This window comes from Cherax quadricarinatus, chromosome 4 (assembly GCF_038502225.1).
Source record: "Cherax quadricarinatus isolate ZL_2023a chromosome 4, ASM3850222v1, whole genome shotgun sequence".
In the NCBI taxonomy this organism is placed as follows: Eukaryota; Metazoa; Arthropoda; class Malacostraca; order Decapoda; family Parastacidae; genus Cherax; species Cherax quadricarinatus.
In genome coordinates this window covers 4562945-4851302 of record NC_091295.1, presented here as the reverse complement: position 1 = coordinate 4851302, position 288358 = coordinate 4562945, and the positions used below count along the sequence as shown (strand labels likewise).

General features: G+C 42.7%; 2 protein-coding genes across 5 annotated transcripts in view; both read right to left on the bottom strand.

The window, feature by feature from the left end:
- The window catches only part of Vps13B (vacuolar protein sorting 13B), a 394231-nt gene extending 362290 nt beyond the window's left edge, over nucleotides 1–31941 (bottom strand). Inside the window, exons 1-5 of the mRNA XM_070098172.1 lie at nucleotides 31877–31941; nucleotides 29121–29234; nucleotides 21345–21522; nucleotides 8996–9098; nucleotides 2207–2388 (exon numbers count right to left, since the gene is read on the bottom strand). Of these exons, the coding sequence (XP_069954273.1) occupies nucleotides 2207–2388; nucleotides 8996–9098; nucleotides 21345–21522; nucleotides 29121–29207 (550 nt within the window). The 5' untranslated portion in view covers nucleotides 29208–29234; nucleotides 31877–31941. The remainder of the gene's footprint in view (nucleotides 1–2206; nucleotides 2389–8995; nucleotides 9099–21344; nucleotides 21523–29120; nucleotides 29235–31876) is intronic.
- Nucleotides 31942–85578: 53637 nt separating this feature from the next.
- On the bottom strand, nucleotides 85579–244657 carry LOC128684230 (zinc finger CCCH domain-containing protein 11A). 4 transcript variants are annotated; one of them, XM_070094054.1, is made up of 7 exons: nucleotides 244566–244657; nucleotides 236458–236583; nucleotides 188883–189002; nucleotides 164687–164816; nucleotides 144954–145190; nucleotides 101607–101854; nucleotides 85579–88159 (listed from the first exon to the last, which is right to left on the bottom strand). In XM_070094054.1, exons 2-7 carry the CDS (start codon nucleotides 236575–236577, stop codon nucleotides 86399–86401), a joined length of 2616 nt encoding a protein of 871 aa, XP_069950155.1. In that variant the 5' UTR covers nucleotides 236578–236583; nucleotides 244566–244657; the 3' UTR covers nucleotides 85579–86398. The 4 variants fall into 4 exon arrangements, with proteins under 4 accessions (XP_069950155.1, XP_069950163.1, XP_069950169.1 ...); XM_070094062.1 differs by having other exon boundaries at nucleotides 236509–236583; XM_070094068.1 differs by having other exon boundaries at nucleotides 236509–236583; nucleotides 244591–244656.
- Between the last annotated feature and the right edge of the window lie 43701 nt (nucleotides 244658–288358).

Below are 288358 nucleotides of genomic sequence, written 5' to 3'. Positions count from 1 at the left end.
ACAGAACATTAGCGTCAGCCTGTCTTTCATAGGCTTGTGTCCTGGCATTGCCTTTTCCTCTTGTGTAATGAAGGTCCTCATTGGCATTTTCTTCCAAAAGAGGCCTGTTTCGTCACAATTGAACACTTGTTCAGGTTTCAGTCCTTCACTGTTTATGTACTCCTGGAATTCATGCACATATTTTTCAGCCGCCTTGTGGTCCGAACTGGTAGCCTCACCATGCCTTACCACACTGTGTATGCCAGTACGCTTCTTAAATCTCTCAAACCAGCCTTTGCTAGCCTTAAATTCACTCACATCATCACTAGTTGCAGGCAATTTCTTTACCAAATCGTCATGCAACTGCCTAGCCTTTTCACAAATAAGCGACGTCATAAGACTGCCTCCTGCTAATTGTTTCTCATTTATCCACACCAATAATAACTTCTCAACATCTTCGAGTACTGGTGATCTCATTTTTGTCAGCATATTTACCCCCTTTGCAACAACAGCGTCCTTGATTTCCTTTTTCTTGACTATGATGGAAGATATGGTTGTACGGGATTTGTTATACATCCTGGCCAGTTCACCCACACGTACGCCACTATCATATTGTTCAATGATGTTTTTCTTAAATTCAATCGTATTTCTGACCTTCTTTACCAAAGGCTTGGCACTAGGAGCTTTCTTTGGAGCCATGGTAGCTTATTTAGCACTTAAATAACTTGCAAGCACTAAAATAAATGAAATATTATGAAATATTTCACTGGAGCATGTGAGGGGACCGTCGCTCACTGTTAAACAATGGCACACTGGCTGGGAAGGAAAGGCTGAGGCGGCTCGAGGCCGCTCAGACCGTGCATACGCGTCTGGGACGAAGGACTATTAGCGAGTTACCGGACCATTTCCGAGCCAATATTTTGACGAAAAAACAGGACTATTTCCGAAATGGACGACTTTCAGGCCGGACGATTATTGAGGGACCATTGTATATATATGCCTTACGAGCCACCGTGTTTGACGTATATACGTATACTCAAAAATTTTAGCAGCTTCAAATCAAGGCTGGTAGGCCCACATGTAAAAGAATGTGTCTGTGTGGTCAGTGTGCACCATATAAAAAAAAATCCTGCAGCACACAGTGCATAATGAGAAAAAAAAACTTCCACCATGTTTTTGTATTAAAATGCCAACTTTGTGGTGTATTTTCATATAATATTTATGGTTTTCTTCTCGTTTTCTTGATCTCATTTGACAGAATGGAAAACATACTATAGAATTAATGGTGATTTTGATTGGTTTTACTATGAAAAGAACCTTGAAATGGAGCTCAAAATAGCGGAAGTGTTTGATTTTTGCCGATATTCAAAAGTAAACAAATGATGTCATTTTCTAATAAATGTCCAAGTAACCATTCTAATATGCAGTCATGAATGGGTTGACATTATTTATACAATTATTACAATATTGCAGTAATTTGCATAACAGTAAATCTTCTATTTTTTGTTTGAATAAAAATTCAAAATAGAAAGCAAGAGTAATATCAGAGGGGCACGGAGATGTGACTGATGAACAAAGAAAATGTTATTTTAGAGCCAGGAATGTCTGCAGTGTTCATTCTAGACCCTATTTTGAAATTGGCACATTTTTTAATTTGCATTAAATTGGCCAAATTGCAAATTTCTGACCATGTTACTGGGTAGCTGAAATTGGTAAATGGGCAGTTTCTTGTACTCAATCGATAGAACAAATGGCGTTATAAAGAAATAGCTATGAGTTTGGTCAATTGGAACAATGGAATTAGCCAAAAATAGGGCTCAAAGTGGGCGAAATCGCCGATTCGTAAATATCACCATGGTCGCTAACTTCGCGAGAGCGTAATTCCATAAGTTTTCCATCAAATTTCATTCTTTTGGTGTCATTACCATCGGGAAAAGATTCTCTATCGTTTCATAAGAAAAAATTATTTTTTTTTTTTTTTTCAAAAAATTTTCAACACCAGGAGACATCACAGGATTTGGGGTTGCGACAGTCAAAGAGTTAATTTGGGGGCGGCCATGACAGAAAAAGGTTAACATGAATATTTTTCATGCTTTGAATCCCACATAGGAGAGCAACTATATCAAAGCACCTTTAACATGAATACTTCACATACTATACATCCCAAATGATAATTAGCCACTAACTTATTCTAAGGATGAGAGACAACAAACTATTTGTTACTGACCTATAAAAGCTGGAGTCCAGTTGCCATCAACAGAACGGAATTCCAGAGTTTTAACATTAATGGATAAAACTATGTCATCTTCAACATACTTCAAGATAACATTGTTGCATATTATGCATATATTATTTATTATCCTGTTGATAAGACCCTGGACATAGCTGGTTGGAACTTCTAGGTCGTGCCTGAAAAAAACATCATCATTTATAGAATATGTAGAAATATCAGCATAAGCAATAAATATATTTATAATAATACCCTTCCCCCCCTTCATCCAAGAAGACAAAACAGCCTCTCCCTTCATCCAAGAAGACAAAACAGCCTCCCTCTTCATCCAAGAAGACAAAACAGCCTCCCCCTTCATCCAAGAAGACAAAACAGCCTCCCTCTTCATCCAAGAAGACAAAACAGCCTCCCTCTTCATCCAAGAAGACAAAACAGCCTCCCCCTTCATCCAAGAAGACAAAACAGCCTCTCCCTTCATCTAAGAAGACAAAACAGCCTCCCTCTTCATCCAAGAAGACAAAACAGCCTCCCCCTTCATCCAAGAAGACAAAACAGCCTCCCTCTTCATCCAAGAAGACAAAACAGCCTCCCCCTTCATCCAAGAAGACAAAACAGCCTCTCCCTTCATCAAAGAAGACAAAACAGCCTCCTCCTTCATCTAAGAAGACAAAACAGCCTCCCCCTTCATCCAAGAAGACAAAACAGCCTCCCTCTTCATCCAAGAAGACAAAACAGCCTCCCTCTTCATCCAAGAAGACAAAACAGCCTCCCCCTTCATCCAAGAAGACAAAACAGCCTCTCCCTTCATCAAAGAAGACAAAACAGCCTCCTCCTTCATCTAAGAAGACAAAACAGCCTCCCCCTTCATCCAAGAAGACAAAACAGCCTCCCCCTTCATCCAAGAAGACAAAACAGCCTCCTCCTTCATCCAAGAAGACAAAACAGCCTCCCCCTTCATCCAAGAAGACAAAACAGCCTCCCCCTTCATCCAAGAAGACAAAACAGCCTCTCCCTTCATCTAAGAAGACAAAACAGCCTCCCTCTTCATCCAAGAAGACAAAACAGCCTCCCCCTTCATCCAAGAAGACAAAACAGCCTCTCCCTTCATCAAAGAAGACAAAACAGCCTCCTCCTTCATCTAAGAAGACAAAACAGCCTCCCCCTTCATCCAAGAAGACAAAACAGCCTCCCTCTTCATCCAAGAAGACAAAACAGCCTCCCCCTTCATCCAAGAAGACAAAACAGCCTCTCCCTTCATCTAAGAAGACAAAACAGCCTCCCTCTTCATCCAAGAAGACAAAACAGCCTCCCCCTTCATCCAAGAAGACAAAACAGCCTCTCCCTTCATCTAAGAAGACAAAACAGCCTCCCTCTTCATCCAAGAAGACAAAACAGCCTCCCCCTTCATCCAAGAAGACAAAACAGCCTCTCCCTTCATCAAAGAAGACAAAACAGCCTCCTCCTTCATCTAAGAAGACAAAACAGCCTCCCCCTTCATCCAAGAAGACAAAACAGCCTCTCCCTTCATCCAAGAAGACAAAATAGCCTCCCTCTTCATCCAAGAAGACAAAACAGCCTCTCCCTTCATCCAAGAAGACAAAATAGCCTCCCCCTTCATCCAAGAAGACAAAACAGCCTCTCCCTTCATCCAAGAAGACAAAACAGCCTCCCTCTTCATCCAAGAAGACAAAACAGCCTCTCCCTTCATCCAAGAAGACAAAATAGCCTCCCTCTTCATCCAAGAAGACAAAACAGCCTCCCCCTTCATCCAAGAAGACAAAACAGCCTCTCCCTTCATCCAAGAAGACAAAATAGCCTCCCCCTTCACAGCCTCCTCCTTCATCTAAGAAGACAAAACAGCCTCACCCTACATCCAAGAAGACAAAACAGCCTCTCCCTTCATCCAAGAAGACAAAACAGCCTCTCCCTTCATCCAAGAAGACAAAATAGCCTCCCTCTTCATCCAAGAAGACAAAACAGCCTCCCCCTTCATCCAAGAAGACAAAACAGCCTCTCCCTTCATCCAGGAAGACAAAACAGCCTCTCCCTTCATCCAAGAAGACAAAACAGCCTCTCCCTTCATCTAAGAAGACAAAACAGCCTCTCCCTTCATCCAAGAAGACAAAACAGCCTCTCCCTTCATCCAAGAAGACAAAACAGCCTCCTCCTTCATCTAAGAAGACAAAACAGCCTCTCCCTTCATCCAAGAAGACAAAACAGCCTCCTCCTTCATCTAAGAAGACAAAACAGCCTCTCCCTTCATCCAAGAAGACAAAACAGCCTCTCCCTTCATCTAAGAAGACGAAAGCAACATTGTTAAAAGCTGCCACTAATGTTCTACTGTTGATATCATTCTGTGTATCTGCTCAGCTACAATCAAACAAACAAACTTCATTTCTTTCTGCAGCATTACAAATTGTAGTTTATATGTAATAAAATATTGCTGAGCACAAAAGAGCCACTAATATGCAGTACATTTTTGGTAGACTAATCCTAACGCTTGCAACCTACTGACAGGATCAAAGAAAGACACTGTATTCTATTAGCTTCCTCTCCGACCATAAAAAGATTCACATTAATCACATTCTCAAAAAAATTTTTAAGTGTTTCCCAGCCTCCTTCCTCTTCAGAGTTGTTTATTCAGCATCTTCAGCTTCAAGTGTCGATGATGCTCCATGGCATCCACACCATCTGGTCTTTCTACATGCCCCCTGCTCAAATTTGTGACTTTTGGTAATACATTTTACTTTGATTTCAAATTTAATACATCAATGTGTGTTCCCAACATGTTTAAACAACCACTGCAGTACTTACTGTGGCACTGGTAAGAGTAGCAAATGTGTAAAAAAAAAAAAAAATTCAAGATATCTCTTACCATAACATGGCAATAGAGAATGACATCAAAGTTAAGGAAAATTTAACTTATGTTAAGTGTTAGTGCAGTTGGCACTCATAAATGAAACTCTTAGTCATTAGTAACTAAAACTAGTCCATAAGTAAGCAAAGATACAAAAAAATTGCCACTTCATTATGAGGCAAGTAAGACTGCTCAAGTTGCACAGGACTTAGCCCATAAATGATTTTGCAAAAAAAAAAAAAAAAAAAAAGCCATGGAAGACTGTAACAGTGATGAGTTCTAAAGACTGCAAGATTTTGCTGTTACTGGATAATTGCTGTGGTTATTCACATATTAAATAAACAAATTATATGCAATGTATATCCACTGTGAGAATGAGACAACATTTGTGCCACCTAACTGTATTGCCCTAATACAGCCCATGGATCAAACAATAAGACAGAATTCAGAGACGCATGTAACAACTAGATTAAGCAAGCCACCTTACAGTAAAATGAAAAGGGATATCATGAAACCTTCAAAAAATATACACTATTAAATGTGGCCTTGATAATGTTGCAGTCACTGGATGTGGTGACACTTAAGAATGTCTGGACTATGGTCTGCAAGCTTGTTTAAGTAATGGTGGCTCTGGTAAAGAATATAACTTTGAAGGCTCACATCTTAAAGGTTAACATCTGCGAAATGATTCCAGGTAGAGATGAGAAAGATATTAGAAACTAGACAGATTTTTGATACATATTTTTTAATATTAAACACTTAGTGATCCAAATATTATTGATGCAGCCATTTATCTTGAGGGTAAAGGCAGTAACTAGTGATGACAACGATAATAAGAACCAGCTAAGCAAAAACCCCTGAACAGTTAAAGTTTCTGAAGGAAAGAAAGATTCTCACTTTCCACCCCAATCAGAGTAAAAGTTTGTGTTCACAATCAAAATAAAAATGCAAATGTCAGTAAAATTCATTGGTAATTTATTTTTATAATCTTTAAGAAACTAATACAATGATCCCCTTCCGAATGTCAATTTTTTTTTATTATTAACACATCGGCCAGTTCCCACCAAGGCAGGGAGACCCAAAAAATAAAAACACTTTCATCATCATTCAGTCCATCACTGTCCTGTAAGAGGCACACTTACACTACAGATATAAAACTGCAACTTATCAACACCCCTCCCTCATTCACATAACATTAATTTGGAGTCACACAAAACAACTTAAGACTGTACCCTCTGCTAAATGGCTAACTTTTATTCAACTAACAATCATATTTAAGGCTCTAGCCCCTTCCCCCAATTAACACTTTCACTGTCAGTGCCATAATATTACAGTATGCAAGCCAATGTTGGTGCCGTAATATTACGCCAAAATTCTAGCAGCTTCCGATGTTGCAGAAGAAAGCTGGTAGGCCTACGCATGAGAGAATGTGTCTGAGTGGCCAGTGTGTGCAGTATAAAAAATCCTCTAGCACACAGTGCATGATAAAAAACTATGACCGTGTTTTTGGTTTAAAACACCGACTTTGTGGTGTATTTTTGTGCGGTATTTATGGTTGTATTCTCATTTTCTTGGTCTCATTTGATAGAATGGAAAATATATTACAGAAACAGAGATGATTTTGACTGGATTCACGATGGAAAGTACCTTGAAATTGAGCTCAAAGTAGCAGAAATGTTCGATATCTGCCAATGTTCAAGCGTAAACAAATGACGTCACCATCCAATACGTGTCCAACTGGCAAATCTAATATGCAGTCACGAATGAGTTGACATTATTTATACAATTATTACAATAATGCAGTAGTCTGCATAACAGTAAATCTTCTATTTTTTGAGTGAATAAAAATTCAAAATGGAAAGCAAGCATAATATAAAAGGGACCTGGAGACATGACTAATGAACAAAGAAAATGTTATTTTACTGCCAGGAATGTCTATTTTGTTTATTCTGGACCCTATTTTGAAACTGGCATCTGTTGAAATTTGTGTGAAATTTGCCAAATTGACAATTTCTGACCACTTTATTGGGTCGCTGAAACTAATAAATGGTCAGTTTCTTGTACTCAGTTGATAGCACAAATGGAGTTCTAGCAAAATAGCTATGAGTTTGGTAAATTGGAACATTGGAATTGGCCAAAAATAGGACTCAAAGTGGGCAAAATTGCCAATGAGTAATTATAGCCAAGACCTTTAACTTTGCAAGAGTGTAATTCCATAAGTTTTCCATCAAATTTCATACTTTTGGTGTCATTACCATTGGGAAAAGATTATCTATCATTTCATAAGAAAAAATAATTTTTTTTTAAATTCTTCAACATGGAGAGCAAGTTTGTGAGCAGGGGTCATGACAGTGAAAGGATGTAGATGGATGGTTCAGAGAACCGACATGTTGATAAATTAGACACATGTGCAACTCTTGGGTATCCTCAATAAAGATACCCAAGAGTTGCACATGTGTCTAATTTATCACAGTGAAAGGATAATGAATGCTTCACTTTACAATGACTAAATAATTTTTAACACAGGTAAATACATTTATTGTTTATCACCTCATAGGTCTCCATACAGGATTAAATATATTGTTTCCCTGAGATGGCCTAAGGGCTGTTTAACCCTTTGAGTGTCAAGACCCCTGCTGCTCACAAACTTGTTTTTAGTGTCAAAAAAATTAAAAAAAAAAATATTTTTTTGTGAAATGATAGAGAATCTTTTTCCAAAGGTAAATTCTTTTTCCAAAGGCTAATTCCTTTGTTCCACTTAACCAAACTCATAGCTATTTCGCTAGAACTCTTTTTATTCTATTGACTGAGTGCAAGACACCACCTATTTACCTATTTCAACAACACAAAAAAGTGATCAGAAATTACTAATTTGGCCAATTTCACACAAAATTCAAGAAAAGCCAATTTCAAAATAAGGGCCAAAATAAACAATGCAGACATTCCTGGCACTAAAATAACATTTTCTCTCTTCATTAGTCATGTCTCCAGGACCCTCTTCTATTATGCTTGCTTTTCATTTTGAATTTTTATTCACACAAAAAATAGAAGATTTACTGTTATTCAGACTACTGCATAATCATAATAATTGTATAAATAATATCAGTGCATTCGGGAATGCATATTAAACCCACCAGTTGACGTGTATTGGATGTGTGATGTGATTTGTTTACTCTTGAACATCTTCAAAAATCTAACATTTGTGCTAATTTGAGCTCAATTTGAAGCTACTTTTAGTCAGTAAACCATTTAAAATCACCTCCATTTCTGTAATATATTTTCCATTCTATCAAAAGAGACCAAGAAAATGAGAATAAAACCATAAATACCATATGAAAATATATCACAAATTCGCTGTTTTAAGCCAAAAACACAGCTGCATTTTTTCACAACCCAAAAGTAGTCAGCCTAGGAGCAGTTACAACTTTCTAACCAATCAGTAACAAAAAAAAATTGATAATTCTTACAGATACAATTAGACCCAAATTTTTATACATTTTGGTTATGCACTCATAAAACAAGACTACCACACGTAATCAGCATCACTGTGGGAACACATTTTTGTAATCTCATCATTTAAAAAAACTAGATGGCATTTGATAAAGAAAATTATTATTCATGGACTTCTAAGGGTATAACACAATTTGCTTAACTTATTTTTTGCCTAACAACCCATCTCTTGGGCTCCATCTAGGTTGTTAAAACAGGGGTCCACTGTAATCTGTTCATGTGAGAAATGATTAGCAGTTAAATTTTATCCATTTTCAGACACTATTACTTTGTATTACTGTATACACATCATAACTTCATTCACTACAGTACTACTGAATTACATGAAGCACAGCCTTAAGCTATGAGCATAAACACAAGCAGAAAATCATGATAAACTATATACAAGAGAAACTACAAAATCTTAGGATCTGGCTCACCTTCTTTGTTTACGTCGTAAATCTGCAGCTTTGGGTCCTGCCCCACTAAGACTGGAGGAATCAGAGCTAGCAGCTTCTCCTCCCTTTAGTTTGAGGATACATTCTGAAACAATGTTGGTAAAATCACAAACAATATATTAGGTAAGAAGACACAAGTGCAACTAATGTGACATTTTCATTCTGGCAACGTTTCACTCTCCAGGAGCTTTGTTAAGTCGTTACAAACAATACAAGGAGGCTTTGATAGAATATATGTAGGTAAAACAGCAAGAAACCTAGAAATATGTCTCAATGGATGAAATTCAAAGACACCTGCCTAGTGATTAACCTTTTCAAGGTCAGAATCCCTGCTCTCAAACTTGCTCTCAAGGTCATAAAATTTAAAACAAAAATTATTTTTTCTTATGAAATGGTAGAGAATCTTCTTCTGAAGGTGATAAAACAAAAAGTACTGAACCAAATTTGACGGAAAACTGAAGAAATTATGCTTTTGCGAATTATGCTGTCAGCAATATTCATGCATTGGCAATTTCACCCACTTTGAGTCCGATTTTAGGCTAATTATGTTGTTCCAGTTGATCAAATTCTAAACTATTTCACCAGCATGCCTTCTATTCTATTGATTAAGTATAAGAAACCACCCATTCAACTACTTCAACTACCCAATAAAGTGATCAGAAATTGGTAATTTGGCCAATTTCACACAAAATTCAAGAAATGCCAATTTCAAAATAGGGTCGAGAATAAACAATGCAGAAATTCCTGGCACTAAAATAACATTTTCTCAGTTCATTAGTCACGTCTCCAGGTCCACCTTATATTACGGTTGCTTTTCATTTTGAATTTTTACTCACACAAAATATAGATTTACTGTTATGCAGACTACTACATTATTGTGATAATTGTATAAATAATGTCAGTACATTCCTAAATGCGTATTGGATAAGTGACATCTGTGTACTCTGGAATATCGGAAAAATAAAAGATTTCTACTACTTTGAGCTCAATTTCAAGCTACTTTCAGTCCAGAAACCAATCAAAAGCATCTCTATTTCTATAATATATCTTCCATTTATCAAATGAGACCAAGAAACCTAGAATACAACCATAAAAACTATACATAAATACTCCACAAATTTGGGTTTTTTAAATCAAAAACACCATCACAGTGTTTTATTCCCATCATGCACTGCTTGCCACAGGTATTTTTTATGTGGTGCACACTTACCACATAGACCCATTCTCTCATATCTAGGCCCAAATTTACCAGTCACAGCTTATCTGAGTGAGCTGAACTCATGGCATTAAACTACAGGATGACCCAGACTTCAAAACCATAGTACTACAGGGCCCACCTTCAAAGGGTTAAAGAATCCAATTTCTGCAAATGCAAATTTCTTAAATCATCATTAATCACTATTTTTAACACAAATATGCAGAATAAATGGAGTTTCATCATCACTGAAGTACAGTGGTACCTCAGGATACTAACAGCTCATAATGCGAACAATTATGTAAGCGTATTTATGTAAGTGCTTTTGTAAGTGTATGTTTGGGGACTGAAACAACATTCTGGAGCGAATTAAATTCGTATCCCGAGGTACCACTGTATGTATTAGCAAGAATCCCCCTCAACACAATAAACCCCACTATCACACAGCTGCCACTACTAATACTACTACCACATGTACTAATACAACTACTACAGTAGACCCTGCCTTTTCAATGGGAGGGTTAATAAAGAAGGCGAGAAACACAATAGAATTCAAGAAAAAACTCGTAGCAAAGTACAGTGGACCCCCGCATAGCGAACTTAATCCGTGCAAGAGGGCTGGTCGTTATGCGAAATGTTCGCTATGCGAATTAATTTTCCCCATAAGAAATAATGGAAATAAAATTAATCCGTGCAAGACACCCAAAAGTATGAAAAAAAATTTTTTTTACCACAAAAAAATGTTAATTTTAGTACACACAAACTGAAAAAGGCATGCACAATTACATGACACTTACTTTTATTGAAGATCTGGTGATGATTGATGGGATGAGAGGAGGGGAGAGAGAGTGTTAGTGTTTAGAAGGGGAATCCCCTTCCATTAGGACTTGAGGTAGCAAGTCCTTTTCCGGGGTTACTTCCCTTCTTCTTTTAATGCCACTAGGACCAGCTTCAGAGTCACTGGACCTCTGTCGCACAACAAATCTGTCCATAGAGCTCTGTACCTCCCGTTCCTTTACGATTTGTCTAAAATGGGCCATAACATTGTCATTGAAATAGTCACCAGCACGGCTTGCAACAGCTGTGTCAGGGTGATTTTCATCCATAAAGGTTTGCAGTTCAATCCACTGTGCACACATTTCCTTAATTTTTGAAGTAGGCACAATGGATTCCACAACTGGCATAGGCTTCTCAGGGTTAGCCCCAAACCCTTCAAAATCTTTCTTAATTTCCATACTAATTCTCACCCTTTTTACCACAGGGTTGGCACTAGAAGCTTTCTTGGGGCCCATGGTCACTTATTTTCCAGAAACAGCACCGAAAACACTGTAATAATACGAAATATTCCGAGTGTATGCTTGAATGTTAGCGCGGAGGCTGGCTGGTAAACAATGGACGCGTCTCGGACGAAGGTCGCTGAGCGGGTTTTTGTCCACTATGCGGGGCAAAATTTTGGCGAACAAAGCGTTCGCTATGCGGATTGTTCGCTATGCAAGGCGTTCGCTATGCGGGGGTCCACTGTACCAAAGTAGAGGACAACAACAGAGGGGACAATGTACCTTCTTCAGTGAGTCAGTGATTCTACGATATGTACAATACTAAAGCAGCAGGAGTCAATAAAGGCTATAGCACCAGCCAGCGATAAAGTGTAGCATTAACAGTGTAGCAAGTAAGTTAAGCAATTAAGCAAAAGAAAAAGGGCAACACGAAACTGACTCCTTAAATGTTATTGGAGGTATATGAGGTCACTGACAAACATACACCGCCCTGCCTATCTTCCACCACCCTAAACCAATGCCAGAATTTCCAAGGTACATTAAGTGTAAATATTTCTTATTTATAAAGTACAAATCTTTCTTATTTATAAAGGGTAAGTATTTCTTATTTATAAGTTACATATATTGTTTGTGTGAATAGTGTTGGTGGCTTCTGCTGCCGCCTCCATTACCACTAATACGTACAGCTTCTCTCAGTGGCCCTTATAAACCCAACACCATCACGACCGCCACTTACTCCTCACATACATAATGACATATTTATGGGGTAGGTTTAAAAATGTAGTGTTAGAGTGTTCAGCAGAAGTTTGTGGTTACAGGAAAGTGGGTGCGGGAGGGAAGAGGAGCGATTGGTGGAATGATGATGTAAAGAGAGTAGTAAGGGAGAAAAAGTTAGCATATGAGAAGTTTTTACAAAGTAGAAGTGATGCAAGGAGGGAAGAGTATATGGAGAAAAAGAGAGAGGTTAAGAGAGTGGTGAAGCAATGTAAAAAGAGAGCAAATGAGAGAGTGGGTGAGATGTTATCAGCAAATTTTGTTGAAAATAAGAAAAAGTTTTGGAGTGAGATTAACAAGTTAAGAAAGCCTAGAGAACAAATGGATTTGTCAGTTAAAAATAGGAGAGGCGAGTTATTAAATGGAGAGTTAGAGGTATTGGGAAGATGGAGGGAATATTTTGAGGAATTGTTAAATGTTGATGAAGATAGGGAAGCTGTGATTTCGTGTATAGGACAAGGAGGAATAACATCTTGTAGGAGTGAGGAAGAGCCAGTTGTGAGTGTGGGGGAAGTTCGTGAGGCAGTAGGTAAAATGAAAGGGGGTAAGGCAGCCGGGATTGATGGGATAAAGATAGAAATGTTAAAAGCAGGTGGGGATATAGTTTTGGAGTGGTTGGTGCAATTATTTAATAAATGTATGGAAGAGGGTAAGGTACCTAGGGATTGGCAGAGAGCATGCATAGTTCCTTTGTATAAAGGCAAGGGGGATAAAAGAGAGTGCAAAAATTATAGGGGGATAAGTCTGCTGATGACACTGTGCTCTTGGGAGATTCTGAAGAGAAGTTGCAGAGATTGGTGGATGAATTTGGTAGCGTGTGCAAAAGAAGAAAATTAAAGGTGAATACAGGAAAGAGTAAGGTTATGAGGATAACAAAAAGATTAGGTGATGAAAGATTGAATATCAGATTGGAGGGAGAGAGTATGGAGGAGGTGAACGTATTCAGATATTTGGGAGTGGACGTGTCAGCGGATGGGTCTATGAAAGATGAGGTGAATCATAGAATTGATGAGGGAAAAAGAGTGAGTGGTGCACTTAGGAGTCTGTGGAGACAAAGAACTTTGTCCTTGGAGGCAAAGAGGGGAATGTATGAGAGTATAGTTTTACCAACGCTCTTATATGGGTGTGAAGCGTGGGTGATGAATGTTGCAGCGAGGAGAAGGCTGGAGGCAGTGGAGATGTCATGTCTGAGGGCAATGTGTGGTGTGAATATAATGCAGAGAATTCGTAGTTTGGAAGTTAGGAGGAGGTGCGAGATTACCAAAACTGTTGTCCAGAGGGCTGAGGAAGGGTTGTTGAGGTGGTTCGGACATGTAGAGAGAATGGAGCGAAACAGAATGACTTCAAGAGTGTATCAGTCTGTAGTGGAAGGAAGGCGGGGTAGGGGTCGGCCTAGGAAGGGTTGGAGGGAGGGGGTAAAGGAGGTTTTGTGTGCGAGGGGCTTGGACTTCCAGCAGGCATGCGTGAGCGTGTTTGATAGGAGTGAATGGAGACAAATGGTTTTTAATACTTGACGTGCTGTTGGAGTGTGAGCAAAGTAACATTTATGAAGGGATTCAGGGAAACCGGCAGGCCGGACTTGAGTCCTGGAGATGGGAAGTACAGTGCCTGCACTCTGAAGGAGGGGTGTTAATGTTGCAGTTTAAAAACTGTAGTGCAAAGCACCCTTCTGGCAAGACAGTGATGGAGTGAATGATGGTGAAAGTTTTTCTTTTTCGGGCCACCCTGCCTTGGTGGGAATCGGCCGGTGTGATAATAATAAAAAATAAGTCTGCTGAGTATACCTGGTAAAGTGTATGGTAGAGTTATTATTGAAAGAATTAAGAGTAAGACGGAGAATAGGATAGCAGATGAACAAGGAGGCTTTAGGAAAGGTAGGGGGTGTGTGGACCAGGTGTTTACAGTGAAACATATAAGTGAACAGTATTTAGATAAGGCTAAAGAGGTCTTTGTGGCATTTATGGATTTTAAAAGGCGTATGACAAGGTGGATAGGGGGGCAATGTGGCAGATGTTGCAAGTGTTTGGTGTAGGAGGTAGGTTACTGAAAGCAGTGAAGAGTTTTTACGAGGATAGTGAGGCTCAAGTTAGAGTATGTAGGAAAGAGGGAAATTATTTCCCAGTAAAAGTAGGCCTTAGACAAGGATGTGTGATGTCACCGTGGTTGTTTAATATATTTATAGATGGGGTTGTAAGAGAAGTAAATGCGAGGGTCTTGGCAAGAGGCGTGGAGTTAAAAGATAAAGAATCACACACAAAGTGGGAGTTGTCACAGCTGCTCTTTGCTGATGACACTGTGCTCTTGGGAGATTCTGAAGAGAAGTTGCAGAGATTGGTGGATGATTTGGTAGGGTGTGCAAAAGAAGAAAATTAACCCTTTCAGGGTCCAAGGCCCAAATCTGGAGTCACGCACCAGTGTCCAAGAATTTTCAAAAAAAAAATTTGTTATTGTTTCTTATGAAATCGTAGAGAATCTTTTTGTGAAGGTAATAAAACAAAAAGTAAGAAATTTGGTGGAAAATTGATGAAATTATGCTCTCGCGAATTTTGATGTGTCAGCGATATTTACGAATCGGCGATTTTACCGACTTTGACTCCCATTTTAGGCCAATTACATTATTCCAATCAACCAAATTCTTAGCTATTTCACTAGTATTACTTCTATTCTATCGATTGAGCACAAGAAATCGCCAAGTCAACTGTTTCAACTACAAAATAAAGTGATCGGAAATTGTTAATTTGGCCAATTTAACACAAAGTTCAAAATATTCTAATTTCAAAATAGGGTCCAGAATAAACAATGTAGGCATTCCTGGCACTAAACTAACATTTCCTCTGTTCATTAGTTATGTTTTGAGGCTTTACAAATAAATTCCATTTTGATTTTTTATTCACATAATGAATTTTTATTCACACCAAAAAATAGAAGATTTACTGTTATGCAATACTGTAATAATTGTATAAATATCATCACCATATTTGTGAATGTATATTAGACCCACCAGCTGACGTGTATTAGACGTGTGAGGTCGTTTGTTTACTCTTGAATATCGGCAAAAATTTAACATTTCCGCTACTTTGAGCTCAGTTTCAAGCCATTTCCAGTGCTAAAACCAATCAAAATCATCTCTATTTCTGTAATATGTCTTCCATTCTATCAAAGAAATCGCAAATACAACTATAAAAAACATACGAAAAAACACTGCAAAGTTGCTGTTTTAATCGAAAAATCATGATTTCAGTTTTTTTCTCTCATTATACACAGTGTGCTGCAGGATCTGTTTTATGTGGTGCACACATACCACATAGATGTATTCTCTCATATCTAGGCCCAAATGTACCACTCACAGTTTATCAGAGTGAGCTGAGCTCATGGCGTAGATCTACGGTTTGGACACTCACCGTAAAGCCGTAGATCTACGGGACGGACCCTGAAAGGGTTAAAGGTGAATACAGGAAAGAGTAAGGTTATGAGGATAACAAAACGATTAGGTGATGAAAGATTGAATATCAGATTGGAGGGAGAGAGTATGGAGGAGGTGAATGTATTCAGATATTTGGGAGTGGACGTGTCAGCGGATGGATCTATGAAAGATTTATTTATTTATTTATTTATTTATTTATAATTTGAGCACACTTACAGATGAGGTGAATCATAGAATTGATGAGGGGAAAAGAGTGAGTGGTGCACTTAGGAGCCTGTGGAGACAAAGAACTTTGTCCTTGGAGGCAAAGAGGGGAATGTATGAGAGTATAGTTTTACCAATGCTCTTATATGGGTGTGAAGCATGGGTGATGAATGTTGCAGCGAGAAGAAGGCTGGAGGCAGTGGAGATGTCATGTCTGAGGGCAATGTGTGGTGTGAATATAATGCAGAGAATTCGTAGTTTGGAAGTTAGGAGGAGGTGTGGGATTACCAAAACTGTTGTCCAGAGGGCTGAGGAAGGGTTGTTGAGGTGGTTCGGACATGTAGAGAGAATGGAGCGAAACAGAATGACTTCAAGAGTGTATCAGTCTGTAGTGGAAGGAAGGCGGGGTAGGGGTCGGCCTAGGAAAGGTTGGAGAGAGGGGGTAAAGGAGGTTTTGTGTGCGAGGGGCTTGGACTTCCAGCAGGCATGCATGAGCGTGTTTGATAGGAGTGAATAGAGACAAATGGTTTTTAATACTTGACATGCTGTTGGAGTGTGAGCAAAGTAACATTTATGAAAGGGTTCAGGGAAACTGGCAGGCCGGACTTGAGTCCTGGAGATGGGAAGTACAGTGCCTGCACTCTGAAGGAGGGGTGTTAATGTTGCAGTTTAAAAACTGTAGTGTAAAGCACCCTTCTGGCAAGACAGTGATGGAGTGAATGATGGTGAAAGTTTTTCTTTTTCGGGCCACCCTGCCTTGGTGGGAATCGGCCAGTGTGATAATAAAAAAATAATAATAATATTTTATTCATTCTAGAGTATATATCATGTTTCTGTGTTTTTTATATTGTTTATGTCATATTAAATGAATTGTGATAGACAAATAAGCCGTGGAATATAGTTCTTCTCTATAAAATGTACTTTTTGTTTATACTTTTGGATGTCTAAAACGGATTAACTAAATTTACATGGTTTCAGTGTTAGTCAATTTCACATTTCGTCAGACTCTCTGGAATGAATTAAAGACAAAATGCGAGCGTCCACTGTACTAGTATTACTACCACTACCTACAATGATTATATTATGCCTTGCACCTCACTCCAATACCTATATATACCCTCTGTGTCCATGTACTGTTTACAACAGCATCATAAAGCCCCTGGGCAGGGGTCGTCCTCAAAAAGGTTGGAGGGAGGGGGTAAAGGTGGTGTTGTGGGTGAGGGGTTTGGACTTCCAGCAAGCGTGCGTGAGCGTGTTAGATAGGAGTGAATGGAGACAAATGGTATTTGGGACCCAACGAGCTGCTGGAGTGTGAGCAGGGTAATATTTAGTGAAGGAATTCAGGGAAACCGGTTATTTTATATAACAGGACTTGAGTCCTGGAAATGGGAAGTACAATGCCTGCACTCTAAAGGAGGGGTTTGGGATAGTGGCAGTTTTGGAGGGATATATTGTGTATTTTTATACATATATACTTCTAAACTGTTGTATTCTGGGCACCTCTGCAAAAACAGTGATTATGTGTGAGTGAAGTGAAAGTGTTGAATGATGATGAAAGTATTTTCTTTTTGGGGATTTTCTTTCTTTTTGGATCACCCTGCCTCGGTGAGAAACGACCGACTTGTTGAAGAAAAGACAAAAAAAAATCTTCCATTTCCTACCAATATAGGGAAACCCAAAAGAAACACATTCACCATCACTCATTTAACAGTAAATGATTTATCACTTGGCTTTTCAAAATATCTTTTTTTTTCTTTTTGCCTAAAATGAAATAATAAAAGATGAACTAAAAGGCACCTACATATGGTTAATAGTCAACAAAACTTAGAGTAAACATAAAAACAGCCTATTACATGCTGTATGGTAATATAACCTCCAGTCAAATAAAGAACAACATATATGACAAACAAGTTGAGAGGAAAAATTAAAGTAATTCTAGGTTGACAGGTGAACTAAAACTAAAACTCAATACTCATATCCAACACACTGCAACAAATTACAGTATCAAAAACTGTGATCATACTCTTGCAAGCCCCCTATTAAATACACCTACTTCAACTCTACATGTTGCACTTATCTATACATATCATACACATGGTATCTGTGTATTGTATCAACAAATGCAAAGCATCTTAAACTGGGCATTATACAACAAAAAGCAGCCATCAGGGGTTATATAAAATGCTAGTTTTAGACAAAAGACACCACCCACAAATACAAAAGTAACACTTCATCTTGTGTATACAGTATTTTAGGACTGTAATTATAAAACTGTTTTATATATTTTGTTCTTATGACAGACTGCATTACTCTTTATTATTAAGTTTCAATAAGCATGCTTAATACAGCACAGATTGACCATCACGAATCCGGCATCATCAGGACCTGTAGGGTGCCAGATTAGTGATTTTGCCGGATTACAGAGTGGTTAAGTTAGAATACACTTAACCCAATGGCAATATTTACGCATCGGCAATTTCACCCACTTTATGCCCTATTTTTGGTCCATTCCATTGTTGCAGTCTACCAAACTATTTCACTAGTATTCCTTCTATTCTGTCAATTGAGTACAAGAAACTGCCCATTTACCTATATCAACTACCCAATAAAGTGGTCAGAAATCAGTAATTTTGCCAATTTCACACAAATTTCACGACATGCCATTTTCAAAATAGGGTCCAGAATAAACAATGCAGACATTCAAGGCACTAAAATAACATTTTCTCTATTCATCAGTCATGTTTTCAGGCCTCTCTTATATTACATTTGCTTTCCATTTTGAATTTTTATTCACATAAGAAATAGAAGATTTACTGTTATACAAACCACTGCAGTATTGTAATAATTATATAAATAATATCAATCCATTTGTGACTGCATATTAGACTGGTCAGTTGGACATGTATTGGATGATGATATCATTTGTTTACTGTTGAACATTGACAATTATCGAACATTTCCGCTATTTTGAGCTCAATTTCAAGCTACTTTCCATCAAGAAACCAATCAAAATCATATCTATTTCTGCAATATATCTTCCAGTCTATCAAATGAGACCAAAATACTAGAATACAACCATAAAAACCATACAAAAATACACCGCAAAATCGGAGTTTTACACCATAAACAGAGTCGCAGTTTTTTCTCATTATGCACTGCATGTTGCAGGATTTTTTTTATATAGTGCACACTTACCACACAGACCTATTCTCTCATATGTAGGCCTAAATTTACCAGTCACAGCTTATTTGAGTGAGTTGAGTTCATGGTGACTGACAGTAGCTTCAAAGCCACCCTATCTTTGGACAATATACGGTGTGTGTGTTAATACAACGAGAAGCATTTCTTTTATTTGTTTGAACCTTGGCTAGGTGGCTAAGGCTAAAAGTGAGCAGGTTATAACAATAAATGGAGAAAAGGAAATTGGAATGATTTGTTCAGCAAGTATTGCCACCAAACAGCAGCGGCAGGTTGGTGTGGCAAAATCGGAAATTTGAAATTATGCTAGCCAAAATTAGTGCCGGATTACTGGTGGAACCGGATTACTGCTTGCCGGAGTAGTGACGGCCAACCTGTACTATGATACCAAACTGTTAAGAGTGTTTTATTAATTTTTTCATAAAATCAGAATTCACTCATTTCTACAAATTCACTAGCTGTATTATTTGTGAATATCTACCATGGTTGGTAGCAAACTCAGCTCACACACTGAGTGTTCGTAGTTAGATCCCTGATATGGGTGGAAACACTGGGCATGTTTCCTTAAGACACCTGCTGTCCCTGTTCACCTAACAGTAAGTAGGTACCTAGGTATTAGCTGACTGGTGTAGGTTGTATCCTGGTGACAAAATTAATCTAAGTTGACTGAAATACTCTGCATAACCAGGGCTTTCTATACAGTATGTCACTGATGTCAGCTATGGTCTGTATAAGTTACATCAGCTATGGTCTGTATAAGTTATATAGAAATAAAAATTATTATTTTTCAGTGGTTTTCTGTCTCAATGGCAGTCCCACACACAAGCCTCTGTTTTTATGGCCATTATTTCTTATAAAGGTCAATAATACCAATATTAAAGTAAAACATTATAGAGTAATGGTCTTCGAAACACAAAATGAACAAAAAATCTGAAGCAAAATTTATACACACTAAATTTTGCATTACTTACAGTTTTTAATTTTGCAGGACTTCTACAAACACAACTCCTGCAAACTTATAAGAATGACTTGTGTTCAGTTCTGCATTTGTATGATCGTTGATGCCTTGACAGCTTGCATGCATTGTGTAATGGTTAAATGAAATTCTTACTTCATATAAGGAAAAATTATTATGGCAGAAAATTACTATATACAGTGGTCCCTCGCTTTTCGTAGTTCTCGGCAATCGTAAATTTCGCCAATCATAGGGGTATTTTCGTATAAACATGGACTCGCTTTTCATAGGTTGACTCGCGAATAGTAGTTCGTCTGGGATGCGTACTCACGGTGTGAGCCGGGGCGGCCTCCCTACCCAGCCAGTCTGGCATTGTTTACCAGTGAGTGAAGGTCCCCTCAAGTGCTCCTACGAAATATTTCATAATATTCCACTTATTTTAGTGCTTGCAATTACTAAATAAGCTACCATGGCTCCAAAGAAAGCTCCTAGTGCCAAGCTTGTGGTAAAGAAGGTGAGAAATATATACAGTGACAAAGTCTTGGGCCATTTTCGGGAAGTGTTAAAGAGACGCCAGAAACAGAGCTCTCTCCATAGTTACTTTGCGAGACAGGACTAGAGTGACTCTCAAGGTGGTCCTAGTGGCATTAAGAAAAACAGAGAAGAGAAGCAACCCCAGAGAAGCAATTGGTACCTGAGGTGTTGCTGGAAGGGGATTCCCCTTCCAAACTGTAAACAATCCAATCTCTCTCCTCCTCCAGTCTCCCATACACTAAGAAGAATCTCCAATAAAGGTAAGTGTTATGCTGTTAATGTTTCATTCATCATTTCCCATTGTATTGTTTATGTACTATATGTATATTTCATGTAAAATTTTTTTTGTTTTAATACTTCTGGGTGTCAGGAACGGATTAATTGTATTTACATTATTTCTTATGGGGAAAATTGATTTGCAAATCGTAAATTTCGTTTATAGTAACGGCTCAAGGAACGGATTAATTACGAAAAACGAGGGACCACTGTACATGTAAATGTACAGTGGTACCCCGAGTTTCATACAGCTCCCAACTCGAACAATTATGCAAGTGTATTATTTCAAGTGCTTTTGTGAGTGCATTTTTGGGGGTCTGAAACAAACTAATCTAACTTACATTATTCCTTATGGGAACAAATTCTTTCGGTAACGGCACTCGAACAGCCTTCTGGAACAAATTATGGCCGAAACTCGGGGTACCATTGTACATAGTTTATATTATCCTCATTCCAGGTAGCATAAACAAATAAGAACAAGTGTCTGTACCTACCAATAGTGTTAATAGTAATAACAATTGGTTCTGATGTAAGCTTGGTCCAAGGTACGTGAATTCGCAGTTCGTGGATATGGCCATTGACGAAAGAAAATGGAAGACGTAGTTCTTGCTCAAGCACATCAAGGCGTAAATCTAAGTTGTTGAAGACAGCATCTCCTCCCCACAAGGATACCTAAACAAAATATATATGTTCCATATACATATGTAGTAGTACAGAATACTTCACTCACAATACTTGCTAAATATAATTCAGTATATACTATATATCAAAGTCAATACAAAATTTAAATAGCTACTGTCTTGTCTTCGTAAAATGCATTTCAGTATACTAAAATCAGAATGACACTTAAACAAATCATGAATATGTTGTCTCCAGTGCCGACAAAAGCGGTGTCAAAATTTCAATGTTAAATACACACCATAAGTCTAGAATGGTCACAGCTGAGGATTCATCCATCACCCAGATAAGCTTTTAAATGATCCTACTCATTTAGTTGCACATGAAGTTCTTTATAACTTATGAAGCATGTTCTAGGCATATTCCCCTAAGAAAGAAGAAGAGCAGGAGTAAACTGGAGAGAGAAAGACGCTCCCTCTACAGAAGATGACGAAGAATCACTGAGCTCCTCAGTGTTCTCCTCCTGGTCAGCGCATCCTGAGGAAGCGCTGACCAGGGAAGTGGAAATTATCGAACTTAAATTAAAGGACTCTTACAGGAACCAGGAGAGACAGGAGGAGCTTAAAGCTATTAGTGAAATTGAAAGAAATTAGAAATATTTCTTTTCATATGCCAAAAACAAGGCAAATACCACATCTAGTATCGGGCCCTTACTCAGACAGGATGGGACTTACACAGATGACAACAAGGAAATGAGTGAAATACTGAAATCCCAGTACGACTGTGTTTAGTGAGCCACTAATCAATCTGAGGATCGACAATCCAAATGATTTCTTCATGAATGAGCCTCAAAATTCCATCAATGTATGCCAGATTTCCGACATTACCCTAACTCCGATAGACTTTGAAAAAGCCACTGACAACATGCCCATGCCCTCAGCCCCAGGCCCAGACTCATGGAACTCTGTGCTTATTAAGAACTGCAAGAAACCCCTCTCACGTGCCCTAAGTATACTATGGAGGAGCTTAGACATTGGTGAAATTCCATAGTCACTTAAAACAACGGATATAGCCCCACTCCATAAAGGTGGCAGCAAAGCATTAGCTACGAACTATAGACCAATAGCTCTAACATCCCACATCATAAAAATCTTTGAAAGAGTGCTAAGAAGCATGATTGCAAACCACCTGGATTCCCAAAAACTGCACAATCCAGGGCAACATAGGTTCAGGGCAGGTAGCTCCTGCCTCTCACAACTACTGGATCACTATATGGTCTTGGATGCACTGGAAGAAAAACAGAATGCAAATGTAATATACACAGACTTTGCAAAAGCGTTTGACAAGTGCGGTCATGGTGTAATAGAGCACAAAATACAGTGGACCCACGGTTTACGATCAGCTCCCAATGCGACCAATTATGTAAGTGTATTTATGTAAGTGTGTTTGTATGTGTATGTTTGGGGGTCTGAACTGGACTAATCTAATTCACAATATTCCTTATGAGAACAAATTCGGTCAGTACTGGCACCTGAACATACTTCTGGAATGAAATAATATCGTAAACCAGGGGTCCACTGTACGTGCTAAAGGAATAACTGGAAAAGTGGGGAGATGGATCTTCAACTTCCTAACCAATCGAACACAAAGAGTAGTGATAACCGAGTTAAATCGGAGGCTGTCATAGTGAAGAGCTCTGTTCCACAAGGCACAGTACTTGCCCCCATCCTGTTCCTCATCCTCGTATCAGACATAGACAGAGACGTAATCCACAGCACCGCATCATCCTTTGCAGATGATACTAGGATTTGCATGAGACTGTCATCTATTGAGGACACAGTTAACCTCCAAGAAGATATAAACCAAGTTTTCCAATGGGCAACAGAAAACAACATGATGTTCAATGAGGACAACTTCCAACTACTTCATTATGGAAAACTAGAGGAGATAATAACTAGAACAGAGTATACTACAAACTCTGGCCATACAATAGAGCAGAAAAATAATGTAAGGGACCTGGGAGTAGTAATGTCTGAGGATCTCACTTTCAAGGATCACAACAGTGCCATGATCACAAGTGCAAAGAAAATGATAAGATGGATAATGAGAACTTTCAAAACGAGAGATGCCAAGCCAATGATGATCCTTTACAAATCACTTGTTCTCTCTAGGCTGGAATATTGCTGTACATTAACATCTCCATTCAAAGCAGGTGAAATTGCAGATCTAGAGAGTGTGCAGAGAACCTTTACTGCACATATAAGTTCTATCAAACACCTGAACTACTGAGAATGCTTGGAAGCACTTGACTTATATTCGTTGGAACGCAGGAGGGAGAGATATCATAATCTACACTTGGAAAATCCTGGAAGAAATGGTCCCAAATCTGCACACAGAAATCACTCCCTAAGAAAGTAAAAGACTGGGCAGGTGATGCAAAATACCCTCAATTAAAAGTAGGGGTGCCACTGGTACACTAAGAAAAAACACCATAAATGTCTGGGGCCCAAGACTGTTCATCAGCCTCCCACCAAGCATAAGGGGAATTACCAACAGGCCCCTGGCTGCCTTCAAGAGGGAGCTGGACAGATACATAGTCAGTGCCAGACCAGCCGGGCTGTGGTTCGTAATTTGGACTACGTGCGGCCAGCAATAACAGCCTGGTTGATCAGGCCCTGATCCACCGGGAGGCCTGATCGTGGACCGGACTGCGGGGGCGTTGATCCCCGGAATAACCTCCAGGTAGACTCCAGAGCCAATTCAGGACAGTAAAAACCTTAAACAGCACATGTGAGTCATGATATTAAAACATTTTAGCAAAAAAAAAAAAAAAGACTTGAATGCAAGGCCAGATACATCCTTACCTAAGGTATTAGTCTGATTTTAACCCTCTTGTTAGAATGCTAAATAACTAGTAAACTTGCTTGCTTTTAACATTTAAGGCTTAAGAATTGTGCAGGCTACAAAAATGCATCAGTTTTTACTTAATATGTCATAATATGTTGAAGGAAAGACATAATAATAATAATAATAATAATAATAATAATAATAATAATAATAATAATAATAATAATAATAATAATAATAATAATAATAATAATAATGTTATAGTCTTTGACTATATTAAATCCAGGTGGGTGCAATTTGTTGCTGCTTGCTATGTTTATCTTGATGGCAATAGCTCCTAAGATAATGTCTCATCAGCACTGACTACTCACTCAAGGTGGTAACCAGAGACCTCAATAATCTTACCAAAACTTAGTAAGTTGACTTTCAGCAAATGCAAAATTGCAAAAAAAAAAATAAAAAAAAAAAAGTGGCAATACCTCTTTAAACAATCAAATCTCCCAAAAGCACATTTACAATTCTGTGAAGGCCAGGATCCTGCTTACAGTTTAATACAAAAAGGGGGCAGAGCTTGTGCCTTATTATCTGATGACTAAGGGCAGTGCCTTCCTGCCCATTTTCCTCAATCCAGATATTAAACATCCACCAATCCATGAAATATTACTGTTTGAACTATTATTTGTAATACATGTACTGTTTTTATTATGTGCAACTTCAAGAATATTATTCTGAAAAACCTCCACCTTGACTACCTCACATTAGTACAGTGGAACCCCGGTTTTAGTCCTTAATCCATTCCAGGTCGGTCGAAATCCAAAATGGACGAAAACCGAAGTAACATTTCCCATAAGAAATAATGTAAATCCAATTAATCCGTTCCAGACACCCAAAAATATTAACATAAAATACACTTTATAGAGAATAACTAGTTTTACATACAGAAAACAATGAGAAATAAATATAAATGACTTATTTTAATGTTGCAGTTTAAAAACTGTAGTGTAAAGCACCCTTCTGGCAAGACAGTGATGGAGAAAGTTTTTCTTTTTCGGGCCACCCTGCCTTGGTGGGAATTGGCCAGTGAGATAATAATAATAATAAAAAAAATGAACATTTAACCCTTTGACTGTTTCGGTCATATATATACGTCTTACGTGCCACTGTTCGGACGTATTTATACGTGTAAATTCTAGCAGTTTCAAATCAAGCGGGAGAAAGCTGGTAGGCCTTCGTGAGAGAGAATGGGTCTCAGTGGTGGGTGTGCACCCTGTGAAAAAATCTGGGACTCGGTGGTGCATTGTGGGAACGCCATCTTGGTAGTCCATTTTCACCATGCCTCGCGGTAAGAAGTACCTCACTCCTCAGTGTATGGAGGTCTACTGTTCCCAAGTGATAGTTCTAACAGTGATAGAAGTGCCAGTGAAAGTTAATTTCATGGTTTTGGAGAGGGTGTGACTGAAAGCAGTGCCCAGGATTACGTAATTAGTGATGAAAACCCCGATGACCCACAACCGTCCACCTCTGGTGCTGGCACATCTCAGTCACATTCACCTGTACCAGGACGAAAAAGGAAACTATTTCCCCGTTTACAGGACTCAGATCTGAGCAGTGAAAGTGATAATGATAGTGATTTCAAAATTATTGACAGCAGCTCGAGTAGCGACTGTGAGGGGGAATATTCGCCAGTGAAACAGCAGTATATTTGACGCAGCATGCATTCTGGTAGTGTGCCTAATGCCCTTCCTAGGCATAGGAGTAAATCTGGGAGTACATCCCGTGGCCCTACACCACGACCTGACAGTGAAGATGACCATATTGTTACAATGGGGATGTGTAATGTGCGTGGGGAAGGTGATGGTGGTGGTGATGATGGCGGTGGCATGAGTCATGTGGCACCAGCAGCGGGCCACACTACCACCAACGCTGCTGACTCTGCACAACTACAACCAGCCTCACCCAGCCCCACACTCCCACAACCTGCACAACCACAACTATGTTTCAATATCCAGAACCCACCAGCAGACCGCATCTGGGATTGGCAGCAAGGTGACGATTTTATTCCCAATCCCCATGACTCTGATGAAACACAAAGTGGAATACGGCCATTGTGTACACTTGGGAACAATGCCACTGAACTAGAATGCTTTCAGTTATTCTTTGATGAACCCCTGATGGACATTATTGTCAGGGAAACCAACACATACTATGAGTACACCATGGCAAATACAATTCTTTCGCCAAGATCACGGCTACACCAGTGGAAGGATACAACTGTGGCAGAGATGTACCTGTTCTTTGCCACAAAAATGCTTATACCACATGTGTATAAGCACACTGTCACCACATACTGGTCAGCAGAACACCTGATTTCAACCCCAGGTTTTAGTGACATTATAGGAGTAAATCGTTTTTTGATATTGTTACGTATGTTACACTTTTCAGACAAAACAAGGCCTGACAGAACCAACAGGTTATATAAAATCAGAAATGTGTTTATGTACCTGAAACAAAAGTGTTGCATGTACTTTTATCCCTTCAGGAAGCTTGTTATTGACGAGTCTTTGATTTTATTCAAAGGAAGACTCTCATTCAAGCAGTACATACCAAGCAAGAGGAAACGCTTTGGTATAAAGTTGTATGTACTGTGTGATTGCAAAAGTGGTCTCGTTTTGGATATCATTATGTACACTGGCAGATACACTGTACACTGAGAGATACCAGGAAGTTATTGGGTATCTCTGGTGATGTGGTTCGAACAATGATGGAACCATATCTTGGTAAGGGGCATATATTACATACTGACAACTGGTACACAAGCCCCATAATCAGTGATTTCTTGTGAGTGAACCTGACAGACGTGTGTGGCACAGTGCGTGGTAATCATAAGCATATGCCAAGGTTCGACGCTGGCACTTGCAGAGGTGAGGTGCAGGCCTCTGCTGCTAATGACATCATGGCATTTCGGTGGCATGACAAACGTGATGTCACATTCTTGACATCAGTTCACCGAAACGAAATGGCACACACTGGCAGGCACAATAGATAGACCAATGAACCAATTCTAAAACCTGCAGCTGTCATGGACTACAACCTCAATATGCTCTTAGTGGACAAATGTGACATGCAGATTGGGTTTGCTGTGTACACAAGAGTTATAAGTGGTACATAAAACTTTTTTTCCATCTTCTTGATATTTCCATGCTAAATGCTTATAACATATACAAGTTGAGGACCAACAACATACCAAAATATGGTGAAATTTGTCTGTCAGTCATCAGACAAATAATCGTCAAGTACCAAGGAGCAACACCTGCAATAGACCAGCGCCCACGAAATTACCAACACACGTCATCTCGTTTGAGGCCTGGTGATCACTACCCCATACAACTGCCTCCTACTGCTTTCAAGAAAAGTGCTCAGAAGTGTTTTGTATGTGGACATACCACAAAACGCCCGCAAACATGCAGAGACACTCGTTTTATGTGTGAGGAGTGTCAAGTGCCACTCTGCATATACCCATGTTTCAAAGAGTTCCACAAGCTGCAGCAGTTCTAGGAAAGTGTTCAGTGAATTATTATGGAACAATAGTAATAAACAATGTTTTGTATTGTTTGTTTGTGTAAACAAGTTTTATACACAATCTAATAATGATAATGTTTGTTCAGTTACTGTGTTGTAAACAATGAGTGTATATTTGAACAATGCACCTTACTCTGGTCTCACAGGCCACTTAAGTTACTTAGAAAAGAAAAAAATTGGAAAATACAAGACACCTTCGAATTGGAGTAAATAAAAGAATACCGGGTGGGTGGCATTCGCCGGTGTTGCCATATGCCACTCATTTTCTGGCAACTTTGCGCCTCTATATCTCGGTAAGTACTGATGGCAAAAAAAAAAATTTACGCTTACAACACTCAGTAAAATAATCCTAACATTTTGGTAAGAAAAAAATAATATTTTTTTTTTTAATATTTTGCGACATATAATGACAGTTTCAGAAAGGGGCCTGCGACAGTCAAAGGGTTAAATCACTATTACATACCTTTATTAAAGACTTTTGTTGATGTATGGAAGAAGGCAAGGAGGGGAGAGGAAGGAGAGGTTATCTACCACCATCACTACCACACTCTACCACCATCACTACCACCATCACCACCACCCTCTACCACCATCATTACCACCCTCTACCACCAATGAATTCTACTGTGTTTCTCGCCTTCTTTATCAAAGGACTGGCACTCCGAACTTTCTCTGGTCCCATGGTGGCTTATTTAGCAGTCACACTCAATAAACAGGCACGAAAAACAATGGATTATTGCTCACTGAATACATGACAGAGGCAGACTGAGTCACATACATGTGAGTGGCAGCATCCCAGATGGGCGGAAGCATCTGATATTGACGATTTCCGAGCAGAGGTACAAAACCCTGGGTAAAATTTCTCCCCAAAAAAGTGGTCAAAATCCAATTTGTATGATATCCACACGAGATAACCAAATTATGTAAACTCAGCATTGTAATACTTATAGAGAATAAAGTTTGAATTGAAATGAATTGAATTTGAGATGAAATCCAGGGTTCCACTGTATCAAGATTAAATAAAGATTTTAATACAAGTTAACCAATTGTATCTTGTCTAGATTTAAGCAGTTATTATGTACTAGGATTAGACTGCCTGAAATGCCCCGGCATGATAGTGGCTTTTTTTGTACTTAGCAAACAAAAATTGTAATTACACACTGTAACCTTTACAAAGAAATAATTTTGAATTAATTTATCAACTGCAATCTTGAGTTCTGACATACCTGAGAATCCTCTGGTTTGAGATTTTTTATGTATTTATCCACATAGCTGAGGATAATGGGTGTGATGTATGACTCTATTCGCAGCATCCTCACTCAACCGTAAACATCTGGGGCCTGAAACACCGAACTGCCACTACTTACTGAAGCAAAACAGACACACAGTATAAAGGTATGGTGGTGTACAAATATTAACACACATGTGACTCTTAGATCTGCCCCTATATGCTAAACCCAGACTCTTTCACTCTCCTGTACTGCTCAAGATCATCTCAGAGAGTGAAATATGCAGTCGCTTTTTTCACCCTCTTTAAGTCTTCATGTGGGTTTCCTCAAATCACAGAAATACAAGTATATATAGTCTCCAAATTAATTTATATTCATGAAGACAATGATTAAAATTTCGCAAAATAACGAAGTCAATCCTTCAGTATAAGAATCCTTCCAAAAGTAAAGACCTATATGACTTATAGCTATCAACATTATATATCAGAAGCAAATGTTTATAAAATACAGTCAGCCCTCTTATAAAGCTATTCTATATACAGTGTGACTTTTGGCAAATCCAAGTGAAAAAGTGCATCCAAAATAGGATATCATATACTCATACTCTGAAGACCTTCCAAGTGCTATTCAGTGCTGGATGCACTTCACTCAAATGTACAAAAAAATTGCATTATATACAAGAGCTTTGTAAGAAAGTTGACTATAGCTAAATGCACAGTAAAACAAAACAAAATGTACTATAAAACACAATAATGATCAAAAAGTACTCAAGAATTTGCACCATGTGAGCTTCATTTCTGTTTGATTACAAGGAAGGGATAAATCAACGTAAGTGATTATAAGTATTATTTTTATTATAGCTAACAATACAAAAATAAATCACACAGAAGTGCTTGATCTAAGAACACCTTGTGAATGTGGACTTCCTGTTATTGTACACAATTATTCAATGGAATTAAGGCAAGTAGATTGTGATAGTAAATCAAGAACACTGATTTTATGTATTTTGGTGCTCAAAGTTATCATGCTGTAAAAGCTATTTAGACCTCAGTTTGAGCCTCTAGATAGAAGAACTCTAGTTTATTGTTTAAATAATCAAATATGGAATACACGTACAGTGGAACCTCGGCACTCGAACTTAATTCGTTCCAGAAGTCTGTTTGAGTGCCAATCAGTCCAAGTACCGAACAAATTTTTCCCAACCAATTTTCATTTTGGTTGGCTGTTATCACTAATCCTCTCAGGCCCCATGGTGGCTTATTTAAACAAATAATAATAATAAAAAAAAAAAAATGTGAGCAAATACAAAATAGTTTAAAGTTCTGGCAGGTAGTGTTTGTTTGGTCGAGTGCCAAGCAAACAGTCGACTAATGAGTGATTTTTTACCAAACAAAGCGTTTGAATACCGAATTGTTCGAGTACCAAGGTTCCACTGTATTTTGTACTCTATCCATGAAACAAGAGCACCTGAAGTGGATGATGAACAACAGATCCAAAGCAAAACAAATGTACCTCTATGTTCCATAATATGACTGATCCTATTCTTAACATACTAGTCAATGTGCTTCTTGCTTGTTGATAGGCAACCAAGTTTGTGCATATTAATGGGGAGAAGTCACAACGGGAACCTGTTATGAATGTTGTGCCACTACAAGTACATGTACAAGGTGCACAGACCATAGCTGACATCAATGACATACTACTATATAGAAAGCCACTTGTTATGCTGAGCATTTCCCGCAAATTAGGTCAGTTTTGTCCCAGGATGCGACCCACACCAGTCCAATAACACCCAGGTACACATTTTAAACTGGTGGGTGAACAGGTACAGCAGGTGTCTTTTGGAAAAACGTCCCTAATGTTTTTCTCGCCATACCGGAGGAGATTCGAACCTCGGACCTCAATGAGTGAGCTGAGTGCACCTGCGATCAGGCAAATTAGGTCAATTTTGTCCCCAGGATGCGACCCACACCAATCCACTAACACCCAGGATGCAACCCACACCACTCCACTAACACCCTTAATGCGACCCACACCAATCCACTAACACCCAGGATGCGACCCACACCACTCCACTAACACCCTTAATGCGACCCACACCAGTCCACTAACACCCAGGATGCGACCCACACCACTCCACTAACACCCAGGATGCAACCCACACCAATCCACTAACATCCCAGTACCTACTTACTGCTAGATGAACAGGGACAGCAGGTGTCTGTAGCTCGATCACTAGCACACTCGGCTCACACACTGAGGTCAGGAGTTCGAATCTCCTCCAGTACAGCTGGAAGAACATTAGGGATGCGTTTCCATAAGACACCTGCTGCTCGTACATCAGTTTAAAATAGGTACCTGGGTGTTAGTGGACTGGTGTGGGTTGCATCCTGGGACAATGACATTATTATTATTAAAGGTCCCACACGTACCGGGGATCGAACCCTGGTCCTCCGTGTGTGAGCTAATACATCACATTAAAACACTCGACATAATCAGGTCTGAGTCTGAAAATAGATATTAAAATACAAGACATGAGAAACACTGGTGAGAGACATGTTCACTGGTGTAAAATAAACGTAAATGGTGATTAAAAAATATATTTAATAATGTAGGTTGAAGCAGCGAGTCTGAGTTAGTATATACCAGTATAATAACCAGTAGTATGTTAATATAAACAGTAGTATGTTAATATAACCAGTAGTATGTTAATATAACCAGTAGTATGTTAATATAACTGTTATACTGACTACCTGTTTGTACTGTTTGTCTGACATTGTTGACGTCACCACCACTACCACTACTACTACCACTACCACTACCAGTGTTGTGAAGTATAATAACCAGTAGTATGTTAACATAACCAGAAGTATAATAATGTAACTGTTATACTGACTACCTGTTTGTACTGTTTGTCTGACATTGTTGACGTCACCACCACTACCACCACTACCACCACCACTACCACTACCACCACTACCACCACCACTACCACTACCACCACCACTACCACTACCACCACTACCACCACCACTACCACCACCACTACCACTACTACCACTACCACCACCACTACCACTACTACCACCACTACCAGTGTTGTGAAGTATAATAACCAGTAGTATGTTAACATAACCAGTAGTATAATAATGTAACTGTTATACTGACTACCTGTTTGTACTGTTTGTCTGACATTGTTGACGTCACCACCACTACCACCACTACCACCACCACTACCACTACCACCACTACCACCACCACTACCACTACCACCACCACTACCACTACCACCACTACCACCACCACTACCACCACTACCACCACCACCACTACCACCACTACCACCACTACCACCACCACTACCACCACCACTACCACTACCACCACTACCACCACCACTACCACCACTACCACCACCACTACCACTACCACTACCACCACCACTACCACTACCACCACTACCACCACTACCACCACCACTACCACCACTACCACCACTACCACCACCACTACCACCACCACTACCACCACCACTACCACCACCACTACCACCACTACCACCACTACCACCACCACTACCACCACCACTACCACCACTACCACCACCACTACCACCACTACCACCACTACCACCACCACTACCACCACCACTACCACCACCACTAACACCACTACCACCACCACTACCACCACCACTACCACCACCACTACCACCACCCCTACCACCATTACCACCACTACCACCACCACTACCACCACCACTATATCTACCACTAACACTACCAGTGTTTACCTGGAGTTTACCTGGAGAGAGTTCCGGGGGTCAACGCCCCCGCGGCCCGGTCTGTGACCAGGCCTTCTGGTGGATCAGAGCCTGTTCAACCAGGCTGTTACTGCTGGCTGCACGCAAACCAACGTACGAGCCACAGCCCGGCTGGTCAGGAACCGACTTTAGGTGCTCGTCCAGTGCCAGCTTGAAAACTGCCAGGGGTCTGTTGGTAATCCCCCTTATGTGTGCTGGGAGGCAGTTGAACAGTCTCGGACCCCTGACACTTATTGTATGGTCTCTTAACGTGCTAGTGACACCCCTGCTTTTCATTGGGGGGGTGCTGCATCGTCTGCCAAGTCTTTTGCTTTCATAGTGAGTGATTTTCGTGTGCAAGTTCGGTACTAGTCCCTCTAGGATTTTCCGGGTATACATATTCATGTATCTCTCCCGCCTGCATTCCAGGGAATACAGGTTCAGGAACCTCAAGCGCTCCCAGTAATTGAGGTGTTTTATCTCCGTTATGCGCGCCGTGAAGGTTCTCTGTATATTTTCTAGGTCAGCAATTTCACCTGCTTTGAAAGGTGCTGTTAGTGTGCAGCAATATTCCAGCCTAGATAGAACAAGTGACCTGAAGAGTGTCATCATGGGCTTGGCCTCCCTAGTTTTGAAGGTTCTCGTTATCCATCCTGTCATTTTTCTAGCAGATGCGATTGATACAATGTTATGGTCCTTGAAGGTGAGATCCTCCGATATGATCACTCCCAGGTCTTTGACGTTGGTGTTTCGCTCTATTTTGTAGCCAGAATTTGTTTTGTACTCTGATGAAGATTTAATTTCCTCGTGTTTACCATATCTGAGTAATTGAAATTTCTCATCGTTGAACTTCATATTGTTTTCTGCAGCCCACTGAAAGATTTGGTTGATGTCCGCCTGGAGCCTTGCAGTGTCTGCAATGGAAGACACTGTCATGCAGATTCGGGTGTCATCTGCAAAGGAAGACACGGTGCTGTGGCTGACATCCTTGTCTATGTCGGATATGAGGATGAGGAACAAGATGGGAGCGAGTACTGTGCCTTGTGGAACAGAGCTTTTCACCGTAGCTGCCTCGGACATTACTCTGTTGACTACTACTCTCTCTGTTCTGTTAGTGAGGAAATTATAGATCCATCGACCGACTTTTCCTGTTATTCCTTTAGCACGCATTTTGTGCGTTATTACGCCATGGTTACACTTGTCGAAGGCTTTTGCAAAGTCTGTATATATTACATCTGCATTCTTTTTGTCTTCTAGTGCATTTAGGACCTTGTCGTAGTGATCCAATAGTTGAGACAGACAGGAGCGACCTGTTCTAAACCCATGTTGCCCTGGGTTGTGTAACTGATGGGTTTCTAGATGGGTGGTGATCTTGCTTCTTAGGACCCTTTCAAAGATTTTTATGATATGGGATGTTAGTGCTATTGGTCTGTAGTTCTTTGCTTTTGCTTTACTGCCCCCTTTGTGGAGTGGGGCTATGTCTGTTGTTTTTAGTAACTGTAGGACGACCCCCGTGTCCATGCTCCCTCTCCATAGGATGGAAAAGGCTCGTGATAGGGGCTTCTTGCAGTTCTTGATGAACACGGAGTTCCATGAGTCTGGCCCTGGGGCAGAGTGCATGGGCATGTCATTTATCGCCTGTTCGAAGTCATTTGGCGTCAGGATAACATCGGATAGGCTTGTGTTAATAAAATTTTGTGGCTCTCTCATAAAAAATTCATTTTGATCTTCGACTCTCAGTCTGGTTAGCGGCTTGCTAAAAACTGAGTCATATTGGGACTTGTGTAGGACCCATCTTGTTTAAGTAGGGGCCCAATACTGGATGTTGTTCTCGACTTTGATTTGGCATAGGAGAAGAAATACTTTGGGTTTCTTTCGATTTCATTTATAGCTTTTAGTTCTTCCCGCGATTCCTGACTCCTATAAGATTCCTTTAGCTTGAGTTCGATGCTTGCTATTTCTCTGACCAGTGTCTCCCTACGCATTTCAGATATATTGACCTCTTTTAGCCGCTCTGTTATTCTTTTCCGTCGCCTGTAAAGGGAGCGCCTGTCTCTTTCTATTTTACATCTACTCCTCCTTTTTCTTAGTGGAATAAGCCTTGTGCATACATCGAGTGCGACCAAGTTAATCTGCTCTAGGCATAAGTTGGGGTCTGTGTTGCTTAGTATATCTTCCCAGCTTATATCGGTTAGGACTTGGTTTACTTGGTCCCACTTTATGTTTTTGTTATTGAAGTTGAATTTGGTGAATGCTCCCTCGTGACTAGTCTCATTGTGTCGGTCTGGGGCTCCATGCATACATGTCTGAACCTCAATTATGTTGTGATTTGAGTATATTGTTTTTGATATGGTGACATTTCTTATCAGATCATCATTGTTAGTGAAGATGAGGTCTAGTGTATTATCCAGTCTAGTAGGCTCTATTATTTGCTGGTTTAAATTGAATTTTGTGCAGAGATTTAAAAGCTCGTGTGAGTGTGAGTTTTCATCAGAGCTGCCTCTTGGTGTTATTACTGCAACAATATTATTTGCTATATTCCTCCATTTTAGGTGCCTTAAGTTGAAATCCTCCAGGAGCAAGATGTTGGGTGCAGGAGCTGGAAGATTTTCCAGACAGTGGTCAATTTTTAACAGCTGTTCCTGGAATTGCTGGGATGTTGCGTCCGGAGGCTTGTAGACTACCACAATGACTAGGTTTTGGTTCTCGACCTTTACTGCTAAAACTTCCACTACATCATTTGAGGCATTAAGCAGTTCTGTGCAAACAAGTGACTCTGCAATGTACAGGCCAACCCCCCCCCCTTTTGCCTGTTCACTCTGTCACATCTGTATAGGTTGTAACCTGGGATCCATATTTCATTGTCCAAGTGATCCTTTATGTGGGTCTCAGTGAAAGCCGCGAACATTGCCTTTGCCTCTGCAAGCAGTCCACGGATGAAAGGTATTTTGTTTGTTGCTGGCTTTAGACCCAGTATATTTGCAAAGAAGAATGTCATCGGACTGGTGGTATTGTTGGTACTTGGGGGGGGGGGATTTTTTTCCGGCATTAGTATCTGTATCTGTTGGTTTGGAGTGGAGGCCATCGACTGTGGTTCCACTCCAGGAATGACTGGATTTGGTGTACGATTTCTGCCATTTCCTGCCAGTTTTTTTTCCTTCCTGGCACTAGAAAACCTCTCCCTCTTGAGTGGCTGTGGCTACCCAGGTTTTCCCATGGCCTGGATGTTTTGTATCTTTTTGTCCCCTTTAGATGGTGTGCCTGGCAATTTAAGTTATAGCACAGTCTTTCCTGTACTGAAGAGGTACACTTTTCAGGGTGAAAAAGCTTACAGGAAGGGAGTTTGCATTTTCCTGTTGTCATATGGGCATGGCATTTTCTAAGGTGGTCCTAGTTGCACGTCCCGTCTGTTTTTGCAGATTTCCCATGCCTGCAGATACCAAGTGCATAGTATGTGCACAGGCTTGGTTTCCGTTTGCCTTGGGTTTCTGTGACTGTATTCCCTGTTGGTGCATGTTTCCCTGTCTTATTCCTATCCTCCCTAGCACCAACAATGGAGCTCCCACCAGTTGCTTTTGGTAATATATCCTCACTATTGCTAGTGGAGTCCTCTTGTTTGCTATTTCCTGTGGTATTTCTAGTTTGCAATATTGGTTTTATCTTATCTTTGACTACACTTGTTTCCCTACTACGGCTCCTGTCCCCTATGAGGTCATTTATATGTATTCCTTCCTGCGTATAATTCCCGACTACCTGGACAAAATCTCCAGCTTCACCATTACTGTCTCCCAGGACAGCACCTCCAGCTTCACCATTACTGTCTCCCAGGACAGCACTATCAGCCCCACATTTACTGACTACCAGGACATCACCTCTAGCCTTACAGTTTCTGACTACATGGCCAGTATCAAGGGCAGTACCATTCAGCCCAGACTTTTTATGTTCCCATCTGTTGCAGAAAGCTTCCAGGTTGTCTATGAAAACAGCTTTGATGTTATCCTCTTTTAATACCCTTGTGATTTTAGTCCACAGATTTATCTCATTTGGGCATACCCAAAAACACTTCCCTGTTTTAATACTGCTTGTAGATAGTTCTTGGATATCTGCACAAGGGGCGTGACACCAATTTCCACAAAAATGACAATTTATCCATGTGGAAGCCCGTTTGTTTGATTGACCGCAGACTACACAGAGCTTCATAATGATTTGAATGGTTGATTTACTGTAATTCTACTAGCAACCTCTTGAATATTCTATTAATAACCTCCTTAACGTCAAAGACCTGGGAGTGATCATGTCGGAGGATCTCACCTTTAAGGACCATAACATTGTATCAATCGCATCTGCTAGAAAAATGACAGGATGGATAATGAGAACCTTCAAAACTAGGGAGGCCAAGCCCATGATGACACTCTTCAGGTCACTTGTTCTATCTAGGCTGGAATATTGCTGCACACTAACAGCATCTTTCAAGGCAGATGAAATTGCTGACCTAGAAAATGTACAGAGAACCTTCATGGCACAAGTAAGTGCGATAAAACACCTAAAATTACTGGGAATGCTTGAAGTTTCTTAACCTGTACTCCCTAGAATGCAGGCGGGAGAGATACATGATTATATACACTTGGAAAATCCCAGAGGGATTGGTACCAAAATTACACATGAAAAGCACTCCCTATGAAAGCAAAAACTCAGCAGACATGCAACATTCCCGCAATGAATAGCAGGGATGCCACTATTACGATAAGAGACAACACAATAAGTATGAGGGGCCCAAGACTGTTCAACTGCCTCCCAGCATATATAAGGGGGATTACCAATAGATCCCCGGCTGTCTTCAAGCAGGCCTTGGACAAGTACCTGAAGTCGGTACCTGACCAGCAGGGCTGTGGTTCATACGTTGGTTTGCGTGCGGCCAGCAGTAACAGCCTGGTTAATCAGGCACTGATCCACCATGAGGCCTGGTCACAGACCGGGCCGCTGGGGCGTTGACCCCCGGAACTCTTTCCAGGTAAACTGCAGTAAGACAGTGTCAACTAGACACGTTATTGTGAACAACAACTGCTCACTAACCTAAAGTAAGTATCTGCGCTTAATATACACCAGCTGGAGGACTATGTTAGTCAGCTTGAGAAACATGGGTAACCAGATTATTTAATCAAGCTTAACTTGCTTATTGAATCAATACAACGATTCTGTTGAACTAAAATAACCAGCCTTACGTGCTAGAACTTTAATTTGTGCCATCAATCCTATACGATACATCCCTCTAGCGCCTGGAACCAATCTTGGGCGGAAAACATTATATACTGAGTCAAAAAAGGAGAATTAGTGTGCACTACCTAGCAGAGTTTACTGCCAGAGGGGAATCATAGGCCTGTGTTCCGTGTGGAAAAAATAATAATAATAGAACTTTTCTTTGTCAGAGGAAAGAAAGTCTCCCTGATAACAATGTGTATACATAGTGTATAGTGTATACTACAGTGGCTCCCTAGTATATAGATGATAAAAGCTAAAGTGTCATTTGAAAACAGGTGAATTTGTAAATGAAGTGATAAGCCTATAGAGGCAGGTGCCAGAAGTCGCCAGAAACTTACCACAGGTCAGCTGTTTTAATAATCTTCCTGGCCTGCTAGTGTACTCGCATATAATCTAGTGATACCAGTGAATAGCAGAATACAGTGTTGTAGTAGCAAATAACCAGTGTTATAATGGTACTTAGTGGAGTGGAGTGACTTTCATTAGTTTCTGTTTTCTTGAAATACCAGACGTATACTGTGAATTTTATATAACCTGTAGTTACCAGTTAGTTAGTTTAATATGTTTATTATGCACCACATACCCATCCTGTGGGCGGTAGTCAAAAGATTACAGAGGTACATAATTGGTCCAGGGACTGGACTCCAAAGTTTTGATAGCTGAGCAAGTTACAAAGGTAATGAACTAGATCTGGTCATAATCATGACCAAGTTACAAAGGTAATGAGCTCCAGGTAGAGCTGGTCACAATCATGACAAGTTTCAAAGGTAATGAATGATAAACACGTTATGACATGATTACAATCATAGACAAATTACAGAGTAATGAGCAGTTAACAAACACAGTAGGGAATTCATCCATTGTCCCAACAGATGTTGCTAGGTGCCTGTCTCTCCTCAGCAGACAGCCATTGCAAACAGCAGCAAGTTGCCCCGGGATCTGCTGCTTGCACGAGCACCATCGACCCTCCCCAAGAGGTCCAAGAAGCCAGTGACTCCGTTAGCAGCCCGGTGGAGAGCTGTCCTAGGGACATGTCAGCGTCCTGGTGGACGCCAAGTTGACTGAAGATCCCAGGCCCTCGTGTGCACGGATGTTGAAGCTCGAGGAACTGAGTACACACTGCCTGTGGCACACCTGACAGCTGCCTCGCGGTCGAACTCCACGATGCTGTCCCTGTAGTGGAAGTTCCTGTGAGCCCGGCACTCCCTGCAGTGCCATCGCTGACATCGTGGGTTAGGGGAGAAGTACCCTCTACAGATGGGGTGGCGCTGGGAGTTGGGTGGGTGAGGCGGGGGAGACGCGCAGGGGGGTGAGGCGTTATGAGAGGGTCACTGTTTACTACACACGCCCTCCCCCTCCCCCCCAGCGGAGAGGGGGGGAGGCGCTGACTGGTCCTGACTCAACAACACCAAACCATCTAAAACTGCACAACACTTCAACTATTTACGCTGAAACGATGCACTGGGATGTCCGTTCGCTGCTCTGGTATCTTCTCAAAGCATTCACACTGAGTTCTGTTAAGTAGGGACCTGGTCAGCCTCTTTGACCAGGAGCTATCCTTGAAAAGCCCGCAGCTAGCCCGCTACACAACCTGCCGCGTCGGCCATGTTGAGCAAGTTACCAGCGGTCGCAATATACACAACGAGAAGCAATTATTACTACAGAAAAAGCGTCCTTCCTCCAAAATTTCCACCAGTCAACTATAGTGATAATATAGCATTTATTGTGGTGGAGACGAAAAAAAAAAACTAGAAAAGCTAGATACAGCGATTGATAAACACGGGTTGAGGCTCGACCGTTCGTCATTGTAGGAGCTGCCAGAAATCACCGGCTCTTCAACACGCAAGTTATACTTTTGTATCAATCAAATCACATATTACTCGGGTAGATAATTTCCAGTAGATCCTTCATGTGTTAGCCCAAATCACCGACCAGTATGTTTTAAATAAGTGACCCACTGATCAGATCAGATCGACTGGTCCGAACCCTTGACTGGTCCGAACCCTTGACTGGTCCGAACCCTTGACTGGTCGGAACCCTTGACTGGTTTCAAACGGTTTCGTTGGACAATAAAGCAGACTGTAAGCGGATGGGGTTGTAGGCGCCCTTATCAAACACAAACAATAAATATAAATCAGGAACGTACACGGTAAGCTGTCCAATTAGTTAGAAATAGAAATACAAATAGCTAGAGCTTCATTTAAGGAGGTTATTAATAGAGTATTCAAGAGGTTGCTAGTAGAATTACAGTAAATCAACCACTCAAATCATTATGAAGCTCTGTATAGTCTGCAGTCAATCAAACAAACGGGCTTCCACATGGATAAATTGTCATTTTTGTGGAAATTGGTGTCATGCCCCTTGTGCAGATATCCAAGAACTAGCTACAAGCAGTATAAAAACAGGGAAGTGTTTTTGGGTATGCCCAAATGAAGAAAATCTGTGGACTAAAATCACAAGGGTATTAAAAGAGGATAACATCAAAGCTGCTTTCATAGAAAACCTGGAAGCTTTCTACAACAGATGGGAACATAAAAAGTCTGGGCTGAATGGTACTGCCCTTGATACTGGCCATGTAGTCAGAAACTGTAAGGCTGGAGGTGATGTCCTGGTAGTCAGTAAATGTGGGGCTGATAGTGCTGTCCTGGGAGACAGTAATGGTGAAGCTGGAGGTGCTGTCCTGGGAGACAGTAATGGTGAAGCTGGAGGTGCTGTCCTGGGAGACAGTAATGGTGAAGCTGGAGATTTTGTCCAGGTAGTCGGGAATTATACGCAGGAAGGAATACATATAAATGACCTCATAGGGGACAGGAGCCGTAGTGGGGAAACAAGTGTAGTCAAAGATAAGATAAAACCAATATTGCAAACTAGAAATACCACAGGAAATAGCAAACAAGAGGACTCCACTAGCTATAGTGAGGATATATTACCAAAAACAACTGGTGGGAGCTCCATTGTTGGTGCTAGGGAGGATAGGAATAAGACAGGGAAACATGCACCAACAGGGAATACAGTCACAGAAACCCAAGGCAAACGGAAACCAAGCCTGTGCACATACTATGCAGAGTGCCTATCATCAAGTCCCTATAAGGAATGAAGATAAACCATACACAGCATTTCAGGCTATTGATGGCCTGTATCAGTTTACCAGAGTCCCTTTTGGAGTCACCAATGGGGTAGCCTGTGTTGTGATAGAAACACAGGCCTTATCTCTAGGCTTTATTGAACATAGAATCTTCATAGTACTTCTGCAACAACAAAATATAATGACTAGTACATCTAATAATAGCTTCTACAGGGATGGTGATGTCTTGCATATGTCAAGAGAAAAGTTATAACTACAGGCCACATATTTAAACTCACCATGTAATCTGCATCGCTTATAAATGGATAAAGTAGGAGAGAATCACACACCATGTGTTGGTGCCCATGACACACACCAAACTGTTGTTGTTGTTAAGGGCCCCTAGAGGTGGTGCAGTATTATCCTGCTGCTGCTCCCCACAGGACCAGTATCACTACAATCTCCCCCTTCTAAAATATCAGAGACAGTAATCTCCCAAACTGTTAGGTGGGCGACGTACACGTCACGACCTTCGTAGCCCTTGAGCCTCTTCACCAGGTTCGATATTTTCCAGTGGGGTTTGATTAACTGCTGGAGCAGAATCCTCTATTTCCATAGGGGTAGTCTCAAGGGGCTTTCCAGGAGAAAACGAAGCATCTTTCACATCTATTGGTGTATCTTGAGATTCCACACTAATAGGGATTTCAACTGGGGCTAAATGTCTTGTAGATACTGTAGTCTCTTCACCATTTTGGTAGCGAATGTGGGCGTAATGTGGATTAGCTTGCAGGAGCTCTACCTCTTCCACTAAAGGATCCGTCTTGTTCATCCTACGGTGACTCTTCAGGAGAACGGGTCCAGGATGACATAACCAAGTGGGCACGGAGGCTCCCGTAGAGGAACGACGTGAATAGTTGAGGAGTCTTTCATGAGGGGTTGCATTAGTAGCTGTGCACAGCAGTGATCTAATAGAGTGAAGAGCATCAGGTAGGACAGTTTGCCAGTGTTGAACAGGTAGATTGCGCGACTTTAATGTCATTGTAACTGCCTTCCATATAGTACCATTGAACCGCTCCACTTGACCATTGCCTTGAGGGTTGTAGCTTGTTGTTCTGCTGCAGGCAATACCTTTGCTAGCCAAAAACTCCTGAAGTTCGTTACTCATGAACGAGGATCCCCTGTCTGAATGGATATAAGCTGGCATACCAAAAATAGAGAACAACTGTGAAAGACAACTAATAACAGTTGAAGCAGCCATATTTGCACAGGGGAATACAAAGGGAAACCTTGAATATTCATCTACTATGTTAAGGAAATACCTATTCTGATTTGTGCTTGGTAGAGGTCCTTTGAAATCTATATTCAATCTTTCGAAAGGCTGGGTGGATTTTATGAGATGAGTCTTCTCTGGCTGATGAAAGTTTGGCTTGCACTCTGCACATACTCTGCATGCTCTGATCACTTGTCGCACATCTTCCACTGAGTAGGGCATGTTCTTTGATTTGACAAAATGGTACAGGCGTGTAACTCCTGGGTGACACAAAGCCTTGTGGAGAGCTGAGAGTGATTGCAAATCATGACATGCTGCTCCACAGTGGGACCTAGAGAATGCATCAGGTGAGATGTTCTCTTGACCCGGTCGGTACAGAATATCAAAGTCATAACACGATAGTTCCATCCTCCAGCGTAATATCTTGTCATTCTTTATCCTACTTTTGTGCCTCTTGTCGAACATATACATCACGGACCGTTGGTCAGTCCTTATGGTGAAATGTCTACCAGTTAAATAATGCCTCCAGTGGCGAACTGCTTCTATGATGGCCTGCGCTTCCTTTTCTACAGCAGCATAACATTTCTCTGATCCTTGAAAAGTTCTCGAAAAGAAGGCTACTGGTCGTCCTGCCTGAGATAAGACTGCAGCAATGGCAATGTCAGATGCATCCGTTTCCACTTCGAATGGTAGGGACTCATCAATGGCTTGAACTACTGAGTTTTCAATGTCCTGTTTGAGAGTATGGAAAGCGGCTTCTGCTTCCTTTGTCACAGGAAATGTGGTAGCACTCAATGGGCGGACTTTACTTGAATAGTTGTAGATCCATTGTGAGTAATAAGCAAAGAGACCAAGAGTTCTTCGGAGTGACTTTTTGTCTTGAGGCATTGGAAGTTCCCGTAGAGGTCGTAGTCGTTCAGGGTCTGGGAATATTGAACCTCCTTCCACTACATAACCAAGGATGCTAAGCCTTTTAGTTGAAAAAGTGCACTTTTCCTCATTGTAACTGATATTTTTCTTCTTGGCGGATTCCAAAAACTTATCAAGGTTTGCATCATGTTCCTCCTGGGTCTTGCCACAAATGGTAACATTATCTAAATACGCGTAGGTTCCCATGAGTTGCTCTTCCTGAATGAGTGAATCCATAATTCGTTGGAAGCAGGCTACTGATAAAAGCATCCCTGATGGACTCTTCACAATACTGAGCAGCTGTCACTGCTTGGAAGTGACAGTCCTTACCTAAAATTTTCAGTGCTTGAAAGTATTCCTCTAAGGACTCATCAATCTGCTGGCGGCGAGTTGCAAGGCGATAGCGTGCAAAGATTTCATTTGTAGGTTTAATATACTGAGACTTGAGGGTTTTGATAGCATCTTCGTAGGTATTACACTCAGAAATAGCCTCATATATCTTAGGTGACACAAAATTGATGAGCAGACTTAGTTTATCTAGATCTTCTTTAGGAAGGGCTCCCAAGAAGTTTTCGAAAGTCTTAAACCAGTGCTTCCATTCCTGAGCAGCCGTTGATAAGCTGGGGTCACAGTCTAGCCTCTCAGGTTTCAGTAAACGCTCCATGTTGTGATGTAGTCTAGCGCAGGATCACCACCAGGTAGCCCAGGATTCTATGTTCAATAAATTGTTGTGATAGAAACACAGGCCTTATCTCTAGGCTTTATTGAACATAGAATCTTCATAGTACTTCTGCAACAACAAAATATAATGACTAGTACATCTAATAATGGCTTCTACAGGGATGGTGATGTCTTGCATATGTCAAGAGAAAAGTTATAACTACAGGCCACATATTTAAACTCACCATGTAATCTGCATCGCTTATAAATGGATAAAGTAGGAGAGAATCACACACCATGTGTTGGTGCCCATGACACACACCAAACTGTTGTTGTTGTTAAGGGCCCCTAGAGGTGGTGCAGTATTATCCTGCTGCTGCTCCCCACAGGACCAGTATCACTACACCCACTTTATGTTTTTGTTATTGAAGTTGAATTTGGTGAATGCTCCCTCGTGACTAGTCTCATTATGTCGGTCTGGGGCTCCACGCATACATGTCTGAACCTCAATTATGTTGTGATCTGAGTATATTGTTTTTGATATGGTGACATTTCTTATCAGATCATCATTGTTAGTGAAGATGAGGTCTAGTGTATTCTCCAGTCTAGTAGGCTCTATTATTTGCTGGTTTAAATTGAATTTTGTGCAGAGATTTAAAAGCTCGTGTGAGTGTGAGTTTTCATCAGAGCTGCCTCCTGGTGTTATTACTGCAACAATATTATTTGCTATATTCCTCCATTTTAGGTGCCTTAAGTTGAAATCCCCTAGGAGCAAGATGTTGGGTGCAGGAGCTGGAAGATTTTCCAGACAGTGGTCAATTTTTAACAGCTGTTCCTGGAATTGCTGGGATGTTGCATCCGGAGGCTTGTAGACTACCACAATGACTAGGTTTTGGTTCTCGACCTTTACTGCTAAAACTTCCACTACATCATTTGAGGCATTAAGCAGTTCTGTGCAAACAAGTGACTCTGCAATGTACAGGCCAACCCCCCCCCCCCTTTTGCCTGTTCACTCTGTCACATCTGTATAGTTTGTAACCTGGGATCCATATTTCGTTGTCCAAGTGATCCTTTATGTGGGTCTCAGTGAAAGCCACGAACATTGCCTTTGCCTCTGCAAGCAGTCCTCGGATGAAAGGTATTTTGTTGTTTGTTGCTGGCTTTAGACCCTGTATATTTGCAAAGAAGAATGTTATCGGACTGGTGGTATTGTTGGTACTGGGGGGGATTTTTTTTTCGGCATTAGTATCTGTATCTGTTGGTTTGGAGTGGAGGCCATCGACTGTGGTTCCACTCCAGGAATGACTGGATTTGGTGTACGATTTCTGCCATTTCCTGCCAGTTTTTTTTCCTTCCTGGCACTAAAAAACCTCTCCCTCTTGAGTGGTTGTGGCTACCCAGGTTTTCCCATGGCCTTGTTGTGATAGAAACACAGGCCTTATCTCTAGGCTTTATTGAACATAGAATCTTCATAGTACTTCTGCAACAACAAAATATAATGACTAGTACATCTAATAATAGCTTCTACAGGGATGGTGATGTCTTGCATATGTCAAGAGAAAAGTTATAACTACAGGCCACATATTTAAACTCACCATGTAATCTGCATCGCTGATAAATGGATAAAGTAGGAGAGAATCACACACCATGTGTTGGTGCCCATGACACACACCAAACTGTTGTTGTTGTTAAGGGCCCCTAGAGGTGGTGCAGTATTATCCTGCTGCTGCTCCCCACAGGACCAGTATCACTACAATCTCCCCCTTCTAAAATATCAGAGACAGTAATCTCCCAAACTGTTAGGTGGGCGACGTACACGTCCCGACCTTCGTAGCCCTTGAGCCTCTTCACCAGGTTCGATATTTTCCAGCGGGGTTTGATTAACTGCTGGAGCAGAATCCTCTATTTCCATAGGGGTAGTCTCAAGGGGCTTTCCAGGAGAAAACGAAGCATCTTTCACATCTATTGGTGTATCTTGAGATTCCACACTAATAGGGATTTCAACTGGGGCTAAATGTCTTGTAGATACTGTAGTCTCTTCACCATTTTGGTAGCGAATGTGGGCGTAATGTGGATTAGCTTGCAGGAGCTCTACCTCTTCCACTAAAGGATCCGTCTTGTTCATCCTACGGTGACTCTTCAGGAGAACGGGTCCAGGATGACATAACCAAGTGGGCACGGAGGCTCCCGTAGAGGAACGACGTGAATAGTTGAGGAGTCTTTCATGAGGGGTTGCATTAGTAGCTGTGCACAGCAGTGATCTAATAGAGTGAAGAGCATCAGGTAGGACAGTTTGCCAGTGTTGAACAGGTAGATTGCGCGACTTTAATGTCATTGTAACTGCCTTCCATATAGTACCATTGAACCGCTCCACTTGACCATTGCCTTGAGGGTTGTAGCTTGTTGTTCTGCTGCAGGCAATACCTTTGCTAGCCAAAAACTCCTGAAGTTCGTTACTCATGAACGAGGATCCCCTGTCTGAATGGATATAAGCTGGCATACCAAAAATAGAGAACAACTGTGAAAGACAACTAATAACAGTTGAAGCAGCCATATTTGCACAGGGGAATACAAAGGGAAACCTTGAATATTCATCTACTATGTTAAGGAAATACCTATTCTGATTTGTGCTTGGTAGAGGTCCTTTGAAATCTATATTCAATCTTTCGAAAGGCTGGGTGGATTTTATGAGATGAGTCTTCTCTGGCTGATGAAAGTTTGGCTTGCACTCTGCACATACTCTGCATGCTCTGATCACTTGTCGCACATCTTCCACTGAGTAGGGCATGTTCTTTGATTTGACAAAATGGTACAGGCGTGTAACTCCTGGGTGACACAAAGCCTTGTGGAGAGCTGAGAGTGATTGCAAATCATGACATGCTGCTCCACAGTGGGACCTAGAGAATGCATCAGGTGAGATGTTCTCTTGACCCGGTCGGTACAGAATATCAAAGTCATAACACGATAGTTCCATCCTCCAGCGTAATATCTTGTCATTCTTTATCTTACTTTTGTGCCTCTTGTCGAACATATACATCACGGACCGTTGGTCAGTCCTTATGGTGAAATGTCTACCAGTTAAATAATGCCTCCAGTGGCGAACTGCTTCTATGATGGCCTGGGCTTCCTTTTCTACAGCAGCATAACATTTCTCTGATCCTTGAAAAGTTCTCGAAAAGAAGGCTACTGGTCGTCCTGCCTGAGATAAGACTGCAGCAATGGCAATGTCAGATGCATCCGTTTCCACTTCGAATGGTAGGGACTCATCAATGGCTTGAACTACTGAGTTTTCAATGTCCTGTTTGAGAGTATGGAAAGCGGCTTCTGCTTCCTTTGTCACAGGAAATGTGGTAGCACTCAATGGGCGGACTTTACTTGAATAGTTGTAGATCCATTGTGAGTAATAAGCAAAGAGACCAAGAGTTCTTCGGAGTGACTTTTTGTCTTGAGGCATTGGAAGTTCCCGTAGAGGTCGTAGTCGTTCAGGGTCTGGGAATATTGAACCTCCTTCCACTACATAACCAAGGATGCTAAGCCTTTTAGTTGAAAAAGTGCACTTTTCCTCATTGTAACTGATATTTTTCTTCTTGGCGGCTTCCAAAAACTTATCAAGGTTTGCATCATGTTCCTCCTGGGTCTTGCCACAAATGGTAACATTATCTAAATACGCGTAGGTTCCCATGAGTTGCTCTTCCTGAATGAGTGAATCCATAATTCGTTGGAAGCAGGCTACCCCATTGGTGACTCCAAAAGGGACTCTGGTAAACTGATACAGGCCATCACTAGCCTGAAACGCTGTGTATGGTTTATCTTCATTCCTTATAGGGACTTGATGATAGGCACTCTGCAGATCAATTGTGCTAAACACGTAGTACTGAGCAATTTTGTTCACTGTATCGTCAATTCGAGGTAGAGGGTACCCATCAAGAAGTGTAAATTTGTTGATTGTCTCAGAGTAATCGATAGCCAGTCTCCGTTTCCTATAACCATCTTTAACAACAACAACCTGTGCACGCCAAGGGGAATCACTCGGTTCTATAATACCCTCCTTCAGCAGCCTCTGAGTTTCTTTCTCAATGAACATCCGATCCTCATAAGAATAGCGGCGTGACTTAGCTGATATAGGATGGCAATCCGCGGTAAGATTTGCAAACAGCTTTGGTGGGTCTACCCTTAAAGTGCTAAGTCCACAGACAACAAGAGGAGGCAGTTCACCTCCATATGTTAAGGTGACACTACCATGCAGCTTCTGAAAGTCCTGACCAAGGATAACATCAGAGCACAGTTGTGGCAGAATAGCTAAATGTACATCTTGATAATCCTTTCCATTAACTCTGAGATTTACCTTACAAAACCCTAAGGTCTGAATAGAGAGAGATGTTGATGCCATGGAAACGGTACCTGATGAGTGATGTAGAGTCAAGGAGAGCCGTTTAACTAAGTCAAGGTTGATGAAACTCTCTGAGCTGCCACTATCAATAAGACCATCTACTTCTGTTCCTTTGATGAATACTTTCACAACTGCCTTTGACAGTGAATTTGGAGTAGCCGCAGAAGTCACTGTTGCTAGAGTCGCATGATCACTGGAATGTGTGGAGGCACTAGCTCTTGTTGATGCATTAGCACGACATACTTTAGCAAAGTGACCTTTCTTGTGGCATTTATGGCACATTGCTTCACGAGCAGGACACTTTGGACGTGGATGTCTTGAAAAACCACAAAAGAAACACACCGTACCTGCTGCTGCTGTCACTGAGGCAGGTTCCACAGTAACTTCATTGCAAGAGTCTTGGTCAGGAATTGCAGCACTTACCACTCGAGAAGGCTGAGTGGTACTGTATACTTCAGAATTCTTCTGGGCTGAATCTAGAGCTCTTGCCTGGTCAAAGGCAGCGGCTAAGTCGAGAGTTTTATTCTCCAATAAACGCTGCCTTATTATTGGTGATTGCAGGCCACTGATAAAAGCATCCCTGATGGACTCTTCACAATACTGAGCAGCTGTCACTGCTTGGAAGTGACAGTCCTTACCTAAAATTTTCAGTGCTTGAAAGTATTCCTCTAAGGACTCATCAATCTGCTGGCGGCGAGTTGCAAGGCGATAGCGTGCAAAGATTTCATTTGTAGGTTTAATATACTGAGACTTGAGGGTTTTGATAGCATCTTCGTAGGTATTACACTCAGAAATAGCCTCATATATCTTAGGTGACACAAAATTGATGAGCAGACTTAGTTTATCTAGATCTTCTTTAGGAAGGGCTCCCAAGAAGTTTTCGAAAGTCTTAAACCAGTGCTTCCATTCCTGAGCAGCCGTTGATAAGCTGGGGTCACAGTCTAGCCTCTCAGGTTTCAGTAAACGCTCCATGTTGTGATGTAGTCTAGCGCAGGATCACCACCAGGTAGCCCAGGATTCTATGTTCAATAAATTGTTGTGATAGAAACACAGGCCTTATCTCTAGGCTTTATTGAACATAGAATCTTCATAGTACTTCTGCAACAACAAAATATAATGACTAGTACATCTAATAATAGCTTCTACAGGGATGGTGATGTCTTGCATATGTCAAGAGAAAAGTTATAACTACAGGCCACATATTTAAACTCACCATGTAATCTGCATCGCTGATAAATGGATAAAGTAGGAGAGAATCACACACCATGTGTTGGTGCCCATGACACACACCAAACTGTTGTTGTTGTTAAGGGCCCCTAGAGGTGGTGCAGTATTATCCTGCTGCTGCTCCCCACAGGACCAGTATCACTACAGATGTTGTCCTCTTTTAATACCCTTGTGATTTTAGTCCACAGATTTATCTCATTTGGGCATACCCAAAAACACTTCCCTGTTTTAATACTGCTTGTAGCTAGTTCTTGGATATCTGCACAAGGGGCGTGACACCAATTTCCACAAAAATGACAATTTATCCATATGGAAGCCCGTTTGTTTGACTGACCACAGACTACACACAGTTTCATAATGATTTGAATGGTTGATTTACTCAATTCTACTAGCAACCTCTTGAATATTCTATTAATAACCTCCTTAAATGAAGCTCTAGCTATTTGTATTTCTGTTTCTAACTGTTTTTGTATATTGGACAGCTTACCGTGCACGTTCCTGATATATATTTAATGTTTGTGTTTATAAGGGCGCCTACAACCCCATCCATTTACTGTCTGCTTTATTGTCCAACGAAACCGTTTGAAACCAGTCAAGGGTTCGGACCAGTCAAGGGTTCGGACCAGTCAAGGGTTCGGACCAGTCAAGGGTTCGGACCAGTCGATCTGATCTGATCAGTGGGTCACTTATTTAAAACATACTGGTCGGTGATTTGGTCTAACACATGAAGGATCTACTGGAAATTATCTACCCGAGTAATATGTGATTTGATTGATACAAAAGTATAACTTGCGTGTTGAAGAACCGGTGATTTCTGGCAACTCCTACAATGATGAACGGTCGACCTCAACCCTTGTTTATCAATCGCTGTATCTAGCTTTTCTATTTTGTTTTTTCCGCCTCCACCACAATAAATGCTATATTATCACTATAGTTGACTGGTGGAAATTTTGGAGGAAGGACGCTTTTTCTTTAGTAATATTTGCTTCTCGTTGTGTATATTGCGACCGCTGGTAACTACAGGTTATATGAAATTCACAGTATACGTCTGGTATTTCAAGAAAAAAGAAACTAATGAAAGTCACTCCACTCCACTAAGTACCATTATAATACTGGTTAGTTGCTACTACAACACTGTATTCTGCTATTCACTGGTATCACTAGATTATATGCGAGTACACTAGCAGGCCAGGAAGATTATTAAAAACAGCTGACCACTGTGGTAAGATTCTGGCGACTTCTGGCACCTGCCTCTATAGGCTTATCACTTCATTTACAAATTCACCTGTTTTCAAATGACACTTTAGCCTTTATCATCAATATACTAGGGACCACTGTAGTATACACTATACACTATGTATACTCAATGTTATCAGGGAGACTTTCTTTCCTCTGACATGAAAAGTTCAATTATTATTATTTTTTTTTCACACGGGACACAGGCCTATGATTCCCCTCTGGCAGTAAACTCTGCTAGGTAGTGCACACTAATTCTCCATTTTTTTCACTCAGTATATAATGTTTTCCGCCCAAGATTGGTTCCAGGCGCTAGAGGGATGTATCGTATAGGATTGATGACACAAATTAAAGTTCTAGCACGTAAGAGCGACCGTGAAAACACGAGAAAACCCGGAGCACAACGACGCACGCTCTCATACCCACACTATTTGCTGACATAACACCCCCTTGGGGTAATTTATAATCATACAAATTATATTTCTTGACAGCCCATGTTGAGATGGTTTCGACAGCTTCTAGACCTCGTCTGCAGGGGCGGCTGTGCAGGCGATGAGTTGTCCTTTTAAGTTAAGTATAAGTCTTTAAACTTACACAAATAACCCGCACATAAAAGAGAGAAGCTTACGACGACGTTTCGGTCCGACTTGGACCATGGTCCGATTTTGTCAATGGTCCAAGTCGGACCAAAACGTCGTCGTAAGCTTCTCTCTTTTATGTGCAGGTTATTTGTGTATTGTTCCAGTCACGGTATTGTGCCTTTTTGTTATTTATTTATTTCTTTAAACTTAACTAGTAATGCCATTTCTCAACACTCATAATACAATTTTTTTGCCCTTCTTATCAGGCTGGTTAGGATTGACGAGTAACGTTTTGTTTGGTCTCTGGTTATGTGACCCATTCTGTACTGTTTTTCATATCGGTGTTTTGTATTTATGGATTTGAGAATGCTGGGTGTTAGCCAGGGACTGTTCAGTCTCTTCTTAGTCTCTTCTTAGTCTCTTCTTAGCTGTCATCTGTTTAGTTTTTTTAGGGCAGTGCTTGTTGTAAAGGTATTGGGTCTTTTTTAGAAAATTATTAAAACATTCGTCAATATCTGTATAGATTTCTAGCTCAGTGTGCCAGTCAATGTTTGTTACTGCTGTTGTGAAGTTATTAATGGCTGCCTCATTGTGAAGTCTGAAGGTGACTTTAGTAGTGTCTTGGGGTATTTTACCAAGAGTTGTTATGAGGAAAGTAGGGTAGTGGTCTGTGGTATTATCTGTAATTATGCCTGATTTTAAAGGGGATATGGTGTTGGTCCAGATGTGGTCAAGTAGGGAAACACTAGTCTCTGTAACTCTTGTAGGTTTTGTTACTGTTGGTAGCAACATGCAGTTACTCATTGTGTTTGTGAATTCAGTAACGTGTGGGCCCTGGTCTTGCAGGAGATTTATATTGAAGTCACCTGAGAGTAGTAAGTGATCTTTGTTCATGCGTGCATCAGTTATCATACTTCCTAGGTTTTGACTAAATTGGATAATGTTTGATTGTGGAACTCTGTAGATGTTTATCACTGTGAGAGGTTTTTGTAGGTATTTGGATTTGAATTTAGCTATTATATCTTAGTATCTTTGGCAGGTTAAATCACCACCACCAGATGTAGACCAAACGAAATGTAAACTTTGCCAGATGGACTATTGTCACACCCTGCGTCATTATGTACTGGAGTGTGATCAAATTAATGAATTTAGAAACAACTCACTCAGAAAAGTTCAAGAAATGGCAAAGTATTTTATCCACAGTAGTATATTGCAGACCATTCTGGAGAAATACCCTGACTTTGCTAGCTGTAAATAAAGCATTACCACATGTGTGCATGTGTGTGTGTACTCACCTATTTGTACTCACCTATTTGTGGTTGCAGGGGTCGATTCACAGCTCCTGGCCCCGCCTCTTCGCTGATTGCTACTAAGTCCTCTCTCTCCCTGCCCCATGGGCTCTATCATACCTCGCCTTAAAACTTTGTATGGTTCCTGCCTCCACTACATCACTTTCTAGGCTATTCCATGGCCTGACTACTCTATGACTGAAGAAATACTTCCTAACATCCCTTTGATTCATCTGAATCTTCAACTTCCAATTGTGACCTCTTGTGTCTGTGTCCCATCTCTGGAACATCCCGTCTTTGTCCACCTCGTCTATTCCGCACAGTATTTTATATGTCGTTATCATGTCTCCCCTGACCCTCCTGTCCTCCAGTGTCGTCAGGCCGATTTCCCTCAACCTTTCTTCATAGGACAATCCCCGTAGCTCTGGGACTAGTCTTGTTGCAAACCTTTGCACTTTCTCTAATTTCTTGACGTGCTTGACTAGGTGTGGATTCCAAACTGGTGCTGCATACTCCAGTATGGGCCTGACGTAGATGGTATACAGAGTCTTAAACGAATCCTTACTGAGGTATCGGAACGCTATCCGTAGGTTTGCCAGGCGCCCGTATGCTGCAGCAGTTATCTGATTGATGTGCGCCTCAGGAGATATACTCGGTGTTATACTCACCCCCAGATCTTTTTCCTTGAGTGAGGTTTGCAGTCTTTGGCCATCTGAACTATATTGTGTCTGCGGTCTTCTTTGCCCTTCCTCAATCTTTATGACTTTGCATTTGGCAGGGTTAAATTCAAGGAGCCAGTTGCTGGACCAGGCTTGTAGCCTGTCCAGGTCTCTTTGTAGTCCTGCCTGATCCTCGTCCGATTTGATTCTTCTCATTAACTTCACATCATCTGCAAACAAGGACACTTCTGAGTCTATCCCTTCCGTTATGTCGTTCACATATACCAAGAACAGCACAGGTCCTAGGACTGACCCCTGTGGAACCCTGCTTGTCACAGGCGCCCACTCTGACACCTCATCGCGTACCATGACTCGTTGTTGCCTCCCTGTCAGATATTCTCTGATCCATTGCAGTGCCTTTCCTGTTATGTGTGCCTGGTCCTCTAGCTTTTGCAGTAACCTCTTGTGAGGAACTGTGTCGAAGGCCTTCTTGCAGTCCAAAAATATGCAGTCGATCCACCCCTCTCTCTCTTGTCTTACTTCTGTCACCTTGTCATAAAACTCTAGTAGGTTTGTGACACAGGATTTTCCTTCCCTGAAACCGTGCTGGTTGTCAATTATACACTTGTTTCTTTCCAGGTGCCCCACCACTCTCCTCTTGATGATCTTCTCCATGACCTTGCATACTATACACGTTAGTGATACAGGTCTGTAGTTTAGTGCCTCATGTATGTCTCCCTTTTTAAAAATTGGGACTACATTTGCCATTTTCCATACCTCAGTGAGTTGCCCAGTTTCAAATGATGTGTTGAAGATCTTTGTTAATGGCTCACACAATATTTCTGCTCCCTCTTCAAGGACCCATGGAGAGATGTTGTCTGGTCCCACCGCCTTTGAGGTGCCAAGTTCGCATAGCAGCTTCTTCACCTCCTCCTTGGTTATATGTACCTCATCCAGCACTTGCTGGTGTGCCCCCCTGTTCTGATTTCTTGGAGTCCTACTGGTTTCCACTGTAAATACCTCTTTAAATCTTGTGTTGAGCTCCTGACAAACCTCTCGGTCGTTTCTTGTGAATTCCCCATCACCCTTCCTCAGTCTGATTACCTGGTCCTTGACTGTTGTTTTCCTCCTGATGTGGCTGTACAACAGCTTCGGGTCAGTCTTTACTTTTGATGCTATGTCATTTTCATATTGTCTCTGAGCCTCCCTTCTTATCTGTGCATATTCGTTTCTGGCTCTTCGGCTGATTTCTTTATTTTCCTGAGTTCTCTGTCTTCTGTACCTTTTCCATTCTCTAGTACACCTAGTTTTTGCCTCCCTACACCTTTGGGTGAACCAAGGACTCGTTCTGTTCTTCCCATTATTTCTGTTTCCCTTGGGAACAAACCTCTCCTCTGCCTCCTTACATTTTGTTGCTACATAGTCCATCATTTCTTGTACTGGTTTTCCTGTCAGTTCCCTCTCCCACTGAATGTCTTGAAGGAAGTTCCTCATGCCTGAGTAGTTCCCCCTTTTGTAGTTTGGTTTTTCCCAGCCTATTCATGCTACTCTCTCCACTTGGAGCTCAACTATGTAGTCGAAGCACAGAACCACATGATCACTAGCTCCCAGGGGCCTTTCATACATGATACCCTCGATGTCCGAACTACTCATGGTGAATACAAGGTCCAACCTTGCTGGTTCATCCTCTCCTCTCTCTCTGGTAGTGTCTCTAACATGTTGATGCATGAGGTTTTCCAGTACCACATCCATCATCTTGGCTCTCCATGTTTCGGGACCCCCATGGGGCTCCAGGTTTTCCCAGTCAATCTCCTTATGATTGAAATCACCCATAACTAGTAACTTTGCTCCCCCCATGTGTGCTCTCCTGGCCACCTCGGCTAGTGTGTCGATCATTGCTCTGTTGCTCTCATCGTATTCTTCTCTTGACCTCCTGCAGTTCTGTGGTGGGTTGTACATTACTGCAATTATCACCTTATGTCCCTCAGACTGGATTTTTCCTACTAAGTAGTCCCTTTCACCCGTGCCATCCATTCCTTCCATTTTCTCAAAACCCCACTGGTTTTTAATGAGCAGTGCAACTCCTCCTCCCCCTCTCCTCCCTCTGTCTTTCCTGAGGATTTGATATCCGGATGGAAAGATTGAATCTGTTATTATTCTGGTGAGTTTTGTTTCTGTGAGTGCTATTATGTCTGGGGATGTCTCTTTGATTCTTTCGTGCCACTCCTCATACTTGTTTGTTATTCCATCTGCATTTGTATACCACACCTTCAACTTCTTTTCTAAGACTGTGGTCTGGGAGGTATATTGGGGTTGGGGAAGTGGGAGACCTGGTAAGGAACTATGGGTTGTTGCTGTGGGGGTGGAGTTTGTAATGTAGTGGGTGGGGGCATTGGATGTGGCATGGGTGTTTTGATTTAGAGTGTTTGGTTGCACTGGGGTTGACCTGGTTGGGAGGCTTCTATAGGAAGTTGTGAGGGAGGCTGTATTTGATCTTCTTCCTGGGTCTGGGATCTCCTGTATGTCTTCTCCATCCCCTCTCTTTCCTCCTTTCGCCTTTGTATCATCTCTCTCAGTTTCTGCCTTTCTTCTTGTGTTCTGTCGCGGTCGAGATACACCTTCCTGTATGCCATCATGTCCCTTAATCGTACTTTCTCCTGCAGGATCCTGGTCCAAGTCGCTTCTGCCTTGAAGGTCACTCTCACTGGCCGGGTTCTTATTTTTACAAACCCCCCTATTCTCCGAAAATTTTCCAGCTGGGTCATATCGTCTTCTCCTATTGCTTTCATGATGCTTTCAATTGCTTTTTTTCCCCTTGTTTTCTTGCTTCATATGTTTCCCCTTCGACTTCCTGGAGCCCATACACAAAGAGTGACCTCACCCTTTCATTCTCCCACTGCATATCCCTGTGTATCCCCTCATTTAATTTGGTTTCCTCCACTGCAGCTTTCCTTTCATCAGTTTCACTGGCTAATGTACTTGGGCTCAGTGGCCTGTCATTTTCCCTTCTCGGCTTTCCTTGGGCTCTGTTGTTGTCTGTTAGGGCCTCCACATAAAGCTTAGCTCTTTCATTTGCTACAGTCTCCTCTGATAGAGCTTCTCCATGCAGTTGTGCCCCTTCTTTCCCTACAGTCCCCTTATTTGTGGCTGAGGTAGCAGTCTCTGTTGTCAATCCCAAAATGTTCTTTAGTTCTTTAGGCTGTTTCAGATTTTTCAATTCCTCTTCTAAACTCTGTATCCTAGCTTCTGCTGCTTTGACATGCACCTCCCACTTCCTGCTTTCCATATCTATCCTCTCTTCCATTCTCATGCCAAGTTCTTCTAGTTTCTTTTCCCATTCATGATCCCTTTTTATGAGCTCTGCTGCCCAATCTTCCTTTGCAGTTTCCTCCTCCTGTCCCTTGGTTTTTCTTGTTGCTCTCTGGCAACCCATTTTTGTTTTATCCTGATTGCCTCAGAGTGGGAAACCTATGTAGTTCTGTATGTTAGGTTAGTAGTGTGTATGTCAGAGTGTGGGGGGGAGGTAGTGGAGGAACTGTGGCTATGTGGGAGTGGAGTGGGGAGGGGTGGGGAGGGTTTAGGGTGAACGGGGGAGGGGAGGGTGATCGAGGGAGGGGAGGGATCAGGGGAAGTAGTGAGATGTCGGTGGTGAGGGGGGGAGTGTATGTGTGTCTGGATATGTGTGTGTGTGTGTGTGTGTGTGTGTGTGCGTGTGTGTGTGTGTGTGTGTGTTGTGTGTGTGTGTGTGTGTGTGTGTAATTTTGTGTGGAATTATGTGTGGGTTTATTATGTACTGAAAGGTAGGTGGCTTGTGCATTGTAATGTAAGTCTCAGTGGTCCTTGGCTGCCCACACCTTCTTGTGACCTGACCCCCAACCTCCTTGGACTTACCAGCACTTACTTACAGTGTGTGTGTGTGTGTGTGTGTGTGTGTGTGTGTGTGTGTGTGTGTGTATGTGTGTGTGTGTGTGTGTGTGTGTGTGTATGTGTGTATGTGTGTATGTGTGTGTGTATGTATGTGTGTGTGTGTATATATGTGTGTGTGTGTGTGTGTGTGTGTGTGTGTGTGTGTGTGTGTGTGTATTTGTGTGTGTGTGTGTGTTTGTGTATGTGTGTATATATATATATGTGTGTGTGTGTGTGTGTGTGTGTGTGTAATTATGTGTCGAACCATGTGTGGGCCTATCATGTGTCTGAAAAGTAGGTGGCTTGTGCTTGGAGTGCAGTGTAGATTCCCAGCTGCATCCTGCATCCACAACCTCTTGTGACCTGACTCCCACCCTTACAGTGTTGCCTATGCTCGACCTGCTTATAGTGAGTTAATCGCTTTGTTCAATGGACCACCACTTGCTAAACCTTATCGAACACTTGAGTGCCTATTCCCCATCGTGCTATGAGAGCCAGACCATTCACATTCAGCTCGGCGGCTAACTGGAACCTGGAACCCCACACCCAAATAACTACTCATAGGCGATACAGCACTTGTAGTGCAGCTGCAGCACTGTAGATTGTCCAGGTCGATGTGACGTCCTGGCGTAGATCCAGCTCGATGTACGTCCTGGCGTAGATCCACCTCAACCTCCTCTCGTTAACAACTTCCCTATTCACTGTATTTCCCTCACTGGTCACACGACCGTTTCACTTCATCATCCCCCCCGGGTGACACTTGACAACGTCGCCTTACACACCAGCCTGCCCACTCTGCGCCACAACGCCTTTATTTTCCAGATCACTCACAAAACCGTGGCTCTCCCCACACTTATGCGGCTCAGGCAGATTAAAAATCACTTCCAGGACCGTTCACCACCCCGACACACTCAGCAACCCCTGCAGAATACCTAGGTAGCCCTCAAAAACACCTATATTCCCGGAGCACGGAAGGCGTGACTAGTGCGCTCGCTGTCCCTACTGTGTGTGTGTGTGTGTGTGTACTCACCTATTTGTGGTTGCAGGGGTCGAGTCCTAGCTCCTGTGTGTGTGTGTGTGTGTGTTTGTGTGTGTGGGTGTGTGTGTGTGTGTACTCACCTATTTGTACTCACCTATTTGTGGTTGCAGGGGTCGAGTCCTAGCTCCTGGCCCCGCCTCTTCACCGGTTGCTACTAGACCCTCTCTGTGTGTGCGTGTGTGTGTGTGTGTGTGTGTGTTTGTGTGTGTGTGTGTGTGTGTACTCACCTATTTGTACTCACCTATTTGTGGTTGCAGGGGTCGAGTCCTAGCTCCTGGCCCCGCCTCTTCACCGGTTGCTACTAGGCCCTCTCTCTCCCCGCTCCATGAGCTTTATCAAACCTCGTCTTAAAACTGTGTATGGTTCCTGCCTCCACTACGTCATTTTCTAGGCTATTCCACTGCCTTACAACTCTATGACTGAAGAAATACTTCCTACTATCTCTCTGACTCATTTGTGTCTTCAACTTCCAATTGTGGCCTCTTGTTTCTGTGTCCCCTCCCTGGAACATCCTGTCCTTGTCCACCTTGTCTATTCCATGCAGTATTTTATATGTCGTTATCATGTCTCCCCTGACCCTCCTGTCCTCCAGTGTCGTCAGGCCGATTTCCCTTAATCTTTCTTCATAGGACATTCCCCTTAGCTCTGGATCTAACCTTGTTGCAAACCTTTGTACTTTCTCTAGTTTCTTGACGTGCTTTATCAAGTGCGGGTTCCAAACAGGTGCTGCATACTCCAATATGGGCCTGACATACACGGTGTACAGTGTCTTGAATGATTCCTTACTAAGGTGTCGGAATGCTGTTCTCAGGTTTGCCAGGCGCCCATATGCTGCAGCAGTTATCTGATTGATGTGTGCTTCCGGAGACATGTTCGGTGTTATATTCACCCCAAGATCTTTCTCCTTGAGTGAGGTTTGCAGTCTTTGGCCACCTAGCCTATACTCTGTCTGTGGTCTTCTGTGCCCTTCCCCTATCTTCATGACTTTGCATTTGGCAGGATTAAATTCGAGAAGCCATTTGCTGGACCAGGTGTCCAGTCTGTCCAGGTCTCTTTGAAGTCCTGCCTGGTCCTCATCAGATTTAATTCTCCTCATTAACTTCACATCATCTGCGTGTGTGTGTGTGTGTGTGTGTGTGTGTGTGTGTGTGTGTGTGTGTGTGTGTGTGTGTGTGTGTGTGTGTGTGTGTGTGTGTGTGTGTATGTGTGTGCATTCACCTAGTTGAGATTGCAGGGGTCGATTCCAAGCTCCTGTGTGTGTGTGTGTGTGTGTGTGTGTGTGTCTGTGTCTGTGTGTGTTTGTGTGTGTGTGTGTGTTTGTGTGTGTGAGTTTGTGTATGTGTGTGTGAGTATGTGTGTGTTTGTGTGTGTGTGTGTGTGTTTGTGCGTGTGTGTGTGTATGTGTGTGTGTGTGTGTGTGTGTGTGTGTGTGTGTGTGTGAGTTTGTGTATGTGTGTGTGTGTGTGTTTATGTGTGTGTGTGTGTATGAATTTGTATATGTGTGTGTGTGTGTGTGTGTGTGTGTGTGTGTGTGTGTGTGTGTATGAGTGTGTGTGTGTGTGTGACTCAACAATCAATATTTGCACCAATAACTCATTACAGTTGTGACCGGGTGTGGAAGTGTGAATTGCTCATTACACTACAATTTGTTCATGATTGTAGCCATGTATAAACGTAAGTAACCATTCTTACAGTATTCATTACCTTTGTAACTTGTGAGTTCATTACCTTGTACCTAGTTCAGCTATCAAAACTTTTGGGCCCAGTCCCTGGACCCATTACGTACCTCTGTAATCTGTAAATACCTTTGTAACTTGTCATGATTGTGACTAGACCTTCCTGGAGTTCATTACCTTTGTAATTTGTGAGTTCATTACCTTTGTAAATTGTGAATTCATTACCTCTGTAACTTGCTCAGCTATCAAAACTTTGGAGTCCAGTCCCTGGACCAATTATGTACCTCTGTAATCTTTTGACTACCGCCCACAGGATGGGTATGGGGTGCATAATAAACATATTAAACTAAACTAAAGTGTTCAAGAGAGTGACTATATGCCTGATCACATAATTTACATTTAGTTTGATCATCATCTGTGTGTCTCCCAAACTGCCAGAAGTACTTGTAACCAAGCCTAAGCCTGGCCACTACAACATCAGTCAGTCTGTTCACATTGCAAGTTGCTCCATAAACATACTTATCTACGTTCATGTTATCATAGTGGGTTATAGATCTACTTAGGCTTCTAACTGCATTCCTATAACAATCATTTTCATTATTTACTTCTCTCCTAATATTATTCCTAATGCTAGACACAGTTATACCAAAGTTATATTCTACATTCTCCTTCTGGGTACTCTTCTTGGCTAACTTAGCCCCACTCTACAAAGGGGGCAGTAAAGCAACAGCAAAGAACTACAGACCAATAGCACTAACATCCCATATCATAAAAATCTTTGAAAGGGTCCTAAGAAGCAAGATCATCACCCATCTAGAAACCCATCAGTTACACAACCCAGGGCAACATGGGTTTAGAACAGGTCGCTCCTGTCTGTCTCAACTATTGGATCACTACGACAAGGTCCTAAATGCACTAGAAGACAAAAAGAATGCAGATGTAATATATACAGACTTTGCAAAAGCCTTCGACAAGTGTGACCATGGCGTAATAGCGCACAAAATGCGTGCTAAAGGAATAACAGAAAAAGTCGGTCGATGGATCTATAATTTCCTTACTAACAGAACACAGAGAGTAGTCGTCAACAGAGTAAAGTCCGAGGCAGCTACGGTGAAAAGCTCTGTTCCACAAGGCACAGTACTCGCTCCCATCTTGTTCCTCATCCTCATATCCGACATAGACAAGGATGTCAGCCACAGCACCGTGTCTTCCTTTGCAGATGATAGCCGAATCTGCATGACAGTGTCTTCCATTGCAGACACTGCAAGGCTCCAGGCGGACATCAACCAAATCTTTCAGTGGGCTGCAGAAAACAATATGAAGTTCAACGATGAGAAATTTCAATTACTCAGATATGGTAAACATGAGGAAATTAAATCTTCATCAGAGTACAAAACAAATTCTGGCCACAAAATAGAGCGAAACACCAACGTCAAAGACCTGGGAGTGATTATGTCGGAGGATCTCACCTTCAAGGACCATAACATTGTATCAATCGCATCTGCTAGAAAAATGACACGATGGATAATGAGAACCTTCAAAACTAGGGAGGCCAAGCCCATGATGACACTCTTCAGGTCACTTGTTCTATCTAGGCTGGAATATTGCTGCACACTAACAGCACCTTTCAAGGCAGGTGAAATTGCCGACCTAGAAAATGTACAGAGAACTTTCACGGCGCGCATAACGGAGATAAAACACCTCAATTACTGGGAGCGCTTGAGGTTCCTAAACCTGTATTCCCTGGAACGCAGGAGGGAGAGATACATGATTATATACACCTGGAAAATCCTAGAGGGACTAGTACCGAACTTGCACACGAAAATCACTCACTACGAAAGCAAAAGACTTGGCAGACGATGCACCATCCCCCCAATGAAAAGCAGGGGTGTCACTAGCACGTTAAGAGACCATACAATAAGTGTCAGGGGCCCGAGACTGTTCAACTGCCTCCCAGCACACATAAGGGGGATTATCAACAGACCCCTGGCAGTCTTCAAGCTGGCACTGGACAAGCACCTAAAGTCAGTTCCTGATCAGCCGGGCTGTGGCTCGTACGTTGGTTTGCGTGCAGCCAGCAGCAACAGCCTGGTTGATCAGGCTCTGATCCACCAGGAGGCCTGGTCACAGACCGGGCCGCGGGGGCGTTGACCCCCGGAACTCTCTCCAGGTAAACTCCAGGTAAGGAGTAATCCAATGTGTGATGGGATCCATAGCAATTGTACATTAATTCCTTTGTCCCTAATTTTTGAGTATCTATACCTGGCTTCCCCAATGAGCATGTTGTTGGAGTCATTATATGAGTCAAGAGCCTTCAATGATGACATAGAATCAGTAATGATGATAGAGTCAAGCTCAGTGTCATAGGTTAGCTTTAGCGCCATTAGGATTGCAAATAATTCATTTTGCAGTGTAGACGCCCAGTTGTTAATTCTTATGCCTAACTCAACAAATTTATTATGGTTCTTAACTAGGGAGGTGGCAACAAGAGCAGATGCAGCCCTGCCAGAAGACTCCTGTTTAGATCCATCAGTGTATATAACTTGTGATAACTTATTACTACCAGCTAGGTGAGAAATGTGTGATGAATGGTTTGAAAAACCGACAAGTTGAAGATTGAGACACTTATGCAGCATATGGGAATCTTTATTCAGGAAACGTTTCGCCACACAGTGGCTTCATCAGTCCAATACAAAGAGGAAGGCGTAAGGAGAGGAGGAGAATGAGGTAATCAGTCCCTCAACCTGGAGTCGATGTGTTCAGTCCATCAATCTTGTAGAATGTACAGTATAGGGCCGTAGACGTGGCTTATATACTGTAGTGAGGTGACGTGAAGCAGATGGAGGCGGGGTCATAGTGGTACCATCCACTAGTCGAAGTAGGTCTTCGTTCAAAGGTTGAACAAGTGTTGAAGAATTCTTTGTAACTGTTGTGATAGAAACACAGGCCTTATCTCTAGGCTTTATTGAACATAGAATCTTCATAGTACTTCTGCAACAACAAAATATAATGACTAGTACATCTAATAATGGCTTCTACAGGGATGGTGATGTCTTGCATATGTCAAGAGAAAAGTTATAACTACAGGCCACATATTTAAACTCACCATGTAATCTGCATCGCTGATAAATGGATAAAGTAGGAGAGAATCACACACCATGTGTTGGTGCCCATGACGCACACCAAACTGTTGTTGTTGTTAAGGGCCCCTAGAGGTGGTGCAGTATTATCCTGCTGCTGCTCCCCACAGGACCAGTATCACTACAATCTCCCCCTTCTAAAATATCAGAGACAGTAATCTCCCAAACTGTTAGGTGGGCGACGTACACGTCCCGACCTTCGTAGCCCTTGAGCCTCTTCACCAGGTTCGATATTTTCCAGCGGGGTTTGATTAACTGCTGGAGCAGAATCCTCTATTTCCATAGGGGTAGTCTCAAGGGGCTTTCCAGGAGAAAACGAAGCATCTCTCACATCTATTGGTGTATCTTGAGATTCCACACTAATAGGGATTTCAACTGGGGCTAAATGTCTTGTAGATACTGTAGTCTCTTCACCATTTTGGTAGCGAATGTGGGCGTAATGTGGATTAGCTTGCAGGAGCTCTACCTCTTCCACTAAAGGATCCGTCTTGTTCATCCTACGGTGACTCTTCAGGAGAACGGGTCCAGGATGACATAACCAAGTGGGCATGGAGGCTCCCGTAGAGGAACGACGTGAATAGTTGAGGAGTCTTTCATGAGGGGTTGCATTAGTAGCTGTGCACAGCAGTGATCTAATAGAGTGAAGAGCATCAGGTAGGACAGTTTGCCAGTGTTGAACAGGTAGATTGTGCGACTTTAATGTCATTGTAACTGCCTTCCATATAGTACCATTGAACCGCTCCACTTGACCATTGCCTTGAGGGTTGTAGCTTGTTGTTCTGCTGCAGGCAATACCTTTGCTAGCCAAAAACTCCTGAAGTTCGTTACTCATGAACGAGGATCCCCTGTCTGAATGGATATAAGCTGGCATACCAAAAATAGAGAACAACTGTGAAAGACAACTAATAACAGTTGAAGCAGCCATATTTGCACAGGGGAATACAAAGGGAAACCTTGAATATTCATCTACTATGTTAAGGAAATACCTATTCTGATTTGTGCTTGGTAGAGGTCCTTTGAAATCTATATTCAATCTTTCGAAAGGCTGGGTGGATTTTATGAGATGAGTCTTCTCTGGCTGATGAAAGTTTGGCTTGCACTCTGCACATACTCTGCATGCTCTGATCACTTGTCGCACATCTTCCACTGAGTAGGGCATGTTCTTTGATTTGACAAAATGGTACAGGCGTGTAACTCCTGGGTGACACAAAGCCTTGTGGAGAGCTGAGAGTGATTGCAAATCATGACATGCTGCTCCACAGTGGGACCTAGAGAATGCATCAGGTGAGATGTTCTCTTGACCCGGTCGGTACAGAATATCAAAGTCATAACACGATAGTTCCATCCTCCAGCGTAATATCTTGTCGTTCTTTATCCTACTTTTGTGCCTCTTGTCGAACATATACATCACGGACCGTTGGTCAGTCCTTATGGTGAAATGTCTACCAGTTAAATAATGCCTCCAGTGGCGAACTGCTTCTATGATGGCCTGGGCTTCCTTTTCTACAGCAGCATAACATTTCTCTGATCCTTGAAAAGTTCTCGAAAAGAAGGCTACTGGTCGTCCTGCCTGAGATAAGACTGCAGCAATGGCAATGTCAGATGCATCCGTTTCCACTTCGAATGGTAGGGACTCATCAATGGCTTGAACTACTGAGTTTTCAATGTCCTGTTTGAGAGTATGGAAAGCGGCTTCTGCTTCCTTTGTCACAGGAAATGTGGTAGCACTCAATGGGCGGACTTTACTTGAATAGTTGTAGATCCATTGTGAGTAATAAGCAAAGAGACCAAGAGTTCTTCGGAGTGACTTTTTGTCTTGAGGCATTGGAAGTTCCCGTAGAGGTCGTAGTCGTTCAGGGTCTGGGAATATTGAACCTCCTTCCACTACATAACCAAGGATGCTAAGCCTTTTAGTTGAAAAAGTGCACTTTTCCTCATTGTAACTGATATTTTTCTTCTTGGCGGCTTCCAAAAACTTATCAAGGTTTGCATCATGTTCCTCCTGGGTCTTGCCACAAATGGTAACATTATCTAAATACGCGTAGGTTCCCATGAGTTGCTCTTCCTGAATGAGTGAATCCATAATTCGTTGGAAGCAGGCTACCCCATTGGTGACTCCAAAAGGGACTCTGGTAAACTGATACAGGCCATCACTAGCCTGAAACGCTGTGTATGGTTTATCTTCATTCCTTATAGGGACTTGATGATAGGCACTCTGCAGATCAATTGTGCTAAACACGTAGTACTGAGCAATTTTGTTCACTGTATCGTCAATTCGAGGTAGAGGGTACCCATCAAGAAGTGTAAATTTGTTGATTGTCTCAGAGTAATCGATAGCCAGTCTCCGTTTCCTATAACCATCTTTAACAACAACAACCTGTGCACGCCAAGGGGAATCACTCGGTTCTATAATACCCTCCTTCAGCAGCCTCTGAGTTTCTTTCTCAATGAACATCCGATCCTCATAAGAATAGCAGCGTGACTTAGCTGATATAGGATGGCAATCCGCGGTAAGATTTGCAAACAGCTCACCTCCATATGTTAAGGTGACACTACCATGCAGCTTCTGAAAGTCCTGACCAAGGATAACATCAGAGCACAGTTGTGGCAGAATAGCTAAATGTACATCTTGATAATCCTTTCCATTAACTCTGAGATTTACCTTACAAAACCCTAAGGTCTGAATAGAGAGAGATGTTGATGCCATGGAAACGGTACCTGATGAGTGATGTAGAGTCAAGGAGAGCCGTTTAACTAAGTCAAGGTTGATGAAACTCTCTGAGCTGCCACTATCAATAAGACCATCTACTTCTGTTCCTTTGATGAATACTTTCACAACTGCCTTTGACAGTGAATTTGGAGTAGCCGCAGAAGTCACTGTTGCTAGAGTCGCATGATCACTGGAATGTGTGGAGGCACTAGCTCTTGTTGATGCATTAGCACGACATACTTTAGCAAAGTGACCTTTCTTGTGGCATTTATGGCACATTGCTTCACGAGCAGGACACTTTGGACGTGGATGTCTTGAAAAACCACAAAAGAAACACACCGTACCTGCTGCTGCTGTCACTGAGGCAGGTTCCACAGTAACTTCATTGCAAGAGTCTTGGTCAGGAATTGCAGCACTTACCACTCGAGAAGGCTGAGTGGTACTGTATACTTCAGAATTCTTCTGGGCTGAATCTAGAGCTCTTGCCTGGTCAAAGGCAGCGGCTAAGTCGAGAGTTTTATTCTCCAATAAACGCTGCCTTATTATTGGTGATTGCAGGCCACTGATAAAAGCATCCCTGATGGACTCTTCACAATACTGAGCAGCTGTCACTGCTTGGAAGTGACAGTCCTTACCTAAAATTTTCAGTGCTTGAAAGTATTCCTCTAAGGACTCATCAATCTGCTGGCGGCGAGTTGCAAGGCGATAGCGTGCAAAGATTTCATTTGTAGGTTTAATATACTGAGACTTGAGGGTTTTGATAGCATCTTCGTAGGTATTACACTCAGAAATAGCCTCATATATCTTAGGTGACACAAAATTGATGAGCAGACTTAGTTTATCTAGATCTTCTTTAGGAAGGGCTCCCAAGAAGTTTTCGAAAGTCTTAAACCAGTGCTTCCATTCCTGAGCAGCCGTTGATAAGCTGGGGTCACAGTCTAGCCTCTCAGGTTTCAGTAAACGCTCCATGTTGTGATGTAGTCTAGCGCAGGATCACCACCAGGTAGCCCAGGATTCTATGTTCAATAAATTGTTGTGATAGAAACACAGGCCTTATCTCTAGGCTTTATTGAACATAGAATCTTCATAGTACTTCTGCAACAACAAAATATAATGACTAGTACATCTAATAATGGCTTCTACAGGGATGGTGATGTCTTGCATATGTCAAGAGAAAAGTTATAACTACAGGCCACATATTTAAACTCACCATGTAATCTGCATCGCTGATAAATGGATAAAGTAGGAGAGAATCACACACCATGTGTTGGTGCCCATGACGCACACCAAACTGTTGTTGTTGTTAAGGGCCCCTAGAGGTGGTGCAGTATTATCCTGCTGCTGCTCCCCACAGGACCAGTATCACTACAGTAACAAGATCCCATGATGCTGCAGTGTCTGACAGTTGTGATGAATGGTTTGAAAAACCGACAAGTTGAAGATTGAGACACTTATGCAGCATATGGGAATCTTTATTCAGGAAACGTTTCGCCACACAGTGGCTTCATCAGTCCAATACAAAGAGGAAGGCGTAAGGAGAGGAGGAGAATGAGGTAATCAGTCCCTCAACCTGGAGTCGATGTGTTCAGTCCATCAATCTTGTAGAATGTACAGTATAGGGCCGTAGACGTGGCTTATATACTGTAGTGAGGTGACGTGAAGCAGATGGAGGCGGGGTCATAGTGGTACCATCCACTAGTTGAAGTAGGTCTTCGTTCAAAGGTTGAACAAGTGTTGAAGAATTCTTTGTAACAAATCCATTACAATTGTGACCAGGTGTGGACGTATCAGTGGTTCATTACTTTGTAATTTGTTCATGACTGTAACCATGTATAGGAGTGAAGCTGATTCATTACCTCTGTAACTTGCCATGATTAGTGACCAGATCTACCTGGAGTTCATTACCTTTGTAACTAGTTCAGCTATCATAACTTTGGAGTCCAGTCACTGGACCCATTATGTACCTTTGTAATCTTTTGACTACCGCCCACAGGATGGGTATGGGGTGCATAAAGATATTAAACTAAAGTGTGTGTGTGTGTGTGTGTGTGTGTGTGTGTGTGTGTGTGTGTGTGTGTGTGTGTGTGTGTGTGTGTGTGTGTGTGTGTGTGTGTGTGTGTGTGACTCAACAATCAATATTTGCACCAATAACTCATTACAGTTGTGACCGGGTGTGGAAGTGTGAATTGCTCATTACTCTATAATTTGTTCATGATTGTAGCCAAAGTATAAACGTAAGTAACCATTCTACAGAATTCATTACCTTTGTAACTTGTGAGCTCATTACCTTTGTACCTAGTTCAGCTATCAAAACTTTGGGGGCCCAGTCCCTGGACCCATTACGTACCTCTGTAATCTGTAAATACCTTTGTAACTTGTCATGATTGTGACCAGACTTACCTGGAGTTCATTACCTTTGTAAATTGTGAGTTCATTACCTTTGTAAATTGTGAGTTCATTACCTTTGTAAATTGTGAGTTCATTACCTCTGTAACTTGCTCAGCTGTCAAAACTTTGGAGTCCAGTCCCTGGACCAATTATGTACCTCTGTAATCTTTTGACTACCGCCCACAGGATGGGTATGGGGTGCATAATAAACATATTAAACTAACTAACAAGATCCCATGATGCTGCAGTGTCTGACAGTTGTGATGAATGGTTTGAAAAACCGACAAGTTGAAGATTGAGACACTTATGCAGCATATGGGAATCTTTATTCAGGAAACGTTTCGCCACACAGTGGCTTCATCAGTCCAATACAAAGAGGAAGGCGTAAGGAGAGGAGGAGAATGAGGTAATCAGTCCCTCAACCTGGAGTCGATGTGTTCAGTCCATCAATCTTGTAGAATGTACAGTATAGGGCCGTAGACGTGGCTTATATACTGTAGTGAGGTGACGTGAAGCAGATGGAGGCGGGGTCATAGTGGTACCATCCACTAGTCGAAGTAGGTCTTCGTTCAAAGGTTGAACAAGTGTTGAAGAATTCTTTGTAACAAGATCCCATGATGCTGCAGTGTCTGACAGTTGTGATGAATGGTTTGAAAAACCGACAAGTTGAAGATTGAGACACTTATGCAGCATATGGGAATCTTTATTCAGGAAACGTTTCGCCACACAGTGGCTTCATCAGTCCAATACAAAGAGGAAGGCGTAAGGAGAGGAGGAGAATGAGGTAATCAGTCCCTCAACCTGGAGTCGATGTGTTCAGTCCATCAATCTTGTAGAATGAACGAAGACCTACTTCGACTAGTGGATGGTACCACTATGACCCCGCCTCCATCTGCTTCACGTCACCTCACTACAGTATATAAGCCACGTCTACGGCCCTATACTGTACATTCTACAAGATTGATGGACTGAACACATCGACTCCAGGTTGAGGGACTGATTACCTCATTCTCCTCCTCTCCTTACGCCTTCCTCTTTGTATTGGACTGATGAAGCCACTGTGTGGCGAAACGTTTCCTGAATAAAGATTCCCATATGCTGCATAAGTGTCTCAATCTTCAACTTGTCGGTTTTTCAAACCATTCATCACAACTGTCAGACACTGCAGCATCATGGGATCTTGTTACAAAGAATTCTTCAACACTTGTTCAACCTTTGAACGAAGACCTACTTCGACTAGTGGATGGTACCACTATGACCCCGCCTCCATCTGCTTCACGTCACCTCACTACAGTATATAAGCCACGTCTACGGCCCTATACTGTACATTCTACAAGATTGATGGACTGAACACATCGACTCCAGGTTGAGGGACTGATTACCTCATTCTCCTCCTCTCCTTACGCCTTCCTCTTTGTATTGGACTGATGAAGCCACTGTGTGGCGAAACGTTTCCTGAATAAAGATTCCCATATTCTGCATAAGTGTCTCAATCTTCAACTTGTCGGTTTTTCAAACCATTCATCACAACTGTCAGACACTGCAGCATCATGGGATCTTGTTACAAAGAATTCTTCAACACTTGTTCAACCTTTGAACGAACACCTACTTCGACTAGTGGATGGTACCACTATGACCCCGCCTCCATCTGCTTCACGTCACCTCACTACAGTATATAAGCCACGTCTACGGCCCTATACTGTACATTCTACAAGATTGATGGACTGAACACATCGACTCCAGGTTGAGGGACTGATTACCTCATTCTCCTCCTCTCCTTACGCCTTCCTCTTTGTATTGGACTGATGAAGCCACTGTGTGGCGAAACGTTTCCTGAATAAAGATTCCCATATGCTGCATAAGTGTCTCAATCTTCAACTAGGTGAGAAATTTCTTCTTGAGCAGTTGCTCTAGCAAGAGATTTAAGGAAGGGATTACTAGCAATGAGCTTCTTGGGAGGGACTTGTAGGTATGTGATATTAAATGAACACATCTTCCATGGAGGGGTGAAATGCTCTTGTTGCCTACAGTGATACAGTTCATGCAGGTTATAAAACTTAATGCAATTGCACGTTTTCACAATCCATTTAGATCTGTGTGTATTTACCTCTAGACACTTGGTAAGATTCACTGTGACAGTGTCTGGTTCGTTTCTCAACATTCTAATACCGAGTACAGTGTTAATTTCAACAATCCTATCACTGATACTAGAAATACCAAGCTCCTTCCTCATGTTAAGAACTTTTGTAGATCTGGGACAGCCAAGAATAATCCTGAGAGCTTCATTTTGCATTAATTCCAAGGGTCGGAGAGAACTTTCTCTAGCATGAATGTGTATATATTTCAGTTCACGACCCTGTTACTGCGTTTATTTGTAGCTATGCATACCTGAATAAACTTACTTACTTACTTATGTTCTTGCCGTAAGTTATTGTTGTATGTTATACAGCAATATCTTGCGAGTATATAGGTGCAATCCTTTGTGTGTTGGGTATTTTGTGCCGGGTCTATTTTGTCAGTGTGCCTACCTTTTGGATTGAGATCCATACTGTTTCCTGTTTATTTTTATTTATATGTTACGCTGTATTGGTTTTAAATAAAATATATAAAAAAAAAGGTGCCACATGACTCATGCCACCGCCAACACCACCATCTGCTGCCCCACGCACATTATGCATCCCCATTGTAACAATATCATTGTCATCTTCACTGTCAGTTCGTGGTGTAGGGTCACGGGATGTACTCCAAAATTTACTCCTTTTCCTTGGAATGGCATAAGACACACTACCAGAACGCATGCTGCGTCGTACATACTCAGCTTCACTGGTGAATATTCCCCTTCACTGTCACAACTCGTGCTGCTTTCACTAACTTGGAAATCACTATCACTATCACTTTCACTGCTCACATCTGAGTCCTGTACACTGGGAAATAGTTTCCCCTTTCGTCCTGGTACAGGTGAACATAAATGAGACGGCCCAACACCAGAGGTGGAAGGTTGTACGTCATCTGGGTTTTCATCACTAATTACGTTATCCTGGGCACTGATTTAGGTCACAGCCTCCTGAAAACCATGGAATTCACTTACACTGGCACTTCCATCACTGTTAGAACTATCACTTGGGAACAGAAGACCAATTCAGTGATTATTATTATTATTATTATTATTATTATTATTATTATTATTATAAAGGGGAAGCGCTAAACCCGGAGGATTATACAGCGCCTGGGGGGGGGGATGTGAAAGGCATTCAGGCTTAATTCGGGGAACTGGAGCACAGATCCAATTCCCTAAATCAAGAGCCCCTCACCAACTTCAAGGAACCTTCCTTGAGGGGACCAATTCGGCGAGGAGTTTGCCTGGAGTTTACCTGGAGAGAGTTCCGGGGGTCAACGCCCCCGCGGCCCGGTCTGTGACCAGGCCTCCTGGTGGATCAGAGCCTGATCAACCAGGCTGTCGCTGCTGGCTGCACGCAAACCAACGTACGAGCCACAGCCTAGCTGATCCGGAACTGACTTTAGGTGCTTGTCCAGTGCCAGCTTGAAGACTGCCAGGGGTCTGTTGGTAATCCCCCTTATGTGTGCTGGGAGGCAGTTGAACAGTCTCGGGCCCCTGACACTTATTGTATGGTCTCTTAACGTGCTAGTGACACCCCTGCTTTTCATTGGGGGGATGGTGCATCGTCTGCCAAGTCTTTTGCTTTTGTAGTGAGTGATTTTCGTGTGCAAGTTCGGTACTAGTCCCTCTAGGATTTTCCAGGTGTATATAATCATGTATCTTTCCCTCCTGCGTTCCAGGGAATACAGGTTTAGAATCCTCAAGCGCTCCCATTAATTGAGGTGTTTTATTTCCGTTATGCGCGCCGTGAAAGTTCTCTGTACATTTTCTAGGTCGGCAATTTCACCTGCCTTGAAAGGTGCTGTTAGTGTGCAGCAATACTCCAGCCTAGAAAGAACAAGTGACCTGAAGAGTGTCATCATGGGCTTGGCCTCCCTAGTTTTGAAGGTTCTCATTATCCATCCTGCCATTTTTCTAGCAGATGCGATTGATACAATGTTATGGTCCTTGAAGGTGAGATCCTCCGACATGATCACTCCCAGGTCTTTGACGTTGGTGTTTCGCTCTACAGTGGACCCCCGCTTAACGATCACCTCCAAATGCGACCAATTATGTAAGTGTATTTATGTAAGTGAGTTTGTACGTGTATGTTTGGGGGTCTGAAATGGACTAATCTACTTCACAATATTCCTTATGGGAAAAAATTCGGTCAGTACTGGCACCTGAACATACTACTGGAATGAAAAAAGTTCGTTAACCGGGGGTCCACTGTATTTTGTGGCCAGAATTTGTTTTGTACTCTGATGAAGATTTAATTTCCTCATGTTTACCATATCTGAGTAATTGAAATTTCTCATCGTTGAACTTCATATTGTTTTCTGCAGCCCACTGAATGATTTGGTTGATGTCCGCCTGGAGCTTTGCAGTGTCTGCAATGGAAGACACTGTCATGCAGATTCGGGTGTTATCTGCAAAGGAAGACACGGTGCTGTGGCTGACATCCTTGTCTATGTCGGATATGAGGATGAGGAACAAGATGGGAGCGAGTACTGTGCCTTGTGGAACAGAGCTTTTCACCGTAGCTGCCTCGGACTTTACTCTGTTGACGACTACTCTCTGTGTTCTGTTAGTGAGGAAATTATAGATCCATTGACCGACTTTTCCTGTTATTCCTTTAGCATGCATTTTGTGCGCTATTACGCCATGGTCACACTTGTCGAAGGCTTTTGCAAAGTCTGTATATATTACATCTGCATTCTTTTTGTCTTCTAGTGCATTTAGGACCTTGTCGTAGTGATCCAATAGTTGAGACAGACAGGAGCGACCTGTTCTAAACCCATGTTGCCCTGGGTTGTGTAACTGATGGGTTTCTAGATGGGTGGCGATCTTGCTTCTTAGGACCCTTTCAAAGATTTTTATGATATGGGATGTTAGTGCTATTGGTCTGTAGTTCTTTGCTGTTGCTTTACTGCCCCCTTTGTGGAGTGGGGCTATGTCTGTTGTTTTTAGTAACTGTGGGACGACCCCCGTGTCCATGCTCCCTCTCCATAGGATGGAAAAGGCTCGTGATAGGGGCTTCTTGCAGTTCTTGACGAACACAGAGTTCCATGAGTCTGGCCCTGGGGCAGAGTGCATGGGCATGTCATTTATCGCCTGTTCGAAGTCATTTGGCGTCAGGATAACATCGGATAGGCTTGTGTTAATCAAATTTTGTGGCTCTCTCATAAAAAATTCATTTTGATCTTCGACTCTCAGTCTGGTTAGCGGCTCGCTAAAAACTGAGTCATATTGGGACTTGAGTAGCTCACTCATTTCCTTGCTGTCATCTGTGTAGGACCCATCTTGTTTAAGTAGGGGCCCAATACTGGACGTTGTTCTCGATTTTGATTTGGCATAGGAGAAGAAATACTTTGGGTTTCTTTCGATTTCATTTATGGCTTTTAGTTCTTCCCGTGATTCCTGACTCCTAAAGGATTCTTTTAGCTTAAGTTCGATGCTTGCTATTTCTCTGACCAGTGTCTCCCTACGCATTTCAGATATATTGACCTCTTTTAGCCGCTCTCTTATTCTTTTCCGTCGCCTGTAAAGGGAGCGCCTGTCTCTTTCTGTTTTACATCTACTCCTCCTTTTTCTTAGAGGAATAAGCCTTGTGCATACATCGAGTGCCACCGAGTTAATCTGTTCTAGGCATAACTTGGGGTCTGTGTTGCTTAGTATATCTTCCCAGCTTATATCGGTTAGGACTTGGTTTACTTGGTCCCACTTTATGTTTTTGTTATTGAAGTTGAATTTGGTGAATGCTCCCTCGTGACTAATCTCATTATGTCGGTCTGGGGCTCCGCGCAAACATGACTGAACCTCAATTATGTTGTGATCTGAGTACAGTGGACCCCCGCATAACGATCACCTCCGAATGCGACCAATTATGTAAGTGTATTTATGTAAGTGCGTTTGTACGTGTATGTTTGGGGGTCTGAAATGGACTAATGTACTTCACAATATTCCTTATGGGAACAAATTCGGTCAGTACTGGCACCTAAACATACTTCTGGAGTGAAAAAATATCGTTAACCGGGGGTCCACTGTATATTGTTTTTGATATGGTGACATTTCTTATCAGATCATCATTGTTAGTGAAGATGAGGTCTAGTGTATTCTCCAGTCTAGTAGGCTCTATTATTTGCTGGTTTAAATTGAATTTTGTGCAGAGATTTAAAAGCTCACGTGAGTGTGAGTTTTCATCAGAGCTGCCTCCTGTATTATTACTGCAACAATATTATTTGCTTTATTCCTCCATTTCAGGTGCCTTAAGTTGAAATCCCCCAGGAGCAAGATGTTGGGTGCAGGAGCTGGAAGGTTTTCCAGACAGTGGTCAATTTTTAACAGCTGTTCCTGGAATTGCTGGGATGTTGCATCCGGAGGCTTGTAAACTACCACAATGACTAGGTTTTGGTTCTCGACCTTTACTGCTAAAACTTCCACTACATCATTTGAGGCATTTAGCAGTTCTGTGCAAACAAGTGACTCTGCAATGTACAGGCCAACCCCCCCCTTTTGCCTGTTCACTCTGTCACATCTGTATAGGTTGTAACCTGGGATCCATATTTCGTTGTCCAAGTGATCCTTTATGTGGGTCTCAGTGAAAGCCGCGAACATTGCCTTTGCCTCTGCAAGCAGTCCACGGATGAAAGGTATTTTGTTGTTTGTTGCTGGCTTTAGACCCTGTATATTTGCAAAGAAGAATGTTATCAGACTGGTGGTATTGTTGGTACTGGGGGGGATTTTTTTTCCGGCATTAGTATCTGTATCTGTTGGTTTGGAGTGGAGGCCATCGACTGTGGTTCCACTCCAGGAATGACTGGATTTGGTGTACGATTTCTGCCATTTCCTGCCAGTTTTTTTTCCTTCCTGGCACTAAAAAACCTCTCCCTCTTGAGTGGCTGTGGCTACTCAGGTTTTCCCATGGCCTGGATGTTTTGTATCTTTTTGTCCCCTTTAGATAGTATGCCTGGCAATTTAAGTTATAGCACAGTCTTTCCTGTACTGAAGAGGTACACAGTTCAGGGTGAAAAAGCTTACAGGAAGGGAGTTTGCATTTTCCTGTTGTCATATGGGCATGGCATTTTCTAGGGTGGTCATAGTTGCACGTCCCATCTGTTTTTCCATTTTTCCCTTGCCAGCAGATACCGAGTGCATAGTATGTGCACAGGCTTGGTTTCCGTTTGCCTTGGGTTTCTGTGACTGTATTCCCTGTTGGTGCATGTTTCCCTGTCTTACTTCTATCCTCCCTAGCACCAACAATGGAGCCCCTACCAGTTGTTTTTGGTAATATATCCTCACTATTGCTAGTGGAGTCCTCTTGTTTGCTATTTCCTGCGGTATTTCTAGTTTGCAATATTGGTTTTATCTTATCTTTGACTACACTTGTTTCCCTACTATGGCTCCTGTCCCCTATGAGGTCATTTATGTGTATTCCTTCCTGCGTATAATTCCCGACTACCTGGACAAAATCTCCAGCTTCACCATTACTGTCTCCCAGGACAGCATCTCCAGCTTCCTCATTACTGTCTCCCAGGACAGCACCTCCAGCTTCACCATTACTGTCTCCCAGGACAGCACCTCCAGCTTCACCATTACTGTCTCCCAGGACAGCACTATCAGCCCCCCATTTACTGACTACCAGGACATCATCTCCAGCCTTACAGTTTCTGACTACATGGCCAGTATCAAGGGCAGTACCATTCAGCCCAGACTTTTTATGTTCCCATCTGTTGTAGAAAGCTTCCAGGTTTTCTATGAAAGCAGCTTTGATGTTGACCTCTTTTAATACCCTTGTGATTTTAGTCCACAGATTTATCTCATTTGGGCATACCCAAAAACACTTCCCTGTTTTAATACTGCTTGTAGCTAGTTCTTGGATATCTGCACAAGGGGCGTGACACCAATTTCCACAAAAATGACAATTTATGCATGTGGAAGCCCGTTTGTTTGACTGACCACAGACTACACACAGCTTCATAATGATTTGAATGGTTGATTTACTGCAATTCTACTAGCAACCTCTTGAATATTCTATTAATAAGCTGCTAGGTAGTGCACAACGAAACCGTTTGAAACCAGTCCAGGGTTCGGACCAGTCAAGGGTTCGGACCAGTCTATCTGATCTGATCAGTGGGTCACTTATTTAAGCCATACTGGTCGGTGATTTGAGGTAACACATGAAGGATCTACTGGAAATTATCTACCCGAGTAATATGTGATTTGATTGATACAAAAGTATAACTTGCGTGTTGAAGAGCCGGTGACTGCTGGCAACTCCTACAGTGACGAACGGTCGACCTCAACCCTTGTTTATCAATCGTTGTATCTAGCTTTTCTATTTTTTTTTTCCGTCTCCACCACAATAAATGCTATATTATCACTATAGTTGACTGGTGCAAATTTTGGAGGAAGGACGCTTTTTCTGGAGTAATAATTGCTTCTCGTTGTGTATATTGCGACCGCTGGTAACTACAGGTTATATGAAATTCACAGTATATGTCTGGTATTTCAAGAAAAAAGAAACTAATGAAAGTCACTCCACTCCACTAAGTACCATTATAATACTGGTTAGTTGCTACTACAACACTGTATTCTGCTATTCACTGGTATCACTAGATCATATGCGAGTACACTAGCAGGCCAGGAAGATTATTAAAAACAGATGACCTGTGGTAAGTTTCTGGCGACTTCTGGCACCTGCCTCTATAGGCTTATCACTTCATTTACAAATTCACCTGTTTTCAAATGACACTTTAGCCTTTATCATCAATATACTAGGGAGCCACTGTAGTATACACTATACACTATGTATACTCAATGTTATCAGGGAGACTTTCTTTCCTCTGACACGAAAAGTTCAATTATTATTATTTTTTCACACGGGACACAGGCCTATGATTCCCCTCTGGCAGTAAACTCTGCTAGGTAGTGCACACTAATTCTCCTTTTTTGACTCAGTATATAATGTTTTCCACCCAAGATTGGTTCCAGGCGCTAGAGGGATGTATCGTATAGGATTGATGGCACAAATTAAAGTTCTAGCACGTAAGAGCCACCGTGAAAACACCAGAAAACCCGGAGCACAACGAGGCACGCTGACACTGTCACTGTAAGGTACTTCTTAACGCGAGGCATCGTGAACAAGTCAGTTTAATATGACCCCATCGTGAACAGGGACTACTAAAATGACATTCCCACAATACACCACTGAGTCCCCGATTTTTTCATACTGGGCACACCTATTCTCTCACATGTAGGCCTTCAGCTTTCTCCCACTTGATTTGAAGCCATTAGAATTTACGTGTATTAATACGTCAAGCACTTTGGCTCGTAAGACGTATATATACAACCGAAACAGTCAAAGGTTTAAAATAGTTTGTGATAGAACCAACTAGAGGAAACAACCTGCTTGACTTGGTTCTTGCCAACAAAGAAGCACCAGTTAATAATCTTGAGGTTAATGATGAGCTTGGGGAAAGAGATCACAAATCACTTAGTTTCAGTATAACACAAGGAATTATCCAGATAACTGCAATCAAGTCTCTGTCCCAGACTTCCATTTGGCCAACTTCATGGGACTGAGAAATTACCTGGGTGGGCTAAATTCGGATGACCTGACTATGGGTCAGGTAGATGTTGGTTGCCAATACGTCGTGCTTCAGAGCATAGTGCTAGCTGCTCAGACAACGTTTATTCTGAGTAGGGAAATCAGATCTAACAAAAATGATCTCAAATGGATAAACAGATTAAAATATCTCATTGATCAGAAGAGAGGCACATATAGGCATATCAAAAGAGGGGATAGGCAGTTAAGAAATCAATATACGTATTCAATTAAAGAGATAAATAAAAAAAAGGAATAAGAAAAGCAAGATGGGATTATGAGGCTAAAGTTGCAAGGGATTTGAAGACCAACCCAAAAGGGTTCTTTCAGGTAAACAGAAGATTAGGGACAAGATAGGCCCACTTAAGAGTAACTCAGGTCAGATCACTGACAGTGAAAAGGAAATGTGTAAACTTTTCAACACTTACTTCCTCTCAGTTTTTACTCAGGAAGATACTAGCAAACTTCCAGAAACAATAAATTATGTAGAACATGACGATAATAAATTATGCACGATAAGAGTAACTAGTGATATGGTCCTCAGACAAATAGAGAAAGTAAAACCTAACAAAGCCCCAGGCCCTATTTAACTGTTTGCAAGGGTTTTAGAGGAATGTAAAGAGGAACTTACCATACCTTTAGCTAATCTTTTCAATATATCACTACAACCTGGCTTAGTGCCAGACAAGTGGAAAATGGTAAATGTAATACCTATTTACAAGGCAGTTGACAGGTCCTTAGCTTCAAACTATAGACCAATAAGCCTTACCTCCATAGTGGGAAAATTTATGGAATCAAACATTGCTGAGACAATTCATAGCCATCTGGGTGCCCCGGTGGCCTGGTGGATAAAGCTCTCGCTTCACACACGGAGGGCCTGGGTTTGATTCCTGGTGGGGTGGAAACATTTGGACGTTTCCTTATACCTGTTGTCCGTTCACCTAGCAGCAAATAAGTACCTGGGTGTTAGTCGACTGGTGTGGGTCGCATCCTGGAAAACAAGATTGAGGACCCCAATGGAAATAAGTTAGTCTTTCATGACGCACTGACTTTCTTGGGTTATTCTGGGTGGCTAATCCTCCGGGGTTAAAAATCCGAAGAAAATCTTATCTTAAAAGCATAAATTGATAAATGAATCTCAGCACAGTTTTACAAAGGGCATTCCAATCTTACAAATTTACTGACCTTTTTCACAAAGGTATTTGAGGAGGTAGATCATGGTTTTGAATATGAGATGGTTTTGAAAACCGACAAGTTGAAGAATTAAGACATTTATGCAACATAAGAGAATCTTTATTGATGAAACATTTTGCAACATAGTGGCTTCATCAGTCTTATACAAAGCAGGAAGGTATAAGGATAGGAGGAGTTTGAGGTAATCAGTCCCTCAGCCTGGAGTCAATGTGTTCAGTCCATCAATCTTGTAGAATTACAGCATAGGGCCGTAGCAGTGGCTTACATATTGTAGTCAGGTGAGACGAAGTAGGAGGAGGCGGGGTCATAGTGGAACCATCCACTAGTCTAAGTAGGTCTTCGTCCAAAGATTGAACAAGTTCTGAAGAATTCTTTGTATCAAGATCCCATGATGATGCAGTATCTGACAGATGTGAAGAATGGTTTTGAAAACTGACAAGTTGAAGAATTAAGACATTTATGCAACATATGAGAATCGTTATTGAAGAAACTTATCGCCACACAGTGGCTTCATCAGTCTTATTGTGTATATGGACTTCGGTAAGGCTTTCGATAGAGTTCCACATCAGAGGCTATTGAGGAAACTTAAGGCACATGGAATAGAAATTTTTTCCTGGGTAGAGGCATGGTTGACAAATAGGCAGCAGAGAGTTTACATAAATTGTTGTTCACAATTTACATAAATGACAAAGACGAGGAAATAAACAGCAACATAAGCAAATTTGCTGATGACACCAAAATAGGCCATCCAATTCATTCTAATGAAGACATTAGAGCACTCCAAGATGATTTGAATAGACTGATGCAGTGGTCAGAGAAGTGGCAGATGCAGTTTAATATAGGCAAATACAAAGTTCTAAATGTTGGACAGGAAAATAGCCATGCCACATATAAACTAAATAATGTAGATCTTTATATTACTGATTGCTAAAAGGATTTAAGAGTTTTGGTTAGTAGTAATCTGAAACCAAGACAACAGTGCATTAGTGTTCACAATAAAGCTAACAGAATCCATGGCTTCATATCAACAAGTATAAATAATAGAAGTCCTCAAATTGTTCTTCAACTCTATATATCCTTGGTTAGGTCTCATTTAGATTATGCTGCACAGTTCTGGTCACCGTATTATAGAATGGATATCAATGCACTGGAAAACGTACAAAGGAGGTTGACAAAGTTGATCCTATGTATCAGAAATTTTCCCTATGAGGACAGACTGAGGGCCCTGAATCTGCATTCTCTAGAAAGGCATAGAATTAGGGGGGATATGATTGAGGTGTATAATGAAAATCAGGAATTAATACAGGGGATGTAAATAGCATGCTAAAAATATCTAGCCTAGATAGGACTCTCAGCAATAACACTGGTTTGGTAATAGAGTTGTGGATGAGTGGAACGAACTCCCAAGTACCGTCATAGAAGCTAAGACGTGAAGTTTTAAAAATAGGTTAGATAAATATATGAGCGGGTGTGGGTGGGTGTGAGTTGGACCTGACTAGCATGTGTTACTAGGTCAGCTGCTGAGTTCCTTCCTTAAGTGAATGTGACCTGACCTGACTAGGTTAAGGTATTGGCTTTAAGCGGGTGGGAGAATTGGACCTGCCTCGCATGGGCCACTAGGCCTATTGCAGTGTTCCTTCTTGTGTTGGAGATCTTGAACATGGAAGTATCTGAGAGTTATGATGAGAATGTCGTCAAAATAATAGAGCCAGGTGACAGAAGAGGGAATAATAGAGGAAAATCGTACGGTTTCCAGGTGTTCCACGTATAGTTTCGCCAGTATGGCACTAAGTGGCAAACCAATGGGTTGTCTAAATGTGTGTTAAAAGAGATGATTTTGAAAAAAAAAAAAAAAAAAATATGTAAAGCCAACACATAGTTCAATAAGGACAATGAAATCTCTGGCTCGAATAAGAAGGTAAAGTGAATCGCCAGTTTTCCTGCGCAAGAGTTCGATGGCAAGTCCTATGAAGAAATGCTCAATCTACTTAACGACCCAGATACCTACAAATTTCTCAAAGCAAACCAAGTGGACAACCTTACCAAAACATTTCTTCACAGGACTTGCTGCATTCTGAGGGACTCAGTACAAGGAAAGAAACTTCTGCACACCATCCCCAGCAACCCCAAACCTGCCAGAATGTATGGCTTGCCAAAAACTCACAAGCCAGGTATCCCACTGAGGCCCATATCCTCGGGAATAGGCAGTGCTCCCTACCAACTCTTAGGGATTCTTGCTAAACAAGTCTCTAAACTCTTGGGCACAATCAGTCCAGTATATCTCAAACACTCGGGTGATCTTTGCAATCACATTCGCAACATCAACATCAGGAACATGAAACTCTCAAGGCTGGACGTAACTTCCCTATTCGCCAAAGTACCTACTATACAAACCATCGATCTCTTGTGCAGGAAAACTGACGATTCACTTTACCTTCCTATTTCAGCCAGAGATTTCATCGTCCTTATTGAACTACGTGTTGGCTTAACGTGTTTCTTGGTTTTTTGAAAATCACCTCTTTTAACATATATTTAGACAACCCATTGGTTTGCCACTTAGTGCCATACTGGCGAAACTATACGTGGAATACCTGGAAGCTGTACAATTTTCCTCTATTATTCCCTCTTCTGTCACCTGGCTCCATTATTTTGATGACATTCTCATCATAACTCCCAGATGCTTCCATGTTCAAGATCTCCAACACAAGCTCAACCAGGCTGAACCCTCAATCCAGTTTACACTAGAAGAAGAAGTCGACAACACTCTTCCTTTCCTTGATGTTCTTCTCTGCAAAGCTGACCATGAACTTCGTTTTAAAGTCTATCGAAAACCTACCAACCAACACAATCTTCTCCACTTCTACTCTCACCACGACACCAAAACTAAATGTGGTGTAATTATAGGCTTTTTCCTGCGTGCACTCTGAATCTGCAGCAATGAGTTCCTTGAGGAAGAATGCCCACTAATTGAACAAGTATTTTCTAAACTTCACTATAATCGGCACTTCATTAGACTGCAGACGTCGTGCATATAACATCTTTAACACACCCAGAGAAGATACTGCCGAGAGAAAATACATAGTCCTCCCCACCAACTCCATTGCCAAACACGTTTCCAACATCTTTTCCAATACAGTACCTCATTCCAAGTATCTACCTCCACTTCCACCACCATCAAGGGCATTACCAGTAATAGACAGGACAGGCTTCAATCCTCTGCAGGGGTATACATAATCCCTTGTAATGACTGCAGCAAATTATACATGGGTGAAACATCCAGAGACCTCCAAACATGCATTTCAGAACACCAGTACGCAGGCAGATTGGACAATTAAGGAATGCCTGTGTTCAACACTGAAATTCACACAACCATTTAATCAACTACAGGAATGCAAGACTTATCACCAGAGAAGAAAACACTCAATACCGCAGAATCCTGGAATCATCACTTATCTGTATATTCAACAACTTCAACCAAAACAACGGCTTCTATAACATAGCTGAACCCCTTGCCAAGAAACTTCATCGTTATCCCACATAAGAACATAAGAATGGAGGAACACTGCAGAAGGTCTACTCATATACTTTTCTAATCTGTTTTTAAAGCTACCCAAGGTCTTAGCCTCTATCACCTTACTCGAAAGATAGTCACATGCAGGTTCAGATCCAACCTACCCAGCATTCTCCCCCTGACTCCATCCTATACTCACATACTTTTCACCCAGGTAGATCTGTTTGTGACTTGATAAAGCCCACTGTGTGGGTGAAATGTTGTCAATGAAGGATCATATTATACGGCTTATATGTTTATTTTTCCATTGTGTCGGTATTTTATACCATTTACTTCCACTGTTTCGGTAATATATGGAAAAGGCATATAGATCAATTCATGCCAAGGTTTAGGAGTGATGTAGAGTAAACACTGATTCCAACAGTACCAGGAACTGTAAGGAGTGGGTTGGTAATTCCTGGTCAGCATATTAACAGGGCACCTTTATGGTCAGAGGAACTGCCCACAACAGATACTTGTGGTAATAAACTTAAGGATCAGGTTAGTATGCAGGAAGACACTCCTGGAAGGTTAGATGATCAAAACAACAGTGAGAGGTAAGGTTGTACCTCAGGACAATGCCAACCCTTCATATCTCATTTGTTCCAGATAGGTTGGATTTATAAGTAAGTTTGGATGATGAGCTAATCTTTGTATTGTAACAATACCACCTGTGGTGATGATATAATGTAATTTAGAAAAGGAGAAATGTAAAGTGTTGGGAGAAGTGAGAGAATTAAATACATACTATATGTTCAATCGTCTATTGTTGTAGTGTCTATAGTAGTGTGTTGTTGATGGTGACCAAGAGTACACATGTTACTGTTACTCTGGCTTTCATTATACCTTACAACCATAACAAAAATCATCTCTGTTTCTGTAATGTATCTTCCAGTCTATCAAATGAAACCAAGAAACTGAGAATACAACCATAAAATTCATACAAAAATACACTGCAAGGTGCAAACTTATCACAGACCCATCCACTCCCATCTAGGCCCAAATTTACCTCTCACAACTTATCTGAGTGAGAAGAGTTCATGCGTCATACTACAGGGCTCACACTGGCTTCAAAGCCATGATACAACAGGACCAACACTGAAAGGATTAATTGTTGTGGTCACTTAGGTGAGGCTGGTTAGTCCTGAAACGATGGGCAATCCAAAATCATCGCACTGTAGAGGGAGAAGCCAGAAACATGGTCAAAGACGTGTGTAGGTCAGATGTATCAAAAGGGTTAATTAAGCGTAACCTTGGTTCCTGAGACAGGCAATGAAATGTTATCTGAAAAAGGTACTGGGCTGTTAGAGATTCGAATTATAACAATGGGGGAGCGCTAAACCCATAGGGATTATACAGTGCCTGTTGGGGATGGGATGAAAGGTATTCAGGCTCATTTCAGGGAACTGAAGCACAGATCCAATTCCCTAGATCAAGAGCCCCTCACCAACATCAAGGAACCTCCTATGAAGGGTAGAGGTGTCTGAGGAATGGTCTAATAATGAGACAGGGTCATGAGGGGGCGCCACAGGAGAAAGGGGTCCGGGATGAAGAATTTCATGGACATGGGTCTCCATTGTAGTTCCCTTTTTCTCTTTTTTTAAAAAAAAGTGATATGTGGAGGGGTAGCTCCTAGGAGGAATGAAGGGATCTTATATCCCCCTCTGTGCCCAAGAGGGCCTTTAGTGTGGCAGATAGTGCAGATGCAGTGTGGAACCTGTGCCCTAAAATACCCTTCACACCAGTAAACCGGCAATCCAAGATAGCAACCTCACATCAACCGAGCCACCTTGGCAAATGTCTGCCACATGGCATACCTCCTCCAGCCACCACCTCCTGGAACCAACAGGTAGCCCCCAGAGATACCCCAGTCACCCAAAGGACATCCTAAATTTACCATTCCCCTGGGTTTTTGGAGGAGGATCAGGACATCCCCAGATGATCCAGATTCCATGGCAAACATCACCACCACCATGGACCTCAACAGAATGGGATGGACAATGACACCCTTTCCCCAACCTAGGAGCTAGAATTTTGGAAGGGAAGACCCTCAAGTCAAAAACAGGAAAGGAAGGAGAAAGGGAGGGATGGGGAAAGGGGGTGGAATGGGAAAGGAGGGATGGGGAAGGGAAAAGGGAAGCAGGAGGTTGTGGCAAGCTAAGAGTATGTTACATTTTATTTGGCATATGTCACACTCCCACAAAGGCTGCCTACCAACCAGCAAACCTGGTGCCAAGGGTTTAATGATCAATAGGGTAACTGTTGTTAAATCAGTACCTTGGTTCATTGGCTAATCACAGGCAAGCCTGCCAAAGCTGAAGCAATGCCGTACACTTGTGGTAAGCACTGACAGACTTGCCTGAGCTGCTGGTTGAAACGGTGCACTCTCTCTGGATTCTACTTTCGCAGTCTTTTGTCACTGTGTGGTACACTTACTATTCAACCTCTGTACACTGTACGTACTTGTATATATCTGACAAATTATATCTGAAGGAAATACAAGTTATATACTACTGCTGAATTTGTCTGCTCCACTTTGAAACCCACTACGACCAGGTCGCAGGCCATACTATACCTGTGTTCGTAACAGTGGTAGTTAGGTTTTGTTGGAGGAGAAGACTGAAAGGTCAAATTCCTCAGACCAAAAACCACTTTACCACAGCAAGGAGCCTCCCCCCCCCCTTTCACCATTTGAAGAGGAATGTATTCTATTGAGTGTATTCTACTTTGAGTCACTATAAACATAGACTTTGTTCAAGATTAAATGAGGGGTCAAGGAGTTGAAAGAAAGAAACTCACAAGTGATATATGAAGAATAATTTACAAGATTCCATCATGTATTACAAACTCAATAATTTCCTTCAGACGTAATGAACAAAAGCAGATAAAAACTTAATTACATTGCAGAAATATAACAGATAAATATCATTCCAATATCAATTTAAAATATAAAAAAAAATGCTCAACAGCAGACATCAAATAAAAAGAATGTGGTAAGAAATTACATGTATAATCTGAAGAATAAAAGTGACAATACCATAGTGAAACAACCCACAAGTTGGAGGTCAATGGCTTATAAGAGAAAGCCAGGTCCAAGACCAAGCCACGGTTGTCATAACCCATGTAACTCAGTACTAATAAACTACAGCTTGCAGGGTGAGAAACAAATGAAAGAGAAATGTGAAACATTCAACAGAGAGATGTATACATTTAGGCATCTGTCAGGGTTCCTCTTCAGATCTGCTAAAGACAATCTCTGACTGAGGCCTTAATACACACAGCTCTTAACTGCATTTTACATTTCTAAGTGGCTTCTTACTTTGAAGATTATCTTTGAATCACATCTTGGTCTGTCCTTGACCAAAATGGTGAAACTTGTCATCACTCAACAGTGGTCGAGAGAAGACCAGTTATGTTTTAAAGATTTATCTCCTATATGTGGGATAGCTGAGACATGTTGAATGTCTCCATTGCAAGACTGGGCCATTTTTACACATTTCCCTCTCATGATAGCCCTTAGTGTCTTCAAAGACTTCTTCAGTGCAGTTGACTGTGTTTGAGAGAGTCAACTAATTGTACGTTTATAACCTCAATAATAATATCCCTATAAACCTATGAAACCTCAAAGTAGGAGTTGGTCCTCATCAACATCTTCTAGTTCTAACATGTCTCCCTCCAGTAGCAGAGCTTCCTCTTCATCTATCAGAGAGTCCATTCTGCTCACAGGTAGAGCATTACAACTAGCATTGGTCTTTGTAACTGTTGAGGTAATTTTGCTAGAAGAGCCCGACAACACTGCCGGAGACCTGGGAACTTCATTACTGGCTTTAGCTGATGAAGCTGCATTTGTTGGAGACTTGGAAACATTGCTACTGGAACTAGTTGATGGAGTAGCTTTTACTAGAGAACTGGAGCCATCACTACTAGAAATAGTTGATGGAGGAGCTTCTGCTGGAGAACTGGAGACATTGCTACTAGCATTACCTGATGGAATAGCTTCTGCTAGAGAAATGAAGCTATTGCTATCAGCATTTTCAGATAAAATAGTTTTACTAGATGACCTCAATATTGTTGGTGCAGGCCTGCAAATACTGCTACTCAGCTTTTTACTTTTTCTTAAAGATTTGACTTGTACTGGTTCACTGTGAGACACAGATGTGTTCACTATAGATGTCTTTGCTTGTACTCTTGAAGCTGCCAGTTCAGCAGCTGTGCTTGGTGCTACTTCCTTCTCAGATGTTTGACTGATACATTTACCCACTTTGACTGGCGACCGGTTTATGGCAATCTTTCTTGTACTAAAGGTTATTTTTCTTTCTGCAGAGTTGTTTATCAAAGAACTATCGCTGGTGGCATTTGTACTTTGTTGGGAAATAATTCCTTTAGAGGATTCAGACTTTAACTTCTTTGATGAATTTTGGGTAAATGTTATCGGAGATAATGCTCTCTTTTGTTGAGCAGCAGAGCCTGAGGTGACCGATGCCTGCCGTTTTGAAGCTCGTATCTCTGCCAGGGTCAAGACCCGCACTTCTCCCTCATCTTTGACTGATGACACTTCTTTTCCTTCATTAGTATGCACATTTGTCCCATTTTTAACTCCAAATGTTTGTACTTTTTTCGAGGGGCTCGTTTTCCGCTTTTCAGCTCTAATGTCAGCTAAACTTTTAATAGTGAAATCTAGTTGTACAGTATCTGTCTTCTCTAAGTTACCTCTAGATATACGTTTCTTGACACTTGTGTCAGGGGAACTTATGCGGTGGGTTATAGAGTCTTCAGTAGCATCTGACTGCTGGCCTCTCTTTATTCCAAGTCGACCAGACGAGGGCTTATCAACTGGACTTGCTATATCCTCTGGAGTGTTGCCTCTTGGTGACTCTTGTCCCAGTCTACCACTAAGTCGGCTAACAACACTCTTATTGTCTCCAAGCTTCAGTGCATCAACTCTTTCTACAGTGTCTCCTCTGTTGTTGCTTCTGGGTGCCTCGTGTCCCAACCTGCCTCCTAGCCGACTCACAACGTTCTTATTGTCCCCAAGTCTCAGCGCAACTGATTTTATGTCAACATTTTCTGTGCTATCTCCTCTTTTGCTCAGCCTTTTGATTTGCAGCTTTCGTGGTGAAGCTGTGATGCCCAGAGTCTCAGCGAGAGTCCTGCCCACCAGCCCTCCTAGTCTTGCAGATATAGGAGGCTTATGTCTGGCCTGTGCTTCCCTGTGTTTTGGGCTGCTTCGGTGTTTGAGAATGCTGTGTCTGAGATCATCTTCACTAGCAGGTTTCGGAAAAGTCCTGGCTGGCAGGCGGGAACGCAGATCACTGGCATGGGGGAAGAGACGTCGTTGAGTGGCATCATTGTCATCAATTTCCACCACCTCCTCAACAACATACTGTAACAACAAAAACATATACACTATCAATACAAATATGAAGTATTTTCAAAGCAAATAGTGTAAGTTAGACTAATATGTATCTTTATTATGTACCCCATACATATCAAGTGAGCAGCAGTCAGAGGATTACATAGGGTCCAGGGACTAGGTAATGACGTTTTGATAACTAACTGTGTTACAGTGAAAATGAACTGTTTATATGTACATGATCTGATAACAATTGTACAGTGGACCCCCGAGTTTCGTGAGCCTTGCGCTTTGTGAATTTCAACTCTCTGCAACTTTTTTTTGTCAAAATATAGCCTTGATTTTCATGATTTGCCTCGTCATTCGTCGGTCGTACAGAACATGTCTGAGCGGCCTCCCAGCGTCTGCATGCACACAAAGGCACTCCACACACCATTCTGAGTCAGCATGCCATTGTTTCTGGGCGAGTGACCATCACTCCACATGCTCATAAGATACATTTCATAATACATTCCATTCTTTTTTGTGTTTGCAACTGTTAACCCTTTGACTGTCGCAGCCGTATATATACGTTTACGAGGTACCGTGTTTGACGTATATATACTCATAAATTCTAGCGGCTTCAAATCAGGCAGGAGAAAGCTGGTAGGCCCACATGTGAGAGAATGGGTCTGTGTGGTCAGTGTGCACCATATAAAAAAAATCCTGGAGCATGCAGTGCATAAGAAAAAAAACTCTGACCGTTTTTTTTAATTAAAATGCCGACTTTGTGGTCTATTTTCGTATAGTATTTATGGTTGTATTCTCGTTTTCTTGGTCTCATTTGATAGAATGGAAAACATATTATAGAAATAGAGGTGATTTTGATTAATTTTACTATAAAAAGAACCTGGAAATGGAGCACAAAGTACGGGAAATTACTAGCCATTCTAATATGCAGTCATGAATGGGTTGATGTAATTTTTACAATTATTACAATATTGCAGTAGTCTGCATAACAGTAAATCTTCTATTTTTTGTTTGAATAAAATTTCAAAATAAAAAGCAAGAGTAATATAAGAGGGACCTGGAGACATGACTGATGAACAAAGAAAATGTTATTTTAGAGCCAGGAATGTCTGCATTGTTCATTCTGGTCTTTATTTTGAAATTGTCATATTTTTTAATTTTCGTGAAATTGGCCAAATTGCAAATTTCTGACCATGTTATTGGGTAGTTGAAATCAGTAAATGGGCAGTTTCTTGTACTCAATCGATGGAAAAAATGGAGTTCTGAAGAAATAGCTATGAGTTTGGTTGACTGGAATAATGGAATTAGCCGAAAATAGGGCTCAAAGTGGGCGAAATCGCCGATTTGTAAATATCGCCGAGGTTGCTAACTTCGTGAGAGCGTAATTCCGTCAGTTTTCCATCAAATTTCGTTTTTTTGGTGTCTTTACAATCGGGAAAAGATTCTCTATCATTTCAAAAGAAAAAATAATTTTTTTTTTTAAATTTTGCGACACCAGGAGACACCTCAGGATTGGGGGTTGCGACAGTCAAAGGGTTAAATAAGCCACCATGGGTCCAAAGAAAGATCCTAGTGCCAGGCCTTTGGTAAAGGTGAGAAACACAATAGAATTAAAGAAATTAAAGAAAGAAATCATTGCAAAATATGAAGGTGGAGTGCATGTGGCCGACCTCAGCAGGATGTACTGGAAGTCCCATTCAATGATCATTTCCATCGTGGAGAAGAAAAAGGACATCAAAGAAGCTGTTGTTGCGAAAGGGGAGGATATGCTGACAAAAAAAAAGATAGCGAATAATCGAAGATGTTGAGAATTTGTTCTTGGTGTAGATCAACCAAAAACAGTTAGCAGGAGATAGTGTTATGCAGTCGATAATTTGTGAAAAGGCAAAGTGCATGTCGATCTTGTAATGAAAATGCCTAGAACGAGTTTACCTGGAGAGGGTTCCGGGGGTCAACGCCCCCGCGGCCTGGTCTGTGACCAGGCCTCCTGGTGGATCAGAGCCTGATCAACCAGGCTGTTACTGCTGGCTGCAAGCAATCCAACGTACGAGCCACAGCCTGGCTGGTCAGGTACCAACTTTAGGTGCTTGTCCAGTGCCAGCTTGAAGACTGCCAGGGGTCTGTTGGTAATCCCCCTTATGTATGGTGGGAGGCAGTTGAACAGTCTCGGGCCCCTGACACTTATTGTATTGTCTCTTAATGTGCTAGTGACACCCCTGCTTTTCATTGGGGGGATGTTGCATCATCTGCCAAGTCTTTTGCTTTCGTTGTGAGTGATTTTCGTGTGCAAGTTCGGTACTAGTCCCTCTAGGATTTTCCAGGTGTATATAATCATGTATCTCTCCCGCCTGCATTCCAGGGAATACAGGTTTAGGAACCTCAAGTGCTCCCAGTAATTGAGGTGTTTTATCTCCGTTATGCGCGCCGTGAAGGTTCTCTGTACATTTTCTAGGTCAGCAATTTCACCTGCCTTGAAAGGTGCTGTTAGTGTGCAGCAATATTCCAGCCTAGATAGAACAAGCAACCTAAAGAGTGTCATCATGGGCTTGGCATCCCTAGTTTTGAAGGTTCTTATTATCCATCCTGTCATTTTTCTAGCAGCTGCAATTGATATAATGTTATGGTCCTTGAAGGTGAGATCCTCCGACACGATCACTCCCAGGTCTTTGACATTTGTGAATGTTTTCAGATACTTGGGGGTTGACGTGTCGGTGGATGGATTCATGAAGGATGAGGTTAATCATAGAATTGATGAAGGAAAAAAGGTGAGTGGTGCGTTGAGGTATATGTGGAGTCAAAAAACATTATCTATGGAGGCAAAGAAGGGAATGTATGAAAGTATAGTAGTACCAACACCCTTATATGGGTGTGAAGCTTGGGTTGTGAATGCAGCAGCGAGGAGGTGGTTGGAGGCAGTGGAGATGTCCTGTCTAAGGGCAATGTGTGGTGTAAATATTATGCAGAAAATTCGGAGTGTGGAAATTAGGAGAAGGTGTGGAGTTAATAAAAGTATTAATCAGAGGGCTGAAGAGGGGCTGTTGAGGTGGTTTGGTCATTTAGAGAGAATGGATCAAAGTAGAATGACATGGAGAGCATTTAAATCTGTAGGAGAAGGAAGGTGGGGTAGGGGTCGTCCTCGAAAAGGTTGGAAGGAAGGGGTAAGGGAGGATTTGTGGGCGAGGGACTTGGACTTCCAGCAGGCATGCATGAGCGTGTTCGATAGGAGTGAATAGAGACGAATGGTATTTGGGACCTGACGATCTGTTGGAGTGTGAGCAGGGTAATATTTAGTGAAGGGATTCAGGGAAACCGGTTATTTTTATATAGCCGGACTTGAGTCCTGGAAATGGGAAGTACAATGCCTGCACTCTAAAGGAGGGGTTTTGGGATATTAGAAGTTTGGAGGGATATGTTGTGTATCTTTATACGTATATGCTTCTAAACTGTTGTGTTCTGAGCACATCTGCAAAAACAGTGATTATGTGTGAGTGAGGTGAAAGTGTTGAATGATGATGAAAGCATTTTCTTTTTGGGGATTTTCTTTCTTTTTGGGTCACCCTGCCTCGGTGGGAGACAGCCGACTTGTTGAGAAAAAAAAAAAAATAATAATCACTGAGCCTCATTAAATGTCGTATATTATGTTAATATACACATTTTCTTTAACCCTTAAACAGTCAAAACGTATATATACGTTCACTCGTACAGCGCCGCGAATATTTTTTTGGGAAAAAAAAAAATATATATATAGAAAAAAAGAGCACTTTTTTAAGTGTTTTAGAATAATAAAAAAAATTAGGGTCTGTACTTACCGAGATATGAGGCCGCGAAGTTGGCACTTGGCAATCACCTGACGGCAACATGGAGCACTGCCGCTTGCAGAAATTCTACATATTTGCCGTTTTCTTCCATTTTTTTTTTTAATTTTCTTGGTTTTCATGATATGATAATTATGTTTTATGGCAAATCTTTTGATTTCAATGCCAATTGTTGTTTATACACCAAGTGTGATGGACTGAACACATCGTTTCCAGGCTGAGGGACTGATTACCTCGAACTTCTCCTCTCCTTACCCATTTCTTCTTTGTATTGGACTGATGAAGCCACTGTGTGGCGAAACGTTTCTTCAATAAAGATTCCCATGTGTTGCATAAGTGTCTCAATTCTTCAACTTGTCGGTTTTCAAAACCATTCATCACACATACACCAATATAATATACAAAATTATTATATTGTCATAAACACACATGTACATACTGACAGGTGATTTTGCACACCTGAATCACATTCTATTATCTACAACTATATACAAGTATTTCCATGTCCTATTTATGTTTCTAGAACTCCACGATTGTTTGATACTTCATGAAGCATGGATTCATACAGAGTGCCACCCCACACTGGTGACAAATGAATTGTGTGTCCTTCCGCTGTTGGGGTCTTTTTTTGGTGGTAGCACACATAACACACTTTTTCTGGGCATTCTTCTTCTTTTGGGTAGGTGGTATTGGTACCAGACAGTGACAGTTAGGAGTGATTCGGTCTGGCACTTCCCCCACTGGCTGTGGTTGGGGGACAGGTTGTGGTGTGACAGGTCGCGGTTGAGGGGCAGGTACAGGTGTGGTACCATACTTTCTTGCTATCTGTTTGACAACATTCAGAGAGAATTCTGCAAAACGTTGTCATTTTCCATTCTTTATTTCATACATATTGAATGCATTGAGCACTGCAATGTCTACAAGGTGAAAAAACAGTTTTATATACCACTTGCGACTCCTACGCACACAGTCAACAAACCCTATCATCATGTCACACTTGCCAACTAGTCGCATATTGTTCATATAGTCCACGACAGCAGCTGGCTTTACAATAGGTTCTTTGTTGAACTTGCTCAGTCTGTCTGTACCATCTCGTTTCTGTGGATGGTTGACAGCAATGTCACGTCCCATTTGTCATGCCACGTCAGTGCCATGATGTCATTAGCATGAAACACTTGCACTGCACCTTCAACACTGCCTCCACTGAACCTTGGCATATGTTTTCTATTTCTTCTCACTGTTCCATATATATCAGTATCGTTCACACGTAGGAAATCAGCAAGCATAGGGCTTGTATACCAGTTGTCTGTGTGCAATGTATGGCCCTTGCCAAGGTATGGATCCATCATCCTGCGAACATCACCGGGAATGCCCAACATCCGTCTGCCATCAGTGAGTGTGTTTCTCCCGGTGTATACAATAACATCCAACACAAGACCACTCTCACAGTCACGCATAACAAAAAGTTTTATACTAAAGCGATTACGTTTGTTCAGTACACAGTGGACCCCCGGTTAACGATATTTTTTCACTCCAGAAGTATGTTCAGGTGCCAGTACTGACTGAATTTGTTCCCATAAGGAATATTGTGAAGTAGATTAGTCCATTTCAGACCCCAAACATACACGTACAAATGCACTTACATAAATACACTTACATAATTGGTCGCATTCGGAGGTGATCGTTATGCGGGGGTCCACTGTATATTGCTTGAATGACAAGCATCCCTTGAACAGAATCAAGGACTCATCAAAAACAATGTTCTTGAAGGGATAAAAGTAAGCACTGAATTTCTGCTTCAAATACATGAACACTTCCAGGATTTTGTATAGAAGGCCATTTCTGTTTGCCATATTTCTGTCTGAGAAGTGCAACATTCGTAGCAACAGAGTGAACCTGTTGCAGGGAAGGAGGTCACAGAAAACTGGAGTACTGATGAAGTGGTCTGTGGACCAGTAATTACGTACAGTGGACCCCCGCATAATGATCACCTCCCAATGCGACCAATTATGTAAGTGTATTTATGTAAGTGCGTTTGTACGTGTATGTTTGGGGGTCTGAAATGGACTAATCTACTTCACAATATTCCTTATGGGAACAAATTCGGTCAGTACTGGCACCTGAACATACTTCTGGAATGAAAAAATGTCGTTAACCGGGGGTCCACTGTATATTGTTCTTATAGATATGTGGCATAAGCATGACAGTGGCAAAGAATAAATACATTTCAGCCACTGTTGTGTCCTTCCACCTGGGCAGCCATGACGATTCTCCAACCTCTGTCATGTTGTCCATGACATATCGGTAATAATTGTTTGTCTGGGTCACTATCAAGTTCATTATAGGCTCGTCAAAGTACAACTGGAAATAGTCTAACTCTGTAGACTCATTCGTTATGGGACATTCTGGCTGGATACCACTTCCACTCGCATCAAAATCACAAGGCTGTGGCACGAATATAATTTGTGTCCAGTTCCACTCACGATCACATGGTGCAGGGTGGACCTGTGGCATAGGGCAAGGGGGAGCAGGAGGAGGGACAGGAGTGGAGGCAGCACATGGTTGAGGGGATGCCGGGCGGTCCTTTGTCTGTCCACCCACTGCACCATGTGATCCAGGCACCGTGCCACCCACCACTACTTCCTCCATCCCCGCATACTTGCCTTCATGATCACTTTCACTATCAGTGGTCAGGGTTTTGGATCGTGACCTGCCATGACCCTTGGGGATTGCATATGGCACACTGCCTGAACATAGATAATGATGCCTAAAAGTATGCTTCACTGGTGAATAATGAACTTCACTAGACGAATCCTCGAATGGCATAAAATCAATCTCATCAACACTTACATCACTTTCACTATCACTAAAACACTGGGAAAATGATAGTTTCCTCTTGCGAAGTTGCCTATGGGTAACACTTGCCACTCCAGAGGTGCTTGGCCCAGGGCTTTGTGTGGCCACACTGGCCACCCCAGAGGTGCTTGGCCCAGGGTCAGGTGTGGCTACCCCATAAGTGATGGGCTGAGGGTCATCTAGGTTATCATCAACATTTTCACTAATTCCTTGAATATTACTGGCCCCATTGGTGTCAAATCCACTAAACTCACAATCTATATCACTTTCCTCGAATAGTAGAGTGTTAATACGACGAGGCGTGAGTGAATCACAAGGATGTGCCATGATGTTGACCCATAATGGAGCTGAATGTAACTGGTCCTACAATGTGGTACCCATGCATCCCAGATTTTTTTGTATACTGTGCATACTGAGCGTGCACACCCATTCTCTCATGTCTAGGCGACGCAGGCCTATCACGCCAGTTTTGAATGAATGAAAAATAAAACGTATATAGTATACAGGTCTCTCTCAACATTCACGTTTTCAACTTTCACGGGCTTCACACATTCGCGAATTCCCAACCGCCAAATTCACAGCCACCAAATTCCCAGCCGCCAAATCATATTTAAGTTTCCCGCCACCTGCGAGTCCCTACTACCTTCCCTCCGACCCCCGCAACTGGCAGCCAGCCTCCCACCACTCAGTGTGTTGAGTGTTTTGTTTATTCATTATTTGCTATTAAACTACAGTATAAATAATGTAAACCCATTCATGACTGCATATTGGAATGGCTATTCGGACAGGTATTAGACGGTGACATCATGTGTTTACTCTTGAACACTGCAAAGAATTAAACATTTCTGCTACAGCTAATAATAACAATAGTAATAATAATAATAATAATAATAATAATAATAATAATAATAATAATAATAATAATAAATATGATATAATCAAAGAAGGAAATTGTACAAAAATACGAGGGAGTGGTTGACACATCGTCAGTGTGACATTGTTTATGCTGGAGTGAACATTAGTCTCCCTGCTCTTCCAAACATTTCACAATAATTCAGCGGTTGAGGCAGTGGTATTTAATAACATATATGTTATAAATAATAATAGTACATGTTATTATTAATAACATGTATCATTATTAACATGTATGTTATTAAATACCATTGCCTCAATCACTGCCTCTATCACTCCAGTCACACTCAATCTACAAGCACCAAACACAATGAATTATTGTGAAATGTTTGGAAGATTATTATTATTATAATCAAGGGGGAAGCGCTAAACCCGGAGGATTATACAGCGCCTGGGGGAGGATGTGGAAGGCATTCAGGCTTAATTCGGGGAACTGGAGCACAGATCCAATTCCCTAAATCAAGAGCCCCTCACCAACATCAAGGAACCTTCCTTGAGGGGAATGTTTGGAAGAGCAGGGAGACTAATGTTCACTCCAGCATAAACAAAGTCACACTGACGATGTGTCAACCACTCCCTCGTATTTTTGTACAATTTCCATCTTCAATTATATTGTATTTATTATTATTATTATTATTATTATTATTATTATTATTATTATTATTACTATTGTTATTATTAGCAATAGCAGAAATGTTCGATTCTTTGCTGTGTTCAAGAGAAAACACATGATGTCACCATCTAATACCTGTCCTAATACCCATTCCAATATGCAGTCACGAATGGGTTTACATTATTTATTCTGTAGTTTAATAGCAAATAATGAACAAACAAAACACTCACCACACTGAGTGGTGGGAGGACTGGCTGCCAGTTGTGAGGGTTGGAGGGAGGGTAGTAGGGACTCGCAGTGGTGGAGTCTGTGGTATTTAATAACATACATGTTATTAACATACATGTTATTAAAGCATAACATGTATATATTTAGTACAATTTACGACGTTTTCATGTATTTTATGATAATTCATGGTTCAACAAGTTAAGGAAGCAGTATTGTAATATATTTCCCTACAATATATTGGGGCACCAAACATTCACGGTTTTTCAACAATCGCGAGGCTCTTGATCCCCTAACCCTCGCGAATGTTGAGGGAGACCTGTATACGTTTGGGGCGCTACGCGAGAGAACGTATATATACGTTTGGACCGTTTAACCCTTTCAGGGTTTCGGCCGTACTAGTATGGCTTACGCCCCAGGGTTTTTGACGTACTATTACGCCTAAATTATAGCACCCTCAAATCTAGTGAGAGAAAGCTGGTAGGCCTAGATATGAAAGAATGGGTCTGTGTGGTCAGTGTGCGCAGTATAAAAAATCCTGCAGCACACAGTGCATAATGAGAAAAAAAAACTTTGACCATGTTTTTGGATTAACCCTTTGACTGTCGCAGGCCCCTTTCTGAAACTGTCATTCTATGTCGATAATTTTTTTAAAAAAAAAAAAAAAAAAAAAAAAAAAAAAAAAAATCTTATGAAATGATAGAGAATCTTTTCCCGATGGTAATGACACCAAAAGTTCAAAATTTGGTCGAAATCTCACGGAATTACGATCCCGCAAAGTTGGCCGTCTCAGCGACATATGCTTATCGGCAATTTCGCCGATTTTGAGCCCTGTTTTTAGCCAATTCCGTTGCTCCAGTTGATCAAACTCATAGCTATTTCTTTATAACTCCATTTTATCTATCAACTGAGTACAAGAAACTGCCCATTTACCAATTTGAACTACCCAATATAGTGGTCAGAAATTGGCAATTTGGCCAATTTCATGCAAAATAAAAAGGATGCCAATTTCAAAATAGGGTCCAGAATAAACAAGGTAGACATTCTTGGCACTAAAATAACATATCCTCTGTTCATTAGTCACATCTCTAGGCCCCTCTTATATTATTATTGCTTTCTATTTTGATTTTTTATTCATATAAAAAAATACAAAATTTACTGGTATGCAGACTACTGCATTATTGTAAAAATGGTATAAATAATATCAGTGCACTAGTGAAAGAATATTAGACTCCCCAGTTGACGTGTATTGGACGTGTGGTGTGATTTGCTTACTCCTGAACATTGGTAAAAATCGAACATTTCCGTTACTTTGAGCTCAGTTTCAAGGTCTTTTTCATCATCAAAGTAATGAAAATCATCTCTATTTCTGTAATATGTTTTCCATTTTATCACCTAAGACCATGAAAACGCGAATACAGCAATAAATACTATATGAAAATACACCTCAAAGTCGGCGCTTTAATCCAAAAAAACGATCAGTTTTTTTTTTCTCATTACGGACTGTGTGCTGCAGGATTTTTTTTATGTGGTGCACAGTGACCACACAGACCCATTCTCTCACATGTGGGCCTACCAGCTTTCTCCTGCTTGATTTGAAGCTGCTAGAATTATTGAGTATATATACGTCAGAAACAGTGGCGCATAAGATGTATTTATACGGCGTAAACAGTCAAAGGGTTAAAACAGCGACTTTGCACTGTATTTTCGTATGGTATTTATTGTTGTATTCTAGCTTTCCTGGTCTCATTTTATAGAATGGAAGACATATTACAGAAATTGAAATGATTTTGACTGGTTTTACAATGAAAAGTACCTTGAAATTGAGCTCAAAGTAGCAGAAATGTTCGATTTTTACCCAAGTTCAAAATTAAACAAATCATGCCAAGCATCCAATACGCATCAACTGGTTAGTCTAATATTCTTTCACAAGTGCACTGATATTATTTATACCGTTTCTACACTAATGCAGTGGCTTGCATAACAGTAAATCTTCTATTTTTTTGTAATAATAAATATTCAAAGTGGAAAGCCAAAGAAATATAAGAGGGGCCTGGGGATGTGACTAACGAACAGAGAACTTGTTATTTTAGTGCCAGGAATGTCTTTCTTGTTTATTCTGGACCCTATACGGAAATTGGCATCTTTTGAAATTTGTGTGAAATTGGCAAAATTGCTAAATTCTGACCACTTTATTGGATAGTTGAAATCAGTAATTGGGTGGTTTCTTGTACTCATTCGATAGAAAAAATGGAGTTCTAGTGAAATAGTTATGATTTCTGTCGACTAGTACACTGGAACTGGCCGAAAATAGGGTTCAAAGTGGGCAAAATCGCCGATGCGTAAACATCGTCGAGACCGCAAACTTCGCAAGAGCATAATTCCCTAAGTCTTCCATCAAATTTCATACTTTTGGTGTCATTATGATCAGGAAAAGATTCTCTATCTTTTCATTAGAATTTTTTTTTTTTAAATTTGGGGACCCTGAGAACAAGTCTCGGAGAGGGCCTGGGGACCCTGAAAGGGTTAAGGGTTAATCCACCTATGATATTTTTTCAAAATTATATAATAAACACGATACATAACATATAAAGATGATAAATACACTCCACAGTAAAATAAATAAACATAAATATGAGATGTGGTAGCCAGGCAACTTATACTAGTGATGGCAAGAATAACATTTTCTCTAGTCCAACATAAGAGAAAATGTGTTACTGGGGGTAACTGTAGAAAATTATTCCTTTCGTATGTAAGTTTATTCAGGTATACACAAATACAGTTACATAGATTATCATACGTAGCAGCACATGTGTAAAGTACCTAGGATAACCCAAAAAAGTCAGACAGAGTGACTTACAGTGGACCCCGACTTGCGATGTCCTCAACCTATGCTAAAACCGACTTACGATGCTTGTCACTGGAAAAAATTTGACCCCGACATACGTTGAAAAATTCGACTTACATCATTCGTCCCTTAGCGTCCACGCGTCTGTCTGGCCTGAGCACCTCAGCTGAGCTATTCTGACATTGTTTACAAGCTGGGGCGGACATGGTTGCACGCATACATTCGATAAATTTTGTATTATTCCAGCGTTTTTAGGGCTTGTAACTGCTAAATAAGCCACTGGGGGCCCAAAGAACGCTTCTATTGATAACCCTGTGGTAAAAAGGGGGAGAAATACTATTGAAATACTATCGTACCACGGTCAGCTGCTGCTGCACCATGGTCAGCTGTACTACTTGAAGATGTGGAGAGACTGTTATTGGTGTGGCTTATCAAGAATACCGAGAAACAATTAACCCCAGAGGGTTAGCCACCCAGGATAACCCAAGAAAGTCAGTGTGTCATCGAGGACTGTCTAACTTATTTCCATTGGGGTCCTTAATCTTGTCCTCCAGGATGCGACTCATACCAGTTCACTAACACCCAGGTGAACAGGAAAAAATGCCTGGAACTAGTGCTCATATTTGTGAATTTAAGGTCAGCAAAGGTTGGTTTGAGAGATTTAGTAGCATACACAGTGTGATAAGGCCTGTTCTGGAAGAAAATGCCAAACAGGACCTACATTACTCAGGAGGAAAAGGCACTCCCACGACAGTGTCTCATCATTCATCACTACATCTTCAATAAAGGTAAGTGTTATTTATTCTTCATTTAGTACACTAGTACATGCACAATATATATTGTGCATGTATCCTTCTTTTTGTATGTAGAAAAATGTATATTTCATGTGGTAAACATTTTTTTTTCATACTTTTGGGTGTCTTGCATGGATTAATTTGATTTCCATTATTTCTCATGGGGAAAATTAATTTGACTTACGATAATGTCGTCTTACGATGTGCTCTCAGGAATGGATTAATATTGTAAGTCGGGGGTCCACTGTATTTCCATTGCCTTCACTCAGAGCGTCATTTCTACTAAAAATGGTGTTAAACGAGAATGGGAGTGTTCCTCTTTATTTATTCCACTGTATCAATGTAGTGACAACTTGTACACAATGTAACTTGTACACAAACCAGACGTATACACCTGGTTTGTTTACAAAACTTGCGTTCACCTGGTTTGTTTACATAACTCTGCGCCTGTCCACCCTCATGTACCCATTCTCTCTCTATCTTATTTATTCGTTTTATCTCGTTTACTTACCTGGAGTTTACCTGGAGAGAGTTCCGGGGGTCAACGCCCCCGCGGCCCGGTCTGTGGCCAGGCCTCCTGGTGGATCAGAGCCTGATCAACCAGGCTGTTGCTGCTGGCTGCACGCAAACCAACGTATGAGCCACAGCCCGGCTGATCAGGAACTGACTTTAGGTGCTTGTCCAGTGCCAGCTTGAAGACTGCCAGGGGTCTGTTGGTAATCCCCCTTATGTGTGCTGGGAGGCAGTTGAACAGTCTGCCTCCCAGCACACATACATTAAGACTACAAATATTTTAAGGTAAGTAATGAGTGAACTGTATATGAATTTTATTGCTCTGGGATGCTTAAATGTCATAGAATAGTATGTTTGAGTGGAATGGCCTGGTATGGTAGCCCGGCTGGCTACCATACATACCACACTTGATTTCTTACAATAAATACTTCTCATCTCACCCTAGATTAAGACTACAAATATTTTAAGGTAAGTAACGAGTGAACTGTATATGCATTTTATCGTTCTGGGACGCTTAAATGTCATAGAATATTATGTGTAGGTGGGGTGGCTGGTAGCCTGGCTGGCTACTATACATATCACACCTGATTTCTTAAAATAAATACTACTCGTCTCACCCTAGATTAAGACTACAAATATTTTAGGGTAAGTAATGAGTGTACTATATGTGTATTTTACTTTTTTTATTGTTTTTTTTAATGCCTAGTTATATTGCTAACTTAATATAAGTTAGTGTAAACTTGTTATCTAGTATTTGAATGCAATTATAAGTGGGAAAAAAAAGGGTGTTCCACTTTATGGCGATTTCTGCTTTACGGCGGTAGCCTGGAACCTAACCTGCTGTATAAGTGGGGTCCTACTGTAATTATTTTGTATTCAAACAAAAACTGACCTCATCCTCTTGCTGGGTCTTGTGGTCCACAACTGCCTTTGCTTCCTCCTGGTCACCCTGGTCACACTGGTCACCCTGGTCGCACTGGTCAGCCTCGTCTTCCTCGATCATATAACCAATAAGGTTGGCCTCATGCTCCTGGATCTGGCGTAGTCTTCGTAGCTCCCACTCCATCTGGGCACTTAGTCTTGGGCATGGCTCCACTCCCTTCTGTGGTGTTCCTGATACACTCTCCGAGTCTGACTCACCTGTTGAACAATGCTCACAGTTAATGTTCACCGACTGACATGTTGAGTTATTGTTAGCTAATGTTGAGTGACTGAAATGTTCACTGACTGACATGGTGAGTGACTGTTAGCTAACGTTGTTGACTGACAGCTAAGTCTTTGATTTTTTAATACAAAATAATAGAAAACATAAAGACAACTATTAGGTCAACTGAAACAGAACCAAATATTTTTTCTAGAAGACACCAGTCGTCTCCACTGAGGCCACCAGGCTCAACTGAATAAGAAGAAATACAAGTTTTTCTCTTTACATTTAATAATTTATACAGGACGAGGAGGAGTTACTAGCCTCTTGCTGCCAATATTTTAGTTGCCTATTACGACACACAAGACTTATGGTAGAAGGTTCTTCTCCATGTTTTACAATTTTTTTTTTTTCAACAAGTCAGCCGTCTCCCACCGAGGCAGGGTGACCCAAAAAAGAAAGAAAATCCCCAAAAAGAAAATACTTTCATCATTCAACACTTTCACCACACTCACACATTATCACTGCTTTTGCAGAGGTACTCAGAATACAACAGCTTAGAAGCATATACATATAAAGATACACAACATATCCCTCCAAACTGCCAATATCCCAAACCCCTCCTTTAAACTGCAGGCATTGTACTTCCCATTTCCAGGACTCAAGTCCGACTATATGAACATAACCGGTTTCCCTGAATCCCTTCACTAAATATTACCCTGCTCACACTCCAACAGATCGTCAGGTCCCAAGTATCATTCGCCTCCATTCACTCCTATCTAACACGCTCATGCACGCTTGCTGGAAATCCAAGCCCCTAGCCCACAAAACCTCCTTTACCCCCTCTTTCCAACCCTTTCGAGGACGACCCCTACCCCTCCTTCCTTCCCCTATAGATTTATATGCTTTCCATGTCATTCTACTTTGATCCATTCTCTCTAAATGACCAAACCACCTCAACAACCCCTCTTCTGCCCTCTGACTAATGCTTTTATTAACTCCACACCTTCTCCTAATTTCCACACTCCGAATTTTCTGCATAATATTTACACCACACATTGCCCTTAGACAGGACATCTCCACTGCCTCCAACCGTCTCCTCGCTGCTGCATTTACCACCCAAGCTTCACATCCATATAAGAGTGTTGGTACTACTATACTTTCATACATTCCCTTCTTTGCCTCCATAGATAATGTTTTTTGACTCCACATATACCTCAACGCACCACTCACCTTTTTTCCCTCATCAATTCTATGATTAACCTCATCCTTCATAAATCCATCCGCCGACACGTCAACTCCCAAGTATATTACTATATTATTTTTGAGCACCCCAGCCATTTCCCACTGAGGCTGGGTGACCTGACAAATAAAAAAACACTTTCACCGTCACTCAACCACTCACTGTCTTGCCAGCAAGGCACCAACATCACAATTTGGATGATCATGTATCACTCACACAATTCAATTTCAAAATTTTATTTATTTTTATGCTGTACAAAAATAATATAGTTGACATGTACAGTGAAACCTCAGTTTTTGTCATTAATTCGTTCCAGAAAGTCTGACAAAAACTGAATTCGACGAAAACTGAAGCAATATTTCCCATAAGAAATAATGTAAATCTAATTAATCCGTTCCAGACACCCAAAAGTATTAAAAAAAATATACATTTTATACAGAAAAACTATAGTTTTACATACAGAAAACAATGAGATATAAATATAAAGGACCAATGCAAAGGATAAATGAACATTTAACCCCTTCAGGGTCCAAGGCCAAAATCTGAAGTGGTGCTCCAGTGTCCAAGAAATTTTGAAAAAAAAAAAAAAAAAAAATCTTACAGAATTAAAGAGCATATTTTTGTGAAGGTAGTAAGACAAAAAAAAATTTTCTGATCAGTACTTACCGAGATACAGTGCCAAGAAGTTTGTCCAAAATGATGTTGTGGCGGCAACATCGACGAATTCCACGTACGCACATTACTTTATTTAGCGGTTTTTGTAGTTTTTTCTTTTCTTTTCCAATTTTTTTCTTTTCCTACTAACATTTGGGGCCTGAGAGACCAATACTGTATACAGTGGACCCCCGCATAACGATATTAATCCGTTCATGAGAGCTCATTGTTATGCGAAATTGTCGTTATGCGAATGAATTTTCCCCATAAGAAATAATGGAAATCAAATTAATCCGTGCAAGACACCCAAAAGTATGAAAAAAAAAAATTTTACCACATGAAATATACATTTTCCTACGCACAAAGAGAAGGATACATGCACAATAGTAGAGTAGTACATGCACAGTATATATTGTGCATGTACTACTCTACTAAATGAAGAATAAATGACACTTACCTTTATTGAAGATGCAGCAATGACTGATGAGACAGTGTGTCCTGGGAGTGCCTTTTCCTCCTGAGTACTGTAGGTCCTGTTTGGCATTTTCTGCCAGAACAGGCCTTATCACACTGTGTATGCCACTACGATTCTTAAATCTCTCAAACCAACCTTTGCTGGCTTTAAATTCACCAATATGAGCACTAGTTCCAGGCGTTTTTCCATGTTCACCTGGGTATTAGTTGACTGGTGTGGGTTGCATCCTGGGAGACAAGATTAAGGACCCCAATGGAAATAAGCTAGAGAGTCCTTGATGATGTACTGACTTTCTTGGGTTATCCTGGGTGGCTAACCCTCCGGGGTTAATCGTTTCTCGGTAATTGTTTCACGTTAAGCCACACCAACAACACTCTCTCCACATCTTCGAGTAATACAGCTGATGGTGGTGCAGCAGCAGCTGTGGTGCAGCAACAGCTGACCATGGTGCAGCTGTGGTGCAGCAGCAGCTGTGGTGCAGCAACAGCTGACTGGTCCAATTTATCAGCTGACCGTGGTGCAGCAGCAGCTGACTGTGGTACGATAGTATTTATCACCCTTTTTACCACAGGGTTGGCACTAGAAGCTTTCTTTGGGCCCATGGTGGCTTATTTAGCAGTTACAAGCACTATAAATAATGGAATAATACAAAATGTATCGAATGTATGCATGCAACCGGCCACCCTGGCTTGTAAACAATGACGGCAAGGCAGGCGCTCGGGCTGGACTGACAGGTTCGGGACGAGTCATGTTCAGAAACAGCTGATGGCGCAACAGCAGCTGACCGTGGTGCAGCAGCAGCTGACTGATCCAGCAACAGCTGACTGGTCCAGCAACAGCTGACTGATCCAGCAACAGCTGACTGATCCAGCAACAGCTGACTGATCCAGCAACAGCTGACTGATCCAGCAACAGCTGACTGGTCCAGCAACAGCTGACTGATCCAGCAACAGCTGACTGGTCCAGCAACAGCTGACTGATCCAGCAACAGCTGACTGATCCAGCAACAGCTGACTGATCCAGCAACAGCTGACTGATCCAGCAACAGCTGACTGATCCAGCAACAGCTGACTGATTCAGCAACAGCTGACTGGTCCAGCAAAAGTTGACTGATCCAGCAACAGCTGACTGGTCCAGCAACAGCTGACTGATCCAGCAACAGCTGACTGATCCAGCAACAGCTGATCGTGGTGCAGCAGCAGCTAACTGATCCAGCAACAGCTGACTGGTCCAGCAACAGCTGATCGTGGTGCAGCAGCAGCTGACTGATCCAGCAACAGCTGATCGTGGTGCAGCAGCAGCTGACTGATCCAGCAACAGCTGACTGGTCCAGCAACAGCTGATCGAGGTGCAACAGCAGCTGACTGATCCAGCAACAGCTGACTGGTCAAGCAACAGCTGACCGTGGTGCAGCAGCAGCTGACTGTGGTATGACAGTATTTCTCACCCTTTTTACCACTGGGTTAGCACTAGAGGCTTTCTTGGGGCCCATGGTCACTTATTTTGCAGATGAAATCACCAAAAACGCTGTAATAATACGAAATGTTCCGATTGTATGCTTGGATGTTACCGCGGAGGCTGGCTTGTAAACAATGCCACCGGTGGAACATGTGAAGCTGGCTCAGGCCGCACATTAGAAGCGTCTCGGACGAATAGCGTTGAGCGAGTTTTTTAGCGGTATGCAAGGCAAAATTTTAGTGATAAAATGTATCGGTATGCGCATTTAACGTTATGTGATGCCAAAGGTATGCGAGTGTCCACTGTATAATGTATATATATAAACTCACTGTATTGAACACAATAACCGCACTAAAGTTATCATATTATTGTTTACCACTGTTGTTTATTACAATAAACATGCACAAATCTTGTATAATACTAATGTTCTATCATATATTTACACATTTACAATCACTGGACATGGTTTTAGAACTGCTGGAGCTTGTGGAACTCCTTGAAGCAAGGCACCATACACAGAGGCACCTTACATTCCTCACACATAAACCGAGTGTCTTTGCGTCTTTGTTGCCGTCGTTTTGTTTGTGCACAGACAACACATCTCTTCTGAGCAAATTTCTTCTGAGTTGAAGGAAGCTGTATTATGAAATGATCACCTTCCCTCCTCAAATGCTTGGGTATATCCCGTGGAATTCGAGGACCTTGTTGTATAGCAGGTGTTCTTGCCTGGTACTTCATTATGAGTTGTCTGACAACAGACAAACAAAATTCACCATACGGTGGTCTGTTGCCAGTCTTTATTTGGTACATATTATATGCATTGAGCATTGAAATGTCCATGAGATAGAAGAAAAGTTTCATGTACCACTTGTAACTCTTACAAACACAATCAACAAAACCAATCTGCATGTTACATTTGTCAACCAAGTGCATGTTTTGTGTATAATCAATCACTGTCACTGGTTTTCGAATACGTTCATTAGCCACTCGATCAACTTTGCCACTGTCTTGCATTTCATTACAGTGAATGGTTGTCAACAATGTGACATCTCGTTTGTCATGCCACCGTAATGTCATGATGTCATTGGCAGTAAACACCTGCATGTCATCACGAGCACCTGCGTTGAGCCTGGGCATACGTTTATGATTAGAACGCACTGTGCCACACACATCTGTCTTGTTCACTCGCATGAAATCACTGAGTAACGGGCTTGTGTACCAGTTATCGGTATATAATGTATGTTACAAAAAACGTGATTCTAAAAGCTTAGAGATCTCCAGTGAATACTAGAAAGGACTGCCCTTCTAGCATCCAGCCTGGGTTTTCGTAACAAGTAGTCAGTATCCTTGTCCAATTATCCATTAGAATTCAGTATGATTCAATAGCGCTTCAGGATTACAACTGGTAGGCTACTAACTAGAGAAATTAAAATTTAATAAATTTATTAATAAAGTTGTCTAGGCGTATATCAAATTAAATTAAATTAATCACAGTAATCAAAATAATATTAATCACTTCTCTCGAGTACAGTAGTAGTGTGCTGAAAGCACATATCACATTTATAATTCTTAAGTACCGTCTGATACATTAACATTTAATAAGATATTACAAATATATACAAGTAAGTTTGTGTGTATGTGTGTAAGTGCTCTAAGTACATGTAGTTCGCTATGTCTCACGACTCGACTGGACTTTAACAAGTGACTGACAAAGTCCTCCAATAAACTAACTTCTTGACCAACTGGCAGTCAGAACAGTCTGCTTGAACAATAAAAAGAATGCTAAGCCCAATAGCAATATAACAAGCAACTGCGACAGAATCAGGAACAAGGAGATAATATAACGACACTAAGTAGGGACCATCTGCAGATCCTCCACGAAAGTCGCACAACTCCCATACTACTGAATCTAAGTTCAGCATAAGAAAATCCCCGACTGTGATAATACACAGATACCAGTACAAGTTAGGTCAGAAGCTACAGCTCAGGACCTGAGTTGTTTAGAGTGTCTATGCGACACACAACCTCAGTACAACGTCGAAAATCACTAAGTCTATACAATGTTCTGTGAACAGAGTTCTACAGAACTAACAAGAATAATGAGACAGACAATCTGTCCAACCACCAAGAGAGTCTAGACCAGACTGAATACTTCAGGTGAGGTGAGAACACCCCCCCCCCTCGATCACGTGATAGCTCCGTGGACAGCTGCAGCTCAGAAACAGAAGCCAGCAGTCTAACGAGCCACAAGCGATAATTACAGTAGTTAGACAATCAAGACTTGAACTGAGCACATAATATGTTACATCCTACCTAACCAAAGGAAGCTAAATCAAATAACAATATAAAGCAATACATTTATGATTTAGCTATTATCGCAAATACAAGCAATATAAAATTATATGAAAAGGTAATAATTATATATATATATACATACATATTAATCATTGCAACCCATTCAGGGGTTGCAACACCCCCCCAACATGACAAACGGTCGCACTAGGAGTTGCATTAATGTCTTTCACATTATTACTTATTACTCATGATACTTTAATAACAATATAATATAAACATTAATCAGAGTCACTCTTGTGCCAAGCACCTCTATAATTTCACAGTGTCTATACACTAAGATATGCCCCTAGTACTAGGGCAGTACACAGTATCGTATCTCCGCATACTCGTGGTTATGTACATCAGTGTAGAGACAGGATAGCGCAGACAAGCATAATAGTCTTGTGCTATAGCCAGGAGACAGCATTCCACTCTTAAGTAGTGGTTGTGGAATGCTATGCAGTATGGACATCTGAGTATTAAACAGCTTAAGGTGTGTAGTGAGGGGGGGGTCTGCGGCAGGACAGTGTTCCGCCAAGCAGTAACATCGCCCACATGACACTACCCACTCATCACTCAGCTTATGGCTCCTCCTCATACACATCACTACTGTGACTATATAAATATAATAATTAGACATGACATGAGTATACATAGTTAATATGGGCTGGAGGGATTAAGTTACTCTACTGAATTTGGCATAGCAAGTAACAAAAGGTATTTGGGCATAAAATTACGTTAATTTAATGTAACTGATAATTATTAAGGACGTGACAGAGCGTCAGCAATTACATTACAATGACCACTTACGTGTTTTATACTAATAGAATAAGGTTGGATTCTGAGGGCCCACCTCATGATCCTAGCATTTTTACTTTTCATAGTGTTAATATAAGTGAGTGGATTGTGGTCTGAAAAAACATTAATTTTAAATGGGGAAGTGCCCAAATACATGTCAAAATGTTCCAAGGACACCACAAGAGCTAGAGCCTCTTTCTCAATAGTGGCATAATTTTTCTGGTGTCGTTTAAGCTTAGATGAATAGTAACATATAGGATGGAGAATGTCAGTGGATGTTGACTGTTGGAGCAGCACAGCGCCCACTGCATAACCACTCGCATCTATATGTAAAAAGAAGGAAAGATTGAAATTAGGACTCTTCAACACAGGAGCAGAGGAGAGCAAACGTTTCAATCTTTTGAACGAGTCTGAACAGGTGAAGTGAACTTTGCTACTAGTAAGCTCAGTGAGAGGAGCTGCAATCTGAGAAAAGTTTGGACAGAACCTGTGATAATATCCTGCCATACCCAGGAATCTCTGTACTCCCTTCCTATCCTGTGGCACTGGAAATTCAGAAATTGCATGAACCTTAGCCTCAATAGGAGCAACCTCACCTTGGCCGATACAAAAGCCTAGATAGGTAATCTTGGCTTGACCAAAACTACATTTAGCTAAGTTAACAGTGAAGTTGTAGTGCGCCAGTCTCTCGAACAATGCTCTGAGATGCGTCAAGTGCTGTTCCCACTCGTCACTGTACACCACTAAGTCGTCAAGGTAGGCTTCTACTCCTTCTAAGTTGTGGGTCAACTCGTTCATTACACGTTGGAATGAAGAAGCCACGTTACATAGGCCGAAGGGGGTGACGAGGTAGTTAAAGAATCCATCTTGAACAGTAAAAGCAGATATTTCTTGAGCAGGTTCAGTAAGCGGGACTTGATAATAGCCTCGTAAGAGATCTAAACGGCTGACAAACTGGGCTCCTGACACACGGTCAATAAGGTTGTCAATGCGAGGTAGAGGATAACCATCAGGCAAGGTGACAGAGTTCACTTTCCTGTAATCAGTGCACATCCTGAAACTACCGTCAGGTTTAGGCAACAAAATACAGGGAGATGCCCATGGACTTTTACTGCGCTCAATAAGTCCGTGAGACAATAGAAAATCAACCTCTTCTCTCAATGCTTTATGCTTTGTTGGACTCATCCTATATGGTGATTGCTTAATGGGTGATGCTCCCTGTACATCAACGTCATGTACACCCAGAGTACAATGTTTAGGAACATCACTGAACAATTCAGGGAAATGCAAAATCATGTTTTTAATATCACTAGCTTTATCAATCCCCAGGTTACTAAGAAAATCGTCTAGTGATTGTAGAGTCACTGAATTTTCTAAACGAACCTCTATACCTCTAGAGATGTCAGGTAGACTGACATTTTCTTCCTCTGTCCTAGGAAGAATAGAAGTAGTAGGTGGAGGACTAGCGTAGTATGTCTTAAGCTGGTTAACATGGCATACAAGATTAGATTTCTTTTTCCCAGGCGTACGTACCAAATAATTTACGTTGCTAAGCTTTTGTACTACTTCCAGGGGGCCATCATACCTGGCTTGTAGAGCATGACCTGGTACTAATTTCCGAGCCATCACCTTATCTCCTGCTTTAAAAGAGCGAGAGACAGCACGCTTGTCATAATGTTGCTTCATTCTAGCTTGGGCTGAAACTAGGTTTTTCGAAGCTAGCTCTCTAGCGGCTGTCAAATGTTGCTGCATTAATGAAGGTGAAGTACTCAATGATGGATTTGATTTTCCTGTCCACACGTCTTTCAACACTGTGAGAGGACCAGGCACTTGGTGTCCGAATATTAGTTCAAACGGACTAAACCCAAGACTTTCTTGCTCACTTTCTCTCATAGCGAACAGAAGAAAAGGTATACCCTCATCCCAGTCTCTAGAAAAATGTTCACAATAAGCTCTCATCATGGACTTCAGTGTCTGATGAAATCTCTCTAGAGCACCTTGTGACTGTGGATGATAACTGGTTGAAAGTACAGACTTTATTCCTAGGTGGGATAATGCTTCTCGAAAGATCTTAGAAGTGAAGTTAGATCCCTGATCTGGTTGTATCTCTCGTGGCAATCCAACCTGGGAGAAAAATTTCATCAGCTCTCTCACAATAGCACGAGCATTAATTTTTCTCATAAGAATAGCTTCGGGATAGCGTGTTGCAGCGTCTATAATAGTAAATAAGTATTGGTTCCCTATTTTGGTTCTAGGCAAAGGACCAACACAATCAATAATAAGACGTGAGAATGGTTCACCATCCACGGTGATAGGAATGAGAGGTGCAGGTGGAGGTGTGTGCGCTGGCTTGCCTGTCACTTGACACACGTGGCAACGTCGCACATGAGCAGCTACTGTTTCCTTCATCTTTGGCCAAGTAAAATGTTTTGCCAATTTACAGTGTGTCTTCTTGACACCCAAATGTCCTCCTATGGGACTATTGTGAGCAAAATCAATGGCTTGTTCACGAAATGTAACTGGTAACACTACGAGATGCTTGACTGTGGTGGAAACACTATCAGCTGACAACTTACATGTATTTTTCTCCATCAGTACACCGTTACTGAAATAGTAACAATTATCGAGATCCTTTGCTTCACTCTCAGTAACTGCTATATCTCTCAGTCTTTCCATTGACTGATCAACAAACTGATCCTTGATTAAATCATCATGAGTTAGAAATTTAACGTCAGTTGTGTCCTGACTAGGTTGATGACTGGGGAGAGTTAATGTTAATGACCCTGGGCGCAGAGCATCACTGAACAACATATTCAAGCCCAAATCATGGTCATCCACTAACTCAACAGGAGACAAGGATGGTTGTTGAATCTTTGACATAGCTCTAGTAATTGCGCTGAGAGGAAATAAAATAGGTTTCTCTCTACAAGCTTCAATGGCATAATTATCATCAGAGTTATTATCAATCACAAGTGGTTCTTTACATATACCAGCATGAAGGATATCATTCCCTATCAACAAGTCCACTGACCTGATGGGAAATACACCACTGGATATACCCACTGAAATATAACCAGTATAATAGCTTGTTTCAATGTATACCTTGTGCAGAGGCACTTTTATAACAGCCCCTCCATAGGCTTCTAACAATACATCTATCTTGGTATAGGTATCGTCAGTTATGGTCAGTACATCTTTTCTCAATAAGGTGAGATAACTGCCAGTGTCTCTGAAAGTAATTATCTCAGTCAGATGTGATTTGTCAAATCCTACTTTACCTCTCGAAAAGTAAGGACTCATCGCTGAACGAATCTTTTCGTCAGATACACTTTCTGACGCTAGTCATCTGTTCTGAGTAATATTATCTAAAACAGTAGGATCAGAGGTATTACTAGGATTCTGGTGCCTTTGTTGCTCGGAAGAGGATACGACTTGAGTGGGGGCACCAGCCGTACGACTGTTTCTCGTATCTCTTTCCAACTTATAGCAATACTCTCTAGCATGTCCTTTTCTATTACAATAGGTACATTTAACTTTCTTCTTCTCGATATCAGATTTCTGTCTAGCCACAGAGACAGATTCAGGATTGTGAGTTTTCCTGGTAAAGGTACGAGAAGTTACAGTAGCAGATACATCAGGCTGGCAATGAGCAGCTGATTTAGGTTGCCAACTTCTAAGACAATCTTTAGTTACCTTGTTTCTTTGTGTTTTAGTACGTTCAAGTTTGTGAGAAATCTCGTAATTGTCTGCTAATGCTGTAGTTTCCAGAATATCCGAGGTAGTATGATCGATCAGATATTCTTGTATGTCAGCAGACATACAGGTGTTAAACTCTTCATGTAGTAACAACTGAACAAGGCTGTTGTAGTTGTTACATTTGGCAGACCTACACCACCTCTCAAATGCAACTTTTTTCTCACGAGCAAACTCTACACAAGTTTGATCTTGTCGTCGTTGTAACGTACGAAATGCACATTGATAACTTACAGGTAACAAGTTACACGTCTCTAGAATAGTTTGTTTGACCGCATCATAACTAATGTACTTGGCAAATGGTAAAGTAGCAGTACAAGTTTGAGCTCTTCCTGTCAAAGCTGTGTGCAACAAGGTAGCCCAGTGCTTACGTGGCCAGTTCATAGCACGTGCCTGATTCTCAAACACTATCAAACTAGGTGTCTAAGTCACTTTCAAAAAACTTAGGAACCATGGATGCAGCTTTCTGCACATTAAATGTGTCCTGTGATCTATCAGTCTGTTGTCTTCCAAGACGAACATTTTCTCTCTGGAAATCTTCTTCGTTCAATTTCCTCTGTGCCTCTATTTGTGCAGTCTGCAACATAATGAGACATTCTAACCTCTCAAACTGTTCCTGAGAGATAGGATCCGTAGGTAATGGAGGAGTAGGGAAATTAACATGTCTTTCTGGACTGTCCTTAGGTCGGGCACCTCGTTCAGGCATCTCTAGAGTCTAGATCTGGTCTAGGATAAGTAGATACAGGTGTAGCATACACTATACTAGTATGAGGCTGCGTCAAGCTAACAGTTAGGAGGGAAGGCGTGAGCGAGAACTGAGCTACACTAGGCTCAGACACTAGGCTCACTTCTGCCTTAGTTGCTCTTTCTTCTACGTCATCAAGTAGAGTCATACTTCCTAATTGTGACACTAGGTTTTCTGAATCTGAATCATAATCAGACATCTCTGTATGAGCAGGAAACAATACATCTTTAATTAACGCTCTGACAGTTTCTGCGGTGTAATTCCTGTTATACGTCACACCGAGATATTTGGCTACTTGCCAACACGTCTGAAGTTTTAATGTACTTAACTCAGACAAAGTCAGAGTATCAATTAACTGTTTCACTTTGGCATACATCTCGAAAATAAATGTACTACGAGAGAGTGATTATGGGAAACTATAATCCTAATAGGAATTTTAGTGTTGGTTGTCTTAGAGCTAGAGCTCATAAACAGTATTTCCATCTCCTTGGATCAAGAGACTCAGTTAAGTACATACATCCACCTAGTATGTTGTACAAGACAAAACTCAAAGCCTTCAGATTAGGAAAGTACTCAAAGTATGTCAAACTGGAAAATTTCTCCAACACCTTGGATCAAGAGCATCCTGGGCAGGCCCCCCATTTGTTACAAAAAATGCAATTCTAAAAGCTTAGAGATCTCCAGTGAATACTAGAAAGGACTGCCCTTCAAGCATCCAGCCTGTTACTGGGTTTTCGTAACAAGTAGTCAGTATCCTTGTCCAATTATCCATTAAAATTCAGTATGATTCAATAGTGCTTCAGGATTACAACTGATAGGCTACTAACTAGAGAAATTAAAATTTAATAAATTTATTAATAAAGTTGTCTAGGCATATATCAAATTAAATTAAATTAAATTAAGTTATCCTAGGTAATTTACACTATATAAGATAGTTGTACTTGTGTGTACCTGTGGCTTAATAAACTTAATTGAACTGTATATATCATTGCTTAGTTAATCTTAAGTTAATTTTAAGCTTGCCCATAATGCTCTGCATACAAGGGACTTTTGGCATGTGCACCCAGTCACTATATTTCTTTGTACAACTATGTATCATGTCCAAATAAAAAATAAATAAATAAATAAAATAAATCACAGTAATCAAAATAATATTAATCACTTCTCTCAAGTACAGTAGTAGTGTGCTGAAAGCACATATCACATTTATAATTCTTAAGTACCGTCTGATACATTAACATTTAATAAGATATTACAAATATATACAAGTAAGTTTGTATGTGTGTAAATGCTCTAAGTAGTTCGCTATGTCTCACGACTCGACTAGACTTAAACAAGTGACTGACAAAGTCCTCCAATAAACTAACTTCTTGACCAACTGGCAGTCAGAACAGTCTGCTTGAACAATAAAAAGAATGCTAAGCCCAATAGCAATATAACAAGCAACTGCAACACAGAATCAGGAACAAGGAGATAATATAACGACACTAAGTAGGGACCATCTGCAGATCCTCCACAAAAGTCACACAACTCCCATACTACTGAATCTAAGTTCAGCATAAGAAAATCCCTGACTGTGATAATAAACAGATACCAGTACAAGTTAGGTCAGAAGCTACAGCTCAGGACCTGAGTTGTTTAGAGTGTCTATGCGACACACAACCTCAGTACAACGTCGAAAATCACTAAGTCTATACAATGTTCTGTGAACAGAGTTCTACAAAACTAACAAGAATAATGAGACAGACAATCTGTCCAACCACCAAGAGAGTCTAGACCAGACTGAATACTTCAGGTGAGGTGAGAACACCCCCTCCCCTCGATCACGTGATAGCTCCGTGGACAGCTGCAGCTCAGAAACAGAAGCCGGCAGTCTAACGAGCCACAAGCGATAATTACAGTAGTTAGACAATCAAGACTTGAACTGAGCACATAATATGTTACATCCTACCTAACCAAAGGAAGCTAAGTCAAATAACAATATAAAGCAATACATTTACGATTTAGCTATTATCGCAAATACAAGCAACATAAAATTATATGAAAAGGTAATAATTATATATATATATACATATTAATCATTGCAACCCATTCAGGGGTTGCAACAATGTATGCCCCTTACCAAGATAAGGTGCCATCATGTTTCTCACTGCGTCACCTGAGATACCCAAAAACATCTTGGTATATTTCAATGTTTTACTTCCCGTGTATACAACAATATCCAACACCAGGCCACTGTCACAGTCCCAGAGTACAAACAGTTTTATACCAAAGCGTTTCCTCTTGCTCGGTATATACTGCTTTAACCCTTTGACTGTTTCCGACGTATAAATACGTCTTACGAGCCAATGTTTCTGACGTATTTATACGCATAAATTCTAGCAGCTTCAAATCAAGCAGGAGAAAGCTGCTAGGCCCACATGTGAGAGAATGGGTCTCCATGGTCAGTGTGCACCATATAAAAAAATCGGGGAGCCAGTGGTGCATTGTGGGAATGCCATTTCAGTTGTCATTTTTCAGCATGTCTAGTGGTAAGAAATATGTGATTCCCCAGCAAATCTGGGACTCTTCTCTTCCCAAGTGATGCTCTAACACAGATGGAAGTGTCAGTGAAGATCAATTTCATGATTTGGAGGAGTTTGAGACCAAAAGCAATGGAGGAGGAGGAGGGGAGGAAGAGGAGGAGGAGGAGGAGGAGGAGGGAAGGAAGAGGAGGAGGAGGAGGAGGAGGAGGAGGAGAAGAGGAGGAGGAGGAGGAAGAAGAAGATGTAATAATATTGTTCCCTTGAAGCAAGAAAAAAAAAAGTCCACCCCATGACAGTGACAAGATAAGGGGAGATAACATCTGATAAGAGCTGACTTTGATGAGCGTAAAGGAGGGTAATATTACATGACCATCGCCTCCCTTTGTTTTTGCTGGTACACAAACATTTCTGTCTGTCTATTTGTCTGTCTGTCAAGCTCCCTGTCTGTCCATCTAGCTCTCTGTCTCAGAGAGAGCCACAAGACTGTGTCATCACGTTTACTCACATCTTCAAGCAGAGTATAGCACTTTGTCTGGATTTCTTGGGTTATCCTAGGTAATTTACACTATGTATACTTGTATTTATGTGTACCTGTGAGACAGAGATAGGCAGACAGAAAGAGAGACAGATTGAAAGATATAGAATGAGGGAGAAAGATAATTAGATAGAATGGAGGAGGGGAAGCAGCATCTGACCCCATTGTTTTGACAGGGGTAGGGGTAGTGACTAATGAGATAATATGTCACTTTGACAGCTGCCGACTTCTGACTCAAAACAATTATAAGCCACACACTCGCACACAAGGAGGAGGAGGAGAAGGAGGAGAAGGAGGAGGAGAAGGAGGAGAAGAAGGAGGAGAAGAAGGAGGAGAAGAAGGAGGAGAAGGAGGAGGAGAAGGAGGAGGAGAAGAAGGAGAAGAAGGAGAAGAAGAAGGAGAAGAAGAAGGAGAAGAAGAAGAAGAAGAAGAAGAAGAAGAAGGAGAAGAAGAAGAAGAAGGAGAAGAAGAAGGAGAAGAAGAAGGAGAAGAAGAAGAAGAAGGAGAAGAAGAAGGAGAAGAAGAAGGAGAAGAAGAAGGAGAAGAAGAAGGAGAAGAAGAAGGAGAAGAAGAAGGAGAAGAAGAAGGAGAAGAAGAAGAAGGAGAAGAAGAAGGAGAAGAAGAAGAAGAAGAAGAAGAAGAAGGAGAAGAAGAAGAAGAAGGAGAAGAAGAAGGAGAAGAAGAAGGAGAAGAAGAAGAAGAAGGAGAAGAAGAAGGAGAAGAAGAAGAAGAAGGAGAAGAAGGAGAAGAAGAAGAAGGAGAAGAAGAAGAAGGAGAAGAAGAAGAAGGAGAAGAAGAAGAAGGAGAAGAAGAAGAAGGAGAAGAAGAAGAAGGAGAAGAAGAAGGAGAAGAAGAAGAAGGAGAAGAAGAAGGAGAAGAAGAAGAAGGAGAAGAAGAAGAAGGAGAAGAAGAAGAAGAAGAAGAAGAAGAAGAAGAAGAAGAAGAAGAAGAAGAAGAAGAAGAAGAAGAAGAAGAAGAAGAAGAAGAAGAAGAAGAAGAAGAAGAAGAAGAAGAATTGTTTGTTTGTTTGTTTGTTTGTGTAAACAAGTTTTGTAAACAATATATTGATAATTATGTTTGTGTGCTTATTGTGTTGTATACAACGAGTGTATATATATACATTGCACCTTACTTTGGTCTCATAGGCCACATAAGTTATGTGAAAAAATAAAATAGTGAAAAAAACAACAAACCTTCAAATACAAGTAAACTAAAGTTTACCGGGTGAGCGGCAGTCGCCGCTGTTGCCATACGCGGCTCATTTTCTGCAAACTTCACGGCTCTATATCTCGGTAAGTACCAATGGCAAAAATTTTTTTTTTGGACTAAAACACTCAGAAAAATAATCTTAACATTTTCATAAGAAAAAATAATTTTTTTTTTTTTGAATATTTGGCGACATAGAATGACAGTTTCAGAGAGGGGCCTGAAACAGTCAAAGGGTTAATGACAGTCTACCTTTGAACAAAATCAAAGACTCGTCAATTACAAGATTCTTGAATGGATAAAAGTATATGCTGAACTTTTGTTTGAGATACACTTATGCAGCATATGGGAATCTTTATTCATTAGACTGATGAAGCCACTGTGTGGCGAAACGTTTCCTGAATAAAGATTCCCATATGCTGCATAAGTGTCTCAATCTTCAACTTGTCGGTTTTTCAAACCATTCATCACAATTTCTAATCTTGTATAACCTGTCACTTCTGTCAGGCCTGGTTTTGTCAGAGAAGTGCAACATACGTAACAGTAAGATAAACCTGTTCACTGGGATGATTTCACTGAAGACCGGGGTAGAAATTAGCCGATCTGTGGACCAGTATGCTTTTATATTATGCTTATAGACATGAGGCATAAGCATTATTGTTGCAAAAAGCAAATACATTTCTGCAACAGTCGTCTCTTTCCACCTGTGTAGTCTTGACTGTGGTGATATGATCGTATTTGCCATGGTGTACTCAAAATACTTATTACTTTCCTTGACAATAGTTTCCATCAATGACTGGTGAAAGAATAATTCAAAGAATTCCAGTTCATTGGCCGTGGTTCCAAGGGGACAAGTAGGTAGAATTCCACTTTGAGAGCCATCAAAGTGGTGGGGCTTGGGAACAAAATTGGGATTTTGCTGCCAATCCCAGATATGGTTTGATGGTGGATACTGGACATCATAGGCTGGTTGTGCAGGTGGTGGGCTGGTGGCTGATGCTCCGCTTTGTCCTTGAACTGAGGAGTCAGCAGCGTGGGCCCCAGCCTGGGCTGGTGAGTCACGCATGGCGGTGCCACTACCATCACCACTACCACCATCTACTGATGCCTGTGGTCTATCCATGCCAAGTGTAGCCACATCATCCTCACTATCACTATCTAAACCTGGTGTAGGGCCACGGGATGTACTCCGGGATGTACTCCGTCCCCTGGGCACAACATAGGGTACATTACCCGAGCGCATGCGGCGGCATACATACTGACGCTTCACTGGTGAATATGATTCCTCACTATCACTACTCGAATGATCGTCAAGCACAATAAAATCACAATCCACGTCACTATCATCATCATTACTGAAGTCAGAGGCCTGGCCACGCGAAAATATTAGTTTTCTCTTGCATTGAGGTACAACCGACCGTGAGTCACGAGTGCCCACACCAGAGGTAGAAGGTTGAGGATCGTCAGGGTTTTCTGCACAATTATCGATATCCTGGTCATTCCTTTCGGTCACTAACTGATCAAAGCCATAGAATTCGTCTTCATTTCCACTTCCATCAGTGTCAGAACTATCAGATAGGAAGAGAAGAGTCCCAATTTTCTGGGGAGTGAGAGCTGACTTGCGACAAGGCATGGTGAACAAGGGTAACTGAGCCGGCGTTCCCACAATGCTATGCGGGTGCCTAGATTTTTTGTTTATGGCGCACACCCACCACGCAGACCCGTTTTCTCACATGTAGGCCTATGAGCGCTTTCGTGCTAAATTTGACGGTGCTAGAATTTTGCCATAGATCTACGGTTTGGACACTCAACGTGAAGCCGTAGACCTACGGGACGGACTCTGAAAGGGTTAATATCACTTTTACCATTATTGAAGACTCTTGTTGGCGTATGGAATATGCGAGGAGGGGAGAGGGAGGAGAAATTATTGGTTGGAACAGGAATCCCCCTCCATAAGGACTTCAGGTATCAAGTCCCTATCCGGAGCTGCTTTCCTTCTTTGTCTTTTACTGGCACTGGACCCCTGTCCAGAGAGGTTTGTGTCTGGCGTCTCTTCAAGATTTTCCATCAAATTTTACTTTTTGTTTTATTACCTTCAGAAAAAGATTCTCTAGCATTTTATAAGAAAAAATAACAAAATTATTTTTTGAAAATTCTTGGACCCTGGTGCGCACTTTGAAATTTGGCCTCTGGACCCTGAAAGGGTTAATATGTCATATTAGTTGAATTGTGACAGATAAATAAGCAGTAGAGTTGATATTAGTGTCATATTCTCCAAGTAGTAGGTTGGTAGACAGCAACCACCCAGGGAAGTACTACCGTCCTGCCAGATAACTGTGAAACAGAAACCTGTAACTGTTTTGCATGATGGTAGGATTGCTGGTTTCTTTTTCTGTCTCCTAAACACGCTAGATAACAGGGATATCTTGCTACTCCTACTTACACTCTGGTCACACTTCACAAACACTTACATGCATATATATATATATACATACATCTAGGTTTCTCTCCTTTTTCTAAATAGCTCTTGTTCTTCTTTATTTCTTCTATTGTCCATGGGGAAGTGGAAAAGAATCTTTCCTCCATAAGCCATGCGTGTCGTATGAGGCGACTAAAATGCCGGGAGCAATGGGCTAGTAACCCCTTCTCCTGTAGACATTTACTAAAAAAGAGAAGAAGAAAAACTTTATAAAACTGGGATGCTTGAATGTGCGTGGATGTAGTGCGGATGCCAAGAAACAGATGATTACTGATGTTATGAATGAAAAGAAGTTGGATGTCCTGGCCCTAAGCGAAACAAAGCTGAAGGGGGTAGGGGAGTTTTGGTGGGGGGAAATAAATGGGATTAAATCTGGAGTATCTGAGAGAGTTAGAGCAAAAGAAGGGGTAGCAGCAATGTTGAAGGATCAGTTATGGAAGGAGAAAAGAGAATATGAATGTGTAAATTCAAGAATTATGTGGATTAAAGTAAAGGTTGGATGCGAAAAGTGGGTCATAATAAGCGTGTATGCACCTGGAGAAGAGAGGAATGTAGAGGAGAGAGAGAGAGATTTTGGGAGATGTTAAGTGAATGTATAGGAGCCTTTGAACCAAGTGAGAGAGTAATTGTGGTAGGGGACCTGAATGCTAAAGTAGGAGAAACTTTTAGAGAGGGTGTGGTAGGTAGGTTTGGGGTGCGAGGCATAAATGATAATGGGAGCCTTTGATTGAACTTTGTATAGAAAGAGGTTTAGTTATAGGTAATACATATTTTAAGAAAAAGAGGATAAGTAAGTATACAAGATATGATGTAGGGCAAAATGACAGTAGTTTGTTGGATTATGTATTGGTAGATAAAAGACTGTTGAGTAGACTTCAGGATGTACATGTTTATAGAGGGGCCACAGATATATCAGATCACTTTCTAGTTGTAGCTACACTGAGAGTAAAAGGTAGATGGGATACAAGGAGAATAGAAGCATCAGGGAAGAGAGAGGTGAAGGTTTATAAACTAAAAGAGGAGGTAATTAGGGTAAGATATAAACAGCTATTGGAGGATAGATGGGCTAATGAGAGCATAGGCAATGGGGTCGAAGAGGTATGGGGTAGGTTTAAAAATGTAGTGTTGAAGTGTTCAGCAGAAGTTTGTGGTTACAGGAAGGTGGGTGCAAGAGGGAAGAGGAGCGATTGGTGGAATGATGATGTAAAGAGAGTAGTAAGGGAGAAAAAGTTAGCATATGAGAAGTTTTTACAAAGTAGAAGTGATGCAAGGAGGGAAGAGTATATGGAGAAAAAGAGAGAGGTTAAGAGAGTGGTGAAGCAATGTAAAAAGAGAGTAAATGAGAGAGTAGGTGAGATGTTATCAACAAATTTTGTTGAAAATAGGAAAAAAATTTGGAGTGAGATTAACAAGTTAAGGAAGCCTAGAGAACAAATGGATTTGTCAGTTAAAAATAGGAGAGGAGAGTTATTAAATGGAGAGTTAGAGGTATTGGGAAGATGGAGGGAATATTTTGAGGAATTGTTAAATGTTGATGAAGATAGGGAAGCTGTGATTTCGTGTATAGGGCAAGGAGGAATAACATCTTGTAGGAGTGAGGAAGAGCCAGTTGTGAGTGTGGGGGAAGTTCGTGAGGCAGTAGGTAAAATGAAAGGGGGTAAGGCAGCCGGGATTGATGAGATAAAGATAGAAATGTTAAAAGCAGGTGGGGATATAGTTTTGGAGTGGTTGGTGCAATTATTTAATAAATGTATGGAAGAGGGTAAGGTACCTAGGGATTGGCAGAGAGCATGCATAGTTCCTTTGTATAAAGGCAAAGGGGACAAAAGAGAGTATACCTGGTAAAGTGTATGGTAGAGTTATTATTGAAAGAATTAAGAGTAAGACGGAGAATAGGATAGCAGATGAACAAGGAGGCTTTCAGAAAGGTAGGGGGTGTGTGGACCAGGTGTTTACAGTGAAACACATAAGTGAACAGTATTTAGATAAGGCTAAAGAGGTCTTTGTGGCATTTATGGATTTGGAAAAGGCGTATGACAGGGTGGATAGGGGCGCAATGTGGCAGGTGTTGCAGGTGTATGGTGTAGGAGGTAGGTTACTGAAAGCAGTGAAGAGTTTTTACGAGGATAGTGAGGCTCAAGTTAGAGTATGTAGTAAAGAGGGAAATTATTTCCCAGTAAAAGTAGGCCTTAGACAAGGATGTGTGATGTCACCGTGGTTGTTTAATATATTTATAGATGGGGTTGTAAGAGAAGTAAATGCTAGGGTCTTGGCAAGAGGCGTGGAGTTAAAAGATAAAGAATCACACATAAAGTGGGAGTTGTCACAGTTGCTCTTTGCTGATGACACTGTGCTCTTGGGAGATTCTGAAGAGAAGTTGCAGAGATTGGTGGATGAATTTGGTAGTGTATGCAAAAGAAGAAAATTAAAAGTGAATACAGAAAAGAGTAAGGTTATGAGGATAACAAAAAGATTAGGTGATGAAAGATTGGATATCAGATTTGAGGGAGAGAGTATGGAGGAGGTGAATGTATTCAGATATTTGGGAGTGGACGTGTCAGCGGATGGGTCTATGAAAGATGAGGTGAATCATAGAATTGATGAGGGGAAAAGGGTGAGTGGTGCACTTAGGAGTCTGTGGAGATAAAGAACTTTGTCCTTGGAGGCAAAGAGGGGAATGTATGAGAGTATAGTTTAACCAATGCTCTTATATGGGTGTGAAGCATGGGTGATGAATGTTGCAGCGAGAAGAAGGCTGGAGGCAGTGGAGATGTCATGTCTGAGGGCAATGTGTGGTGTGAATATAATGCAGAGAATTCGTAGTTTGGAAGTTAGGAGGAGGTGCGGGATTACCAAAACTGTTGTCCAGAGGGCTGAGGAAGGGTTGTTGAGGTGGTTCGGACATGTAGAGAGAATGGAGCGAAACAGAATGACTTCAAGAGTGTATCAGCCTGTAGTGGAAGGAAGGCGGGGTAGGGGTCGGCCTAGGAAAGGTTGGAGGGAGAGGGTAAAGGAGGTTTCGTGTGCGAGGGGCTTGGACTTCCAGCAGGCATGCATGAGCGTGTTTGATAGGAGTGAATGGAGACAAATGGTTTTTAATACTTGACGTGCTGTTGGAGTGTGAGCAAAGTAACATTTATGAAGGGGTTCAGGGAAACCGGCAGGCCGGACTTGAGTCCTGGAGATGGGAAGTACAGTGCCTGCACTCTGAAGGAGGGGTGTTAATGTTGCAGTTTAAAAACTGTAGTGTAAAGCACCCTTCTGGCAAGACAGTGATGGAGTGAATGATGGTGAAAGTTTTTCTTTTTCGGGCCACCCTGCCTTGGTGGGAATCGGCCAGTGTGATAATAAAAAAAAAAAAAATTCTCCAACAATAAACTCGCCTCCCCTCCCTCTGCCCCATCTGCAATACACCAACAAAAGTTTTCAGTAAAGCTAAGTGCGATGTTAAATATTCATTTATACATTTTATTAGTGCTTTACATTTATTTGGCATTCTTTTCTGCTTGTAAATCTATATTTAAGCTAGGGAAGTGACCCCTGAAGTGACCTAGAGCCCTTATGGAGGGGGATTGCCCTTCCTAACAATAACCTCTCTTCCCTCTCTCCTCCTCCCTGTCTTCCATTCATCAACAACAGCCTTCAATAAAGGTACCTGTCATGTTGAATGTTCATTCTTTTGTGCATGTAAATCTATCTTTAAGGTAAAAAAAAAAAAAAAACTGGGTGTCTGGAACGAATTAATTGGATTTACATTATTTCTTATGGGGAAAATGGATTCGCCAATCATCTATTTCGATAATAGTCACGTTCTCTGGAACGGATTAATAACGAAAAACAAGGGTCCACTGTAATCCCAATGCTTAAATTTTAAATAAGAATTAGACATAGAGTACTAAGTAGTATTTCTTATTAGGTTAACTACAATCATATGTACAATTAGAAAGGTAACTATGAACAATTGCACAGTTTTAAAAGTAAGACTTATTACAGTGGAACCCCTACTGGATTTGGTATTTGCAGAATCAATTTTCCTCATTTAAATTAACTGAAATGGAATTAATTCGTTCCAGTGGAATTTCAGGCACGACAAAATACTTCAATATTTCCCTAATATCAACTTTATGGCTTATTTATCTATCACAATTCATCTAATATAACATAATAAACAATATTAATAACACAGAAACATGATATATACACTAGAATGAATAAAATACATGTCATTACATATGTGGCTAGTGGTGGAGACAACGGTCATTGTTGTTGTTGGGGTTTATAGGGCCACCACAGCGGCCATTCCTGCTCCTAACTACATGCGCAGAGAATCTAGGATAACCCAAAAAAGTCAGACAGAGTGACTTATAATTGCTACACTCTTAATGCTACACTTAACTGCTACACTCTTAATGCTACACTTAACTGCTACACTCTTAATGCTACACTCTTAATCCTACACTTTGTCAATGGCTCCTTGTGCTTCAGCATTGTACATATCGTAGAAGTAGCACGCTGGTACTGCCTGGCCATGTCCTTAACCCTCCACCTAGTTTGTTTATCTATGATTTCCTGCTTTAATTTCATGGAAATCATCCTCTTTTCCTTCTCAGCACTATCCTATGCACTTGCTTTCCTAGGACCCATGGTTAGAAACAAGAAATTTCATAAAATAACTGCACAAAACATAAGGAAAACACAGGAATTCCCTCCACCGCAAGTGGAGTGAACAGAGCGTTGTTTTGATACATACTGCTAACTCATGGTGGAGTTCAGAAACTCACTTATAGTATAGGGTACAACAAGGTCTGCCACTACTGCTTCATGATGTCTGCCACTGCTGTTTCATGTTGTCTGCCACTACTGCTTCATGTTGTCTGCCACTGCTGCTTCATGATGTCTGCCACTGCTGCTTCATGTTGTCTGCCACTGCTGCTTCATGATGTCTGCCACTGCTGTTTCATGTTGTCTGCCACTGCTGCTTCATGATGTCTGCCACTACTGCTTCATGATGTCTGCCACTACTGCTTCATGATGTCTGCCACTGCTGCTTCATGATGTCTGCCACTGCTGCTTCATGATGTCTGCCACTACTGCTTCATGTTGTCTGCCACTACTGCTTCATGATGTCTGCCACTGCTGCTTCATGTTGTCTGCCACTGCTGCTTCATGATGTCTGCCACTGCTGCTTCATGATGTCTGCCACTGCTGCTTCATGAACATTAAAATGGTATAAAATACCGACAGGTTGTTAGGTAAGACACATATGCAACAGTTAGGTATCTTTATTATGAAACGTTTCGCCTACACAGTAGGCTTCTTCAGTCAAGTACAGAAAAGTTGATAGAAGCAGAAGATACTTGAAGACGATGTAATCAGTCCATCACCCTTAAAGTTTTGAGGTGGTCAGTCCCTCAGTCTGGAGAAGAGCATTGTTCCATAGTATGAAACAATATGGAGAAGAAGTGACAGGATGGAGCTTTTATAGCGCCAGGAGGTGAGACGTAGGCCACTAGGAGAGGTAAGAACTCAGATGTTGAAAGGTTAGGTCCCTCTCAAACCCAGCCCCTCTCACTAGTGGAAGTTGTCGAAGTTGATTGCAGGTCTGTACCAAGATACCCTTGTGTTGCAGTGTCTGACAGATTGAACATTAAAATGGTATAAAATACCGACAGGTTGTTAGGTAAGACACATATGCAACAGTTAGGTATCTTTATTATGAAACGTTTCGCCTACACAGTAGGCTTCTTCAGTCAAGTACAGAAAAGTTGATAGAAGCAGAAGATACTTGAAGACGATGTAATCAGTCCATCACCCTTAAAGTTTTGAGGTGGTCAGTCCCTCAGTCTGGAGAAGAGCATTGTTCCATAGTATGAAACAATATGGAGAAGAAGTGACAGGATGGAGCTTTTATAGCGCCAGGAGGTGAGACGTAGGCTCCATTCTGTCACTTCTTCTCCATATTGTTTCATACTATGGAACAATGCTCTTCTCCAGACTGAGGGACTGACCACCTCAAAACTTTAAGGGTGATGGACTGATTACATCGTCTTCAAGTATCTTCTGCTTCTATCAACTTTTCTGTACTTGACTGAAGAAGCCTACTGTGTAGGCGAAACGTTTCATAATAAAGATACCTAACTGTTGCATATGTGTCTTACCTAACAACTGCTGCTTCATGTTGTCTGCCACTGCTGCTTCATGATGTCTGCCACTGCTGCTTCATGTTGTCTGCCACTACTGCTTCATGATGTCTGCCACTGCTGCTTCATGATGTCTGCCACTGCTGCTTCATGATGTCTGCCACTACTGCTTCATGTTGTCTGCCACTACTGCTTCATGTTGTCTGCCACTGCTGCTTCATGTTGTCTGTCACTACTGCTTCATGATGTCTGCCACTGCTGCTTCATGTTATCTGCCACTGCTGCTTCATGTTGTCTGCCACTACTGCTTCATGTTGTCTGCCACTGCTGCTTCATGTTGTCTGCCACTGCTGCTTCATGATGTCTGCCACTGCTGCTTCATGTTGTCTGCCACTACTGCTTCATGTTGTCTGCCACTACTGCTTCATGTTGTCTGCCACTACTGCTTCATGTTGTCTGCCACTGCTGCTTCATGTTGTCTGCCACTACTGCTTCATGTTGTCTGCCACTGCTGCTTCATGATGTCTGCCACTGCTGCTTCATGTTGTCTGCCACTGCTGCTTCATGATGTCTGTCACTGCTGCTTCATGATGTCTGTCACTACTGCTTCATGTTGTCTGCCACTACTGCTTCATGTTGTCTGCCACTGCTGCTTCATGTTGTCTGCCACTGCTGCTTCATGTTGTCTGCCACTACTGCTTCATGATGTCTGTCACTACTGCTTCATGTTGTCTGCCACTGCTGCTTCATGATGTCTGCCACTACTGCTTCATGTTGTCTGCCACTGCTGCTTCATGATGTCTGTCACTACTGCTTCATGTTGTCTGTCACTACTGCTTCATGTTGTCTGCCACTGCTGCTTCATGATGTCTGTCACTACTGCTTCATGTTGTCTGTCACTACTGCTTCATGATGTCTGCCACTGCTGCTTCATGATGTCTGCCACTACTGCTTCATGTTGTCTGCCACTACTGCTTCATGATGTCTGCCACTACTGCTTCATGATGTCTGTCACTACTGCTTCATGATGTCTGTCACTATTGCTTCATGATGTCTGTCACTACTGCTTCATGATGTCTGCCACTACTGCTTCATGATGTCTGCCACTACTGCTTCATGATGTCTGCCACTACTGCTTCATGATGTCTGCCACTACTGCTTCATGATGTCTGCCACTACTGCTTCATGATGTGTCACTGCTGCTTCATGATGTCTGCCACTACTGCTTCATGTTGTCTGCCACTGCTGCTTCATGTTGTCTGTCACTACTGCTTCATGATGTCTGCCACTGCTGCTTCATGATGTCTGCCACTACTGCTTCATGTTGTCTGCCACTGCTGCTTCATGATGTCTGCCACTACTGCTTCATGTTGTCTGCCACTGCTGCTTCATGATGTCTGTCACTACTGCTTCATGTTGTCTGTCACTACTGCTTCATGATGTCTGTCACTGCTGCTTCATGTTGTCTGCCACTGCTGCTTCATGATGTCTGCCACTACTGCTTCATGTTGTCTGCCACTGCTGCTTCATGATGTCTGCCACTACTGCTTCATGATGTCTGCCACTACTGCTTCATGATGTCTGTCACTACTGCTTCATGATGTCTGCCACTACTGCTTCATGATGTCTGCCACTGCTGCTTCATGATGTCTGCCACTGCTGCTTCATGATGTCTGTCACTACTGCTTCATGTTGTCTGTCACTGCTGCTTCATGTTGTCTGTCACTACTGCTTCATGTTGTCTGTCACTACTGCTTCATGTTGTCTGTCACTACTGCTTCATGTTGTCTGCCACTGCTGCTTCATGATGTCTGCCACTACTGCTTCATGTTGTCTGCCACTACTGCTTCATGTTGTCTGTCACTGCTGCTTCATGTTGTCTGCCACTACTGCTTCATGATGTCTGTCACTGCTGCTTCATGTTGTCTGTCACTACTGCTTCATGATGTCTGTCACTACTGCTTCATGTTGTCTGTCACTACTGCTTCATGATGTCTGTCACTACTGCTTCATGATGTCTGTCACTGCTGCTTCATGATGTCTGTCACTGCTGCTTCATGATGTCTGTCACTGCTGCTTCATGATGTCTGCCACTACTGCTTCATGTTGTCTGTCACTGCTGCTTCATGATGTCTGTCACTGCTGCTTCATGTTGTCTGCCACTACTGCTTCATGATGTCTGTCACTACTGCTTCATGTTGTCTGTCACTGCTGCTTCATGATGTCTGTCACTACTGCTTCATGATGTCTGTCACTGCTGCTTCATGATGTCTGTCACTGCTGCTTCATGATGTCTGTCACTGCTGCTTCATGATGTCTGCCACTACTGCTTCATGTTGTCTGTCACTACTGCTTCATGATGTCTGCCACTGCTGCTTCATGATGTCTGTCACTGCTGCTTCATGTTGTCTGTCACTGCTGCTTCATGTTGTCTGCCACTGCTGCTTCATGATGTCTGCCACTACTGCTTCATGTTGTCTGCCACTACTGCTTCATGTTGTCTGCCACTGCTGCTTCATGTTGTCTGCCACTGCTGCTTCATGATGTCTGCCACTACTGCTTCATGTTGTCTGCCACTGCTGCTTCATGTTGTCTGCCACTGCTGCTTCATGATGTCTGTCACTGCTGCTTCATGATGTCTGCCACTGCTGCTTCATGTTGTCTGCCACTGCTGTTTCATGTTGTCTGCCACTGCTGCTTCATGATGTCTGCCACTGCTGCTTAATGATGTCTGCCACTGCTGCTTCATGATGTCTGCCACTGCTGCTTCATGATGTCTGCCACTGCTGCTTCATGTTGTCTGCCACTGCTGCTTCATGATGTCTGCCACTGCTGCTTCATGTTGTCTGCCACTGCTGCTTCATGATGTCTGCCACTGCTGCTTCATGTTGTCTGCCACTGCTGCTTCATGATGTCTGCCACTGCTGCTTCATGATGTCTGCCACTGCTGCTTCATGATGTCTGCCACTGCTGCTTCATGATGTCTGCCACTGCTGCTTCATGATGTCTGCCACTACTGCTTCATGTTGTCTGCCACTGCTGCTTCATGTTGTCTGCCACTGCTGCTTCATGATGTCTGCCACTGCTGCTTCATGTTGTCTGCCACTGCTGCTTCATGTTGTCTGCCACTGCTGCTTCATGATGTCTGCCACTACTGCTTCATGATGTCTGCCACTGCTGCTTCATGATGTCTGCCACTACTGCTTCATGTTGTCTGCCACTGCTGCTTCATGATGTCTGCCACTACTGCTTCATGATGTCTGCCACTACTGCTTCATGATGTCTGCCACTGCTGCTTCATGATGTCTGCCACTACTGCTTCATGATGTCTGCCACTACTGCTTCATGATGTCTGCCACTACTGCTTCATGTTGTCTGCCACTGCTGCTTCATGATGTCTGCCACTACTGCTTCATGATGTCTGCCACTACTGCTTCATGATGTCTGCCACTGCTGCTTCATGTTGTCTGCCACTACTGCTTCATGTTGTCTGCCACTACTGCTTCATGATGTCTGCCACTGCTGCTTCATGATGTCTGCCACTGCTGCTTCATGATGTCTGCCACTACTGCTTCATGTTGTCTGCCACTACTGCTTCATGTTGTCTGCCACTGCTGCTTCATGTTGTCTGTCACTACTGCTTCATGATGTCTGCCACTGCTGCTTCATGTTATCTGCCACTGCTGCTTCATGTTGTCTGCCACTACTGCTTCATGTTGTCTGCCACTGCTGCTTCATGTTGTCTGCCACTGCTGCTTCATGATGTCTGCCACTGCTGCTTCATGTTGTCTGCCACTACTGCTTCATGTTGTCTGCCACTACTGCTTCATGTTGTCTGCCACTACTGCTTCATGTTGTCTGCCACTGCTGCTTCATGTTGTCTGCCACTACTGCTTCATGTTGTCTGCCACTGCTGCTTCATGATGTCTGCCACTGCTGCTTCATGTTGTCTGCCACTGCTGCTTCATGATGTCTGTCACTGCTGCTTCATGATGTCTGTCACTACTGCTTCATGTTGTCTGCCACTACTGCTTCATGTTGTCTGCCACTGCTGCTTCATGTTGTCTGCCACTGCTGCTTCATGTTGTCTGCCACTACTGCTTCATGATGTCTGTCACTACTGCTTCATGTTGTCTGCCACTGCTGCTTCATGATGTCTGCCACTACTGCTTCATGTTGTCTGCCACTGCTGCTTCATGATGTCTGTCACTACTGCTTCATGTTGTCTGTCACTACTGCTTCATGTTGTCTGCCACTGCTGCTTCATGATGTCTGTCACTACTGCTTCATGTTGTCTGTCACTACTGCTTCATGATGTCTGCCACTGCTGCTTCATGATGTCTGCCACTACTGCTTCATGTTGTCTGCCACTACTGCTTCATGATGTCTGCCACTACTGCTTCATGATGTCTGTCACTACTGCTTCATGATGTCTGTCACTATTGCTTCATGATGTCTGTCACTACTGCTTCATGATGTCTGCCACTACTGCTTCATGATGTCTGCCACTACTGCTTCATGATGTCTGCCACTACTGCTTCATGATGTCTGCCACTACTGCTTCATGATGTCTGCCACTACTGCTTCATGATGTGTCACTGCTGCTTCATGATGTCTGCCACTACTGCTTCATGTTGTCTGCCACTGCTGCTTCATGTTGTCTGTCACTACTGCTTCATGATGTCTGCCACTGCTGCTTCATGATGTCTGCCACTACTGCTTCATGTTGTCTGCCACTGCTGCTTCATGATGTCTGCCACTACTGCTTCATGTTGTCTGCCACTGCTGCTTCATGATGTCTGTCACTACTGCTTCATGTTGTCTGTCACTACTGCTTCATGATGTCTGTCACTGCTGCTTCATGTTGTCTGCCACTGCTGCTTCATGATGTCTGCCACTACTGCTTCATGTTGTCTGCCACTGCTGCTTCATGATGTCTGCCACTACTGCTTCATGATGTCTGCCACTACTGCTTCATGATGTCTGTCACTACTGCTTCATGATGTCTGCCACTACTGCTTCATGATGTCTGCCACTGCTGCTTCATGATGTCTGCCACTGCTGCTTCATGATGTCTGTCACTACTGCTTCATGTTGTCTGTCACTGCTGCTTCATGTTGTCTGTCACTACTGCTTCATGTTGTCTGTCACTACTGCTTCATGTTGTCTGTCACTACTGCTTCATGTTGTCTGCCACTGCTGCTTCATGATGTCTGCCACTACTGCTTCATGTTGTCTGCCACTACTGCTTCATGTTGTCTGTCACTGCTGCTTCATGTTGTCTGCCACTACTGCTTCATGATGTCTGTCACTGCTGCTTCATGTTGTCTGTCACTACTGCTTCATGATGTCTGTCACTACTGCTTCATGTTGTCTGTCACTACTGCTTCATGATGTCTGTCACTACTGCTTCATGATGTCTGTCACTGCTGCTTCATGATGTCTGTCACTGCTGCTTCATGATGTCTGTCACTGCTGCTTCATGATGTCTGCCACTACTGCTTCATGTTGTCTGTCACTGCTGCTTCATGATGTCTGTCACTGCTGCTTCATGTTGTCTGCCACTACTGCTTCATGATGTCTGTCACTACTGCTTCATGTTGTCTGTCACTGCTGCTTCATGATGTCTGTCACTACTGCTTCATGATGTCTGTCACTGCTGCTTCATGATGTCTGTCACTGCTGCTTCATGATGTCTGTCACTGCTGCTTCATGATGTCTGCCACTACTGCTTCATGTTGTCTGTCACTACTGCTTCATGATGTCTGCCACTGCTGCTTCATGATGTCTGTCACTGCTGCTTCATGTTGTCTGTCACTGCTGCTTCATGTTGTCTGCCACTGCTGCTTCATGATGTCTGCCACTACTGCTTCATGTTGTCTGCCACTACTGCTTCATGTTGTCTGCCACTGCTGCTTCATGTTGTCTGCCACTGCTGCTTCATGATGTCTGCCACTACTGCTTCATGTTGTCTGCCACTGCTGCTTCATGTTGTCTGCCACTGCTGCTTCATGATGTCTGTCACTGCTGCTTCATGATGTCTGCCACTGCTGCTTCATGTTGTCTGCCACTGCTGTTTCATGTTGTCTGCCACTGCTGCTTCATGATGTCTGCCACTGCTGCTTCATGATGTCTGCCACTGCTGCTTCATGATGTCTGCCACTGCTGCTTCATGATGTCTGCCACTGCTGCTTCATGTTGTCTGCCACTGCTGCTTCATGATGTCTGCCACTGCTGCTTCATGTTGTCTGCCACTGCTGCTTCATGATGTCTGCCACTGCTGCTTCATGTTGTCTGCCACTGCTGCTTCATGATGTCTGCCACTGCTGCTTCATGATGTCTGCCACTGCTGCTTCATGATGTCTGCCACTGCTGCTTCATGATGTCTGCCACTGCTGCTTCATGATGTCTGCCACTACTGCTTCATGTTGTCTGCCACTGCTGCTTCATGTTGTCTGCCACTGCTGCTTCATGATGTCTGCCACTGCTGCTTCATGTTGTCTGCCACTGCTGCTTCATGTTGTCTGCCACTGCTGCTTCATGATGTCTGCCACTACTGCTTCATGATGTCTGCCACTGCTGCTTCATGATGTCTGCCACTACTGCTTCATGTTGTCTGCCACTGCTGCTTCATGATGTCTGCCACTACTGCTTCATGATGTCTGCCACTACTGCTTCATGATGTCTGCCACTGCTGCTTCATGATGTCTGCCACTACTGCTTCATGATGTCTGCCACTACTGCTTCATGATGTCTGCCACTACTGCTTCATGTTGTCTGCCACTGCTGCTTCATGATGTCTGCCACTACTGCTTCATGATGTCTGCCACTACTGCTTCATGTTGTCTGCCACTGGTGCTTCATGATGTCTGCCACTGCTGCTTCATGATGTCTGCCACTGCTGCTTCATGATGTCTGCCACTGCTGCTTCATCTTGTCTGCCACTGCTGCTTCATCTTGTCTGCCACTGCTGCTTCATGTTGTCTGCCACTACTGCTTCATGATGTCTGTCACTACTGCTTCATGATGTCTGTCACTACTGCTTCATGATGTCTGCCACTACTGCTTCATGATGTCTGCCACTGCTGCTTCATGATGTCTGCCACTGCTGCTTCATGTTGTCTGTCACTACTGCTTCATGATGTCTGTCACTACTGCTTCATGATGTCTGCCACTACTGCTTCATGATGTCTGTCACTACTGCTTCATGATGTCTGTCACTACTGCTTCATGATGTCTGTCACTACTGCTTCATGATGTCTGTCACTACTGCTTCATGATGTCTGCCACTACTGCTTCATGATGTCTGCCACTACTGCTTCATGTTGTCTGCCACTACTGATTCATGATGTCTGCCACTACTGCTTCATGATGTCTGCCACTGCTGCTTCATGATGTCTGCCACTACTGCTTCATGATGTCTGCCACTGCTGCTTCATGATGTCTGCCACTACTGCTTCATGATGTCTGCCACTACTGCTTCATGATGTCTGCCACTGCTGCTTCATGTTGTCTGCCACTGCTGCTTCATGATGTCTGTCACTGCTGCTTCATGATGTCTGCCACTACTGCTTCATGATGTCTGCCACTACTGCTTCATGATGTCTGCCACTACTGCTTCATGATGTCTGCCACTACTGCTTCATGATGTCTGCCACTGCTGCTTCATGTTGTCTGCCACTGCTGCTTCATGATGTCTGTCACTGCTGCTTCATGATGTCTGCCACTGCTGCTTCATGTTGTCTGCCACTGCTGCTTCATGATGTCTGTCACTGCTGCTTCATGATGTCTGCCACTGCTGCTTCATGTTGTCTGCCACTGCTGCTTCATGATGTCTGCCACTGCTGCTTCATGATGTCTGCCACTGCTGCTTCATGATGTCTGCCACTACTGCTTCATGTTGTCTGCCACTGCTGCTTCATGTTGTCTGCCACTGCTGCTTCATGATGTCTGCCACTACTGCTTCATGTTGTCTGCCACTGCTGCTTCATGTTGTCTGCCACTGCTGCTTCATGTTGTCTGCCACTGCTGCTTCATGTTGTCTGCCACTGCTGCTTCATGTTGTCTGCCACTGCTGCTTCATGTTGTCTGCCACTACTGCTTCATGTTGTCTGCCACTGCTGCTTCATGTTGTCTGCCACTACTGCTTCATGTTGTCTGCCACTGCTGCTTCATGTTGTCTGCCACTGCTGCTTCATGATGTCTGCCACTACTGCTTCATGTTGTCTGCCACTGCTGCTTCATGTTGTCTGCCACTGCTGCTTCATGTTGTCTGCCACTGCTGCTTCATGATGTCTGTCACTACTGCTTCATGATGTCTGCCACTGCTGCTTCATGATGTCTGTCACTGCTGCTTCATGATGTCTGTCACTGCTGCTTCATGATGTCTGTCACTGCTGCTTCATGATGTCTGTCACTGCTGCTTCATGATGTCTGTCACTGCTGCTTCATGATGTCTGTCACTGCTGCTTCATGATGTCTGTCACTGCTGCTTCATGATGTCTGTCACTACTGCTTCATGATGTCTGCCACTACTGCTTCATGATGTCTGTCACTACTGCTTCATGATGTCTGTCACTACTGCTTCATGTTGTCTGTCACTACTGCTTCATGATGTCTGTCACTGCTGCTTCATGATGTCTGTCACTGCTGCTTCATGATGTCTGTCACTACTGCTTCATGATGTCTGCCACTACTGCTTCATGATGTCTGTCACTACTGCTTCATGATGTCTGTCACTGCTGCTTCATGATGTCTGCCACTGCTGCTTCATGTTGTCTGCCACTGCTGCTTCATGATGTCTGCCACTGCTGCTTCATGTTGTCTGCCACTGCTGCTTCATGTTGTCTGTCACTGCTGCTTCATGTTGTCTGCCACTGCTGCTTCATGTTGTCTGCCACTGCTGCTTCATGATGTCTGCCACTGCTGCTTCATGTTGTCTGCCACTACTGCTTCATGATGTCTGCCACTGCTGCTTCATGATGTCTGCCACTACTGCTTCATGATGTCTGCCACTACTGCTTCATGTTGTCTGCCACTACTGCTTCATGATGTCTGCCACTGCTGCTTCATGTTGTCTGCCACTGCTGCTTCATGATGTCTGCCACTGCTGCTTCATGTTGTCTGCCACTGCTGCTTCATGTTGTCTGCCACTGCTGCTTCATGTTGTCTGCCACTGCTGCCTCATGTTGTCTGCCACTGCTGCTTCATGTTGTCTGCCACTGCTGCTTCATGTTGTCTGCCACTGCTGCTTCATGTTGTCTGCCACTGCTACCTCATGATGTCTGCTCTCACTTTTGCTAGCGTGTTGAAGAGCTTTCCAATATGTGAAGGTTGATGGGAAGTGCCAATCGGACAAGTATTTAATGGTTACGTTATTTGTTTGCTTTTGAACATCGCCAAAGAATCGAACATTTCTGCTACTTTGAGCTCAATTTCAAGGTACTTTTCTTTGTGAAACCAATCAAACTCATATCTATTTCTGTAGTAAGTCTTCCATTCTATCAAATGAGGCCAAAAAAAACGAGAATACAACCATAAAAACCATACAAAAATATACTGCTAAGGGGAGGCTAGTGGCTGAGAAGTGAACTCCGCTATTTATGGTCCGATTTCTTTCATTTTTCATGTACGTTAAGAAGTGTCTCTCCATCATATGTTGCCCAAGTTTCAATAAGATAGTCCAACAACTGAGATCCAATTCCCTAGATCAAGAGCAAGAGCCCCTCACCAGCATCAAGGAACCTCCCTTGAAGCCATCTCGCATCTGGAAATTTCGCTCGCGTCTGGAAGCAAAAAACTGACCGAGCGACTGTTTGTAACTGGAAAAACTCGCATGTGTATGCACTCGTAAGTAGAGGTTCCACTGTATTTACAATGTCTCACAAATAGGGAACACAGGCATTCTTCACCATTTTTTTATTTGTTTTTTTATTTAGCGAAATTGGACAAAACAACACATTGCTGTTACCACATTATATGTGATAGTTATATAGCAGGAACATTATCAATGTGCTGCTGCTACATTATTCTACTCTATATGATAGTTACATAGTGGCATATTCCATCACAAAGATTGAATTTTGTACAAAGTGTTGAAATGCATCAGCCTGAGATGGGAGAGTAATTGTAATAGCTAAGAATTTGGTCGACTGGAACAATGGAACTGGCTTAAAATAGGACTCAAAGTGGGTGAAATCCCTGATATATGAATATGTGCCAGTGTAATTTCTTAAGTTTTTTTTTTTTATCAAATTTTGTACTTTTTGTGTCATCGCCTTTAGAAAAAATTTTCTAACAATTCAGAAGCTTGTTTTTTTTTTTTTAAATATGAACACTATGAGAAATATTAATTTTGGTGGATCTTGACAGTGAAAGGGTTAAAAAAATCACAACTGCTGCAATATTATAAATGTCTGACAAAGAATACCTTAGTAGTACTTGATAGAAAGAAATATTCCATCACACTTTTTATGGATCTGTTAAATGTTATTGATAGTGATAGCAGAATAATTTCCTAAGCCAGATATATAGTCTCATATAGCACACATTATCACTGTATTGTTCCAGCCCAGGTACTGTGATCTGTAGTCTTATTATTATTAGTTATACCTAAGTAACAAACCTAACAATACAATCAAGGTGTAGAGTGAACCATGCCAGAGACCTGAACAATACCATCAAGGTGTCGAGTGAACCATGACACAAGACATGCACAATACCATCCAGGTGTAGAGTGAACCATGACACAGACCTGAACAATACCATCAAGGTGTAGAGTAAACCATGCCAGAAACCTGAACAATACCATCAAGGTGTCGAGTGAACCATGACACAAGACATGCACAATACCATCAAGGTGTAGAGTGAACCATGACAGAGACCTGAACAATACCATCAAGGTGTAGAGTAAACCATGCCAGAAACCTGAACAATACCATCAAGGTGTCGAGTGAACCATGACACGAGACATGCACAATACCATCCAGGTGTAGAGTGAACCATGACACAGACCTGAACAATACCATCAAGGTGTAGAGTGAACTATGGCACAAGACATGAACAATAACTCATCATCCTGGTATGATTACCAGCTCCTGTGCCAGACAACACACCCCAACGCTTTACAAAAGCCTGAATCTAGTAAATATACGAGACGTACACTCATATTATTGTGCCTACAATATACTGTATACAGAACATTAAACTCCAATATAAACCCACCACTTAAACTTCTGATTGATAGCTACAACAGAACACACAGTCACAATACAAGGCATAAGGCACTCTTTGACATCCCTTATGGCAGTCTCACACTTTGCAAAAATGCAATGCACATTAACCCTTTGACTGTTTCGGCTGTATGTATAGGTCTTATGAGCCAGCGTTTCGGACATATATTCAGTGGACCCCAACCAACGGCGGCATCGACTAACGGCAAATTCGTCTAACGGCGCGCTTTGGCATAAAAAAAAATGGCTCTACCAATGGTGAAAAACTCATCTAATGGCTTTCGTCCCAAACGTGTCCATGCAGCCAGAGCGAGGCCTGAGCGGGCCCAGTCACTCCAAGACTCAAGTGTGCCATTGTTTATAAGCTGTTGTGGTTGATTCCACGTGTACCTGTGATATATTTTGTATTATTCAAGTGTTTTTAGTGCTTTTAACCACTAAATAAGCCACCATTGGCCTCAAGAAAGCTTCTAGTGCCAAGCCTGTGGTAAAAAGGGTGAGAATTACTATGGAAATAAAGAAAAAGATCATTGAAAATTATGAATGTGGAGTGCGTATGTCCGAGTTGGAAAGGCTATACATGTAGAGTGGACCCCCGCATAACGATGGCATCACATAGCGATTATTTCGCATACCGCTTACTTTAATTGCAAAAATTTTGCCTCACATACCGCTTAAAAACCCGCTTACCGATTTTCGTCCGAGACGCGTCCAATGTGCGGCCTGAGCCACGCTCACATGTTCCGCCGGTGGCATTGTTTACCAGCCAGCCTCCGCGGTAACATCCAAGCATACAATCGGAATATTTCGCATTATTACAGTGTTTTCGGTGCTTTTTCTGGAAAATAAGTGACCATGGGCCCCAAGAAAGCTTCTAGTGCCAACCCTACAGCAATAAGGGTGAGAATTACAATAGAGATGAAGAAAAAGATCATTGATAAGTATGGAAGTGGAGTGCATGTCTCCGAGCTGGCCAGGTTGTATAATAAACCCCAATCAACCATCGCTACTATTGGTGGTACAGCTGCTGCTGCTGCTGCACTGTCAGCTGCTGCTGCTGCTGCTGCACTGTCAGCTGCTGCTGCTGTTGTAGCACCGTTGTTGGTGTGGCTTATTGAGAATACCAAGAAACAATTAACCCCAGAGGATTTGCCACCCAGGATAACCCAAAAAAGTCAGTGTCATCGAAGACTGTCTAACTTATTTCCATTGGGGTCCTTAATCTTGTCTCCCAGGATGCAACCCACACAAGTCGACTAACACCCAGGTGAACAGGGAAAAATGCCTGGAACTAGTGCTCATATTGGTGAATTTAAAGCCAGCATAGGTTGGTTTGAGAGATTTAAGAATCGTAGTGGCATACACAGTGTGATAAGGCCTGTTCTAGAAGAAAATGCCAAACAGGACCTACAGTACTCAGGAGGAAAAGGCACTCCCAGGACACAGTGTCTCATCAGTCATTGCTGCATCTTCAATAAAGGTAAGTGTCATTTATTCTTCATTTAGTAGACTAGTACATGCACAATATATACTGTGCATGTACTACTCTACTATTGTGCATGTATCCTTCTCTTTGTGTGTGGGAAAATGTATATTTCATGTGGTAAAATTTTTTTTTTCATACTTTTGGGTGTCTTGCACGGATTAATTTTATTTCCATTATTTCTTATGGGGAAAATTCATTCGCATAACGATTATTTCGCATAACAATTACCCCTCTTGCACGGATTAAAATCGTTAACCGGGGGTCCACTGTATAACAAATCCCATTCAACCATCACTACTACCTTGGCGAACAGAAAGGCAATCAAGGAAGCTGTTGTTGCAAAAGGTGCAAGTATGTTTTCAAAACAGAGATTGTAAATAATTGAAGAGGTGGAGATAAATGAAAAATAATTATTAGGAGATAGTGTGTGTCTGTCAATAATATGTGAAAAGGTAAGGCAGTTGCATGATGATCTCATTAAGAAAATGCATCAAAATAGTGATGATATTGATGAATTTAAGGCCAGCAAAGGCTGGTTTGAGAGATTTAAGAATCATAGCGGCATACACAGTGTGGTAAGGCATGGTGAGGCTGCCAGTTCAGACAAAAAAGCAGCTGAAAAATATGTGCAGGACTTTAAGGAGTACATAGACACTGAAAACTTAAAACCTGAACAAGTGTTTAATTGTGACAAAACAGGCTTGTTTTGGAAGAAAATACCAAACAGGACCTACATTAATCAGGAGGAAAAGGCACTCCTAGGACATAAGCCTATGAAAGACAGGCTGACATTAATGTTGTGTAGTAATGCTAGTGGCGACTGCAAAGTGAAACCTTTATTGGTGTATCACTCTGAAACTCCCAGAGTGTTCAGGAAAAACAATATCGTCAAGGGTACTATGTGTGTGCTGTGGAGATCAAACAGAAAGGCATGGGTCACTAGGGAAATGTTCATGGACTGGTTTTATGATGTATTTGGCCCCACTGTGAAAAATTACCTCCTGGAAAAGAAATTGTTACTCAAGTGCCTCCTGGTAATGGACAATGCTCCTGCTCATCCTCACGACCTGCAAGAGTAAATTGCAGGGGAGTTTAGCTTCGTTAAAGTGAAATTTTTGCCTCCTAAAACAGCTCCTCTCCTCCAGCCCATGGGCCAGCAGGTCTTTTCAAACTTCAAAAAACTCTACACAAAAGCAGTGTTTCAAAAGTGCTTTGAAGTGGCCTCAGACACTCATTTGACCCTAAGAGAGTTCTGGAAAGATCACTTCAATATCCTCAGTTGCATAAACCTTATAGGTAAGGCTTGGGAAGGAGTGACTTGCAGGACTTTGAACTCTGCTTGGAGGAAACTGTAACCACAATGTGTACAAGAGAGGGATTTTGAAGGGTTTGGAGCTAACCCTTAGGAGCCTATGCCAGTTGTGGAAGCTATTGTGTCATTGGGGAAGTCATAGGGGTTGGAGGTTTGTGGGGAGAATGTGTAAGAGTTGGTGCAGAATGACGATGAAGAACTAACCACTGCAGAGCTGCAAGAGCTTGAGGTGCAACAGCAACAGATCACAGCTCAGGAATGTGCTTCAGAGCAGGAGGAAGAGAGACGGAGGAAGTTGCCTTCGTCAAGGATTAAGGAAATGTGTACAATGTTTACAAAGGTGCAAGAATTTATGGATGAATTTTATCCTGTCACAGCTGTTGCAAGCCATATTGGCAACAAGTACAATGACACTCTTGTGTCCCATTTTAGGGAAATCCTAAGGGTATGTGAGAAACAGAACTCTTTGGACAGATATTTTGTGCGACAGGGGTCCAGTGACTCTCAAGCTGGTCCTAGTGGCATTAAAAACCAAGAAGGGAGGTAACCCCAGCAAAGGACTTGATACCTGAAGTGTTTATGGAAGGGGATTCCCCTTCCAAACAATAGAAAACCTGAATATCCCCTGCTGCTGGCACATTACTCATCAACAACTCCAAAATAAAAGTAAGTGGCATTTAATTATTGCTTACTTTGCATGTAGCATTCACTTCTGTGTAGGGAAATGTATATTTCATGTAAAAAAAAATGATTTTGTTTAATACTTTTGGGTGTCTGGAACGGATTAATTCTATTTTCATTATTTCTTATGGGGAAAATTAATTCAACTAACGGCTAATTCGACTAAAGGCTAGCACTCTGGAATGGATTAAAGCCGTTGGTCGAGGGTCCACTGTATACTCAATAATTCTAGCGGCTTCAAATCAAGCAGGAGAAAGCTGGTAGGCCCACATGTGAGAGAATGGGTCTTTGTGGTAAGTGTGCACTGCATAAAAAAAATCTTGCAGCACACAGTGCATGAGAAAAAAAAACCCGACCGTGTTTTTGGGTTAAAACGACGACTTTGAGGTGTATTTTCGTATAGTATTTATGGTTGTGTTCTCGTTTTCTTGGTCTCATTTGATAGAATGGAAAACATATTACAGAAATAGAGATGATTTTGATTAGTTTCACAATGAAAACGACCTTGAAATTGAGCTTAAAGTAGCGGAAATGTTCAATTTTTACCAATGTTCAAGAGTAAGCAAATCACACCACACGTCCAATACACGTCAACTGGGGAGTCTAATACTCTTTCACTAGTGCACTAATATTATTTATACCATTTTTACAATAATGCAGTAGACTGCATAACACTAAATCTATTTTTTGTGTGAATAAAAAATCAAAATAGAAAGCATGAATAATATAAGAGGGGACTGGAGATGTGACTAATGAACAGAGGATATGTTAGTTTAGTGCCAAGAATGTCTGCATTGTTTATTCTGGACCCTATTTTGAAATTGGCATCTTTTTTAACTTTATTGGGTAGTTGAAATCGGTAAACGGGCAGTTTCTTGTACTCAACTGATAGAAAAAATGGAGTTCTAAAAAAATAACTATGAGTTTGGTCGACTGGAACAATGGAATTGGTGGAAAATAGGGCTCAAAGTCAGCGAAATCGCCAATGTGTATATATCGCCGAGATCGGTAACTTTGCAGGAGAATAATTCTATAAGTTTTCGATCAAATTTTGTACTTTTGGTGTTATTACCATCAGAAAAGATTCTCTATCATTTCATAAGAATTTTTTTTTTCCAAAAAATTTTGTGACATAGAATGACAGTTTCAGATATGGGTTTGTGACAGTCGAAGGGTTAAGGGCCCGAAGATCTGGAATTCACTACCTGATCCGGTAAAGGATCCTGCTGACAACATACAAATTTAGGGCTTAAAAATCATCTCATCTCTCAACATTAACCAAAACAACTTCTAACCAGTTCAAAGCAACTCCCAAATATTATATTTATGACCTCGAGTCTATTAACCCATCTGCCAGACCATGAAATATTGCTGTTGAACCATTAATTGTAAAGTTGTTTTTATGTGCAACTTCAAAATTATTATTCTTACAATCCTCTGCCTTGACTACCTCACATTAGTATTAAGATAAAATAAAGATTTATTAAAAAGTTAACCACTCTTATGTTGTCTAGACTTGAGTAGTTATTATGTATTATGATAAGTCTGCCTGATAGTGGTGCTGAACAGTAACTCACCATCCTGGAGTGGAACAATGATAGTGGTGCTGAACAGTAACTCACCATCCTGGAGTGGAACAATGATAGTGGTGCTGAACAGTAACTCACCATCCTGGAGCGGAACAATGATAGTGGTGCTGAACAGTAACTCACCATCCTGGAGTGGAACACTGATAGTGGTGCTGAACAGTAACTCACCATCCTGGAGTGGAACAATGATAGTGGTGCTGAACAGTAACTCACCATCCTGGAGTGGAACACTGATAGTGGTGCTGAACAGTAACTCACCATTCTGGAGTGGGACACTGATAGTGGTGCTGAACAGTAACTCACCATCCTGGAGTGGAACACTGATAGTGGTGCTGAACAGTAACTCACCATCCTGGAGTGGAACAATGATAGTGGTGCTGAACAGTAACTCACCATCCTGGAGTGGAACAATGATAGTGGTGCTGAACAGTAACTCACCATCCTGGAGTGGAACAATGATAGTGGTGCTGAACAGTAACTCACCATCCTGGAGTGGAACACTGATAGTGGTGCTGAACACTAACTCACCATTCTGGAGTGGGACACTGATAGTGGTGCTGAACAGTAACTCACCATCCTGGAGTGGAACACTGATAGTGGTGCTGAACAGTAACTCACCATCCTGGAGTGGAACAATGATAGTGGTGCTGAACAGTAACTCACCATCCTGGAGTGGAACAATGATAGTGGTGCTGAACAGTAACTCACCATCCTGGAGTGGAACACTGATAGTGGTGCTGAACAGTAACTCACCATCCTGGAGTGGAACAATGATAGTGGTGCTGAACAGTAACTCACCATCCTGGAGTGGAACAATGAGAGTGGTGCTGAACAGTAACTCACCATCCTGGAGTGGAACAATGATAGTGGTGCTGAACAGTAACTCACCATCCTGGAGTGGGACACTGATAGTGGTGCTGAACAGTAACTCACCATTCTGGAGTGGGACACTGATAGTGGTGCTGAACAGTAACTCACCATCCTGGAGTGGAACAATGATAGTGGTGCTGAACAGTAACTCACCATCCTGGAGTGGAACAATGATAGTGGTGGTGAGCAGTAACTCACCATCCTGGAGTGGAACAATGATAGTGGTGCTGAACAGTAACTCACCATCTTGGAATGGAACAATGATAGTGGTGCTGAACAGTAACTCACCATCCTGGAGTGGAACAATGATAGTGGTGCTGAACAGTAACTCACCATCCTGGAGTGGAACAATGATAGTGGTGCTGAACAGTAACTCACCATCCTGGAGTGGAACACTGATAGTGGTGCTGAACAGTAACTCACCATCCTGAAGTGGGACACTGATAGTGGTGCTGAACAGTAACTCACCATCCTGGAGTGGAACAATGATAGTGGTGCTGAACAGTAACTCACCATCCTGGAGTGGAACAATGATAGTGGTGCTAAACAGTAACTCACCATCCTGGAGTGGAACAATGATAGTGGTGCTGAACAGTAACTCACCATCCTGGAGTGGAACAATGATAGTGGTGCTGAACAATAACTCACCATCCTGGAGTGGAACACTGATAGTGGTGCTGAACAGTAACTCACCATCCTGGAGTGGGACACTGATAGTGGTGCTGAACAGTAACTCACCATCCTGGAGTGGAACAATAGTGGTGCTGAACAGTAACTCACCATCCTGGAGTGGAACAATGATAGTGGTGCTGAACAGTAACTCACCATCCTGGAGTGGAACAATGATAGTGGTGCTGAACAGTAACTCACCATCCTGGAGTGGAACAATAGTGGTGCTGAACAGTAACTCACCATCCTGGAGTGGAACAATGATAGTGGTGGTGAGCAGTAACTCACCATCCTGGAGTGGAACAATGATAGTGGTGCTGAACAGTAACTCACCATCCTGGAGTGGAACAATGACAGTGCTGAACAATAATTCACCACCCTGGAGTGAAACAATGATAGTGGTGCTGAACAGTAACTCACCATCCTGGAGTGGAACAATGACAGTTCTGAACAATAACTCACCAACCTGGAGTGGAACAATGACAGTGGTGCTGAACAATAACTCACCATACTGGAGTGGAACAATGATAGTGGTGCTGAACTATAGCTCATTGTCCTGGAGTGGAACAATGATAGGAACACTGAACAATAGCTCACCATCCTAGAGTGTAACAATGATAGGAGTGCTGAACAATAACTCACCAACCTGGAGTGGAACAATAATAGTGGTGCTGAACAATAACTCACTGTTCTTGAGTGGAACAATGACAGGCATGCTGAACAATAGCTCACCATCCTGGAGTGAAACAATGATAGGAGTGCTGAACAATAACTCACCATCCTGGAATGGAACAATGATAGTGGTGCTGAACAATAACTCACTGTTCTGGAGTGGAACAATGATAGGCATGCTGAACAATAGCTCACCATCCTGGAGTGGAACAATGATAGGAGTGCTGAACAATAACTCACCATCCTGGAGTGGAACAATGATAGGAGTGCTGAACTGGGGTTGTCGTGACAGTGTTGTTAGTTCACTGGTGACAGACGCTGGGAGAATAACCTGACGCTCGGTCTCCACCATGAGAGCAGCAACAGCAGCAGTATCAGCAGTAGCAGCAGCTGCAACAGCAGTAGCAGCAGCAGCAGCAGGAGGGAGGACGATCTCCACTTCTTTCTTTTCCTCCTCTTTCTTCACTGGTAATATTACTGAAACACAACACAGCCTAAGATTCATATTTCAATCTATATTATTATTATTAACCCTTTTGTTGTCCCAGACGTAGCTCTACATCATGGTAAATTTTGGTTCAGATATGAGAGAATGAACCTGTGTAGTTAGTGTGCACAGCATTAACAAAATCTTGCCATACATATTGCATGATGGGAAAAACAAAACTGTGACCATGTGTATTGTTTAACCCGTAAACGGTCCAAAAGTATATATATATATGTTTTTTCAACATATGAAAGTATATAAAGAAAGTAGTTCTTTTTGTTTTTTTCCATTTGAAAATGTGTAAAAAACTTTGATCTACTTTTCTTTTTGTTATATTTGAAAATATGTAAAAAAAAAACGTAGATCTACTTTTGTAGCACTACGCATGTGAACGTAGATCTGCTTGGACCATTTACGGGTTAAAATAACAACTCTGAGGTGTTTTCTTAGATGGTTTTTATTGCTTTGGCTGTTTCTTGATATCATCTGAGAAAATGGAGATTAATTTATTTGGTTTCAGGACTTGAAGTAGCTTGAAAATGAGCTCTAAGTACCAGAAACATTCAATTTTTTGCTAATATTTCAGAGGACGGGTAAAGACCCCGTACACCCCACAGTCTGTTTTGCGGGCTTTTAATAGGTCTGATTCAATTATCAGGATGCTGTAAACCATGAATAGTTTTTCCTGGTTATATATTATTAATTTAAAAAACAGAGTACAGTGGTCCCTCACTTTTCGTAGTTCTCGGCAATCGTAAATTTCGCCAATCATAGGGGTATTTTCGTATAAACATGGACTCGCTTTTCAAAGGTTGACTCGCGAATAGTAGTTCGTCCGGGACGAGTATGCACGGTGTGAGCCGGGGCGGCCTCCCTACCCAGCCAGTCTGGCATTGTTTACCAGTGAGTGAAGGTCCCTTCAAGTGCTCCTACGAAATATTTCATAATATTCCACTCATTTTAGTGCTTGCAAGTACTAAATAAGCTACCATGGCTCCAAAGAAAGCTCCTAGTGCCAAGCCTGTGGTAAAGAAGGTGAGAAATATGTACAGTGACAAAGTCTTGGGCCATTTTAGGGAAGTGTTAAAGAGACGCCAGAAACAGAGCTCTCTCCACAGTTATTTTGCGAGACAGGACTAGAGTGACTCTCAAGGTGGTCCAAGTGGCATTAAGAAACAGAGAAGAGAAGCAACCCCAGAGAAGCAATTGGTACCTGAGGTGTTGCTGGAAGGGGATTCCCCTTCCAAACTGTAAACAATCCAATCTCTCCTCCAGTCTCCCATACACTAAGAAGAATCTCCAATAAAGGTAAGTGTTATGCTGTTAATGTTTCATTCATCATTTCCCATTGTATTGTTTATGTACTACATGTATATTACATGTAAAAATTTTTTTTTGTTTTAGTACTTCTGGGTGTCAGGAACGGATTAATTGTATTTACATTATTTCTTATGGGGAAAATTGATTCGCAAATCGTAAATTTTGTTTATAGTAACGGCTCCAGGAACGGATTAATTACAAAAAACGAGGGACCACTGTACAGTGGACCCCTGGATTTCGTCAAGTGATCGCTGACACGTCAAAATTCGTGAGAGCATAATTTCGTCAATTTTCCATCAAATTTCGCACTTTTTGTTTTATTACCTTCAGAAAAAGATTCTCTACCATTTCATAAGAAAAAATAACAAAATTATTTTACGAAACTTCTTGGGCACTGGTGAATACTTTGAAATTTGGCCTCTGGACCCTGAAAGGGCTATGGCAGGAGAGACCTGGGGTGTGATTAAGGTAGGAGAGACCTGGGGGTGTGACTAAGGCAGGAGAAGCTGGGGGAGTGACTAAGGTAGGAGAGGCTGAGGGTGTGGCTAAGGCAGGAGAGGCTGGGGGTGTGACTAAAGCAGGAGAGGCTGGGGGGTGACTAAGACAGGAGAGGCTGGGGGTGTGACTAAGACAGGAGAGGCTGTGGGTGTGACTAATACAGCAGAGGCTGTGGGTGTGACTAAGGCAGCAGAGGCAGTGGGTGTGACTAAGGCAGCAAAGGCTGTGGGTGTGACTAAGGCAGCAGAGGCTGGGGGTGTGACTAAGACAGCAGAGGCTGTGGGTGTGACTAAGACAGCAGAGGCTGTGGGTGTGACTAAGGCAGCAGAGGCTGGGGGTGTGACTAAGATAGGAGAGGCTGGGGGGAAGTGACTAAGACAGGAGAGGCTGGGGGTGTAACTATGGCAGGAGAGGCTGGGAGTGTGACTAAGACAGGAGAGGCTGGGATGATGACTAAGACAGGAGAGGCTGGGGGGTGACTAAGGGAGGATAGGCTGGGGGTGTGACTAAGGGAGGATAGGCCAGGGGTGTGACTAAGGGAGGATAGGCTGTGGGTGTGACTAAGGGAGGATAGTCACACCCCCAGCCTATCCTCCCTTAGTCACACCCCCAGCCTATCCTCCCTTATTCACACCCCCAGCCTATCCTCCCTTAGTCACCCCCCCAGCCTCTCCTGTCTTAGTCATCCCCCCAGCCTCTCCTGTCTTAGTCACATCTCCTGTCTTAGTCACATCCCCCCAGCCTCTCCTATCTTAGTCACACCATAGCCTCTCCTGCCTTAGTCACCCCCCAGCCTCTCCTGTCTTAGTCACACCCCCAGCCTCTCCTGTCTTAGTTACCCCCCCAGCTTCTCCTGTCTTAGTCACACCCCCAGCCTATCCTCCCTTAGTCACCCCCCCAGCCTCTCCTGTCTTAGTTACCTCCCAGCCTCTCCTGTCTTAGTCACACCCCCAGCCGCTCCTGTCATAGTCACACCCCCAGCCTCTACTGTCTTAGTCACACCCCCAGCCTCTCCTGCCTTACTCACACCCCCCAGCCTCTCTTGTCTTAGTCACACCCCCAGCCTAAGACAAGAGAGGCTGGGGGGTGACTAAGACAGGAGAGGCTGGGGGGGGGTAACTAAGACAGGAGAGGCTGGGGGGGGTAACTAAGACAGGAGAGGCTGGGGGGTGAGTAAGGAAGGATAGGCTGGAGTTGTGAATAAGACAGGATAGGCTGGGGGGTTGACTAAGACAGGAGAGGCTGGGGGGGTAACTAAGACAGGAGAGGCTGGGGGTGTGACTAAGCCAGGAGAGGCTGGGGTTGTGAATAACACAGGATAGGCTGGGGGGGTCAGTAAGACAGGAGAGGCTGGGGGTGTGACTAAGACAGGAGAGGCTGGGAGGGTGACTAAGACAGGAGAGGCTGGGGGTGTGACTAAGACAGCAGAGGCTGGGAGGGTGACTAAGACAGGAGAGGCTGGGGGGTGACTAAGACAGGAGAGGCTGGGGGGGTGACTAAGACAGGAGAGGCTGGGGGTGTGACTAAGACAGCAGAGGCTGGGAGGGTGACTAAGACAGGAGAGGCTGGGGGTGTGACTAAGACAGCAGAGGCTGGGAGGGTGACTAAGACAGGAGAGGCTGGGGGGTGACTAAGACAGGAGAGGCTGGGGGGGGGTGACTAAGCCAGGAGAGGCTGGGGGTGTGACTAAGACAGCAGAGGCTGGGAGGGTGACTAAGACAGGAGAGGCTGGGGGGTGACTAAGACAGGAGAGGCTGGGGGGGTGACTAAGACAGCAGAGGCTGGGAGGGTGACTAAGACAGGAGAGGCTGGGGGTGTGACTAAGACAGGAGAGGCTGGGGGGTGACTAAGACAGGAGAGGCTGGGGGGTGACTAAGACAGGAGAGGCTGGGGAGGGTGACTAAGACAGGAGAGGCTGGGGGTGTGACTAAGACAGCAGAGGCTGGGAGGGTGACTAAGACAGGAGAGCCTGAGGGGTGACTAAGACAACAGAGGCTGGGAGGGTGACTAAGACAGGAGAGGCTGGGGGTGTGACTAAGACAGCAGAGGCTGGGAGGGTGACTAAGACAGGAGAGGCTGGGGGGTGGCTAAGACAGCAGAGGCTGGGAGGGTGACTAAGACAGGAGAGGCTGGGGGTGTGACTAAGACAGGAGAGGCTGGGGGGTGACTAAGACAGGAGAGGCTGGGGAGGGTGACTAAGACAGCAGAGGCTGGGAGGGTGACTAAGACAGGAGAGCCTGAGGGGTGACTAAGACAACAGAGGCTGGGAGGGTGACTAAGACAGGAGAGGCTTGGGGTGTGACTAAGACAGCAGAGGCTGGGAGGGTGACTAAGACAGGAGAGGCTGGGGAGGGTGACTAAGACAGGAGAGGCTGGGGGGTGACTAAGACAGGGGAGGCTGGGGGTGACTAAGACAGGGGAGGCTGGGGGGTGACTAAGGCAGGAGAGGCTGGGGGTGACTAAGACAGGGGAGGCTGGGGGTGACTAAGACAGGAGAGGCTAGGGGTGTGACTAAGACAGGGGAGGCAGGGAGGGTGACTAAGACAGGAGAGGCTGGGGGTGTGACTAAGACAGCAGAGGCTGGGAGGGTGACTAAGACAGGAGAGGCTGGGGGGTGACTAAGCCAGGAGAGGCTGGGGGTGTGACTAAGACCGCAGAGGCTGGGAGGGTGACTAAGACAGAAGAGGCTGAGGGGTGACTAAGACAGCAGAGGCTGGGAGGGTGACTAAGACAGGAGAGGCTGGGGGTGTGACTAAGACAGCAGAGGCTGGGAGGGTGACTAAGACAGGAGAGGCTGGGGGGTGGCTAAGACAGCAGAGGCTGGGAGGGTGACTAAGACAGGAGAGGCTGGGGTGTGACTAAGACAGGAGAGGCTGGGGGGTGACTAAGACAGGAGAGGCTGGGGGGTGACTAAGACAGGAGAGGCTGGGGAGGGTGACTAAGACAGGAGAGGCTGGGGGGGTGATTAAGACAGCAGAGGCTGGGAGGGTGACTAAGACAGGAGAGGCTGGGGGTGTGACTAAGACAGCAGAGGCTGGGAGGGTGACTAAGACAGGAGAGGCTGGGGAGAGTGACTAAGACAGGAGAGGCTGGGGAGGGTGACTAAGACAGGAGAGGCTGGGGGGGGTGACTAAGGCAGGAGAGGCTGGGAGGGTGACTAAGACAGGGGAGGCTGGGGGATGACTAAGACAGGAGAGGCTGGGGGTTGACAAAGACAGGAGAGGCTGGGAGGGTGACTACGACAGGGGAGGCTGGGGGGTGACTAAGACAGGGGAGGCTGGGGGGTGACTAAGACAGGGGAGGCTGGGGGTGACTAAGACAGGAGAGGCTGGGGGGGTGACTAAGACAGGGGAGGCTGGGGGTGACTAAGACAGGGGAGGCTGGGGGGTGACTAAGACAGGAGAGGCTGGGGGTGACTAAGACAGGGGAGGCTGGGGGTGACTAAGACAAGAGAGGCTGTGGGGTGACTAAGACAGGGGAGGCTGGGGGGGTGACTAAGACAGGAGAGGCTGGGGGGTGACTAAGATAGGGGAGGCTGGGGGTGACTAAGACAGGTGCGGCTGGGGGGGTGACTAAGACAGGAGATGCTGGGGGTGTGACTAAGACAGGGGAGGCTGGGGGGTGACTAAGACAGGAGAGGCTGGGGGGTGACTAAGACAGGGAAGGCTGGGGGGGTGACTAAGACAGGAGAGGCTGGGAGGGGTGACTAAGACAGGGGAGGCTGGGGGGGTGACTAAGACAGGGGAGGCTGGGGGGTTACTAAGACAGGGGAGGCTGGGGGTGACTAAGACAGGAGAGGCTGGGGGGTGACTAAGACAGGAGAGGCTGGGGGTGTGACTAAGACAGGAGAGGCTGGGGGGTGACTAAGACAGGGGAGGCTGGGGGGGTTACTAAGACAGAAGAGGCTGGGGGTGTGACTAAGACAGGAGAGGCTGGGGGGTGACTAAGACAGGAGAGGCTGGGGGTGTGACTAAGACAGGGGAGGCTGGGGGGGTGACTAAGACAGGAGAGGCTGGGGGGTGACTAAGACAGGAGAGGCTGGGGGGTGACTAAGACAGGGGAGGCTGGGGGGGTTACTAAGACAGAAGAGGCTGGGGGTGTGACTAAGACAGAAGAGGCTGGGGGGTGACTAAGACAGGAGAGGCTGGGGTGTGATTAAGACAGGGGAGGCTGGGGGGGTGACTAAGATAGGGGAGGCTGGGAGGGTGACTAAGACAGGGGAGGCTGGGGGGTGACTAAGACAGGGGAGGCTGGGGGGTGACTAAGACAGGGGAGACTGGGGGGTGACTAAGACAGGGGAGGCTGGGGGGTGACTAAGACAGTGGAGGCTGGGGGTGACTAAGACAGGGGAGGCTGGTGGGGTGAGTAAGACAGGGGAGGCTGGGGGGGTGACTAAGACAGGAGAGGCTGGGGGGGTGACTAAGACAGGGGAGGCTGGTGGGGTGAGTAAGACAGGAGAGGCTGGGGGGGTGACTAATGAAATGTTTTAGTGCCAAGAATGTCTACAGTGTTTATGGCCTATTTTTAAATTGAATTTTTTTTATTTTGTGTGAAATTGGCCAAATTATCAAATTCTGATCACTCTATAGGGTAGTTGAAATACAGGTCCGCCATCACAAATCCGGCAATCAGTTATTCGGCTCCTTCAGTTATTCGGCACTAATTTTGGCTAGCATAATTTCAAATTTCCAGGGTCGCCACACCAACCTGCTGGTACTGTTTGGTGGCGCTACTTGCTGCATAAGTCATTCCAATTTCTTTTTCTCCATTTATTGTTTTAACCTGCTTACTTTTAGCCCTAGCCATGGTTCCAATGAATAAAAGAAATGCTTCTCATTATGTAAAGCGCCTACACAGTACATTATCCATTAAAGATAAGGTGGCTTTGAAGCCACTGTCGGTTGCCATGAGCTCAGTCTCATGAAGCAGGAGAATATGCTTTATTATTACGCTAATATCAACACTACAGCTTATTTGCCTATCACAATTGATCTAATATGACGTAAGAAACAATATAAATAACATAAAACATGTTAAATACACCTACCATCCGACTTACAACCGAGTTCGGTTCCGCGAAACCGGTCGTAAGTCGAAATGGTCGTAAGTTGAACTTTACTACTGAGTATCAACAAAACATTTTTGTAATGACTTTATTTTATTGTTTTATTTTGGTATTTCATGTTTTACTTTACTTTTTATGTTGTTAGTACTGTATTTTATACCATAAGGTTTAGGATAAACACTGTGTACAACACAAATAGTTGTTTATTTCCCAGAAATTTGGCATAAAAAACACGGTCGTAAGTCGAGTGGTTGTAAGTTGAGCAGGTCGTAAGTCGGATGGTAGGTGCACTCCAGAATGAATAATATTTGGCATAACACCGAGCAGTTCGACAGAGTTATGAAGAGGATATGGTAAACAAATGCCATTTTCCTATCCCTGTCTTGGTGACTTATATTAGAGAAAATGGAGTGTAGCACAGGACTAACTGTGATATACGCTCGTACTGCACCATAAACATGAAACAAAAAAGTTATTTTCTCTCTATAGATTATCACACATAGCAGCATATGTGTAGAGAACCTAGGATAACCCCAAAAAAGTCAACGTGGCTTATTTTTAGTACCTGGCTTGGGTTAGCCATATATGATTTTTGGTAAATATTCGATTCCCAGCCAGGGAAGAAACATTAGGCGTGTTTCTTTACACCTGTTGTCTATGTTCACCCATCAGTAAATGGGTACCTGGGTGTTAGCCGACTAGTGTGAGTGTTATCCTGGGACACTGACCTAATTTTCTTGAAATACTCTGCATAACGAGCGGCTTTCTATATAGTAGTATGTCACTGATGTCAGCTAGGTCTGTATACCTTGTACATGTACGTGTAGTAAATAAAGATATTATTATTATTATTATTATTATTATTATTATTTTCCCAGTTGTTTGTTGGGTTATCTTATTCAAACTTGGGCAATGTATGATGGAAAGATACTTCTTCACGTACACCAAAAATGAAAGAAATCAGACCATAACTAGCGGAGTTCACTTCTCAGCCATTAGCAGCCGCTTAGCGGTATATTTTTGTATGGTTGTTATGGTTATAAAGTGGACCCCCGCTTAACAATCACCTCCCAATGCGACCAATTATGTAAGTGTATTTATGTAAGTGTGTTTGTATGTGTATGTTTGGGGGTCTGAAATGGACTAATCTACTTCACAATATTCCTTATTGGAACAAATTCGGTCAATACTGGCACCTGAACATACTTCCAGTATGGAGTCAAGAATGGATTGACATTATTTATACAATTATTACAATAATGCAGTAGTCTGCATAACAGTAAATCTTCTATTTTTTTTTTGTGAATAAAAATTCCAAATGGTAAGCAAGAGTAATATAAGAGGGACCTGTAGCCGTGACTAATGAACAGAGAAAATGTTATTTTAGTGCCAGGAATGTCTGCATTTTTTATTCTGGACCCTATTTTGAAATTGGCATCTGTTGAAATTTGTGTGAAATCGGCCAAATTGCCAATTTGACTACTTTATTGGGTAGTTGAAATAAGTGAATGGGCAGTTTCTTGTACTCAGTTGACAGACTAGAAGTAAATAAGTTTATTCAGGTATACACAAATACAGTTACATAGATTATCATACATAGCAGTGTATGTATAGAGAATCTAGGATAACCCAGAAAAGTCAGACAAAGTGACTTATTTCCAGTACCTGGCTTGGGCTTGCCATATATGAATTTTGGTAAATATTTTTTTTTCTCGGTTGTTTGTTGGGCTATCTCATTGAAACTTGGGCAATGTATGATGGAAAGATGCTTCTTAACATACAACAAAAATAAAAAAGACGGGCGATAAATAAGGGAGTTCACTTCTCAGCCATTAGCCGCCTCTTTGCAGTATATTTTCGTATGGTTTTTATGGTTGTATTCTCATTTTTTGGACTCATTTGATAGAATGGAAGATTTTTTTTTTTTTTTTTTTTTTTTTATTATCACACTGGCCGATTCCCACCAAGGCAGGGTGGCCCGAAAAAGAAAAACTTTCACCATCATTCGCTCCATCACTGTCTTGCCAGAAGGGTGCTTTACACTACAGTTTTTAAACTGCAACATTAACACCCCTCCTTCAGAGTGCAGGCACTGTACTTCCCATCTCCAGGACTCAAGTCCGGCCTGCCGGTTTCCCTGAATCCCTTCATAAATGTTACTTTGCTCACACTCCAACAGCACGTCAAGTATTAAAAACCATTTGTCTCCATTCACTCCTATCAAACACGCTCATGCATGCCTCCTGAAAGTCCAAGCCCCTCGCACACAAAACCTCCTTTACCCCCTCCCTCCAACCCTTCCTAGGCCGACCCCTACCCCGCCTTCCTTCCACTACAGACTGATACACTCTTGAAGTCATTCTGTTTCGCTCCATTCTCTCTACATGTCCGAACCACCTCAACAACCCTTCCTCAGCCCTCTGGACAACAGTTTTGGTAATCCCGCACCTCCTCCTAACTTCCAAACTACGAATTCTCTGCATTATATTCACACCACACATTGCCCTCAGACATGACATCTCCACTGCCTCCAGCCTTCTCCTCGCTGCAACATTCATCACCCACGCTTCACACCCATATAAGAGCGTTGGTAAAACTATACTCTCATACATTCCCCTCTTTGCCTCCAAGGACAAAGTTCTTTGTCTCCACAGACTCCTAAGTGCACCACTCACTCTTTTTCCCTCATCAATTCTATGATTCACCTCATCTTTCATAGACCCATCCGCTGACACGTCCACTCCCAAATATCTGAATATGTTCACCTCCTCCATACTCTCTCCCTCCAATCTGATATTCAATCTTTCATCACCTAATCTTTTTGTTATCCTCATAACCTTACTCTTTCCTGTATTCACCTTTAATTTTCTTCTTTTGCACACCCTACCAAATTCATCCACCAATCTCTGCAGCTTCTCTTCAGAATCTCCCAAGAGCACAGTGTCATCAGCAAAGAGCAGCTGTGACAACTCCCACTTTGTGTGTGATTCTTTATCTTTTAACTCCACGCCTCTTGCCAAGACCCTCGCATTTACTTCTCTTACAACCCCATCTATAAATATATTAAACAACCACGGTGACATCACACATCCTTGTCTAAGGCCTACTTTTACTGGGAAAAAATTTCCCTCTTTCCTACATACTCTAACTTGAGCCTCACTATCCTCGTAAAAACTCTTCACTGCTTTCAGTAACCTACCTCCTACACCATACACTTGCAACATCTGCCACATTGCCCCCCTATCCACCCTGTCATACGCCTTTTCCAAATCCATAAATGCCACAAAGACCTCTTTAGCCTTATCTAAATACTGTTCACTTATATGTTTCACTGTAAACACCTGGTCCACACACCCCCTACCTTTCCTAAAGCCTCCTTGTTCATCTGCTATCCTATTCTCCGTCTTACTCTTAATTCTTTCAATTATAACTCTACCATACACTTTACCAGGTACACTCAACAGACTTATCCCCCTATAATTTTTGCACTCTCTTTTATCCCCTTTGCCTTTATACAAAGGAACTATGCATGCTCTCTGCCAATCCCTAGGTACCTTACCCTCTTCCATACATTTATTAAATAATTGCACCAACCACTCCAAAACTATATCCCCACCTGCTTTTAACATTTCTATCTTTATCCCATCAATCCCGGCTGCCTTACCCCCTTTCATTTTACCTACTGCCTCACGAACTTCCCCCACACTCACAACTGGCTCTTCCTCACTCCTACAAGATGTTATTCCTCCTTGCCCTATACACGAAATCACAGCTTCCCTATCTTCATCAACATTTAACAATTCCTCAAAATATTCCCTCCATCTTCCCAATACCTCTAACTCTCCATTTAATAACTCTCCTCTCCTATTTTTAACTGACAAATCCATTTGTTCTCTAGGCTTTCTTAACTTGTTAATCTCACTCCAAAACTTTTTCTTATTTTCAACAAAATTTGTTGATAACATCTCACCCACTCTCTCATTTGCTCTCTTTTTACATTGCTTCACCACTCTCTTAACCTCTCTCTTTTTCTCCATATACTCTTCCCTCCTTGCATCACTTCTACTTTGTAAAAACTTCTCATATGCTAACTTTTTCTCCCTTACTACTCTCTTTACATCTTCATTCCACCAATCACTCCTCTTCCCTCCTGCACCCACTTTCCTGTAACCACAAACTTCTGCTGAACACTCTAACACTACATTTTTAAACCTACCCCATACCTCTTCGACCCCATTGCCTATGCTCTCATTAGCCCATCTATCCTCCAATAGCTGTTTATATCTTACCCTAACTGCCTTCTCTTTTAGTTTATAAACCTTCACCTCTCTCTTCCCTGATGCTTCTATTCTCCTTGTATCCCATCTACCTTTTACTCTCAGTGTAGCTACAACTAGAAAGTGATCTGATATATCTGTGGCCCCTCTATAAACATGTACATCCTGAAGTCTACTCAACAGTCTTTTATCTACCAATACATAATCCAACAAACTACTGTCATTTCGCCCTACATCATATCGTGTATACTTATTTATCCTCTTTTTCTTAAAATATGTATTACCTATAACTAAACCCCTTTCTATACAAAGTTCAATCAAAGGGCTCCCATTATCATTTACACCTGGCACCCCAAACTTAAGATATATTACAGAAATAGACATGATTTTGATTGCTTTCATAATGAAAAGTACCTTGAAATTGAGCTCAAAATAGTGGAAATGTTCGATTTTTGCCGATGTTCAATGAACTGTGTAAGTCAAGTTGGTTTATTTTATTAACCCTTTGAGGGTTTTGGTCGTACTAGTACGTCTTACGCGTAGGGGTTTTTGACGTACTAGTACTCATAAATTCTAGCGGTCTCAAATCTAGTGGGAGAAAGCTGGTAGGCCTTCATATGAAAGAATGGGTCTATGTGGTCAGTGTGCACAGTCTAAAAAAAATCCTACAGCACACAGTGCATAATGAGAAAAAAAAAACTTTGACCATTTTTTTGGAATAAATCAGCGACTTTGCAGTGTATTTTCGTATGGTATTTATTGTTGTATTCTAGTTTTCTTGGTCTCATTTTATAGAATGGAAGACATATTACAGAAATTGAGATGATTTTGACTGGTTTTACAATGAAAGGTGCCTTGAAATTGAGCTCAAAGTAGCAGAAATGTTCGATTTTTACCAAACTTCAAAAGTAAACAAATCGTGCCAAGCGTGCAATACACGTCAACTGGTGAGTCTAATATTCTTTCACAAGTGCACCAATAATATTTATACCATTTTTTACACTAATGCAGTAGTCTGCATAACAGTAAATCTTATATTTTTTGTGAGAATAAAAATTCAAAGTGGAAAGCAAAAGAATATAAGAGGGGCCTTGAGACGTGACTAATGACTAGAGGAAATGTCATTTTAGTGCCAGGAATGTCTTTCTTGTTTATTCTGGACCCTATTTGGAAATTGGCATCTTTTGAAATTTGTGTGAAATTGGCAAAATTGCTAAATTCTGACCACTGTACTGGATAGTTAAATTTCATAAATGGGTGGTTTCTTGCACCCATTCGATAGAAAAAATGGAGTTCTAGCGAAATATTCATGTTTTTAGTCGACTAGTACAGTGAAATTGTCCGAAAATGGGGCTCAAAGTGGGCAAAATCGCCGATGCGTAAACATCGCCGAGACCGCTAACTTTGCGAGAGCATAATTCCGTAAGTTTTCTATCAAATTTCAAACTTTTGGTGTCTTTATGATCGGGAAAAGATTCTCTATCTTTTCATAAGAGAAAATAATTTTTTTTTTTTTAAAATTTGGCCGACCCTGAGAACGAGTTTCGGAGAGGGCCTGTCGACCCTCAAAGGGTTAAGTGTATTCTAACCTAACCACTCTGTAATTCGGCAAACTCAGTAATCCAGCACACTACAGGTCCCAATGATGCCGGATTTGTGATGGAGGACCTGTAATTGAATTTTGTAGCTTTATATATTCAACTGACAGAATGGAAGGCATACTAGCAAAACAAGTAAGAATTTGGTTGATTGGAAAAATGAATTTGACCTAGAACAAGACTCAAAGTGGGCAAAATATCCCATGCATAAATTGCAGAGACTCCTAACTTTATGCCAGAGTAATTCTATAAGTTTTTCATCAAATTTCATACTTTTGGTGTTATTACCTTCAGAAAAAGATTCTCCATCATTTCACGTGTAAAAATAAAATTTGGGGTGTGGTGGGGGGGGGGGGGGGTAAGGAAGGGCATGGGAATTTTTGGACATTAAGAACAAGTTTCAAACTGGGGGTCTGGACAGTGAAAGGATTAAATCTGTTTACATAATACATTTGTTTGGACCTCCATATAAGATTATTAAGTACTGAGGTGTATCGTTTAGTTAGTTTTTTGTTATTAGGCCCTGTCTGAATTGTTTTTCATATATGTAGATGTTTTTTTAACGATGGATTTAAGTACAGCCTCTCTTCACTTAACCACGGAGTTCCGTTCCTAAGACCACGTCGGTAAATGAATTCGTCACTAAGTGAGGAGCAAACTTTAATGATAGTGGGTTTGTGTCAACTATCTCTGATATTGTTTTAATGTCGCCTTTGCATCACTGATAACATTTGTGGTATATTTTTTAACGGTATAAAATTTGGTAATAAATACCGACAAGTTGGTTTAGAAAGACACGTAACCAAACACTCTGACACATTTATTAGAAAATGTTTCAGTCCTGGGACCTTGATCAATTTTGGTGATCAAGGTGATCACTTTTGGTGATCAAGTGATCAAAGTCCCAGGACCGAAATGTTTTCTAATAAATATGTCAAAGTGTTTGCTTACATGTCTTTCTAAACCATATTTTTTAATGTCTATACAGCAGCGTACTGTATGCTGTAATAAACAGAATTGAGAAAATCTGCTTTAATATTCATTATTTAGGTATGCATACTGGGGAAAAGGGTGAGTGGTGCACTTAGGAGTCTGTGGAGACAAAGAACTTTGTCCTTGGAGGCAAAGAGGGGAATGTATGAGAGTATAGTTTTACCAACGCTCTTATATGGGTGTGAAGCATGGGTGATGAATGTTGCAGCGGGGAGAAGGCTGGAGGCAGTGGAGATATCATGTCTGAAGGCAATGTGTGGTGTGAATATAATGCAGAGAATTCGTAGTTTGGAAGTTAGGAGGAGGTGCGGGATTACCAAAACTGTTGTCCAGAGGGCTGAGGAAGGGTTGTTGAGGTGGTTCGGACATGTAGAGAGAATGGAGCGAAACAGAATGACTTCAAGAGTGTATCAGTCTGTAGTGGAAGGAAGGCGGGGTAGGGGTCGGCCTAGAAAAGGTTGGAGGGAGGGGGTAAAGGAGGTTTTGTGTGCGAGGGGCTTGGACTTCCAGCAGGCATGCGTGAGCGTGTTTGATAGGAGTGAATGAAGACAAATGGTTTTTAATACTTGATGTGCTGTTGGAGTGTGAGCAAAGTAACATTTATGAAGGGGTTCGGGGAAACCGGCAGGCCAGACTTGAGTCCTGGAGATGGGAAGTACAGTGCCTGCACTCTGAAGGAGGGGTGTTAATGTTGCAGTTTAAAAACTGTAGTGTAAAGCACCCTTCTGGCAAGACAGTGATGGAGTGAATGATGGTGAAAGTTTTTCTTTTTCGGGCCACCCTGCCTTGGTGGGAATCGGCCAGTGTGATAATAAAAAATAAAAAAAAAAAATACTGGTCAGAGAGCCCATCGTAAGTCCGAGTCGTCAGTAGACGAGTACATCGCTAAATGAAGAGTGGCTGTACACAGTGTACTAACAACTGATAGTCAAGTTACAAGTATACACAGAGTGTACTAACAACTTACAGTCAGGTTACCAGTGAACATACCGAGTGTACTAACAACTTACAGTCAGGTTACCAGGATATATACTGAGTGTACTAACAACTTACAGTCAGGTTACCAGTGAATATACTGAGTGTACTAACAACTTACAGTCACGTTACCAGTGTATATCCTGAGAGTACTAACAATTGACAGTCAAGTTACCAGTATATACTGAGTGTACTAACAACATACAGTCAGGTTACCAGTATATACTGAGTGTACTAACAACATACAGTCAGGTTACCAGTATATACTGAGTGTACTAACAACTTACAGTCAAGTTATCAGTGTATATACTGAGTGTATTAACAATTGATAGTCAAGTTACCAGTATATACTGAGTGTACTAACAACTGACAGTCAAGTTACCAGTATATACCGAGTGTACTATACTGTACTATACTCAGTGTATATACTGAGTGTACTAACAACATACAGTCAGGTTACCTGTATATACTGAGTGTACTAACAACTTACAGTCAGGTTACCAGTATATACCGAGTGTACTAACAACATACAATCAAGTTACCAGTACAGTGGAACCTCTACTTGCGAGTTAAATCCATTCCATGACCTTGCTCGCAATTGGATTTGCTCATTTGCAGAGTCAATTTTCCTTATTTAAATTAACTGGAATGCAATTAATCCATTCCAGTGGAATTCTGTATTTCAATAATGTCGCTAATATCAACTCTATGGCTTATCTATCTCACTTCATCTAATATAACATAATAAACAATATAAATATCATAGAAACCTGATATATACTTTAGAATGAATAAAATATGTCATTATATATGTGGCGGCGGCGGCGGCAGCGGCAGCGGAGGCCGACGAGTGTTTGTCTGGAGACAGGACAAAATACTCCTTGAATATTTCGCTATCATCAACTCTACGGCTTATTTATCTATCACAGTTCATCTAATATGAAATAATAAACAATATAAATAACATAGAAACCTGATATATACTCTAGAATGAACAAAATATGTCAATATGTAACAGGTGGAGGCGGCCACAACCGCTCCCTCTTTGTTATAGTAAACACTGCCATCTAGTGACGGCCTTTTGAAGCTATTATTATAATTACTATTATGAAGTATATTATTATTATATATGTATTATTATTATTATTATTATTATTATTATTATTATTATTATTATTATTATTGTTGCAGTTTAAAAACTGTAGTGTAAAGCACCCTTCTGGCAAGACAGTGATGGAGTGAATGATGGTGAAAGTTTTTCTTTTTCGGGCCACCCTGCCTTGGTGGGAATCGGCCAGTGTGATAATAAAAAAAAAAAATTATTATTGTATTATATTATACTATTATTATACATATTATTAATACAGTGGACCCCCGGTTTGCGATATTAATCCGTTCCTGAGAGCTCATCGTAAACCAAAATTATCGGAAAGCGAATCAATTTTTCCCATAAGAAATAATGGAAATTAATCCGTGCAAGACACCCAAAAGTATGAAAAAAAAAAACTTTTACCACATGAAATATTAAGTTTAATGCACACAAACTGAAGAAGACATGCACAGTTTGTAGTATGTACTCTACTAACAATAGAATACATACATGACACTTACCTTTAATGAAGATCTGGTGATGATTGATGGGATGGGAGGAGGGGAGAGTGTCGAACCTATTGTTTAGAAGGGGAATCCCCTTCCATTAGGACTTGAGGTAGCAAGTCCTTTTCTGGGGTTACTTCCCTTCTTCTTTTAATGTCACTAGGACCAGCTTGAGAGTCACTGGACTTCTGTCGCACAACATATCTGTCCATAGAGGCCTGTACCTCTCGTTCCTGTATGACTTTCCTAAAGTGGTTCACAACAGTGTCATTGTACAGGTTGCCAACACGGCTTGCAGTAGCTGTGTGAGGGTGATTTTCATCAAAAAAAGCTTTGCACTTCAAGCCACTTTGCACGCATTTCCCTAATATTTGAAGTAGGCAACTTCTTCACTTTCTCCATCTCCTCCTCCGAAGCAGTTTCCTCAGGTCTGGCCACTAGCTGTTGAAGATGATCTAGCAGCTCATCAGTGGTTAGTTCGTCATTGTCCTCCTCCACCAACTCTTCCACATCCTCTCCACTAACCTCCAACCCCAAGGACTTCCCCAATGCCACAATGAATTCCTCAACTGGCATAGGATTTCCAGGGTTAGCCTCGAACCCTTCAAAATCCCTTTTGTCTACACATTCTGGCCACAGTTTTTTCCAAGCAGAGTTCAAGGTCCTCTTAGTCACTCCCTCCCAAGCCTTACCTATATGATTTACACAATTGAGGATATTAAAGTGATCCTTCCAAAACTCCTTTAGAGTCAATAGAGTGTGTGGTCACTTCAAAGCACCTTTCAAACAGCTTTTGTGTACAGTTTCTTGAAGTTGGAAATGACCTGCTGGTCCATGAGCTGCAGGAGAGGAGTGGTATTAGGAGGCAAAAACTTGACCTTAATGAAGCTCATGTCCCCAGAAAGTTGCTCTGCCAAGTCTGTAGGATGGCCAAGGGCATTGTCTAATACCAGGAGGCACTTAATGTCTAATTTCTTTTCAATTAGGTAATTTTTCACATTGGGGGCAAATGCATGGTTTAACCAGTCATAGAAAAAGTCACTAGTGACCCATGCCTTAGTGTTTGCCCTCCACAGCACACAAATTAGCCTTGAGGATATTCTTTTGCCTGAACGCTCTGGGAGTTTCTGAGTGATACATCAATAAAGGCTTCACTTTGCAATCACCACTAGCATTGGCACACATCAGAAGAGTAAGCCTGTCTTTCATCGGCTTATGTCCTGGGATTGCCTTTTCCTCCTGAGTAATGTAGGTCCTGCTTGGCAATTTCTTCCAAAACAGGCCTGTTTCGTCGTAATTAAACACTTGTTCAGGTTTCAAGTCTTCACTGTCTATGTAATCCTTGAATTCCTTCACATATTTTTCAGCTGCTTTTTGGTCCGAACTGGCAGCCTCACCATGCCTAATCACACTATGTATGCCACTATGATTCTTTAATCTTTCAAACCAACCTTTGCTGGCCTTAAATTCACTCACATCACCACTAGTTGCAGGCAATTTCTTTACCAAATCGTCATGCAGCTGCCTAGCCTTTTCACAAATGTTTGCTTGAGAGATGCTATCTCCTGCTATCTGTTTTTCATTTATCCACACCAATAACAGTCTCTCAACATTTTCTAACACTTGCGGTCGCTGTTTCGTAATCACAGTTGTACCTTTTGCAACAACAGCTTCCTTGATTGCCATTTTCATGGTCACTATAGTAGAAATGGTTGATTGGGGTTTTGTATACAACTTGGCCAGCTCCGACACACGCACTCCACTTTCGTACTTTGCAATTATCTCTTTCTTCATTTCAATAGTCATTAGCACCCTTAGTCTTGAAGGGTTGGTACTAGAAGCTTTCTTGGGGCCCATGGTGACTTATTTTGCAGAAACAAGCACCAAAAACAGTGTGATAATATGGAATGTACCGAATGTATCCTTAGATGCGAGCACACTGGCTGGCTTGTAAACACTGGCACACACGGGGCAGTTCAGGCCACACGTGGACACGTCTCGGACAAATCGCGTATACCGGGTTTTGTAATGGGAACCGAGGCAAAATTTTTGCGATACAATGCATCGAATACCGGATTTATTGGATACCGATGGCATCTCGAACCAGGGGTCCACTGTATTATTATTATTATTATTATTATTATTATTATTACAATATAAATAATTTGTAATTTTTATCCACACACAAAATATAAGATTTACTGTTATGCCTTATTGCAATAATTGTATAATGTCAACCCATTCACGACTGCATACTGGAATGGACAGTGACGTCATTTTTTTACTCTCGAACATAGCCAAAACACTCGTACATTTCTCCTACATTGAGCTCAATTTCAAGGTACTTTTCGTCGTGAAAGCAATCCAAATGATATCTATTCCTGTAATACAGTGGACCCCCGGTTAACGATATTTTTTCATTCCAGAAGTATGTTCAGGTGCCAGTACTGACCGAATTTGTTCCCATAAGGAATATTATGAAGTAGATTAGTCCATTTCAGACCCCCAAACATACATGTACAAACACACTTACATAAATACACTTACATAATTGGTCGCATTGGGAGGTGATCGTTAAGTGGGGGTCCACTGTATATCTTCCATTCTATCAAATGAGACCAAAAAAACGAGAATACAACCATAAAAACCATACAAAAATACTGCTAAGGGGTGGCTAATTGCTGAGAAGTGAGCTCCGTTATTTATGCTTAGATTTCTGCCATTTTTGGTGTACATTAAGAACCATCTTTCCATCATACACTGCCCAAGTTTTAATAAGATAGTCCAACAAACAAATGAGATACAGTTCCCTAGCTCAAAAGCAAGAGCCTCACCAGCATCAAGGAACCTGCCTTGAGGTCTGCTCGCTTATGGAAATTTTGCTCGCGTATGGAAGCAAGAAATCGACCCATCGACTGCTCACATTTGGAAAAACTTGCACGTGGATGCGCTTGCAAGCAGAGGTTCCACTGTATATACAAAGTGTACTAACAACATACAGTCAGGTTACCAGTATATGCTGAGTGTACTAACAGCATTACAGTCAAGTTACCAGTACATACTGAGTGTACTAACAATATGCAGTCCGGTTGCCAGTATATACTGAGTGTAATAATAACATACAGTCAAGTTACCAGTGTATACTGAGTGTACTAACAACTTACAGTCAGGTTTCTTCTTGATATCTTCTTCTCTGGGATGGTCCAAGATATTCTGGTGCTGGAAGGGACAGTGAGGCTTCTTACATCCTCCCGGCTGACTTTCAAACCAACAAGCTATCCTGTCGCGCTGTTTCTGAAAAAAAAAAATAATTATACCTGTAGAGATAGATGATAAAGTTATTACCAATGTGTTGAGGATGATACAGTAGAACCAGAAGTTCACACTGCACCTAGAGAATGAGAAATAATGGCAGTAAACTCTCTTACAACATGGACTCGCAAAGCACAATTTTGTTGCAGTGCAAATGAAAAAGTGTAACCCAAAATCAGAAGTGCAAAAATCTTCATATTATGCACATCAAGGCACTTAAGAATCCGATAATGTGCAAAATACTGATGTGTGTGTTATATGCTGAGACACTCCAGGCTCCACTGACAACCTCACTACCACCAGCTGAGACACTCTGGGCTCCTCTGACAACCTCCCTACCACCAGCTGAGACACTTTGGGCTCCAATGACAACCTCACTACCACCAGCTGAGACACTCCAGGCTCCACTGACAACCTCACTACCACCAGCTGAGACACTCCGTGCTCCACTGACAACCTCACTACCACCAGCTGAGACACTCCGTGCTCCACTGACAACCTCACTACCACCAGCTGAGACACTCCAAGCTCCACTGACAACCTCACTACCACCAGCTGAGACACTCCAAGCTCCACTGACAACCTCACTACCACCAGCTGAGACACTCTGGGCTCCTCTGACAACCTCCCTACCACCAGCTGAGACACTTTGGGCTCCAATGACAACCTCACTACCACCAGCTGAGACACTCCAGGCTCCACTGACAACCTCACTACCACCAGCTGAGACACTCCGCACTCCACTGACAACCTCACTACCACCAGCTGAGACACTCTGCGCTCCACTGACAACCTCACTACCACCAGCTGAGACACTCCAAGCTCCACTGACAACCTCACTACCACCAGCTGAGACACTCCAAACTCCACTGACAACCTCACTACCACCAGCTGAGACACTCTGGGCTCCTCTGACAACCTCCCTACCACCAGCTGAGACACTTTGGGCTCCAATGACAACCTCACTACCACCAGCTGAGACACACCAAGCTCCACTGACAACCTCACTACCACCAGCTGAGACACTCCACGCTCCACTGACAACCTCACTACCACCAGCTGAGACACTATGGGCTCAATGGACAACCTCACTACCACCAGCTGGGACCCTCCGAGGACCACTGACAACTTCACTACCGCCAGCTGAGACACTCAAGGCTCCATTGACAACCTCACTGCCACCAGCTGAGACACTCCGGGCTCCAATGACAACCTCACTACCACCAGCTGGGACACTCCGGGCTCCACTGACAACCTCACTACCACCAGCTGAGACACTTCGAGGTCCACTGACAACTTCACTACCACCAGCTGAGACACTCCAGGCCCCACTGGCAACCTCACTTCCACCACATGAGACACTCTGGGCTCCACTGACCTCACTACCACTAGCTGAGACATTCCAGGCTCCACTGAGAACCTCACTACCACCAGGTGACACACACCAACACTACCACCAGCTGAGACATTCCAGGCTCCACTGACAACCTCGCTACGACCAGCTGAGACACTCCAGGCTCCACTGACAACCTCACTACCACCAGCTGAGCCACACCATGCTCCACTGACAACCTCACTACCACCAGCTGAGACACTACGGACTCCACTGAGAACCTCACTATCACCAGGTGAGACACACCAACACTACCACCAACTGAGACACTCCGGGCTCCACTGACAATCTCACTACCACCAGCGAAGACACTCCAGGCTCCACTGAGAACCTCACTACCACCATGTGAGACACACCAACTCTACCACCAGCTGAGACACTCCAGGCTACACTGAGAACCTCACTACCACCAGCTGAGACACACCAATACTACCACCAGCTGAGACACACCAACACTATCACCAGCTGAGACACACCAACACTACCAACAGCTGAGACACACCAACACTACCAACAGCTGAGACACACCAACACTACCACCAGCTGAGACACACCAACATTACCACCAGTTGAGATACACCAACACTACCACCAGCTGAGATACACCAACACTACCACCAGCTGAGACACACCAACATTACCACCAGTTGAGACACACCAACACTACCACCAACTGAGACACACCAACACTACCACCAGCTGAGACACACCGACATTACCACCAGCTGAGACACACCGACACTACCACCAGCTGAGACACACAGACACTACCACCAGTTGAGACACACTGACACTACCATCAGCTGAGACACACCGACACTACCACCAGCTGAGACACACCAACACTACCACCAGCTGAGACACACCAACACTACCACCAGCTGAGACACACCAACACTACCAGCAGTTGAGACACACCAACACTACCAGCAGTTGAGACACACCAACACTACCACCAGCTGAGACACACCAACACTACCACCAGCTGAAACACCTACACTACCACCAGCTGAGACACACCTACACTACCACCAGCTGAGACACACCTACACTACCACCTGCTGAGACATGTACACCCCCACCAGGTGAGACATGCCATCACTACCACCAACTGAGACAAACCTACACTGCCAGCAGCTGAGACACATACACAACCACCAACTGAGACACACCTACACTACCATGAGCTGTGACATACCAACACTGCCACCAGGTGAGACACACCAACACTACCACCAGCTGAGTCCCAATAACACTACCACCAGCTGAGACACATCAACACTATACCACCAGCTGAGATGCACTGCCAACACTACCACCAGCTGAGATGTACCACCAACACTACCACCAGCTGAGACACCTACACTACCACCAGCTGAGACACACCTACACTACCACCTGCTGAGACATGTACACCCCCACCAGGTGAGACATGCCATCACTACCACCAACTGAGACAAACCTACACTGCCAGCTGCTGAGACACGTACACAACCACCAGCTGAGACACACCTACACTGCCACCAGCTGTGACATACCAACACTACCACCATGTGAGACACACCAGCACTACCACCAGCTGAGACACATCAACACTATACCACCAGCTGAGATGTACCACCAACACTACCACCAGCTGAGAAACATACATTATCACCAGCTGAGACACACCAACACTACCGCCGGCCAGCTGGCCGGCTGGCCGGCTGGCTGGCTGGCTGGATGGATGGCTGGCTGGCTGGATAGCTGGCTGGCTGGATGGCTGGCTGGATGGATGGCTGGATGGATGGCTGGATGGATGGCTGGCTGGCTGGATAGCTGGCTGGCTGGATGGCTGGCTGGATGGATGGCTGGATGGATGGCTGGATGGATGGCTGGATGGATGGCTGGATGGATGGCTGGATGGATGGATGGCTGGATGGATGGATGGCTGGATGGATGGATGGCTGGATGGATGGCTGGCTGGTTGGATGGTTGTTTGGCTGGCAGGATGAAAGCGCAGGGTAATGTTCATTCAAGGATAAACAACACTACACTGGCTGATGATGCCTGCGCGGGCAGGCAGACAGGTCTTGTACGCCGTTCGAAACTCGAGGCAACGGCCGAAATGTGTGAGAAAATTTGGCCGAAAAAAGCGGGCAAAACCCGAAGCAGCCGATTCCCAGGGTGAACGAAACCCAGGGTTTCACTGTACATGTTAGTGTAAACTTGTTACAGTAGACCATTACATTACACGGTAGTTACGTCCCTGAAAACGCCATGTTAGGTAAAACCGTGTTAGATAAAGTGAAGAGCTTAAGGGGAAAAATATGGTTACATTCCTGGGAGACCTAAAAAAAGCCAAAGAATTCTTTTTTTTAGGCCTCCACATCTTACAAAAATAAAGGTGAATATGTAATTGTAGTTCACTGTCATGATGTATTATGTAGGCTTTACTGCTTAAGACAACAAATGCAACAGAAATAATAGTATTTCTTACTTAAATTGTGGGTGCTGGTGTCTGTGGATGATTGTGAAGAAAGTGGAGAGTTATGTTGTGGCCCTACTGGGCTGAGGTGGATGGTTGAGGTTCTGGTACTGAAGTCGATGGTTGTACTGGAGTGTGCATAAATTCTGTAATGGATTTCTGTTCTATTTTACCCAGCAGTACACTATACACTTGACGGTAAGACATCAGCTGCTCTAGACACCATTTCAGGGTCCTCTTCAGTGAGAAAGTCTAACTTTAAGTCAGTCAGTAAATAAGTCATTAAGTCAGTCATTCGGTCAAGTAAATCAGTAAGTCAGTCAGTAAATCAGACAGTAAGTCAGTCAGTCAGAAAATCAGTCATCACACAAACTCATATTTACCTCATTCTTTTAATGTGCACAAAGTGACACTTCATTACGGCCACAGGCCGTAATCGCTTACACCTTTTCTTGCCACTATCAGCAACACTGGTATGCCTACTGGGTGTCATGACTGCTTGGCAGATACAAGATATGGTAACTAACCCCTTGACTGTCGCAACCCCAAATCCTGAGGTGTCTCCTGGTGTCGCAAAATTTCCGAATTTTTTTTTTGTTTTTTTTTATGAAATGATAATCTTTTCCCGATTGTAATGACACCAAAAGAACAAAATTTGATGGAAAACTGACGGAATTATGCTCTCGTGAAGTGTTGTACCTTGGAGATAGGCCATCCTGTAATATTTAACTGTTGTCTGAGAATGTGATTATCACTTAATATTATAGCATGAAAGTCTCCATTTATAGCTAAAATAGAGATTTTCAAAATTATATTATTATCTGTCAATATATAAAATATACCATGGTATTATTATGTAGGTAGTAGGTTGGTAGACAGCAACCACCCAGGGAAGTACTACCGTCCTGCCAGATGACTGTGAAACAGAAACCTGTAACTGTTTTGCATGATGGTAGGATTGCTGGTTTCTTTTTCTGTCTCATAAACACGCTAGATAACAGGGATATCTTGCTACTCCTACTTACACTTTGGTCACACTTCACAGACACGCACATGCATATATATATACATACATCTAGGTTTTTCTCCTTTTTCTAAATAGCTCTTGTTCTTCTTTATTTCTTCTATTGTCCATGGGGAAGTGGAAAAGAATCTTTCCTCCGTAAGCCATGCGTGTCGTATGAGGCGACTAAAATGCCGGGAGCAATGGGCTAGTAACCCCTTCTCCTGTAGACATTTACTAAAAAAGAGAAGAAGAAAAACTTTATAAAACTGGGATGCTTGAATGTGTGTGGATGTAGTGCGGATGACAAGAAACAGATGATTGCTGATGTTATGAATGAAAAGAAGTTGGATGTCCTGGCCCTAAGCGAAACAAAGCTGAAGGGGGTAGGGGAGTTTCGGTGGGGGGAAATAAATGGGATTAAATCTGGAGTATCTGAGAGAGTTAGAGCAAAGGAAGGGGTAGCAGTAATGTTGAACCATTCACAGAACCGTTTGCTAAAATAGCAGCTTTTGGAGCAATTAAAGAACTAATGCCACCTGCTTCCATGTGTGCTTATGAGGCTAATCCTCCAACTGTGACGATAGAACCACTTACAGCCCTAAATCATGTACGTTCCTTGTGCCCCCAGGGTACTTTCCCATGTATCAAAAGTAATTTCACACCTATGCCTCAGTCTGCACCACCTCTTGTTTGCGCCACAGAGACAAATCGTGGTCGTCAACCATCTCAGAGATCACCAAGAACCAGTGATCACCAAGAACCAGAGTCGTTATAAACCTCGTAGTATTCATAGTACATTCAGTAACCATAGTCAGCGGACTTGTTACAACTGTGGTTTCCGTGGCCATATTGCAATTAATTGTCCTGATAGTTACCCTAAGAGACATCGTACTGATGACGAGTACCAGTTAGATCTTCCCTACTGTACTTATCATAGAATACATGGACATGACACATCTGAGTGCAATGCTCTCTACAACCTTCAGTACTCTAGGTCTTTCCGTGGCCGTTCCAACCGCAGAACCCGTAGAGGAAACAGACGTCGTGGTTCTCAAACTAACCTGAACCAGGCTCATTCTTCCAATTCGGGGGAATTCGAGTGCCCCATTCAAACTGTCCCATGGTGACAGTAGGTGATAATGAGTACACCATCCCCGTTCACAATTCCTTTGAAGCCTTAAGCAGTCTCGAGAATGACAATCCTGCTGATGATGTTGCTTCACATGTCTCTGACATAGATGATTTTGGGGATGAAGTGGAACAAGTCTTTTCTGATGACAATCCACCTTTTTGTTTGCACATAACTTCCAATGCAACCATAGGCCCTATAGTGTAAGCATCTGTTCATAATGCGCCCGTTCATTTGTTCATGGACTCTGGTGCGCAAGTCAATATTATTAGGTCTAGTTTGTTTAAGGATAAGCAGTTACGACATGTCCTTCTCATAGAACCGACTCATGTGTCCTCCCTTAGTGGAGTAGCTGGTTCTCACCTGCGTGTCCGAGGTCAGACTTCCCTAACCTTTTCTATCCAAGGTAGAGACTTCACTGCTTCCTTCCTTGTTGTCGACCAGATTACTTTCCCTGGTGACCTTCTACTGGGATTTGCTTCCATGCGAGACTTACGCATTGTGCTCGACCCATACCGATGGCATGCCCAAATTGACGACTTGATCGTTCCATTCTGGGGTTACCAGCTTGGATCAGAAATCTGTCATACTGCTGCAGAGTATGATGTACGGATTAAGTCCTTACAAGCCAATGCATTCTCCAGTAGCGTACCCAAGTGGTCAGGCACTGGTAATTCTGTCACTCCCGTCTGTGTTCCACCTATACCTTCAGACTTGCAGGATAGTGTTCCGTTGCCTCAAGTGTCCGAGGACACTCAGACTGCCTTGAGTGCACAACCTATCCTTGCAATGACTGCTAGTTCGAGTAGTAGTTTCTCCACAGGGGATGCCTTGTCAGAAAACGATTACTTGAAACTAGTAATGCCATCTCTTGTTGATGTCACATGCCGTCTGCAGAAAGACGTCTCTGTTGCGGCTAGTGCTCTCACTAGAGTGTCTGTAGTTGTTCCTAGTGTTCCAGATGGTGATAACGTCCTAGTTGACAGTGATTCCTGCAAAGTAAAAGGTCTATTTGTTGAACCATCCTTACATGTTGTAAGAGATAGTAAGATCCATTTCTTCCTAGCTAACACTTCTGGTCACAGTGTTCGTCTCAGAGCTAATACCAATCTTGTTGACCTTGTTCACTATCCTTACCCTGTTCAGGTAGAGGATGAGTTGTCACCTGACCAGTGGGTCGGTGCTATTTCTGCCGGGGAGACCTCATCCACTTCACTGGATCAATCTGTTCCACCAGTTAAGGAGAAAGACTTAGCTCCCACTGACTTCCCAGATGAAGTCAGGCGTTTGTTGACTCTGTTGAACAAACGTCGTAAAGCCATTGCCTTACCAGGTGAGAAGATGGGTATAACGAACTTATTGTCCCATCGTATTCCACTCGAACCTGGTACTAGACCTATCTACATACCTGCGTACAGAATGCCTCATTCACAAGTTGCTGTCGCAGAAGAATTGATCAATCAAATGCTTGATGATGGAGTTATTGCACCTAGCAACTCACCTTGGAATGCACCCTTGATCCTAGTACCTAAGAAGGATGGTACTTGGCGCCCAGTAATTGACTTTAGGAAGTTAAACGCGAAAACTATTCCAGATCGCTTCCCACTTCCTGTACTGGGTGATCTTTTACGTAACATCGGAGATAACAAAGTCTTTTCAACCCTGGATTTGTTACAAGGGTTTTGGCAAGTCCCTCTTCACGAGGACAGCCAAGAGCTAACTGCATTCTCCACTCCTACAGGTCATTATCACTTCCTCCGTATGGCGTTTGGATTACGATCCTCCCCTATCACGTTCTCAAGGCTCATGACTAATATTTTTAGAGGTCTCATAGGTAATGCACTTATGGTATACTTAGATGACGTAATCGTCATGTCTAAAGACGTGGATACACACTTGAAAAGACTTGATGTAGTACAGTACTTGGTAAGCTTGAAGAAGCCAATTTAAAGATCAAACTGTCTAAATGTCAATTTTTCAGATCAGAAATTAAGTTTCTTGGTCACGTAATCACTCCTAGAGGGGTTACGACTGACCAAAGTAAAGTAACTGCAGACCCTCTATTTAGTGCTGAAGATGTAAAGTATGCTCAACGAACAGATCCCATGTGGTCTGGTGTGATTCGATTCCTGCTCCAGGAAGATCTTATTCTGACTGTGAAGCCACCAGCACCCATCAGTGACTTTGTCATGAACCAAGAATTACTGTATCGAACAGCCGAGTTGGGTACTCCTAGCAGAAGAGTATACCAGTTAGTAATTCCACAGTCACTAATGAATGTAGCCTTACAGCTAGTTCACGATGTACCAGGTGTTGCACACCCTGGTATGGATCGTTCAGTAAAACAAGCCAGATTGAAATACTTTTGGCCTCATATGGCAACTGATATATCTGAGTATGTTAAGAAATGTAGTGTCTGCATGCAACATAAAGGTAGTGCTAATGGTCCTAATCCAATCCAAGTATATCCAACCACTAGCGAACCTTGGGAAAGAGTTGCGCTAGATTTGTTAACTAATTTCCAATGTTCCCTCCAAGGCAACAAACATCTGTGTGTTATGGTAGACCATTTCACCAGATATTGTGAGTTAGTTCCTATTGCAGATAAGACTGCCGAGACAGTAGCTAAAGCGTTTAAAGAACGCATTATCTGCAGGCATACCACCCGTAAGTCCCTAGTAACAGATAATGGAGGTGAATTCTGTAATGAGATTCTTGGAAATTTGTGTACCTTGTACAAGATCTCTAAATCCACCATTGTTCCTCATCATCCTGCCAGCAATGGGTTAGCGGAAAGAACCAATAAGAAAGTACTTGATGTCTTGAGAGCCACTATCAATCCCAACAGTGAAACTTGGGATGAAGTCATACCTGATGTGCAGTGTGCTATAAATTCTGCTTACAATGTTTCTATAGGTGACACTCCACATTATGCATTGTACGGTGTAGATAAACGTTTGCCTTATGAGTTGCTATATTCTAATCCGAAACCAAATTACAACCCTGATGATTTCATAGCAACTCATACCAGCTTAGCTCAAAGTGTTTTTAGAAGAATCCATGAAACACTTCATAAATCAACAGCAGAATTTACAAGAGTCGCAAACACTCGAGCAAAGCCATCCAAAATCAAAGCAGGTTCGAGAGTTATGCTGACTAACTTTAACAAAACGTCTGCAATGCCTAAGCTTGATCAAAAGTTTGTTGGTCCTTATCGAGTAGTTGAACATATCACTGGTAATAAGTATAAGGTTAGAGAAATTAGTACTGGTCAGTATAAAGAATCGCATTTAGATCATATGAAGTTAGTATGTGATAATAATGATGTTCCAACCCAGACTAATGTGACAGACTCTGACAATCCTCCTGATTCTGTACTCTCTTCCTCTGATACTCAGACGATCAACCTGAATGTCGGTATTCCCTACGTACACGACAGGTATTGAGAAATCCTCAAGTATCATTTGTAACTTCCAATTCAGATTTGCCTCAAATACAGCATGAGTTAGCCAGTGCTACAGAGTTTGATCCTCCCAGAGATGACACCCATTTTGCATATGTCAATCTTACCCTAGCAGAGTTGGGGTTAAATGTAAATAACCTGTATAGATGAATAATTACAGTATCAACTTATCAGTATTGAAGAATTTTTTTTGTGTTCACGTTCTCTCCGAATTCTGAGAGTTAACAGTCTAGATTTGAGTGCACCGAATCTGCCTTTCCGTTAAACACTCTTTCTTTGTATATATTCCTTCCTCAGAATCCGTAGATCACATGAATACAGATCGATCGATCAGATTTTTTTTTATCACTTCTATTGTGTAATCTCAACGTTGAGTTTCATTCGTTGAGTTTCATTCGATGAGTTGTGCAATATTATACCTTGTATTGCATTACAGTTTCAGTTACGTAAGCTTCCATTCCAATATTCTACTTATGTATGTTATAATGTTCAATTGTTGTGTACTTTGACATTGTATAGAATCAGCCCAAGCCGTATACCTGCCGTCTCTAGTTTGTATTAGTTGTATGTCGGGACGACATACATTAGCGTCGCCGAGCTCTCAGTAGTAGTACCAGTTCCTAGTAACCAGTTACCAGTAACCAGTGTACCAGTAGATGACTCACTACCAACCGTCTCTGCGTGAATCACTGTCTGTATTCGTATTGTGCTGACCACAGCAGTATTTCAAACACCCCCTCACATATGGGTACTGGGGTTAGTTAGTCTTACGTGAGAGAGCAAGGAGGCAGGTCACGGCTGTTTGGCGCTTCCCACATTATCCGTAATATACGTACTTCCCGCCTACGTGAGTATTTCTTTACCCTATCCACGTGTTCGAACCCCACATGATAGTTAGGGTAAGATATAAACAGCTATAGGAGGATACATGGGCTAATGAGAGCATAGGCAATGGGGTCGAAGAGGTATGGGGTAGGTTTAAAAATGTAGTATTAGAGTGTTCAGCAGAAGTTTGTGGTTACAGGAAAGTGGGTGCGGGAGGGAAGAGGAGCGATTGGTGGAACGATGATGTAAAGAGAGTAGTAAGGGAGAAAAAGTTAGGATATGAGAAGTTTTTACAAAGTATAAGTGATGCAAGGAGGGAAGAGTATATGGAGAAAAAGAGAGAGGTTAAGAGAGTGGTGAAGCAATGTAAAAAGAGAGCAAATGAGAGAGTGGGTGAGATGTTATCAACAAATTTTGTTGAAAATAAGAAAAAGTTTTGGAGTGAGATTAACAAGTTAAGGAAGCCTAGAGAACAAATGGATTTGTCAATTAAAAATAGGAGAGGAGAGTTATTAAACGGAGAGTTAGAGGTATTGGGAAGATAGAGGGAATATTTTGAGGAATTGTTAAATGTTGATGAAGATAGGGAAGCTGTGATTTCGTGTATAGGGCAAGGAGAAATAACATCTTGTAGGAGTGAGGAAAAGCCAGTTGTGAATGTGGGGGAAGTTCGTGAGGCAGTAGGTAAAATGAAAGGGGGTAAGGCAGCCGGGATTGATGGGATAAAGATAGAAATGTTAAAAGCAGGTGGGGATATAGTTCTGGCGTGGTTGGTGCAATTATTTAATAAATGTATGGAAGAGGGTAAGGTACCTAGGGATTGGCAGAGAGCATGCATAGTTCCTTTGTATAAAGGCAAAGGGGACAAAAGAGAGTGCAAAAATTATAGGGGGATAAGTCTGTTGAGTATACCTGGTAAAGTGTATGGTAGAGTTATTATTGAAAGAATTAAGAGTAAGACGGAGAATAGGATAGCAGATGAACAAGGAGGCTTTAGGAAAGGTAGGGGGTGTGTGGACCAGGTGTTTACAGTGAAACATATAAGTGAACAGTATTTAGATAAGGCTAAATAGGTCTTTGTGGCATTTATGGATTTGGAAAAGGCGTATGACAGGGTGGATAGGGGGGCAATGTGGCAGATGTTGCAGGTGTATGGTGTAGGAGGTAGGTTACTGAAAGGAGCGAAGAGTTTTTACGAGGATAGTGAGGCTCAAGTTAGAGTATGTAGGAAAGAGGGAAATTATTTCCCAGTAAAAGTAGGCCTTAGACAAGGATGTGTGATGTCACCGTGGTTGTTTAATATATTTATAGATGGGGTTGTAAGAGAAGTAAATGAGAGGGTCTTGGCAAGAGGCGTGGAGTTAAAAGATAAAGAATCACACATAAAGTGGGAGTTGTCACAGTTGCTCTTTGTTGATGACACTGTGCTCTTGGGAGATTCTGAAGAGAAGTTGCAGAGATTGGTGGATGAATTTGGTAGAGTGTGCAAAAGAAGAAAATTAAAAGTGAATACAGGAAAGAGCAAGGTTATGAGGATAACAAAAAGATTAGGTGATAAAAGATTGGATATCAGATTGGAGGGAGAGAGTATGGAGGAAGTGAATGTATTCAGATATTTGCTAGTGGATGTGTCAGCAGATGGGTCTATGAAAGATGAGGTGAATCATAGAATTGATGAGGGGAAAAGGGTGAGTGGTGCACTTAGGAGTCTGTGGAGACAAAGAACTTTGTCCTTGGAGGCAAAGAGGGGAATGTATGAGAGTATAGTTTTACCAACGCTCTTATATGGGTGTGAAGCATGGGTAATGAATGTTGCAGTGAGGAGAAGGCTGGAGGCAGTGGAGATGTCATGTCTGAGGGCAATGTGTGGTGTGAATATAATGCAGAGAATTCGTAGTTTGGAAGTTAGGAGGAGGTGCGGGATTACCAAAACTGTTGTCCAGAGGGCTGAGGAAGGGTTGTTGAGGTGGTTCGGACATGTAGAGAGAATGGAGTGAAACAGAGTGACTTCAAGATAATTCTCCTGTCTTCAAGTTATGTCCTGGAATTTGTATTGAAAAAGCCACTGGATGGCAAAACGTCTACAATAAAGATACCCAGATGTTGCACGTGTCTCAATTTCATCTTGTCGGTACTGTATACCATTCTTGTACAACCTGTCAGACACTGCAACATCATGGAATCTTGATTCTGAGGACATGTACATAATCTTCACAACTACGACAACTACTACTACAACTAACCCATCTCTTTGGGTAGGACCTATTTCCACTGGGGAATCCCGCCTACCAGTGACTATGCCCTCGTCTGCTACCCGTCCCATTTCCACCTGACGTTACTATATAAGCGTCAGGCACCTTGCTTCTGCTTCAGAATTTTCACGACTATGGTGCTCTTCGCACCTACTGCTAGGTTGAGGGACTGATTACCTCATCTTCTGTACATAGTTCTCCTGTCTTTAAGTTATGTCCTAGAATTTGTATTGAAAAAGCCACTGGATGGCAAAACATCTACAATAAAGATACCCAGATGTTGCACATGTGTCTCAATTTCATCAAGATTGTATCAGTCTGTAGTGGAAGGAAGGTGGGGTAGGGGTCGGCCTAGGAAAGGTTGGAGGGAGGGGGTAAAGGAGGTTTTGTGTGCGAGGGGCTTGGACTTCCAGCAGGCATGCATGAGCGTGTTTGATAGGAGTGAATGGAGACAAATGGTTTTTAATACTTGACGTGCTGTTGGAGTGTGAGCAAAGTAACATTTATGAAGGGGTTCAGGGAAACTGGCAGGCCGGACTTGAGTCCTGGAGATGGGAAGTACAGTGCCTGCACTCTGAAGGAGGGGTGTTAATGTTGCAGTTTAACCCTTTGAGGGTTTCGGACGTACTAGTACGGCTTACGACCCAGGGTTTTTGACGTATTAGTACGCCTAAATTCTAGAGCCCTCAAATCTAGTGGGAGAAAGCTGGTAGGCCTCCATGTGAAAGTATGGGTCTATGTTGTCAGTGTGCACGGTATAAAAAAAAAAACTCCTGCAGCACACAGTGCATAATGAGAAAAAAAACTCTGACCGTTTTTTTGGAATAAAACAGCGACTTTGCACTGTATTTTCGTATGGTATTTATTGTTGTATTCTAGTTTTCTTGGTCTCATTTTATAGAATGGAAGGCATATCATAGAAATTGAGATGATTTTGACTGGTTTTACAATGAAAAGTACCTTGAAATTGAGCTCAAAATAGCAGAAATGTTCGATTTTTACCAAAGTTCAAAAGTAAACAAATCATGCCAAGCGTCCAATACACGTCAACTGGTGAGTCTAATATTCTTTTGCAAGTGCGCCAATATGATTCATACCATATTTTACACTAATGCAGTAGTCTGCATAACAGTAAATCTTCTATTTTTTGCGAGAATAAATATTCAAAGTGGAAAGCAAAAGAACGTAAGAGGGGCCTTGAGACGTGACTAATGAACAGAGGAAATGTCATTTTAGTGCCAGGAATGTATTTCTTGTTTGTTCTGGACCCTATTCGGAAATTGGCATCTTTTGAAATTTGTGTGAAATTGGCAAAATTGCTAAATTCTGACCACTGTACTGGATAGTTGAAATTGGTAAATGGGTGGTTTCTTGCACTCATTCAATAGAAAAAAATGGAGTTCTAGCGAAATATTCATGTTTTTTGTTGACTAGTAGAGTGGAACTGGCCGAAAATGGGGCTCAAAGTGGGCAAAATCGCCGATCCGTAAACATCGCTGAGACCGCTAACTTCGTGAGAGCATAATTCCGTAAGTGTTCCATCAAATTTCATATTTTTGGTGTCATTATGATCGGGAAAAGATTCTCTATCTTTTCATAAGAATTTTTTTTTTTTTTTAAATTTGGCCGACCCTGAGAACGAGTCTCGGAGAGGGCCTGTCGACCCTCAAAGGGTTAAAAACTGTAGTGTAAAGCACCCTTCTGGCAAGACAGTGATGGAGTGAATGATGGAGAAAGTTTTTCTTTTTCAGGCCACCCTGCCTTGGTGGGAATCGGCCAGTGTGATAATAAATAAATAAAATAATTATTATTACTATTATTATTATTGATATCGATTTTTAGTTATTATTATTGTTAGGCAGGATTTCTTATATGCATATAGAACAAACAAAATGTCAGGAAACCCTCAGTTAAATTGTTCACTTGTTTAAGTATAGCTTACTGAGGGTTGGGTCATGTGATCCAATCTGATGACGGGTCAACAGACTGGCAGTGAAGCAGTCTGCTCCCTGATCTAGCCCTGACTACCAAACTGGCAGTGAAGCAGTCTGCTCCCTGATCTAGCCCTGACTACCAGACTGGCAGTGAAGCAGTCTGCTCCCTGATCTAGCCCTGACTACCAAACTGGCAGTGAAGCAGTCTGCTCCCTGATCTAGCCCTGACTACCAAACTGGCAGTGAAGCAGTCTGCTCCCTGATCTAGCCCTGACTACCAGACTGGCAGTGAAGCAGTCTGCTCCCTGATCTAGCCCTGACTACCAGACTGGCAGTGAAGCAGCCTGCCCCTTGATCTAGCCCTGACTACCAGACTGGCAGTGAAGCAGTCTGCTCCCTGATCTAGCCCTGACTACCAGACTGGCAGTGAAGCAGTCTGCTCCCTGATCTAGCCCTGACTACCAGACTGGCAGTGAAGCAGTCTGCTCCCTGATCTAGCCCTGACTACCAGACTGGCAGTGAAGCAGTCTGCTCCCTGATCTAGCCCTGACTACCAGACTGGCAGTGAAGCAGTCTGCTCCCTGATCTAGCCCTGACTACCAGACTGGCAGTGAAGCAGTCTGCTCCCTGATCTAGCCCTGACTACCAGACTGGCAGTGAAGCAGTCTGCTCCCTGATCTAGCCCTGACTGCCAGACTGGCAGTGAAGCAGTCTGCTCCCTGATCTAGCCCTGACTACCAGACTGGCAGTGAAGCAGTCTGGTCCCTGATCTAGCCCTGACTACCAGACTGGCAGTGAAGCAGTCTGCTCCCTGATCTAGCCCTGACTACCAGACTGGCAGTGAAGCAGTCTGCTCCCTGATCTAGCCCTGACTGCCAGACTGACAGTGAAGCAGCCTGCTCCCTGATCTAGCCCTGACTACTGATCGTATATTTGTTCTCCCTTAGATTCACTCAGTTTGAATTTTCTTGAGAATTAGACTTAAGAGCTGGCTCCTAGTTCATTCAGTATTGTTCCGAAGATTGATTTATTTAAATTCTTGGGCATTCGAGCAATCTTTAGATATGTCTTTCAGACAAATTCTGGCTGTCTTCCTTATGACAGAATTCAGAGGTGTTGTTAAATTTTGTACATTTATGAGGTTGGTTTTAAGACAGTCTTGTTATTTATTTGTTGAGGTAAAGACTTGGATGTTTGTGAAGATTTAAATTGTAAAGTGTTAAAGACTAGTCTTCATTGTTAATGTGATATTTCCATGTGACTGAACTTTATAAGTATATACAGTGGACCCCCGACTTACGATATTAATTCATTCCAGAAGTCTGTTCGGGTGCCGTTACCGAACGAATTTGTTCCCATAAGGAATATTGTAAATTAGATTAGTCCATTTCACACCCCAAAAAATACATGTACAAAAGCACTTACAAAAATACACTTACATAATTGTTTGAGTTGGGAGCTGATCGTAAGGCGAGGGCCCACTGTATTTTCTAAATTCATAAAACTATTGCACATACAATATTAACCCTTAAACTGTCCAAATGTAGATCTACGTTTATTCAACATTTGAAAGTATGTAAAAAAAGTAGATTTTTTTTTTTACATTTGAAAACGTGTAAAAAACTTTGATCTACTTTTTTTTTTGTTATAGTATTTGAAAATACGTATGTAAAAAACGTAGATCTACTTTTGGAGCACTACGCATGTGAACGTAGATCTGCTTGGACAGTTTAAGGGTTAAGCTATAATATTATGTACAAAGAGAAGACAAAGTATTGTATTCAAATACAGTGGACCCCCGCATAACGATTACCTCCGAATGCGACCAATTATGTAAGTGTATTTATGTAAGTGCGTTTGTACGTGTATGTTTGGGGGTCTGAAATGGACTAATCTACTTCACAATATTCCTTATGGGAACAAATTCGGTCAGTACTGGCACCTGAACATACTTCTGGAGTGAAAAAATATCATTAACCGGGGGTCCACTGTACTTTAAAATTAAACATAATAAGATTTTAATATTATTGGATTGAGTTTCCTAGTAGAAATTACCCCTAGACTCTAAAAATATATTAAACTAGCTTTTGATCCAATACCTTGTTGCCTGAGAGGGGTAATTTTTGTAATAGGCCAAATTCTGAAGTTTTTTATAAACTTCCAAGGAATAAAAATTCCTTTAAATCCCTTACTCGCAACACGAAGTTAGCAACCTCGGCGATATTTATGAATCGGCGATTTAGACCACTTTGAGCCCTATTTTTGGCTAATTCCATTGTTCCAGTCGACCAAATTCATGGCTATTTCTTTAGAACTCCATTTTTTCTATCGAATGAATACAGGAAACTGCCCATTTACCGATTTCAACTATCTAATAACATGGTCAGAAATTTGCAATTTGGCCAATTTCATGAAAATTAAAAATTATGGCAATTTCAAAATAGGGTCCAGAATGAACAATGCAGACATTCCTGGCTCTAAAATAACATTTTCTTTGGTCATCAGTCACATCTCTAGGCCCCTCTGATATTACTCTTGCTTTCTATTTTGAATTTTCATTCAAACAAAAAATAGAAGATTTACTGTTATGCAGACTACTGCAATATTGTAATAATTGTATAAATAATGCCAACCCATTCATGACTGCATATTAGAATGGTTACTTGGACATTTATTGGAAATTGACATCATTTGTTTACTTTTGAACATTGGCAAAAATCAAACATTTCCCCTAATTTGAGCTCCATTTCAAGGTTCTTTTCATAGAAAAACCAATCAAAATCACCTCTATTTCTATATGTTTTCCATTCTATCAAATGAGACCAAGAAAACAAGAATTTATATATTTTTTTTTTTATTATTATCACACTGGCCGATTCCCACCAAGGCAGGGTGGCCCGAAAAAGAAAAACTTTCACCATCATTCACTCCATCACTGTCTTGCCAGAAGGGTGCTTTACACTAGTTTTTAAACTGCAACATTAACACCCCTCCTTCAGAGTGCAGGCACTGTACTTTCCATCTCCAGGACTCAAGTCCGGCCTGCCGGTTTCCCTGAACCCCTTCATAAATGTTACTTTGCTCACACTCCAACAGCACGTCAAGTATTAAAAACCATTTGTCTCCATTCACTCCTATCAAACACGCTCACGCATGCCTGCTGGAAGTCCAAGCCCCTCGCACACAAAACCTCCTTTACCCCCTCCCTCCAACCTTTCCTAGGCCGAACCCTACCCCGCCTTCCTTCCACTACAGACTGACACACTCATGAAGTCACTCTGTTTCGCTCCATTCTCTCTACATGTCCGAACCACCTCAACAACCCTTCCTCAGCCCTCTGGACAACAGTTTTGGTAATCCCGCACCTCCTCCTAACTTCCAAACTACGAATTCTCTGCATTATATTCACACCACACATTGCCCTCAGACATGACATCTCCACTGCCTCCAGCCTTCTCCTCACTGCAACATTCATCACCCATGCTTCACACCCATATAAGAGCGTTGGTAAAACCATACTCTCGTACATTCCCCTCTTTGCCTCCAAGGACAAAGTTCTTTGTCTCCACAGACTCCTAAGTGCACCACTCACCCTTTTCCCCTCATCAATTCTATGATTCACCTCATCCTTCATAGACCCATCCGCTGACACGTCCACTCCCAAATATCTGAATACGTACATTCACCTCCTCCATACTCTCTCCCTCCAATCTGATATCCAATCTTTCATCACCTAATCTTTTTGTTATCCTCATAACCTTACTCTTTCCTGTATTCACTTTTAATTTTCTTCTTTTGCACACCCTACCAAATTCATCCACCAATCTCTGCAACTTCTCTTCAGAATCTCCCAAGAGCACAGTGTCATCAGCAAAGAGCAACTGTGACAACTCCCACTTTATGTGTGATTCTTTATCTTTTAACTCCACGCCTCTTGTCAAGACCCTCGCATTTACTTCTCTTACAGCCCCATCTATAAATATATTAAACAACCACAGTGACATCACACATCCTTGTCTAAGGCCTACTTTTACTGGGAAATAGTTTCCCTCTTTCCTACATACTCTAACTTGAGCCTCACTATCCTCGTAAAAACTCTTCACTGCTTTCAGTAACCTACCTCCTACACCATAACCTAAACATATTCTTTGTTTATATTTTTGGGTGTCTGGATCAGATTAATTGTATTTACATTATTTCTTACAGGAAATACTGATTCGATTTTAGGCTATTTCGGATTTAGGCCGACCTTCTGGAACGGATTATGGCCTATAACCTGGGTTCCACTGTACTGTCCAGCTGTTTACCACTTTTGATGAATTTAATTTACTGGCCCCAGGTTGGTGTATTTCTGGCCCCAGGCTGGAGCATTTCTGGCCCTAGGCTGGTGTATTTCTGGCACCAGGCTGGTGTATTTCTGGGCCCAGGTTGGTGTACAGTGGTCCCTCGTTTTTCGTAGTTAATCCGTTCCTGGAGTTGCTACTATTATCGAAATCTATGATTTTCGAATCAATTTTCCCCATAAGATATAATGTAAATACAATTAATCCGTTCCTGACACCCAGAAGTATTAAAACAAAAAATTTTTTTACATGAAATATAGATGTAGCACATAAACAATACAATGGGAAATGATAATGAAACATTAACAGCATAACACTTACTTTTATTGGAGATTCTTCTTAGTGTATGGGAGACTGGAGGAGGAGAGAGATTGGATGATACAGTTTGGAAGGGGAATCCCCTTCCATCAACACCTCAGGTACCAATTGCTTTTCTGGGGTTGCTTCTCTTCTCTGTTTCTTAATGCCACTAGGACCACCTTGAGAGTCACTGGAGTCCTGTCTCGCAAAATAACTGTGGAGAGAGCTCTGTTTCTGGCGTCTCTTTAACACTTCCCTAAAATGGCCCAAGACTTTGTCACTGTACATGTTGCCAACATGGCTTGCAACAACCTTGTCAGGGTGATGTTTCTCCATAAAGCTTTCCATCTTACCCCACATAGCAAAAATCTCTTTAATTTCTGAAGAAGGCACCTTCTTCCGTCTCTCTTCCTCCTCCTCTGCAGCAAGATTCTGAGCTGCGATCTGTTCCTGCTGAAGCTCTTGCAGCTCCTCAGTGGTGAGCTCTTCGTTGCGGTCTTTCACCAACTCTTCCACATCCTCCAAACTCACATCCAACCCCATGGAACTCCCCAGTGCCACAATTGATTTAACAACAGACATAGGCTCACCAGGGTCAGTCCCAAACCCTTCAAAATCCCTCTTGTCGACACAATCTGGCCACAATTTTCTCCAAGCTTGGCACTAGCAGCTTTCTTTGGAGCCATGGTAGCTTATTTAGTACTTGCAAGCACTAAAATGAGTAGAATATTATGAAATATTTCGTAGGAGCATGTGAGGGGACCTTCGCTCACTGGTAAACAATGCCAGACTGGCTGGGTAGGGAGGCCGCCCCGGCTCACACCGTGCGTACGTGTCCCGGACGAACTACTATTCGCCAGTCAACCTATGATTAGCGAGCCCATGTTTATATGAAAATATTCCTATGATTTCCGAAATGTATGATTCCCTAGAACTACGAAAAACGAGGGACCACTGTATTTCTGGCCCCAGGCTGGTGAATTTCTGGCTCCAGGCTGGTGTATTTCTGGCCCCACGCTGGTGTATTTCGACCCCAGGCTGGTGTATTTCTGGCCCCGGGCTGGTGTATTTTGTTTAATATTTCAAATGTCCCTAGACAAGACTTTAATCCCTTAGGCGGGAGTTTAGGTATGTAACAGTGACCAGTTATGAACAACCTAACCCATACATTATAACAGAGTTTACTGTATTAGTATTTTGTTCCTGTTGTCATAACATACCTGAAAAATGTAATCAAATTTGATCCAAGGTAGTAAAGGAAAGCTGCAAATCTTTCAAGTCAAGAAGTATGTATCACAGAGCACCAAGGAACCATCTTGAAGCATGTATCACAGAGCATCAAGGAACCATCTTGAAGCATGTATCACAGAGCATCAAGGAACCATCTTGAAGCATGTATCACAGAGCATCACAGAACCATCTTGAAGCATGTATCACAGAGCATCAAGGAACCATCTTGAAGTATGTATCACAGAGCATCAAGGAACCATCTTGAAGCGTGTATCACAGAGGATCAAGGAACCTTCTTGAAGTATGTATCACAGAGCATCAAGGAACCATCTTGAAGCATGTATCACAGAGCATCAAGGAACCATCTTGAAGCATGTATCACAGAGCATCAAGGAACCATCTTGAAGCATGTATCACAGAGCATCAAGGAACCATCTTGAAGCATGTATCACAGAGCATCAAGGACCCATCTTGAAGCATGTATCACAGAGCATCAAGGAACCATCTTGAAGCATGTATCACAGAGCATCAAGGAACCTTCTTGAAGTATGTATCACAGAACAGGTTGCTGTCTGTCTCAACTATTGGATCACTACGACAAGGTCCTAGATGCACTAGAAGACAAAAAGAATGCAGATGTAATATATACAGACTTTGCAAAAGCCTTCGACAAGTGTGACCATGGCGTAATAGCGCACAAAATGCGTGCTAAAGGAATAACAGGAAAAGTCGGTCGATGGATATATAATTTCCTCACTAACAGAACACAGAGAGTAGTAGTCAACAGAGTAAAGTCCGAGGCAGCTACGGTGAAAAGCTCTGTTCCACAAGGCACAGTACTCGCTCCCATCTTGTTCCTCATCCTCATATCTGACATAGACAAGGATGTCAGCCACAGCACCGTGTCTTCCTTTGCACATGACACCCGAATCTGCATGAGTGTCTTCCATTGCAGACACTGCAAGGCTCCAGGTGGACATCAACCAAATCTTTCAGTGGGCTGCAGAAAACAATATGAAGTTCAACGATAAGAAATTTCAATTACTCAAATATGGTAAACATGAGGAAATTAAATCTTCATCAGAGTACAAAACAAATTCTGGCCACAAAATAGAGCGAAACACCAACGTCAAAGACCTGGGAGTGATCATGTCGGATGATCTCACCTTCAAGGACCATAACATTGTATCAATCGCATCTGCTAGAAAAATGACAGGATGGATAATGAGAACCTTCAAAACTAGGGAGGCCAAGCCCATGATGACACTCTTCAGGTCACTTGTTCTATCTAGGCTGGAATATTGCTGCACACTAACAGCACCTTTCAAGGCAGGTGAAATTGCTGACCTAGAAAATGTACAGAGAACCTTCACGGCGAGCATAACAGAGATAAAACACCTCAATTACTGGGAGCGCTTGAGGTTCCTAAACCTGTATTCCTTGGAATGCAGGCGGGAGAGATACATGATTATATACACCTGGAAAATCCTAGAGGGACTAGTACCGAACTTGCACACGAAAATCACTCACTACGAAAGCAAAAGACTTGGCAGACGATGCAACATCCCCCCAATGAAAAGCAGGGGGTGTCACTAGCACGTTAAGAGACCATACAATAAGTGTCAGGGGCCCGAGACTGTTCAACTGCGTCCCAGCATACATACCTGGAGGTTACCTGGAGGTTATTCAGGGGATCAACGCCCCTGCAGCCCGGTCCATGACCAGGCCTCCCGATGGATCAGGGCCTGATCAACTAGGCTGTTACTGCTGGCCGCACGCAATCCAACGTACGAGCCACAGCCCGGCTGATCCGGCACTGACTTTAGGTATCTGTCCAGCTCGCTCTTGAAGGCAGCCAGGGGTTTATTGGCAATTCCCCTAATGCTTGATGGGAGGCTGTTGAACAGTTTTGGGCCCCGGACACTTATGGTGTTTTCTCTTAGTGTACCAATGGCGTCCCTACTTTTTATTGGGGGCATTTTGCATCGCCTGCCCAGTCTTTTAATTTCGTAGGGAGTGATTTCTAAGGGGGATTACCAACAGACCCTTGGCAGTCTTCAAGCTGGCATTTGACAAGCACCTAAAGTCGGTTCCTGACCAGCTGGGCTGTGGCTCGTACGTTGGTTTGCATGCAGCCAGCAGTAACAGCCTGGATGATCAGGCTCTGATCCACCAGGAGGCCCGGTCACAGACCGGGCTGCGGGGGCATTGACCCCCGGAACTCTCTCCAGGTAAACTCCAGGTAAAACTCCAGAGCATCAAGGAACCATCTTGAAGCATGTATCGCAGAGCATCAGGGAACCTTCTTGAAGCATGTATCACAAAGCATCAAGGAACCATCTTGAAGCATGTATCACAGAGCATCAAGGGACCATCTTGAAGCATGTATCACAGAGCATCAAGGAACCTTCATGAAGCATGTATCACAGAGCATCAAGGAACCATCTTGAAGTATGTATCACAGAGCATCAAGGAACCTTTTTGAAGTATATATCAAAGAGCATCAAGGAACCATCTTGAAGCATGTATCACAGAGCATCAAGGAACTTTTGAAGTATATATCATAGAGCATCAAGGAACCTAATTGAAGCATGTATCACAGAGCATCAAGGAACCACCTTGAAGCATGTATCACAGAGCATCAAGGAACCTTACTGAAGCATGTATCACAGAGCATCAAGGAACCTTCTTGAAGCATGTATCACAAAGCATCAAGGAACCATCTTGAAGCATGTATCACAAAGCATCAAGGAACCATTTTGAAGCATGTATCACAAAGCATCAAGGAACCATCTTGAAGCATGTATCACAGAGCATCAAGGAACCATCTTGAAGTATGTATCACAGAGCATCAAGGAACCATCTTGAAGCATGTATCACAGAGCATCAAGGAACCTTCTTGAAGCATGTATCACAGTATCAAGGAACCTTCTTGAATTATGTATCATAGAGCATCAAGGAACCTAATTGAAGCATGTATCACAGAGCATCAAGGAACCACCTTGAAGCATGTATCACAGAGCATCAAGGAACCTTACTGAAGCATGTATCACAGAGCATCAAGGAACCATCTTGAAGCATGTATCACAGAGCATCAAGGAACCATCTTGAAGTATGTATCACAGAGCATCAAGGAACCTTCTTGAAGCATGTATCAAAGAGCATCAAGGAACCTTCTCAAAGCATGTATCAGAGAGTGTCAAGGAACCTTCTTGAGGCATGTATCACAGAGCATCAAGGAACCATCTTGAAGCATGTATCACAGAGCATCAAGGAACCTTCTTGAAGCATGTATCACAGAGCATCAAGGAACCTTCTTGAAGCATGTATCACAGAGCATCAAGGAACCTTCTTGAAGCATGTATCACAGAGCATCAAGGAACCATCCTGAAGTATCACAGAGCATCAAGGAACCTTCTTGAAGTATGTATCACAGAGCATCAAGGAACCATCTTGAAGCATGTATCACAGAGCATCAAGGAACCATCTTGAAGCATTTATCACAGAGCATCAAGGAACCTTCTTGAAGCATGTATCACAGAGCATCAAGGAACCTTCTTGAAGCATGTATCACAGAGCATCATGGAACCTTCTTGATGCATCACAGAGCATCACAAGGCAACACAACTACAGACATAAGTGTCGAGCTACAGCTCTGGGCCACAACTTTCTCACTGCCTCACAAGACCAATCAAGTATCACTTACAGTAATTTCCATGTGTCTGAAGATACAGTTGGCTTTGTTACAGGTTCCCTGCATCCAGTAGATACACATGGTCTCGTTACGTAGTGCTGCTGGCTCGTGACGGAAGGGGCACGACGATCCCTGCAAGATAACACCAAACTCTGTAATACTCTGTAGGGGTGGCAGGTACACTGTAATAATGGTGGCAAGTACACTGTAATGTTGGAGGCTGGTACACTGTAATAATGGTGGCAGGTACATTGTAATGTTGGTGGCTGTTACACAGTAATGTTGGTGGCTGTTACACTGTAATGTTGGTGGCTGGTACACTGTAATAATGGTGGCAGGTACACCGTGTTACACGCCACTCCCTTATGCTCCATTGTATACGAAAATGAAAAGGCCTGACTATAATAAGTTCTGTAATATTATATCGCAAACCACTTTATTACTAGCTAGATAAAGAAGGTTCGACTAAATATTATTATTGGGTATTGTATAAATGATAGTTACTCTCGAGCAAGGTTGTACTTAATAAGATTTATGTTATTCGTTAGGTATTTCTATTGTATCATACACATGTCATGAATATTGTATTATAGTAGGTTGATTACTGTGTTCTGTTATGCAGTGGGAAACCACTACTTTGGGGACCGGTTGATGATTCCAGAATTGGCGCCTCGTGCTACCTCCTGACCAACCTGACGTCAGACCATTGAGCATTTGAACAGTCAGTCAGATCATAGCACTGACTCTGATCGGGTGTTCAACCCGGAGCTCTTAACTTAGTCAAGAATCCTAAATCATGCCTATTGTCTTAACTTTGCTGTTAATTCCCAAAGTCTGATAACTCTTCTGCTTTGGAAGGATAACCAATTTACTTCCTTAACCCTTTGACTGTCGCGGCCGTATATATACGTCTTATGTCCTGGTGTCGCAAAATTTCAAAAAAAAAAAAAAAAATATTTTTTCTTATGAAATGATAGAGAATCTTTTCCCGATTGTAATGACACCAAAAAAAACGAAATTTGATGGAAAACTGACGGAATTATGCTCTCGCGAAGTTAGCGACCTCGGCGCCATTTACAAATTGGCGATTTCGCCCACTTTGAGCCCTATTTTTGGCTAATTCCATTGTTCCAGTCGCCCAAACTCATAGCTATTTCTTTAGAACTCCATTTTTTCTATCGATTGAGTACAAGAAACTGCCCATTTACCGATTTCAACTACCTAATAATGTGGTCAGAAATTTACAATTTGGCCAATTTCACGAAAACTAAAAAATATGACAATTTCAAAATAAGGTCCAGAATGAACAATGCAGACATTCCTGGCTCTAAAATAACATTTTCTTTGCTCATCAGTCGTGTTTCCAGGCCCCTCTGATATTACTCTTGCTTTCTATTTTGAATTTTTATTCAAACAAAAAATTGAAGACTTACTATTATGCAGACTACTGCAATACTGTAATAATTGTATAAATAACATCAACCCATTCATGACTGCATATTAGAATGGCTAGTTGGACATTTACTGGAAAATGGCATCATTTGCTTACTTTTGAACATTGGCAAAAATCAAACATTTCCCCTACTTTGAGCTCCATTTCTAGGTTCTTTTTATAGTAAAATCAATCAAAATTATCTCTATTTCTATAATATGTCTTCCATTCTATCAAATGAGACCAACAAAACGAGAATACATCCATAAATACTATACGAAAATAGACCACAAAGTCGGCATTTTAATTAAAAAAAAACGGTCGGAGTTTTTTTTTCTCATTATGCACTGCGTGCTCCAGGATTTTTTTATATGGTGCACACTGACCACACAGACCCATTCTCTCACATGTAGGCCTACCAGCTTCCTCCTGCTTGATTTGAAGCCGCTAGAATTTATGAGTATATATACGTCAAACACGGTACCTCGTAAGACGTATATATACAGCCGCGACAGTCAAAGGGTTAACCCTCTCAGGGTCCAGAGGCCAAATTTCAAAGTGTGCACCAGGGTCCAAGAATTTTCAAAAAAATTTTGTTATTTTTTCTTATGAAATGGTAAAGAATCTTTTTCTGAAGGTAATAAAACAAAAAGTATGAAATTTGATGGAAAATTGACGAAATTATGCTCTTGCAAATTTTGATGTGTCAGCGATATTTACGAATCGGCGATTTTGCTGACTTTGACTCTCATTTTAGGCCAATTACATTATTCCAGTCGACCAAATTCTTAGCTATTTCACTAGTATTATTTCTATTCTATCGATTGAGTACAAGAAATCACCCAGTCAACTGTTTCAACTACAAAATAAAGTGATCGGAAATTGGTAATTTGGCCAATTTAACACAAAGTTCAAAATATTCCAGTTTCAAAATAGGGTCCAGAATAAACAATGCAGGCATTCCTGGCACTAAACTAACATTTCCTCTGTTCATTAGTTATGTTTTCAGGCTTTACAAATGAATTCCATTTTGATTTTTTATTCACATAATAAATTTTTATTCAAACCATAAAATAGAAGATTTACTGTTATGCAATATTGTAATAATTGTATAAATATCATCACCACATTTGTGAATGTATATTAGACCCACCAGCTGGCGTGTATTAGACATGTGAGGTCGTTTGTTTACCCTTGAACATCAACAAAAATTTAACATTTCCGCTACTTTGAGCTCAGTTTCAAGTCATTTCCAGTACTAAAGCCAATGAAAATCATCTCTATTTCTGTAATATGTCTTCCATTCTATCAAATCAGACCAAGAATTCGCAAATACAACTATAAAAAACATATGAAAAAACACTGCAAAGTCGCTATAGAGTATATTTCAATTATATTATTGTTCAAGGCCCTTAACTATATCTTTTGCTAACTAGTACCAACTACCTCATATTTTTTTTTCTACTTTTTTTTATTCTTTTGCTACCTTAACTTGTATATTTTATCTTGTCAATTTAAATCTAGTTATACTCTAATTCTTGTAAACAACTTATATAACACCTTAGTGCAATTACAATTGAGAGTCTTGTGCCTTTTTTATATTATTAGATTAAACTCAGTTGTACTATAGTCAATACCAAATTCATTATATTAGACCATATTGCAATTACTAGTGAGAGACTGGTGCTATTTTTAATTTGTATTGTTATATTATTAGATTAAATCTAGTTGTACTATAGCTCATTCTAGCTCAAAACATAGACTCCACAAAAGTCATTATATTAGACCTTAGTGCAATTATTTGATTACCACTTTATTATTCACCACAACTTATATTAGTCCCTTTTATATTATAATTTTATATTATAATTCTAACTTTAAAGAATTACCTTTAAAGTACTACCTACTATCATATTCCCAAGCTCCATTATTTGATCATCACTTTATTTGTTCACCACAAATTATTTTAGTCCCTTTTATATTGTCTCCTTTATTTTAGCTTTAAAAAACTACCTTAGCTCACTATTTTTACATTTGTTAAATAATTCAGGTGCTATTTTTTTTTAGCTTTAGAATATTTACTTTATTTTTTACTTAATTCTAACTATAGATTCACTACAAATCTTATGATTACAAGCAGTGATCCTGATACCAACCTCTTATTTAATGACTTAAATGATTCAAACAGTTACTGTAATTACTACACAGCAGAACAATCAAAGGCACTTCTCAGAGCCAACAACAACATAACTATCTTTAACTACAATATCAGATCTTTAAGCAAGCATTATGATGACCTCCTAGCATTACTAAATTCCTTGCATGCCACTATGTCCATCATTACACTAACTGAAACCTGGCTAAAGCCTGATACTACAGATGTCTATGCCATTCCTGGTTACACAGCCATACACAACTGTAGGCCAGACCAACAAGGGGGTGGCACTGCTATATACTACTCAGACCAACTAGAATGTATCACTAATACTTGCACAAGGGATGAACATGGGGAATATATAATAGCTAAATTCAAATCCAAATACCTACAAAAACCTCTCACAGTGATAAACATCTACAGAGTTCCACAATCAAACATTAGCCAATTTAGTCAAAACCTAGGAAGTATGATAACTGATGCACGCATGAACAAAGATCACTTACTACTCTCAGGTGACTTCAATATAATTCTCCTGCAAGACCAGGACCCACACGTTACTGAATACACAAACACAATGAGTAACTGCATGTTGCTACCAACAGTAACAAAACCTACAAGAGTTACAGAGACTAGTGTTTCCCTACTTGACCACATCTGGACCAACACCATATCCCCTTTAAAATCAGGCATAATTACAGATAATACCACAGACCACTACCCTACTTTCCTCATAACAACTCTTGGTAAAATACCCCAAGACACTACTAAAGTCACCTTCAGACTTCACAATGAGGCAGCCATTAATAACTTCACAACAGCAGTAACAAACACTGACTGGCACACTGAGCTAGAAATCTATACAGATATTGACGAATGTTTTAATAATTTTCTAAAAAAGACCCAATACCTTTATAACAAGCACTGCCCTAAAAATACTAAACAGATGACAGCTAAGAGACTGAACAGTCCCTGGCTAACACCCAGCATTCTCAAATCCATAAATACAAAACACCGATATGAAAAACAGTACAGAATGGGTCACATAACCAGAGACCAAACAAAACGTTACTCGTCAATCCTAACCAGCCTGACAAGAAGGGCAAAAAAATTGTATTATGAGAACAGATTATCCAACTTACGAGGTGATATAAAAAAGGCCTGGAAGACCCTATCAGAAATTCTGGGAACAAAAAAGATATCACGACATAGCGAAATAAAATTAGCAAAATCAGAAGAACCCCAACTCCCACCAACAGAAACAGCAAACAGACTCAATGATTTCTTCTCCACTATAGGTCAAAACCTTGCCAATAAAATCCCAAGCTCAGATACCCCACTAAATGACTACCTCACTGGCAACTACCCGAACACACTGTTCCTAGCTCCGACTAACCCATACGAAGTCTCCCTTATTATCAACGCACTGAAAAACAAGGCAGGAGACTTAAATACCTTACCACCCTTTATATACAAAAAAGCGTCACAAGTACTATCACCAATCATTGCAACACTCTTTAACCCTTTGAGGGTTTTCGTCGTACTAGTACGTCTTACGCGTAGGGGTTTTTGACGTACTAGTACTCATAAATTCTAGCGGCCTCAAATCTAGTGGGAGAAAGCTGGTAGGCCTTCATATGAAAGAATGGGTCTATGTGGTCAGTGTGCACAGTCTAAAAAAAATCCTGCAGCACACAGTGCATAATGAGAAAAAAAAAACTTTGACCATTTTTTTTGAATAAATCAGCCACTTTGCAGTGTATTTTCGTATGGTATTTATTGTTGTATTCTAGTTTTCTTGGTCTCATTTTATAGAATGGAAGACATACTACAGAAATTGAGATGATTTTGACTGGTTTTGCAAAGAAAGGTGCCTTGAAATTGAGCTCAAAGTAGCAGAAATGTTCGAGTTTTACCAAACTTCAAAAGTACACAAATCGTGCCAAGCGTGCAATACACGTCAACTGGTGAGTCTAATATTCTTTCACAAGTGCACCAATAATATTTATACCATTTTTTACACTAATGCAGTAGTCTGCATAACAGTAAATCTTATATTTTTTGTGAAAATAAAAATTCAAAGTGGAAAGCAAAAGAATATAAGAGGGGCCTTGAGACGTGACTAATGACTAGAGGAAATGTCATTTTAGTGCCAGGAATGTCTTTCTTGTTTATTCTGGACCCTATTCGGAAATTGGCATGTTTTGAAATTTGTGTGAAATTGGCAAAATTGCTAAATTCTGACCACTGTACTGGATAGTTGAATTTCATAAATGAGTGGTTTCTTGCACCCATTCGATAGAAAAAATGGAGTTCTAGCGAAATATTCATGTTTTTTGTCGACTAGTACAGTGAAATTGGCCGAAAATGGGGCTCAAAGTGGGCAAAATCGCCGATCCGTAAACATCGCCGAGACCGCTAACTTTGCGAGAGCATAATTCCGTAAGTTTTCTATCAAATTTCAAACTTTTGGTGTCTTTATGATCGGGAAAAGATTCTCTATCTTTTCATAAGAGAAAATAATTTTTTTTTTTTTTAAATTTGGCCGACCCTGAGAACGAGTTTCGGAGAGGGCCTGTCGACCCTCAAAGGGTTAACAAATCCATTGAATCCTCCACCTTCCCTACAGTTCTCAAAATAGCAAGGGTTACCCCGATCCATAAAGGAGGAGACCAAAGAGAGTTGAATAACTATAGGCCAATATCCAATTTACACCCTCTCTCAAAAATCTTCGAAAAATTAATTCATAAACGAATCTACTCCTACCTCATCTCCCAAAACATTCTCAACCCCTGCCAATTTGGATTCAGGCCTAATAAAAATACTAATGATGCTATTATACACATGCTAGAACATATATACACTGCAATAGAGAAAAAAGAAGTCCCACTGGGGATCTTCATTGACTTACGTAAAGCTTTTGATACAGTTGACCATGACTTGCTCCAAGTAAAATTGTCACACTATGGTATTAGAGGGCACTCCCTCAACTACCTCAAGTCTTACCTCAGCAACAGAAGCCAATATGTGTACGCAAATGGGGCAAGCGCTTCCGCACAACCAATTACAGTTGGTGTCCCACAGGGAAGTGTCCTTGGCCCTCTTCTCTTTCTCCTATACATAAATGACCTACCAAATGCTTCGCAATTACTCAAACCCACACTTTTTGCAGATGACACTACATACGTCTTCTCTCACCCGAGCCCAGTCATGCTAGCCAATACTGTAAACACCGAATTACAGAAAATATCTACCTGGATGAGGACTAACAAATTTACACTAAACATTGACAAAACCTACTTCATTCAGTTTGGTAACAGAGCTACAGATGTACCTCTTAACATAACAATAAATGGATCACCTATCACAAAGCTAACAGAGGGAAAATTCTTAGGAATCCACCTTGATAATAGACTCAAATTTCATACACATATACAACAAATTTCTAAGAAAATTTCCAAGACTGTAGGCATACTATCGAAGATACGGTACTATGTTCCACAGTCAGCCCTCCTGGCCCTTTATCACTCTCTTATTTACCCCTATCTCACCTATGGAATTTGTGCATGGGGCTCAACAACAATTAACCATCTCAGACCACTAATTACCCAACAAAAGGCTGCAGTTAGAATGATAACAAATTCTCACTACAGACAACACATTCCACCAATATTCAAAACACTCAACCTACTCACCATACAAAACATGCATACTTACTATTGCACCTATTACATACATAGAACACTTAACTCTGATATTAACCCTCCCCTCAAACATCTCCTTGCCAACCTCAACAGAACACATGACCATAACACAAGGCACAGATCACTCTTTGATGTTCCTCGTGTCCATCTCACGCTATGCAAAAACTCAATGCACATAAAAGGCCCTAAAATCTGGAATTCATTACCTGTAAATATAAAAGAAACACTACCTGTTTATAAATTCAAGTCTCTTCTCAAAGATCACTTACTCACTCAAAACCAAATAAATACTGAATAACTGAACCTTATAAATTGTATATCCTATATGTTATTCACAATTATATCACACAAATGTTAAACCTAGGACCCAATCTAACTTTATTATTTTTTTAAATACACTACCTAACAGAATACTCCATTCGACTGAATGTACAGCAATGCATGCAACCATATGACCTGTCTTTGTAATACTCATTTGTGCTTCATAGTTATCTGTTTACAATAATGTTTTATCACAGATTTCATCATTGCTTAGTTAATCTTAAGTTAATTTTAAGCCAGCCCGTAATGCTATGCATATAAGTGGCTTTGGCATGCTGCTCTTACCTGTATTTTTTGTACCTCTGTATGTATGCTTAAATTACTAAATAAATAAATAAATAAATAAAAAAAAAAATCATGGTCTCAGTTTTTTTCTCTCATACACTGTGTGCTGCAGGATTTGTTTTATGTGGTGCACACATACCACACAGATGTATTTTCTCATATCTAGGCCCAAATTTACCACTCACAGCTTATCAGAGTGAGCTGAGCTCATGGCGTAGATCTACGGTTTAGACCCTGAACATAAAGCCGTAGATCTATGGCATGGACCCTGAAAGGGTTAATAATAATAATAATAATAATTTTATTTCTGTGTAAAGGTTACAATGTGTAATTACAATTTTCATATGCTAAGTACAAAGATAGCCACTATCGTGCCGAGGCATTTTGGGCAAACTAATCCTAATACAGTAGGGCCCCACTTATACAGCGGGTTAGGTTCCAGGCTGTCGCTGGAAAGCAAACATCACCGGAAGGCAGAACGCCATTTTTTTTCCATTTATAAATGCATATAAATGCCAGACAACAAGTTTACACTAAATTATATTAAGTTAGTAATAGAACTAGGCATTAAAAACACACAAAATAAAATACATTCACAGTACATTCATTATTTATCTTAAAGTATTTGTGATCTTAGTGTAGGGAGAGAGGTGAGTAGTACTTATTTGTAGGAAGTCAGGTGCAGGTAGCCCAGGTGTAGGTAGCCCTGTCTCCCCGTCTCACATTTAATATACGATATTTAAAACATCCCAGAGAGTTAAAATACACATGTAGTACACTTACTATTTACCTCAAAATATGTGTAGTCTTAATATAGGAAGAGAGGTAAGTAGTACAGGTCTCCCTCAATATTTGCGAGGGTTTGGGGATCAAGAGCCTCGCGAATGTTGAAAAATCCCGAATGTTTGGTGCCCTGAAATATTGTAGTTAAATATAATACAATACTGCTTCCTTAACTTGTTGAACCATGAACAATCATAAAATACATGAAAACATCGTAAACTGTACTAAATACATACATGTTATGGTTTAATAACATGTATGTTATTAAATACCACTGCCTCCACCACTGCCTCCCCCAATGTTATTATTAGCAGTAGCAGAAATGTTTGATTCTTTGCTGTGTTCAAGAGTAAACACATGATGTCACCGTCCAATACCTGTCCAAATAGCCATTCCAATATGCAGTCATGAATAGGTTTACATTATTTATACTGTAGTGTAACCCGTAAATGGTCCAAACGTATATATACGTTTTTTCAACATTTGAAAGTATGTAAAAAAAGTAGATCTTTTTGTTTTTTTTTTACATTTGAAAATGTGTAAAAAAATTTTGATCTACTTTTTTTTTTTGTTACATTTGAAAATATGTAAAAAAAACGTAGATCTGCTTGGACCGTTTACGGGTTAATAGCAAATAATGAACAAACAAAACACTCCCCACACTGGTGGGAGGGCTGGCTGCCAGTTGCGGGGGTCGGAGGGAGGGTAGTAGGGACTCGCAGGTGGCGGGAAACTTAAATATGATTTAGCGGTTGGGAATTTGGAGGCTGGGAATTTGGCAGTTGGGAATTCGTGAATGTGTGAAGCCCGCGAAAGTTGAAAACGTGAATGTTGAGGGAGACCTGTATTTATTTGTAGGAAGTCAGTGTAGGTAGTCGGTAGGTGTAGCCCGCCTGGGCTACACCTACCGGCTACCTACACTGTGGCCCAGAGCCATAATTAGCATCGACATACCTTGTTCACTGAATTTAATCGTTTCTAACAACTACCTTTAGATGCCATCATAAACGAAGGGAAAAGTAATGAATAATTCATGCCAAAAATTGTAAACAAAAGCAGAGTGGGGGAGTGGCTGGGCCAAACGCAGATTCATACACGTTTTCTCTGATGGATGAGCAGAGAAAACATAATGTTGTCCCTCCACCCGGCTATCACACAGGTCCACAAGTATTATTATTATCAGAGCACATATAAAATATGCAATAAATGCCAGACAACAAGTTTACACTAACTTATATTATGTTAGCATTAGAAATAGGCATTAAAAACACAATAAAAGGAAAGATACACACAGAGTACACTTATTACTTACCTTAAAATATTAATATTAATGTGTGAGAGGTGAGTGGCAGGGTGTTTATTGAATAAAATCAGAATGGCACACCATCATCCTCTTACTTGGCACTTAACGCAAGAGGCTTGCGACTCCTCGTTTTATCACAGCTAACCTTAGACGCCATCGTCAATGAGAGCCAACTAGCTAACGAAAGAGTAAACGAGAGAGAGAACAAGATACAGAGTTGAGACAATGTAAGAACACAAACTGAACAGGTAGTGGACGATCACTTGGTCAGGCGAAATAAATGCATATTAATATAACATCTTGTAGGAGTGAGGAAGAGCCAGTTGTGAGTGTGGGGGAAGTTCGTGAGGCAGTAGGTAAAATGAAAGGGGGTAAGGCAGCCGGGATTGATGGGATAAAGATAGAAATGTTAAAAGCAGGTGGGGATATAGTTTTGGAGTGGTTGGTGCAATTATTTAATAAATGTATGGAAGAGGGTAAGGTACCTAGGGATTGGCAGAGAGCATGCATAGTTCCTTTGTATAAAGGCAAAGGGGATAAAAGAGAGTGCAAAAATTATAGGGGGATAAGTCTGTTGAGTGTACCTGGTAAAGTGTATGGTAGAGTTATAATTGAAAGAATTAAGAGTAAGACGGAGAATAGGATAGCAGATGAACAAGGAGGCTTTAGGAAAGGTAGGGGGTGTGTGGACCAGGTGTTTACAGTGAAACATATAAGTGAACAGTATTTAGATAAGGCTAAAGAGGTCTTTGTGGCATTTATGGATTTGGAAAAGGCATATGACAGGGTGGATAGGGGGGCAATGTGGCAGATGTTGCAAGTGTATGGTGTAGGAGGTAGGTTACTGAAAGCAGTGAAGAGTTTTTACGAGGATAGTGAGGCTCAAGTTAGAGTATGTAGGAAAGAGGGAAATTTTTTCCCAGTAAAAGTAGGCCTTAGACAAGGATGTGTGATGTCACCGTGGTTGTTTAATATATTTATAGATGGGGTTGTAAGAGAAGTAAATGCGAGGGTCTTGGCAAGAGGCGTGGAGTTAAAAGATAAAGAATCACACACAAAGTGGGAGTTGTCACAGCTGCTCTTTGCTGATGACACTGTGCTCTTGGGAGATTCTGAAGAGAAGTTGCAGAGATTGGTGGATGAATTTGGTAGGGTGTGCAAAAGAAGAAAATTAAAGGTGAATACAGGAAAGAGTAAGGTTATGAGGATAACAAAAAGATTAGGTGATGAAAGATTGAATATCAGATTGGAGGGAGAGAGTATGGAGGAGGTGAACGTATTCAGATATTTGGGAGTGGACGTGTCAGCGGATGGGTCTATGAAAGATGAGGTGAATCATAGAATTGATGAGGGAAAAAGAGTGAGTGGTGCACTTAGGAGTCTGTGGAGACAAAGAACTTTGTCCTTGGAGGCAAAGAGGGGAATGTATGAGAGTATAGTTTTACCAACGCTCTTATATGGGTGTGAAGCGTGGGTGATGAATGTTGCAGCGAGGAGAAGGCTGGAGGCAGTGGAGATGTCATGTCTGAGGGCAATGTGTGGTGTGAATATAATGCAGAGAATTAGTAGTTTGGAAGTTAGGAGGAGGTGCGGGATTACCAAAACTGTTGTCCAGAGGGCTGAGGAAGGGTTGTTGAGGTGGTTCGGACATGTAGAGAGAATGGAGCGAAACAGAATGACTTCAAGAGTGTATCAGTCTGTAGTGGAAGGAAGGCGGGGTAGGGGTCGGCCTAGGAAGGGTTGGAGGGAGGGGGTAAAGGAGGTTTTGTGTGCGAGGGGCTTGGACTTCCAGCAGGCATGCGTGAGCGTGTTTGATAGGAGTGAATGGAGACAAATGGTTTTTAATACTTGACGTGCTGTTGGAGTGTGAGCAAAGTAACATTTATGAAGGGATTCAGGGAAACCGGCAGGCCGGACTTGAGTTCTGGAGATGGGAAGTACAGTGCCTGCACTCTGAAGGAGGGGTGTTAATGTTGCAGTTTAAAAACTGTAGTGTAAAGCACCCTTCTGGCAAGACAGTGATGGAGTGAATGATGGTGAAAGTTTTTCTTTTTCGGGCCACCCTGCCTTGGTGGGAATCGGCCGGTGTGATAATAAAAAAAAAAAAAAATAATATATGTCTACTTTTAGTTCATTCACGTATGTTTGTAAGAGTTTGTAAAACATTTACCTCAATTTTTTTTTATTATAATAATAATTACCTCAAAATACAAATACTCTTACATTGTGTACAAGTTGTACAAGTTGGTTCAGAATAAACAAACAGCAACACACCATTTTTAAAGTGAATGAAGATATTATTATTATTATTATTATTATTATTATTATTATTATCATAAAAAGCACTAAACCCACAAGGGTCGTGAACTGCTATATATAGAGTGAAGGCATACGAAAAGAATATTTTTCTACAGTTATCCCCCAGTTTGACTAGAAAAAATGTAATTCTTCTGACACTACCTACACAGCTGCTTTGTAAACAAATCTCATATTTACGTAAATTTTTATTCTGTGAGTGTATGTATTATGTTTACATGCTATGTAACGGGTTTCATATATAATTTTGAGGAAAATATCATAGATTATTAATAAAAATGCCTATATTGTATTAATGTAAAATAAGACATTTAATGTGCCCAAGAGTGATTATTATTACGTAGTATTGGCGTCATGAGTAGAGAGACTCTTAGCAATTTTAATGTGTACCTGCACACCAGCACACTGTGTAAGTATATTTAGGTACAGGTACACATAAGTATAATTATCAGAGTACTGTACACATGAAATATGCAGTAACTTTAAAACACTTGAAATTTTGGAAAGTTTCCTGACATAATAGATGTGGTCACGGAGAATGTAAATAAACTAGGTGGGGCGTGCCGTGTTTGAAAGACCGCTTGCCGTATAGCAAACGGTAGGTACACATTAATGATGGTGGTGGTAGGTACACTGTCATGATGGTGGGTACACTGTAATGACAGTGGTGGTAAGTATACTGCAATGATGATGGTGGTAGGTATGCTGTAATGATGATGGTGGTAGGTACACTGCAATAATGGTGGTGGTAGGTACACTGCAATGATGGTGGTGGTAGGTACACTGTAATGATGGTGGTGGTAGGTACACTGCAATGATGGTGGTGCTAGGTACTCTGTAATGATGGTGGTGGTAGGTACACAGTAATGATAGTGATAGGTACACTGTAATGATGGTGGTGATAGGTACACTGTAATGATGGTGGTGGTAGGTACACTGTAATGATGGTGGCGGTAGATACACTGTAATGATGGTGGTGGTGGTAGGTACACTGTAATGATGGTGGTGGTGGTAGGTACACTGTAATGATGGTGGTGGTAGGTACACTGTAATGATGGTGGTGGTAGGTACACTGTAATGATGGTGGTGGTAGGTACACTGTAATGATGGTGGTGGTAGGTACACTGTAATGATGGTGGTGGTAGGTACACTGTAATGATGGTGGTGGTAGGTACACTGTAATGATGGTGGTGGTAGGTACACTGTAATGATGGTGGTGGTAGGTACACAGTAATGATTGTTGTGGTAGGTACACAGTGATGATGGTGGTGGCAGGTACACTGTAATGGTGGTGGTGGTAGGTACACTGTAATGATGGTGGTGGTAGGTACACTGTAATGATGGTGGTGGTAGGTACACAGTAATGATGGTGGTGGTAGGTACACTGTAATGATGGTGGTGGTAGGTATATTGTATTGATGGTGGAGGTAGGTACACTGTATTGATGTTGGAGGTAAGTACACAGTAATGATGGTGGTGATAGGTACACAGTAATGATGGTGGTGGTAGGTACACAGTAATGATGGTGGTGGTAGGTACACAGTAATGATGGTGGTGATAGGTACACAGTAATGATGGTGGTGGTAGGTACACAGCAATGATGGTGGTGGTAGGTACACAGTAATGATGGTGGTGGTAGGTACACAGTAATGATGGTGGTGATAGGTACACAGTAATGATGGTGGTGATAGGTACACAGTAATGATGGTGGTGGTAGGTACACAGTAATGATGGTGGTGGTAGGTACACAGTAATGGTGGTGATAGGTACACAGTAATGATGGTGGTGATAGGTACACAGTAATGATGGTGGTGGTAGGTACACAGCAATGATGGTGGTGGTAGGTACACAGTAATGATGATGGTGAGAGGTAGAGTGTAATAAATCACTGATGATGGAAATAATAATAAAGAATAAGAAGACACAATATAGTGAGTGGAATAATACACAAACACACAGTAGAATGAACCTTATAAACATGTATTGGTCTGACATGCACAGTTAACAGTTAATGCTCCAAGTTAGTCCCATACACTGTCATAACTTTCATTCACCTATGTCTAGGTAGCTGTGTAATAATAATAGACTTTATATATAATATACTTTACATGAAATAAATACAAAATAAAGCTAAAGGAATCTTATAGGAGTCAGGAATCGCGGGAAGAACTAAAAGCCATAAATGAAATCGAAAGAAACCCAAAGTATTTCTTCTCCTATGCCAAATCAAAGTCGAGAACAACATCCAGTATTGGGCCCCTACTTAAACAAGATGGGTCCTACACAGATGACAGCAAGGAAGTGAGTGAGCTATTCAAGTCCCAATATGACTCAGTTTTTAGCAAGCCGCTAACCAGACTGAGAGTCGAAGATCAAAACAAATTTTTTATGAGAGAGCCACAAAATTTGGTTAACACAAGCCTATCCGATGTTATCCTGACGCCAAATGACTTCGAACAGGCGATAAACCCCCTAAATTACCATCATTTGTTGCATATAACCTCAAATCTACTAACTCTTGTGTTCTATATACGTATTAAAAAATCACTTCCCCATCAACTTCTTGCACATAAGAAAACAGAGGGGCTACAGTATCACGGTGTTAGGATGTATATAGGGAACTCTGCTCTCAAAATATTTAACTTGTACGCTCCTGCTGATAAGTTTAATTACTTGGAGCTCCCAACTTGTGCTCATTCTGAACCTACTCTTATTATTGGCGATTACAATGCAAGACACAAAAGCATTGGAAACTCACAGTTTGGTAATCGTAATGGCAATCAACTGTTGTCACTCTTAAACAGTCATGATAATATCCAAATTGTAGGTGACCTTGAACCCACACATATCTATGGAGGCATCCTTGATCTGTGCCTGGGCTTCAACATTACTTCTGCCAGCTGTGAGTCTTCCATTGTAACAGATATAGTGTCTGATCATTTCCCTAGGCTAACCTCACTAGATATTGGTAATACTATCCTTCCTGGTGGGATATTCAAACGGAAACATTTTAATGTTCCCACTGATCAGCATGATGACTTTGTTGCACATGTGACTGACTGGTATAATTCCTATGAGTGTTCCTCTGTAGAGACCTTTAACAATGACCTTGTGAGCAGTATTCAGAACTACTTAGAACTGCCACTGCAACCTCTTGGTACTCTAAACCCAACAAACTTCCATAATAATCATACCTCCTTCAAAAACCATACTTATTACAATGATTCTAAACTTCGTACACTGAAACGTACTGCTCGCAGACTAGGCCTAGCCTATAGAAATCATCGTACCCCTGGAATGCTGAGGCTCTTCCAAACTGCCCTTGCTGCCAGAGAGCGTATGACAGAGCTGCGGCAAACAGACTGGGAAAAATTTGTCAACGGTCTTAATGCTCACACCCCACTTAGCCGGGCATGGAGGGACATAAATAGAATTAAGGGTAACAGAACTGGGCTGATCGCGCACCCTCATCCCTTGCATAGGGCGAATGAGTTAGTCAGTGCTCGGGCTGCTACATCTAGCTATGACAATCTTCCCAGTACCACACAGGCAAAATTAAATGACAAATATGATGCAAGGGAGAGACTTGTTTGCTTTATGCTCGGCAAGGCAGATGACTGCAACATTCCTTTCACTAATTATGAACTTGATGCAGCACTAACTAAGGGCAACTCCACGTCGCCTGGTGAGGATGGTATTACTTACAACGTACTCAGATTGCTGTGTCGAGTACCAGGTAATCCATTACTTGAATTATATAACATGAGCTATGTAACTGGGGAGCTCCCTCAATCTTGGACCAACAGCCTCATCATTCCAATTCCTAAGCCCAATCAACAAAATGCATTTCGCCCAATATCTCTTACTAGCTGCTTGTGTAAAACATTTGAGAGAATGATTCTTAATCGTCTCATGTACAGAATCAAACAATTTTTGTCTCCCCGGTTACATGGTTTCATGCATGGAAGGAGCGTGCATCATTGCATAGCCACCTTTCTCACCCTGCACACTGACAGCTCATACATTACCTTCCTTGACCTTAAATCCGCTTTCGATGTAGCCAACCGACATGTAATCATTAGTGAACTTGCCAGAATGGATGTTGGAGGATGGCTTCTCCGCTGGATTAAAGGTTACCTTTATTTTTTTTTATTATCACACTGGCCGATTCCCACCAAGGCAGGGTGGCCCGAAAAAGAAAAACTTTCACCATCATTCACTCCATCACTGTCTTGCCAGAAGGGTGCTTTACACTACAGTTTTTAAACTGCAACATTAACACCCCTCCTTCAGAGTGCAGGCACTGTACTTCCCATCTCCAGGACTCAAGTCCGGCCTGCCGGTTTCCCTGAATCCCTTCATAAATGTTACTTTGCTCACACTCCAACAGCACGTCAAGTATTAAAAACCATTTGTCTCCATTCACTCCTATCAAACACGCTCATGCATGCCTCCTGGAAGTCCAAGCCCCTCGCACACAAAACCTCCTTTACCCCCTCCCTCCAACCTTTCCTAGGCCGACCCCTACCCCGCCTTCCTTCCACTACAGACTGATACACTCTTGAAGTCATTCTGTTTCGCTCCATTCTCTCTACATGTCCGAACCACCTCAACAACCCTTCCTCAGCCCTCTGGACAACAGTTTTGGTAATCCCGCACCTCCTCCTAACTTCCAAACTACGAATTCTCTGCATTATATTCACACCACACATTGCCCTCAGACATGACATCTCCACTGCCTCCAGCCTTCTCCTCGCTGCAACATTCATCACCCACGCTTCACACCCATATAAGAGCGTTGGTAAAACTATACCAACGCTCTTATATGGGTGTGAAGCGTGGGTGATGAATGTTGCAGCGAGGAGAAGGCTGGAGGCAGTGGAGATGTCATGTCTGAGGGCAATGTGTGGTGTGAATATAATGCACAGAAAATCGTCTGTGTTGTTCCAGGGACATAGAAGTGTAACTAAAGACTTTGAATTAGGAACCCCACAGGGAGGTGTGCTCAGTCCCACACTGTTCAATATTCTAATTAATGCATTACTTAATGCTATGCCTAGTCAGCCCCATCATTATGTGATTAGTTTTGCTGATGACATAATGATTCACACCACCAGATTCTCCAACACCCAAAACATTCTTAATTATGTACTAGCCTCGTGTCAGGACCTGGGGTTGATAATCTCTACTGATAAAACAAAGATACTCAATAGGCGTCCTCCTCGACAGAGAGGCACAGTTCGTCAGATCCAATTGCATGATGGGTCTCTTCTAGAATATGTAAGCAGATACAGGTATCTAGGCTTTGAGGTTCCACTACTTGGTCCTGTTGTAACAAGACTTTGTCGCCAATACAAAGAAAGACTAAGAGCACTTAGAGTTGTGGCAGGGCTTCACCCCAGGTATGGTGCTAATGTTAAAATTGTGAAAATGATGTATCTTGCTTATATTAGATCATTGGTTGATTATGCTGCACCACTACTTGCTCTTGTGTCTGACTGGAAGCTTGGAGGGCTGGAAAAACTCCAGAACGAAGCAATGAGGATCATTTTAGGATGCCCTCGTACTGCCAAAATTTTAAATATGCAAAAAGAACTTGATATTCCAAGCATCAGAGATCGTGTTACTGAAAGAAATATCCTAATTGGGGTTAATATGCTCAGGCAAGCTCATTCAAACCCCTGCACAGAAGCCCTCCAAACTTTCCTCAGCACTGGTGAACACTCCTCTAGATGGATCGAAAAAACTGGAACCAACCTCCGCATGAATCAGATACATGATCTATGTCAAGTAAGGCAACAGCGGCACTTCTCCACTCCATGGAATATTACCCTATTCCAAACTACCATTCCTCCATTTCCCCCCAAACTACTTCTTAAATCACAACCAAAACTTCGCCTTGAAGCCAAACATGAGGCCTTAAGCTGTATTGATAACTTAGACACACAGCACACACTCTCGCAAATTATTTACGCTGATGGTTCTGTTCACCAATCCACTGGTGCAGCTGGTAGTCCTGCTGTTGTCATACAGAGTGATGGCTCTCTTAAAGAAATTGGAGCACGCATCAATAATTGGGCCTCTACCCTTCAGACAGAACTGTTTGCCATACTCCTTGCACTGAAATGCATCTATGTATCAAAGATTGACAGTTTAATTGTAACTGATTCTCTGTCATCCATAAATGCTCTCAACTCATTAAGTATAAATTGTGGCATGCTTGTGTCAGAAGCCAGACACAGGTATGGTAGGATTGTGGACAGTGGAGTCAGAGTGCACATGCTGTGGAGTCCATCTCACATTGGTCTTCAGATGCATGATAGAACTGATAAATTGGCAAGCTGTATGCTTTCAAAGAGGGAGTAGATTACAATCTTGGCTTGTCAGGTAGTAGTTTGAGAACAATAATACGAAAAGAACTTCAACTGAATTTTATGGACTTAAGGCTCAGGGAGATTGACACCAGTGAGTCCATCTATTATCATTCCATCATGCAGGAGGAGCCACATGTCTATGGTGCATCCAACAAAATAAGCAGACTCTTGGATGTCACTACTGCCCGGCTCCGGCTGGGTTACAAGTATCTTTGGCAGGTTAAATCACCACCACCAGATGTAGACCAAACAAAATGTAAACTCTGCCAGATGGACTATTGTCACACCCTGCGTCATTATGTACTGGAGTGCGATAAAATTAATGAATTTAGAAACAACTCACTCAGAAGTGTTCAAGAAATGGCTAAGTATTTTATCCACAGTGGTATATTACAGACCATTCTGGAGAAATACCCTGACTTTGCTAGCTGTAAATAAAGCATTACCACATGTGTGTGTGTGTAGCATTACCACATGTGTGTGTGTGTGTGTGTGTGTGTGTGTGTGTGTGTGTGTGTGTGTGTGTGTGTTTGTGTGTTTGTGTGTGTGTGTGTGTGTGTGTGTGTGTGTGTGTGTGTGTGTGTGTGTGTGTGTGTGTGTGTGTGTGTGTGTGTGTGTGTGTGCACTCACCTAGTTGAGATTGCAGGGGTCGAGTCCAAGCTCCTGTGTGTGTGTGTGTGCGTGTGTGTTTGTGTGTGTGTGTGTGTGTGTGTGTGTGTGTGTGTGTGTGTGTGTGTGTGTGTGTGTGTGTGTGTGTGTGTGTGTGTGTGTGTGTGTGTATGAGTGTGTGTGTATGAGTTTGTGTATGTGTGTGTGTGTGTGTGTGTGTGTGTGTGTGTGTGTGTGTGTGTGTGTGTGTGTGTGTGTGTTTTATGTGTGTGTGTGTGTGTGTGTGTGTGTGTGTGTGTGTGTGTGTGTGTGTGTGTGTGTGTGTGTGTGTGTGTGTGTGTGTGTGTGTGTGTGTGTGTGTGTGTGTGTGTGTGTGTGTGTGTGTGTGTGTGTGTGACTCAACAATCAATATTTGCACCAATAACTCATTACAGTTGTGACCGGGTGTGGAAGTGTGAATTGCTCATTACACTACAATTTGTTCATGATTGTAGCCATGTATAAACGCAAGTAACCATTCTTACAGTATTCATTACCTTTGTAACTTGTGAGCTCATTACCTTGTACCTAGTTCAGCCATCAAAACTTTGGGGCCCAGTGCCTGGACCCATTGTGTACCTCTATAATCTGTTAATACCTTTGTAACTTGTCACGATTGTGACTAGACCTACCTGGAGTTCATTACCTTTGTAAATTGTGAGTTCATTACCTTTGTAAATTGTGAATTCATTACCTCTGTAACATGCTCAGCCATCAAAACTTTGAGGCCCAGTCCCTGGACCCATTATGTACCTCTGTAATCTTTTGACTACCGCCCACAGGATGGGTATGGGGTGCATAATAAACATATTAAACTAACTGAACTTAACAGGCGATAAATGACATGCCCATGCACTCTGCCCCAGGGCCAGACTCATGGAACTCCGTGTTCATCAAGAACTGCAAGAAGCCCCTATCACGAGCCTTTTCCATCCTATGGAGAGGGAGCATGGACACGGGGGTCGTCCCACAGTTACTAAAAACAACAGACATAGCCCCACTCCACAAAGGGGGCAGTAAAGCAACAGCAAAGAACTACAGACCGATAGCACTAACATCCCATATCATAAAAATCTTTGAAAGGGTCCTATGAAGCAAGATCACCACCCATCTAGAAACCCATCAGTTACACAACCCAGGGCAACATGGGTTTAGAACAGGTCGCTCCTGTCTGTCTCAACTATTGGATCACTACGACAAGGTCCTAAATGCACTAGAAGACAAAAAGAATGCAGATGTAATATATACAGACTTTGCAAAAGCCTTCGACAAGTGTGACCATGGCGTAATAGCGCACAAAATGCGTGCTAAAGGGATAACAGGAAAAGTCGGTCGATGGATCTATAATTTCCTCACTAACAGAACACAGAGAGTAGTCGTCAACAGAGTAAAGTCCGAGGCAGCTACGGTGAAAAGCTCTGTTCCACAAGGCACAGTACTCGCTCCCATCTTGTTCCTCATCCTCATATCCGACATAGACAAGGATGTCAGCCACAGCACCGTGTCTTCCTTTGCAGATGACACCCGAATCTGCATGACAGTGTCTTCCATTGCAGGCACTGCAAGGCTCCAGGCGGACATCAACCAAATCTTTCAGTGGGCTGCAGAAAACAATATGAAGTTCAACGATGAGAAATTTCAATTACTCAGATATGGTAAACACGAGGAAATTAAATCTTCATCAGAGTACAAAACAAATTCTGGCCACAAAATAGAGCGAAACACCAACGTCAAAGACCTGGGAGTGATCATGTCGGAGGATCTCACCTTCAAGGACCATAACATTGTATCAATCGCATCTGCTAGAAAAATGACAGGATGGATAATGAGAACCTTCAAAACTAGGGAGGCCAAGCCCATGATGACACTCTTCAGGTCACTTGTTCTATCTAGGCTGGAATATTGCTGCACACTAACAGCACCTTTCAAGGCAGGTGAAATTGCTGACCTAGATAATGTACAGAGAACCTTCACGGCGCGCATAACGGAGATAAAACACCTCAATTACTGGGAGCGCTTGAGGTTCCTGAACCTGTATTCCCTGGAACGCAGGCGGGAGAGATACATGATTATATACACCTGCAAAATCCTAGAGGGACTAGTACCGAACTTGCACACGAAAATCACTCACTACGAAAGCAAAAGACTTGGCAGACGATGCACCATCCCCCCAATGAAAAGCAGGGGTGTCACTAGCACATTAAGAGACCATACAATAAGTGTCAGGGGCCCCCCGAGACTGTTCAACTGCCTCCCAGCATACATAAGGGGTATTACCAACAGACCCCTGGCAGTCTTCAAGCTGGCACTGGACAAGCACCTAAAGTTGGTTCCTGACCAGCCGGGCTGTGGCTCGTACGTTGGTTTGCGTGCAGCCAGCAGCAACAGCCTGGTTGATCAGGCTCTGATCCACCAGGAAGCCTGGTCACAGACCGGGCCGCGGGGGCGTTGACCCCCGGAACTCTCTCCAGGTAAACTCCAGGTAAACTCCAGTAATTATGCAATGCATTTCTGGCAGGTAATGATAAAGCTTAAATGTTATTTAAGAACTAGAGAGATTATTTATTAGAACTTCTTCAGCAGTTAACTACAATCATAAGTACAATAAGGTAACAAATGTTAAAATTACAAAATAATTACAAATTATTTCAAACTGGTTCAATGATCTTCAGCTTTGTGGAGTGATTATTCTGAACAGAGATGAAGACACAGCAAGTTACTTGGATTACAATACAAATAAAATGGGATGAGATTCTATACAGTTGACCATTGGTTAACATGCGATCCTGTAAAACAATTTCAATAATACACTATTGCAAAATTTTTGAACAGCCCACCATGAAAAACCTATACACGAAGGCCAGTAACTGCTAATGTCACTGTAACTACATATTGTTATGCCTTTAACAGTCATTCACTTACTCTAGCTGTATTTACAAAAATATTGAATGTGTTAGTGATTGATATTAAAGTGTGAAAGTAAAGGAAAAGTAAAAGGATGATCTTGTGTCACCACCATAATAAATGTTTGAAGATTGAGACACTTATGTAACATATGGGAATCTCTACTGATGAAACATTTTGCCACACAGTGACTTCATCAGTCCAATACAAAGAAGAAAGGTGTAAGGAGAGGAAGAGTGAGGTAATCAGTCCCTCAGCCTGGAGTCGATGTTTTCAGTCCATCAATCATGAAGAAAGTATAGCTTAGGGCCGTAGAAGTGGTGAGATGAAGCAGGAGACAGGGTCATAATGGAACCATCCACTAGTCTAAGTAGATCTTCGTCCAAAGGTTGGACAAGTGTTGAAGAATTCTTTGTATCAAGATCCCAGGATGTTGCAGTGTCACTGCAACATCCTGAGAGAGGTGACATGAGCTGTACCTGTCCACAGGGTTAGATTAAATTATTACCAATAGGGGCTGCAGCCCAGGTTCCTCCACCAGCTGGAGGGCCTTTGCCAGCAGGAGGGACTCCACCAGCTGGAGAGCCTCCACCATCAGGAGGGACTCCACCAGCTGGAGAGCCTCTGGCAGCTGGAGGGACTCCCCCAGCTGGAGAGCCTCCACCAGCTGGAGGGCCTCCACCAGCTGGAGGGCCTCCACCAGCTGGAGAGCCTCCAACAGCAGGAGGGACTCCACCAGCTGGAGAGCCTCTGCCAGCAGGAGGGACTCCACCAGCTGGAGGGCCTCCACCAGCTGGAGAGCCTCTGCCAGCAGGAGGGACTCCACCAGCTGGAGGGCCTCCACCAGCTGGAGGGCCTCCATCAGCTGGAGGGCCTCCACCAGCTGGAGGGCCTCCACCAGCTAGAGGGGCCTCCACCAGCAGGAGGGACTCCACCAGCTGGAGAGCCTCCACCAGCAGGAGGGACTCCACCAGCTGGAGAGCCTCTGCCAGCAGGAGGGACTCCACCAGCTGGAGAGCCTCTGCCAGCAGGAGGGACTCCACCAGCTGGAGGGCCTCCACCAGCTGGAGGGCCTCCACCAGCTGGAGGGCCTCCATCAGCTGGAGGGCCTCCACTAGCAGGAGGGACTCCACCAGCTGGAGAGCCTCCACCAGCAGGAGGGACTCCACCAGCTGGAGAGCCTCTGCCAGCAGGAGGGACTCCACCAGCTGGAGAGCCTCTGCCAGCAGGAGGGACTCCACCAGCTGGAGGGCCTCCACCAGCTGGAGGGCCTCCACCAGCTGGAGGGCCTCCATCAGCTGGAGGGCCTCCACTAGCAGGAGGGACTCCACCAGCTGGAGAGCCTCCACCAGCAGGAGGGACTCCACCAGCTGGAGAGCCTCTGCCAGCAGGAGGGACTCCACCAGCTGGAGAGCCTCTGCCAGCAGGAGGGACTCCACCAGCTGGAGGGCCTCCACCAGCTGGAGGGCCTCCACCAGCTGGAGGGCCTCCATCAGCTGGAGGGCCTCCACTAGCAGGAGGGACTCCACCAGCTGCAGGGCCTCCACCAGCTGGAGGGCCTCCATCAGCTGGAGGGCCTCCACTAGCAGGAGGGACTCCACCAGCTGCAGGGCCTCCACCAGCTGGAGGGCCTCCACTAGCAGGAGGGACTCCACCAGCTGCAGGGCCTCCAGGTACATTTCCAACAACTTACAATCAACATGTTTTTGAGAAATTTGTTTCCAAGTAATTATGCACAGCAAATGTATGAATTTTAATTGTGGACAGCCTTACAAAAATAATTTTTTTTTAATTTTTTTCTCTTGAAAATATCACTGGGGCCTCACAGTAATTGTAGCCCAGGACCTCACAGTACCTGTAGCACAGGAGCCTCACAGTACCTGTAGCACAGGTTACTCACAGTACCTGTAGCACAGGTTACTCGCAGTACATGTAGCCCAGGGACCTCACAGTACCTGGAGCCCAGGGACCTCACAGTACCTGTAGCCCAGGACCTCACAGTACCTGTAGCCCAGGACCTCATAGTACCTGTAGCACAGGTTACTCATAGTACATGTAGCCCAGGGACCTCACAGTACCTGTAGCCCAGGACCTCACAGTAGCTGTAGCACAGGTTACTCACAGTACATGTAGCCCAGGGACCTCACAGTACCTGGAGCCCAGGGATCTCTCAGTACCTGTAGCCCAGGACCTCACAGTACCTGTAGCCCAGGACCTCACAGTACCTGTAGCACAGGTTACTCACAGTACATGTAGCCCAGGGACCTCACAGTACCTGTAGCCCAGGGACCTCACAGTACCTGTAGCCCAGGGACCTCACAGTACCTGTAGCACAGGTTACTCACAGTACCTGTAGCCCAGGGATCTCACAGTACCTGTAGCCAAGGGACCTCACAGTACCTGTAGCACAGGTTACTCACAGTACCTGTAGCACAGGAACCTCACAGTACCTGTAGCCCAGGGACCTCACAGTACCTGTAGCACAGGTTACTCACAGTACCTGTAGCACAGGAACCTCACAGTACCTGTAGCCCAGGGACCTCACATTACCTGTAGCCCAGGGACCTCACAGTACCTTTAGCCCAGGGGCCTCACAGTACCTGTAGTGCAGGGACCTCACAGTACCTGTAGCCCAGGGACCTCACAGTACCTGTAGACCAGGGACCTCACAGTACCTGTAGCCCAGGGGCCTCACAGTACCTGTAGCTCAGGTGCCTCACAGTACCTGTAGCCCAGGGACCTCACAGTACCTATAGCCCAAGGACCTCACAGTACCTGCAGCCCAGGGGCCTCACAGCACCTGTGGCCCAGGGACCTCACAGTACCTGTAGCCCAGAAACCTCACAGTACCTGAAACCCAGGGACCTCACAGTACCTGTAGCCCAGGGTCCTCACAGTACCTGTAGCCCAGGGTCCTCACAGTACCTGGAGCCAAGGGAAATCACAGAACCTGTAGCCAAGGGACCTCACAGTACCTGAAGCCCAGGGGCCTCAAAGTACCTGTAGCCCAAGGACCTCACAGTAACTGTAGCCCAGGGACCTCACAGCACTTGTAGCCCAGGGACCTCACAGTACCTATGGCCCAGGGACCTCACAGTACCTGTAGCTCAGTGCCTCACAGAACCTGTAGTGCAGGGGCCTCACAGTACATGTAGCCCAGGGACATCACAGTAATTTTAGCACAGGGACCTTACAGTACCTGTAGCCCAAAGGACTCACAGTACCTAAAGACCAGGGACATCACAGTACTTGTAGCCCAGGGAATGAACAATACCTGTGGCCCATAGACCTCACAGTACCTGTGGCCCATAGACCTCACAGTACCTGTAGCCCAAGGGCCTCACAGTACTTGTAGCCAGGGGACCTCACAGTACATGTAGCCCAGGGGCCCCACAGTACCTGTAGCCCAGGGACCTCACAGTACCTGTAGTGCAAGGACCTCACAGTACCTGTAACCCAGGGACCTAACAGAACCTGAAGCCCCGAGGCCTCACACTACTTGTAGCCCAGGGACCTCACAGTACCTGTAGTGCAGGTGACTCACAGTATCTGTAGCCCAGGGACCTCACAGAACCTGTAGCCCAGGGGCCTCAATACTTGTAGCCCAGGGACCTCACAGTACCTGAAGCCTAGGGACCTCAACGTACCTGATGCCCAGGGGCCTCACAGTACCTGTCGCCCAGGGACCTCACAGTACCTGTAGGCTAGGGGCATATCAGTAGTAGTAGCAGCCTAGGGACCTCACAGTACTAATAGCCCAGGGACCTCACAGTACCTGTAGCATAGGGGCCTCACAGCACCTGTAGCCGAGGAGCCTCACAGTACCTAAATCTCAGGGGCCTCACAGTACCTGTAGCCTAGGAACTCACAGTACCTGTACTCCAGGCACTTCACAGCACCAGTAGCCCAGGGGTTTCATAGTAAATGTAGCCCAGGGACCTAACATTACCTGTAGCCCTAAAGTATAGCCCAGGGACATCACAGTACCTGTAGCCCAGGGACCTCACAGTTCCAGTGGCATAGGGACCTCACAGTACCTGTAGCCCAGGGACCTCACAGTACCTGAAGCCAAGGGACCTGACAGTTCCTGTAGCCCAGGGACCTCACAGTACCTGTACCATAGGGACCTCACCGTACCTGAAGCCCAAGGGACCTGACAGTACCTGTAGCCCAAAGACCTCACAGTACTCATAGCCCAGGGGTCTCATAGTACCTGTAGCACAGGGACTGCACAGTACCTGTAGCCAAGGGACCTCACAGTAACTGTAGCCTAGAGACCTCACAATACCTGTAGCAGAGGCACATCATAGTCGCTGTAGCCCAGGGACCTCAGTACATGTAGCCCAGGAGCCTCACAGTACCTGTAATCAAGGGGCCTCACAGTACCTGTAACCCAGAGGCCTCACAGCACCTGTAGGCCAGGGACCTCACAGTACCTGTAGCCCAGGGGCCTCACAGGACATGTAGTCCAGGGGTCTCACAATACCTATAGCCCAGGGACCTCACAATACCTGTAGCCCAGGGACCTCACAGTATGTGTAGCAAAGGGACCTGACAGTACCTGTAGCCCAGAGACCTCACACTACTTGCAGCCCAGGGACGTCACAGTACCTGTAGCCCAGGGGCATCACAGTACCTATCGGCCAGGAGTCTCACAGTACATGTAGCCCAGATACCTCACAATACCTGTAGCCCAGGGACATCATAGTACCTATTGCGGAGGGGCCTAACAGCAACTGTAGCCAAGGGACCTCACAGTACCTGTAGCCCAGGGGCCTAACAGTACGTGTAGCCCAGGGACCTCACAGTACCTGAAGCCCAAGGACCTGACAGTACCTGTAGTCCAGGGGCCTCACAGTACTTGTAGCCCAGGGAACTCACAGTACCTGTAGCCCAGGGGCCTCACAGTACATGTAGCCCAGAGGCCGCACAGCATATGTAGCCCAGGGACCTTACAGTAACTATAGCCTAGTCATCTCAAAATACCTGTAGCCAAGGGACATCATAGTACCTGTAGCCCAGGGACCTCACAGTACTTGTAGCCCAGGGGCCTCACAGTAACTGTAGCCCAGGGGCCTCACAGTAACTGTAGCCCAGGGGCCACATGGTACCTGTAGCCCAAGGACTTCACAGTACCTGTAGCCAAGGGGTCTCACAATACCTACAGGCCAGGGACTTCACAATACCTGTAGCCCTGGAACATCACAGTACGTGTAGCAAAGGGACCTGCCAGTACCTGTGGCCCAGAGACCTCACAGTACTTGCAGCCCAGGGACGTCACAGTACCTGGAACCCAGGAGCTTCATAGTACCTGTAGCCCTGGGACCTCACAATACCTGTAGCCCAGGGAAATCATAGTATCTGTATCCCAGGGACCTCACAGTACCTGTAGCACAGGGACATAACAGTACCTGTAGCCCAGGGACCTGTAAGTACCTGTAACCCTGGGCATCTCACACTACCTGTAGCCAAGGCACCTCACAGTACCTGTAGTCCAGGGGCCTCAAGAGGATCTGTAATCAACGGTCCTCACAGTACCTGCAGCCCAGGAACCTCACAGTACCTGTAGCCCATGGACCTCACAGCATCTGTAGCCCAGGGACCTTACATTACCTGTAGCCCAGGGGCATCACAATACCTACAGCCCAGCTGTCTCACAGTACCTGTAGCCGAGAGACCTCACAGTACCTATAGCCCAGGGGCTTCACAATACCTGTAGGCCAGGAGCCTCATAGTACCTGTAGCCAAGGGGCCTCACAGTACCTGTAGACCAGGGGCCTAACAATACCTGTAGCACAGGGATCTCACACCACCTGTAGCCCATGGACCTTTAAGTACCTGTAGCCCAGTGGGCTCAGAGGACATGTAGACCAGGCACCTCACAGTAACTGTAGCCCATGGACCTCACAGCACCTGTAGCCCAGGGACCTCACATTACATGTAGCCCAGGGGCATCAGAGTAACTGTAGCCCAGGGGTCTTACAGTACCTGTACCCAAGGGACCTCACAGTACCTACAGCACAGGGGCTTCACAATACCTGTAGCCCAGGGCCCTCACAGTACATGTAGCCCAGGGACCTAACTATACTTGTAGCCCAGGGGCCTCACAGTACCTGTAGCCCAGGAACCTCACAGTACCTGTAGCACAGGAGCCTCATAGTACCTGTAGTCTATTGGCCTCACAGTACCTGTAGACCAGGGACCTCACAGTATCTGTAGCCCAGGGACCTCACAGTACCTGTAGCCCAGGAGCCTCACAGTACCTGTATCACAGGGGCCTCACAGTAACTGTAGCCCAAGGGCCTCACAGTACCTGTAGCCCAGGGTACTCATAGTACCTGTATCCCAGGGGCCTCACAGTAGCTGTAGCCCAGGGAACTCACAGTACCTGTAGCCAAGGGGCCTCACAGTACCTGTAGCCCAGGGACCTCACAGTACCTATAGCCCAGGAGCCTCACAGTACCTGTATCACAGGGGCCTCACAGTAACTGTAGCCCAAGGGCCTCACAGTAACTGTAGCCCAGGGAACTAACAGTACCTGTAGCCAAGGGGCCTCACAGTACCTGCAGCCCAGGGGCCTCACAGTACCTGCAGCCCAGGGGCCTCACAGTACCTGTAGCCCAGGGACTTCAGTACCTGTAACCCAGGGGCCTCATAATACCTGTAGTCCAGGGATCTCACAATACCTGTAGCCCAGGGACCTCACAGTATGTGTAGCAAAGGGACCTGACAGTACCTGTAGCCCAGAGACCTCACACTACTTGCAGCCCAGGGACGTCACAGTACCTGTAGCCGAGGGGCCTCACAGTACCTATCGGCCAGGAGTCTCACAGTACATGTAGCCCAGATACCTCACAATACCTGTAGCCCAGGGACATCATAGTACCTATTGCGGAGGGGCCTAACAGCAACTGTAGCCAAGGGACCTCACAGTACCTGTAGCCCAGGGGCCAACCAATACCTGCAGCCCAGGGGTTTAACAGTACGTGTAGCCCAGGGACCTCACAGTACCTGAAGCCCAAGGACCTGACAGTACCTGTAGTCCAGGGGCCTCACAGTACTTGTAGCCCAGGGAACTCACAGTACCTGTAGCCCAGGGGCCTCACAGTACATGTAGCCCAGAGGCCGCACAGCATATGTAGCCCAGGGACCTTACAGTAACTATAGCCTAGTCATCTCAAAATACCTGTAGCCAAGGGACATCATAGTACCTGTAGCCCAGGGACCTCACAGTACTTGTAGCCCAGGGGCCTCACAGTAACTGTAGCCCAGGGGCCTCACAGTAACTGTAGCCCAGGGGCCACATGGTACCTGTAGCCCAAGGACTTCACAGTACCTGTAGCCAAGGGGTCTCACAATACCTACAGGCCAGGGACTTCACAATACCTGTAGCCCTGGAACATCACAGTACGTGTAGCAAAGGGACCTGCCAGTACCTGTGGCCCAGAGACCTCACAGTACTTGCAGCCCAGGGACGTCACAGTACCTGGAACCCAGGAGCTTCATAGTACCTGTAGCCCTGGGACCTCACAATACCTGTAGCCCAGGGAAATCATAGTATCTGTATCCCAGGGACCTCACAGTACCTGTAGCACAGGGACATAACAGTACCTGTAGCCCAGGGACCTGTAAGTACCTGTAACCCTGGGCATCTCACACTACCTGTAGCCAAGGCACCTCACAGTACCTGTAGTCCAGGGGCCTCAAGAGGATCTGTAATCAACGGTCCTCACAGTACCTGCAGCCCAGGAACCTCACAGTACCTGTAGCCCATGGACCTCACAGCATCTGTAGCCCAGGGACCTTACATTACCTGTAGCCCAGGGGCATCACAATACCTACAGCCCAGCTGTCTCACAGTACCTGTAGCCGAGAGACCTCACAGTACCTATAGCCCAGGGGCTTCACAATACCTGTAGGCCAGGAGCCTCATAGTACCTGTAGCCAAGGGGCCTCACAGTACCTGTAGACCAGGGGCCTAACAATACCTGTAGCACAGGGATCTCACACCACCTGTAGCCCATGGACCTTTAAGTACCTGTAGCCCAGTGGGCTCAGAGGACATGTAGACCAGGCACCTCACAGTAACTGTAGCCCATGGACCTCACAGCACCTGTAGCCCAGGGACCTCACATTACATGTAGCCCAGGGGCATCAGAGTAACTGTAGCCCAGGGGTCTTACAGTACCTGTACCCAAGGGACCTCACAGTACCTACAGCACAGGGGCTTCACAATACCTGTAGCCCAGGGCCCTCACAGTACCTGTAGCCCAGGGACCTAACTATACCTGTAGCCCAGGGGCCTCACAGTACCTGAAGCCCAGGAACCTCACAGTACCTGTAGCACAGGAGCCTCATAGTACCTGTAGTCTATTGGCCTCACAGTACCTGTAGACCAGGGACCTCACAGTATCTGTAGCCCAGGGACCTCACAGTACCTGTAGCCAAGGGGCCTCACAGTACCTGTAGCCCAGGGACCTCACAGTACCTATAGCCCAGGAGCCTCACATTACCTGTATCACAGGGGCCTCACAGTAACTGTAGCCCAAGGGCCTCACAGTAACTGTAGCCCAGGGAACTCACAGTACCTGTAGCCAAGGGGCCTCACAGTACCTGCAGCCCAGGGGCCTCACAGTACCTGCAGCCCAGGGGCCTCACAGTACCTGTAGCCCAGGGACCTCAGTACCTGTAACCCAGGGGCCTCATAATACCTGTAGTCCAGGGATCTCACAATACCTGTAGCCCAGGGACCTCATAGTACCTGTAGCCCAGTAACCTAACAGTACCTGTAGCCCAGTATACTTGGAGAGGGTTTCGGGGATCAACGCCCCCGCGGCCCGGTCTGAGACCAGGCCTCGTGGTGGATCAGAAATAGTGACTCTGATAAATTATTAAGTTACAATGGTGGGATAACACTGCCAAGGGAAAGGTAATCTCAGAATCACTAACATATAAATAAAAAGAAAAAAAAACTGTAGGGTGGGAGAGTTAGAAGAATTGTTTGTCTTAATTACTGAACTAGTATAGTTTGTGAAATATTTGTTACTTTTATATATTTACTAAACATAAAAAATGTCAGCAAACTGGAGGTAGTGTGTTGGTGGGAAAATATGATGGAATTCTGGCTAGTGGTGATCAGGAGTAGTCAAGTGGACCACCATAGCTGCCTACAGTCTGCTTAGAAAGTTTTGACTCCAGCCACAGGACAAACTCCTAATCACTGCAACACAAGGCAACAGATAATTGAAGTACACACTTTTTAGAAATCATCTTAAACAATTGTAAGTGTGGCCTTGCAGCCTCAAGAGTGCACTCATTCGCCTTTGGGTCAAACTCTGCACTATGTTCAATGAAGCTGGAGTGATGGTATATGTGATGGATAATAATGTTAGAAGAGGAGAGTGTTTTGTTCTTTGCATCATGGCTGCTCCAGAGATGCAGCAGCAGCCACGAGGCAGAGAACAAAACACCGTGTTCTTCTAACATTATTATTATCCATCTAATACACGCATCATCTAAGCTTCATAAAACATAGTGCACTGTATGATCCAAAGGAGGATGAGCCCACTTTTGAAGCTGCATGGCTCACTTACTCTTAGTGTATGAGTGTTTCCACAAATTTCTAAAAAGTCCGCATTTCACCCCTTTATTACTGTATGTTGCAATGATCAGAAGTTTGCTCTGCAGCCGGTGTAGTAACTTTCTGTGCAGATTTGAAAAGGAGCAATTCAGTTGCATCTATACTGAACATATGGTGATAAATGGCAATAAATGACATGCCCATGCACTCTGCCCCAGGGCCAGACTCATGGAACTCCGTGTTTATCAAGAACTGCAAGAAGCCCCTATCACGAGCCTTTTCCATCCTATGGAGAGGGAGCATGGACACGGGGGTCGTCCCACAGTTACTAAAAACTTCACGAGGACAGCCAAGAGCTAACTGCATTCTCCACTCCTACAGGTCATTATCACTTCCTCCGTATGGCGTTTGGATTACGATCCTCCCCTATCACGTTCTCAAGGCTCATGACTAATATCTTTAGAGGTCTCATAGGTAATGCACTTATGGTGTACTTAGATGACGTAATCGTCATGTCTAAAGACGTGGATACACACTTGAAAAGACTTGATATAGTACTTGGTAAGCTTGAAGAAGCCAATTTAAAGATCAAACTGTCTAAATGTCAATTTTTCAGATCAGAAATTAAGTTTCTTGGTCACGTAGTCACTCCTAGAGGGGTTACGACTGACCAAAGTAAAGTAACTGCAGTACTAAATTTTCCAACTTCCAAAACTGCTGATGCCGTAAGATCCTTTGTGGGCTTAGCAGGTTTTTATAGATCTTTCATTGCCAATTTTTCTTCCATAGCTGCTCCTCTAACTGAGTTGCTTAAGAAAGATGCTCCTTTTGTTTGGACCTTCCATCAAGAAAGAGCATTCCAAACTCTAAAAGAAAAGCTAACATCTGCTCCAATTTTGAAATTTCCAGATTTTTCTAAGTCCTTCTATCTGACAACTGATGCTAGTTCTATTGGCACAGGTGCCGTACTAGCTCAGAAGACCGATGGCAAGTACAATGCAGTTGCATTTGCTAGCCGAGTCCTTACGAAGGCTGAACGTAATTATACAGTAACTGAGCAAGAAGCTTTAGCAATAGTATGGTTTTTAAAGCACTTCCGAGACATTATTTATCAGTACTCTGTTCATGTCTTGACAGACCACGCTCCACTGATACCTTTATTCCAGAACAAACAACCTACTGGAAGGTTAGCCAGATGGACCTTGACTATCCAAGAGTTCAATCCCACCTTTGAACACTTACCTGGCAAGTCAAATGTAGTCGCAGATGCCTTATCGCGACATGTTAGTATAGTAACTGCAGACCCTCCATTTAGTGCTGAGGATGTAAAGAATGCTCAACGAACAGATCCCATGTGGTCTGGTGTGATTCGATTCCTGCTCCAGGAAGATCTTATTCTGACTGTGAAGCCACCAGCACCCATCAGTGACTTTGTCATGAACCAAGAATTACTGTATCGAACAGCCGAGTTGGGTACTCCTAGCAGAAGAGTATACCAGTTAGTAATTCCACAGTCACTAGTGAATGTAGCCTTAGAGCTAGTTCACGATGTACCAGGTGTTGCGCACCCTGGTATGGATCGTTCAGTAAAACAAGCCAGATTGAAATACTTTTGGCCTCGTATGGCAACTGATATTTCTGAGAATGTTAAGAAATGTAGTGTCTGCATGCAACATAAAGGTAACGCTAATGGCCCTAATCCAATCCAAGTGTATCCAACCACTAGCGAACCTTGGGAAAGAGTTGCGCTAGATTTGTTAACTAATTTCCAATGTTCCCTCCAGGGCAACAAACATCTGTGTGTTATGGTAGACCATTTCACCAGATATTGTGAGTTAGTTCCTATTGCAGATAAGACTGCCGAGACAGTAGCTAAAGCGTTTAAAGAACGCATTATCTGCAGGCATACCACCTGTAAGTCCCTAGTAACAGATAATGGTGGTGAATTCTGTAATGAGATTCTTGAAAATTTGTGCACCTTGTACAAGATCTCTAAATCCACCATTGTTCCTCATCATCCTGCCAGCAATGGGTTAGCGGAATGTACCAATAAGAAAGTACTTGATGTCTTGAGAGCCACTATCAATCCCAACAGTGAAACTTGGGATGAAGTTATACCTGATGTGCAGTGTGCTATAAATTCTGCTTACAATGTTTCTATAGGTGACACTCCACATTATGCATTGTATGGTGTAGATAAACGTTTGCCTTATGAGTTGCTATATTCTAATCCGAAACCAAATTACAACCCTGATGATTTCATAGCAACTCGTACCAGCTTAGCTCAAAGTGTTTTTAGAAGAATCCATGAAAGACTTCATAAATCAACAGCAGAATTTACAAGAATCGCAAACACTCGAGCAAAGCCATCCAAAATCAAAGTAGGTTCGAGAGTTATGCTGACTAACTTTAACAAAACGTCTGCAATGCCTAAGCTTGATCAAAAGTTTGTTGGTCCTTATCGTGTAGTTGAACATATCACTGGTAATAAGTATAAGGTTAGAGAAATTAGTACTGGTCAGTATAAAGAATCGCATTTAGATCATATGAAGTTAGTATGTGATGATAATGATGTTCCAACCCAGACTAATGTGACAGACTCTGACAATCCTCCTGATCCTGTACTCTCTTCCTCTGATACTCAGTCAGACGATCAACCTGAATGTCGTTATTCCCTACGTACACGACAGGTATTGAGAAATCCTCAAGTATCATTTGTAACTACCAATTCAGATTTGCCTCAAATACAGCATGAGTTAGCCAGTGCTACAGAGTTTGATCCTCCCAGAGATGACACCCATTCTGCATATGTCAATCTCACCCTAGCAGAGTTGGGGTTAAATGTAAATAACCTGTATAGATGAATAATTACAGTATCAACTTACCAGTATTCAAGAATTTTTTTTTTGTGTTCACGTTCTCTCCGAATTCTGAGAGTTAACAGTCTAGATTTGAGTGCACCGAATCTGCCTTTCTGTTAAACACTTCTTTCTTTGTATATATTCCTTCCTCAGAATCCATAGATCACATGAATACAGATCGATCGATCAAATTTTTTTTTTATCACTTCTATTGTGTAATCCCAATGTTGAGTTTCATTCAATGAGTTGTGCTATATCATACCTTGTATTGCGTTACAGTTTCATTACAGTTTCAGTTACATAAGCTTCCATTCCAATATTCTACTTATGTATGTTATAATGTTCAATTGTTGTGTACTTTGACATTGTATAGAATCAGCCCAAGCAGTATACCTGCCGTCTCTAGTTTGTATTAGTTGTATGTCGGGACGACATACGTTAGCGTCGCCGAGCTCTCAGTAGTAGTACCAGTTCCTAGTAACCAGTTACCAGTAACCAGTGTACCAGTAGATGACTCACTACCAACCATCTGTGTGAATCATTGACTGTATTCATATTGCTGCTGACCATAGCAGGATTTCAAACACCCTCACCCGTAGGCACTCATGAGTCAGTCAAAATAGGGAGCAGAGAGAGGCAGGTCGGCTGTTGGTGCCTTCCCATACTTTCCGTTATATTATATGTACTACCAGCCTACGTGAGTACAGTGGACCCCCGCATAACGATTACCTCCGAATGCGACCAATTATGTAAGTGTATTTATGTAAGTGCGTTTGTACGTGTATGTTTGGGGGTCTGAAATGGACTAATCTACTTCACAATATTCCTTATGTTAACAAATTCGGTCAGTACTGGCACCTGAACATACATCTGGAGTGAAAAAATATCGTTAACCGGGGGTCCACTGTATTCTTACCCCATCCGCGTTTCGAAAACCCACATGACAAATGGTGGCACCGGTGTGGGCGTGGATTTAAGGGTATTTCAGACGTCAGAAGACTGTTTGTGGGGAGCCGGCAGGTCAAAGGTGAACCGTCCGCCACCTCCAGCTAATCACTACCCTCACTCACCTCCACCCTGTACTCCAGCCTGGACAGCACTGATAAATGATGATAAAAGTTTGTCTAATCTAACAGCAAATGCACTCAACGATTCATTAGTCATGGGTGTAGCATTCACTAGTTCCCTAAGAACGACATATGGATCAGCTGTTTTTACTGGTACGAGGAAAGAACGAATCAGTTCCTCATATTGTGATCACTTAGTAAGATTCCTGAAGTCTCGCATATCAAGGAGATCAACAACATGAACAGCAGCAGGGGACCGATGAAGAGCTTCTTTCACAAGTCTGATAAGACTTTCTTCTGAAGGAGGACCTTCAACTAGAGCATTAACACGAGAACGAATGGCAGTAAACCATGCTTCAAGACTATGTACATAGCCATTGAATAAAGGTAATGCATCAAGGGAATCACGAGTAAAACTATAGTATCTCAGTGTCTGGGTCGGTCTGTCAGTCGCTAAGGAACTGTGAGGGCTGATGACAGGAGCAGCAGTAGCCTGAGAGGTCTGAGTGTCGACATTCACTAAAGTATCACTTGACGGTATGTGAGACATAATGGCAAAGAAGTTGCACAAGAACAAATAAGGCAAAAATAATGAACAATAAAAATGATATAAAATATTAAAATTAAAATAAAAGAGATGCAACTAATTCTGCAGAAGTAATAAAAAAAATATCTAAGATACACTGCAAGAGGAAGGACAACTCAATGTAAAGGACTGCTGGACAAGATAAAAAAAAATACATTGAAATTTACAAGTAAAAATATTACTGGAGACTGAATTAAATGCAAAATGAGCTGTCTGTACTCTTGCTAATAAAGAAATTAATTAATAAAACTGTAATTCAATGTAAAAGTATAAAATAAATTCACGAAATTGTAAGCAAAGAGAGATAACTGGGAAATTTAAATATTTTCTAAGAATGCATAAACAAAATTAAAATATAATGCAAAGACAACATGAGGAAAAATAATAAAATGAAAAACAAGACTCAAACAATAATGAACTGAGAATAATAATGCATAAAAATATCAATAAAAAAAATAATTCACTGCAGAACAAGTGCAACAAAATAATTCACTGCACAACAAGTGCAACAAAATAAGGTGTAGAAATAATCAATGCAGTAATAAAAGTTACACTGGGAAAATGTTGGTTAAAAAATAAAATAAAAATACAGGAAGGCCCCACTTATATGGCTGGTTAGGTTCCAGGCTACCGCCATAAAGCGGAAACCGCCGTAAAGTGGAACACCCTTTTTTTCCACTTACAAATGCATACAAACACTAGATAACAAGTTTACACTAACATATATTAAGTTAGCAATAAAACCAGGCATCAAAAAACAATAAAAAAGTACAATACACACATAGTGCACTCATTACTTACCTTAAAATATTTATAGTCTTAATCTAGGGTGAGACAAGTAGTATTTATTGTAAGAAATCAAGTGTGGTATGTATGGTAGTCAGCCAGGCTACCATACCAGGCCACCCCACCCACACATACAATTCTATGATATTTAAGCATCCCAGAGCAATAAAATGTATATACAGTTCACTCATTACTTACCTTAAAATATAGGGTGAGATGAGTAGTATTTATTGTAAAAAATCAAGTGTGGTATGTATGGTAGTCAGCCGGGCTACCATACCAGGCCAACCCACCTACACATAATATTCTATTACATTTAAGCATCCCAGAGCGATAAAATGTATATACAGTTCACTCATTACTTACCTTAAAATATTTGTAGTCTTAATGTAGGGTCAGGAGTAAGTAAATGAGATAAAACGAATAAATGAGAGAGAGAAAGAATGAGTGCATGAGAGAGGACAGGCGTAGAGTTATGTAAACAAACCAGGCGAAGGTAAGTTTTGTAAACGAAGTGTACACGTCTGGTTTGTGTACAAGTTACATTGTGTACAGGTTGTCTCTACATTGATAAGGTAGAATAAATAAAGAAGAACACGCCCATTCTCATGTAACATCATTTTGAGAAGAAATGATGCTCTGAGTGAAGGCAATGGAAATAAGTCACTCTGACTTTTTTGGGTTATCCTAGGTTCTCTACACATATGTTGTTATGTATGATAATCTATGTAACTGTATTTGTGTATACCTGAATAAACTTACTTACATACATACGAAAGGAATAATTTTCTACAGTTACCCCCAGTAACACATTTTCTCTTATGTTAGATTAGAGAAAATGTTATTCTTGGCATCACTTGTACAAGTTATCTGGCTACCACATCTCATATTTATGTTTATTTATTCTATTGTAGGGTGTATATATCATCTTTTTATGTTATGTATCGTGTTTATTATATAATTTTGAAAAAAATATCATGGATGGATTAATGAAAATGTGTATATTAACGTAATATACAACATTTAATGAGACTCGGTGATTATTATCATTATTATTATTAGCATTTCTAATATGGCGTCACTTGTGCAAGTCGTCTGCTACCACATCTCATATTTATGTTTATTTATTCTATTGTGGGGTGTATTTATCATCTTTTTATGTTATGTATCGTGTTTATTATATAATTTTGAAAAAATATCATAGATGGATTAATGAAAATGTGTATTTAACGTAATATACGACATTTAAATGAGACTCGATGATTATTATTATCATTACTAATATGACGTCTGGAGACATAAGACACTCTTACTGATTTTAATGTGTACCTGCACGCCAGCACAGTATGTAAGTTTATTTAAGTACAGGTATACATAAGTATAATTATCAGAGTATATATAAAATATGAAATAACTTTTAAAAACATTTGAAATTTTGGAGTTTCCAGACAAAATGGAGAGACTTAGTGCTTACTGAGCTCACGAAGAATGTAAACAAACAGGGTGGGGCGCGGTGACCGTATTAGAAAGTCAGGTGGGGGGAGCCGTATAGCGAGTTTTGGTCATAATTTGAAATGACCGTATTAGCGGAACGCCGTAAAGTGAAACGCCATAAAGCGGGGCCCTCCTGTATGAAGAAAAACTGATTGAACACTTTAACTCTTAATTGTAAATTAGACAAAACAACTTACTCAAACAGAGTAAAGAAAACACTTTACGTTAAAAAAGTAATTGAAATTACACTAAGAGTGAATTTGTTCAAAGAAATATGAAAAATATGAATGAAAATAAAACAAGAAACAAAACTAGAAGTGTAACACTTACAAGTGGCGGGGCACACACAATATATTCACTTATTCATTTTTTTAGTATATTCTTACAACAAAATCTTGCTGTGACTGATACGACAAAAATTGCTGGCAAAAATAATGGTACACAAGTCTGCGAAAAGATCAGGGAATGAGACACTGCTGGTGTACGAAAAAAAGACACACATAGAAATAAATGGATAATTTGGTCCTGGGTGAATATCACTGCATGAACTACAATGACAAATACTGGAGAATACAATGCTGAAAGAATACAAGATAAAAAAAAATGAATTACTTCACACGGAGTGTCTGACTGGTACACTACAGAATAATACTTACTACAGACAGAGAGTAGTATAAAAAAAAAACACAGATAAAAAATTATATGAGATGAGCGATAACACTGAAAAATATTGCAAAAATAATGAGTCAAAGAAACACTGAGTCTACACTGAAAACACAAGGTTTAGAGTACACAAGAAATTCACTGGAAAGTCTCACACACGCAAATGTCTTTAAATGCAGGAAAATGTCTCTTGAAAATTGTCACTGAAGTCTGGAGTAGAAGACGGGATGACTAGTGATGAGGGGAAGGTTGTCCTGCGGGTGATGATGCCTACACTCACACTGTCGTCGGAAGAAATGCGCTTTCTCAGTGAACTCACATAACTGGCTTTATCGTTGGCGCTCAGCTACAATCTCTTGACCAATTATGTGAGCCAAAACAGTACTAGGACCCAGTACAAGGGTGCAAACAGCCACAGGTAGATGAGGTGAATAGTGGCGGGTGGTGGTGGAGGGCAGCGGAACAAGCTGGCCCTGTGCGCTCTCACTGCCACGCACTTCTCATTACGCACAAGGCGGCGTAACTAAATCACAATGCCACAGGGATGATGAAGACCACTCTTACCAGCATCCAAGCACAAGCGATATATGAGACAATACTTCAGAGGAACTTGCGTGGCTTACTCCTCTCTCTCAGCTGGGTTAGGAAGCTGGGTTGGCTGACTGGCTTAACCCACGAGAATGGCTGACTGGAAGACGTGTAACGATGCACACAGCACGAAGGAGCAGGTGGATGACAGGAGACAGGCTGGATGATAGGCTGACTGGCGTTCACTTCCACAGTCTGGCTTACTGACTGGCTTAATTGCAAAATCCGGGTCAACCCCTCGGAGATTGAAGCAATTAGCACACGAACTAAGCCAGGAAGCTTGAAAAACGGCTGCAACAGGCTTGCAGGCTTGAGTACACAGGGTGGAGAAGAGTGAGGGTAGCGAGTAGCTGAAGGTGGCGGACGGTTCACCTTTGACCTGCCGGCTCCCCACAAACAGTCTTCTAACGTCTGAAATACCCTTAAATCCATGCCCACACCGGTGCCACCATTTGTCATGTGGGTTTTCGAAACGGGGATGGGGTAAGAATACTCACGTAGGCTGGTAGTACGTATAATGTAACGGAAAGTATGGGAAGGCACCAACAGCCGACCTGCCTCTCTCTGCTCCCTATCTTGACTGACTCATGAGTGCCTACGGGCGAGGGTGTTTGAAATCCTGCTATGGTCAGCAGCAATATGAATACAGTCAATGATTCACACAGACGGTTGGTAGTGAGTCATCTACTGGTACACTGGTTACTGGTAACTGGTTACTAGGAACTGGTACTACTACTGAGATCACAGTACCTGTAGCTCAGGATCTCACAGTACCTGTAGCTTAGTGACCTCACAGTACCTGTAGCTTAGTGACCACAGTACCTGTAGCTTAGTGACCTCACAGTACCTGTAGCTTAGTGACCTCACAGTACCTGTAGCTTAGTGACCTCACAGTACCTGTAGCTTAGTGACCTCACAGTACCTGTAGCTTAGTGACCTCACAGTACCTGTAGCTTAGTGACCTCACAGTACCTGTAGCTTAGTGACCTCAAAGTACCTGTAGCTCAGGACCTCACAGTATCTAGCTTAGTGACCTCATAGTACCTGTAGCTTAGTGACCTCACAGTACCTGTAGCTTAGTGACCTCACAGTACCTGTAGCTTAGTGACCTCACAGTACCTGTAGCTTAGTGACCTCACAGTACCTGTAGCTTAGTGACCTCACAGTATCTGTAGCTTAGTGACCTCACAGTACCTGTAGCTTAGTGACCTCACAGTACCTGTAGCTCAGGACCTCACAGTACCTGTAGCTTAGTGACCTCACAGTACCTGTAGCTTAGTGACCTCACAGTACCTGTAGCTTAGTGACCTCACAGTACCTGTAGCTCAGGACCTCACAGTACCTGTAGCTTAGTGACCTCACAGTACCTGTAGCTTAGTGACCTCACAGTACCTGTAGCTTGGTGACCTCACAGTACCTGTAGCTCAGGACCTCACAGTACCTGTAGCATAGTGACCTTACAGTACCTGTAGCTCAGGACCTCACAGTACCTGTAGCTTAATGACCTCACAGTACCTGTAGCTTAGTGACCTCACAGTACCTGTAGCTTAGTGACCTCACAGTACCTGTAGCTTAGTGACCTCACAGTAAATGTAGCTTAGGGACCTCACAGTACCTGTTGCTTAGTGACCTCACAGTACCTGTAGCCCAGGACCTCACAGTACCTGTAGCCCAGGATCTCACAGTACCTGTAGCTTAGTGACCTCATAGTACCTGTAGCTTAGTGACCTCATAGTACCTGTAGCTCAGGGACCTCACAGTACCTGTAGCCGAGGACCTCACAGTACCTGTAGCTCAGGGACCTCACAGTACCTGTAGCCAGGGACCTCACAGTACCTGTAGCTCAGGGACCTCACAGTACCTGTAGCTCAGGGACCTCACAGTACCTGTAGCCCAAAACCTCACAGTACCTGTAGCTCAGGGACCTCACAGTACCTGTAGCCCAAAACCTCACAGTACCTGTAGCTCAGGGACCTCACAGTACCTGTAGCCCAGGACCTCACAGTACCTGTAGCTTAGTGACCTTACAGTACCTGTAGCTTAGTGACCTCATAGTACCTGTAGCTCAGGGACCTCACAGTACCTGTAGCTCAGGGACCTCACAGTACCTGTAGCCCAGGACCTCACAGTACCTGTAGCTCAGGGACCTCACAGTACCTGTAGCTCAGGGACCTCACAGTACCTGTAGCCCAGGACCTCACAGTACCTGTAGCTTAGTGACCTCACAGTACCTGTAGCTTAGTGACCTCATAGTACCTGTAGCTCAGGGACCTCACAGTACCTGTAGCCCAGGACCTCACAGTACCTGTAGCTCAGGGACCTCACAGTACCTGTAGCTCAGGGACCTCACAGTACCTGTAGCCCAGGACCTCACAGTACCTGTAGCTCAGGGACCTCACAGTACCTGTAGCCCAGGACATCACAGTACCTGTAGCTTAGTGACCTCACAGTACCTGTAGCTTAGTGACCTCACAGTACCTGTAGCTTAGTGACCACAGTACCTGTAGCTTAGTGACCTCACAGTACCTGTAGCTTAGTGACCTCACAGTACCTGTAGCTTAGTGACCTCACAGTACCTGTAGCTTAGTGACCTCACAGTACCTGTAGCTTAGTGACCTCACAGTACCTGTAGCTTAGTGACCTCACAGTACCTGTAGCTTAGTGACCTCAAAGTACCTGTAGCTCAGGACCTCACAGTATCTAGCTTAGTGACCTCATAGTACCTGTAGCTTAGTGACCTCACAGTACCTGTAGCTTAGTGACCTCACAGTACCTGTAGCTTAGTGACCTCACAGTACCTGTAGCTTAGTGACCTCACAGTACCTGTAGCTTAGTGACCTCACAGTATCTGTAGCTTAGTGACCTCACAGTACCTGTAGCTTAGTGACCTCACAGTACCTGTAGCTCAGGACCTCACAGTACCTGTAGCTTAGTGACCTCACAGTACCTGTAGCTTAGTGACCTCACAGTACCTGTAGCTTAGTGACCTCACAGTACCTGTAGCTCAGGACCTCACAGTACCTGTAGCTTAGTGACCTCACAGTACCTGTAGCTTAGTGACCTCACAGTACCTGTAGCTTGGTGACCTCACAGTACCTGTAGCTCAGGACCTCACAGTACCTGTAGCATAGTGACCTTACAGTACCTGTAGCTCAGGACCTCACAGTACCTGTAGCTTAATGACCTCACAGTACCTGTAGCTTAGTGACCTCACAGTACCTGTAGCTTAGTGACCTCACAGTACCTGTAGCTTAGTGACCTCACAGTAAATGTAGCTTAGGGACCTCACAGTACCTGTTGCTTAGTGACCTCACAGTACCTGTAGCCCAGGACCTCACAGTACCTGTAGCCCAGGATCTCACAGTACCTGTAGCTTAGTGACCTCATAGTACCTGTAGCTTAGTGACCTCATAGTACCTGTAGCTCAGGGACCTCACAGTACCTGTAGCCGAGGACCTCACAGTACCTGTAGCTCAGGGACCTCACAGTACCTGTAGCCAGGGACCTCACAGTACCTGTAGCTCAGGGACCTCACAGTACCTGTAGCTCAGGGACCTCACAGTACCTGTAGCCCAAAACCTCACAGTACCTGTAGCTCAGGGACCTCACAGTACCTGTAGCCCAAAACCTCACAGTACCTGTAGCTCAGGGACCTCACAGTACCTGTAGCCCAGGACCTCACAGTACCTTTAGCTTAGTGACCTTACAGTACCTGTAGCTTAGTGACCTCATAGTACCTGTAGCTCAGGGACCTCACAGTACCTGTAGCTCAGGGACCTCACAGTACCTGTAGCCCAGGACCTCACAGTACCTGTAGCTCAGGGACCTCACAGTACCTGTAGCTCAGGGACCTCACAGTACCTGTAGCCCAGGACCTCACAGTACCTGTAGCTTAGTGACCTCACAGTACCTGTAGCTTAGTGACCTCATAGTACCTGTAGCTCAGGGACCTCACAGTACCTGTAGCCCAGGACCTCACAGTACCTGTAGCTCAGGGACCTCACAGTACCTGTAGCTCAGGGACCTCACAGTACCTGTAGCCCAGGACCTCACAGTACCTGTAGCTCAGGGACCTCACAGTACCTGTAGCCCAGGACATCACAGTACCTGTAGCTCAGGGACCTCACAGTACCTGTAGCCCAGGACCTCACAGTACCTGTAGCTCAGGGACCTCACAGTACCTGTAGCCCAGGACCCCAGGACAGTGTCTTCCATTGCAGACACTGCAAGGCTCCAGGCGGACATCAACCGAATCTTTCAGTGGGCTGCAGAAAACAATATGAAGTTCAACGATGAGAAATTTCAATTACTCAGATATGGTAAACACGAGGAAATTAAATCTTCATCAGAGTACAAAACAAATTCTGGCCACAAAATAGAGCGAAACACCAACGTCAAAGACCTGGGAGTGATCATGTTGGAGGATCTCACCTTCAAGGACCATAACATTGTATCAATCGCATCTGCTAGAAAAATGACAGGATGGATAATGAGAACCTTCAAAACTAGGGAGGCCAAGCCCATGATGACACTCTTCAGGTCACTTGTTCTATCTAGGCTGGAATATTGCTGCACACTAAGAGCACCTTTCAAGGCAGGTGAAATTGTTGACCTAGAAAATGTACAGAGAACCTTCAAGGCGCGCATAACGGAGATAAAACACCTCAATTACACGGAGTGCTTGAGGTTCCTAAAACTGTATTCCTTGGAACGCACGCGGGAGAGATACATGATTATATACACCTGGAAAATCCTAGAGGGACTAGTACCGAACTTGCACACGAAAATCACTCACTATGAAAGCAAAAGACTTGGCAGACGATGCAACATTCCCCCAATGAAAAGCAGGGGTGTCACTAGCACGTTAAGAGACCATACAATAAGTGTCAGCGGCCCAAAACTGTTCAACTGCCTCCCAGCATACACAAGGGGGATTACCAACAGACCCCTGGCAGTCTTCAAGCTGGCACTGGGCAAGCACCTAAAGTCGGTTCCTGACCAGTCGGGCTGTGGCTCGTACGTTAGTTTGCGTGCAGCCAGCAGCAACAGCCTGGTTGATCAGGCTCTGATCCACCAGGAGGCCTGGTCACAGACCGGGCCGCGGGGGCGTTGACCCCCGGAACTCTCTCCAGGTAAACTCCAGGTAAACTCCAGGTACCTGTAGCTCAGGGACCTCACAGTACCTGTAACTCAGGGACCTCACAGTACCTGTAGCCCAGGACCTCACAGTACTTGTAGCTCAGGGACCTCACAGTACCTGTAGCCCAGGACCTCACAGTACCTGTAGCTCAGGGACCTCACAGTACCTGTAGCCCAGGACCTCACAATACCTGTAGCTCAGGGACCTCACAGTACCTGTAGCCCAGGACCTCACAGTACCTGTAGCTTAGGGACCTCACAGTACCTGTAGCCCAGGACCTCAGTACCTGCAGCCCAGGAACCTCACAGTACCTGTAGCCCAGGGGCCTTGCAGTACCTGTAGCCTAGTAACCTCACAGTACCTGTAGCCCAGGGGCCTCATAATACCTGTAGTCCAGGGACTTCACAGTACCTGTAGCTTAGGGACCTCACAGTACCTGTAGCCCAAGGACCTCAGTACCTGCAGCCCAGTAACCTCACAGTACCTGTAGCCCAGGGGTCTCATAATACCTGTAGCCCAGGGACTTCACAGTACATGTAGCCCATGGGACTCATAGTACCTGTAGCCCAGGGAGCTCATTACCTGCAGCCCAGTAACCTCACAGTACCTGTAGTCCAGGGAACCTCACAATACCTATAGCCCAGGGATATCACAGTACCTGTTGCCAGGTACCTCACAGTACCTCCAGCCCAAGGACCTCACAGTACCTGTAGCCCAGGGACCTCCCAGTACCTGTATCTAGCCAAGGGACCTCACAGTACCTGTAGTTCAGGTACCTCACAGTAGCTGTAGCCCTAGGACCTCACAGTATCTGTAGGGTAGGGACCTCACAGTACCTGTAGGGTAGGGACCTCACAGTACCTGTAGGGTAGGGACCTCACAGTACCTGTAGGGTAGGGACCTCAGAGTACCTGTAGCCCTTTAATCTCACAGTACATGTAGCCCAGGGACCTCACAGTACCTGTAGCCCAGGGACCTCCCAGTACCTGTATCTGGCCAAGGGACCTCACAGTACCTGTAGTCCAGGTACCTCACAGTAGCTGTAGCCCTAGGACCTCAAAGCACCTGTAGGGTAGGGACCTCACAGTGCCTGTAGGGTAGGGACCTCACAGTACCTGTAGCCCTTTAATCTCACAGTACATGTAACCCAGGGACCTCACAGTACCTGTAGATGAAGGACTTCACAGTACCTGTAGCTAAGAGATCTCTCAGTACCTGTAGCCCAGGGACCTCACAGTACCTATAGCCTAGGGACCTCACAGTATGTGTAGCCCAGGGACCTCACAGAGCCTGTAGCCTAAGGAGCTCACAGTACCACCCTAGATGGTTCATGTCTACCAACATAACAGGAGGATAGTACCACCCAAGATAGTTCATGTCTACCAACATAACAGGAGAATAGTACCACCCAGGATGGTTCATGTCTACCAACATAACAGGAGGATAGTACCACTCAAGATGGTTCATGTCTACCAACATAACAGGAGAATAGTACTACCCAGGATGGTTCATGTCTACCAACAGGAGGATAGTATCACCCTGGATGGTTCTTATCTACCAACGTAACAGGACGATAGTACCACCCTGGACAGTTCATGTCTACCAACATGACAGGAGGCTAGTACCACCCTGGATGGTTCATTTCTACCAACATAACAGGATAGTAACACCCTGGATGGTTCATGTCTATGAACATAACAGGAGGATAGTACCACCCTGGATGGTTCATGTCTACCAACATGACAGAAGGATAGTACCACCCTGGATGGTTCATGTCTACCAACATGACAGAAGGATAGTACCACCCTGGATGGTTTTTGCCTACTAACATGACAGGAGGATAGTATTACCCTGGATGGTTCATGTCTATTAACATGACAGGAGGATAGTACCACCCTGGATGGTTCTTATCTACCAACATAACAGGAGGATAGTACTACCTTGGATGGTTCATATTTACCAGCATGACAGGAGGATAGTACTACCCTGAATGGTTTGTATCTACCAACATGACAGGAGGATAGTACTACCCTGGATGGTTCATAATTACCAACATGACAGGAGGATAGTACTACCCTGAATGGTTTGTATCTACCAACATGACAGGAGAATAGTACTACCCTGGATGGTTCATAATTACCAACATGACAGGAGGATAGTACTACCCTGGATGGTTTGTATCTACCAACATGACTTGATAGTACTGCCCTGGATGGTTTGTGTCTACCAACATGACAGGAGGATAGTACTACCCTGGATGGTTCATATCTATCAACATGACAGGAGGATAGTACTACCCTGGATGGTTCAAAACTACCAACATGACAGAAAGATAGTACTACCCTGGATGGTTCTTATCTACCAACATGACAGGAGGATAGTACCACTCTGGATGGTTCTTATCTACCAACATGACAGGAGGATAGTACCACCCTGGATGGTCTTATCTACCAACTCACAAAGTTGAAGCAGAAGTTGCTAAGATTAATGTGCTAACAATCCTGCCAGAGTGCAAAATATTTAACAAGCTACCATTCCACACTCCCATTTCACCCAGTAGGATCTAGAAGTGTTGGATTGATGACTGATTCTCTTACCTTGGAACAAGAAGAGTCATAATAGAAGTAACTGATGACTGACTCTCTCACCTTGGAACAAGAAGAGTAGTAATAGAAGTAACAATCATTGTTCTTGGACACAGCCGTCTTCTCACCCATTCTAATCTGCACATACAAAAAAGTCTTAATTTTTTTCAATATATAATGTAGTGGATACATGATAATTATAATAATAGTCAATATGTTGACCTTCCTTCATATGTATCCTGCCTGGTGACCTTCATTTATATGCATCCTGCCTGGTGACCTTCATTTATATGCATCCTGCCTGGTGACCTTCCTTTATATGTATCCTGCCTGGTGACCTTCATTTGTATATATCTTGCCTGGTGACCTTCATTTATATGTATCCTGCCTGGTGACCTTCATTTATATGCATCCTGCCTGGTGACCTTCCTTTATATGTATCCTGCCTGGTGACCTTCATTTGTATATATCTTGCCTGGTGACCTTCATTTATATGTATCCTGCCTGGTGACCTTCATTTATATGCATCCTGCCTGGTGACCTTCATTTATATGTATCCTGCCTGGTGATCTTCATTTGTATATATCTTGCCTGGTGACCTTCCTTTATAAGTAATTTGTAATAATTTAGGGTTACGAATTAATCTAAGTTTGCCCGAAATGCCTAGCCTTGCTAGGTGTTCTAGTGGCCCCCTCTGTAATTAGTATTTTATTACATGTAAACCACACAATAACCAAAATCTGTAAACCCTACATTGTAATCCTTATAGAGAATAAACTGATTTGATTTGATTTGAAGTATCCTGCCTGGTGATCTTCCTTTATATGTATCCTGCCTGGTGACATTCCTTTATATGTATCCTGCCTGGTGACCTTCCTTTGTATATATCTTGCCTGGTGACCTTCCTTTATATGTATCCTGCCTGGTGACCTTCATTTATATGTATCCTGCCTGGTGACCTTCATTTATATGTATCCTGCCTAGTGACCTTCATTTATATGTATCCTGCCTGGTGACCTTCATTTATATGTATCCTGCCTAGTGACCTTCATTTATATGTATCCTGCCTAGTGACCTCCATTTATATGTATCCTGAATAGTGACCTTCATTTATATGTATCCTGCCTGGTGACCTTCATTTATATGTATCCTGCCTGTTGACCTTCATTTACATGTATCCTGCTTGGTGACCTTCATTTATATGTAACCTGCCTAGTGACCTTCATTTATATGTATCCTGCCTAGTGACCTTCATTTATATGTATTCTGCCTAGTGACCTTCATTTACATGTATCCTGCCTAGTGGCCTTCATTTACATGTATCCTGCTTGGTGACCTCCATTTATATGTAACCTGCCTAGTGACCTTCATTTGTGTGCCCTCTCCTATATTACACTTGCATTCCATTTGGTATTTATAATCACAGGAATGATTGGTCACGGTTTACAGCATCCCAATAACTGAATCAGAACTATTAACCCTTTGACTGTTTTCGACGTATAAATACGTCTTACTAGCCAATGTTTCTGACGTATATATACTCAATAATTCTAGCGGCTTCAAATCAAGCGGGAGAAAGCTGGTAGGCTCACATGTGAGAGAATGGGTCTGTGTGGTCAGTGTGCACCACATAAAAAAAATCCTGCAGCACACATTGCGTAATGAGAAAAAAAAAACTCTGATCTTTTTTTGGAATAAAACGCCGACTTTGAGATGTATTTTCGTATAGTATTTATCGTTGTATTCGCGTTTTCATGGTCTTAGGTGATAAAATGTTAAACATATTACAGAAATAGAGATGATTTTCATTACTTTGACGATGAAAACGACCTTGAAACTGAGCTCAAAGTAGCGGAAATGTTCGATTTTTACCAATGTTCAGGAGTAAATAAATCACACCACACGTCCAATACACGTCAACTGGGGAGTCTAATATTCTTTCACTAGTGCACTGATATTATTTATACCATTTTTACAATAATGCAGTAGTCTGCATAACAGTAAATTTTGTATTTTTTTGTATGAATAAAAAATCAAAATAGAAAGCAATAATAATATAAGAGGAGCCTAGAGATGTGACTAATGAACAGAGCATATGTTATTTTAGTGCCAAGAATGTCTACCTTGTTTATTCTGGACCCTATTTTGAAATTGGCATCTTTTTTAGTTTGCGTGAAATTGGCCAAATTGCCAATTTCTGACCACCATATTGGGTAGTCCAAATTAGTAAATGGGAGGTTTCTTATACTCAGCTGATAGATAAAATGGAGTTCTAAAGAAATAGCTATGAGTTTGGTCAACTGGAACAATGGAATTGGCTGAAAATAGGGCTCAAAGCCGGCGAAATCGCCGATACGCTTATGTCGCCGAGACCGCTAAATTCGCGGGAGCATAATTCCATGAGTTTTCGACCAAATTTCGAACTTTTGGTGTCATTACCATCGGGAAAAGATTCTCTATCATTTCATAAGAAAAAATAATTTTTTTTTTTTTCAAAAATTGAGCGACATAGAATGACAGTTTCAGAGAGGGGCCTGAAACAGTCAAAGGGTTAAAAACCATAAAACAGACTGTGGATGTAGGAGCCTTACCCGTCCTTAGGAAAATCTGCAAAAATCAAATATTTCTCCTACTTTGAGCTCAAGTTCATATTACTTCTGGTACTGAAACTAACCCAAATCATATCTGTTTCAATAGTACGTCTTTTATTCCATCAAATGATACCAAGAAACAGCCAATAAAACTGTAAAAGCCATCCTAGAAAACAACTCAAATTTGCAATTTCAAACCAAACACAAGGTCAAGGTTTTACTTTTCCCATCATGAACTGCATAAGACAGAATTTTTTACACTGTGCACAATGAAAGGGTTAAAATAAAATTGGTCAAAAAACAAATAAGAAAAACTTCCCTTTAAAATTCAATGACAATTGTCTTCCCTTTACTCTCTGTCCAGTGCACACTAGTGGTGTGCTAAGTATTGGTATTGGCTATTTTTATAATATCAGTAATGAAAAAAGTTGCCAATACTTTTAAAATATTGACATTACACGATTAAAAATATCGAAATGAACACTTTACCTCATGATAGTCAGGGTTACTCACACGCACTAGGAGCTGTGACTCAACCCCTTCAACCACATATAGGTGAGTACACACCCACGAATACATTACACAACTTTATAAGTTTAACTTAACACTTCCTCAGCAAAGACTTTGTTCAGGACACTCCCCAACTCTTCAAAGTCAAAACTTAATATACATAAAATATGCTAATACTACTGTACATACTACATTTACAGGACAATTAATTCTAATATCAATCCTGTCCTGACACTCTTTCTGGACAGTTGCAAAAGAACTCATAGGCATAATACTAGACACAAAATTCTTTTATGATATTCCCTGTGTCCAACTCAACCTGTGTAAAAACTAAATGTGCATTAAAGGACCTAAAATCTGGAACTCTCTGCCTGAAGATTACAGAGGCTCCCTCACTGTCTGCTACAACATACACTCACACAACATACACTCACTACTGACTCTCATACACATCATACATTCACTCCTCACTCTCATACACATCATACACTCACTCCTGACTCTCATACACATCATACACCCACTCCTGACTCTCATACACATCATACATTCACTCATCACTCTCATACATATCATACACTCACTCCTGACTCTCATACACATCATACACCCACTCCTGACTCTCATACACATCATACATTCACTCCTGACTCTCATACACATCATACATTCACTCCTGGCTCTCATACACATCATACACTCACTCCTGACTCTCATACACATCACACACTCATTCCTGACTCTCATACACACCATACACTCACTCCTGACTCTCATACACATCATACATTCACTCCTGACTCTCATACACATCATACACTCACTCCTGACTCTCATACACATCATACACTCACTCCTGACTCTCATACACACCATACACTCACTCCTGACTCTCATACACACCATACACTCACTCCTGACTCTCATACACATCATACACTCACTCCTGACTCTCATACACACCATACACTCACTCCTGACTCTCATACACATCATACACTCACTCCTGACTCTCATACACATCATACACTCACTCCTGACTCTCATACACATCATACACTCACTCCTGACTCTCATACACATCATACACTCACTCCTGACTCTCATACACATCATACACTCACTCCTGACTCTCATACACACCATACACTCACTCCTGACTCTCATACACATCATACACTCACTCCTGACTCTCATACACACCATACACTCACTCCTGACTCTCATACACATCATACACTCACTCCTGACTCTCATACACATCATACACTCACTCCTGACTCTCATACACATCATACACTCACTCCTGACTCTCATACACATCATACACTCACTCCTGACTCTCATACACAACATACACTCACTCCTGACTCTCATACACACCATACACTCACTCCTGACTCTCATACACATCATACACTCACTCCTGACTCTCATACACTCACTACTCAGATTTAGATTCTTTATTTCTTTGCAAGGTTACAATGGGATTGACATATTGTAGGGAGTCTTATTTACTTAGATAGTTTACAGTGTGTAATTACAATAAAGATTTGCAGTGCAAAGAGAGCCACTATCATGCCTAGGCATTACGGGCAGACTAAAATTAATGGGTTACAGACTAACTCAATACTAGACAAGTAGATCATAGTTTGTTAAAATTGAACATCTGTTTTTATATATAGCAAACAGTAAATTGACTTAAATTATAATATGGGAATAATACAATGGGACAAGTTGAAAGTAGTATACAGGTTGTATATATCAATCGTAAAATGACTAAATTACGATATGGGAATATTACATGGGTCGTGTTGAAAGTAGTTTACAAGAGTATTAGATTGGTACAACTGAGTATAAGTCAGAACAATTTTGTGCAGGTATTGATTTTTTACAATGTAGTACAGTGGACCCCGGACATTCGATGGCATCGACATTCGATAAATCCGACATTCGATGCATTTTAACGCAAAAATTTCGCCTCAACATTTGATCGAAAACCCGCTATTCGATACAATTCGTATGAGACGTGTCCACGTGTGGCCTGAACTGCCCCATGTATGCCAGTGTTTACAAGCCAGTCAGTGTGCGCGCATCTAAGGATACATTCGGTACATTCCATATTAACCATATTATCACTGTTTTTGGTGCTTGTTTCTGCAAAATAAGTCACCATGGGTCCCAAGAAAGCTTCTAGTGCCAACCCTTCGAGAAAAAAGGTGCTAATGACTATTGAAATGAAGAAAGAGATAATTGCAAAGTATGAAAGTGGAGTGCGTGTGTCGGAGCTTGCCAGGTTGTATAGTAAACCCCAATCAACCATCTCTACTATAGTGAGCAGGAAAATGGCAATCAAGGAAGCTGTTGTTGTAAAAGGTGCAACTTTGTTTTCAAAACAGAGATCGCTAGTGTTAGAAGATGTTGAGAGACTGTTATTGTTAAGGGGATTCCCCTTCTAAACACTAACACCATCCACACTCTCCACTCCTCCCATCCCATCAATCATCACCAGATCTTCATTAAAGGTAAGTGTCAATTATTCTATTGTTATTAATCTATTGTTATTGTAATTATTCCATTGCATTAACTTAATATTTCATGTGGTAAATTTTTTTTTTTCATACTTTTGGGTGTCTTGCATGGATTAATTTGATTTCCATTATTTCTTATGTGGAAAATTAATTCGACTTTCGATATTTTTGACATTCGATGAGCTCTCAGGAACAGATTAATATCGAATGTCGGGGGTCCACTGTATTAGGTAATGTAATGAACTTGGAACATCTAGTTTTGAAGTCTTAAGATTTGGGTGAGTAACACTGTGATCCGTACACATCATACACTCACTCCTGACTCTCATACACATCATACACTCACTCCTGACTCTCATACACATCATACACTCACTACTGACTTTCATATACTCACTATTGACTCTCATACACTCACTACTGACTCTCATACACTCACTATTGACTCTCATACACTCACTATTGACTCTCATACACTCACTACTGACTCTCATACACTCACTACTGACTCTCATACACTCACTACTGACTCATACACTCACTATTGACTCTCATACACTCACTACTGACTCATACACTCACTACTGACTCTCATACACTCACTACTGACTCTCATACACTCACTACTGACTCTCATACACTCACTATTGACTCTCATAAATTCACTACTGACTCACACACTCACTATTGACTCTCATACACTCACTACTGACTCATACACTCACTACTGACCCTCATACACATCAAACACTCACTCTTGAGTCTCATACAAATCATACTCACTACTGACTCTCATACACTCACTACTGACTCATACACTCACTCCTGACTCTCATACACTCACTCCTGACTCTCATACACTCACTCCTGACTCTCATACATTCACTACTGACTCTCATACATTCACTACTGACTCATACACTCACTATTAACTCTCATACACTCACTACTGACTCTCATACACTCACTATTGACTCTCATGCACTCACTACTGACTCATACGCTCACTACTGACTCATACACTCACTATTAACTCTCATACACTCACCACTGACTCTCATACACTCACTATTGACTCTCATACACTCACTACTGACTCATACACTCACTAATGACTCTCATACATTCACTAGTGACTCATACACTCACTATTGACTCACATACACTCACTACTGACTCATACACTCACTACTGACTCTCATACACTCACTATTGACTCTCATACACTCACTACTGACTCATACACTCACTACTGACTCATACACTCACTACTGACTCATACACTCACTACTGACTCATATACTCACTACTGACACATACACTCACTATTAACTCTCATACACTCACTATTGACTCTCATACTCAATACTGACTCATACACTCACTATTGACTCTCATACACTCACTACTGACTCATACACTCACTACTGACTCATACACTCACTACTGACTCATATACTCACTACTGACTCATACACTCACTATTAACTCTCATACATTCACTATTGACTCTCATACTCACTACTGACTCATACACTCACTACTGACTCATACACTCACTACTGACCCATACACTCACTACTGACTCATACACTCACTACTGACTCATACACTCACTACTGACTCATACACTCACTACTGACTCATACACTCACTACTGACCCATACACTCACTACTGACCCATACACTCACTACTGACTCATACACTCACTACTGACTCTCATACACTCACTACTGACTCATACACTCACTACTGACTCTCATACACTCACTACTGTCTCATACACTCACTACTGACTCATACACTCACTACTGACTCATACACTCACTACTGACTCATACACTCACTACTGACTCATACACTCACTACTGACCCATACACTCACTACTGACCCATACACTCACTACTGACCCATACACTCACTACTGACTCATACACTCACTACTGACTCTCATACACTCACTACTGACTCATACACTCACTACTGACTCATACACTCACTACTGACCCATACACACACTACTGACTCATACACTCACTACTGACTCATACACTCACTACTGACTCATACACTCACTACTGACTCATACACTCACTAATAACTCATACACTCACTACTGGCTCATACACTCACTACTGACTCATACACTCACTACTGACTCTCATACACTCACTACTGACTCTCATACACTCACTACTGACTCATACACTCACTACTGACTCATACACTCACTACTGACTCATACACTCACTACTGACTCATACACTCACTACTGACTCATACACTCACTACTGACTCATACACTCACTACTGACTCATACACTCACTACTGACCCTCATACACATCAAACACTCACTCTTGAGTCTCATACAATCATACTCACTACTGACTCTCATACACACACTCTTGACTCATACGCCCACTCCTGACTCTCATACATTCACTACTGACTCTCATATATGGGATAAAGCACAAAAATCTTACCTAAAACGTAAAAAAAAATACCCACACCAAACAGCAAAAGATTATGTTGTGTAGTTGTTGTTTACGTTGTGGCAGCCATGACAGGGACCCCGACGATAACTGTCTTCCTCCTACCACTATTATTGTTGTTATTATTCCCATAACATCCTTAGTATTATTAATTTCTTCAATGTGTTAATATTTTGCAACTGTATTATAATTTTTGTAGATAACCTCGTTATAAATGATAGCTCAAATATTTTATACACCTCACAAAATAGCATTTACTGGCTTCTTGTTCTTTAATAACACAAATAATGTTAATTTAATCATTTATTTGACCATTGTTCTTTGTAAAAGTTATTTAGTCATTATAACTGGCTGTGAGGCGCTGTGTCAGTAATGGTCGTACAGCTCCAAAGATGTTCAGGAGGATTATGTTTGATCCAAGGTAAAGTAGGAGAGTTCAATTACCTTGCATCAAGATCCCCTGACTGGCATCAATGTTCCTACCTTGAAGGGAAAACCATAAAATATTTAGACGTAAAGCATTATTTACACTTATAGTCCCTCAGTCACACTTACTATCTGCCACATTTTGTGAAGAACAAAATACAATATAATATACAATAATATATGCAGTATACAATAATATATAATATAATATAACATAATATAATATAATACAATACAAATTTCTTAAAAAAATGCAAAAGCACAAGTTTTTTTATTAATAATAAATTACATAGAGATATGGACGTGCAAATATCTACGTTAACTTACAATTATATACATATACCATATACCAAATCGTGCATCGATACCATGCCTAACCCTTCTAGGGTAGGGTAGGTGCCTGAGCCCGAGCCTTTAGCTCATAAGACTGCCATTCCCATTAGCCTCCTTGGGGCGGGGATGGCAGACCAGAGAGGCCTAGCTTGTGGCTAGGCCTGGGGACAGTTGGTCCCAAAGATGAGGAGGTACTTGTGCCTCCTCCCATGGGAGACTTAGGTCTCAGACACTCCCTAAAGAGGGAGCCAAGGCCGGGCCACCACTTGGAAAAGGCCCGGGCCGGGAGAATACCGGCGAATATTTAATAATAATAATAATAACAAATCGTGCATCGATACCATGCCTAACCCTTCTAGGGTAGGGAAGGTGCCTGAGCCCGAGCCTTTAGCTCATAAGACTGTCATTCCCATTAGCCCCCTTGGGGCGGGGATGGCGGACCAGAGAGGCCTAGCTTGTGGCTAGGCCTGGGGACAGTTGGTCCCAAAGATGAGGAGGTACTTGTGCCTCCTCCCATGGGAGACCTAGGTCTCAGACACTCCCTAGAGAGGGAGCCAAGGCCGGGCCACCACTTGGAAAAGGCCCGGGCCGGGAGAATACCGGCTAATCTTTAATAATAATAACAAATCATGCCATCGACACCATGCCTAACCCTTCTAGGGTAGGGTAGGTGCCTGAGCCCGAGCCTTTAGCTCATAAGACTGTCATTCCCATTAGCCTCCTTGGGGCGGGGATGGCAGACCAGAGAGGCCTAGCTTGTGGCTAGGCCTGGGGACAGCTGGTCCCAAAGATGAGGAGGTACTTGTGCCTCCTCCCATGGGAGACTTAGGTCTCAGACACTCCCTAAAGAGGGAGCCAAGGCCGGGCCACCACTTGGAAAAGGCCCGGGCCGGGAGAATACCGGCGAATATTTAATAATAATAATAATAACAAATCATGCCATCGACACCATGCCTAACCCTTCTAGGGTAGGGTAGGTGCCTGAGCCCGAGCCTTTAGCTCATAAGACTGTCATTCCCATTTGCCCGCTTGGGACGGGGATGGCAGACCAGAGAGGCCTAGCTTGTGGCTAGGCCTGGTGACAGTTGGTCCCAAAGATGCGGAGGTACTTGTGCCTCCTCCCATGGGAGACTTAGGTCTCAGACACTCCCTAAAGAGGGAGCCAAGGCCGGGCCACCACTTGGACAAGGCCCGGGCCGGGAGAATACCGGCTAATCTTTAACTAACTAACTAACAAATCATGCCATCGACACCATGCCTAACCCTTCTAGGGTAGGGTAGGTGCCTGAGCCCCAGCCTTTAGCTCATAAGACTGTCATTCCCATTAGCCCCCTTGGGGCAGGGATGGCAGACCAGAGAGGCCTAGCTTGTGGCTAGGCCTGGGGACAGTTGGTCCCAAAGATGAGGAGGTACTTGTGCCTCCTCCCATGGGAGACTTAGGTCTCAGATACTCCCTAAAGAGGGAGCCAAGGCCGGGCCACCACTTGGACAAGGCCCGGGCCGGGAGAATACCGGCTAATCTTTAACTAACTAACTAACAAATCATGCGATGGACACCATGCCCAGCCCTTCTAGGGTAGGGTAGGTGCCTGAGCCCGAGCCTTTAGCTCATAAGACTGTCATTCCCATTTGCTCCCTTGAGGCGGGGATGGCAGACCAGAGAGGCCTAGCTTGTTGCTAGGCCTGGGGACAGTTGGTCCCAAAGATGAGGAGGTACTTGTGCCTCCTCCCATGGGAGACTTAGGTCTCGGACACTCCCTAAAGATACTAAAGATACTACTAAAGATACTAATGCCGGAAAAAAAATCCCCCCCCAGTACCAATAATACCACCACACCAATCCGATAAAATTCTTCTTGGCAAATATACAGGGTCTAAAGCCAGCAACAAACAACAAAATATCTTTCATTCGTGGACTGCTTGCAGAGGCAAAGGCAATGTTCGTGGCTTTCACTGAGACCCACATAAAGGATCACTTGGACAACGAAATATGGATCCCAGGTTACAACCTATACAGATGTGACAGAGTGAACAGGCAAAAAGGGCGGGTTGGCCTGTACATTGCAGAGTCACTTGTTTGCACAGAACTGCTAAATGCCTCAAATGATGTAGTGGAAGTTTTAGCAGTAAAGGTCGAGAACCAAAACCTAGTCATTGTGGTAGTCTACAAGCCTCCGGATGCAACATCCCAGCAATTCCAGGAACAGCTGTTAAAAATTGACCACTGTCTGGAAAATCTTCCAGCTCCTGCACCCAACATCTTGCTCCTGGGGGATTTCAACTTAAGGCACCTAAAATGGAGGAATATAGCAAATAATATTGTTGCAGTAATAACACCAGGAGGCAGCTCTGATGAAAACTCACACTCACGCGAGCTTTTAAATCTCTGCACAGAATTCAATTTAAACCAGCAAATAATAGAGCCTACTAGACTGGAGAATACACTAGACCTCATCTTCACTAACAATGATGATTTGATAAGAAATGTCACCATATCAAAAACAATATACTCAGATCACAACATAATTGAGGTTCAGTCATGTATGCGCGGAGCCCCAGACCGACATAATGAGATTAGTCACGAGGGAGCATTCACCAAATTCAACTTCAATAACAAAAACATAAAGTGGGACCAAGTAAACCAAGTCCTAACCAATATAAGCTGGGAAGATATACTAAGCAACACAGACCCCAACTTATGCCTAGAACAGATTAACTCGGTGGCACTCGATGTATGCACAAGGCTTATTCCTCTAAGAAAAAGGAGTAGATGTAAAATAGAAAGAGACAGGCGCTCCCTTTACAGGCGACGGAAAAGAATAACAGAGCGGCTAAAAGAGGTCAATATATTTGAAATGCGTAGGGAGACACTGGTCAGAGAAATAGCAAGCATCGAACTTAAGCTAAAAGAATCCTTTAGGAGTCAGGAATCGCGGGAAGAACTAAAAGCCATAAATGAAATCGAAAGAAACCCAAAGTATTTCTTCTCCTATGCCAAATCAAAATCGAGAACAACGTCCAGTATTGGGCCCCTGCTTAAACAAGATGGGTCCTACACAGATGACAGCAAGGAAATGAGTGAGCTACTCAAGTCCCAATATGACTCAGTTTTTAGCAAGCCGCTAACCAGACTGAGAGTGGAAGATCAAAATGAATTTTTTATGAGAGAGCCACAAAATTTGATTAACACAAGCCTATCCGATGTTATCCTGACGCCAAATGACTTCGAACAGGCGATAAATGACATGCCCATGCACTCTGCCCCAGGGCCAGACTCATGGAACTCTGTGTTCATCAAGAGCTGCAAGAAGCCCCTATCACGAGCCTTTTCCATCCTATGGAGAGGGAGCATGGACACGGGGGTCGTCCCACAGTTACTAAAAACAACAGACATAGCCACACTCCACAAAGGGGGCAGTAAAGCAACAGCAAAGAACTACAGACCAATAGCACTAACATCCCATACCATAAAAATCTTTGAAAGGGTCCTAAGAAGCAAGATCACCACCCATCTAGAAACCCATCAGCTACACAACCCAGGGCAACATGGGTTTAGAACAGGTCGCTCCTGTCTGTCTCAACTATTGGATCACTACGACAAGGTCCAAAATGCACTAGAAGACAAAAAGAATGCAGATGTAATGTATACAGACTTTGCAAAAGCCTTCGACAAGTGTGACCATGGCGTAATAGTGCACAAAATGCGTGCTAAAGGAATAACAGGAAAAGTCGGTCGATGGATATATAATTTCCTCACTAACAGAACACAGAGAGTAGTCGTCAACAGAGTAAAGTCCGAGGCAGCTACGGTGAAAAGCTCTGTTCCACAAGGCACAGTACTCGCTCCCATCTTGTTCCTCATCCTCATATCCGACATAGACAAGGATGTCAGCCACAGCACCGTGTCTTCCTTTGCAGATGACACCCGAATCTGCATGACAGTGTCTTCCATTGCAGACACTGCAAAGCTCCAGGCGGACATCAACCAAATCTTTCAGTGGGCTGCAGAAAACAATATGAAGTTCAACGATGAGAAATTTCAATTACTCAGATATGGTAAACATGAGGAAATTAAATCTTCATCAGAGTACAAAACAAATTCTGGCCACAAAATAGAGCGAAACACCAACGTCAAAGACCTGGGAGTGATCATGTCGGAGGATCTCACCTTCAAGGACCATAACATTGTATCAATCGCATCTGCTAGAAAAATGACAGGATGGATAATGAGAACCTTCAAAACTAGGGAGGCCAAGCCCATGATGACACTCTTCAGGTCACTTGTTCTATCTAGGCTGGAATATTGCTGCACACTAACAGCACCTTTCAAGGCAGGTGAAATTGCCGACCTAGAAAATGTACAGAGAACTTTCACGGCGCGCATAACGGAGATAAAACACCTCAATTATTGGGAGCGCTTGAGGTTCCTAAACCTGTATTCCCTGGAATGCAGGAGGGAGAGATACATGATTATATACACCTGGAAAATCCTAGAGGGACTAGTACCGAACTTGCACACGAAAATCACTCACTACGAAAGCAAAAGACTTGGCAGACGATGCACCATCCCCCAATGAAAAGCAGGGGTGTCACTAGCACGTTAAGAGACCATACAATAAGTGTCAGGGGCCCGAGACTGTTCAACTGCCTCCCAGCACACATAAGGGGGATTACCAACAGACCCCTGGCAGTCTTCAAGCTGGCACTGGACAAGCACCTAAAGTCAGTTCCTGATCAGCCGGGCTGTGGCTCGTACGTTGGTTTGCGTGCTGCCAGCAGCAACAGCCTGGTTGATCAGGCTCTGATCCACCAGGAGGCCTGGTCACAGACCGGGCCGCGGGGGCGTTGACCCCCGGAACTCTCTCCAGGTAAACTCCAGGTAAACTCCAGGTAAACTCCAAGCAGTGACAGCTGCTCAGTATTGTGAAGAGTCCATCAGGGATGCTTTTATCAGTGGCCTGCAATCACCAATAATAAGGCAGCGTTTATTGGAGAATAAAACTCTCGACTTAGCCGCTGCCTTTGACCAGGCAAGAGCTCTAGATTCAGCCCAGAAGAATTCTGAAGTATACAGTACCACTCAGCCTTCTCGAGTGGTAAGTGCTGCAATTCCTGACCAAGACTCTTGCAATGAAGTTACTGTGGAACCTGCCTCAGTGACAGCAGCAGCAGGTACGGTGTGTTTCTTTTGTGGTTTTTCAAGACATCCACGTCCAAAGTGTCCTGCTCGTGAAGCAATGTGCCATAAATGCCACAAGAAAGGTCACTTTGCTAAAGTATGCCGTGCTAATGCATCAACAAGAGCTAGTGCCTCCACACATTCCAGTGATCATGCGACTCTAGCAACAGTGACTTCTGCGGCTACTCCAAATTCACTGTCAAAGGCAGTTGTGAAAGTATTCATCAAAGGAACAGAAGTAGATGGTCTTATTGATAGTGGCAGCTCAGAGAGTTTCATCAACCTTGACTTAGTTAAACGCCACTCCTTGACTGTACATCACTCATCAGGTACCGTTTCCATGGCATCAACATCTCTCTTTATTCAGACCTTTCAATTCAATTCAATTCAAAGTTTATTCTCTATAAGGATTACAATACTGAGTTTACAGAAATTTGGTTATTGTTTGGTTTACATGTAGTAAAATTGTGATTACAGAGTGTACCACTAGAACGCTTAGCATGGCTAGGCATTTCGGGCATACTTAGTTTTATTCTTAATTGTAAAATATTACAAACTATGAGGTAAGTTGGTATTATGGCTAAGTGACTAAATACTAGTTTGTGAGTTTAGCAATGTGAATGCTTTTGTTTTGGCACAGTACATAGTTTCAGTATTGGAGTATCACAGGATTCATTATTTTAAGACTGAGATTAATATTTCCGTTTATGGTCAAATGAGTGAGTGAGTGTAAGTGTGAACCACCAGGTGGTATTCGTGTAGGGTTTTGTAAGGTAAATCTCAGAGTTAATGGAAAGGATTATCAAGATGTACATTTAGCTATTCTGCCACAACTGTGCTCTGATGTTATCCTTGGTCAGGACTTTCAGAAGTTGCATGGTAGTGTCACCTTAACATATGGAGGTGAACTGCCTCCTCTTGTTGTCTGTGGACTTAGCACTTTAAGGGTAGACCCACCAAAGCTGTTTGCAAATCTTACCGCGGATTGCCATCCTATATCAGCTAAGTCACGCCGCTATTCCTATGAGGATCGGATGTTCATTGAGAAAGAAACCTCCATAATCTGACACCCAATCAAAACCTATTGGAAAGTAACTGCCTTTATTACACAGCATCACAAGCCACCACTATCCTAAACAATGCTAAAAGTCTATCAGTACTTAACTACAACATCAGGTCCTTAAGCAAACACTATGATGACCTCCTAGCACTCCTTGAATCACTAAAGACACCCTTCTCCTGCATTATTCTTACTGAGACCTGGCTTAAGCAGGACACAATAGATATCTACCCTCTACCAGGATACACAGCAATTCACAACTGCAGAACAAACCAAGTTGGGGGTGGTATTGCAATCTATTACTCTAACCAATTATCTTGTCTTAGCACCACTTGCTTTAGTGATGAATATGGGGAATACATTTTTGCTAATTTTACTGTAAAAAACCTTAAGACGCCTATAACAATCGGTGCCATTTACCGGATACCTCACACAAACATCCCAAATTTCAGTGAGAAATTAAAGTCACTAATAACAAACAGACAAATGAATAAGCACCACCTTCTCTTAGCTGGAGACTTCAACATCAACCTTGGCTTACTAGATGATCAGCCTGTAACTGATTTCATCAACAATATGAACAACACACTTCTCATACCAACAATAACTAAACCAACCAGGCTCACTGAGACAAGTGCAACCATAATAGACCACATATGGACCAATATACTAGCCCCCCTTAAATCAGGGATAATCACAGATAGCACTACAGACCACTACCCTACCTTCCTCCTGACAAACATTAGTAAACCACCACTTGAATACAACAAAGTCTCATTTAGACTCCATGACGAGGCCTCAGTAAGGAAGTTCACAGCTGACCTAGAGACTGTTGATTGGCCTACAGAATTCTCCAAGGCCAATGGTATTGATGACTGGACAGACATCTTTCTTAACAAACTACTTAGACTATACAACAAACATTGTCCTATAAAAACAAAACAGATCACAAACAAACGGCTTGGTTGCCCATGGCTAACCAGCACCATTCTGAAATCCATTGACAAGAAACACCAATATGAAAAGCAATATAGACAGGGCTTAATACACAAAGATACTCTTAAACACTATTCATCAGCTCTCACCAAAGTAATAAAAAAAGCCAAACAACTATACTACTCCAGTAGATTCACAGACACTAGAGGAGATATAAAAAAGACCTGGAAAACACTCTCTCAGATTCTAGGGACCCACAAACTGAGAAAAACCAAAAATATTGTCCTAACTAAACCTAATGAAACACCACTACATCCCACTGACACAGCTAACAAGATAAACGACTTCTTCTCAAAAATAGGATCTAATCTTGCCAGTAAAATCCCACATACCAATGCCCATGCCAGGGACTACCTAGATGGAAATTTCCCTAATTCCTTCTATCTTGCACCAACTGAGCCCACGGAAGTCATTGAGATCATAAAGTCACTTAAAAATAACTCGGGGAATCTGTCTCATGTCCCACCATTACTGTACAAGCGAGCGGCCCATGTCCTTTCACATGCTATTTCATTACTTTTTAACAAGTCAATAGAGACTAGCACCTTCCCGAAACTACTCAAGATGGCAAGGGTTACACCAATACATAAAGGTGGTGACCCTACAGACTTAAACAACTATAGGCCAATATCTAACTTACCATTGCTATCCAAAATCTTTGAGAAACTCGTGCACAGGAGACTGTATTCATTTATAACGGCTCAAAACATACTCAACCCCAGCCAGTTTGGATTCAGGAAAAATAAAAGCACTAATGATGCAATCATAAAAATGCTAGATCTGCTTTACACAGCATTGGAAAATAAGGAATATCCACTAGGAATTTTTATTGACCTAAGCTTTTGACACAGTAAACCACGAAATCCTACTCCACAAACTTGACCACTACGGTATAAGAGGCCATGCGCTTGCTTATTTCAAATCTTACATTACTAATAGGTATCAGTACGTCACCATTAAAGACACAGCATCAGCAACACGGCCACTTGATACTGGAGTTCCGCAGGGAAGTGTCCTTGGTCCCCTGCTCTTCCTCATATACATCAATGACCTTCCAAACGTATCCCAACACCTGAAACCCATTCTCTTTGCTGATGACACGACTTATGTCATCTCTCACCCTAATCTTGCCACCCTCAACACCATTGTGAATGAGGAGCTGATTAAAATATCGACTTGGATGACAGCCAATAAACTTACGCTTAACACTGACAAAACTTACTATATTATGTTTGGTAGCAGAGCAGGAGATGCACAAATTAACATTAAGATTGACAACACTCTAATTACCAGAAATAATGGGGGAAAATTCCTAGGCTTATACCTTGACAACAACCTGAATTTCAGCACCCATATCCAGCATATAGCCAAAAAAGTATCCAAAACGGTTGGGATCCTCTCCAAGATACGATACTATGTGCCGCAAAATGCCCTTCTCACACTATACCACTCACTTATTTATCCATACCTCACCTATGCTATTTGTGCTTGGGGATCAACTGCAGCATCACACCTAAAGCCAATAATAACCCAACAAAAAGCTGCAGTAAGAATAATCACTAAATCCCATCCCTGGCAGCACACCCCCCCACTCTTCAAAGATCTAAACTTACTCCCAGTTCAGTACATCCACACTTACTACTGTGCAATCTATATCTACAGGGCCTTAAACTCTAATATCAACCTTGACCTAAAACGCTTTCTTGATAGTTGTGACAGAACCCACAGGCATAACACCAGAAACAAACATCTCTACGACATTCCCCGTGTCCGACTAAACCTTTACAAAAATTCAATGTATGTCAAAGGCCCTAAAATCTGGAATACCCTACCTGAGATCTCTAGAACTGCAGACACATTCATCACCTTCAAAACTACCATTAGAAAACATCTTATCTCCCTGATACACCCCGTCAACTAACTACACGAATACCACCTGGTGGTTCACACTTACACTCGCTCACTCATTTGACCATAAACAGAAATATTAATCTCAGTCTTAAAATAATGAATCCTGTGATACTCCAATACTGAAACTATATACTGTGCCAAAACAAAAGCATTCACATTGCTAAACTCACAAACTAGTATTTAGTCACTTAGCCATAATACCAACTTACCTCATAATTTGTAATATTTTACAATTAAGAATAAAACTAAGTATGCCCGAAATGCCTAGCCATGCTAAGCGTTCTAGTGGTACACTCTGTAATCACAATTTTACTACATGTAAACCAAACAATAACCAAATTTCTGTAAACTCAACATTGTAATCCTTATAGAGAATAAACTTTGAATTTGAATTTGAATTTAGAGGCTGCTGAAGGAGGGTATTATAGAACCGAGTGATTCCCCTTGGCGTGCACAGGTTGTTGTTGTTAAAGATGGTTATAGGAAACGGAGACTGGCTATCGATTACTCTGAGACAATCAACAAATTTACACTTCTTGATGGGTACCCTCTACCTCGAATTGATGATACAGTGAACAAAATTGCTCAGTACTATGTGTTTAGCACAATTGATCTACAGAGTGCCTATCATCAAGTCCCTATAAGGAATGAAGATAAACCATACACAGCGTTTCAGGCTAGTGATGGCCTGTATCAGTTTACCAGAGTCCCTTTTGGAGTCACCAATGGGGTAGCCTGCTTCCAACGAATTATGGATTCACTCATTCAGGAAGAGCAACTCATGGGAACTTACGCGTATTTAGATAATGTTACCATTTGTGGCAAGACCCAGGAGGAACATGATGCAAACCTTGATAAGTTTTTGGAAGACGCCAAGAAGAAAAATGTCAGTTACAATGAGGAAAAGTGCACTTTTTCAACTAAAAGGCTTAGCATCCTTGGTTATGTAGTGGAAGGAGGTTCAATATTCCCAGACCCTGAACGACTACGACCTCTACGGGAACTTCCAATGCCTCAAGACAAAAAGTCACTCCGAAGAACTCTTGGTCTCTTTGCTTATTACTCACAATGGATCTACAACTATTCAAGTAAAGTCCGCCCATTGAGTGCTACCGCATTTCCTGTGACAAAGGAAGCAGAAGCCACTTTCCATACTCTCAAACAGGACATTGAAAACTCAGTAGTTCAAGCCATTGATGAGTCCCTACCATTCGAAGTGGAAACGGATGCATCTGACATTGCCATTGCTGCAGTCTTATCTCAGGCAGGATGACCAGTAGCCTTCTTTTCGAGAACTTTTCAAGGATCAGAGAAATGTTACGCTGCTGTAGAAAAGGAAGCCCAGGCCATCATAGAAGCAGTTCGCCACTGGAGGCATTATTTAACTGGTAGACATTTCACCATAAGGACTGACCAACGGTACGTGATGTATATGTTCGACAAGAAGCACAAAAGTAGGATAAAGAATGACAAGATATTACGCTGGAGGATGGAACTATCGTGTTACGACTTTGATATTCTGTACCGACCGGGTCAAGAGAACATCTCACCTGATGCATTCTCTAGGTCCCACTGTGGAGCAGCATGTCATGATTTGCAATCACTCTCAGCGCTCCACAAGGCTTTGTGTCACCCAGGAGTTACACGCCTGTACCATTTTGTCAAATCAAAGAACATGCCCTACTCAGTGGAAGATGTGCGACAAGTGATCAGAGCATGCAGAGTATGTGCAGAGTGCAAGCCAAACTTTCATCAGCCAGAGAAGACTCATCTCATAAAATCCACCCAGCCTTTCGAAAGATTGAATATAGATTTCAAAGGACCTTTACCAAGCACAAATCAGAATAGGTATTTCCTTAACATAGTAGATGAATATTCATGGTTTCCCTTTGAATTCCCCTGTGCAAATATGGCTGCTTCAACTGTTATTAGTTGTCTTTCACAGTTGTTCTCTATTTTTGGTATGCCAGCTTATATCCATTCAGACAGGGGATCCTCGTTCATGAGTAACGAACTTCAGGAGTTTTTGGCTAGCAAAGGTATTGCCTGCAGCAGAACAACAAGCGACAACCCTCAAGGCAATGGTCAAGTGGAGCGGTTCAATGGTACTATATGGAAGGCAGTTACAATGACATTGAAGTCGCGCAATCTACCTGTTCAACACTGGCAAACTGTCCTACCTGATGCTCTTCACTCTATTAGATCATTGCTGTGCACAGCTACTAATGCAACCCCTCATGAAAGACTCCTCAACTATTCACGTCGTTCCTCTATGGGAGCCTCCGTGCCCACTTGGTTATGTCATCCTGGACCCGTTCTCCTGAAGAGTCACCGTAGGATGAACAAGACGGATCCTTTAGTGGAAGAGGTAGAGCTCCTGCAAGCTAATCCACATTACGCCCACATTCACTACCAAAATGGTGAAGAGACTACAGTATCTACAAGACATTTAGCCCCAGTTGAAATCCCCATTAGTGTGGAATCTCAAGATACACCAATAGATGTGAAAGATGCTTCGTTTTCTCCTGGAAAGCCCCTTGAGACTACCCCTATGGAAATAGAGGATTCTGCTCCAGCAGTTAATCAAACCCCACTGGAAAATATCGAACCTGGTGAAGAGGCTCAAGGGCTACGAAGGTCGGGACGTGTACGTCGCCCACCTAACAGTTTGGGAGATTACTGTCTCTGATATTTTAGAAGGGGGAGATTGTAGTGATACTGGTCCTGTGGGAAGCAGCAGCAAGATAATACTGCACCACCTCTTGGGGCCCTTAACAACAACAGTTTGGTGTGTGTCATGGGCGCCAACACATGGTGTGTGATTCTCTCCTCCCTTATCTATATATATATTAGTGATGCAGATTACATGGTGAGTTTAAATTTGTGGCCTGTAGTTATAACTTTTCTCTTGACATATGCAAGACATCACCATCCCTGTAGAAGCCATTATTAGATGTACTAGTCATTATATTTTGTTGTTGCAGAAGTACTATGAAGATTCTATGTTCAATAAAGCCTAGAGATAAGGCCTATGTTTCTATCACAACAATGTGTTTGAAATTTGAGTCTATTATCAAGGTGGATTCCTAATAATTTTCCCTCTGTGAGCTTTGTGATAAGTGATCTGTTTATCATTATGTTAAGAGGGACATCTGTAGCTCTGTTTCCAAACTGAATGAAGTAGGTTTTGTCAATGTTGAGAGTAAGTTTGATAGTCATCATCCAGGTAGATATTTTCTGTAATTCGGTATTCACAGTATTGGATAGCATGACTGGGCTTGGGTGAGAGAAGACGTATGTAGTGTCATCTGCAAATAGTGTGGGTTTGAGTAGTTGCAATGCATTTGGTAGGTCGTTTATGTAAACGAGAAAGAGAAGAGGGCCAAGGACACTTCCCTGTGGGACACCAACCGTAATTGGCTGTGTGGAAAAGTTTGCTCCATTTGTGTACACATATTGGCTTCTGTTGCTGAGGTATGACTTTAGGTAGTTGAGGGAGTGCCCTCTTATACCATAGTGCGACAATTTTATGTGGAGCAAATCATGGTCAACTGTATCAAAAGCTTTACGTAAATCAATGAACATCCCCAGTGGGACTTCTTTTCAATTCAATTCAATTCAATGTAAAATAGAAAGAGACAGGCGCTCCCTTTACAGGTAACGGAAAAGAATAACAGAGCGGCTAAAAGAGGCCAATATATCTGAAATGCGTAGGAGTCACTGGTCAGAAAAATAGCAAACATTGAACTTAAGCTAAAGGAATCTTATAGGAGTCAGGAATCGCGGGAAGAACTAAAAACCATAAATGAAATCGAAAGAAACCCAAAGTATTTCTTTTCCTATGCCAAATCAAAGTCGAGAACAACGTCCAGTATTGGGCCCCTACTTAAACAAGATGGGTCCTACACAGATGACAGCAAGGAAATGAGTGAGCTACTCAAGTCCCAATATGACTCAGTTTTTAGCAAGCCGCTAACCAGACTGAGAGTCGAAGATCAAAATGAATTTTTTATGAGAGAGCCACAGAATTTGGTTAACACAAGCCTATCTGATGTTATCCTGACGCTAAATGACTTCGAACAGGCGATAAATGACATGCCCATGCACTCTGCCCCAGGGCCAGACTCATGGAACTCCTTGTTCATCAAGAACTGCAAGAAGCCCCTATCACGTGCTTTTACCATCCTATGGAGAGGGAGCATGGACACGGGGATCGTCCCACAGTTACTAAAAACAACAGACATAGCCCCACTCCACAAAGGGGGCAGTAAAGCAATAGCAAAGAACTACAGACTGATAGCACTAACATCCCATATCATAAAAATCTTTGAAAGGGTCCTAAGAAGCAAGATCGCCACCCATATAGAAACCCATCAATTAAACAACCCAGGGCAACATGGGCTTAGAACAGGTCGCTCCTGTCTGTCTCAACTATTGGATCACTACGACAAGGTCCTAGATGCACTAGAAGACAAAAAGAATGCAGATGTAATATATACAGACTTTGCAAAAGCCTTCGACAAGTGTGACCATGGCGTAATAGTGCACAAAATGCGTGCTAAAGGAATAACAGGAAAAGTTGGTAGATGGATCTATAATTTCCTCACAAACAGAACACAAAGAGTAGTAGTCAACAGAGTAAAGTCCGAGGCAGCTACGGTGAAAAGCTCTGTTCCACAAGGCACAGTACTCGCTCCCATCTTGTTTCTCATCCTCATATCCGACATAGACAAGGATGTCAGCCACAACACCGTGTCTTCCTTTGCAGATGACACCCGAATCTGCATGACAGTGTCTTCCATGGCAGACACTGCAAGGCTAAAGGCGGACATCAACCAAATCTTTCAGTGGGCTGCAGAAAACAATATGAAGTTCAACGATGAGAAATTTCAATTACTCAGATATGGTAAACACGAGGAAATTAAATCTTCATCAGAGTACAAAACTAATTCTGGCCACAAAATAGAGCGAAACACCAACGTCAAAGACCTGGGAGTGATCATGTCGGAGGATCTCACCTTCAAGGACCATAACATTGTATCAATCGCATCTGCTAGAAAAATGACAGGATGGATAATGAGAACCTTCAAAACTAGGGATGCAAAGCCCATGATGACACTCTTCAGGTCACTTGTTCTATCTAGGCTGGAATATTGCTGCACACTAACAGCACCTTTCAAGGCAGGTGAAATTGTTGACCAAGAAAATGTACAGAGAACCTTCACGGAGCGCATAACGGAGATAAAACACCTCAATTACTGGGAGCGCTTGAAGTTCCTGAACCTGTATTCCCTGGAATGCAGGCGGGAGAGATACATGATTATGTACACCTGGAAAATCCTAGAGGTACTAGTACCGAACTTGCACACGAAAATCACTCACAACAAAAGCGAAAGACTTGGCAGACGATGCAACATCTCCCCAATGAAAAGCAGGGGTGTCACTAGCACGTTAAGAGACCATACACTTAGTCAGGGGCCCGAGACTGTTCAACTGCCTCCCAGCATACATAAGGAAGATTACCAACAGACCCGTTGCAGTCTTCAAGCTGGCACTGGACAAGCACCTAAAGTCGGTACCTGACCAGCCGGGCTGTGGCTCGTACGTTGGTTTGCGTGCAGCCAGCAGTAACAGCCTGGTTAATCAGGCTCTGATCCACCAGGAGGCCTGGTCACAGACCGGGCCGCGGGGGCGTTGACCCCCGGAACTCTCTGCAGGTAAACTCCAGGTAAACTGGTGTGGGTCGCATCCTGGGTGTTAGTCGACTGGTGTGGGTCGCATCCTGGGTGTTAGTCGACTGGTGTGGGTCGCATCCTGGGTCTTAGTCGACTGGTGTGTGTCGCATCCTGGGTGTTAGTGGACTGGTATGGGTCGCATGCTGGGTGTTAGTGGACTGGTGTGGGTCACATCCCGGGTGTTAGTGGACTAGTATGGGTCGCATCCTGGGTGTTAGTGGACTGGTGTGGGTCGCATCCTGGGTGTTAGTGGACTGGTATAGGTCGCATCCTGGGTGTTAGTGGACTGGGGTGGGTCACATCATGGGTGTTAGTGGACTGGTGTGGGTCGCATCCTGGGTGTTATTGGACTGGTGTGGGTCGCATACCAGGTGTTAGTGGACTGGTGTGGGCCACATCCCGGATGTTAGTGGACTGGTGTGGGTCGCATCCTGGGTCTTAGTCGACTGGTGTGGGTCGCATCCTGGGTGTTAGTGGACTGGTATGGGTCGCATGCTGGGTGTTAGTGGACTGGTGTGGGTCACATCCCGGGTGTTAGTGGACTTGTGTGGGTCACATCCTGGGTGTTAGTGGACTGGTGTGGATCACATCCTGGGTGTTAGTGGACTGGTGTGGGTTGCATCATGGGTGTTAATGGACTGGTGTGGGTCACATCCTGGGTGTTAGTGGACTGGTGTGGGTCACATCCCGGGTGTTAGTGGACTGGTGTGGGTCACATCCCAGGTGTTAGTGGACTGGTGTGGGTCACATCCTGGGTGTTAGTGGACTGATGTGGGTCACATCCTGGGTGTTAGTGGGCTGGTGTGGGTCACATCCTGGGTGTTAGTGGACTGGTGTGGGTCACATCCTGGGTGTTAGTGGACTGGTGTGGGTCACATCCTGGGTGTTAGTGGGCTGGTGTGGGTCACATCCCAGGTGTTAGTGGACTGGTGTGGGTTACATCCTGAGGTGTTAGTGGACTGGTGTGGGTCACATCCTGGGTGTTAGTGGACTGGTGTGGGTCACATCCTGGGGTGTTAGTGGACTGGTGTGGGTCACATCCCGGGTGTTAGTGGACTGGTGTGGGTTGCATCCTGGGTGGTAATAAACTAGTGTGGGTTGCATTTGCTGCCTGACCACGGTTGAGTGCGGTTGTGCTCTGCAACCCTCTGCTGTTTTCAGGCGAGCTACCTAGTTCCAACATGGCACAGAGTGTGAGGCACCGCGTGAATAACATCGGCATAGAACTGCTTCGTGGGGCAATTTCACCCACTTCAGTGCAGGTGTTACTCCCGACCATCATCAGGGAGACGTATGGGATCCAGGACGATGAAGTTTATGGTGTTGCCCTGAATGGTGCATATAGTATCTTCGTTAAACTGAATTCCACATCTGTGTACGAGTCATTGGTGCATAGATTTCAAGACGTGAGTCTTGATGCTACTCCAGCTGTGAAGGTGCGTTTGATTGACGTATCCGCCACTTCACGTGGGTCAAGCTCCGTAATGTACCATTCGAGGCAGATGAGGCTGACATACGACGTGTTTTTGAGATGTATGGAGCCGTACATCTAGCACAGCAAGGCAAGTGGGTGGCAGGTGCTTATATGGGCCGTCTAGAGGGAACATTTACCCTGAAGATGACCCTACGACATTCCATACCGTCTTATGTCATACTGGAGGACTTTAGAACACAGGTTTTTGTAACATACACTGGACAGAGACGTACGTGCAGATTATGTGGAGCGTACGATCATTTGGTGGCTGTGTGTGTGATGCAGCGGCGGGTGCCTGCACAAACTAGTGCAGCACCTGTTACCAATGTGGACACTGTTGTTACGAGCCCCACGCACAAGCACGAGCGTGGGCGATTGTGGAGTGAGATGGTAGAGTCCCACGAGCAGCCTGGTGTGTGTGAGGCAAGCTGTGTCCCACCAGAAACCAATGTTTTGAAGGGGCCGAGTACAGAAGTGTGTGTGTGCAGGAGGAGGTAAAGGCGATTGAGGAAGAGCTTGTGGAGGTTTTGCGGACTTTGTCACCGCCTGTAGAGGTGGTGGATGGATGAACCAGCAGGGGTGCGAAACACTGAGTTGAGAGTGGAGGAATGTGACATACAAATACATAGCAGGAAAGACGTGGCGAGCGGTGTGGGAGAACTGTCGCCATGTTTCGAGGGACGAAGCACAGTGGAGGTTGAGGTCCATCGTGCGGCCTCCTTAGACGATAATATGGAGGAAGAGGTTCTCACGAGGAAGAGAGCGGCGGCATCAGACTCCGATGATGTCCTGATGCCAGTGCAGAGACCTGGGAGGGTGGATGAATTTCGTCGTGGTAACCAAGACAAGAGGCACCGGAAGAAAGGGGATGGGAGGGAAGGTGATGTGAAGGCTTGTAGGAACCCGGGTGCAGGTGGACCTGGGAAGAATGGAGAAAAGAGGCAGGGGTGGAAACTTTAACAGCGGCCTCAGGTGTATGACTGTGAATGTGAATGGACTGTGCCAGGGTGTAAAAAGGGAATGGTTTAGAATGCTTCTGCTCAAATATAGAGTAGATGTAGTGTTTCTTCAGGAGCACAATTTCAAGGAGGGGAAAGTGCTGGAAGTGGCAGGGTTTCAGGTGGTGACTGCAATCTGTACGTCTGAAAGGTGGTGTGGGTATCATGATCAGGGAGGCGAGCCCGTTTGTGTTGCTAAGAAGTGAGGGGGAGGGGGGGAGAGTATTGCGCATGGATGGGTGGTGGATGGGGCAGAGGGTATCCTTTGTAAGTGTGTATGCGCCATCAGAAAATGATGCGAGAGTAAAAAGGGATTTTGTATGTGAAGAACTAGTTTTCTTCTTACGTGGTTTACCTGCAGTGGCCATCGTTGGTGGGGACTGGAACTGCGTTATTAGGAGGGCTGACGTGGAACCAAAAGGGGCTGGGCATGTGTCGGCGGCCTAGCGAGATCTCTTGAGGGATATTCAGTTGAGGGATGCGGTTGGAGGAGGGGTGTGGGAGGTAAAGCACACTTTTGTAAGAAGGGGTTATGTGGCTAGGTTGGATAGGCTGTATATATCTCAAGGGGTTTGGTTAACATTTTTCCGAACAATAGAAGTAGCTTATTCGGATCATCGGGCGGTAGTAGCAGAGGTGGGTTGGGAGTCACTAGCAGGTATATCTAGGGGATATTGGAAGTTGAATACAAGTGTGTTAGGCGATGAGGAAGGGTTAGAGGGATTTGCAACATTGTGGGAGGGGTTAAGTGCAGAGGTAAATGGGGTAGAGGATGTGGTGATGTGGTGGGATGGTGTGGCTAAAGAACGGATTAAGCAATATTACGTAAGAGAAGGGAAATGTATCAATTCTTTAAAATATGGGCTTGCTAACTATTTGGAGGATAGGTTATGGGGTTGTTATATGAGGGGGGCGGTGGCAGGCACTTATCCTATGGATGATATAAGGGCAATTAAAGGGAGGCTGTGTGAGGTACAGGATGAGAGGTTCCAAGCAGTGCGGGTACAGGCGGGGGTGGAGGAGGTGTTATGGGGAGATAGACCTTCATCGTGCGTATTGCGTAGACAAAAACAAAGACAGCAGGCAATGGCTATTCCATGGTTGGAGGTTCATGAGTCGATAGTGGGGTACAGGGAGGAGCAGGTCATACAAGCTATGGAAGGAATGGAGGCATTTGTGGATAAGTGGTATGAGAAGTACTGGCAATGAGAAGGGAAGCACTGGGTGGGGAAATAACTGAGGGGGAAATATGGAGGGCTTTAAGTGGAATGCGAAAGGGCAATGCACCGGGAATTGATGGACTCCTGGCAGAGTTTTATCAGCAGCATTGGGAACTAATGAGGAATTTTTTGGTTAGATTATTAAATTGCATGAAGGAGAGAGGTGAGCTGGGTGAGAAGCAGGCAACAGCTGTCATTGTATTGGTACTGAAGGGTAAGGGGCAGCATATGCTTCGGGATTACCGGGCGATCTCGCTGTTATACGCAGATTACAAATTGTTTGCGAAGATTTTGGGGAATCGGTACAAGTGCGTGGTGGGGCGGGTAGTATCGAAAACTCAGTTTGGTTTGCCAGGGAGGTCTATGGTGGAGGGGTATGGGTTACTTAGGGTTTTCGTAGAGGCAAAAGGGGGAGAGGGGGGGGGAGATTTGGTGGCGCTCGATTGGCAAGGGGCATATGATAGAGTGGATCAGAAAACATTGAAAGCCATCCTCAGGGGTCAGGGGTTTGGGTAAGAAATAGTGGGTTGGGTTGAGGCGTTGTATCGAGGTGCAATGGCGAGGGTACAGATTAATGGTTGATTGGGTGGGAAGATTGTAATGGGTAGGGGACTTAGGCAGGGGTGTCCTATGTCACAATTATTGTTTGCGTGTGTACAGGACCCCTTTTATAGATTGGTGGAGCAGCGTATGTGTTACGTAGAGGGATCAGGGTGTGGGGTTGCGAGGGTTTGGCCAGTTTTAATTGGGTATGTGGATGATACAACTGTTCTGATCAGGGAGGGGATGTCAATGGACACGTTAGATGGGGTAGTACAAATGTTCGCAGGGGCAACAGGTATGAAGGTAAATTCAGACAAATCCATGGTCATGGGGTTAGGAGCTTGGGCGGGTAGGGTTGACTGGGGTAGTGCAGTTGTGAGGAGGCAGGTGAATTCGTTAAAAATTTGCAGTCTTATTTATGCAGACGATCTAACTGTGGCACGCATGGAAAACTCCATTAGGATGGTAGACAGGATTCAGGGATGCTTGGGTGCATTGCGACCTTATCATTTGACCCTTGTGCAGCGTGCCATTGTTATTAACATCTTACTGTATAGCAAAGTATGGCACGTGGCAGCCGTGTTCCCATTAACTGGGCCAGCAATAACGAACATACTTAGGAAGGTTTTTAAATTCTTGTGGGTTCGGGCTGTGACTGGATTAAGAGGGATGTGGTAATGTTACCTGTAAGTAAGGGGGGACTGGGATTGCTGGACTTAAAGTGGAGGGTCAAATGTGTCTTCATTAAAAGGGAGGTGATGAGGGAAAGTGTGGGTGGGGTGGGGGGGGTTGACCAGGATCCATGACAGATTGCAACGGATGTATACAGGAGTTGAGTTGCATGAGTGTGAAACTGTTTTGAGGGCTCTGGCGTGGGATCGAGAGCCGGCAAAGGTCAAAATAGGAAGGTTGTGTAGATTGTTAGCCGGGAGGGTTGTAGCGCCTGTAGAGGGAATTTTTCCCATGTATGCATGGGGAAGTATATAGAATAGGTTGAGTAGGATGAGGCTGCAACCTCGTGTTCGGGATGTGATGTATCGTTTTCTGCACGGCATTTTACCGTCGGGTGTGGTTCTATGGGATAGACGAGTCGTTGACGGGGGGGAGTGTGGGATATGTGGTGGGGAGGAGTCGGCTTTTCATGTAGTATATTTTTGTGACGGACTGAGGAGTGTCAAGGGGTGGTTAATTAAATAGGGTGATATATAGGATAGGAGGTCAAGGAATTTCTGTATTGAGAACATTAAGTCTCGACATGGGGGGTTGGGAGGAAAGTGTAATCAGAGCTGTGGGGTACATTATGGCAGATTATATATATATATATATATATATATATATATATATATATATATATATATATATATATATATATATATATATATATATATATATATTGTGTGGGGATTGCGAGGGAAACAGGTTAGTGAGGTGAAGAGGAGGGTGTTAGCGGTAACGTTCTATAAAACGGTATGTAGAAATAAGGAAATTTATGGGAGGAGGTGGGTGAGGGATTTTTCAGAGGGATATAGGCAACTTACGTTAAGTAAGTAAGTAAGTTTATTCAGGTATACACAAATACAGTTACATAGAATTATCATACATAGCAGCATATGTGTAGAGAACCTAGGATAACCCAAAAAAGTCAGACAGTGACTTATTTCCATTGGGGTCCTTTTACCTTATTATTATAATATAAAGGTTATAATATTTTCTTATTATTCTACAATGAAGATAACATCTTATTATCATACTAAAAAGACTATCTACTACACCAAGGTCATTAAGACTATCTACAATACGAGGGTCATTACTAGGAATATGGTAAAATTTACACGTATGTTAGCTAAAAAATAGAAAATCATTCCCCTCCCTTTCTGTAGCTACATTCATCAGACACCTTTTGGCACTCTTCTTGAACTGGTTCATGCTATGACTGGCTTTGACATGTGCGGGCAGTCTGTTCCATTCCTTTATTGCTGTACAATGAAAGGTGTTTGAAGCCTGTCCAATGACTGTGGGTACTACAAAGTTGTGCTCTCTCCCCCTAGTACTATGATTGCTTTGGTTCCCAACCTTGACAAAATTGACAGCAAGATATTCTGGACATTGTTTGTGAGCAATTTTATAAACATGATTTAGCTTCAGTTGTTTTACTCTGTCTTCAACATTCAGCATATCCAACTGCTGTAATTCATCATGGCCTACATGTTCTCTTTGTCCCAGCCCCAGGATGAATCTTACGATTTTGTTCTGGGTGATTTGCAGTCTATCTTTCAGTTTTTTTTTTGTCAAGGCAGAATACCAAGAAGAGCAAGCGTAATCCATATGGCATTGTATAAGGGCTAGACATAGGGTCCTGAGAGCCTCAGTAGGTAGACACTGTGCTTGTCTATACAGGAACTTCAGTCTGGTATTCGCTTTCTTTACTACACTGTTCCCTATCAATTCTCCTGACATGCATGGGTCAAAGGGGATTCCCAAATATTTTACTGATGAAACCAAAGTGGTGGGCTCCCCATTACATTGAACATTAAAATTATTTACCCTTCTCAGTTTATGTTTCGTGCCAAAGAGAATGGCTTCAGTTTTCCCTAGGTGTAATGATAGTTTGTTGTCTACTAACCATTTGCTGCAGGACTCCAGTTCCAGTGTTAAAACATTAGCAATATCTTGTGGGTCTTTACCTGACACTAACAGAGCACTGTCATCTGCATACAGTAGGAGTTTGCACTTGACACTGATAGGCATATCATTGACATAACATAAGAATAATAAGGGACCCAGAATACTACCTTGGGGAACTCCACATGTTATCGGCAGGGGTTCTGATTCTATTTTGTTGATTTTGACTATTTGTCTCCTGTTGCTAAGGTAGGACTTAAACCAGTCTACAGAACCTATACCGATAGCTTGAAGTTTATTACATAATATATTGTGGTTGACAGTATCGAAGGCCTTTTGCAGGTCTAAGGTTACCATACCTATGAGGTTCCCCTTTGACATTTCAGTTCTCAGGTAATCCATCAGATTAATAAGGGAGGTGTCGGTTGAGTAGGGTCTTCTAAAGCCCGATTGATAGCTATGGAGAATGTTGTTGTTATTAAGGTACTTAACTACTTGAGAATACACCGCCCTCTCGCACAATATAGACAGACAATGGTTATAAATGACCATAATTTTTAAAGGGGTGGACCGGTAAGCCAGCGGAAGGCCTCGGTCAGATGACCAAAAGCTCCAAAGGCGGGTCATCATCTGACTAAGACCCTCGTCAGGAAACATTTGTCCTGTTTCCTGACGAACCTTACCTAACCTAACCTAACTGCCCTCTCTAGAATTTTAGATATTATACTGAGTATACTAACAGGCCTATAGTTGCTTACATCAGACCTACTATTTTTCTTGAAGATAGGAGTAACTCTAGCCTCCTTGAACCCCTCCGGTACGGTATTAGTGGTGATTGATAGATTTATTATGTGAGCAATAGGGATTGACAGTTCAGAAGCACCATCTTTTAGGAACTTAGACGGGATGTTATCAGGGCCTGTGCTCTTAGTTGGGTTTAACCTGCTTAGTTCTTTTTGAATAAAGTCATGAGATACACTTACTAGTTGACAACTGTTTGGGGTTCCCCCTTTATTGGTATAGTATGTTTGAAACTTATCAGAGTCTGTGTTAAAGGTATTTGATGCAGCTGGTAGTTTACTTACTAGTGTTGCATCAACACTTACTAGTGTTGCATCAACAGATGTGTAGTAGGAATTAAAGCAATTTGCCACCTTAGATGTTTCGTGGCATACCTCATTATCGACAGTGAGTACTATGTTAGACCTATCTACTGGCTTATGGCTATTACCTGGAGTTTACCTGGAGAGAGTTCCGGGGGTCAACGCCCCCGCGGCCCGGTCTGAGACCAGGCCTCCTGGTGGATCAGAGCCTGATCAACCAGGCTGTTGCTGCTGGCTGCACGCAAACCAACATACGAGCCACAGCCCGGCTGATCCGGAACTGACTTTAGGTGCTTGTCCAGTGCCAGCTTGAAGACTGCCAGGGGTCTGTTGGTAATCCCCCTTATGTGTGCTGGGAGGCAGTTGAACAGTCTCGGGCCCCTGACACTTATTGTATGGTCTCCTAACGTGCTAGTGACACCCCTGCTTTTCATTGGGGGGATGGTGCATCGTCTGCCAAGTCTTTTGCTTTCGTAATGAGTGATTTTCGTGTGCAAGTTCGGTACTAGTCCCTCTAGGATTTTCCAGGTGTATATAATCATGTATCTCTCCCTCCTGCGTTCCAGGGAATACAGGTTTAGGAACCTCAAGCGCTCCCAATAATTGAGGTGTTTTATCTCCGTTATGCGCGCCGTGAAAGTTCTCTGTACATTTTCTAGGTCGGCAATTTCACCTGCCTTGAAAGGTGCTGTTAGTGTGCAGCAATATTCCAGCCTAGATAGAACAAGTGACCTGAAGAGTGTCATCATGGGCTTGGCCTCCCTAGTTTTGAAGGTTCTCATTATCCATCCTGTCATTTTTCTAGCAGATGCGATTGATACAATGTTATGGTCCTTGAAGGTGAGATCCTCCAACATGATCACTCCCAGGTCTTTGACGTTGGTGTTTCGCTCTATTTTGTGGCCAGAATTTGTTTTGTACTCTGATGAAGATTTAATTTCCTCATGTTTACCATATCTGAGTAATTGTTTTAGTTGTTGCCAGAGCTTTCTGGGGTTATGCTTATACTCTTCAATTTTTGAGCAGTACAGGTTTTATTAGACTTGTAATATACGAGGGAGGGGAGGGTACAATTGGAAAGTTGCTGGGGTAGGGAAGTCATAGGTGAAAACAGGGTCGCCTCCCTGGTAATGGATGAAATCAAATGTTTGCGTGTGTGTTGGATGAGTGATGCGTTAGTGAATAATGTATGGACCACGGGTGCTAGCACCTGAGGAGCTGGCCAGTTTCTTGTGTGTCATGGACTATACACTATTCATATAGTACTCATGTTCCTTCAAGGTAGTAGTGAATGATCGATAAGGTATTCAAGGGGGGGGGGGGTTGCCTACATCACTGTGCAGAGTGAGGGTAGGGCAGTATATTGATTGGAAGTGATGGGCAGTTGCTTGTCCAGTGTGTTGTAGTATTATGTGTATTATTATTATAATCAAGGGGGAAGCGCTAAACCCGGAGGATTATACAGCGCCTGGGGGGGGGGATGTGGAAGGCATTCAGGCTTAATTCGGGGAACTGGAGCACAGATCCAATTCCCTAAATCAAGAGCCCCTCACCAACATCAAGGAACCTTTCTTGAGGGGAGTATTATGTGTAGATACTACGTATATTATTGTATGTAGAAAGATGAGACTACATACAAGTTGGACTTGGACTTGTACTATGAGAATTACTCTCTAATGCCTGATATGTTAAGGCTGATTTATCAACTGTGATCCATTCAAATTAGATTTATTATGTTGTTATCTATTTACATAGCAGTCTTCAGTCATATTATTATGTTGTTATCTATGTACATAGCAGTCTTAAGAGGCCTGAGCTTGCTACCATCTGCAGCTCATAAGACTGCCATCCCCACGAGCCCCTTTGAGGCGGGGTAGATGGCAGACCAGAGGCCTAGCTTCTCCCTACGAGCCCCGTGAGGGCGGGGAATGTGGCTAGGCCTGGGGACACTTGGTCCCAAAGATGAGGAGGTACTTGTACCTCCTCCCATGGGAGACTTAAGTCTCGAGACACTCCCCAGATAGGGAGCCAAGGCCGGGTCACCACTACTTGGAAAAGACTCGGGCCGGGAGAATACCGGCGAAAAAAAAAAAAAGTAGCAGTCTTAAGTCATATTATTATGTTGTTATCTATGTACATATCAGTCTTAAGTCATATTATTATGTTGTTATCTATGTACATAGCAGTCTTAAGTCATATTATTATGTTGTTATCTATGTACATGTCAGTCTTAAGTCATATTATTATGTTGTTATCTATGTACATGTCAGTCTTAAGTCATATTATTATGTTGTTATCTATGTACATAGCAGTCTTAAGTCATATTATTATGTTGTTATCTATGTACATAGCAGTCTTAAGTCATATTATTATGTTGTTATCTATGTACATAGCAGTCTTAAGTCATATTATTATGTTGTTATCTATGTACATGTCAGTCTTAAGTCATATTATTATGTTGTTATCTATGTACATAGCAGTCTTAAGTCATATTATTATGTTGTTATCTATGTACATAGCAGTCTTAAGTCATATTATTATGTTGTTATCTATGTACATGTCAGTCTTAAGTCATATTATTATGTTGTTATCTATGTACATAACAGTCTTAAGTCATATTATTATGTTGTTATCTATGTACATGTCAGTCTTAAGTCATATTATGTTGTTATCTATGTACATAGCAGTCTTAAGTCATATTATTATGTTGTTATCTATGTACATAGCAGTCTTAAGTCATATTATTATGTTGTTATCTATGTACATAGCAGTCTTAAGTCATATTATTATGTTGTTATCTATGTACATAGCAGTCTTAAGTCATATTATTATGTTGTTATCTATGTACATAGCAGTCTTAAGTCATATTATTATGTTGTTATCTATGTACATAGCAGTCTTAAGTCATATTATTATGTTGTTATCTATGTACATAGCAGTCTTAAGTCATATTATTATGTTGTTATCTATGTACATAGCAGTCTTAAGTCATATTATTATGTTATCTATGTACATAGCAGTCTTAAGTCATATTATTATGTTATCTATGTACATAGCAGTCTTAAGTCATATTATTATGTTGTTATCTATGTACATAGCAGTCTCAAGTCATATTATTATGTTGTTATCTATGTACATAGCAGTCTTAAGTCATATTATTATGTTGTTATCTATGTACATAGCAGTCTTAAGTCATATTATTATGTTGTTATCTATGTACATGTCAGTCTTAAGTCATATTATTATGTTGTTATCTATGTACATGTCAGTCTTAAGTCATATTATTATGTTGTTATCTATGTACATAGCAGTCTTAAGTCATATTATTATGTTGTTATCTATGTACATATCAGTCTTAAGTCATATTATTATGTTGTTATCTATGTACATAGCAGTCTTAAGTCATATTATTATGTTGTTATCTATGTACATAGCAGTCTTAAGTCATATTATTATGTTGTTATCTATGTACATGTCAGTCTTAAGTCATATTATTATGTTGTTATCTATGTACATGTCAGTCTTAAGTCATATTATTATGTTGTTATCTATGTACATAGCAGTCTTAAGTCATATTATTATGTTGTTATCTATGTACATGTCAGTCTTAAGTCATATTATTATGTTGTTATCTATGTACATAGCAGTCTTAAGTCATATTATTATGTTGTTATCTATGTACATATCAGTCTTAAGTCATATTATTATGTTGTTATCTATGTACATAGCAGTCTTAAGTCATATTATTATGTTGTTATCTATGTACATAGCAGTCTTAAGTCATATTATTATGTTGTTATCTATGTACATAGCAGTCTTAAGTCATATGATGTGAGTTGTGTTTAGGTGCAGTTGTCACAAAAATTTGTTTTGTTTTATCTGTGTTAGACTGTATTCCCTGGAACGCAGGAGGGAGAGATACATGATTATATACACCTGGAAAATCCTAGAGGGACTAGTACCGAACTTGCACACGAAAATCACTCACTACGAAAGCAAAAGACTTGGCAGACGATGCACCATCCCCCCAATGAAAAGCAGGGGTGTCACTAGCACGTTAAGAGACCATACAATAAGTGTCAGGGGCCCGAGACTGTTCAACTGCCTCCCAGCACACATAAGGGGGATTACCAACAGACCCCTGGCAGTCTTCAAGCTGGCACTGGACAATCACCTAAAGTCAGTTCCTGATCAGCCGGGCTGTGGCTCGTACGTTGGTTTGCGTGCAGCCAGCAGCAACAGCCTGGTTGATCAGGGGCTGATCCACCAGGAGGCCTGGTCACAGACCGGGCCGCGGGGGCGTTGACCCCCGAAACTATCTCCAGGTAAACTCCAGGGAAGTATGTGGAATTTTGAGTGTAGCCGCTACATGGCTGGGGTTTATACTTTATACCTTTGTATTCTGTGATGTTTTTCATAATATTAAGTTTTTATTTATATGTTGAATGAATAGGGTTTACATGCTAAGATAATTGCACATAAGTTGCCTTTGGGAGTTGACATTCATTGTTGCAACCTTCTTAGAAAATTAAACTTTTGCGGTTTTTTCTTTCACCAGGTTGAGGTGTCATTGTGTTAAGTAAAGCCATGTATCCCATTTAATTGGAGTCACTGGCTTCTTGGACCTCTTGGGGAGGGTCGATGGTGCTCGTGCAAGCAGCAGATCCCGGGGCAACTTGCTGCTGTTTGCAATGGCTGTCTACCGAGGAGAGACAGGCACCTAGCAACATCTGTTGTTGGGGCATTGGATGAATTCCCTACTATGTTTGTTAACTTCTCATTACTCTGTAATTTGTCTATGATTGTAATCATGTCATAACGTGTTTATCATTCATTACCTTTGAAACTTGTCATGATTGTGACCAGCTCTACCTGGAGCTCATTACCTTCGTAAATTTTCATGATTAATGTGTTTATGATTCATTACCTTTGCAATTATTCATGAGTGTGACCAGCTCTACCTGGAGCTCATTACCTTTGTAACTTGGTCATGATTATGACCACATCAAGGACAGATCTAGTTCATTACCTTTGTAACTTGCTCAGCTATCAAAACTTCGGAGTCCAGTCCCTGGACCAATTATGTACATCTGTAATCTTTTGACTACCGCCCACAGGATGGGTATGGGGTGCATAATAAACATATTAAACTAAACTCCCATATAATTGTTATTAATATTTTTGTGTCCAAGATGTTACTGCCAAATGACTTCGAACAGGCGATAAATGACATGCCCATGCACTCTGCCCCAGGGCCAGACTCATGGAACTCTGTGTTCATCAAGAACTGCAAGAAGCCCCTATCACGGGCCTTTTCCATCCTATGGAGAGGGAGCATGGACACGGGGGTCGTCCCTCAGTTACTAAAAACAACAGACATAGCCCCACTCCACAAAGGGGGCAGTAAAGCAACAGCAAAGAACTACAGACCAATAGCACTAACATCCCATATCATAAAAATCTTTGAAAGGGTCCTAAGAAGCAAGATCACCACCCATCTAGAACCCCATCAATTACACAACCCAGGGCAACATGGGTTTAGAACAGGTCGCTCCTGTCTGTCTCAACTACTGGATCACTACGACAAGGTCCTAAATGCACTAGAAGACAAAAAGAATGCAGATGTAATATATACAGACTTTGCAAAAGCCTTCGACAAGTGTGACCATGGCGTAATAGCGCACAAAATGCGCGCTAAAGGAATAAGAGGAAAAGTCGGTCGATGGATCTATAATTTCCTCACTAACAGAACACAGAGAGTAGTCGTCAACAGAGTAAAGTCCGAGGCAGCTACGGTGAAAAGCTCTGTTCCACAAGGCACAGTACTAGCTCCCATCTTGTTCCTCATCCTCATATCCGACATAGACAAGGATGTCAGCCACAGCACCGTGTCTTCCTTTGCAGATGACACCCGAATCTGCATGACAGTGTCTTCCATTGCAGACACTGCAAGGCTCCAGGCGGACATCAACCAAATCTTTCAGTGGGCTGCAGAAAACAATATGAAGTTCAACGATGAGAAATTTCAATTACTCAGATATGGTAAACATGAGGAAATTAAATCTTCATCAGAGTACAAAACAAATTCTGGCCACAAAATAGAGCGAAACACCAACGTCAAAGACCTGGGAGTGATTATGTCGGAGGATCTCACCTTCAAGGACCATAACATTGTATCAATCGCATCTGCTAGAAAAATGACAGGATGGATAATGAGAACCTTCAAAACTAGGGAGGCCAAGCCCATGATGACACTCTTCAGGTCACTTGTTCTATCTAGGCTGGAATATTGCTGCACTCTAACAGCACCTTTCAAGGCAGGTGAAATTGCCGACCTAGAAAATGTACAGAGAACTTTCACGGCGCGCATAACGGAGATAAAACACCTCAATTACTGGGAGCGCTTGAGGTTTCTAAACCTGTATTCCCTGGAACGCAGGAGGGAGAGATACATGATTATATACACCTGGAAAATCCTAGAGGGACTAGTACCGAACTTGCACACGAAAATCACTCACTACGAAAGCAAAAGACTTGGCAGACGATGCACCATCCCCCCAATGAAAAGCAGGGGTGTCACTAGCACGTTAAGAGACCATACAATAAGTGTCAGGGGCCCGAGACTGTTCAACTGCCTCCCAGCACACATAAGGGGGATTACCAACAGACCCCTGGCAGTCTTCAAGCTGGCACTGGACAAGCACCTAAAGTCAGTTCCTGATCAGCCGGGCTGTGGCTCGTACGTTGGTTTGCGTGTAGCCAGCAGCAACAGCCTGGTTGATCAGGCGCTGATCCACCAGGAGGCCTGGTCACAGACCGGGCCGCGGGGGCGTTGACCCCCGGAACTCTCTCCAGGTAAACTCCAGTGTGGGTCACATCCCGGGTGTTAGAAGACTGGTGTGGGTCACATCCCGGGTGTTAGTGGACTGGTGTGGGTCACATCCCGGGTATTAGTGGACTGGTGTAGGTCACATCCCGGGTGTTAGTGGACTGGTGTGGGTTGCATCCTGGGTGGTAATAAACTAGTGTGGGTGGCATCCTGGGTGGTAATAAACTAGTGTGGGTGGCATCCTGGGTGGTAATAAACTAGTGTGGGTGGCATCCTGGGTGGTAATAAACTAGTGTGGGTGGCATCCTTGGTGGTAATAAAATAGTGTGGGTGGCATCCTGGGTGGTAATAAACTAGTGTGGGTGTCATCCTGGGTGGTAATAAACTAGTGTGGGTGGCATCCTGGGTGGTAATAAACTAGTGTGGGTGGCATCCTGGGTGGTAATAAACTAGTGTGGGTGGCATCCTGGGTGGTAATAAACTAGTGTGGGTGGCATCCTGGGTGGTAATAAACTAGTATGGGTGGCATCCTGGGTGGTAATAAACTAGTGTGGGTGGCATCCTGGGTGGTAATAAACTAGTGTGGGTGGCATCCTGGGTGGTAATAAACTAGTGTGGGTGGCATCCTGGGTGGTAATAAACTAGTGTGGGTGGCATCCTGGGTGGTAATAAAATAGTGTGGGTGGCATCCTGGGTGGTAATAAACTAGTGTGGGTGGCATCCTGGGTGGTAATAAACTAGTGTGGGTGGCATCCTGGGTGGTAATAAACTAGTGTGGGTGGCATCCTGGGTGGTAATAAACTAGTATGGGTGGCATCCTGGGGGACAAGACTGAGGACCACAATGGAAATAAAACAGACAGTCCCTCGATGACGCACTGACTTTCTTGGGATAAAAATCCGAATAAAATCTTATCTTAAAACTTTTAATATTTTCTTTAGTCTGGCAGTGATGCATTATTTTCTTCAGGCAACACTGCTGAAACTGTTGTACTGTAAATATAATATATTACATATGGCAGCCACAGATTTTATGCAGAAAAAGACATTTGTTGTTTTGTAAGTCACAAAATTTTGTATTTCTGTAGAATAATATAAATACATAATAGAATAATATAATAATAAATATCAATATGGTAAACCGTTATAGAGGCCAGAACGTTGTGTAGCTTTAAAAATAGGTTGGATAAATACATGAGTGGATGTGGGTGGGTGTGAGTTAGACCTGATAGCTTGTGCTAACAGGTCGGTTGCCGTGTTCCTCCCTTAAGTCAATGTGACCTGACCTGACTAGGTTGGGTGCATTGGCTTAAGCCGGTAGGAGACTTGGACCTGCCTCGCATGGGCCAGTAGGCCTTCTGCAGTGTTCCTTCGTTCTTATGTTCTTAATATAAATACAGCGGGTTAGCGGCAGCGGCAGCAGCTCCGTACTTTTTTAGCCAAGAAGAGTACCCAGAAGGAGAACGTAGAATACAACTTTGGTATAACTGTGTCTAGCATTAGGAATAATATTAGGAGAGAAGTAAATAATGAAAATGATTGTTATAGGAATGTAGTTAGAAGCCTGAGTAGATCTATAACCCACTATGATAACATGAACGTAGATAAGTATGTTTATGGAGCAACTTGCAATGTGAACAGACTGACTGATGTTGTAGTGGCCAGGCTTAGGCTTGGTTACAAGTACTGACTGATGTTGTAGTGGCCAGGCTTAGGCTTGGTTACAAGTACTTCTGGCAGTTTGGGAGACACACAGATGATGATCAAACTAAATGTAAATTATGTGATCAGGCATATGGTCACTCTCTTGAACACTATGTGCTTAATTGTCCACTTATTGAGGAATACAGAGACAGACAGTATAATAACCTATGTGACATGTCAAGATATCTTATTAATGAAAATAAGATACCAGATATACTAAGCAAATTTCCTAAATTTGCTTGTAACAGATAAGTGAACTATAGATATGTAGATATAAATCCATATGTATTCCTGTTAACCCTTTGGGGCCTAGTTCCTAGGCCTTTTGTGTATCCATATGCTCTCGCGCTACCGTCCACAGGATGGATATGGGGTGCACAATAAACTAGCCACTATGTGGAAAATTTTTTGATTTTCCGAAACTATAGTGCCTAATAGGTGTTTAATGTGTCTATATGGGTCAAAAATGTATTTGAAAATAAGAGTAGAACCAAGAGTTCCCTTTGCGCATGCGCGGATGTGCGGGGGGGAGAGGCGCGGATTGTTTTGAATGTGGTGAAGAAGCTGAGAAAGCATGGAACCACGAAATTGACATTCACGGCGGCCTAAGGATTAATATAGGCCTCCTTTCATAATAAGAAGTGTCGTAACTGTTCCTGGTGGAGAGTGAGGGAACGTGATTTACGGGACCACGGTAATAGAGTGGTAAAAAGTGTGATAAGAGTAGGACCGGGTGGCAGGTGCACGGCCAGGGTGTGTCCAGGGGACATACCCGTGTGTTAATCCTCGCTCATCGGCCTCAGATCTTAATGGAGTAACCTCTAATTTGTATAATAGTTATGAGACGTTAAATCGTCTTGTGAATGGTAATGTAATCAGTGATAATAACATTGAGTTAAGAGAATGCGGGATGTGAAGTAGAGCGCCTTGCTCCGAGTGAACGTGTGGCTCTCGTACCGGGGATAATGGAGATTTATGGAATCACGACTTCTAACCGGGACAAACCGACGGATACCTCGTCCTGCCGGAATGAGAACCGTGTCGGTGTAGCAGGACATCGAAACTGAGATGGTGAATGGAAGAAATAAGGAGTATCAATCACCCACAGTTAAGTAACCCTTCTAGTTATAACAAACTTATGCTGGCCAGTTGTGTTATGTTGTAATTAGATAGGTTATGAGTGATCCAACTACATCAAGTGACCACCAGAGAACATCTGGTAAGTGGTGGGATTATGTATAAATGTTTTCCTTGATGGATGTATCCAGGTGTATCCTACCCCCCTCCCCTTCATTCAGCTAAACTAATATAATCTATACAGTCCACAATTAATTAGTAGCACCGTACTTGTGGGTGCTACCCAATCCATACTGGTCTCGGATAGATATGGATAAGATTGTGAGGTCGAGGGGACCACTTGGTGCGACCAGGGGTGGTTAAGTTTTCTCACATGTCTACACGGGGTGACTACGGTAAACAATATGATTGTCTCCCAATGAGATTACTGGTATGTATATAATGTTGAGGTACATACATGTAAGCACCCTAGAAAATTTTCCATATCTGCCCGTTGGTCCTTCGAGAACCGGATGCAATCAGTGAAAAAATTAATTGAATTAATTACTTAATAATTAAGTGACTGATTGAAGGAAGTGGGTGTAGGGTGCACAAGTTTAATAGATCGTGTGATGGATGACAATTAGCCCAATTAATTGCTAGCACATGGGTGGCTAGGATTTATACAAGAGTAAAGTGCAAGAATTACTCTTATAAGGCGCCTACTTAAGTTGTATAATCAGTGATTAATAATTCTCTAACCATGACTGGATCTAATGGAGTTAATGTGGCTGACAAGTCCATGAATTTTAGAGTAATGAAAGCATCATTACAGGCTATTAAAAGCCATGTGACGAAGGCATTTGATTTAGTGAATCAAAGAACCGTGAACCCTAATGAATTAAAGTTATATTTAGATGCTTTAGAGAGTAGATTTGATTGGTACAAATTGTGGTTTAAAGACTGTGAAAGAGATCTGCTGGAGAATTGTGCAGATGGAATGGAAATGAATGTTTTAATTAATCAACATTACGAATTGGAAGAAAAACTGTCTTGTAAAAGTAAGGCTTTGAATAAATTAAAGGGTGTAAGCCAGGCAGTTGATCAACCTATTAATGCAAAGGGTGGGTTTGCCAAAACCTCCATAGTACGGTCTGGAGGAAATCAGACTAGGTCGGCAGGAATTAATTGTTCAATTGCAGACCAGCCAGCCAAACAGTTCTAAGGATATAACACATAATGACGCTGAAGTATCTGTCAAGTCTCAAAAGGGAAAATTAATCCCAGTGGTAATAATCATAGTTAAGAGTTAAATAGGCACATATCAAGTCAGGAATCAGTAATAGTGGTTCCTCACATCAAGGTAAGAGGAATAAGTACCTCGGTAAGTGTAACCCAGTTAATAAGAGGTCAGGCAAGGAAAAGAGAGACTGCCTCTTCTGCCAGGGTACTCATTTCACTAAAAATTGTAATGCCTGTAATTCATGGGATATTAAAGTGGAAAGAATGAAAGAACTTGACAGATTTATCAGATGTCTAGACAATCATAATGTAAAGGATTGCCATACCAAATTGAACAGTTGCTATCAATGCAACAAGGGAAAGCACCATACAGTTATGTGCAGGGTTGTATGTGATTCTTATAATAATGGTGACAATAATGATAATGTTAATAACCCTGACACTACAGTGACTGATGTAAAGGTTGCAGCTAATGGCAATAATGATGGCCTAGCTGAGGTAGCCTTGCCGGTGTTGGATGTAAAAATTCAGGATAAAGGGCATAAACCCAAAACCATACGGTGTCACTCTCCTCAACACTGGTACGGGCCATGTAATATATGGCAGACTACCGCCTAGTAATAATGACTAGAGGAAGTAGTGAATACGGTCACGGTGTCTTACTCATGAAAGGTCAACCCAGTACAAGTATTCTTCTATCGAGAATGATGTTGAACCAGTCTAATTTGTGGGAGCTGGACAGCATAGGGATTAATGTAAATGAGGAAAGTCCAAATGATTCCTTTACTCAGGAACAATACCTGAAGGATGTTAAATGTGAATCTGGACATTACTGGGTGCGACTTCCGTGGAAGCTTGACCGTCCAGAATTACCTACTAATTATAGGATGGCGTATGGACAGTTAAAGGGCCCAGCTCTGCGAACTGAGCAAGACACCAAAATTGTTGACTGCTTATAATGATATAATTAATAAGCAGTTAAATAATAAATTGTTCTTACTTCAGGCGACGATAAATGCACACCTTAAGTGCACAGGCGGTCCACTGAGCGAAGTAATTGGGTAAATAATCTTATGTGGACAATTTCCGGGTGTGACGTCAACTGAAGAGGAACTAATGAGGATATGTGAAGGGGTTAATGAAATAATGAAGAAATGTGCTGGGACTGACTTGGGATACTGAGAGACTTGTTATTGTTAAAATCTCAAAATTCCAGTATGCCCAATAAATTAATCCAGGGAGCATAGGCTTATGCCCCTGAGAGAATGGAACACTAATTAGTCCATTTTGAGGGTTCAATAAATATGGATGGCCATGGAGTTGGTGCCTATATGCAGTAGGGTGCTGGGACTGACTTGGGATACTGAGAGAGACTTGTTATTGGTAAAGTCTCAAAATTCCAGTATGCCCAATAACTTAATCCAGGGAGCATAGGCTTATGCCCCTGAGAGAATGGAACACTAATTAGTCCATTTTGAGGGATCAATAAATATAGATGGCCATGGAGTTGGTGCCTATATGCAGTAATGTGCTGGGGCTGACTTGGGATACTGAGAGACTTGTTATTGTTAAAGTCTCAAAATTCCAGTATGCCCAATAAATTAATCCAGGGAGCATAGGCTTATGCCCCTGAGAGAATGGAACACTAATTAGTCCATTTTGAGGGTTCAATAAATATGGATGGCCATGGAGTTGGTGCCTATATGCAGTAATGTGCTGGGGCTGACTTGGGATACTGAGAGAGACTTGTTATTGTTAAAGTCTCATAATTCCAGTATGCCCAATAAATTAATCCAGGGAGCATAGGCTTATGCCCCTGAGAGAATGGAACACTAATTAGTCCATTTGAGGGTTCAATAAATATAGATGGCCATGGAGTTGGTGCCTATATGCAGTAATGTGCTGGGGCTGACTTGGGATACTGAGAGACTTGTTATTGTTAAAGTCTCAAAATTCCAGTATGCCCAATAAATTAATCCAGGGAGCATAGGCTTATGCCCCTGAGAGAATGGAACACTAATTAGTCCATTTGAGGGTTCAATAAATATGGATGGCCATGGAGTTGGTGCCTATATGCAGTAATGTGCTGGGGCTGACTTGGGATACTGAGAGAGACTTGTTATTGTTAAAGTCTCATAATTCCAGTATGCCCAATAAATTAATCCAGGGAGCATAGGCTTATGCCCCTGAGAGGATGGAACACTAATTAGTCCATTTTGAGGGTTCAATAAATATGGGTGGCCAGTGAAGATGGGAAAATTGTACTCCACATTATGTAAGTCGTCTAGCAACGACCTCCGCCCAGCCGCAGTGTGGAAATTTTTTTGATTTTCCAAAACTATAGTGCCTAATAGGTGTTTAATGTGTCTATATGGGTCAAAAATGTATTTGAAAATAAGAGTAGAACCAAGAGTTCCCTTTGCGCATGCGCGGATGTGCGGGGGGGAGAGGCGCGGATTGTTTTGAATGTGGTGAAGAAGCTGAGAAAGCATGGAACCACGAAATTGACATTCACGGCGGCCTAAGGATTAATATAGGCCTCCTTTCATAATAAGAAGTGTCGTAACTGTTCCTGGTGGAGAGTGAGGGAACGTGATTTACGGGACCACGGTAATAGAGTGGTAAAAAGTGTGATAAGAGTAGGACCGGGTGGCAGGTGCACGGCCAGGGTGTGTCCAGGGGACATACCCGTGTGTTAATCCTCGCTCATCGGCCTCAGATCTTAATGGAGTAACCTCTAATTTGTATAATAGTTATGAGACGTTAAATCGTCTTGTGAATGGTATTGTAATCAGTGATAATAACATTGAGTTAAGAGAATGCGGGATGTGAAGTAGAGCGCCTTGCTCCGAGTGAACGTGTGGCTCTCGTACCGGGGATAATGGAGATTTATGGAATCACGACTTCTAACCGGGACAAACCGACGGATACCTCGTCCTGCCGGAATGAGAACCGTGTCGGTGTAGCAGGACATCGAAACTGAGATGGTGAATGGAAGAAATAAGGAGTATCAATCACCCACAGTTAAGTAACCCTTCTAGTTATAACAAACTTATGCTGGCCAGTTGTGTTATGTTGTAATTAGATAGGTTATGAGTGATCCAACTACATCAAGTGACCACCAGAGAACATCTGGTAAGTGGTGGGATTATGTATAAATGTTTTCCTTGATGGATGTATCCAGGTGTATCCTACCCCCCTCCCCTTCATTCAGCTAAACTAATATAATCTATACAGTCCACAATTAATTAGTAGCACCGCACTTGTGGGTGCTACCCAATCCATACTGGTCTCGGATAGATATGGATAAGATTGTGAGGTCGAGGGGACCACTTGGTGCGACCAGGGTTAGTTAGTTTAATATGTTTATTATGCACCCCATACCCATCCTGTGGGCGGTAGTCAAAAGATTACAGAGGTACATAATGGGTCCAGGGACTGGGCCTCAAAGTTTTGATAGCTGAGCAAGCTACAGAGGCAATGAACTCACAATTTACAAAGGTAATGAACTCACAATTTACAAAGGTAATGAACTCCAGGTAGGTCTAGTCACAATCATTACAAGTTACCTACACGGGGTGACTACGGTAAACAATATGATTGTCTCCCAATGAGATTACTGGTATGTATATAATGTTGAGGTACATACAGGTAAGCACCCTAGAAAATTTTCCATACACTAGTTAGTTTAATATGTTTATTATGCACCCCATACCCATCCTGTGGGCGGTAGTCAAAAGATTACAGAGGTACATAATTGGTCCAGGGACTGGACTCCAAAGTTTTGATAGCTGAGCAAGTTACAGAGGCAATGAACTCACAATTTACAAAGGTAATGAACTCACAATTTACAAAGGTAATGAACTCACAATTTACAAAGGTAATGAACTCCAGGTAAGTCTGGTCACAATCATGACAAGTTACAAAGGTATTTACAGATTACAGAGGTACGTAATGGGTCCAGGGACTGGGCCCCCAAAGTTTTGATAGCTGAACTAGGTACAAAGGTAATGAGCTCACAAGTTACAAAGGTAATGAATTCTGTAGAATGGTTACTTACGTTTATACTTTGGCTACAATCATGAACAAATTATAGAGTAATGAGCAATTCACACTTCCACACCTGGTCACAACTGTAATGAGTTATTGGTGCAAATATTGATTGTTGAGTCACACACACAACACACACACACACACACACACACACACACACACACACACACACACACACACACACACACACACACACACACACACACACTTTAGTTTAATATCTTTATGCACCCCATACCCATCCTGTGGGCGGTAGTCAAAAGATTACAAAGGTACATAATGGGTCCAGTGACTGGACCCCAAAGTTATGACAGCTGAACTAGTTACAAAGGTAATGAACTCCAGGTAGATCTGGTCACTAATCATGGCAAGTTACAGAGGTAATGAATCAGCTTCACTCCTATACATGGTTACAGTCATGAACAAATTACAAAGTAATGAACCACTGATACGTCCACACCTGGTCACAATTGTAATGAGTTATAAATACAAATATTAAGTGGATCATACACCCACACTAGCGCGCGCGCGCACATACACACACGAGGGCGCACGCACGGACATGTGCACACGAGCGTACAAATATATGCATACACACAAGGACGCACACCCACACACACACACCCACACACACACACACCAACACCCACACACACACACCCTCACACACACCCACACACACACCCTCACACACACCCACACACACACACCCACCCACACACACACACACACCCACACACGCACACACACACCCACACACGCACACACACACACACACACACACACGCACACACACACACACACCCTCACACACACCCGCACACACACCCTCACACACACCCACACACACGCACGCACACACACACACACACACACACACACACACACACACACACACACACACACACACACCCACACACACACAGACACACAAAAACACACACACACACACACACACACACACACACACACACACACACACACACATGCACACATGCACATATGTGGTAATGCTTTATTTACAGCTAGCAAAGTCAGGGTATTTCTCCAGAATGGTCTGCAATATACCACTGTGGATAAAATACTTAGCCATTTCTTGAACACTTCTGAGTGAGTTGTTTCTAAATTCATTAATTTTATCACACTCCAGTACATAATGACGCAAGGTGTGACAATAATCCATCTGGCAAAGTTTACATTTCGTTTGGTCTACATCTGGTGGTGGTGATTTAACCTGCCAAAGATACTTGTAACCCAGCCGGAGCCGGGCAGTAGTGACATCCAAGAGTCTGCTTATTTTGTTGGATGCACCATAGACATGTGGCTCCTCCTGCATGATGGAATGATGATAGATGGACTGACTTGTGTCAATCTCCCTAAGTCTTAAGTCAATAAAGTTCATTTGAAGTTCTTTTCGTATTATTGTTCTCAAACTGCTAAGTGACAACCCAAGATTGTAATCTACCCCCTCTTTGAAAGCATACAGCTTAGCCAATTTATCAGTTCTATCATGCATCTGAAGACCAATGTGAGATGGAATCCACAGCATGTGCACTCTGACTCCACTGCCCACAATCTTACCATATCTATGTCTGGCTTCTGACACAAGCATGCCACAATTTATACTTAATGAGTTGAGAGCATTTATGGATGACAGAGAATCAGTTACAATTAAAGTGTCAACCTTAGATACATGGACACATTTGAGTGCAAGGAGTATGGCAAACAGTTCTGTTTGAAGGGTAGAGGCCCAGTTATTGATGCGTGCTCCAATTTCTTTATGAGAGCCATCACTCTGTGTGACAACAGCAGCACTACCAGCTGCACCAGTGGACTGGTGAACAGAACCATCGACGTAAATAATTTGTGAAAGATTGTTCTGTGTGACTAAGTTATCAATACAGCTTAAGGCATCATGATTGGCTTCAAGACGAAGCTTTGGTTGTGATTTAAGAAGAGTTTTGGGGGGAAATGGAGGAATGGTAGTTTGGAATGGGGTAATATCCCATGGAGCAGGGAAATGTCTCTGTTGTCCAACTTGATATAGATCATGTAGCTGGTTCATGCGGAGGTCGGTTCCAGTTTTTTCGATCCATCTGGAAGGATGTTCACCAGTGCTGAGGAAAGTTTGGAGGGCTTCTGTGCAGGGGTTTGAATGGGCTAGCCTAAGCATATTGACCCCAATAAGGATATTTCTTTCAGTAACACGATCTCTAATGCTTGGAATATTAAGTTCTTTCCGCATATTTAAAATTTTGGCAGTACGAGGGCATCCTAGGATGATCCTCATTGCTTCGTTTTGCAGTTTTTCCAGCCCTCCAAGCTTCCAGTCAGACACGAGTGCAAGTAGTGGCGCTGCATAATCAACCAATGATCTAATATAAGCAAGATACATCATTTTCACAATTTTAACATTAGCACCATACCTGGGATGAAAACCTGCCACAACTCTAAGTGCTCTCAGCCTTTCTTTGTATTGGCGACAAAGTCTCGTTACAACAGGTCCAAGTAGTGGAACCTCAAAGCCTAGATACCTGTATCTGCTTACATATTCTAGAAGAGACCCATCATGCAACTGGATCTGACGAACTGCGCCTCTCTGCCGAGGAGGACGCCTGTTGAGTATCTTTGTTTTATCCCCTGAGATTATTAACCCCAGGTCCTGACACGAGGCTAAAACATGATTAAGAATGTTTTGGGTGTTGGAGAATCCGGTAGTGTGAATCATTATGTCATCAGCAAAACTAACCATATAATGATGGGGCTGGCTAGGCATGGCATTAAGTAAGGCATTAATCAAAATGTTGAAAAGGGTGGGACTAAGCACACCTCCCTGTGGGGTTCCTAATTCAAAATCTTTAGTTACACTTCTATGTCCCTGGAACAACACAGACGACTTTCTGTTGGACAGGTAACCTTTAATCCAGCGGAGAAGCCATCCTCCAACATCCATTCTGGCAAGTTCACTAATGATTACATGTCTGTTGGCTACATCAAAAGCGGATTTAAGGTCAAGGAACGTAGTGTATGAGCTGTCAGTGTGCAGAGTGAGAAAGGTGGTAATGCAATGATGCACACTCCTTCCATGCATGAAGCCATGCAACCGGGGTGACAAGAATTCCTTAATTCTGTGCATAAGACGATTAAGAATCATCCTTTCAAATGTTTTACACAAGCAGCTAGTAAGGGATATTGGGCGAAATGAGTTTTGTTGATTGGGCTTTGGAATGGGAATAATGAGGCTATTGGTCCATGATTTAGGGAGCTCCCCAGTGACATAACTCATGTTATATAATTCAAGTAAAGGATTACCGACCAGTATGTTTTAAATAAGTGACCCACTGATCAGAGCAGATCGACTGGTCCGAACCCTTGACTGGTCCGAACCCTTGACTGGTCCGAACCCGGGACTGGTTTCAAACAGTTTCGTTGGACAATAAAGCAGACTGTAAACGGATGAGTTTGTAGGCGCCCTTATAAACACAAACATTAAAAATCAGGAACGTGACGGTAAGCTGTCCAATATACAAAAAGAGTTAGAAACAGAAATACAAATAGCTAGAGCTTCATTTAAGGTTATTAATATAATATTCAAGAGGTTGCTAGTAGACTTGCAGTAAATCAACCATTCAAATCATTATGAAGCTGTGTGTAGTCTGTGGTCAGTCAAACAAACGGGCTACCACATGGATAAATTGTCATTTTTGTGGAAATTGGTGTCACGCTCCTTGTGCAGATATCCCAGAACTAGCTACAAGCAGTATTAAAACAGAGAAGTGTTTTTGGGTATGCCCAAATGAGGAAAATCTGTGGACTAAAATCACAAGGGTATTAAAAGAGGATAACATCAAAGCTGCTTTCATAGAAAACCTGGAAGCTTTCTACAACAGATGGGAACATAAAAAGTCCGGGCTGAATGGTACTGCCCTTGATACTGGCCATGTAGTCACAAACTGTAAGGCTGGAGGTGATGTCCTGGTAGTCAGTAAATGTAGGGCTGATAGTGCTGTCCTGGGAGACAGTAATGGTGAAGCTGGAGGTGCTGTCCTGGGAGACAGTAATGGTGAAGCTGGAGATACTGTCCTGGGAGACAGTAATGGTGAAGCTGGAGGTGCTGTCCTGGGAGACAGAAATGGTGAAGCTGGAGATACTGTCCTGGTAGACAGTAATGGTGAAGCTGGAGATTTTGTCCAGGTAGTCGGGAATTATACGCAGGAAGGAATACATATAAATGACCTCATAGAGGACAGGAGCCATAGTAGGGAAACAAGTGTAGTCAAAGATAAGATAAAACCAATATTGCAAACCAGAAATACCGCAGGAAATAGCAAACAAGAGGACTCCAATAGCAATAGTGAGGATAAATTACCAAAAACAACTGGTGGGAGCTCCATTGTTGGTGCTAAGGAGGATAGGAATAAGACAGGGAAACATGCACCAACAGGGAATACAGTCACAGAAACCCAAGGCAAACGGAAACCAAGCCTGTGCACATACTATGCACTTGGTATCTGCTGGCATGGGAAATCTGGAAAAAACGAATGGGACATGCAACTATGACCACCCTAGAAAATGTCATGCCCATATGACAACAGGAAAATGCAAACTCCCTTCCTGTAAGCTTTTTCACCCTGAAATGTGTACCTCTTCAGTACAGGAAAGACTGTGCTATAACTTAAATTGCCAGGCATACCATCTAAAGGGGACAAAAAGATACAAAACATCCAGGCCATGGGAAAACCTGGGTAGCCACAGCCACTCAAGAGGGAGAGGTTTTTTAGTGCCAGGAAGGAAAAAAAACTGGCAGGAAATGGCAGAAATCGTACACCAAATCCAGTCATTCCTGGAGTGGAACCACAGTCGATGGCCTCCACTCCAAACCAACAGATACAGATACTAATGCAGGAAAAAAAATCCCCCCCCAGTACCAACAATACCACCAGTCCGATAACATTCTTCTTTGCAAATATACAGGGTCTAAAGCCAGCAATAAACAACAAAATACCTTTCATCCGTGGACTGCTTGCAGAGGCAAAGGCAATGTTCGCGGCTTTCACTGAGACCCACATAAAGGATCACTTGGACAACGAAATATGGATCCCAGGTTACAACCTATACAGATGTGACAGAGTGAACAGGCAAAAGGGGGGGGGTTGGCCTGTACATTGCAGAGTCACTTGTTTGCACAGAACTGCTTAATGCCTCAAATGACGTAGTGGAAGTTTTAGCAGTAAAGGTCGAGAACCAAAACCTAGTCATTGTGGTAGTCTACAAGCCTCCGGATGCAACATCCCAGCAATT

Bases quoted from the DNA above. Each gene is read 5' to 3' on its own strand.
- LOC128684230 (XM_070094054.1), bottom strand. From the start codon at position 236,577: ATGGGTGAGAAGACGGCTGTGTCCAAGAACAATGATTGTTACTTCTAT. The intron at 164,817-188,882 runs GTAAGTGATACT...TTTTTTTTTCAG, and splicing joins TCAGACACATGGAAATTACT to AAACAGCGCGACAGGATAGC. The intron at 88,160-101,606 runs GTCAGTTTTTGT...TTGTTGTTACAG, and splicing joins AGACCCAGCAAGAGGATGAG to TATGTTGTTGAGGAGGTGGT.